Source organism: Homo sapiens, chromosome 8 (genome assembly GCF_000001405.40).
Source record: "Homo sapiens chromosome 8, GRCh38.p14 Primary Assembly".
NCBI lineage: Eukaryota > Metazoa > Chordata > Mammalia > Primates > Hominidae > Homo > Homo sapiens.
Window position 1 is genome coordinate 107,890,180 of NC_000008.11, and position 288,358 is coordinate 108,178,537.

At 38.1% G+C, this 288,358-nt stretch overlaps 1 protein-coding gene and 2 pseudogenes across 3 annotated transcripts, besides 5 other annotated features; 1 reads left to right on the forward strand and 2 right to left on the reverse strand.

The window, feature by feature from the left end:
* Positions 9,137-193,441, reverse strand: RSPO2 (R-spondin 2). 3 transcript variants are annotated; one of them, NM_178565.5, is made up of 6 exons: positions 193,018-193,441; positions 192,366-192,628; positions 98,877-99,065; positions 70,495-70,638; positions 67,901-68,089; positions 9,137-11,011 (listed from the first exon to the last, which is right to left on the reverse strand). In NM_178565.5, the coding sequence occupies exons 2-6, from the start codon at positions 192,457-192,459 to the stop codon at positions 10,896-10,898; spliced, it is 732 nt and encodes a 243-aa protein (NP_848660.3). In that variant the 5' UTR covers positions 192,460-192,628; positions 193,018-193,441; the 3' UTR covers positions 9,137-10,895. The 3 variants fall into 3 exon arrangements, with proteins under 3 accessions (NP_848660.3, NP_001269792.1, NP_001304871.1); NM_001282863.2 differs by lacking the exon at positions 98,877-99,065 and having other exon boundaries at positions 67,901-68,086; positions 192,745-193,441; NM_001317942.2 differs by lacking the exons at positions 192,366-192,628; positions 193,018-193,441 and adding an exon at positions 191,688-191,777.
* On the forward strand, positions 92,795-94,587 carry NRBF2P4 (nuclear receptor binding factor 2 pseudogene 4; annotated as a pseudogene).
* Positions 113,942-114,509: an enhancer, noted in NCBI's record as "NANOG hESC enhancer chr8:109016349-109016916 (GRCh37/hg19 assembly coordinates)". NCBI's record gives its function as "activates a minimal SCP1, AML or CMV promoter by ChIP-STARR-seq in primed H9 embryonic stem cells {active_cell/tissue: H9 hESC(primed)}" and the evidence as "EXISTENCE:reporter gene assay evidence [ECO:0000049][PMID:30033119]".
* Positions 191,462-191,756: a silencer, noted in NCBI's record as "tiled region #222; HepG2 Repressive non-DNase unmatched - State 22:ReprW, and K562 Repressive non-DNase unmatched - State 21:Repr". NCBI's record gives its function as "represses a minimal TATA promoter and a strong SV40 promoter by Sharpr-MPRA in HepG2 and K562 cells {active_cell/tissue: HepG2 | K562}" and the evidence as "EXISTENCE:reporter gene assay evidence [ECO:0000049][PMID:27701403]".
* Positions 191,462-192,580: a biological region, named in NCBI's record as "Sharpr-MPRA regulatory region 222".
* Positions 191,634-192,580: an enhancer, noted in NCBI's record as "H3K4me1 hESC enhancer chr8:109094041-109094987 (GRCh37/hg19 assembly coordinates)". NCBI's record gives its function as "activates a minimal SCP1, AML or CMV promoter by ChIP-STARR-seq in naive H9 embryonic stem cells {active_cell/tissue: H9 hESC(naive)}" and the evidence as "EXISTENCE:reporter gene assay evidence [ECO:0000049][PMID:30033119]".
* Positions 192,297-192,472: a silencer, noted in NCBI's record as "fragment chr8:109094704-109094879 (GRCh37/hg19 assembly coordinates)". NCBI's record gives its function as "represses an EF-1alpha promoter that drives an FKBP-Casp9 reporter gene in an ReSE screen in HepG2 liver carcinoma cells {active_cell/tissue: HepG2}" and the evidence as "EXISTENCE:reporter gene assay evidence [ECO:0000049][PMID:32094911]".
* AURKBP1 (aurora kinase B pseudogene 1) lies at positions 240,783-242,004 on the reverse strand (annotated as a pseudogene).

Sequence of the window (288,358 nt, forward strand, 5' to 3'; positions counted from 1 at the left end):
TTTCATCCATGTCCCTACAAAGGACATGAACTCATCATTTTTTATGGCTGCATATTATTCCATGGTGTATATGTGCCACATTTTCTTAATCCAGTCTATCATTGTTGGACATTTGGGTTGGTTCCAAGTCTTTGCTATTGTGAATAATGCCGCAATAAACATACGTGTGCATGTGTCTTTATAGCAGCATGATTTATATTCCTTTGGGTATATACCCCGTAATGGGATGGCTGGGTCAAATGGTATTTCTAGTTCTAGATCCCTGAGGAATCGCCACACTGACTTCCACAATGGTTGAACTAGTTTACAGTCCCACCAACAGTGTAAAACTGTTCCTATTTCTCCACATCCTCTCCAGCACCTGTTGTTTCCTGACTTTTTAATGATTGCCATTCTAAATGGTGTGAGATGGTATCTCATTGTGGTTTTGATTTGCATTTCTCTGATGGCCAGTGATGGTGAGCATTTTTTCATGTGTTTTTTGGCTGCATAAATATCTTCTCTTGAGAAGTGTCTGTTCATGTCCTTTGCCCACTTTTTGATGGGGTTGTTTATTTTTTTCTTGTAAATTTGTTTGAGTTCATTGTAGATTCTGGATATTAGCCCTTTGTCGGATGAGTAGGTTGCAAAAATTTTCTCCCATTTTGTAGGTTACCTGTTCACTCTGATGGTAGTTTCTTTTGCTGTGCAGAAGCTCTTTCGTATAATTAGATCCCATTTGTCAATTTTGGCTTTTGTTGCCATTGCTTTTGGTGTTTTAGACATGAAGTCCTTGCCCATGCCTATGTCCTGAATGGTAATGCCTAGGTTTTCTTCTAGGGTTTTTATGGTTTTAGGTCTAACGTTTAAGTCTTTAATCCATCTTGAATTGATTTTTGTATAAGGTGTAAGTAAGGGATCCAGTTTCAGCTTTCTACATATGGCTAGCCAGTTTTCCCAGCACCATTTATTAAATAGGGAATCCTTTCCCCATTGCTTGTTTTTCTCAGGTATGTCAAAGATCAGATAGTTGTAGATATGTGGCATTATTTCTGAGGGCTCTGTTCTGTTCCATTGATCTATATCTCTGTTTTGGTACCAGTACCATGCTGTTTTGGTTACTGTAGCCTTGTAGTATAGTTTGAAGTCAGGTAGTGTGATGTCTCCAGCTTTGTTCTTTTGGCTTAGGATTGACTTGGCAATGCGGGCTCTTTTTTGGTTCCATATGAACTTTAAAGTAGTTTTTTCCAATTCTGTGAAGAAAGTCATTGGTAGCTTGATGGGGATGGCATTGAATCTGTAAATTACCTTGGGCAGTATGGCCATTTTCACTATATTGATTCTTCCTACCCATGAGCATGGAATGTTCTTCCATTTGTTTGTATCCTCTTTTATTTCCTTGAGCAGTGGTTTGTAGTTCTCCTTGAAGAGGTCCTTCACATCACTTGTAAGTTGGATTCCTAGGTATTTTATTCTCTTTGAAGCAATTGTGAATGGGAGTTCACTCATGATTTGGCTCTCTGTTTGTCTGTTGTTGGTGTATAATGCTTGTGATTTTTGTACATTGATTTTGTATCCTGAGACTTTGCTGAAGTTGCTTATCAGCTTAAGGAGATTTTTGGGCTGAGACAATAGGGTTTTCTAGATATAAAATCATGTCGTCTGCAAACAGGGACAATTTGACTTCCTCTTTTCCTAATTGAATACCCTCTATTTCCTTCTCCTGCCTAATTGCCCTGGCCAGAACTTCCAACACTATGTTGAATAGGAGTGGTGAGAGAGGGCATCCCTGTCTTGTGCCAGTTTTCAAAGGGAATGCTTCCAGTTTTTGCCCATTCAGTATGATATTGGCTGTGGGTTTGTCATAGATAGCTCTCATTATTTTGAAATATGTCCCATCAATACCTAATTTATTGAGAATTTTTAGCATGAAGAGTTGTTGAATTTTGTCAAAGGCCTTTTCTCCATCTATTGAGAAAATCATGTGATTTTTGTCTTTGGTTCTGTTTATATGCTGGATTACATTTATTGATTTGCGTATATTGAACCAGCCTTGCATCCCAGGGATGAAGCCCACTTGATCATGGTGGATAAGCTTTTTGATGTGCTGCTGGATTCTGTTTGCCAGTATTTTATTGAGGATTTTTGCATCAATGTTCATCAAGGATATTGGTCTAAAATTCTCTTTTTTGGTGTGTCTCTGCCCGGCTTTGGTATCAGGATGATGCTGGCCTCATAAAATGAGTTAGGGAGGATTCCCTCTTTTTCTATTGATTGGAATAGTTTCAGAAGGAATAGTACCAGTTCCTCCTGGTACCTCTGGTAGAATTCGGCTGTGAATCCATCTGGTCCTGGACTCTTTTTGGTTGGTAAGCTATTGATTCTTGCCACAATTTCAGAGCCTGTTATTGGTCTATTCAGAGATTCAACTTCTTCCTGGTTTAGTCTTGGGAGAGTGTATGTGTCGAGAAATTTATTCCTTTCTTCTAGATTTTCTAGTTTATTTACGTAGAGGTGTTTGTAGTATTCTCTGATGGTAGTTTGTATTTCTGTGGGATTGGTGGTGATATCCCCTTTATCATTTTTTATTGCATCTATTTGATTCTTCTCTCTTTTTTTCTTTATTAGTCTTGCTAGCGGTTTATCAATTTTGTTGATCCTTTCAAAAAAGCAGCTCCTGGATTCATTAATTTTTTGAAGGGTTTTTTGTGTCTCTATTTCCTTCAGTTCTGCTCTGATTTTAGTTATTTGTTGCCTTCTGCTAGCTTTTGAATGTGTTTGCTCTTGCTTTTCTAGTTCTTTTAATTGTGATGTTAGGGTGTCAATTTTAGATATTTCCTGCTTTCTCTTGTGGGCATTTAATGCTATAAATTTCCCTCTACACACTGTTTTGAATGTGTCCCAGAGATTCTGGTATGTTGTGTCTTTGTTCTCGTTGGTTTCAAAGAACATCTTTATTTCTGCCTTCATTTTGTTATGTACCCAGTAGTCATTCAGGAGCAGGTTGTTCAGTTTCCATGTAGTTGAGCAGTTTTGAGTGAGATTCTTAATCCTGAGTTCTAGTTTGATTGCACTGTGGTCTGAGAGATAGTTTGTTATAATTTCTGTTCTTTTACATTTGCTGAGGAGAGCTTTACTTCCAAGTATGTGGTCAATTTTGGAATAGGTGTGGTGTGGTGCTGAAAAAATGTATATTCTGTTGATTTGGGGTGGAGAGTTCTGTAGATGTCTATTAGGTCCGCTTGGTGCAGAGCTGAGTTCAATTCCTGGATATCCTTGTTGACTTTCTGTCTCATTGATCTGTCTAATGTTGACAGTGGGGTGTTAAAGTCTCCCATTATTAATGTGTGGGAGTCTAAGTCTCTTTGTAAGTCACTCAGGACTTGCTTTATGTATCTGGGTGCTCCTGTATTGGGTGCATATATATTTAGGATAGTTAGCTCTTGTTGAATTGATCCCTTTACCATTATGTAATGGCCTTCTTTGTCTCTTTTGATCTTTGTTGGTTTAAAGTCTGTTTTATCAGAGACTAGGATTGCAACCCCTGCCTTTTTTTGTTTTCCATTTGCTTGGTAGATCTTCCTCCATCCTTTTATTTTGAGCCTATGTGTGTCTCTGCACGTGAGATGGGTTTCCTGAATACAGCACACTGATGGGTTTTGACTCTTTATCCAATTTGCCAGTCTGTGTCTTTTAATTGGAGCATTTAGTCCATTTACATTTAAAGTTAATATTGTTATGTGTGAATTTGATCCTGTCATTATGATGTTAGCTGGTTATTTTGCTCATTAGTTCATGTAGTTTCTTCCTAGTCTCGATGGTCTTTACATTTTGGCATGATTTTGCAGCAGCTGGTACCGGTTGTTCCTTTCCATGTTTAGAGCTTCCTTCAGGAGCTCTTTTAGGGCAGGCCTGGTGGTGACAGAATCTCTCAGCATTTGCTTGTCTGTAAAGTATTTTATTCCTCCTTCACTTATGAAGCTTAGTTTGGCTGGATATGAAATTCTGGGTTGAAAATTCTTTTCTTTAAGAATGTTGAATATTGGCCCCCACTGTCTTCTGGCTTGTAGGGTTTCTGCCGAGACATCTGCTGTTAGTCTGATGGGCTTCCCTTTGAGGGTAACCCGACCTTTCTCTCTGGCTGCCCTTAACATTTTTTCCTTCATTTCAACTTTGGTGAATCTGACAATTATGTGTTTTGGAGTTGCTCTTCTTGAGGAGTATCTTTGTGGCATTCTCTGTATTTCCTGAATTTGAATGTTGGCCTGCCTTGCTAGATTGGGGAAGTTCTCCTGGATAATATCCTGCAGAGTGTTTTCCAACTTGGTTCCATTCTCCCTGTCATTTTCAGGTACACCAATCCGACGTAGATTTGGTCTTTTCACATAATCCCATATTTCTTGGAGGCTTTGCTCGTTTCTTTTTATTCTTTTTTCTCTAAACTTCCCTTCTCGCTTCATTTCATTCATTTCATCTTCCATAGCTGATACCCTTTCTTCCAGTTGATCGCATCGGCTCCTGAGGCTTCTGCATTCTTCACGTAGTTCTGGAGCCTTGGTTTTCAGCTCCATCAGCTCCTTTAAGCACTTCTCTGTATTGGTTATTCTAGTTATACATTCTTCTAAATTTTTTTCAAAGTTTTCAACTTCTTTGCCTTTGGTTTGAATGTCCTCCCGTAGCTCGGAGTAATTTGATCGTCTGAAGCCTTCTTCTCTCAGCTCGTCAAAGTCATTCTCCGTCCAGATTTGTTCCGTTGCTGGTGAGGAACTGCATTCCTTTGGAGGAGAGGCGCTCTGCTTTTTAGAGATTCCAGTTTTTCTGCTCTGTTTTTTCCCCATCTTTGTGGTTTTATCTACTTTTGGTCTTTGATCATGGTGATGTACAGATGGGTTTTTGGTGTGGATGTCCTTTCTGTTTGTTAGTTTTCCTTCTAACAGACAGGACCCTCAGCTGCAGGTCTGTTGGAGTACCCGGCAGTGTGAGGTGTCAGTCTGCCCCTGCTGGGGAGTGCCTCCCAGTTAGGCTGCTCGGGGGTCAGGGGTCAGGGACCGACTTGAGGAGGCAGTCTGCCCGTTCATTCTCAGATCTCCAGCTGTGTGCTGGGAGAACCACTGCTCTCTTCAAAGCTGTCAGACAGGGACATTTAAGTCTGCAGAGGTTACTGCTGTCTTTTTGTTTGTCTGTGCCCTGCCCCCAGAGGTGGAGCCTACAGAGGCAGGCAGGCCTCCTTGAGCTGTGGTGGGCTCCACCCAGTTCGAGCTTCCCGGCTGTTTTGTTTACCTAAGCAAGCCTGGGCAATGGCAGGCGCCCCTCCCCCAGCCTCGCTGCCGCCTTGCAGTTTGATCTCAGACTGCTGTGCTAGCAATCAGCGAGACTCCGTGGGCGTAGGACCCTCTGAGCCAGGTGCGGGATATAATCTCCAGGTGCGCCGTTTTTTAAGCCCGTTGGAAAAGCGCAGTATTAGGGTGGGAGTGACCCAATTTTCCAGGTGCCGTCTGTCTCCCCTTTCTTTGACTGGGAGAGGGAACTCCCTGACCCCTTGTGCTTCCCGAGTGAGGCAATGCCTCACCCTGCTTCAGCTCGTGCCCAGTGCGCACACCCACTGACCTGCGCCCACTGTCTGGCACTCCCTAGTGAGATGAACCTGGTACCTCAGATGGAAATGCAGAAATCACCTGTCTTCTGCATTGCTCACGCTGGGAGCTGTAGACCGGAGCTGTTCCTATTCGGCCATCTTGGCTCCTCCCTCCTATCCTGTTCTTAAGGTGCCCATATTTCATATTGTTCAAACACACATGCTCTATAAACAATTTGTGCAGTTAATGCAATCATCACAGGGTTCTGAGATGACATACATCCTCATCTTACAAAGATGATGGGATTAAGAGATTAAAGTAAAGACAGGCATAGGAAATCACAAGAGTATTGATTGGGGAAGTGATAAATGTCCATGAAATCTTCACAATTTGTGTTCAGAGATTGCAGTAAAGACAGGCATAAGAAATTATAAATGTATTAATTTGGGGAACTAATAAATGTCCATGAAATCTTCACAATTTATGTTCTTCAGCCATGGCTTCAGCCAGTCCCTCTGTTCAGAGTCCCTGACTTCCTGCAACACAAAAGAATATATTATGACATGTGAGAACTATGAAATTCACATTTAAGTTTAGATAAAGTTGTATTGCAACATAGTCATCCCCATTCATTTACATACTGAATATGGCTGCTTTTCTGCTATAACAGCTGAGTAGCTGCCACTGAGATAGTGTGGTCCACAAAGCCTAAAATATTTACTCTCTGGCCCTTTACAGAAAAAGATTGCTACCTCTTTTCTCAAAAACAGAGGGAAGGCAGCTTGTGGCTGAATCATAACTAAAGTAGAAAAGAGGAGAAAGGAAGCCAGTAGAAAAAGAATCAAATTAAAGTTGAATGTGCACCTGGGGAGCCTGAGGTCATAAAACCCAAGGAGGAGTTAGTTGGTAAAGCCATTTGTGAACACTACCAAAGAACTACTCTTCAGATTCTTAAATGAAGATATGTATTTTTCCAGGGACAAGGAACTACTTGCCAAGGAGTATGTAAAACCTAGGACTGAATAAACATAGAACATCTTCCTGAAATGTGATTTTGCTCCAAGGTTTTCGGAGGGAATGTCAAAGGATAGGGGAATAATTTTGCATTTAAAAATAGGCATTTTATTGAGTAGAATGCAATATTCACGTGAATTATTTTAAAATCAGGATTAAAATGAGGCTGCTTCAGGTTATAATTCCAGAGTTATGAATTTGTTCTTCTCTGCCTGTAAGGGTATTAGCGGAAATGTTTGAAAAATAAGTCATGGAGTGCTCCAAAGAGGGTGTCTGGGTGAAGTCACTCTCTAGGGCATTAAGTTGAACCCGGAAAGCAAAAAGTTGTAACTCCCCTGTCAATTCCAATATATTGGTAATGTTTTCTTGGAACACTTTTGTTGGGAAGGATTCTGAATCTACATGTCTTGCTCAGAGGTAGAGAGACAGTGAGTAACAATGTCTGCTAGAGCAGGAGAAAATGGCACATGGCAGTTTGCTGTAATGATTCATCAGAGATGAATATGGAAATCCATCAAAATCTTTATTCATCACACATTTTTCAGCTTCTTCAACCTCTCAGTCAAGGGAATGCTAGAAGGTAGTGGTGCTACCCATGTAAATGAACCTAGAAAGAGAAACTGTATGTAGAAAAAACATTTGCTTTTTGAATGTTCAATATTTCACTTTAGGTTTGGGCCTAAAATAAAGATCCATTTTGTTTTAATAAGAAGTAAAACAAGAATTGGAGATTTCAAGATTTAATGTTTATCACCTACATTTTTATCAGAAACCAACACATGCTAATATCATCTACTTTTAAAGCCATGTCTGCCCTTGCATTTCTGTCTTTGTGATTCAAGGGGTATCAACTAATACAGTGAGCATGTCCAAGTTTACCATCAAGGAACCCTTGAAGATTTTACCACAGTCTTCCACCCCATTCAGTCTTTTGTTGATCTCTGTAAGATACATGGGTGAAGATGACATTAAAAGGGCACTGAAGAATTGCAAAATTTTATTCTATAGGGAATGGGAAAGTATTTTTTTAAAAAGCAGTAAAAAATTGTTAATAGAAAAATAAGTGATAGAAATACAAAGGAATAATTGGAGTGAGTGAAGGTGGGGGCAAGAATGATGTCTAGGAAGAGTGGAACAGTCCAGAAAAAGAGACAAAGAGGACCAGCCTTGGGCAAAGAAAGTAAAGGGGTACGGAGAAAATCAAGAGATATTTCCAAGGTAAACTCATTAGTAACTGACTAGATGTAGGGAACAAAGGAAGTAAATGACGAATACAAGAGCCTTTAATCAACTAGGTAAATAATTAACTGTCCAATAGGAAAAGCAGGAAGGGGAACAGTTGAAGGCAGTTATCAGTGATTATGCCGATCATTTGGTTGCTCTTAGATCTACCCGCTGCCCTTCCCTCAGGCTCTTCTGAACCACAGAAAACTGTGTTACCCAGACTCCCTTGCCTACTGGCTTCTGGGCAGCTTTGGGCAATAGCGGGCACTGGTGGAAGACTGGAGGTTGGGAGATAGGGAGAAGCCAGGCTATTTCCTCCTCTATGAATTTGCCTCAAGCAGCATTTCTCACAGCAACAAGATCATCTACAATATTTCAGCTCCTACCAAACAAGCTTTCTGTCCTCAGTTCCAGCTCCTTCTGTGGTTATAGCTCTAGCCTCAGCTATGGTTCTAAGTCTAGCTGGGCACCTGTGGCTTCTAGATTTTGGAAACTCCACCTCTTCTTGTAATTCCTCTTGCATTAGGGGTAAAATAGTGCCTCCTGCTGTTGCTAATCTCTGGGTCATCTTGGCAACATATTTTGGCTTCGTGTCTCCTTTATCACCTGTATAACCAATTTCTGGTGTTAAATTCCCCATTTGAAACACCCCGACTAGTTTATTTCCTTGATTGCACCCGTACTGATTGATAGAGGAAAGAATTCAGTTTTGTGTGTATCTGTGTGTGTATGCTGCTTATATCAGGGAGAGTCAGAAATCAAGCAGATGTAAATGTTTTAGCAAATAATGCCCAGGCACCAAGCAATAGATTAGATTGATACTTTTCATAAATGTTCTATTTTGTTAATAAGGAGAAATCAATATTTTTTAAAAGAATCTAAATAGCCATTGAAAGATGTAATAGGTGACCAACTTGTATAGTACTTAGTATATAGAATGCCGTGGTGACCATACTTTACACATTTTACCTAATTATATCCTTAAAGTACAACCCTGTATATATTTCCCTGTATATATTTTCATTTGGTCCTTAAAACACAGCCCCTAGAGGCAGATGATAATGTGATCCCCATTTCACAGATAAGGAAACTGAGAGTGGAGGGATTAAGTAATTTTCACAGGCCACTCTCAGTCTGGATTAGAACTCGGGCACTTGGACTCTAGTTTACAGTTATCTAGTTTATCTATAAACTAGTTAGTTAGTGTTCTAGATGTAGTTACCAATATAGGTTTTTAAAGATTTGCCTGTCTTTTTTAAAGGGCTGTTATTTTGGGGGTAGAACAAAGTACTGAGTTATTTCTAAATGTATCTCTAAAGTAAAAAAGAAATCTCCACAAAAAATAATTTTGAAGTTTTTAATGCACAAAAAAGAACATCCCAGGAACAACAGGTATTGACTTATTAACGATGAAGCACTATATAAGGAGACCCCCTCCCCACTTAGTAAATGGGAAAATAGTGTAAATAGACATGAAAGGAGGTAACACTTCAGGATTAAATGTAAACCCTAAAGTTGTATACAACATTCATATGTGGCTTATTATCTCATAGCAATATTTTCATAACGATGTATATGATATTTATCCTTATTGGTAAGATGCTTTTGAATCAAAAGTTAAAAACACTGAAGAGGTAGTTTTGCCAATGCAAGGTGAAAAAAAAAAGGCTTTACCTTGCTTTGTTTCAAAATCCACAACCATTATTTTTCTGTTCTAATTTTCTCCTGGATCAGCCAGGAAGATAATCATGCTTTGTGAAAAAGCCAATTCACAACCTTCTAAAAACTGGTTCCCCTAAAAGGACAATGATGTGTTTGAAACAACTGCTCTGAAAGTCACCTGGGAAGTTTCCATAGTGTTCCTCTCCATCTTGGATCTGAAACAGATTCTGGCTCAACAGAAACCTGTTAAGATCTGACTGGCAGTCACAGAAATTCATCCTTTTATCTCCTAAAATTCTATGCCCAGGCTCATGGTAGTAGCTTCTTCAGTGACCCAAGAACATTGGTAGGTGCCTTGTCATTTAAAGCCAGGGATTGCTTTAAATTTGGGGGAAAAAAATTGCAGTCAGAAATAATGTTTGTTTGGACAATTCTGTAGCTGGCCTGTGAAACTGGCTACAAGTGACTGGATATAGTCCCTCATGTTTTCAGTTGTGTTTCATCAAAGTCATCACATCTTAGACTCAAAGGCAGTTTGGGCTTCTGATTGCCAGATGCCGCCTGCTGCTTTATCTATATGTGTGGGACATGTGGAGTGGAGAAGGTCTACCCAATATGCAAACTCTTTGACACTGGTCATTTGACTCTATATACAAAAACTAGTTTATCCTACCCTTACAATGAGAAATAAGCCCACAATGAGGGGAAAAAAAAAAAGTTTCAAGAGGCAACAAAACAAGTGTCAATTCCCCAAACTAGAAAAGTCATTTATCAGACAATGGGTTAGGAACCACTAGAAACAAAGTGGCATCATATTAATCAGGTATGACTTGTTACCCACAAGAAAGCATAAATATACAGTAAATAAGAGCTTTATATGTAGCTCCTGCAGTATATGTACATATTAGGGCTGCAGTGAAACTGAGCAGGAATTTCCAGAGCATATCCTCAGCTAAAAGCAGTTTCATCGCACAACAGTGTGAAGGTAACATGCTGAGAATACCATGTGGTAACACTAAGCAGATATCCACACAAACATATCCTTGAAAATGCACAATGTGAGAAATAAAGGTCACGAGTGAGTAGCGCATTGCCTGCCAAGCATCTTCTTTCACATAAATAGGCACAAGTCCGTCCTCCAGCGGTGTTCTGCAGCCTCACACCTCTAGCATGTCCATGGTGCCGGGGACGGATTCTCTCAGCACACACTGAGCCAAGTCACGGGCTGTGCACTTACTCCTGCCTTCACAGTCTCCAGATTCAAATCAAAGCATAAATAACACAGGGGCCATGCTGGTGGTGCTTCCTTTCACCATGTTACTGGGAACAGATACTGGGCAGAGCAGCACAAAGGCTGCACACCAGTGTGCAGGAGTGGAGAGTAGCTTTGTGCACATTTGCAAAAACAAAAACCCCTAAAAATCTACCGGATCTCTTGTTTTATTGGTTAGCTCTGTCTGTAGCTAGGAAGACGCTGTGTTGCTCCTGGGCCCTTTCTATCAGCTTCCTTTTCTTTTTCTTGTTCCTCTTCTCCTTCGCCTTTGGTGTTCTCTTCCCTGCAATGAAGGAAAGAAAAGAAGAGATGTCAGAAATGGCTCTTTCTCTAGGAAAGAAAACACAAAAATATTGGGAGTTTTGCACAAAGCCCATCTGGAAAACATCACCTATGGAAAAAGCCTCAAAGAGAAAATTGTTCACATTAATTTTGACAGAATAATAATAATTTACTAAATTAGATATGCTGTCTAAAACAGAGACTGATTTTCCTGTTACAGGGAACTGGCATATTGAAAAACCTCCCAGTGGCCTGATCCGTCTTTCAAATATCATCCTGCCACAAAAATTCCATTTATTCCCTCCTACTTCTAACAATGCTACCCTTTTCTACACATCTTTACATCTTACTACTGCTCCACGTGTCAGTGGGTCAAAAGAAAATAAGCATCTATCTATAGCAAACATACCAGAAGTTTCAAACTCCTCTCTCCCTTTCCCCATGGGGGAAAAAGAGTCTTGCTTTTAACATTATTTCCTCCATATTCCAAATACCAATGTATAAAATGACATATGTGCAATCCTTTATTTTCTATAAAAATTCATGGAGACATCATTCATTATATACCTTATGGCTTCTTATCCAAATCCCCTGGACAAGTTGTTGTTATTAATGGAGAGCAAGAAGAATGCTTATTTGTTTTGATAAACTGGTGGTATGTGTCTAACTACCAGACGATCATACCAAGTATTTCTCTTCTTTGCCTTAGCCACTAGGAAGCCCAGGCTACAAGCTAACTAGTTGAGGTTTTCCTCCAGCAGGAATTTTTTAAATGCTGTTTTTTTCTTTGCCTCTGCTATATTTTACTTCCTCCATCTGTGGTTATAGTTTTACAGTCTTACTTTATAAGGTCTCAACCTTTGTACACATAAGATTTTGAGAAAAAAGAATAAAGAACATGAGACATCTGTCTTAGGTCCATCACCTCTTTGAGTTCTAAACACACAGAAATCAGAGGATTTTTAGAACAGAAAAGGGCTTTAAAGGTCTCCTGCATTTTACAGAAAGTAAGTCACCCCTACACACCTTCAGTACAGGAAGACTTTTGTCTCAATGAACAAGAAAGAATCCTGTTGGCTGTTCTTCCTCTCTTACTTTCCCTACTTCAAATTTTATCTTGTAATTCTATAAAGCTTAACTTTTCTCTTCCTGTAAGGTGTAGCTATTTGACAGCACAGTAATCAGTACTACGAATAGGGAACAGGACATTCAGTTTTGTGCTCTTCATCCTTCCCATACCTGTAAAATTACATAACCCAGACCCTTTCATTCCAGGCATATAGCAGGCCAATTTTTCAATCTAGCCTATGGAGAAGGAGGCTGATGTCAAAAATGAAAAGGAAACAGACCAGAGTCTAGGGAGATACATGAATTAGGAAACCAGAGTCATACAAGGTTAAGGAAGGCCATGAGATTTCTAAATAAGGTAGATGTTTCTTATTTCTGTTCTTTCTGATCAGAAAGGATCTGTTTTAAGGATGGAAAACAGGCTTACTCTTCAAGACCCTAGCACAGTGACTGGCACTTAGTCGATAGTCAATAAACATTTGCTGAGCAAATGTTTTTACATCTTTTTATCACAAGAAAAAAAGATTTAAAAGAATAACTTATGTTTAATAGGACATTGCATTAAAACAATGAGAACATGATCATGCCCCCATATTAAATTATAAAGGTCCTTAAAGCTAACTTCTGGTTCTCATTAAATTCTGGCATTAATGTTATAATGGCAGTTTGCCATCTTGAAACGTAGTTAATCCTACCCCATGAAACCTTAGTTCAAGCCATCATTAATCAAAGCAGCTGTAAAGTTACAACTATTTAGTAACATTATCTCTAATGATGAGACACACCAAAGGAGGGCAGAAAAATGAAATATTTAATACAAAATATAGCATATTTTAAAAGCTTCAATTATAAAGTGTTATGAAGAAGTTTTTGTTCTGTATTTTCTCTAAACAACAAAATCCTTAGTTTAAAAAATCATTACTGACTACATTTTAAATTCATTTGGTTTATGTTTAATTGATATAAAGCCTGGAGTTTCTTTTAAAAGCAAATTGAAATTAAGTGAATGGAAAAATAAAGCTTATCTTACTAGATTTTAATACTGAATATATGTTAAAGAATATATGTTAAAGAAAGCTTTTCACATTCACAAGAAAGCTTCGTGTAAATTATGTAGTTGTGAGTTAAATATGTACTACTTTCACTAACAGCAAATCCATGCAAAATGATGGGAAAAGCTCATTTTAAGATGGTCAATTTCGTTTCATTTACCCAATATATTATTCTGAAGTAATTGTCAATATTAAATGGTTTTGGGTTTACTGGCTGATATGATATTGTGTCATAGGGAAGTTACTCAATACTTGCATAAAACAGTTGGTAATCCTGGCCAAAAATTCAGCAATGCTTCTGAAAGCTTATTTATGTAAAATAATTTTTTAACTTGTACAATTACTCTGTTGGCAATAAGCTATATGGTACCAATTCCAACAAGCAATGTTTGGGGGCCCTAATTACAACCCTAAAGATTTCCCTCAGAAGTCTCTCTTGAATGACACCTCTTTGCTATTGTTTGGTTGGTTGGTTTTGCTTTTGGCCAGTCCCTTTTCTCACATAAGACATATTGCAAATACCGAGGAATTAAGATGGTTAGCCAAGATTTGACCACAGACAGGCCTAAATTAACTGAAAATATTTTGTGGTCCATACTACGTTGTTCTGACTTCAAGCCCAGCTCAAAGTAGCAAAAGTAGTAAAAGAATACTAAAATACAACGTAACATACAGAAAGGGTCTTTCATACAAATGCTTTTTTCACGTTCTAAGATTTTCAAACATGAGAAAAGAAATCGGTAAGATTAAAGCTAACAAAAAAATCCTCGTTTTATCTATATATTTGAAAATAAGTTATAATAGACATACAAACGTGCTAATTTCTGTTTCTGCTTAATTTCTTTACCTCTGTGGATGCGGGATTAGACTTGGAGAATGACTTCTAGACTTCAATTGCTGCACATTCCCAAGCACATATATGCTATACGGGAAGTATTTAAAGGCAAATATGATGGCAGTCACCCAACGCATAATTCAAGTCATGAATTTAACTTTACTTTTTAGTTCACAAGAGAAGACTTGGAATAGATACTGCCCAGGATCATTAGAAAAAAAAAAAAAGAAGTTTGAGTTTTACGAGGGGATTGTCAACATCCAACATATCCAATTCTAGTGACAAATTTTGCATATCTTTATCCCTAGTGTCTTGAGAATGCAGTGGCCTTGACACATCATAACTAAGGGAATCTCTTCAAAATCAGGTAGAATCAGGTCTACAGGGCAGATCTTTTCAGCACTGTTATGCAGATGCAAGGAGATGACTGGTCCCAATTATTACCGTTTTTAAGGAAGGCAATGCAATGTGGTTTAGAGAAAGGCTACTTCTGGGAATAAGAAAACCTGGTAGGCTAGGCACAGTCTTGTAACTGAGATGTCTGGTAAGGCATATGCCTGACTCTTAGTCTCTATGTTTATAGAATGAAAATACTACAGTCATCATTCACTAGAAAGTTATGAGACACTGTGAAAAAGTTGTGGCCCTAGGATGAAAGGAAGATGTGTAGAATATCACTGGCAAGACAAGATTATCCTCAAAATGAACAAAATTAGAAAGATACTATCAAAGCCACATTCTAACTAATGTAATTACATTGACTTGCTCACATGTGGAAATGGTCCAAGAGCATAACCTATCAACTCTTCTGCAGAGAAATATGAACAATTCCTTATGGAAATACTGCTACCATCCAGCTGTGAATTGCTGCTATTAGAATCAGAAACAGGGTAGATTATTTTGAACCAAGATATAGGCAGACTCACAAATTACATGAAGCGGTGCAAATGCCAGCTCCACTGCCAGTCAGACAGTGATTTCATTCTTTCATAAACTCTCAAAGTCAAAGGTCTTCAAATGCTCTCTTTCCTCTCACTGGGTATAGGTAAGAATCTTTCCATCACTGGAAAAATGTTTCTTGTACATCCCTCAGAGTAAGGCACCGAGGCTGTCTAGAGTTTCCATAATGCTGTGTGTTTTAAGAAAGGCTTTTAATGGAAGAAAACTAAAGAAAAATTTCAGTAGCTTTGACTATAAAAGAGATTAAAGCTTCTCTCTATATATATATGTATACGTAATACATGGACATACCTACATACATATATAAACACACAAGCTGTGGAAAGTAAGCCACAATTATGACAAATATAATTAACTGGAATTTACTGTTGTAGCCACAACTGCGACAAAACTAGGACTGAGTTTTACTGATTTTTAAGTTTGTAATGCTCTAACTTGAAACCTGGGCTTCACTGAATTATAAAATTCATCATGGAGATTTCGAAATCACCTCAGAGAGATTCAGTCATTCTTCAAAGCCACTAAAACTTAGGGACAAGAAACCTGTGTAACCACCAACCTGGCAGATATTGTCATATTTCAGAGAACACTCTGGAAGCAGAACATGAAATGCTCCTTTTACATCTAAAGTCAGAAGGACTGAGTTGTAAATGATGAGTAGTACTGTACCATTTTTTTTTTCCCATATGGGCAACTTGATTTTGCCCAAGAATGAGTAGCAAGAGGTATTTATTTAAGACTAGTGATTGTCTAGAAAACACCAACTGGTTTCTAAAATATTTTTTAAAGTTCATTTAAAAATAGACGAGACCTAAACAATTCATAAAGGAAATAAAAATAGCTAATAAATATATTTAAATAATCAAATCTCACAATTAAAACCTCCAAATAAGATGAGATGCCACTACAAAGATCCTTAAAAGTAAAAATATCTAACACTTGTAAGAATGTCATGAGACAGGCAACAGGATGCATTGAGAATATAAAATTGATACAGCCTTTCTGAAAAGCCATCTGCCAATGTGTAGAAAAGTAATAAAAAATATTCTTAACTTTTGACTCAGATCTAGGACTCTATCCCTCAGAACATAATCTAAACTTGGACAAAGATTCATGCACAGGGATCTTTAATACTGAAAAAATTGTAATGTACTTAAATGTCCTGACTACACTTTTCATGACCTCTTCTTTTTGTGATTACTGAGGGAATAAAGTTTGTTTTCCCTTTATGAATGCAAGTATTTTATATTTTATATTTTATATTTTTATTTTAGAAATAGCATTTTATATTTTTATATTTTATATTTTAAGTAATAACAATTAACTTTATATCCAGGAATACTACTGTTGGATATCACTAAAACTTATCATAAATGGATCTAAGAAAAAGCCTGTAATACAAAAGCATTCCTACTATGATGGAAATGATAGTAAGCAGATTCTTTTGCAGAGTCATCACTTGTAATTAGATCTGAAATATAAAAGCTTAAAAACTATTGGCCTAAACACTTCAGACATTAAGAATGGAGGTTTGTTAGTTCTTGAAGCTTTTTTCCTTCTAGAAAGCAGTTCAAGTGGGCAAATATGATGAGCAGGACTGGGATCTACCACACTATGTCCTATGTAGCCTAAGATAAAAATCTTCCTACTGTCCATATAGTTCAGAATAACACATTTATTTTAGTTGACAAATAAAAATTGTAGTGTATAACATGATATTGTGATGTATGTATATAATGTGATATGGTTAATCAAGCTAATAATCAAGCGAATTAACACATCCATCACCTAATATGCTTTTTTCTTGTGTGAGAACATTTTAAATCTACTCTTTGCAATTTTCAAATATAAGAGTTATATAAGTAAAATGCACAACCAATACATATATATTTAACACATATACATTTTACTTATGTATTAAAATGTAAATTTAAAAATTTATTAAAAATAAATTTACATTTTACTTATTCACATAATGTAAATGGGCATATTTTAATTATTTTTATTTTACTTATTTACATAATGTAAAATGTAAATAAAATAAGAGTTACTTATTTACACTGGCTGTGGAGTCAGAAGTGAGGGTAAGGTGGAAAGAGTAAAGGAAATGAATCAATTGTGGCTCTTTACTGACAGCACAAAGTGTTGTCAGTTCCTTTTAAGGCATTTTCAGTAACAATCATTTGGTTTTCTAGAAATGCACCTCTTCTTTTCACTAAAAAGATTTTACAGATAGCTGTGTTTTGAAAGGACTGGCAACATCTAATCCTTCAATAATGGTTTGCTATCATTTTCCTTAAGAAAAAATAATCTAGAGACAAAGCAATAAACATTAAAGTGTTGAAAATAATAACAAGCCACCTGCTGAGAGTTTACTTGAATGTCAAGTAGTAACTTAGAAGATTTTTCAAAGGGTCACTTAGTCATTTCATCGTCATAAAAGAGCATGTGCTTTTAAAATCTACACATGATCTACAGATAACTTACAAGAGTTGTTCTTCTTGCAGGGACTATTGATAGAGGGTGACAACTGTCCAAAATAAATAACGGACAAAATTTACTTCTCTCAACATACAAATGTGACAATCATTCAGAATATCAGGATTCAGACTACTTACTACCTGCACAGGTTTACACTAATTTGTAAAAGCTATTTCAATCAGCCAGTTTAAATGGGAAGCCTCTGACTGTTACTATTCTTTCATCTGTAAAAAGTTACCATATTTTTTTATCTAAAATAGTATGAAATTATGAAATGGCTTCTTTAAGACTTCAATTTTTCTCATAGAAGACATTTTATTAGGAGTCAGATCTGTTACCCACTTTGTTGACAGGAAGTCCTATTTGGTTTTAAAATTTTATTTCATGTTCAAAATGATGGAAATGGAAAAAAAGCTAACCCTGAAGATCACCTGAACCTTTACAAATGAACTGTATTCAGAAAAGCTAACCCTGAAGAAGATCACCTGAACCTTTATAAATGAACTGTATTTACCAGTACGGTTTCCTGCACACGGTATTTCAAAAATTCTCAGAAATTCCTCATTTTACAGCTCTGAAGAAAATCTGTTCTTCGAGTGTATGACATGGCTTTTAAAGGGGCAGTAAGAATATTCCATAACCTTTTTCAGCTTTCTTGAAGCAATAAGGACTACAACAAGGTAATCTGAATGAGATTTGGGCTTGTTTCTTAAATCCGTAGTCCGTCAAAGAGAAACACAAAACAGTTTGAAGACAGGATTCTGTGGTGTTTCACATAGGTAAGCACAAACAAGAAGAGATAGTTTTAAAACTATCTAAAATTATTTTCATAAATACTTTAGGTTAATTGTAAAGGACAAAGTTTTCAGAGCAGTAGAAACAGTAAAATACGACTCTACTATTTGTGTGAAAAAATAAATGCACAATTCTACCACAAGGGGGCAATAATTCACTTTTACAGTAAGAGTACTGGTTAAGAGATGGTTTTTTAAAACAATGTACAGGGCAACTTTGGGGCTCTAATTTCTTAAATACTTTTTGTTGAACCCCCATTGGAGGCTTTTTATTTCTTTCTAACCATAGGTAGTCTCTTTAGTGGACTAAAGATTAACAAGACCCAAGTACTGCACAAGGTAAAAATATAATTGCACTGCTGTTAAAAAGATATTTGGGCTAATGAGAGAAGAAAAGAAAATTAAGAAGGAAAATCTGCTATTCAAATACTGATTTAGAGAAAAAGCATTATTCACAAATTCTTGTTGTCACTTTCTTATGGGAAAGTTAAACTACCTGCAAATAACAGGTTCTTATCTTGGATTCCTTATTTATAAGAATAGAGATGTAAAACTGCAAATGATCTTCACTAACTTCTGGTGCAGAAAGTCACATAGATTTGACATCAAGGGTGAAAGCTGTTTGGTGGTGATTCCTGACAAGTTGGCCTTCCAGCACCACAATGAGTTGGCTGCACTGGTGAGGGTGGAAAGACAGCAAATATACTAGGCAATTTGCTAGGCCCTGCTGTAGTCCACTTCTGCAAGGTGGTTTAGATATGAAGCAACTGAAGCACAGAAGATCTAGAGTGACCCCTACCCATGCTTCTACAGCTAATTAGAAGGGGAAACCTGTGCTCTGAGCCTAGTTCAGTTATTCTCTCATATACTTTCCCAGTTGTTTTTTTTTTTTTTTTTTTTTGAGATGGAGTCTCGCTCTGTCGCCCAGGCTGGAGTGCAGTGGCATGATCTTGGTTCACTGCAACCTCCGCTTCCTGGCTTCAAGCGATTCTCCTGCCTCAGCCTCCTGAGTAGCTGGGATTACAGGCACATGCCACCATGCCTGGATACTTTTTGTATTTTTAGTAGAGACAGGTTTTCACCATGTTGGTCAGGCTGGTCTCAAACTCCTGACCTCGTGATCCTCCTGCTGGGATTACAGTACAGGCATGAACCACCATGCCCGGCCACTTTCCCAGCTTTAAAGGTCAATAAATACGGATAGTCATTTTTCAAGTTATTGAGTCATTTTGCAAGGAAGGCAAAGAAGCACTGAAGACAATATTACCCTGACTGAGTTCCACAAAAAAAGTCATTGACCTCATCCTAACTCTGAAACCCTGTATGAACTGGTAAATTCTGCATAAATAACAACTTCTCTGTAACTTAGATTTTCTGTAAATTTATACTGCATTGATTCACTGCTTATTCTTTTTCTTACATTTTAGCAAGATGCAGGCTATAAAGTTTCCTAAGTAAGGTGAGATGGTGAACACTCCTACTTTGTACCAGGCCCTATAAGTGCTTTATATCCATTTTCATTTAATTGAATGTTTTGGGGGAAAAGGTAAGGACTCAAACTGTGCTGCCAGGATGTTGTACAGGTGCCTGCCCTAAATTAACTCAAAATAAATGCAGATAAATATCAAGCTCATTTGGCACTCCTAAATTAAGTCAGAAAAACCATCAGGTTTGCAGAGAAAATGATTCAGCTGTTTTCATTTGATTAGGAGGTATGGGATAACCAGAAAAGAATTAAGTTCCTCCATAGCTGACTTCATACTATAACGGAAGGTACCTTTTAAAATAATTCCATTAGAACAAGAAGATGTAATACCTTCCTCTTGGTCTTAAATCAATAACCATTAACTAAATGAAAAACAAAAAGTAGTAGCCCAAGAAATGACATTTAAGACCATTGTCATATGGCAGCATTTACTTAATTTGGATTCAACACAATTTCTATGGAACTTGACACACAAGTGAAAAGAAAGTAATGGTTTATACATGGCAGCTATATAAGATAATGAGACTGGGCATGGTACATGCCTGTAGTCCCAACTACTCAGAAGCCTAAGGCAGGAGGATTGCTTGAGTCCAGGATTTTGAGGCTGCAGTGAGCTATGATCATGCCACCATACTCCAGCCTGGGTGACAAAGCAATACCCTGTCTCTTAAAGAAAAGGGTATAGGTTATTGGTCCAAGCCAACAGTTCAGTTAAGTGGCAGGTCTTACATGAACACAGTTAACACAAGATAATATGAGGGGATGTATGCTCCACAAAGAATCATAAATACATTCCCCACTCTGTGCCCTGCAGCACTTTGAACCTCCCTCATTGTAATATTTACCACCTCCTATTGCAGTTTTGTTTGGCTGTATATCATGGTTACTAGTTTGTAAATAATTAAAAACAGGTTGGGCATGGGGGCTCATACCTGTAATCCCAGCACTTTGGGAGGCTGAGGTGAGAGGATCACTTGAGGCCAGGAGTTCAAGACCAGCCTGGACAACATAGGGAGATCCCATCTCTATTTTTAAAAAATTTTAAAATAGCTACAATGTAATGTGCCATAGCATCCTGGTTAGAGTCTTCCCAAAAATCAAGTTACAGATATTCAATTACACTCATGTCAACTGAGAGTTGGAGCAAAGATATAAGGGCTACATCTAAACACTGAAAGTGGTCAGGAACCAAAGCCATACTTTGTCATCTACTGTTAAATGAACTCTCCTGTTCTTCCTAGGCTCCCCCACGGCTTCTGGCCTCAACTTCAGCTTTGTACATGGTCTATGTAGGCTACACTCTATCCCTGATAAACCCTGTGACTTTTTGGCTTACCTCCCTCTTATAATAGCCTCTGTCCTCTTTTGTCTCAATTGCATATTCTCTAGAGAGGAATTCAACATGCCTCAGTCGCCACAGAGCCATGGATGCCTGAACAGCTCTTGGATGGATCACTCCCAGGCCTAACCTGGAGAAGTAGCAGGGTACAACATGATACTAGCCTTGGCAGGCATCTAGAATACAAGGTTAAGAACATGAGTCTGGGGCGTCAGACAGCCCTAGATTCAAAGCAGAGTTATGCCACTTAGAAACTAGAGATCTTGGACTAGACACTTTTTCTAAACCTTAGTTTTCTCAATTCTAAACTGGTAGTAACAATGATGCCTGCTTCAGCATCTGTATAAGGAAGGAGAATATGTATAAAATTTCACATATTATACCTGGCACACAAACACTAAATAAACGATAGCGCTATATAAGGTGCCCTACTTGTATTATTTCTAATCCTTACAGCAACTCGCAAAGCAAGCATTATTTCTATTTTGCCGATGAGGAAATAGGTTTCGAGAAGTTAAGTAAATAGCACAAAATCACATAGCTCAGCAGTGATTCAAACCAACATCTGGCAGATTCTAAAACCTGTACTTTTTCCACTATAGTCTTCGGATCCCTTATGCCCAGCAAAATGCCTTTGATCTCGTAATCATTTAAATGGCTGCTGAACAAACAAATTAATAAGTAAATACTAGGCTGGAGAAGGGCATCAGCCTTCCTGCTCAATCCCACACAATATCAGGGTTCCCTTGGGTCCCATTAGATCCCTGATGGGCCTGGCCTACAACCCATATTCCTCAAATCAGTTATTCCCTGGGGTTAAGACATTCAAAGCCTCAGTTTCCCAGGGTCAAGCAACACATTTAGCAGCTCCAACTCAGTATCAACAGTGTGCTTATGGCAAAACTCAAGGAAAAAAACAAAAAATACAGGATGCTTATTTTTCAGCTGAGTCAGAAAAAGTTTAAACCTGTGGTTCCAAAAGCCAGCTCACAGGCCAGAAGTAAAACAATCCTCCAGGGAACTTAAAAAAGATTCCCTAGCCATGCACCAACTCCTGAAAGCCAAGAATATTTTGTAAGCTTCATAGATGACTTAGTGCGAAGTTAACTGCATGCAATTCTAGAGCATAAAGTACTGCTGAAAGGGTGTGCAAACCTCTTTCTGCCTGGACTCCCTTCCCTGGGATCTATTTGTAGGCAATCCCCCAAGAAGCAAGCAAGCAGAAATTAAGCTTCCAGTGTGGGGAGGCACACCCATGGGTACACACCCAGGGGTAGGGCCCTTATCTTTATGTTCTGGCCAAGGTGGAGCAGGTCACTTGTGCTATAGCAGATTCATCTCTCCTGTGGACATATTCCAGAAACTGGAGTTACTCTACAGAATATCTCTATTCATGAACAGGTTCTTTTTAAAAGGCTGTCTAGTTCATTTGCAAAAATTCTAAAGAGACTAAGAAAATTGCAGTTGAAAATAAATCAAATTGATAATCAAGTTTGGGGCTTCTGCCTAACTAAGGGATGCAGAGTTGGCACTTCAAAAACTAAAAAGATGAGAAAAGTACCTCTCAGTCCAGGTGACACAAATACCAGTGGTATCAAGATATTTGCTGGATTACAGAAAAAAGGCAAGAAATATTTTTCTTTTAGATGCTGAGTTTCTTCCAAATTATTAAAATCAAATAAATGTAAGTAGTGTGCCAAGTACCAAGTGCTGAGCATAACTCATTTCATATTTAAAATATCCCTATGAAATACTTTATTCCTTTTTTATTTTGTAAAGTTTTCTTATTGATACATAAGAGCTGCACATATTTTCATGGTACATGTGATAATTTAACATTCATATAATCAAAGAAAGGTAATTGGGATAAATATTTAAGGTGAAGATATCCCAAATTTTCAGAAGAATCTGAGGATCAGAGAGGTAAAGTAAACCTAAGATGCCACAGGCAGTAAGTAGTAGAGTTGGGATTTGAACTTATGTAGTCTGGTCCCAAAGCTTACCCTCTTGTCCATTATAAGACTTACATAAATATAATCCTGAGTGGGAGGAGAGGAAGGAAATGGCCAATGTTACTCTCTTCCCTTCTGTCATAAATTCCTGCAAACCCCATGAACTGGTCATTCCTTTAAGTGGCTGAATCTTTAAATTCATAAAATGAAGCCTGGGGCCATTATTGGTTTGATACAAGACGAGGATAACCAATGGTATATTTTGTTATTCCTACAGGACAAAGAAAGTAACAAACATTTGCCAAAATAGTCTCTATCCACAAGACCAGACAAATATTTTGGTCACTTCAGAATCTTTGTCAACTACCCAAGTAGAGGCAATGGATTTCAATTAGGGGAAAAATATTTGAGAAGGAACTCTAACATGTTTGGCATACCTCACGATTATTAGAGACAGCACATTTCCAAGGTTGTAAGAAATCTACAGCCTTGCTGGATTATCTTGATACTAAATATCTTTGTCTATAACTACCAAATATTAAAACACGAGAACATAGTTAATTATATTTTACAAACAGCCTCATATTTAATGAAATGAGTTCATGTCTCCTCAACTGAAAATGGCATTCTACTCTCCAGAAAAAGTATAGAGACTGTTAAACATACAATATAAACTAAAATCAAAGGAAGCTACTACATGTATACACACACATATAAATGCAACAAGTATCTGTAATAAGTTTTCCAAGTATTGCTTATTGTCATGCTTCTATCAGTATGTTCTTGTCAGTTTTACTTAACTCAGGCGTTAAAGCATGAGAAACCAACAGTTTAAAAATAGCATTTAGAAATTTTAAATGTAATGAAAATTATTTAAAATGAATCACCAGTGAATCAGAGGTATCCAAGAAGAGATTCACAGTCCAAACTACCATAATTTTAGTAAAAGACATTACCTGGAGATTGACATATAAAGAGTATCAGTGACTTATGATGAATACAAAACAAACCTTCCATGATCTTAGCAGGGCAGGTTCAAGGACCTGTACTGAAACTTGAGCTAAATTGGTGAGTGCCTTTGAGTTGAAGTCTATGCCAGTAACAGTGAACAGGAACAGTAAACATAAGATGGCCACTGAATATTTACTGTGCTCAAATACTGCATTCTGTTTGGCTTTTGATGATTTAAGGCAGCAGATCCAAATAAGAGTTCCAAAAAATGAAAATAATCATAGGTACTTTGAGAAGACTACAGAGAATGCATTGTCAAGAAATTTAAAAAGATGTCAATGCTCACAGAATAGGTAAAAAAAAAAAAATACCTTTTAACATTTCTATTATAAAAATAGAAGTGTTTTCTACTGTTTACTATGTAACTAATCAAAAACAGAATTGCAACTACAAAGCTATAACATAGTTATAATAATGTCTTTATGTATTAGAAAAGCTAGACACTGAGTTATTGAGAACAGATGTAAAAAAACCTTCCTCCTTTAGAATTTTCAAAAATTAGTTACCTATTTTCATTACAGTAGCTTAGAAATCAGAAGGAATTAATGAATTAAGACACTTCTGGAAATTCCTTCCAATCAGTTTGATTCTAATACAAAACAGACAAAATTTGTGGGTAATAAATTGTAAAGAAGATCAATATGTAAGTGTATTTTAGGTGCCTTTATGTGTTTTCCTAATCTTCCTGTAGAAAAAAAATTAAATTCCAGTAATACAATGCCCAGGGCTCATCATCTAAATGTTTTATTAATAGCCAGATTGGTTCTAACATATATCTTTCTTTGAAAGACAACTGCAGCTGTTTTAATGACCATTGAATCTTAAATTCGGGGTCACTGATAGTTTCAGTGCAATGAAGTAGGCCACCTGAAAAATTATGGAGACTATGCACAATTTCCCCAAGATGTGTATGTTTTTGTGTCTTCATATGTGCATGTGTAATCTAAAATATACTTTTCCATAGAACACATCTGGGCATATTGGTGAGAAGACAGTTTACTTCTACATAAATGTGTGTTTTTAGGATTATGACTAACAAATTACAAATATCCTTAAATGTAAAACCAAAAAATCTGGATATTTAAAAATTATTGGAGACATCCCATAACTGTAGCCATATTAAAGGGAATCTGTAGCTCTATTTTGGGGTGTCTGGGTTGGTGAGTATCCTAGGGTCTGCCAACACCTTCTTCCTTCTCCCGACTGGTTCTGTAGCACCGTGGTGGGGTGTCTGTCTTGGTTTGGCTTCTGGGAGGTCTCAGTTGACTCTCCCTGACTAGTAGAAAGAATCTTGGTTTGGGAGACTTCTCAAACAGGAAGATTTCAGGGAGATTTCTCAGATGGAGAATAGAAGGATAGTTTGGAAGGTATACTCTTGGAGTTCTTGGTTAGGGATCTGATTTGGAAGGCCTTCTATCCTTCTCGTCTTTGTGTGTGTGTGTGTGTATATGTGGAGTGGATCTCAGAAGGAACTGCTGAAAGTCCAGCAGGTCTAACTCAGAGAACCCTCCTTATTTGTCTGGTCACATTCGGTGAGCCCTGAAGAGAGTTCAACAGGCCTGTCTTGGGACGACTATCCACTCTTCGCAGGTGACTAGTGTCTGTTTTGTTATGTGTATTTTGCTAGGATGAAAAATGTTAATTTGGTTCCCCTGCGGCCTATTGGGAAACATCTTGCAAAACGGAGAATCTTTTGCCTGTGGTTCCATAAAACAGAAAAGGGTGGGTTTGTCTTTGGGGATCTGGCTTTGCCCTACAGCTGTGTCTACTTATTAGGCCCTAGAAACTGCATGCTTTCCTGGCCCTGTTCTCCAAGAGCTTCACCCTGAAGCCAGGAATCCAACTAAGAAACTGGCAAATGAAAAACTGTACAACTACTATATCTTCTGTCTATTTATATGTGTTGTATATGTGATGTTTATATATAAAAGAGCTCTGATTAATTGGCTTAGAAAAATAAGTTCTTAAATCAAGTATTTTGTCAGAGAAACAAACTTTAATGACTTTTTCTTCATGTGACTTCAAAATGTAGACATTTGGTCTAAATTAAGGTCATATATCACATTTGCTAAATGCTTTGTCATAAACTGCCTCTGACATTTAAAAAATTGTTCAATATACCTACTTTGGAGCACTAGATTCTAGATGAGGCCTGAGGACATGTGGAGTTAGCCATGCCCCACCTAGTTACTATGCTGGGAAAAGTCAGACCTTATTTGCCTGATGGCCTAGACTCCACACCTAGTACATAATTAAAATCACTTACTTGTCAGGTTTTCACCGAAAATAAAGGTTGCTAACAGTTAACATTGTAACATGTAATTGAGACTACTGGAGAAACAGTTTTACATACAAAGTGCATAAGAAAAGAGGAATAAGTTTTTGGTAAAAGATTATAAGAAGGCATGGGAATATGGCTTTTGTTAAAGGAAATGTAATTTTTTCTAGTTCAGACAAACAGAGTAACAGAGTAATGGGACAAAACTGAAGACTTAAGCAAGAGAAAAGGGTTGGTCTTGTAAAGAAAGTTCTGTGGGTATGAGCAAGTTGGCTAAGATTTGAAGGGAATTATTTAATTGTTTTTCCATAGGTTAAATATTAAAATAAAAGCACACTAATGAGGGGCCAGAATCTCAGTCCATGTGCCCAAATAACATGGTTTTCTTAGAAAATTAATCTGTTGTGTAACAGAAAATTGTAAAGCATCCTAAAAAGTTTATGAAAATGTTACCTTATGGTCAAACGAATTAAAACTGGATAGATTTGTAAAATTTTATTTAAAAACTAGCTTTAGCATTAAAGATGCACTAATGCAAAAATGCCATTTTGTTTTCTCTTTTGAAATATTTTTATGCAATATTAAAACGTAATGAAAGGTTTTTGTTTGTTTGCCCTTTTGGGTAAATAACAAGGGGAAAGAAAGAGGAGAGAGAAGGGACAGATTCCACTGGCCTCATGCTATCTTCATTGGGTCTTGTTTGAAAAGCCAAGTTTCTTCTATCAGAGTAAAGGTTTTTGCCTTTAAAATTTTTTTGAGGCCAGGCAGGTGGCTCATGCCTGTAATCCCAGCACTTAGGGAGGCCAAGGCAGGCGGATCAGCTGAGGTCAGGAGTTTGAGACCAGGTTGGCCAACATGGTGAAACCCCATCTCTACTAAAAATACAAAAATTAGCCGAGCATGGTGGTGGGTGCCTGTAATCCCAGCTACTTGGGAGGCTGAGGCAGGTGAATCACTTGAACCCAGGAGGTGGAGGCTGCAGTAAGCCAAGATCACACCATTGCACTCCAGCCAAAAAAATAAAATAAAATTGAGTTACTATTTCAGATAAATGAATAATCTGTGATCCTATTTTGTGATATCCAGTGTTTTAAACCTTTGATATTTGACAAACTTTCCAAAATCAAATTATTAAGTATGTCATTTTCTGGCCTAACTAATCCTTTAGACATGAGGTCCCCTGAAGTCTCAAATCATGTGTTTGGCTTATTTGGTATGAAAGTCATACAGGAAGCATTGTCAAATATGAAATGGTGTTTGGCTTTCTTTGGACTATATTTGTATAAATACGTTACTGGTGTATGTTCCAAAATTATGTGGAACTCCCATAATTCTGATGACTTAGTGTATGTCATTAATAGTTATAATTGTTATGTAAAATTGTATGCCACAGAAGTAACCAAAATTCCTAGTCAATTGTGGCTTTAATAATGGCTGTTTTGTCCTCCACAGACAATTGTTGTCTTGTTTTGTTCCTCTTCAAAAGGTGGTTTAGAATCAGCTATAGGACTTTTTATGGGTGCTATTGAATGCACGTTTCTAATAACTTTAGAGAATGTGACGTTAGAATAGAGAAAAAGACTTTTGGGACTCTCATGGAAAGCTGAAATCTTCATAAATATCAAGCATAACAGGAGTTAATTGAATGGACTGAACTAATAGACAAGTAATCTTTTTTAAAAACTTTTTTGCTTAAAACGTTGTTGATCCTTTTTGTTTTCCAGGGCCAAGAAAATGTCTTCCGAGCTATGTACAGCATTTTTAACAATTGAGTAAAATATACTCCTATGAACAAAATTTTGAGCATATTTATTTTTCTCTACCTGATTCTTCCAGAATTTGGAAACTATTTGTGAGTATTCTCAATTTATGGCGGTGTAGTTGTTTGCATAAGTGTAATAAAAATCTGTTTTCTTTGTAATGGGACACCATTGGAGAAACTGGTTATTTTACCAAGGCTTTGACTGGAATGATATGCCTTCTTTAAAGAATCAAAGTTGACTCAGAGTCACTAAGACCCTCTTGAGAAATCTGGCCTCATATCTTGTCTGTACAGTCCCTGTACAAGGTTCCTGACCTGTGGTAACTAAAGAATATCACTTTCTAACAGACCCACGAGCCCCAAGTGATCTTAGGACCTCCAGAGGAGAAGAATTTACCCAGCTCCTAAGTATTCGAGGATACAAACCCATGGCTAGCCTCAGCTTTTAAAAAGTCTTATCTGAGATTCCTTATGGAACAGAGTCCCATCAAAGCCAATTTTAAAAGCCTATGTGAAAAAATAATTATTCTCGCTGCACTTTATGCACATAATCAGGCCAAGTACAATAAGACTATAGTTTATTTTTTAAACAAATCAGTTCTATCATGATTTGTTTTTAATAGAAAATGGGGACTGGAGAGAGAAAAAAATATACTTCAAAAGAAAAACTATAGTATATCTGTTGTTAGCTGTTCTTGAATTTTTTCTGCAGTTTGGAGTAAATCCTAAATTCTTTGTGGGCTACAAGTCCCAAAACTAATGTTTTCAAATATTTACTTTTAAAACTGGGAATTGCACTTCTTACCCTAGTCGGTATTAAAACTATAGATAACAATACTAACACCTTTGCCATATAAGCCTTGGAACCCCAGCCAGGCCTGCATGGGTATGCTCAGACAGTTGCAAAGCAGTTTCACTCCTCTTACCTTGGGGTCAACACCTACCCCCACTATTCCCCTGATCAGCACGAAGAAGTTAGAGCAGTTGTCACCCTTTTTCCACCTTCTTTAGCCAACATATTAAGATTTAAGGTGTTATAAAACCCAAAAGGAGGGATTGAAACTACCATTGCAAAATTATAACTGAGATAGTGAAAGAGATTTGACTTAACCTCCAAGCTGTCTTTGTTTATTCCTGGGCCTAGGCTGAACTAACTTTGGGATGAACTTAGTTTATAGTTTAAAACAAAGACGATAATAGCCCTTTCACAAAACAAACCTCCCTCTTGACTGGGGACTAGACTGCCTTTGTAAGACCAAGAAATTAGCCACAAGATTAGAAATTATGATTTAGGAGTCATGCAGCTGGAAGCTACAAGATTCTGACCCTCTGTAACCTGCTCCTAAGATCAATGCTTGAGATATTTTGCAGATCCTGCACTTGACGGATTAGCTGGCACCAGCCAGTTTGATAAACTGGCTCATCTGACCTTGTGGCCCCCACCCAGGAACTGACTCAGCACAAGATGACAGCTTCAGCTCCCTATTATTTCATCTCTGACCTGACCAATCAGCACTCCTGGCTCACTGGCTTCCCTCCACCCACCAAGTTGTCCTTAAAAACTCTGATCCCTGAATGCTCGGGGAGACTGGTTTGAGTAATAATAAAACTCCTCTGAAAAGAAAAAGTTACAAAAATTAAAGAAATAAAAATTATAATAAGAGTTGCAAAATTGCTATAGTAAAAGTTTATGAGTCAAAACGAATCACTGCTACTTTTCTGGCTCTGATGAAGAACATTTTTCACTGAACAGCAAAGCTTCAAGCGTCCAGTATTTTATGCCACAAAATAAGGTGAAATAAAGTCTATTAGCTAGGGACAGGGCAAGACTTATCTCCCTCCAAGTTCCTGTATATATGAACAAGATATGGAAATGACCAAAAATCTGGATGAGGCAGGTTATGTATTAGGAGGAAGAGAAAGAAGGAGGGAAGAATGATGCCTGCCAGATGTGAAGAGTTGATTCTCTCTCTTTCTTAAGGATGAGACTTTAATTACTATGGCTACCACCTAAATACACATTGGCTTAGGGGATCATTTTATAAAAACCTTCTCATTTAATAATAATTCACTGAGATCACAAATATGGCAGGTAAACATTTTATTCGTGACAGGATATGATTTTTGAAGCTACTTGTTAGAGCTTATAAATTGGTATTAAGATCGCTTTGTCATTGATCCTATCCAAAAGGTTTCTATAATGCCAACTCCAAAAAAACTAAATCATAAGGAGCTTCTAAAAACATGATCCTCTAGGGAAGTCTGCAATGGAAACATTAAATGTGACAATATTTGGATCATATGCCACTTTAAGTCATTAAAGTAAAAAGAAAAGTAGGATTCAAGCATAAATCCCCTTCCATATTTATTCCATAAAACTGCATAAATGGTGCATTTCACAATTTGAGTACATTGATTGATTGAAATACTGTGGTTCTTCCACTAAAATCATGAGTGTTTCCCAGTGCCAGAAAGACTTTATTTTAGAAGTAGAAATTAGATACGTTCCCATTAAGGATTATATGAATGCATAATGTTATTCAGGTAAAGAGTTCCTTCCCCAAATGCCACTATGGGAATTTTCTATATTATCAATTACAACTGGTACATACCTGTATATCTATACATTCAAAATTAAGTGCAAGAAGTTAAAACGTAAAGTAGATTAAAAATAATGAAGTGTTCACGTATACATCTGGTTTAAGTGTAAAATGGTACAACCTGTCTGGAATGCAATAGACAGCTGTTTTAAACTTCTTCAAAAAGTGTGTACTTTTTGATTCTTTTAATGCAATTAGAGGACTAACATGAGAAAAATATTTGAAAGGCAGAAAAGGATGTTAGCACAGATAGTTACTGCAGATTTATGTATATAATTAGACATGGACTCAACCTAGAGGTTAAACACTGAAGGAATTTTTTGGTGGGTACATTATACCCTAAAATAGATTATACAGCTATTAATGTTGTCTGTAGTGACTTTTTAATGACTAGAAAACACACTTCTGATAGAAAATAAGTTTTGAAAAATTTCTAAGACTATAGAAAATCGTTTTGATTAGCAGATTTTACACACACACACACACACACACACACACACACTCCCCTTTAGAAAAAAAGAAGAGAAGAAAAAATTTACTCTTCCATTGTGAGATATGAGGCAGTGGTGAGTTTTTAAGTTTCTGTACTGTCTAGATTTGTGTCACATCACTTATAAAAGTTATTCTTACATGGATTACTGAATTTTCAACAGCAGAGGCCACAAAATCTAAGTACTGAAAGTAACTATCAACTTAGATTTGTATAACAGGAAAACTATCTTTTAGGAGTGATGGTAGCATTCCCACTAAAACTATTCCAAAAAAATTGAAGAGGAGGGACTGACTCCTCTCCAACTAATTCTATGGGGCCAGCACCATCCTGATAACAAAACCTGACAAGAAAAAAGAGAAAACTTCCAGCCAATATCCTTGAGGAACATTGATGCAAAAATCCTCAACAAAATACTGGCAAACTGAATCCAAAGCATATCAAACAGCTTATCCACCATGATCAAGTAGCTTTTATCATTGGGATGCAAGGTTGGTTCAACATATGCAAATCAATACCAGTGATTCATCACATAAATGGAACTAAATACAAAAAAACACATGATTACCTCAATAGATACAGAAAAGGCTTTTAATAAAATTCATTCCTTCACAATAAAAACTCAATAAAGTAGGCATTGAAGGAACATACCTGAAAATAATAAGAGCCATCTATGACAAATCCACAGCCAATGTCATACTGAATGGGCAAAAGCTGGAAGCATTCCCCCTGAAAACTGGCACGAGACAAGGATGTCCTCTCTCACCACTTTTATTCAACATAGTATTGGAAGTCCTGGCCAGAACAACCAGGCAAACAAAAGAAGTACAGGGCATCCAAATAAAAACAGAGGAAGTCAAACTATCCCTATTTGCAGATGACATGATTCTATACCTAGAAAACCCCACAGCCTCAGCCCTAAAGCTCCTTCACCTGATAAACAACTTTAGAAAAAGTCTCAGGATACAAAATCAATGTACAAAAGTCACTAGCATTCCTATACACCAACAGTCAAGCTGAGTGCCCAATCAGGAATACAATCTCATTTACAATAGCCACAAGAAGAATAAAATATCTAGGAATACAGCTAACCAGGGAGGTGAAAGATCTACAAAACACTGCTCAGAGAAGTCAGATATGACAGAAACAAATAGAAAAATATTCCATGTTCATGGGTAGAATGGATAGGAATAATCAATATCACTAAAATGGCCATACTGTCCAAATCAGTTTATAGATTCAATGCTATTCCTATCAAACTACCAATGACATTTTTCATAGAACTAGAAAAAACTATTTTAAAATTCATATGAAACCAAAAACTGAGCCCAAGTAGACAAGGCAATCCTAAGCAAAAAGAACAAAGCTGGAGGCATCACACTACCTGACTTCAAACTACATACTATATACTACGGGGCTGCAAACAACATGGTACTGGTACAAAAACATACATGGAAAAATGGAACAGAGAGCCCCAAAATAATACTGTACATCTACAACCATCTGATTTTTTATGAAGCTGACAAAAACAAGCAATGGAGACAGAACTCTAGTCAATAAGTAGGATAATTGGCTAAGCATATGCAGAAGATTGGAACTGGACTCCTTCCTTACAGCATATAAAAAATCAACTCAAGATAAATTAAAGTCTTAAATGTAAAACTACAAACTGCAAAAACCCTGGAAGACAACCTGGGCAATACCATTCTGGACATAGGAACAGGCAAAGATTTCATGAAGACAGGAAAAGCAATTACAACAAAAGTAAAAATTGACAAATGGGATCTAATGAAACTTACGAGCTTCTGCACAGCAAAAGAAACCATCAATAGAGTAAAATAGACAACCTCCAGAATGGCAGAAAATATTTGCAAGCATGCATCTGACAAAGGTCTAATATCCAGCATCTATAAGGAAATTAAATTTGTAAGGGAAAAAACAACCCCATTAAAAAGTGGGCAAAGGACATGAACAGATGCTTTTCAAAAGATGACACACATGTGGCCAAGAAACATGAGAAAAAGCTCAACATCACTGATTAAACAAATGCAAATCAAAACCACAATGAGATACCATCTCACACCAGTCAGAATGGCTTTTACTAAAAGGTCAAAAAATATCAGACGCTAGTGAGGTTGTGGAGAAAAGGAAACATTTATACACTGTTGGTGGGAGTATAAATTAATTCAATCATTGTGGAAAGCAGTGTAACGATTCCTCAAAGAGCTAAAAACAAAATTACCATTCAACCCAGCAATCCCATTACTGGGTATATACACCCAAAGAATATAAGTTGTTTCATCATAAAGACACATGCACTCATATGTTTGTTGCAGCACTATTCACAACAGCCAAGACATGGAATCACCCAAGATGCCCATCAATGATAGACTGGATAAAGAAAATGTAGTACATATATACCATGGAATACTATGCAGCCATAAAAAAGAACAAGAGCATGTCCTTTGCAAGAACAAGAGCATGTCCTTTGCAAGAACATGGTTGATGCTGGAGGCCATTATCCTTACCAATCTCAGCAGGAACAGAAAACTAAATACCCCATGTTCTCAATTATAAGTGGGAGCTAAATGATGAACACACATGGACACATAGAGGGGAACAGCAAACTCTGGGGCCTATCGGGGGTTGAGAGTAGAAAGAGGGAGAGAGTCAGGAAAAATAACTAATGGGTACTAGGCTAAGTGCCTGGGTGATTAAATAATCTGTACAAACAACCCCCTTGACACAAGTTTACCCATATAACAAAGTTGCACGTGTACCCCTGAACATACAATTAAAAAAAAAAAGACAAAAAAGAGTGAATGTAACCAAGATACTTTAAGACATATAAAAACTGAGGTTACTACAAACAAACCCTCACTAAAGGGAGCATCTGAAGATGTGCTTCAGAAAGTAGGAAATCGGCCACAGAAATAAATTGAGACACAAAAAGGAATGCTGAGGGGGAGGGAGACATGAACATATGGATAAATCAAAACAAGCATTGCATATATCAAACAATAAAAAATGTCTAATTTTGAGGTTAAACATAAGGTGGAACTTAGTACTGCACAATATTAACATATTCTTTGAAAAGAGAGAGGAGGGGATCAGTATTAAACTCTTTGAAAGTCCGTGTATTGTCTGGAAAATGGATGCAATTCCAATAAAAATTCCTCAAGGCTTTTGTGTACCTCTGTTGGTTTCAACATTTTTATAAAAGATCAAGAAGCCAAAATGGCCAAGACTCCTCTGAATTAAAACAAGGTGAGGTGAGGAACCTTGTTCTACCAAATTTTAAATTTATTATTATTAATGTATAGTAATTAAGAGCAGTAGGGTACTGATGAAGGGATTGATGAACAGACAAACTGAACAGAAAAGAGACCATACCCATACATATATAGAAACCTCATACGCCAGAGCAGTGGAAAAAGAATAGGATCTTAAATCAGTCATGCTAGGATGTCTGGTTTTCCAAAAAGGAAAGCAAATAAATTGTATTCCCAGCTCTCACCTAACATGCACACACACACACACACACACACACACAAAATAAGTTCTCAAGTAGATTTATGGTTTAAATATGCATGCAAAAAAAATGAAAGCTTTTAGCACAAAATACAGGAGAATACAGAGGTAGGGAAGTATTCTTCAAATCTCCATAAAATATCAGTATATACAATTACAATAAGATCACTATCCTGCACTCAGATAAACCTCATAGCTATCTCCCATTTATAAGTGATAACATATGATTTTTTTATTCTTGAGTTATAAAGTTATCTTTTATGAATGCATTTTTGAATGAATTCAGAGTGATATGATGGATTTAGAGGCTTGGCAGGGGGTTAAGGTTGAGAGGGGATGTCAGGGGTAAAAGACTACATATTGGGAACAGTGTACACCGCTCAGGTGACAGGCGCACTAAAATCTCAGAAATCACCACTCGAGAACCCATCCATGTAACCAAAAACCACCTGTACCCCAAAAACTATTGGAATAAGAAACAACTTTAAAAGAGGTGTAAAACAAACTGTGAGAAGTTATTTGAAACACACAGAACTGACAAAGGATTTGTGTTTTTTTTCTTTTATATATATATTTATATATATTTTTTATTATACTTTAAGTTCTAGGGTACATGTGCACAACGTGCAGGTTTGTTACATATGTATACATGGGCCATATTGGTGTGCTGCACCCATTAACTCATCATTTACGTTAGGTATTTCTCCTAATGCTATCCCTCCCCCCTCCTCCCACCCCACATCAGGCCCCGGTGTGTGATGTTCCCCTTCCTGTGTCCATGTGTTCTCATTGTTCAATTCCCACCTATGAGTGAGAACATGTGGTGTTTGGTTTTTTGTCCTTGCAATAGTTTGCTGAGAATGATGGTTTCCAGCTTCATCCATGTCCCTGCAAAGGACATGAACTCATCCTTTCTTATGGCTGCATAGTATTCCATGGTGCATATGTGCCACATTTTCTTAATCCAGTCTATCATTGTTGGACATCTGGGTTGGTTCCAAGTCCTTGCTATTGTGAGTAGTGCCACAATAAACATATGTGTGCATGTGTCTTTATAGCAGCATGATTTATATTCCTTTGGGTATATACCTAGTAATGAGATGGCTGGGTCAAATAGTATTTCTAGTTCTAGATCCCTGAGGAATCACCACACTGTCTTCCACAATGGTTGAACTAGTTTACAGTCCCACCAACAATGTAAAAGTGTTCCTATTTCTCCACATCCTCTCCAGCACCTGTTGTTTCCTGACTTTTTAATGACTGCCATTCTAAATGGTGTGAGATGGTATCTCATTGTGGTTTTGATTTGCATTTCTCTGATGGCCAGTGATGGTGAGCATTTTTTCATGTGTTTTTTGGCTGCATAAATGTCTTCTTTTGAGAAGTGTCTGTTCATATCATTCACCCACTTCTTGATGGGGTTGTTTTTTTCTTGTAAATTTGTTTGAGTTCTTTGTAGATTCTGGATATTAGCCCTTTGTCATATGAGTAGATTGCAAAAATTTTCTCCTATTCTGTAGGTTGCCTGTTCACTCTGATGGTAGTTTCTTTTGCTGTGCAGAAGCTCTTTAGTTTAATTAGATCCCATTTGTCAATTTTGGCTTTTGTTGCCATTGCTTTCGGTGTTTTAGACATGAAGTCCTTGCCCATGCCTATGTCCAGAATAGTATTGCCTAGGTTTTCTTCTAGGGTTTTTATGGTTTTAGGTCTAACGTTTAAGTCTTTAATCCATCTTAACTTTTATATAAGGTGTAAGAAGGGATCCAGTTTCAGCTTTCTATATATGGCTAGCCAGTTTTCCCATCACCATTTATTAAATAGGGAATCCTTTCCCCATTGCTTGTTTTTCTCAGGTTTGTCAAAGATCAGTTAGTTGTAGATACGTGGTATTAGTTCTGAGGGCTCTGTTCTGTTCCATTGGTCAATATCTCTATTTTGGTACCAGTACCATGCTGTTTTGGTTACTGTAGCCTTGTAGTATAGTTTGAAGTCAGGTAGCATGATGCCTCCAGCTTTGTTCTTTTGGCTTAGGATTGACTTAGCAATGCGAGCTCTTTTTTGGTTCCATATGAACTTTAAAGTAGTTTTTTCCAATTCTGTGAAGAAAGTCATTGGTAGCTTGATGGGGATGGCATTGAATCTATAAATTACCTTGGGCAGTATGGCCATTTTCACGATATTGATTCTTCCTATCCATGAGCATGGAATGTTCTTCCATTTGTTTGTGTCCTCTTTTATTTCATTGAGCAGTGGTTTATAGTTCTCCTTGAAGAGGTCCTTCACATCCCTTGTAAGTTGGATTCCTAGGTATTTTATTCTCTTTGAAGCAATTGTGAATGGGAGTTCACTCATGATTTTGCTCTGTGTTTGTCTGTTATTGGTGTATAAGAATGCTTGTGATTTTTGTACATTGATTTTGTATCCTGAGACTTTGCTGAAGTTGCTTATCAGCTTCAGGAGATTTTGGGCTGAGAAGATGGGGTTTTCTAGATATACAATCATGTCATCTGCAAACAGGGACAATTTGACTTCCTCTTTTCCTAATTGAATACCCTTTATTTCTTTCTCCTGCCTGATTGCCCTGGCCAGAACTTCCAACACTATGTTGGATAGGAGTGGTGAGAGAGGGCATCCCTGTCTTGTGCCAGTTTTCAAAGGGAATGCTTCCAGTTTTTGCCCATTCAGTATGATATTGGCTGTGGGTTTGTCATAAATAGCTCTTATTATTTTGAGATACGTCCCATCAATACCTAATTTATTGAGAGTTTTTAGCATGAAGGGCTACTGAATTTTGTCAAAGGCCTTTTCTGCATCTATTGAGATAATCATGTGGTTTTTGTCTTTGGTTCCGTTTATATGCTGGATTACATTTATTGGTTTGCATATGTTGAACCAGCCTTGCATCCCAGGGATGAATCCCACTTGATCATGGTGGATAAGCTTTTTGATGTACTGCTGGATTCGGTTTTCCAGTATTTTATTGAGGATTTTTGTATCGATGTTCATCAGAGGCCAGTGATCATTAATCCTATGTTCAAATACTCTGTATTACAGATGTGCAACTAAGGTTTATATAATGGAGAGCAACTCACATGTCCAATTCTGTTTTGTTTACACCAATGGTAACTAGCAAATTCTAAAATTCCTAACTAATCAGAAATATTAAATATAGACCAAAAAAATCACTGTGCAGGTAAAGACCTAGAGGGCTCATCTGCTCTATATATATGCCTTAAAATATGTATACCTGCATTTATCCTGGAAAAAGTATTTTAGAGACCCATGAGAATACTTAAGTATTCTTAATAACCTTAAGTGCTAAGGATCTCTTGATTATTTGAACTCTGAACCCCCTTCTGTCGTTACTTCAGTAGTTTCTGAGAGAGAAAAATAGCCACCAGGTTCCATATAATCTCTACATTCCTTAAACCTTATTAGATCATCCTTTACCCTTTTAAAAAATACATAGTTAACAGATGTACTGCTTAGCTGACAAAGTTTGAATAATTAGCTTTTTATATAAACACATACTGCCTATTCTTCTTTTGAAATGTCATTTTTATTTTAAACAAAAGACTAAAAATTTAATCTTGCCAAAGTATTCCAGATTACACTGTAAAGACTTCTCCAACACTGTGCTTCTAAGCCTAACCTTTTGATTCCCTTTAGTAAAGGCACTTAGATTACATAAAAGTAACAGAACTAGGAGAAATGCCATTCCAAATTTTGATGTATGGAATGTTTAAAAGTGGTGAGTTCCTAAAGTGGATGCTTTCCAACAATCATCTTAATTCAGGAGAGCAATATAACAGACAAGTTTAGAACATGCTCTTTGGAGACTGAGCCTTGGTTTCAGCCTCAGCTCTGCCACTGTAACTTATCCAAAGCTTCATAGCGGGTATCTTCTCTAGGGCTTCAGTTTCTCATCTGTGAAGTGTGAGAAATAGTAGTTCCTATGAGATAAAGTTGGCGTTATGATTAAATAAGGAAATTAAGTAAAAGTTTAGTCCGGTTCATGGCGTATTGTGAGCATCAGTACATGTTAGTGGTGGTGGTGATGGTAGTTGGTGGTGATAATAACAATGACAGTGACAGAGAATGTCAATGAGACCAGAAGATCAAGAATAGATTTTCTTAGCCTTCCTTAAACCAACCATATAAATCAATCTAACTCAGAGCCAAATCACAAGAAAGGCTGGACCGCATGCCCTGACACTGTTGCAAGGCCAATGCCACGGCTGCTGCCACAGCTCAGTCACACCATGGACTGTGAGTTGTCTGACTGGTAGTAGACGTCTCTCTTCCTACCTCTGATGGATGGTAATGGCTGCTTTGGATGGGATCCATTTTACATCCTCTGACTTAAACAGCTTTGCAAAAGTAATTTTTCATTGTTTTGAGAGGATAAGTAACACTACAGAAGTACTCATGTCCAACGAAGTGAGGATCATACAACAAAAGGAAAACACCCAAAGGAAAACAAATGTGTAGAGGAGATAAATTCACTTCAGGATGGATGTTTACCAAAAAGAAATTACATCCACAATTCTCGCAGTTGGGGACCAATGGCAAGTTACATGCCCCCTGTTTAGCAGCTGAAAGCCAGCCAGATCCTGTGGCTTGGCTCTCTCACAAGCTTTAAATACACGAACTCGCATAACAGCACCCAAGCAAGCAAATAATATGCACACTGCTCTTGGCTAAGAAGAGAGAGAGAGGGAGGACAGAGAACTTTTTCAATAACTACAAGCTTGGAGAGCTTATACAGATAAATGGGTTCAGTTTCTGCTGAGGAAGAAAACATTCAATTAAGACTTCAAAATTGCTGAAGGATACTTTAAAACACAGTGTCAGTGTCTGTCTCTCACCTTAGAACTATCTAGTATATATTATAGGAAACTTAGAACAGTTAGAGATTTTAGTTTTTCAGTAACTGCTTTTCTTCTATTTCTTCCACCTATCCAAATAGGTTTTCTACCATGAAGAAAAATGCAAAGCAATTCCGTCTGTATTTATTAACTCTAATTTTTAAAGAAGTAACAGTATAAGGCACAATGTCTGCCAGACTGGATTACCTCACCCCAATTCAGTTCTAGTATTCATAGAAAAAAATCTATGCATCTATTTGCCTACTTAGTTTAAGATTTTCAGGTGATTCTGATGTTCTCCTTGGTTTAAGAACCACTTCTCTAGATCAGTACCATTAAGATCATTTTATCTATATTCCTTAGTGGACTGACATTATCAACATCATTGCTAATTACCATTAATATGCGCCCATGTACAACATCAAGCATTTCACATGTATTGACTTACTTGGTATTCATTACAAGTTTTGACATAGGTATTATTTTACAAATGAGGAAACTTTTGGGTTTGTAAAGGATTGGTGAAGTCACTTAATCGCAAAGTTCACAGAGGTACTAAGTAAAGAAGCTTACGAACCCCAAAGATTTCACTCTTTAACAATGTGTTGTATTTCCTTGGTTATATAAGAGCTGAAAGGGTTAGCAATAAAGTAGAAATGGAATATAGGGAACTAGGTTTGCAATAAGGTTGAAGATAAAGAGAAATTAAATTTCACAGGCTCTATTAATCAGATCTCTGTCACTCTAATGTTCACTACCTCCAGTTCTGAAGCTGCAAGGCTTCCTCAACTGCTGAATAACTGATGAATGTTGTAGGTTTACTCATTCATCTAACCTTTGTTACACCATATTGCCACTAGCATTTTTCATGATATGCAGATACATTCTGAACCACAAAGTTGAATAACACACCAGTGCAATAAAATTATATAGTCATGGTTTTGCAATGATTTCAAAGTATGTTGTTTCATCCCTAAATCAATCATCTAACTCATGATGGACACTCCATAAAGCCTTATTAAATATACAACTATGATCTCACACTTGGAGAAACTGGATTATTGTCAGAAAGGCACACACATACCACCACCAGATCAACAGCAGAGCCAGGCATTGAGGTTTGCCCGATTACCAGACACTTGGCTTAACCAGTGTGTGTCATTTTTCATCCCATGACCATATAATATGGTTCGAATCCTTACTTAACTGACTTGCTAAACTATCAAGCAGGATTTTATAATCCAATTTGCTTCTCATCATTTAGGCAGCTGTTTTAACCAAACTGTGCTAATTTGTTTCAGGGAATACATAAAATCCAGTGTTTTTCTACCCGGGCTGGAAAAATAACATATTTTGCTAGTGAAAGAAGTATAGATTACTGCTATAAAAACATATGATAGGAAATTAAGCCAATTACAAGATGTAAAATTTAAGGTTTAAACTGCTTAGTAAATTCTTATTAATCTTGCACTAAAAATTGATACCAACAACAGATAAGAGTTACTTTGTGTAAACTAGCTCTCCTCAAATTAGTGCTATTTCTTTCCTAGTAAAAATAAGTATTAATATAAAGTGTGTCTTTATTCTCCCCGTATCCTCCAAATCATATCAATAGCTTTGGAGTACTTTTGGCTCCACGATAGCCAAAGTCCAGTAAAGCCCTTGGTAATTTGAGACCTGCAGTACACATTTGACAGAAGCCCCCTTTATTTTCCTTTCCATCAAAACACATGATTGTTATCACTACATATTACTTTATGTTTGGACACTTAGTGCTCACGAAATTAACTGAATCATTTGTATCAAGGCACAGGAAGAATTATTGTACTAAAAAATAGAAAAATAAAATCAAGTAAAATAGAATAAAGTCTGTGGACGTCCAGTTACACAAAACTAGTAACAAGTAACATGAAACAACCAACGGATGTAAGTTTCAGAGTATTTAATGGCACTCACTACATAGTAGTTCTGTACTATAAGAGCAAGGAAAATCCTAGGTTGTCAAAAGTGCATTCATCTAATTTTCATTGTCAAGCAGAGAAACTTCCATATAGCCAGATATTAAATCTTAAGTTCAGTTCTGACATTCCTAAGATATTGTACACACAAAGGTAAGCTGTTCCTTGTGTATGTATGGGGTATATTTAATGGAGAGGGGATTAAGAATGACAAAAGACAACCCCATATTATACATTGGCATGTGCATCTACCTCCACTTTTGTTTACTTCATTAACAAGAAATTAACAAGTTACCTGAAAATTTACAGTCAAGTGACTACCATAATAGAATAAATGCAATGTATGTTTTTTTTAAAAGACTATCTCCAAAATACAGTTAATGCTTAAGATCTTGGCAACATGATAAATATAGGTGCGTAATTGGTTGTTTCAAGGTAATACCCAGAAGAAGTTAAAGATTATAATTTTGCATAATAAATACCTATTCTCCTAGAGTTGGTCTTAGAGAAAAGATCACTTAAGAGACCACTGAAGTAGTCAAGGTAGGCAAAGAGAGGAAAGAGTAGAGCTGGGTTAAGAGAGGAAGAAGCCAACAAGTTGTGAAGGTGGTAGAATCCAGTGGAATTGGTGACCAAATGTATATGGGAAATAAGGATAATCTCGGAGGAGTTTCGGGTGACTTCTAGGTTGTGGCTAAAGTGAGTAGGGAGGTAATACCACCTTCTAAAATAGGGCATAGTAGGCTGAAGAGCCCATTTGAGCAGAGAATTAGATGTCATTTTAGATATTTTGAATTTGAAATACATGTGGAATAACCAGGTGGAAATATGAAGATTAGGCGCTGGAGTAATAACGACATGCAGAAAGAGCTGGTAGAGAAAAGGAGGAAAAGATAATAAACAGGTCATAACAGGTAAATAAGATCCTCTTGGAAAAGAAGAGCTAAGGCCTAAGAATGCTTGGGGTAGCCTTAAAAGAAAAAAGTTTATCTCTTTCACAAGAAAATACAAGTCGGTACAATGTTTAAAGATATACAGATGGGCAGAAAGGTGAGGGTGCTGACTTCCAATTGTCTGTCATAAAGAGAAAACAACATCATCTACTGAAAAGAAACAGTCAAGTTTAGGAATAACTACTGTGCCAAATGAGAGAGAGAGAGAGCAAGGTAACCGATCATTAAGCTGGCCTGAGGGATCAGCTGAAATTGTAAGGACACTCATCCACACAGTCTGTAATTTCTGAAACCTTATGCTAAATCTGCATTGGAAAACTTTGATGTACTAGAAGGGGATGGGATAAGAAAGTGGCAAGAAGATAGAGAAATTAGTATGCTTTTCATGTCTACTTTATGTGGGTGGCTGAAAGGACAGATCCTAGAGAGCCTTCTCTCTATCCCTACAGAACACCAAAACACCAGCCTATCTTCCTTAGCCTGTTTATGTTATTCCATCATAAAAAGACTAACAGCCATGATGCAACTTTCTCATCAACACTGCCTAATGGAGTCTTTCCTTATACATAGGTACACCTCTCCAATCTGATGCGAGTTTAAATTAACCATGTCACTATCAGCATAAGAAATCAGATGGCATCATTTTTCTAGCATTACAACCTAGTCCATGCACATGTTGAGCCTGCTATAAAAGTAAAAGAACACAAAAATAGTCAACTTTTGAAAAGTAACTGGCCAAAAGGATTGTATACGAAATATACACATATTTAAATTATCCATTCTCTTTCATTTACTTCTATGCTCATAAAAATGTTGGTCTTAAATTTATCACCCATTTATATATATAAATTTATCACCCTCTCTCTATATGTGTGTGTGTGTTTATGTAAAAAAATGTTTTAAGTACCACCACATTAACAATGCTAAAAATTGATGAAACCCATGAACAGATTTCTGGTGAAGCACATATGCCAAGTTTTACCTCAGGAATATTTTAAAATTCTTTTTCTTAAAGCAATTTTTCAAAAACAAGTTGACATGTCCTCAATTCTATTTGCCTTAGCTGGCAACACTCAAGACTTAGAAAGCTTAGAACTCAAGAACAGAAGCTAAAACTATCATTGTACGACAAAACAGTCTATAAATTCAGCATTTTTAGTATAACTTTGGACTTATTTCAATCCATCTAAAAATTAAAGACCTTGTACTTGGACCCAATAATCTAGTTTTAAGTTGTCCAGCTCTGAAAAATTCAAAGTTCTTTGTCATTGTGGAAGTCTTGGACACTCATCTTAAAAAATAAAATAACCACATTTTTAATATATTTTTTAAACCTGTTAAGGAATGCATGTTCTTTGCCTATGGTGGGCAAGAGTTCCAAAGACAATTCACAAAAAAATGAAGTGCAACTTGTAAAGAAATGAAGGAGGAATCCTCCTCATTAATAAATAAATATGACTGAAAACAGATCAAGTATTGTTTTATAAAATTATGTTTTACAATACAAAATTAAGTTCTGGCAAGATGTCGTAAGGCTAGTACTCATGCTGGTAGCATAATAACAAACACAAGCTTTTTGGAAAGCCATTTGGCAATATAAATATGTTGGCAAAAAAAATCACATCCTTTTATACAGTAATTCTACTATTCAATCTATTGTAAGAAAATAATCCAAAATACAGAATGTACTAAAATCTTTAAAAAGTTTAGGTATGCCTTAAAAAAAACCAGACTCATTACATACAAAGCATCTTCTCATTTCCCTTTTTTTTTTTTTTTTATTAGACAGAGTTTCACTCTTGTTGCCCAGGCTGGAGTGCAATGGCATGATCTCGGCTCACTGCAACCTCCGCCTCCCAGGTTCAAGCCGTTCTCCTGCCTCAGCCTCCCAAGTAGCTGGGATTACAGGCATGTGCCACCACACCTGGCTAATTTTGTATTTTTAGTAGAGACAGGGTTTCTTCATGTTGGTCAGGCTGGTCTCGAACTCCTGACCTCAGGTGATCTGCCTGCCTCAGCCTCCCAAAGTGCTGGGATTACAGGTGTGAGCCACCATGCCTGGCCCTGTTGCGGGAAGTCAGAGACCCCAAACGGAGGGACCAGCTGAAGCCATGGCAGAAGAACATAAATTATGAAGATTTCATGGACATTTATTAGTTCCCCAAATTAATACTTTTATAATTTCTTATGCCTGTCTTTACTGCAATCTCTGAACATAAATTGTGAAGATTTCATGGACATTTATCACTTCCCCAATCAATACTCATAATTTCCTATGCCTGTCTTTAATCTCTTAATCCCATCATCTTCATAAGCTGAGGATGTATGTTGCCTCAGAACCCTGTGATGATTGCGTTATCTGCACAAATTGTTTGTAGAGCATGTGTGTTTGAACAATATGAAATCTGGGCATCCAAAAGGAACAGGATGGCTGCGATTTTCAGGGAACAAGGGAGATAACCATTGGACCTGACTGCCTGCGGGGCGGGACAGAACAGAATAGTATTTCTCTTCTTACAAAAGTGAATAGGAGAAATATCGCTGAATTCTTTTTCTCAGCAAGGAACAGCCCTAAGAGAATGCATTCCCATGGGGAGATCTTGCACTCTGGGAGTGTCTGTCTTATACAGTTGCAGATAAAAATTACATACTACTGTAAATCTTCAAGCTAATTTTTAAACTTTTTTCAGAAGATATATATTAATAACCCAATAGTTATGCATTATGAGATAAGAATAAAATGGATATAATCTAAATATTTACCTTAGAATTTTGTAACCTCATGGCTTCCTACTGGGTCCTGTAAAAAATTCTTATCCTCCTGGGAGGATTGTCAGGTATTGGGGAAACCTTGGCCAGAACTCTAATAGAAATTAGAGACAACTGCCCAAGCCAGTGGGGACAGTAAATCAAGCAGATAGGAAGAATAAGAAGACACGAAGGCTCAGGATGGATGCACCAAAGCCACAAAATCATGCTCTACCACAAAATCATGCTCTACTGGATGGTAAAATGGTGCCCTTCATGCTTCATGAATAAAGGACCTAGGTTCACTTGTCTAACTGAGGAGCTAGGAATCTGGAACAATACTACTTTATGGAAACTGAAGAGCTCTAGTGTCTTAGCAAGCCACCCTGGGTCAGCTGAAAGAGTTGCCACACACTAATTAAATAGCCGGAGGCATTTGGCAAATGGTGCAGACACCATTTTTTTTAAATCGATAACAAAATATTTTACCTATCTATGGGTACATCTGAATATTTGTTACATGCATAGACTGTGTAATGATCAATTCAGGGTATTTGGGGTATCCAACAACTTGAGTATTTATCATTTCTATGCGTTGCTAACACTTCAACCCTCTCTTCTAGCTTCTTTGAAATATACACGTTGTTAACTATAGCCACCCTACTCTGCTATCAAATATTAGAGTTTATTTATTCTACCTATGTATATTTTTATACCCACCAACCAAACTCTGTACCTCCCTTCCTACCCACACATCCTTCCAATCCTCTGGTATCCCATCATTCTATTCTCTATCTTCATGAGATCAATTTTTTAGCTTCTACATATGAGAACATGTGATATTTGTCTTTCTGTGCCTGGCTTATTTTATTTAACATAATGACCTCCAGTTTTAACCATGTTATTGCAAAATGATGATTTCATTTTTTATAGCCAAATAGTATTCCATTGTGTTTATATACCACATTTTCTTTATCCTTTCATCCATCCATCCATCCTTGGGCACTTGGTTTGATTCCATATCTTTGCTATTGTGAATAGTGCTGCAATAAACAGATGAGTGTTGATTTCTGAAGAAAATCACACAGAAATCCATTGTTATTCTGTTTTTTCTTTGAATAAATACCCAGCAGTGGGATTACTGGGTCATACGGTAGTTTCAGTTTTTTGAGAACTCTCCATACCGTTTTCTATAGTGGTTGTATTAATTTACATTTCCACCAATGGTATAGAAGCATTCCCTTTCTCCACATCCTCACCAGCATCTGTTATTGTCTTTTTAATAATAACCTTTCTAACTAGGGTTAGATCATATCTCATTTTGGATTTTTTATTTTTACATGTTTTTAACTTGTAAATTCAGAGGTACAAGTACAGGTCTGATTTGTATTTTTCTGATGATGAGTAATGTTGGTATTTTTTCATATACCTGTTGGGCATTTCTCTGTCATCTTTTGAGAAATGTCAACTCATGTTCTTTGTCCATTTTCTAATGGGTTTATTGTTGTTTGAGATCTTTGCATATTCTGGATATTCGTCTCTTATTGGTCAAATACTTTGCAAATATTTTATCCCTTTCAACAGATCGTCTCTTCACTTTGTTGTTTCCTTGGCTGTGCAGAAGCTTTTTGGTTTAACGTAGTCCCGTTTGTCTATTTTTGTTATAGTTGTCTGTACTTTCAAGGTCTTAGTCATGAAATATTTACCTAGACCAATGTCTTAAAGTGTTTTCCCTATTTTTTTACTAGTAGTTTTATGGTTTCAGGCCTTAGTTTAAGTCTTTAATCCATCTTCAGTTGTTTTTTTTTTTTTTTATATGGGGAGAGACAAGGTCCAGTTTCATCCTTCTGCGTATGGATTCTCAATTTTCCCAGCACCATTTATTGAAGAGGCTCTCCTCTCCCCAGTGTATGTTGTTAGCACTTGTACTGAAAAATCAGTTATCTGTAAGTCTGTGGATTTATTTCTGGACTATTTTGTTCCATTGGTCTATGTGTCTGTTTTTACAGCAATACATGCTGTTTGGATTACCATGGACTTGTAACATATTGTGAAGTCAGGTAATGTTAAACCTCACGAGCCTGCAACATCAGTTCCATAATCAGTCTCCACAGTATCAGAGATGTGTCCAAGTCCACATAGTTATTAAGTGGTAGTCCTGGGAAGAAAATCTGAAGGCATTTTTTTTCCTCTCTGTACACTGCTTTGCTGCCCTTGCTCTTTTTATTTCTTTGCTATTATACCTTCCATCATTTGAAGGAAAAAAAAAAAGAGCAACAGAAGAAGGTGGCCAGAAGTGGAGCCCCAAGGTGGTGTCAAGATTGGAACAGATTGGCATCAACTAGAGATGCCAGGTCATCAAGGAACTGATCGCAAAAGAATCACCATAATTCTTACCCCAAATATCTAAATTTGCAATTCTACATTACGGCTTTTCTGTAAAGTTACTCTCACCAAAATTTTTAGTAACTGGATGCTTCACCAAATGAATTTGATCCATATACAGGTAGTGCTCCCCATCAATATTTTCAGCAGACCAGTTATGAAAATACACAATTTGCTCATATACACACACTGAACAAATGGGGTATATATAAATATTTCTTGTTAGTCTACTGAAAATCCTAAACCTGTCCACAATAATATCCTTGAAATGAAATTGCAGCATAAAAGTGCTGTATCAAATAACACTCCGACAACATAAAAACTTAGTGACATTAGAGTTTAAATTTCAAGTTAGGATAAAACATTCTACAAAATTAGAAGTCTTATCACCACATTAAGCTAAAAATTTTAGTTTTGCTACATTTCTTGGTATGTTTATCAAATATTTTGCCTCTTTTTAAAGTCTTTGTGAATTTAGTTTTTAAAATATTAATACATTAAAATTAACCCAGAAATACTCATGTAATTTCAGCCTTGTGATAGTTCTAACTATCCACCTTTTCCCAGGCAAATGCTTCAGCCTCCCTCCTTCAAATACGTTATCTTAAATCTTTCATTTATGAATTCCTACAAGAATTACTTAACATATTGAAATAAAAGCTTTTCTTGTCAAAATATACATTCTCTCTGCTCACAACACAAAAGGTCATTTATTAAAGCTGTAATATCCCACCCACTTAGTGAAAATAAATAAATACAATAAAACAGACTGTAATTCCCCAGCCCATCAACCAAGTCGATTAAAAATTGGGTGGCTCACCTGGTGGTGGCTATAGAAACATGTAAAGTATTTGGAAGCTAAACATAAAGCACAGATTCAGTAAAAAGGAGTCCCTCCCAAGAGGCATATAACCTCTGAGGAGACAGGTGACAGATGTGCCTTTGCACCAAAATAAAATAAAGATCTGGCCAGCCAAGCTGGGAAGAAATTTAAACACAACAAAAGCTCATGTTAGCACATGTTGGTGCCAAATGCGTTCTGCAACCATAAACAGTAAAGCATTTTGATGAACTGAGGCAGTTAAGTCCTGGAATTAAAATGAAAACCTTCCAGACATCAACCTTGGACTGCCTACTACAAATGCTACCCACATTTTGCCATAGCGCAGGCTAACTGAGGCAAGAAAAATGAGATTTTTCTGTTATTGCATTTTTAATGAATAGTAGGAATCAAAATAAAGCCTTGAATCAGCACAAAATACATTTTGAACATCCCTCCAAGAGCGAAGCCAGGTGTCAGGAGAGCCTGAAGTATCTACAAAAGATGAGGAAAGGGATTCTGAAGAAAGGAAACATGTTTATGAGCAAAAATAAGATAATTCTTGCTTGTTATTAACTCCGGCCAAGTCTAAACAAACATTTTTTTTTTCCTTCCAGTTATTATTGAGTCATATGGCCACCGGCAGGAACTGTTATCACTTCATTTTCTGCAGAATGTTTCAGAAACTTGAAACCTCCCACACTTTCCCCATGTGAATACTCTGGATTTTTAAACAATTGTGAAGTGTTTTCTTCTAAAATTGAATACATTTGATGGCCTAGTGGTATAGCTGATTTATCACAAGCTGAGAGAACAAGCGAAAAAATATAGAAAAGTTACTAGACCAAAGGGCTCAATGATGAAAAAGTTATTATGGGACAGTTACACCAAACGACAATTTAAATAAATTAAATTATCTTTTTTTTTTTTTTTTTTTTTAACATTAAGGCTGTCTCTACTGTGCTTTTGACTCTGGTTCTGCTGTTCAATAACTTAAAAATGAAGAATATTTGCAAGAGCACAGCTCGAATTGCTGAGAGTAAAGTACTAACAGTTCAGAAGTTTGTTGTAACATTTGTATTACTGACCCCCATAAAGCACCTTCTCAACTTGTATAGAACCACAGGCAGAAGATGGCAAGTTAAATGCCAAGCGTTTTGCCTGCATTCTGGCAACATAACAAGAAAAAAAACATCTAGAATCTCAAAGTCTAGTGTGTGCTACTAGCTTGGTAATTTTAAAAAAATCCTTGATTTTTCTGGGACTGTCTGGCAAGTAAAATGCCTATTTTAGCTAAGTGTGGTTTATTTTAAACAGTATCGCTCCTAAAAATTTATAGTTGCTTAATATTAATATCATCTTTGAACCAGAGGTAACATCAAGGAAATATCTAATACCAACAGATCTGAACTGATGCCCTATAAGTCAGCAGAGCAGAACATAGCTTCTTCAAAGTTATAGACTGCAGCCACCCTAGATCCCTTTGATTTTGCTATTATACTATCATCATCAATTTCACCAACCAACAACTTGAAGAAAGTTCTGCCTTTGCCACTGAACTGGCTAAGGGCTTCATCTCAAGTGGATTTCCTCTCAAACTAGTCTACTTCTTCCTGTGCTGAGGGCTAGTTCTTAAATTTTCTCAGAGGTGGTCATTTCTGCTTAGCAGATAAAGTGTTGGATTTTGCCTTAAAGGAACTCAAAATGTAAAACACCAGGTTTCGTAACTCCAGCCAAGTTAAGTATGTGTGTTTTATTAACAGACACTAGCCAGAAATGCAAATTATTTCTACAAAGTTCTAATCCTGTTATCAACCCCTTGAGACATACCCCCTTACCCTTCCATCCCTCCCCTGGCTATGGTTCTATATTTTTATTGCATGTTTTAAAAAAGAAAAACACTAGTAAAGCTACCCTAGATTCTGGTTTAGGAGTCCCAAGAGATGACACTGAGGTGTGGACTGGAGCAGTTTTCTAATTAAAAAGTCAGATGGTCTTTTTCTCTAAGGAAAGCTTCAACTCCCAGTGAATGCTTGGCTCATAGCTTCTTGGCCCAAGGCCATTTAGCATCTGCCTCAACAAAACCCCTTCCTGAAGTAGAGTCTAGCAAGCAATGTAGATTCAAGTCCTCAAAAACCAAAGAACTTGGAAAGCTAAAGAACCCCTTCCAAGCACAATTTTGAAAGAAAATTCATTTAATGGAAACAGCTATTTGCAAAATTTTAACCAATAGATGAATAAGGAAAAAATGGAAAAATGGAACCGTTTTAGCCATTGATGAAAACATCAATCACAGCTCCCTTCTGATACAGTTTTTTTCTTTTGTTTTAGAAAGGCTTATTATATTTCCCCTTTATGAACCTTCAAACAATTGGAATCAGCGGTTTGAGTTCCCTGCTATCAGCATTTGGTTCTTTTTTTAATCTCTGTTGTAGCAGTTTATATACCTTTTCAAATCTTGAATCACTTCATTATCACAGCTCATGGTTTTAAAATATTTGCTATAATGAAAAACCACACATCTTACCCCCCAAAAAAATGTATAGTTCACTGATTTTTTTTTCAGGCTGGTGGATTGGCGTGGACCTTATACCAATCATATCCCGACTCTGAAATAATTATTTGAGATTCATCTGGGGCTGTGACACAATCAGTCAGAATCCAGAAATGAGGCTCAGAACAGAGCTGTTAGAAATCACTTTCCTACATTCTTCATTTAGAAATTATCTCTATGGTGGCCTTCCTCTAAATCAAACTGCAAGAAGGTCTAGGAACTTGGGTGTTACAATAGACTCATTAGATGCTTTGTCTAGATTGCAATGATAACAGACTAATAAATGGGTGCCAAAAAATAGATCACTGCAAAATGTAAATTCTAACGTTATTTATGTAAAGGCAATTTCTACACCCTATACATAATAAATGTAGACCATTTTTGTGTTTTGGGGCTTCTTCTGTAAAATCCATTAAGATAGCCCCCGGCTAGATATTTACTTAAACATAAATGAAAGCTATCATAAATTACTTAAGATATAAAATAAAATGAAATTTGTATCACTATAAGAGACCACTCTGACCATGAATAAATCTAATCAGTGAGAGTCAGCATGTTGCTTATTCTGTTCTGTTCACACGCAGAAATCTGCTTGGTTTCACAGTGAGCAGACTTGGTAATGGTGTAATTCTGAAGTGCTTCTTGATTGAACACTCTATAAACAATGTAGTAAAACTATGAAGTGAATTCTTTATAGTTAGTGATTCATAAATCAGGTTAGGCCCACTGAAAACTGACAAAGGAAAAAAACATGAAAAGGGAAAGATTTGAATTAGGTTCTAGAAAGTCTCATGATTGTGCAGAAATCTATATAACTTTCTCCCATGACCACAGAACTGCCACCAATTATCTGCCTTCATATAAACTGCCACCATCTGTAGGAGTTTTAGAGGGGGGATGTTCTGTGCCAGCCTTTGAGGGTCAAGATTCGATAGTAACTTAAGAGAATCAACTGAAACCAGAAAACTGAGATAAGCAGAGAATAATCTCTAAGTGTTCAGACAACAGCCCTGGTCTCCCCAAGAACCTCCAAGGGTGGCTAAACTGCCCATGGTTACCCTAAAAGTAGGGTCTCTTCCAATTCCAGCCCCAGGACAAATTTGATTTAGAAGCCCTGGGGAAAGGAGAAGGTTGCTGACTTCCTATATTAGGAGAGTAAAATGTACTGGCTGAACACCTAAATATCTTATTTCAGCCCATGTTAACATTTTAAAAACCATTTGCAGTGCTATGATCTAATGCCCACGCCTCTTGAAATTGTCACAATGATCTCCTAAGAGATACAGTGTTATCACATAGTTTCATTATATAAAATTTCAGCAAGCTTAATTTCTTCTACATCTTAAGTATCTAAAATAAAGATCTAAGTTTAGGATATTTTGATTCTCTTATAGCACTGACTTTGTAGCCTGAAATAGCACTAGAAAGTAAAAATTTTAAACTAAATTTCTTTGTTCATAAAATTAAATATCTTGAATTTTAGTATAAAAATACAAAATCATGTTTGCCCCTCTTAGGAAAATCCAGATAACAGGACAGCAAAGCTTTTTTTCTGGTCAATAGGAACTACACATTTGCTTTTTCTAGTTGTTCATGGGTAAAAATACTTTTGGCTAATAACTAATCCTGATTTTATTGTTATTGTTGTTAAAAGGAACAGATGCTAAAACATAAAAAAAAGGTTGTTTCATAGCTAGCTTGTCCATGCATTCAAAGGTATAAAATGAACTTAAATTATAGTTGCTGTTTTTATTTGACTATCTTTGTTTCTTACTGGGCTTCCAACTCCAGTAGCGGACAAATGCACTAATTTTCTCAATATGGAAAATGCCAGCATTAAAGCCAAATAAAGTTGGGCTTAAGATGATTACAGTAGATTTCATCAAAGCAACTTGACACTCATCAAAATTCAGTCCCAGTTAGCTGATGAGATTTCATCAGGCTGCTTAAGCAGCAGGGAAATAAACAAAAGTGGAGAGACAATGAAAACAATGTGACAACTGTCAAACAAAATGCCGAGCCCAACATTGAACATTTCCTTAAATGCAGTGCTGAAAATACTTATTCCCTCTCCTCCCCACACCATGCACACATGCGTGCGTGCGCGCGCACACACAGACACACACACAATAAGTGATCACATATTTTTGAATTTTCAATCTTTATGTGTTCATTGCATAATACTGATTGTGGAATAATGTTACTAAGTACTGAAAGTTACATAAAATATCAGCATTTTGAGAACTGTATGGTTAAAAAAAACTTTGAAATATGGGTGTTTAAGAGGTCACCGCCCTTGCTTGAACTCCTTTGAGCAAGTTCTTAATAAATGCAAGGTATTATAAAAGGAACGGTTCAAATTAGGCTACTACTGATGTTATAGTTTTGCAACTAGACATGCTCACGTGCCATCGCCTGGTGGAGAAATTTCACGTAGCGGTTCTTGGGATATCCAGGTCTTATGTTTCTGATAAAGTAGAAGCAAACTGGTAATGGCAACACAGAGTACACTGCTTCAAACACAGCTGCAGAAGCAACCCAAATAACTCTTAATTCAAAGCATATTTGATGACTATATTAAGTCAATCTGCACACTTAGAGTTGACAATTATACCAAATAGAGGAAGATCTGAAATGCAACAGACACTTGACATTTGAGGCCAAAATTACTTTAAATTACTCAAGTTAGCAATATCACTCTCACCATGTAAAAGACAAGAATACTACAAGGAATCTGTGCACAGATGCAAGACACAGGCATGTGGTTTTCTTCCACAGGTTTTGACGTAAGATGAAAAGAAGAACAGAGGGAGAGGGGGACGGGAGCTTACACAATACACATCTTACCTGGATTAGTACTCAATTCCTTTTACCATTTATTTAGAGGTTCATTTCTTTTAGAGTTTTCAAGAAAGAGGTATAAGCACTCAGTATTTTGCAAAATAGACTCTTCAAATAAGCCAAAGTCTTTTGTATATTTTCTAAGTTTATGGTAATAATCAAACTTATAATTCAAGTCTCTGGTTTATTATCTTGGAATAGACATTCTAATAACTAAATTAAGATTGCATTAATGACTAATAGGATTGTATCACCAAAAAGTGAGCAGAAAATCTGTGAAAATTTTCTCGTAGGACTAAGGAAAGATAATAACTGCTGAATAAAATGTTATAGGGGCAATTCAAGATAAAATAAGTTTTGCTGAGGTACATATCATGTGCTTATCCACCTTATACTATATTTAAGTATATATAATTTGTATATCTAAATGAAAGATTGTAAGCCACTTAAAGATAACTTTTTATTGGTATATCATAGAATCTTGCAGAGTCCACCAAAAATAGGAGACATGTTACTGAATTCAGTCCATGCCAAGTTTCATACTGGTCTTTTGAGAGGAAACACTGCAAAAATAATAGCTTAATCACCACAGTTCTTCTATACCATAACACAAAAAAAATCTTAATTGCATTACATCTGAGCAATTCTCAGGGATTATTATGGGTTGAAAGACAAAGAAGCCATATGGGAGAAAGTGCTCTAGGTTTAACATCAAAGCAAGAATTAAGCTTTGCTTTATCATCTACCATCATCATCATGGGGAATTCACTCTTTCACCTCTCAGCACTTTAGTTTCCAGTCTGTAAAGGAAGGGATGCAAATGAGTGCATCTTGAAGTTCTGTTTTTATAGGAAGACATGCTCTTTTTACTCATGCATACAAAATCCCTGAAATGTCAAAGAGAAAAACAAAAAAACAGAACTACCTTATTTAACCAAGGATGAGAGTCCAGATATCTACCTGCCAGGCCTCTCTCCAAACCCTGAGAAAATCTAGTTTTATCACTAGATAAACTAGTGATAAACTCTAGGCCTAGAGTTTCCTTCTCTTCTACAAGCCCCATGCTGTCTTTAAGATTGAATTACTAATATATAATGGTTTAAGGAATTAAATTTCCAAAGGAAAAATATCTTTGTAAATGAATCATCACAAATGGGCAATGACTTTTTCTTCCCTGTGTGAATTCTGTAAACCTCAAATTCTTCTGGAATGGCCAATCTATGAGATTCAATTTGGTAACCAATTCTTACAGATTTTGATTTATCTCCTGAGTTCATTCTTTTACCTTTTTTTTTTTTTTTTTTTTTTTTTGAGACAGAGTCTCACTCTGTCACCCAGGCTGGAGTGCAGTGGCGCGATCTCGGCTCACTACAAGCTCCGCCTCCCGGGTTCATGCTATCCTCCTGCCTCAGCCTCCCGAGTAGCTGAGACTACAGGCATCTGCCACCACGCCGGGCTAATTTTTTGTATTTTTAGTAGAGACGGGGTTTCACCATGTTAGCCAGGATGGTCTAGATCTCCTGACTTTGTGATCTGCCTGCCTCGGCCTCCCAAAGTGCTGGGATTACAGGCATGAGCCACCGTGCTCGGCTTCTTTTTCCTTATTTCTATTGTATGCCCCAATTTTTATTCTTTTGCTACGTAACACATGCATTGTTTCAACAGGTTCTCTATATTTTAGTAAATGTTAGGCTGTATACATCCCAATGTTCATATTTTAGCTCAGTTTATCTTTTCCCTTCACCCTCCTTTTCATTTATTCAATTGTCCCATACTCCAGGTCTATATTCTGAAGTCTCATCTCCTCAGCCACCATTAGCCTGCCCTGTTCATCCTGCAACCCTCATTCCTTTCAACATTTGAGGCTTCCTCTGTTCTAAGCCCTATGCTAATCAGGAGGCTCAGTGCCTCTTCCTGCCATTTTTAAAATTTAATGTTTCAATTTTACCACCTAGATTACACTGTCGATGAGGTGAAACGAGTTCACCTTTGTATATGTTGACACATCTGTTTGCTGAAATGCAAATGAATATTTGCTCCCTCTGCCTAACAAAAGTTATAGCAACATTCTAGGTAAAGAGAATTAAAAGTCTTTGAGTAGAGACAATAAAAATGAAGATGTGTGGAGCACTGAGATGTAAGACTGGGTGGGTCATTATTTAAAGAACTCACACTTTGTGATCCTTCACTCTGTGCTAGGCAAAGTATGAATGATGTCCTTTAATCCTCATAACAGCCCTGTGAAGCAAGCATCTGTTATCCCCGTAACATAGATGCTGACACTGAAGTTCAGAGAGATTAAGTAAACTTGTCTGGTTCATACATTTTAGGTGGTTGGGCAAATCTTCGACTTCCAATCTGTCTGAATGTGAGGAAAAGATTCAAAGATAGGACTGCAAGCCTGAGTAACTAGAAGACTAGTGATGCCTTTGGAAAGGGGGGCTGTCCCAGGAGAAATGAGGTTTTGCAAAGACAGTTACAGTTTAGCTGTGCTTAGTTGCACATGCTGGCAGGACACCTAGGGAGAGGTGCCCACGAACGGACAAACCTGTGGGACTGGGGCACAGAAGGAAGGTGCATGTCTGAATCATAGTTGAAGCCACAAGGTAGGCCGAAATTAAAGGAGAATGAAGAGGCAAAAACAGGCCAGCTATAAGAAAGATGAAAAATGTGAAAAATATTGTATAATTAACAACAGGATTACAACAAAATGTAACAGAATAGTAACAACTCACCTGTTTGTATGCATGTCCCTTTACTACTCTCAACAATCTTATTGAGATTACATGTCATACATGACTAAGCTTTGGGAAATAAAATAACTTGTCATTCAACCCGTAAGTAGTCAAGACCGGCCATATACCAAATTTAAAACCCCATTTAAATTTCCCGATTCTGTTTTTTCCAACATACAAAGACATCCACCATCACTGAAGGTAAAAAATAAAAGCTAGATGATTATTTGTCAAAGATGTCCAAGTGTGTGCTGTAGGTAAGGTTGGAGAGAAGGCAGCAGGAAGAGCTGTAAGCAGAACCGGTCAAGGGATTAGAATTCAGAGGAATGAATACAAAATACATTGCTTCTCACTTCATGCCACAAACTGCAAACTGATTAGCTACATGGTTTTCTCCTGAACACAGCATTTAACTCAGAATCCTTTTCAACCCAATGTTCCAGGACACTGCTTTTGCTAGTCAGCGGCATGTTAGATAAAACCATGTTAGATTATACAATTGAAATTGAACTTTGTAGGAACATTTTCATCCTTGACCTGAATATTTGATTTGTGTACTTTAAATTTTCAGAGTACTCCAAGCTGGCTAGTACAGGAAACTCATTATAAGGTTAACATGGCAAGCTAGAAAATAGGAAATACTACATCCAAGGATCTTGGTAAATGGCAGATGAAAGTAGTAGTTAGAAACAAATATAGTTCACTTAGGGTGAAAGCAAATTGTGCCTAGATTTCAAAAAAAGAAAAAGAAAAAACTGTACAAATACAAACTAGAGAATGGCCTGGCTTAGAAAGTTGGCAAAAAGAGATACAGGGGCCACAGTGGACCACAAGCCAAGGCAAAATCCTCCACTCTTTAGAAAAGCAAACAACAGGAAAACACGTAAACATCAGAACCCGTAAGTATTCTCTGCTAATTCTCTCATCAGACTCAGACTCTGTTTAATGCTCTGCCCTAAATCAGGGATGTACAGTTGATCCTCTTCCTAACACTTTAGCAACACCATTTCAGTCACTTCCATCTTCAGTCAGCTTTCTACTGAAACACCTTCACACTCAAATGTCTCATAGCTCTCCACAGTACACAAGGTAAAATTCAAACTCCTTGTCTTCTCCATGGACACACTTCAGTCAGGCTGCAACTTATATTTTTTTCTGTGAGCTTCTGTGACTGCCATTCACAAATTCTGCGTTTCGGCCAGGTTCATTTGCTTCACCTCCCTTGGGTGCATGAGGCACATTCTGGTGTATCTTTCCTCACAGTGTTCTGTCTAAAATGATCTCCCTTTTTAAACATGGTTTCTACCCACTCCTCCTAATATAAGTTATCCTCTTCAGGAACTATTCCTATTCCCTGGCAATGGCAGCTAAAAACAATACCTTTTGTTCTATAGTATCAGAGCCTGTAACAATGTCATCTTTACCTGACACTCAATAATTTAAAAATTAAGCTTTGCCTTTTATCTTTAATGTGCATTTTCTTATTCCGTAACCTGGCTATAAACTCTCTTGTTTGTATCACTCTCTCCTCCCAATCTTCCCATTTCTTTAGAACATAGGAAGTAATGGATGCTTAATTGATTCAATGGACCTAAAGACACGGCAATAGAAAAATGACAGATTGCTTAAATCCCAGCTCCAACACTGGATTATCTTGGGGAAGTAGGTTGAAAGAGAAATTGGAAGGCATCCTGTAACATATTTTTTAAAAGTCAATGCAATTCGGTAAACATTTACTCAAAATCTCCTTGGTTCTCTCATAACAAATAGCTTTGACACAGATTAAGATAATCAAAGGCCAGCCTTGGAGAGGAAACAACAAAAAATTGCAAAAGGTTATCTAAAAATATGAGTGCAGGCCTTGAGATAATCACCAGAAATAACTCTGCACCTAAATATGCAACTCCTGACCTTATTTAAGAATATCTTAAGGCCGAGGCAGGCAGATCACAAGGTCAGGAGATCAAGACCATCCTGGCTAACACGGTGAAACCCTATCTCTACTGAAAATACAAAAAAATTAGCTGGGCGTGGTGGCGGGTGCCTGTGGTCCCAGCTACTCAGGAGGCTGAGGCAGGAGAATGGCATGAACCTGGGAGGCAGAGCTTGCAGTGAGCCAATATCACACCACTGTGCTCTAGCCTGGGCAACAGAGCAAGACTCCATCTCAAAAAAAAAATAAATAAATAAATAAATAAAAATCTATTTAGAAAATACATATTTATTGACAAGTTTGAAGAGTAACTGCCCCCTGCAATATAATAGGTCTGCACCTTTTTTTTTTTTTTTGGTTCAAATTTTATTGCATATTAGAAACACCTGGGGAGGTTTTTCCCCCTAATAGTTTTTGGGGAACAGGTGGTTTTTGGTTACATGAAATAAGTTATTTAGTGGTGATTTCTGAGATTTTGGGGCACCTGTCACCCAAGAAGTGTACACTGTACTCAATGTGTAGTCTTTTATCCCTCACCCCCTTCCCCCCAAGTCCCCAAAGTTCATTATTTCATTTGTATGCCTTTGTGTCCCCAGAGCTTAGCTCCTACTTATAAGTGAGAACACACAATATCTGGTTTTTTGTTTCTGAGTTACTTCACTTGGAATAATGGTCTCTAACTCCACCCAGGTTGCTGCAAATGCCATTATTTCATTCCTTTTTTGTGGCGGAGTGGTATTCCATGGTGTATATCCACATTTTCTTTATCCACTCTTTGATGGGTATCTAGGTTGGTTCCATATTTTTACAATTTCGAATTGTACTGCTATAAACGTAGATCTACATATTTCCTGCATTCACTAGATACCATGAAGTTCCAAAGGCATTCAATATTCACCAAAATAGCCTACTGGGTGATTACAGCAAAAAACAACTGATAAGTCAAAACATTTTGATTCCATGGAACTGGAGGCCATTATCCTAAGTGAAATATCTCAGAAACAGAAAACTCTTATGTTCTCACTTGTAAGTAGGAGAGAAATAAGAGGTAGACATGGACTTAGAGTATGGAATAATAGAAACTGGAGACTCAGAATTTGGGAAGTTGAGAGGAGGCTAAGGAATAGGAAATTACTTAATGAATACAATGTACATTATTTGGGCGATGGTTACACTAAAAGCCTAACCTTCACCATTATGCAATACACCAACCAACCTGCACTTGTACCCTTTAAATTTATATGATTTTTTTAAAGTCCTGAATCAGTATTACTCATGCCACTATTGAGTCAAGTTCATAGTCACACCTTCAGCCTTCATCCAAGGATAAACGCCAAGCTGCTTTCTACCTTTTGGAAGCATGTATGTGACATGGGTGGTGTGACGACATCGTCCACCATGTGATTCCCCACTTGAGAAGTCTAATACTGCAGAAATGTGTTTAGCTTTTGCCTCCCTACTGAGCTTTTTTCTGTGAGAATTTCCTCAATTCCATAAGTCCTACTACCTCCCTGAACACATGCACACTTTAATGTGTCTGAAATTGGAATAAGTATTTGTATATATGTGCATGTGTGTACATGTACCATACATGTGTGTTTATTGTGTATAAACAGATACATACATATGTGATTTTCCCCTCTAAAAGCTGCTATTAAATTGATATTTTAAAATCAAGCACTTATTTTAAATCAACCTAGAACCATGTCTACTTTTTCCCTTTGCCTGGTAGCAAACCTAAAGTCAAATTTTTGGCTCAATTACTTCAACCAACACAGATCTAAATAGCTTATTTTTTCTTTTATTCGGGCCTGAGCTCTTATTCTAATTTAAATTATTCCTAGTTTTAATAGGTTACATTTTGGGGTGTTTTTTTTTTACCATGTTATCTTATGTCTTTGTACATTAAGTTCTTACTAAATCCTTTGAGTAATGGGCAGGATATATGGACACAGCATCAGTTATTAAACGTCTCTTGACAAGCTCAACTATTTTGCTCCTAGTTTCCAAAGTCCTCAAACACAAGATGATAGTATTAACACAAAGTAACATTAGGTCTGAGTATCATATCAACAGGTCAGTTGTAAAGCAAAAACTACTGCCTTTACATTTTTAGGTTAATTAATGGTAAAAAAAAAAAAAAAAAATTTGACACCTCTGTTACACAAAGTAATTTTATCATCTTAACTACTTCTGTATGATGACATGAATCATGCTGAGATTTTAGTAAAATTCTGTTTTTCTTTTCACTAAAATGTTTGTCTTCTGATAGTGAAGGATATCTACACATACAGCTCTAGGTTAATCTAGTAGCTAGAGAAGTATTACAGGAAATCTAGATGAGCAAATTGACTGCTCTTTTTATCAACACCATTTAAAGATCCCAGAGAAGTATGTGATGAGGCGATAGGGAGAATAAGTTTTTTTTTGTTGTTGTTGTTGTTGTTGTTGTTGTTGTTTTTGAGAAGGAGTCTTGCTCTGTCCCCCAGGCTGAGTGCAGTGGCACGATTTCAGCTCCACCTCCTGGGTTCAAGAGATTCTTCTGCCTCAGCCTCCCAAGTAGCTGGGATCACAGGCATGTACCACCACACCCAGATAATTTTTGTATTTTTAGTACAGAGTTTCACCACATGTTGGCCAGGCTGGTCTCAAACTTTTGACCTCAGGATCTTCCTGCCTTGTGCTCCCGTAATGCTGGGATTACAGGTGTGAGCCACCAGGCCCAACTGAGAATAAGTTGTTCTAAAAAATGATTAGGACATTTATACTTAAGACATTCCTATCTTATAAAAGGGAAAAACGAGTCTCCTGCACGGAGGGGGAAAAATATCTACCACTGACACCATGTGTGTCCTATTAAAGTTGTTTTTATTTTGGAGTGTCATAAAAAATGTTTTATATATTTTATATTACCATAAGAGTAGCTTACTGCATAGAACTTTGGGTCTTCAGTGGCATATGTAGTTGAGAAATTCTTTTTACAAGTACCCATAAAAGAGACTAGTACGTGCTGCCCCAGACTACATTGAAATGGGGCTGGCAGAGATTCCAGATGGGAAGCTGTAGAGAACAGCACAAAGGTGTGTCTTCCTCCACTAGAGTTCACTCACTCCCGGCCCCCAAGGCAAGCAAGGCTGGCATTCGGATTGTCTCAAAATGAAACCGAGAAAAGAAGTTGTCTCATGTCCACCCCCTCATCCTCCACGTTCTGAGTGTTTTGCACCCCTTTATATTTATGTCTATGTCCATGTCTATGCCCAAGACTGAATCTAATTTGGAGACCCCTTTTCTGCCCCCCTCATTTCCTCAGACCCTTACCCTCCAATATGTGAAAATTAGTCAGTCTGAAAGAAATCGTTCCTTGAAAAGAAAAACTACCACCACCATCACCAGGTGCCAGTGGTTATCCTCTGCCTACTTTCAGGAAACAAGTAAAAATATTTTAAAAAGTGAGGGTGGGCTGGGGAGAGGAAGGGGATTCCTCTTAAGATTCTGTTCAGACCCCTGACGCAGGAATTTCAGACACTTTAGCTCCTTAAAGGAATGTTTGGAGGCAAGTGGATCTTTGTTTAACACCAACTTAATAATTATACACTAACATTTTCAAAGTGGCTACTTATGGGTTACCCTCCCAGTTTATAATCACTTAAAACACACACACACATGCACACACACACACACACACACACACACATATTATGATTAGCTTCCATGTAGCCGGAGTACCTGGAAAATAGTATAACTTGCTTAATTTAAAATGACTAACACAAATCATTGATTTCTCAGACAGACATTATAACACTTTTATCATAGCAAACAGAAAGACAATAAGAATTTCCTTTTAGATGCTCTCTTCTTCACATAAAAATTTTAATATCGACATTCTTGACAAACTCTAAAAGAAAAGAGGTTCTCTCTTATCTCCTCTCTTCCAAACTACTCTTTAGGGTGACATGTATAAAGCAGACCACATAAATTGTGACTCAAATGTAAACAAAATGTAGAGAAATAAAGAACATATGTCCATCGCATATTTTCTTGACCCTGTCCCATTGAAAAATATGCTTATTTCCTGCTCTGGGGTTAATCTATCACAATCTACAACCATCTTTAGTCATATTACCTAATACGTAGTCCACATGTTGCTGTCAGTTTATACACACACGAAAAAACATAGGTTTGGAGAAGTCTTACTACTACTACCTTTTTAAAAGTAGATTTTTGCAGAGATCAAGGTTCTAAGTAGCTAATACTTTCTTTTGTTTCCTACCAAGAACCACTTTTGAAGAAAGAAAGAATACCCTAAAATTAAAATAGTATACAGTAGCAGATTTCATACTTAAATTTAGCACAGTACTAAGAAAATGTGACTGGAGTTTAAAGAATTGCTGTGTGGTTACTAAAAACTGCACTATCGTGAGTTGAGGCAGCTGTGAGCAAAAGAGGCAGAAAGCTATCCCAGTATATGACAAAGCATCACCTTAATTACTTTAAGAGTCCGATAGTTGAAATGTGTCAGAAGGAAAAAAACATGCCAGGCACAGAGCCTTCTGATGTGGAGATGGGGATCAGGTTACCCAGGGCTTCTGTGTAGGCCAAGGAGCAATGGTCAAAGATGAATGTTGGATGTGGCTCCACACAAGGCAGTCTCCTCTAGAGGGCTGGCTTTGAAAGATTAGGGATGGCAACTACAATCTTGAAGCCACATTTCCCCCCACTACCAACCAAGGACCAATGACTCTAAAGGAGAGTAGGGCCTTCACAGGGAAAGCTGAATCAAAACAAGGCCAGTGGCTCAACACTTTGGCCCTTATGCAATGACCATTGGGATATGTTTCACCAGTGATTCCAAATTGGAAGGGATGGCGATGGCAGGGTTGTTTAAAAGCATTTGTAGAGCAAAAGTAAAATGATATTTCTGCATAGAGGGAGAAATGGTTAAAAGTTGGGAAGTTTAATGTTGGACAACCATGGCTTTATCTTTGGTCTTTATCATAAAGACCAAGGAAAAAGCACAGGAAAACAGGTTTCCTAAGCAGCAGGATGATGGTCCTACTCTCGGTTCTACCACTAGTAACTTGTTAGGTATCACTTTGGACCAGTCAGAGCCTCCATGGAGCTCAGTTCTTTCCTCTTCCCTAAAATATGGCAGGAGAATCAAGGATGCTCCAAAAAAAATTTCCCTTAAAGCTTCAAAGTATATCCCTCATTTAGATCTCTGATCAAATGTAACTTCCTCAATTTTCCTGATCACTCTACATAACATAGTATACCCTGACCCATTCACTAGCTCCCTGTCCTACTTGTCTCCACAGCCCTTGTCTTCACATGAGATTATGTACCATCACCCACTTCTTTATTGCAGCTATTCCTGCTAGAAAAAGCTCTCTAAGGACTCTTTGAGCAATCCCATGCCTAGACTTATGATTGGCACATAGCAGTGCTCAACAAGTATCTGATGAAATAAATTAACAAAATGAGTTGTGATGGGGCTTGACAAAGAAAGCAGGGAGTCCCACACAGATAGGACAGAATATTTCAGATTGAGATCATGATGTTGGTCAATCCTCCTGTGAAAGAATAGAAGACCACAGCCACCTACAGATGACATTTTGTCTTGTACATGAACATCCTCCAACATAATACCTTAGCAATCACAAATTTGTTCTTCCATGTGTCATTTAAATATATGACAAAAAGCATGTTTATACTTTTGTATTAAGATATTCCCTAATGTACAACATGGCCCAGACTTGAAATTCTTTCCACTTAAAGCTTCAGGTTATATATTCATAAATTGGTCCCAACATGATTTTCTTAATTAGTATACTCAGGGAGAGGGCAAAGGGAGTGGAGACAGTTATATCTGCCATGGGTACAGCTTTCATTTTCAAGTCATTCACTCTTTTTTTCCACTTGTTTCCTATACTCAGTGTTCAATATTTTTTCCTTTCATTGTCCATCTTTTATTTATTTATTTATTTTATTTATTTATTTATTTATTTTGAGACGGAGTCCTGCTCTGTCACCAGGCTGGAGTGCAGTGGCACGATCTTGGCTCAATGCAACTTCCACCTCCGGGGTTCAAGCCACTCTCCTGCCTCAGCCTCCTGAGTAGCTGGGACTACAGGCACCCACCACCATGCCCAGCTAATTTTTGTATTTTTAGTAGAGGCGGGGTTTCACCATGTTGGCCAGGATGGTCTCGATTTATTGACCTCTTGATCTGCCTGTCTTGGCCTCCCAAAATGCTGGGATTACAGGCGTGAGCCATTGCGCCTGGCCTCTCTTTTTTCCATGGTCTTTTATGCACCCTTTTCTCTTCTGTCATTCGCCATAAATCAGTCTGCTATATTGGTAGCTAAGTCACAGGTCATGTACAGATTTAAAAAGAATCTTGGTTAGTCTTTGAAGGACCAAGCAGAGTCCTCCCTGAAGTAGGAAGCTGAAAGCTGCTGGATGTGGAAGGCTTGGCAAATGCAGGGGGCAGCTACTGGGAAAGTGTTCAGATCCTTCATTGTGAAACTACACTCCTGGCCTTCCAAGTCTCTTCCTCACCTTCATATGACAGCCACAGAACTTGCCTGCAACTTTTGGCAATTAATCCTAGAATCATCAGATTTTAGAACAGAACAGGACCTCAGAGATCACCTATCCCCCCCTAAATCCTCAATTTTACACATGAGGAAATGGAGGCCAAGAGAGGTTAAGTGACTTGTCAGGGCTCACTGAATTAACAAGTTGACACGATGTAGGGACCCAGATAACTCCAGACCAGGACCCTGAAGAATGATTGTTGGAAAAGCCCAAGAAACCTTACAGGTTATGCTATCAAAAATGAAAAAACAAGACAACTGATCTAAAGGAAAAGTTTGGGAATGAAGACTGAGTATTTCAAGTGTAATTTGATCTACTAAAGATATTTCCAGATATTATTTGATTTTTTTTAAAAAAAGAAAGCAAATAAGCATATAACAGTTAAGGAAAAACTAGGCTAAGCATTACACTGTTTTTTAAAAAAAACTCTTAAAGCCATTTATGTTTTCATATTTAATAGTTTTCAGTGTAATATCTTATATGCATAGTGATGACTATAGCATTACACTGACCTCTAACTTATGCCTTTCAGTAATCAGAAGCAGCTGATTTTAATGTGCTGCTGCTTTAGTGTGAAGGAGCTTAAGGCTGCGTTTGTGTGCAATCAGGTTAAGATTGGCTTCAACAGGAGAAAAATCCATACATATGTTGCAAAGATCTTAAAAATGCCTGTATTCCCAACCTGATTACGACTTACATTTTTGCATGGTTTGTCAAAGCAGATCACTGAAATCAAATCAAGATGTAAAAAGGGATAAAGTGGCTTTCTTCTCCATTCTTCCACTAGTCGCCATGACCTATTGAAGAAAGGAACTTTTCTCTCTCTCACCTGAGGCAAGGTAGGATACTCCCCTGGAAGTTACGCCAATTTTTATCAATCGGTGCTCAAGTTACAAAGCTAATTTTGTAGTTTTCATTTCCTACATTTTTAAATATAAGTAACCTTATTACAGAATAATTTGCCATTTCTCTCAACAATTATATTTAGTTTCCTTTCAATAAAATAGTAAAAAATGATATAACTTTGAAAACCTATTTAAAGGTTATATAAAATTGATTTTATTAAACTGAAAATGTAGACACAAGAATTAGAGCTATAGCTAGTCTTTCCTAATAAGTAAAACTTGGTAAAACTTCAGTAAGAATTAAATCAGTCTGTTACTGGCTTGTCAAAAAGAGAATATTAGCAGATGATACATAAGCATTTGTTTTGGCGTAACTTAAATTGCTGACAGTATCAAGTTGTATTCAACTAAGACAGTATGTTGTTGTTGATAACATAAAAATACAAATGCAATAAATATTATGGTTAACAATCTAGCTGTAATCTAGAAAATTCTCAAGCCAGACTGTGGCTAGGTCAAAATAAAGAGTTTTGGAGGGGAGGGAAATGTGTTGCCTCTTGTTACACATGAGCATGTTTGTTATAGGAGCATTTTCAGTTTAATTTTTTCTATTAATGTAAACCACAATTGGGGGACCACATTGCTGGAAGAGGAATGGGGGAGGGGCTAGTTATGTAAACAATATACAACAAAGAAAGTCTTTATTTCCAATACCTGAATACATCAAGTTTGTTTTTAGGGAGAAGGTTGCAGGTTAAATGCTCTCAGCTATCCAAGAAGTGGCTTATTAGTTTTGTAAGAAAACATTTTCTTATATTTTGACTGAAAAATACCTAGTTTAAGTGAACAAAACCATCCTTGTTAGTGAAAAGCAGACCTAAAAAAACTTTGTTTCAAAGATCCAGTAAGGAAAAGCAAAACTAATTCAAGAGGAAAAGCTGCTTTCCTAATAGTAGCTTCTGAATCTGGATCTAATAGTTCTCAAAGGCCGACTGGAGTCTTCGAGTCTTAAAAGTATTGTCTTTCTCCATGGATCATAGACATTCTCTATGAGGCAGCATAACACGGATATAAACCTGTTTTAAGCAGTTATATATTCTCTTTCTGGGCTATGGTCATAAAGCTGAAAAGCTATGCACCCACAGAAAGAATGAAGGCAAACAAAAGTTATGATTCTTTTACAGAGCAGTTTTCCAAACACAACTTTCTTTTTTGCTCTTCTATTTTGAGCGAATGACATTGTAGCATCCGCTAGTGATAAAATAAATGTAACCCAGTGATTACTGCTTTAGGGACAGCACAGTGACAGGGCTCAGACCCACATTTCAACTTACTGATTCTGCATCGGCCAGTCACCTCAGCTATGTGCTCTTCCAATTTCTAAATGGGCCTAATCCTGTTATTACAGAATAATTACTGCAAATCAGCACAATTACTACAAAGATTTGAATAAACACACACATACCAGTAGCTGTTTTCTACAAATTATTATCAAAACAAAGAGAAACGGCTAATTGTGGTAACATTAAGACAATGTTTATTCCTCTCAGTGTTTGGGCAAGTTTATTTTAAGTTGTCATCTTCAACTAGTAATGATACAGATGATTTTACAGACTCCATAAACCTTTCTAATCTAAACTCTTCTCAACTGAAAGTTGGCCGCTTCCCTCAGAGCAACATCTGCGAAGGCCTGATTTCGTAAGAACCCGCTTTTATGGTACATTTGCAGAAAAAGCCACCAAAACACATTTAGAAATCTCATTTTAGAAAGCTCATTACTAAGGTACTCTCCTAAGTTATGTTTAAGATATTATGAAAGTAATAAAATATGCACTTCATATTTTTCACAACTGAAGCATTTGTTTTTAAATAAGTACAACAAAACTTTATCCCCTCACCAATATTATTGGGTTTCCTTCAAAGATAAATACTTATTTTTGGAAGGGAAGGTGGTTAGGAAGCGGGAGAATTCAGGAAGCACACAGCACACAGTAGTGATTATATCCACACCTACCTCCTGGACAATGCCTCATTGTCATCTTGCATCTCCTGGATTCAGCAATGGTTGGACACAGTATTGTGTCTTTCACTGGCTTTTTAACAATTTGCCGTGTTCTGGTTTCCAGACCCCATTTAAATCCACATGTGCGATTATTTCTGCTACAAGTTCCCCATTCGCTCCAATGACCAACTTCACATCCTTCTAGTAAAGATTTTTAGAAAAAGAAAAAAAAACACAAGCACATAAGTTAGTATCCATTTGCTTCACTGTCATCAAATTTACAGAGCAGTGTTCCTTCACTAACCCCACCTTCAGATACCAAAAATTAAGTGGTACAGCCTTGAAGACCTATACTCACCTTTTGGGAACTTTAATTTTTTGAACCATAAGATATTTCTATCAAAAAAAAGCTGTTACTTTCCATTTGTCTTAGTTCAGTTTTTGAAGGATGCTATTGGTCAGTTCTGTTTTTTCCTTCAACTTTTAAGTTCAGGAATACATGTGCAGGATGTGCAGGTTTGTTACATAGGTAAACATGTGCCATGGTGGTTTGCTGCACAGATCAACCCATCACCCAGGTATTAAGCCCAGCATCCATTATCTATTCTTCCTGATGCTCTCCCTCCCCGCATCGCCCCCATTCTTACAGGACCTAGTGTGTGTTGTTTCCCGCCATGTGCCCATGTGTTCCCATCATTCAGCTCCCACTTATAAGTGAGAACGTGCGGTGTTTGGCTTTCTGTTCCTGCACTAGTTTGCTGAGCATAATGGCTTCCAGTTCCATCCATGTCCCTGCAGGGGACTTGATCTCGTTCTTTTTTATGGCTGCATAGGATTTGATGGTATATATGTACCACATTTTCTTTATGCAGTCTATCAGTGATGAACATTTAGATTGATCCCATGTCTTTGCTATTATGAATAGTTCTAATGACACTAAAATGTGTAATTTTTAAAAGAGTCAACAGCTAAAACCTAAAGTAGAAGACACTATTTCCTGTCATGACAGAAGACAAAATTTTACAGGCTAGTTCTAAATTTGCCTCCACCAAACCCACAAATGTGTTTTAGTTGGGAAGCACTTGGTGAAAAAGATGGGGAGCTTGCTTTGCATTTTCTGATTTTTTCTGTTCTTTCAACAGGTTTCTGGAGACCACAGTTCTTATTCCCCACATTGGCGTTGTACATTACTACAGTTTGAAAAGTAAACAAATGTGATCAGTCATTTGAAAATGTATGTTTTTACTACATACGTAAAAACTTTAGCATCTCCTATGTTAAGTCCACATAGTGGAAAATAGGCTACCCCCCAACTCCCAGGGGAGGGAGAGGAGGAAGTAAAAGGATAAGGGTATACAAAGCTAAACCTCCTCATCAACTTCACCGTTAAAACTCCTCTTCATGCTAGTGGATGAGGGCTCAGGTCCAGAGTCTGCATACAATTAATATTTCCATCTTCTAGACATCAGTGGGTATCACAGCTGCTTCTTAGACTTTTCAAAGACATTTAAGATTTTTTATTCAGGGAATGCATAAGACTCTATTTATAATATGCTTATAGTTAAGGATTTCAGCGTTTCCACTAAACATGTGTAATGTGTGTGTCCTGCCTCTCAAAAGCAAATTCAACATTCTGAATATGTTCTTCTAGTGACTTTCTTATTTTAATAGTGGTGCCTATAAAATGTATTAACTCACACATAAGTAGAAACATAAATGCACACATTTCTTCAAAAACCACTTGTTTAAATGTCTTCTTTGCAAGCTCTCAAATACACAATTACAGACTACTTCAGCAATATTTTCATAGAAAAATGTCAACTTTTCTTCTAAGTCTCCATTTTAAGGGAAGTAAAGTCTAATACATAGCTGTGTTGTATATCATATCAGATATATAACATCAAATGAAATTCTGGGGAGGGGGCATGACAATACATCCATGATTAGATTAAGAGATTCATCATAATGTAGCCACTGACAGATCTTTACCTTTCAAATGGTGATATAAGAATGCCAAGGTATTTTACCAACTCTCAGAAGATATAAAATTTATAAAATGTGTTACTATTTTCACAAATAGTATATATATCAAATTATGCATTCCAGGTATATAAATTTAGTAATTGTTTTAATGCATTTGTAACATATAATCAACAAAATATGGCACAAAGAATTTCTTTTCAAGTTTTTTTTTTTAAACAAACAGCTAAGCAAGCAGTTCTGTAATATCCACACATAGCAGGAGCAATAGAGTAGCTAGCTGATGTGGTAGTGCTTAAAACTTCTCTTCTGAACAAAATGTTTTTCTCTAACAGTTACTAATAATCTATTAAGAAATTGATGTATTACACGGATGATTAAAAAAAAACCTTGTTAGCACTTAAGTAGATTAACCTAGCAAATGCACAACTAGCAAATTTTACAGCAAGATATGAGACTATCCAATTGTCATGATGCTTAAAATCAGCAAAGAACTTAATTTTCAGTTCTACTGAACAAGAGAACCAATTTGTTTCTTAGTTTAAATATATCCAGCATGCATATTTTTAAGAAACAAGTGCTAAAATAAAAGTTGCAGATTGAGAGTTACATTAAAAACTACTCACCCACACATTCCATGGTTTCTTCTAATGGTGCAAAACCATCTGGACATTCATCAAAGCAACGGCCTCTATGCAAATAAAAGCCTACTTTGCACTTGGTACAAAAGTCTTTGCTAAAGCAAGAATCACAGTTTTCTATTCTGCATCCTAAAAACAATTTTAAAGAGAAAAAAGAAAATTTCAGTCAAAGAAATTTACTTGTTTTACAAATAAAATTTTTGTAAACTCACAAGTTAGCCCATTTGAAATTCTCATCATCAGAGAAATATTGTTTAACTCATTTGTTTCCTAGCGCCATCTCATTCTAAGTCATCCCTGTCTCTTTCAACAGCTTACTACATCAAGAATCCAAGAGAGAATGCCAGCCCAGGGTCCCAGGCACCATGAGAACTTTTGGACATGTTGGTAATCTCCAGATGGGATTAAAACAAAAAATTCAAAAGACAAAGAAAACACTCCCTCTACAAATTACTTGCTGCCAGTATTGAAATCTGTCCTGCCCTCAAAAGGCCTACAATGGGAACACTGTAATAAGTGTTTGTGTATAGTAAATGAGTTAAGAATTTTAATTTTTAAAATGTTTTAAAATGCATGGTCTATTTTACAGGGCACTGGTCAATGCTAGCACCTACATTCATCAGAGGGTGACCTGGGTGGGGCATGGGGGTGGAAGTTTAGGTCATTTTGTTGAAAACCTACAATGTATCAAAGGCTTTACATATATTTCCACTGAATCTTCACAATAATCCTACAGCTGGGCAGTAGAAACTCCATTTTGCAAATAAGAAACCTGGGACTAACAGAGTAACAGCTGAATTGGTTCTGAAAGCCACCAAAACCATCTGCCTTTTAAATCCATTCTCTTTCTCTCTATAACTCGCTCACTGCAGTCCACTAGGAGTTTGTGAAACAGATGTGCTTTCAGGTCTGTTACATCTGGGTGTGAATACCAAGCTCTGCCCTTACCAGCTCTGTAACTTTAGACAACTATATGCCTCTCTGAGCCTCTATTGCCTCCTGTATTAAACAGGGGCATCACTGACCTTACAAAACTATTGTAAGGTTTTGTAATAATATATGTAAATTGATAGGCTCATAATAGGTAGTCTGCAGATAGAAGCCACAGTGAATTAGAAACATGTATTTTTCCACTAAACCACATACATTACAATAAGGTATAAAAAGAAGCAATAATTTATAAGCTTGTATTCTAGATCACATTCCCTGGTAGGCCAGAACATCTGGGCCAGAAATCCTTGGCATGCACAGGTGAAAATAAATACACTCTTAACTACTCTTCAAGGAAAGTAAAGGAGAGAAGTTCGCAGGACCGGTAAATTCCAAGGTCAAGTTTTCAACAGATTGTGGTACATTATTACTTGTAACAGTTTTAACCGACGCAATTGACAGCACGTAAAGTGCTATGAAAACTCTGTGACATCACATGTATTCATTTTACAAGGCTCCAGAACTATACTTCATGCTTTAAGGATTCAGAAAAGCTTTAAGACATATAGTTCCTATAAGCAAAGCGATAAAGGGGTAAAAAAAAAATGTAGCCAAAATGTTAAATCACTGAAGATTTCAGTGATTTAAAGGCTAAATTTAAAGGCTAAAAACAAATTTCATTAAAATAGATCACATAAGAAATAACTGTGTCTAGACCTATTAAAAATGCCAACTCTTTGCCTTTCAATTTTGAGTCTAAACAGGCTTCTTTGTATTAAATGACCACTATGAAGCAGCTAATGCAACTTCTAAAATGTTACCAAATTTATAAACAGAACACCAAATATGTGTGGGTCAAAGTCCACATACAAATCTACACTACTGCTCCTTTGGTGGGGAGGGAAATGGTAAGCACAGAACAGTTTATCACCCCATAAAAGGTTCATTTGTAGTCTTACATGCTGTAACCTATATTTTAATAAAACCATGGTCCATAGCTGGTCAATAACCTCTTAATCATGGTCAAACTACATGACCATTATGTCCACAAATTGTTAGTTTTCTTGCTATATTTTTTTAAAAAACAAGCAGCCCTTCCTGCCGTAGTTATTTTCCAAGAAATAGTAATGAGCATTCCAAAGGATAAAACAGAACTAAAGGGTGAAGATGAAAAAAAAAAGCTCTTCTACTTAAAGAGAAAAAGAGGACTTTACACTTCATAAATCAGCTATCATCTATGAGGTCTGACTTCTCTTTAAAATAAAGCCACACCAATAAGCTTTTTGGCCAAAAAGTTATAGCAATAAGCATTTGGAATTAATTTTACCAGGCCCTTTGCTGATCTTTATTGTTACTTGTAGCTCCCTTTCCTCATTTCATTCCATGCTCCCAATACCAGTTCATAGAATATGGAATTGCTGAAATACCTATCATGCTCTGTAAAGTCCCTGAGGACTTCTTCAGGTATAAATCATGTTGGATGAAAGCTTAATTATTTGTTCTCAAATTCAAGTAGAATATAAATATGATATGTTCAAATTGTAGAAAACTATAACCATTTAAAAGTACAAGGTGAAGTATAAGTAATGACCTGAAAAACCCATTGTTAAGTTAAAAAAAAAAAAAGACAAGTTGGCTGGGCATGGTAGCTCACATCTGTAATTCCAACACTTTGGGAGGCCAAGGCAATGCATCACTTGAGCTCAGGAGTTCAAGTTCAGCCTAGGCAACATGGTAAAACCCCATCTCTAAGAAATTAGCTGGGCATGGTGGTATGTGCCTGTTGGTCCCAGCTACCTGGGGGCTGAAGCAGGAGGATCACTTGAGCCCAGAAAGTCAAGGCTGCAGTGAGCTGTGTTTGCACCACTGCACTCTAGCTTAGGCAATGAAGTGAGACCTGTCTCAAAAAAAAAAAAAAAAAAAAAAAAAAAAGGCAGGTTGCAAGATATATATAGTATGACACAATAAAACTACGTATGTGTGCGTGTGTTCATGGGTATGAAGTAGCTTACGGAAGTTAATTTGGGGAGGGGATAGTAGAATTTTGAAATATGTTATTTTTCTGAATCATATCCTTTATAATTACATTTATGTAATTAAAGTATCATAGAAAAGGTTATTACAATATGTATTTGTGACCTACTTAAGTTTACTCAAAAAAGTGCCACTTCATTAACATTGTAAAATTAAGCTCTTTTGATTTTAACAGGCAAGAATAAAGGCATCTATCCAATCTAAAACTTTTTCATATTTGAGTGCATGAATTATACCCCTGATTTAATAATGTTGAACCTGCTATAACCTTCAACATACACCTTCATTTAGCCATCTCCGTATCCTTTGTTTTCACATGTTCAATAGTGTTGCTTTTCCTTCACTCAAATTGTAAGGGGAAAAAACTAAATAAAATATTGTCTGTGTAATAAAGCATTGTTTTAAAAGCTTTGATCAGTGCCAAGTCCTAGCACCTGAAGCTATGCTGACCATCTTGGCCTCATTTGCTCTTTGCCACTGCATAAAACCAGTGCAGGTGGCCCATGCATTCAGCAGCCTGCACTGACAGAGCTCATCTGCTCACAAACACCTACAAACCCAATATTTTTTATGCATTCATTCGTTCATTCATTCATTCATTCATTTAGAGACAGAATTTCGCTCTTGTTGCCCAGGCAGGAGTGCAATGGCACAATCTCGGCTCACTGCGACCTCTGCCTCCCGGGTTCAAGTGATTCTCCTGCCTCAGCGTCCCAGTAGCTGAGATTACAGGCATCATGCGCCACCATGCCCAGCTAATTTTGTATTTTTAGTAGAGACGGGGTTTCACCATGTTGGTCAGGCTGGTCTCAAAGTCCCGACCTCAGGTGATCCACCCGCCTCAGCCTCCCAAAGTGTGTGAGCCACCATGCCTGGCCAAACCCAATATTTTTGAAAGCAAGCAGCACCACAAGCCACCTAATCCAGGAGGTCTCCTACTTGATGTGCTTCACAGCCCTTGATGACCTTTCCTCAGCAGCTCCAGATCCAACTACAACCCCCTGCTCTGTTCAGCCATTTCTCCAGGAGGTAACTCTTCTGCTTTGCAGGGGGTGGGGGGAACTCCTGTGCAGTCTCATAGTCCTATATTTTCTCCCCCAGCTTGTAGCCATTTTCCAAAAACTACTTAAGCATTTTACCCTTCACTGGGATTCATATCAACTCTATTAACTCATTTTTATATAAAAGTAAAACATTCTCATTATAAGTAAAAACTCAAAGCAGTACAGAAGTTTTACAGGAAAAAATAGAAATCCTTTTTCTCACCTGAATGGCACATTAGGCCTACTCCCCAGAAATAGCCACTGTGTTAACAGTTTCTTCCATACACTTTAGAAAACCTCTATGTAAATCTTATAAATGAGTTAGTCACCATTAAAACACCAGTAGGATCACACAATAGATTGTTAAACCTTAGAAAACTGTATGCTACATAATAGGTATATTAAAATTTACTAAACATAGGACTTTTCTATAAAAATATGGGTTTTAAGTCCTCGTTCAAATAAAAGACCCTAGTTCAGCCAACTTACATGCTTCTAAATTACAGTGCCTCCTCAAAAATGTAACCCACCGAATGAGGACTGCCAATATTGGTTTAAGTAAAATTACTGTCCAAGTGAAACTGCATCCAAATACAGTCTGATGGGGCTGTCATTTGGCAAGAAGGGCTTAACCTTGGCCAAGAAACAGAAAAATAGGCTGAGCACCCTCTCTCCTATCCTCTTACAGTACCCCGTACGGGCTCTAATATAACATTTTTCAAATCACACTGTAGTCCAGCTCAACAGTTCATTCTCAACATTCTCCAGGAACCTAGTATATGCCAGACCCTAAGAACCTAAACCCATTCCCTATCCTGGAGGTGCTAAGCCAGAGGGGTCCACGTGGCACTAACAGAGCATCACAATGTAACAGGAGATATTAGAGGCATGTCTTGGGTACATTAGAGACAGAAAAGGGACCAATTTCTGTCCTGCCATTCAAGTTTTTTTTTTTTCCAATCTGTGAATTCCCCATTCCTAACACAGTATTGGAAACATGGTGGAGTTTTAATGCTTGCTAAGTAAATGAACATGAATGCCATTCAAAAATTCAATTTCTGTAATATTTGCATGCTTAGTGAGAGACTGATTGCACATGCACTGTATTTCTAATATTAAAAAGCCATACTTGTTGTAAAGAACTGCAAATCATATGGAAGAACCAACAGTTAAACACCTGAAAACAATTATACTGGAGAATGTAACTATCAAAGGAAGGCGGGTGATGTGTGCTATAAGTTGGAACTTCAAATGAGCAAGTTTTAGGGAGACAAGAAGAAGCAGAGTCCTGGCAAGGGTGGCTGCCCTCATCATGAGGCAATAGAGAAAATCCATATGGCAAGTGACGGGTCCAGTGAGGAGTGGCTTGGAGGAAAAGGAGGTTAGGCTATGGGATGGTTACTTGGGTTTAGAAGCTTTGGGTGGGGATTATAAATTATTCATACTTTGAGTGGCTTTAAGTATTTAAGTAATAATTAGTATTAATAAAAATGAAGCTCAGTTCAAGATTAGGGGTTTGGTCTGACTAGCAGTGAGTAGTCCCTGTAGATTCTGGCCATGAGCATAACATCACCATGTTTCCTCATTGAGACAGGTAACAGTCCCTATGGGCCAACCATCCTGACAGGTACATAGAAGCACAGATGAGAAAACAAGGTCCTTACACCTCAGGATCTTCAGTCCACTGAGGGGAAAGCTCTACAGAGAGGCAATTAGGGAATAAATGACTACTCTAAGCTTGACGTAAAGACACAGCGAGCTGGAGAGTGAACGTTTTCAGAAAGTTAACCTTCCTGAAAGCAGAAGACAGTAGAGGTCAGGAAAACCATTGGTAGGCTCAACAATCCGGGGAGTGGAGTTATAATGAATCCATAAAAGTGACAAACCAAGTGGAAGAGAAGATGGAAAACTGAGAGAAGCCAAAGATCATGCAACTATCCTCTCTTCCTTTGGTCTCAACAGTGCTTTCAGGGCACTTGGCAAATGGACAGAGTTCCTTTTGTTTCTCTTCCCAGCTAAATTAAGATGACAAGAATCATCTCTTAATTGAATATCTCAGCATGGTCAATCAGATAAATGAGAAAAGTAAATCCTTAAAAGCAGAGAAACATCAACCTTTGTTAAATCTAGCTGTCAAAATGTAATTATATATATTACAATCAATTATTGGAGAAAGGGAAGAAGTCAATAAAGTAGAAGGAACCTCAAACACCCCTGGGAATCTATGTTCTCTTATTTCTTCATGCCCATCAGGGCTGTGGACTTCAGACTGCCTTAGCACACCATGAAAATCCAATTGCTTGTTGCTCCAACTGCTCTTATTTTAAACTAGCATCTCTGTTCAGAATGTGGCAGTCAATGACAAAAACAGGGCATTTATTTAGTCCCCACATAGTAGATGAAAGGATCAAAGAACATCAAGCCAACCTCTAGAAACCTCTAGAGATTTCTCTGCCCACTGCGTGCTAAAATATGAATAGAAATTAAAGGCACAGTTTGTTCCCAAAACATTCAAAATTAGACTTTCAGCAAATTTTCACATGGAAAGCACTAGACTATGGAACTTAATATAAGGTTTTTAAAAATTAGTTTTAGGCTTATCTAACAATTTCAAGTACTATTTAACATTTCCTCTCAAAACTTGCAATGGGGTTATAAATATCCCAAGTTTTAAGCTTTATGTTATCAAAATCATGCATTTCTAATATGTACCATTACAGTAATTCCACTAGACTATGTATTGATAAAAATTATTATACCTAAAAGCTAAAATTACATTTTTTTGTAATACAGTCAAGTAACACACAGCTCATTAGAACTTCATTATATTTCAACCTAAATAAAAGATGAATCCAGAAGTTTCAGGACTCAATGTTTTATATTTACAATTAAACTCTTTGAATGATGACACAGAGAACCAGCATTACTAAATTAACAGAAGATACAGGGTTAAAGTCTGTTTATAACCCAGTAGAATGAGTTTAAATCAAGATTGCCTTAATTAGTTCAGATAGTTGGTATAGGATAAAATTCAACTATGTCAAATGCAGAACAGGACACTTAGAATAAGAGCAAGGGGCAGGAAATAAGAACTATGTGGAGAATATAGTGGCCACTCAAATAGTACAGTGGTTAGCAGATCTGAGGTTAGAATCTTGGACCACTTACTATTGTGTGACTGTGGTCAAGTCAGTGAAGCTCTCTTTGTCTTAATGTCCTCATGTATTTTTTTAAAGGTATTATCAGTCTCTATCTTACAGGCTTTTTGAGAGGATTCAGAGGCTTAATCAGTGCAAAGATCTCAGCACAGTACCTGCTGTGTAATTAGTTATTAAAAGTGAGCTTTTATAAGTATAAAAATTTACTACCAATGTGATCCAGCAATCCCACTGCTGAGTATATATCCAAAAGAGGGGAAATCAATATATCAAAGAGATATCTTCACTTTCATGTTTATTGCAGCACTATTTATAATAGCCAAGATATGGAATTAACCTGAGTGCCCACCAATGGATGAAAGGATAAAGAAAATATTTTATGTATATACACACAATAGAATGTTATTCAGCTATAAAACTAGAATGAAATCCTGTCATTTCCAGTGCATGGATGGAACTGGGGGACATTATGTTAAGTGAAATAAGCCAGGCACAGAAAGACAAATATCAAATATTTTCATTCACCTGTGGGAGCTAAAAAAGTAGATCTCATGGAGATAGAGAGTAGAATGGTGGTTACCAGAGACTGAGAACGGAAGGGGATGAAGAGAAGTTAGTGAAGGGCTACAATCATATAGTTAGATGGAAGGAATAAGTTCTAGTATTCAATAGTACAGTAGGAAAAACTATAGTTAGTAATCATTTATTATATATTTCAAAATAGAAGAATTGTAATGTTCCCAACACAAAAAAAATAAATGTTTGAGGTGACGGATATCCTAATTACTCTGATTTATTCATTTCACATGGTATACAGATATCAAAATATCACATGTACTCCTAAAAATACATACAACTATTAAATATAAATAATAAAATACATTTTAATCTAACAACTAGGACAAAAGGATTGCAGCCCAAGATGGTGAATGGAAGGAAGCTCAAATAGGATACTCCACATGGAAAAAATAGATATAATTTTAATAAACTGTATATATGTAGTTTTAATAAATAAATATATACATATGCACTACTCAAAGGGCATTACCCAATAAAGGGCATTACCCACTGTCTAGAGTACACTTAGTGGCTTCACCCTTGTTTAGGTCACACAGCTTAACAAACTGATCACAATCATTTGTTGGGTACCTACATGGAAAATCATCTGCTTTGAACATTAGGAACCAGGAGTTAGGAAACCAAGATCTAAAGGCAATTTTGACCTGGGGTGTGGGGACAGATGGTAGAAATCACATTCTCTTTGTGCCCTACTCCCTTAACCATCAGATAAAAAGGGGGAAATACCTGACTTACCTATATCATACAATAAAATCCTGACGTAGGCTGTGATTTAAATCCTCAAGTTCCAATTAGGCAGAATAAATTTCTATCTAGAAATTTACATACTGTTTTTCAGATAGCTATAGAGTTCTATCTTACATGCCATAGTATCTTTTATTTTAACTGCCGAGGACATATATGCTGTCAAAAAATGTATCAGGGAAAAGTATTTAACTTGAAGTGTCACAACAGTTCACTTTTTAAAAACTCCAAATTCAAACTTTTGCAATATGCTGCTAGTAGCTTCACTGTGATATTTGAATGTTTAAATGTTATATCTTGCCCACCCACATAGAAAAAATATGAAGAAACGTGGAGGCTTGTGTAAAATTATGTGGTCAAATAACGAGGAACTCTGAAAATACTGGCTTTATTTCTCATATATTCAAGTGATGCATATTTGAAATCATTCTCAAAACAAATGAAATTAAAATGAACACATTTGCTAAGAACGTTAAATGCTTAAAGAGAATTTTTTTCCCATGGTGAAGGTGTGAAACAGTGGGAGAAGGACAACTACCTCAAAATAAAATAGCAAAGGAATGTGATAGTAATGAAAAGTTTCAAAAATTGTAAACCAAATTAGTATCTCATATCAGATTTTAAATTCCTGCCATTATTAGAACTCTCATCTTGGTTACTTCTTGTGCTTTTCCTTTTTTGGTAACTTGTCACCCTTTTATATTACAGTAGAAGTAGAGCGGTTTAATCAGCTTCAGACCTGCATCTTAGTTGGATTTTTCCAAATGTTGGAAAATGCAGATCTCTCCACCCAACTAAATGGAAAAGCATATGTAAGCTAATATATGTGGTGCCCTCCACTCAACCCCCATCCAAGGAAAACAAGAAGAATACCTTAATCTCTTTATACTCCAAATAGGCTAGAGCAAACTTTTCCTATAATGAGCCAGATAATAAATATTTTAGGCTTTGCAGACCATACGGTATCTGTCTAAACAACTCATGTCTGTCATAACACAAAATGCAGCCACAGACAATATGTAAATGATTCAACATGGATGTTTTCCAAAAAAACTTTATGAACATTGACATTTAAAAGTTAATATCATTTTCGTGTGTCACAAAATATTGTTCTTTCATTTTTTTGTCTTAAAATCTCAATGACTTAAAAATCTGCAAGCTATTCTTAGCTTAAGGGCCCTAACAAAAAGATAGCAGTCCAAATTTTGCCCTTGGGTCATAGTTTGCTGACCCCTAGGCTAGAGAATTACTGAAATCCCTGGGGTACCTTGATAGAAAAAAGGAAAAGAAAATAAAGAGTTTTATTTTGAAAACACCAAATGGTAGCATTGAAGCTTGGGGAGGCATAGTGATGTCTTCCATATACCATCTGGCTGTGGGCATAAGACAAATATCAGATAAGCATGAGGATGCTGGAATTCAGTTGACATGGGAATACTTTCATTTCAATATTTTTAACTTTATTCACACTGTATTGATAAATCAAGAATGACAACTCCTGATCAGTTGTCTGTGGGTCAATATTCCATTCTATTTTAATAAGTTTTTAATTTCTTGCTTGCTGTGGCACTGACTTTTGAACGAAGTTGCTGGTTGGAAAGGAAGGAAGAGAGAAGAATTTTACGAAGCCATATGTTTGGGCTGAAACTAGCTTGACATTTATGTCCAGTCCTGTAGTTTGATATTTTTAATTGCTCTGTTTGTGAGGGTGGCTTTGTCATGTATGCCCATCTAGTTTGATGATAAAAGTAGATACAGTCTTGGTTGTACCACGCAGTGGCAGGCAACCTTCGGGCCAGTCAGTGGACTTATCAGAATGCATGTTACCTGCTTTGTAAATGAGGATATTAACTGCCTCGCAGGATTTCCAGATGCGGTTAAGAAGATGCAGGTGAAAGTATTTTAAAAACTAAAGCACTAGGTGTATGTTTTATTTACATAAAAACAGCACAAGGTGGCTTCTGCCCTGGAAATATAATAATAGAACGATGTTGCCTAACTTGGGCCTATGTTGAAATAATAGGCTCACTTACAAGAACTACCAAATCCACAAGAAACAAATGTAAGCTTGAAAAATACAATTACCTCTATTAAACGGAAAGTCACGACTTTTATTTTCCAACCATTAGTACCATTACTAAAAATAAAAGTAAAATGTTTTGTAAAGAGTATCAAAAATCATATAGCCAACTTTCTCACAGAGAGAAAAATGTTTATTCTAGCTTTTAGAGTATCAGTTTGATATAATCTATCTTCCAGGACAAATTAGGAGAAAGAATGCCCTTTGAGTTTTCCATAAAGGGTAATGGAATAGAATTAAAACAGGGTTTACGTCTCACAACAGGCAGCTACTGCATTGCAACTGTGGACCAGTACATTAAACAGTGCACTGTGCAGGTGAATAACCATTACTGAAGTTGTTAATATCATCCCTGATCTGGCCTACTGAAATCTTTGATGGTGTATCCATACAGGTGCTACAGATCACAATGACAAAATTAAGATTGCTTTATTGCAGCTACAAGAGAACACTGTGATCTTTCAAAAACACACATTTTTCACGTCATTTCCCTACTTTAAAATGCTTCAATGGCTCACCTTCACTTGCAGAATCAAGTACAAACCCTTGATTTTAAAATACAAGATCTTTCTTGCTAGGCATGTCTATCTACCTTCTTAGCCTCAACTCCACATGTACCTTTCACCTTAGTCATGCTCAGTTATATGTGTGAAGTTTCTTGAAAACATCCTCTGCCCTCCCAACACCCAGATACCTATGATAGTTCTTCCCTCATGGTTTTACCACTCTGTCCATCATAATCCTCCTATTAAATGTAGAAAACAGAGCCTGTCTTATGCTAGTCTGTATTCTTAGATCTCAGCATGGGGGCCTGACATGACAGATGATGATAGATGTATCTGCTGAATTAACAAATTTAATGCTAAGTTTCTATCAGTTTAGAATAAACACAGTCTTTTTTTTTTTTGAGACAGAGTCTCACTCTGTCACCCGGGATGGAGTGCAGTAGTGCAATCTCAGCTCACTGCAACCTCTGCCTCCCAGGTTCAAGTGATTCTCATGCCTCAGCCTCCCAAGTAGCTGGGATTACAGGTGCCTGCCACCATGTCTGGATAATTTTTGTCCTTTTTGTAGAGATGGCGTTTCATCACATTGGCCAGGCAGGTCTCGAACTCCTGACCTCCAGTGATCCACCCTCCTTGGCCTCCCAAAGTGCTGGGATTATATATGTGAGCCACTGTGCCCAGCCCATTTTGTATATTTTAGTGTAATAGCATAATTCTGTAACAAACAAAAATACTTCAGATTATGCAGAGCTACATTTTCAAATTAGGCACCAAATTACTAAATATCATGTTAAAGCTTTTATGTCTCATGTTTTGCCTTTAAGAAACAAAAGGTATGCACAGTCCTTAACCATAAACCAAGCAGAAATAAGGGTGGGAGGGAGAGACTGAACATTAAACTAGACTTAGAATACACAGAAAGTCATAAGGTGATCAATACTGTAAAAAGAAACTGCCAACATCAGATATTACTCTTTTACTGAGATGTTTTCATAGACCCAAGTTACTAGGATGCTATTATTCCAGAGTGTGTTACATCATTTGTCTAAGCTTACAAAGCTAGTTACTGTCAGAGCTCAAATCAGAGCCCACCATTTCTTCCAATCCAGTGTTCTTTTAGAGATAGGATTTACCATAATCCTTTCAGAAGATAAAATTGAATGTTTTGATATTTTTAATGGGATTTGAAACACTTAAACTGACCATTTGTTTAAGAAAAAGCTGGCGGCCGAGTGCGGTGGCTCACGCCTGTAATCCCAGCACTTTGGGAGGCTGAGGCAAGTGGATCACAAGGTCAGGAGATCGAGACCATCCTGGCTAACACGGTGAAACCTCATCTCTACTAAAAATACAAAAAATTAGCTGGGCATGGTGGCAGGCACCTGTAGTCTCAGCTACCCAGGAGGCTGAGCCAGGAGTATGGCGTGAACCCGGGAGGCAGAGTTTGCAGTGAGCCGAGATCACGCCACTGCACTCCAGCCTCAGCAACACAGCGAGACTCCATCTCAAAAAAAAAAATGGGGGGGGAACTAGCCAAGGAAATTCAGATTTTTCTAATATTTGCATTTATAACTGCATAACGGTTTTGTCAGTTTTGTCTGTATTACATGGTTTAAGGTACAGTTGACCCTTGCACAATGCAGGTTTGACCTATATCGGTCTGCTTTATGAAAGAAAAAAGAATCTCAGAACTCCAAACTCACTATGCCAAAGGGAAAGTAAAGCTTGGGAACTGAGTGATACACACACAGACACACACAGACACACACTCACACACACACACACACACACACACACACAGAACAAGCAAACAAAAAAAAGAAAACTGCCTCCCGTTGTTCTAAAACAGCCATAATTTCACATGCTGACTTTATCTGATGTAAAATGCAGATTTACTGAGAGTGAAACAAATGCATACTTGACTTTTTCTCCAGCCCCTGAAAGGTATAGATTCACTGAGCACTATTCAAAGCCTTGCAAGAATATAACTACTTGCCTTACTGCCCATCCCTTCCTTTTTTCCCCCCATCTTCTTCCCTTCCTGTTTGCTCTTTACTCTTTAAATATTGAAGTCCTCAAAACCCTCTTTGGAAAAAGCATAAGCCGCAGATTCTACTGTAACTTGTGTTTTCCTTTCCTAAATGCGTCCTCAATCTTGGCAAAATAAACCTCTAAATCGATTGAGACCTGCCTCAGTCACTGTTTGGTTTACAACTCATATGAAGATTTTTCAATAAATACTGTAAGCCCTCTGTATTGGCTCATTCCACATCCTCAAACAAACATGCATTGAAAATACTGTATTTGCTGAATGGGTAACCTGCCTACAGGGGTGCCAACTTCATATTTGAATTCCGCAGGTCTAACTGTTCCAGGGTGGTCCCAGAACTGATCCTCTGCACATACCAAGGAGCAAGGACTATACAATGAAAAGAGCATTCTGGTCAGGTGCAGCGGCTTATGCCAGTAATTCCAACACTTTGGGAGGCCGAGGCAGGAGGGTCACATTAGCCCAGGAGTTTGAGACCAGCCTGGGCTATGTGACGATACTTCATCTCTACAAAAAAAAAAAAAAGAAAAAAAGAAAAAGAAAAGAAAAATTAGCTGGGCATGGTGGCACGCACCTGTAGTGCCAGTTACTCGGGAGGCTGAGAGATAGGAGGATGGGTTGAGCCTGAGAGGTCGAGGCTACAGTGAGCTGAAATTGTGCCACTGCACTCCAGTCTGGGCAACAGAGTGAGACCTTGTCTTAACCAAAAGAAAGAAAGAGACAGAGAAAGAGAGAAAGACTTTGACACCAGTGCAATATCAGTATTCTTAGATGTCAAGGCCACTCTGCTACTGAGTAATTATGTGACTTTGGAGAAATACTACCTTTGTAATGTTCAGTATCCACATTTGTTGAGGGAAGAGAGGTGGGAGGGAGAGAGACAGGGAGAGAGGGGAGAGGAAAAAGCAGGGAGGGGGGAAGAAGAAGAAAATATAATTAAGTCTCTTCCAGATCTATGTATATAATTTTTAATTAGTTTAAAGGAACATCTACCTGACAAAGGTCATGCAGGATTGTGAACACACACATACACATACACACACACACACACACAGGTTAATCAGTGAAAGTGTTTGTTAATTGAACAAGACATACTCTCCTTTAAGAATTATTTGAAGTGTACTGTTCTTTTCTTTAACCGATGCAGTAAGTTACTGCTTATCTTCATCTGAATTCAATCTACAGAATGCAGAGATTTGGTACATTGTCAATTATTTCCTATTAAATAAAAGAACCACCTGATTATCACTGTCCACACTAGCTCACTGAAACAATAACAAAGACATTGAAAAGGGCTGTCCCATGATAAATAGTGGCCTATCAGGTTGTTCCACTGTACCACCACCTTCCTAGATAATTCATATTTAGTATCTTGTGATCAAGAGATTCATTTATCTTTACATGACTTTAAATGCTAAAAGTAGTTAATAAATAGGAATGCCTTCATTAAATGTAAAAATAGTTTCAATTTACAGTTTTTCTCTTCCACAAATTTATAGTGATCTGTGGAACAAAACTGAAAAGCATTCCAGGAAACTTACAGTTCAGTAACAACAAACATAGGATGTCATCAGCCACACACACACTCTAGTATTATCTCCGCTACATACTAATTGACTTTCATTGAACTATTTAACTTCTCTACGCCTCAGTTCACTTGCCTCTGGTAGTCATGTATCTACTGAATAACTCATTGAAAGGACTTAGCCCCCAAAGTGCTAAATAAGTGTTTATAAGTAGTAAGCCACGACATAGTATCTGGCACAAAAGAGCAACTAATATAGTGAGCCCTTGCTCCTACTCTTAGGGACCCCATGCCACCTGGGACATTTTAATCATTCAATTAATATGTACTGAGAACTTATGAGATGCCAAGGCCTTGACTGGCTGGCCTCAACTAAACTGTGGCCCTGGTGAGGTCACATTTTTTATATAATCTCCCAAAACTAAAATCAATTGACAATTGTGAGATTTTCTAGATATACGGTTTTATCCCAGTCATAGGTACATCCAAATATAGCCAGCTGTCTTGCAAAGATGGGTTTTCTTCAGGAGAAAGCATAAAAGAACTGAGAGATTTGGCATGTAATAGTATCCAGCTGTCTTCTAATAAGTGGATAGTAGGGTGTCCACCCCATCAAGTGACGGCCAGGGTATTAACCAGCTGGTAGCCACTCCTGCATAGTGATGTAAAGCCACTTCAGGGCAATGAGCTTTCTCCAGCTGGCAGGAGCCTGTTAACCCATGAAGTGCCTTCTGCAGACTGGGCTGTAGGAAAGGTCCCTTTTCAATTTGGAAAAGAAACCAGCACAAAAGAATGCTGAAAGTGTACCACTTCAAAGTGAAGACCTACCTGCCTCACCCTCTGCCAAAGGGGAAAAAATCCTAACCCTATCCAATGATGTATTTCTTTTTTATGATGGGCAGTTGAACTGGACCAAATGATGCATTTTTACTTTGTTTTCTCCAAGAGAAGCTGCATGGTTTAATTAAAGAAACATGGGCATTAGAGTTAGAGAGAATCCTAGATCCTGTTCTTAGCTCTCCATACTGTGTGTCCTTTGGGTAGGTTTGTAAACCTCTCTGAGCTTGTCAGAGTGCAAATGTGCAATGTAAATGTTTACAAATACTATAGAGTAGAATGTAATGTTTAACTATATCATAGGATTCTTAGGAGAGTATTAGAATGGCCATTTCTATCTGCAGTTTGAGGAGACAGGCTGGTCTGGAATGTCAAAAGGCAGTAACTTCTGGAAGCATTCACAGAACCACAGAATGTTAGAGCAATGATCTCACAGTCTCTGCTAATTTTTAGACATGAGGACACTGGGGCTCAGATTATGTAGTTCACTCATTGTTAAAGAGTAATTTAAGGCACCTGTCCAACCTCTAACCTGGAAGCCAGTTGTGGACTGAGCAAGAAGGGAGTCTGGCTGCACAGTCCACCATGATCCCTGTTCTCCTGTCTACAAACACTCCCCTCCTCTTCCTTTCTTTTAAACTATTGCACAAAATAAAGCTTTAAAATGATTCTATTCATGTAGAAGCTATAGTTCAATCAGAACTTTATCAACAAAAATCAATAGAATAAATTAGTTCTAAGATACAAGACACAATTACAAATTAAAATGCATGTGCCAGAACACATAAAGTAGTGAAAATCTTAGAGAAGGAAGAAACATGGTATGAGAAAGTGTGGGAGGCAGAGAAAAAAGTTAGGGAAGGGGAGAGACAAGTATAGTGAAAGGCTGTCCCAAAAGCCAGCATATTCTAACACATTCTATCATGATCAGCTCATGATCAGTACAGCCCATAAACAGGTATGTGTGAATGAGAGAAGTGGGGAGAAATATACATTTCCTCATAATATCCTCATATGCTTAGAAGGTACTGAAACTCGTCTTCCATTAAATATGAAGTCTTCTATTCCATAACTAGTGACATAATTATTACACGGTAGCAGTGATTCTTAAAGTGTAGTCTTTGAGCCAGTCGGGTCAGCCACACCTGTGAACTTGTTAAAAATGCAAATTCTCGGGCTCCATCTCAGATCTACTGAATCAGAAACTCTGGCGGTGCAATCTTGCAATCTGTGTTTTAACAGGTGGTTCTGATGCACACTTTGAGAACCACTTCATTCTAATATGAAGAGGTTTCAAAGCAGTATGTGTCAACAATGAACAACTCCCATCTTTGGGAATGATGGAGATGGGATAATGATTAAAATACACAGTCAGTAGAAGAGAAAGGGTCATGACCAATAAAAAACATAGCTAAAGTTTGGGGGAGTGGGTCTGAGAGAGACAGACACCTACGTAAAAAAACTATACAAATTTGTGTGGGGTGGTCCTGTTTGCCATTCACTGTAGAGGAAAATAATTTTCCCAATATATGGCCCTCTGTTTGAAGGACTACTGGAGGTATCACATATCTTTGCCACAGGTAGATGATGTAGCAGTTTCACTCCCACCAGATTCAGGTTTAACCATATATTAGCATCCTGGTAAGCATTTAAGCATAATAAATATTCCTGGTAACATCTGTACCTGTGATCAGTATTTTTGATCAGTATTAATAGGATCGTCAGATGTGACAGGAGAGCAAGGAGATACTAGATCCTAACTGGCTTTTATCTAAAACAGACTCAGGTATCCGACTCTCCAATGCACATCTCTATGCAACTGTGTCATCTCAAGTCAACATTTCTAAACCTGAACTCCTTTTGCTATCTATCAATCAAAACCAAAATCAATAATAATATCCAATAATCCCAATAAATCAATAATAATATCCAATAAACCAGTATTTATACAATTCTTAAAAGCAGAAACCTGGCTGGGCATGGTAGCACATGCCTGTAATCCCAGCACTTTGGGAAGCCGAGGCGGGCAGATCACCCCAGGTCAGGAGTTTGAGACCAGCCTGGCCAACATGGTGAAAACCGTCTCTAATAAAAACACAAAAATTAGCCGGGCATGGTGGTTGGCATCTGTAATCCCAGCTACTTGGGAGGCCGAGGCAGGAGAATTGATTGAACCCAGGAGGCAGAGATTGCAGTGAGCCAAGATCATGCCATTGCACTCTAGCCTGGGCAACAAAAAAAGAAGAAATGGGGAAAGGATTCCCTATTTAATAAATGGTTGCTGGGAAAACTGGCTAGCCATATGCAGAAAGCTGAAACTGGATCCCTTCCTTACACCTTATACAAAAATTAATTCAAGATGGATTAAAGACTTACATGTTAGACCTAAAACCATAAAAACCCTAGAAGAAAACCTAGGCAATACCACTCAGGACATAGGCAAGGGCAAGGACTTCATGTCTAAAACACCAAAAGCAATGGCAACAAAAGCCAAAATTGACAAATGGAATCTAATTAAACTAAAGAGCTTCTGCACAGCAAAAGAAACCACCATCAGAGTGAACAGGCAACCTAAAAAATGGGAGAAAATTTTTGCAACCTACTCATCTGACAAAGGGCTAATATCCACAATCTACAATGAACTCAAACAAATTTACCAGAAAAAAACAAACAACCCCATCAAAAAGTGGGCAAAGGATATGAACAGACACTTCTCAAAAGAAGACATTTATGCAGCCAAAAAACACATGAAAAAATGCTCATCATCACTGGCCGTCAGAGAAATGCAAATCAAAACCACAATGAGATACCATCTCACACCAGTTAGAATGGCAATCATTAAAAAGTCAGGAAACAACAGGTGCTGGAGAGGATGTGGAGAAATAGGAACACTTTTACATTGTTGGTGGGACTGTAAACTAGTTCAACCATTGTGGAAGTCAGTGTGGTGATTCCTCAGGGATCTAGAACTAGAAATACCATTTGACCTAGCCATCTCATTACTGGGTATATACCCAAAGGATTATAAATCATGCTGCTATAAAGACACGTGCACACGTATGTTTATTGAGGCACTATTCACAGTAGCAAAGACTTGGAAACAACCCAAATGTCCAACAATGATAGACTGGATTAAGAAAATGTGGCACATATACACCATGGAATACTATGCAGCCATAAAAAAGGATGAGTTCATGTCCTTTGTAGGGACATGGATGAAGCTGGAAACCATCATTCTCAGCAAACTATCACAAGGACCAAAAACCAAACACCGTGTGTTCTCACTCATAGGTGGGAATTGAACAATGAGAACACCTGGACACAGGAAGGGGAACATCACACACTGGGGACTGTTGTGGGGTAGCGGGAAGGGGGAGGGATAGCATTAGGAGATACTAATGCTAAATGACAAGTTAATGGGTGCAGCACAACATGGCACATGTATACATATGTAACAAACCTGCACGTTGTGCACATGTACCCTAAAACTTAAATAATAATTAAAAAAAAAAAGGCAGAAATCTGTGAGTCATTGAGGTCTCTTCCCTCTCTTACCCTTGTGTCCAATGAACCACCTTCTGCTGGTTCTATCTTCTAATCTCTTGAATCTGTCTCTTCCTCCCCACCTCAAGTACCACTGCCTTAGCTGAAGTCCCGGTTTCTGGCCTGGGATTACAGCAACAGCTTCCTAATTGGTCTCTGTGCCTCCTCTCTGGCTCTCTGCTCAACCTATTTCCCCTGGTGACATCAGATGACATTCTACAACAAGAGCATTATATGTCTTCCCAGCTTATGAATCCTCCATCCTCAGCTTCCAAGATTTCATTTCTCACATTTTGCATTCCAATGCTCAAGTGACTCTCTGCTATGAGTACCCTTTACCCTCTTACTCTTACTCACCCTACTCCTCTTTCAAGATAGTTTTATAACACACTCTTCGGAAAATCTGAAGACTCACCCATCTCCAAGGGCAAGTCAGCTGATGCCCCATGGGTTCCCTGAGCAGCCAGTGTGTCACCCTCACAGTTCTTAGCACATTCAATTCCATTCCATTTTTTTTTTAATAAAAACACACATTGGCCCTGCCTAGTATATCAGCAGTAAATGTTTGCTAAATGTGTAAGCTGTATTAAGCAGGCTAAGCCATCCCCTAAATTACAGTCTTCCCCTCTCTTTCCTTATCAGATAAATACCTACTAATACTGTTGGGAAAACCATGCAAGTGGCTGTTTTCACCAGGCTTTCTTAATTCCAGCACTGCCTGTATTCCAAAATTAAAGAATATTATAGGCTTCTAAAATGTAGCCCTTATTCATGTGCTGGTTTGATAAAGATTAAACCTAAAGTAAAATAACTCTAATACATGATTTAGAGCATTTCTGGTTTAAGTGTAATCAGAATACAGTCCCTGAATTTGAATCCTATTACCTTTAGTTGGTCAACATCAATCACTTATCTCCAGGTCTTCTATCAGGTCTTGTCACTGGTCCTTTCACCCCTCATGCTCATGCATTTCCTCTAAACCTAGAATGCCCCTAACTCTTAACAGCCTCGCCACCCAGGTTAGATGGTGAAGGAAGGGAAGGATACACCTGAGCCCTGCAATTTTTCATGACTGTTCTAACCTAACCACTAACTTGTCCCTTCTGTGATCCCTTCTATAACTGTGCAAAATACTAACCCCATTGGCCCACTGGGGTTCAGCACCACTTTATGTAATGATGCTATCTAATACTGTTGTCTAATTCTGTATCAGTTTCATATGCAACCTGATGGTCTCCAACCTAATGGTCTAAGTATCCTCCAAACGAAGACATTTGTTATTTTTAATTTTATTTCTCAGTAATCCCAAACATACTGGGGTTACATCAATATATTTGGAAGTCTGTATCTTTATAGATCTTCAAACACATTATATAGAATTTATGGTACTTAGAATAATTATATGTGTGTCCACAGTTGTCCAGATTTGGACATTTCAAACATATTTATGTTAATTTTAAATACCTAGACTTTTTTTTTCCCCAAATGCATCATTAAATTACATTATTCAAGAATGACAGGCTGGGCTCAGTGGCTCATGACTGTAATCTTAGCACTTTGGGAGGCCAAGATGGGGGGATTTCCTGAGCTTAGGAGTTCGAGACTGGCCTGGGCAACATGGCAAAACTTCATCTCCATTAAAAATACAAAAAACTTAGCCAGGCATCGTGGCGTGCGCCTGTAGTCCCAGCTACTTGGTGCACTGAGGCACGAGAATTACTTGAACCCAGGAAGCGGAGGTTACAGTGAGCTGAGACCAAACCACTGCACTCCAGCCTGGGAGACAAAGTGAGGCTGTCTCAGAAAAAAGAAAGAAAGAAAGACAAGAAAACAGGTGTTTCTAAAGGCATTCAAACTTGATGACATGTAGTAATTCTTTAAAAACACCTAAATAGTGATCTTGGAGTTCACAAATTAAAAGATGATATTTAACTTTGGATTTTCTTATATGTTAAAAATTACTAGTTTTTAAAACCTGTGTCATTTCATTTGAAAAGCAAAATGTAGCAGCTCACACCCATAATCTCAACTACTTGCGAGGCTGAAGTGGGAGGATTGTTTCAGGCCAGGAGTTAGAAACCAGCCAACATGGCAAGACTTCATCTCTAAAAATATTTAAATAAATAAATAACAGCCAGGCATCTCTAATAATACATTTTTTAAAAAATTAGCTGGCTATAGTGGCACACGACTGTAGTCCCAGCTACTGGGGAGGCTGTAGTGGGAGGATCCCTTCAGCACAGAAGGGATTGAGGCTTCATTGAGCTATGACTGTGCAACAACAACAACAACAAAAAAAAAAAAAAAAAAAAAAAGGAAGGAAAGAAAGAAGAAAAAAAAGGAAACAAAATGTAGTGTTCTCCTAGCCTAAATACATATTTCACAAAATGTCAAAACAAGGGTAGAATCATAAAATGTAGCAGAAATAGTTAAAATGTAGCAAATTCATGGATCTAAAATTATAAAATATCTCATTTCTGTATTTGTTTACAGATGATTTTCCAAAGTACTATTTCTGGCAAAGTATATTGTTTTCTTATACATAAATTTGGAGGTTAAAAAAGTTTACTCCTCCTTTTTCCTTAATTTCAGCATATTTCTGATACCTTCCTGGTACATGACAAAAAAGAATCCTTAACCTTGATTGACATGAGGTAGATACTTCATAAATTGCTGAATAAATGTTTGTCCAAGGCTAATTTTCCCACCTATGTTTTGGACTCTATCCTCTTCTGTCCCTTCAGTGATCTTGTTTCTTCATTATTTTTTGTCTTTCCTCCTCAGCTGGCTCTTTCCTAGTTATGTCTCCTGTCACTCACAGACACACACACCCCAACTTCCCCATCTGTGTGAGCCTTCCAGTTATCAGATTCTCTTTTTAAATACACTTAGAGGAAGAAGAGAATGAGTGTATATAATCACTGGCTGCTTTCCTATGACTCCATGTACTCCCCAAAACCATAGCAATCAGAATAGCGACCCAACAAAAACAATGAAATGGCTCATATGAAGGTCAACAACTCTATTGTTTAAACAGTGCAACGCTGACATTGACCACTTACTTCTCCGCAAGCCTTCCCATTCTGCTTCTGGGACATCATCCTCTCTGCTTTCCTAGTGACTTAGTCACAGCCTCCTCCACTGGCTTTTCCTTGCTTTCTGTTAAATGTCAATATTAATATACTATATTTTTTAGGTATTGTATTGTTTGGACATTTGAGTTGTTTCCAACTTGTAATTAGTATAAATAGTGTTGGCTCCCTCAGCGCCTACGACTGGCTCCTGGGGTGCAGAGAGGGGCCACAGTCTCTGCGGCTGTGTCACGCTCCCCTGCAGTCCCCTCCATGTTCCCTGGCACCACTACTCCCCTTCCTAAGGCCGCCGCTTACCCCAGGGTCTATGGAAGTAATGAAGGACCCCTCAACCTGGCTCATCAACAGAGCAGATGAGCAGACCGTTTATTAGCTGTAGGCAAATACGAAGAGGCTATTTCTTGTCACAAAAAGGCTGCAGCGTATCTTTCTGAAGCTATGAAGCTGACACAGTCTGAGCAGGCTCATCTTTCACTGGAATTGCAAAGGGATAGCCATATGAAACAGCTCCTCCTCATCCAAGAGAGATGGAAAAGGGCCCAGGGTGAAGCAAGATTGAAAGCCCAGCAGAACACAGACAAGGATGTAGCTGCCCATCTTCAGGCATCTCACAAACCCTCTGTAGAGGATGCAGAGGGCCAGAGTCCCCTTTCTCAGAAGTACAGCCCTTCCACAGAGAAATGTCTGCCTGAGATTCAGGGGATCTTTGACAGGGATCCAGACACACTACTATATTTACTTCAGCAAAAGAGTGAGCCAGCAGAGCCATGTATTGGAAGTAAAGCCCCAAAAGACGATAAAACAATTATAGAGGAGCAGGCAACCAAAATTGCAGATTTGAAGAGGCATGTGGAATTCCTTGTGGCAGAGAATTAAAGATTAAGGGAAGAAAATAACAACTAAAGGCTGAAAAGGCCAGACTTCTAAAAGGTCCAATAGAAAAGGAGCTGGATGTAGATGCTGATTTTGTAGAAACATCAGAGTTATGGAGCTTGCCACCACATTCAGAAACTGCTACAGCCTCCTCAACCTGGCAGAAGTTTGCAGCAAATACTGGGAAAGCCAAGGACATTCCTGTCTTCCGCCCTTGGATTTTCCATCTACAGAACTTCCTCTTATGGAGCTCTCTGAGGATATTCTGAAAGGATTTATGAATAATTGAAATAGAAGGCCACCAAAAGGGGAAAAGAGGAAATAATACAGTAATCGTTAATCCAGCAAAAAGAAAAGGGAAAACCACATAGAAGGGTCATCCCGGAAATGCTTCATCTGGTGGACTGTGGGAGCAGAGGCATTGCCAGGACTTGGGAAACAGTCACTGTGAAATGCGCAGCATATCTCATTCACTCACTTGAGCTAATGATTCTGACTTGGCAGACGCTAAACTCATGGAGGTTCAGTTTCTCCTGATCCAAACCAAATGGCTACCTGGAATAATTTCTTCCAAGCAACAGTTATTTTTCTTATCTTCAGGTTTAAAATGTATAAAAGTTATGTGTAATTAATCTATAATGCCATAAATGATAATGCAAAACCTAAATAATATGGTGGCCGGAGGGGCTGCTTTATATTTGAAACATGCTTTCTATCATGCATTAACTGTATGCACTTTGTTAATGCACATTTTGTTTGTTTAAGGTAAGATCCACACCCTTCTAGATGAAACTATATGTGCCACACTTTGCACTACTCATAATGATAACCTCAAGACTATCAGAAGAAATATTTAAATTTCCATTTTATGAAGAAAGGAACCAAATTATTATGCTTTTTTAAACAAATTACCAGTTTACATAATTAATCAGGGTGCGTTTCAAGTTCTAACTTTGTTTATTGTATAATGCATCATTTGAAAATACCAAGGAGGAAATACCCTTTGTTTTTAATGATGCAAGAGTGGAAGTAATGCTAGTTGGTGGTATTTGATTGTAAGAAATCAATAAAGTAATTATGTTTTTAAAAAAATAGTGTTGCCATGAATAATGTTTTATATGTGTTTTGTTTACAAGTCAGGATGGTAGTTATGCCAAAGGAGAAGACAGTAGTGAATGGGAAGTTAGTGAGTGGGTAGTACTAACATTCTTTCTTGACATCAGTGGGAGTTAAATGTATCTACTTTGTAATAGTTCATTAAACACTCCATTTATTATTTGTGAATTTAGAATTCTGCATGATACTTCAAAAAGTTTATTTTTTAATTACTAAAAACATGACAGTTGTGCAAATAGAAAAAAGGGGAGCAGTGACTCTGGTAAACATCCTATAATGCCAATATTCAAGTGACAAATATGTGTTCAGCTTCATTTGTGTCAAAGAAAAAGCATATTAAGACAAAAATGAAGTTTTATACTTGTTATTAATAGCCAGAGAGATGCAAGTGAAAATGACCACTGTTAGTGAAGATGTAAACTGATAAAACTTTTCTAGAAATCCATTTGGCAATATATATCTTTAAAACATGTATTATGTTTAAACATTTATCTTATAAAAATAAACCATGCAAGTGTGTAAAAATATGTGTATGAGAGAGCAAGAATTTATATATAAGGATATTTTTCATAGAACTGCTTATAATCATGAAAAACTAAAAGTGAATTTCAATAGGCAATTAACTATAGTATAACCATTCAGTAGAATATTTGCAACCGTATTTAATGGCATGAAAATATGTTCATAATTCATTAAACAAGTTACAAAACACAATGACACATTTGTAAGGTGAGGATAACGACAAATACTCATAGAAACAAAAATGTCAAGAACAGAAGACAAAATGGTTTTTGTTATCTTTTAACTGTTGTTATCTTTGAGAGAAGTGTTTGCTTTTGCTTTTTTTAGGCCTGTGTACTTTTCTAAGTTTTCTACAAGGACTATTTAGAACAATTTAAAGAATAAAGTTTTATGTAAATGATTTCATTAATGAATGAGAAAAAATATGAGTGAATTAACATCTAACATAGTATCAGGGACAATGGCAGCTTCTAGTGTCTGTTAGTACATGTATCACAGAATTACTCAGATAGTTGTTGGATTGGTTTCCATAAGTATGGTTGAACTGCATAAGCTTCATACTGTCTGCACCAAGAAGCCAACCTCAGACAACTTTTCAGAGAGCAAATCTTCCTTCAAAAGAAGGATATTGCTTTACATTGGAAATCATACTCTAGTGATTAGGAAACAGATGAGCAAGTTTCAAGTTTCACTTACAAGATTTTTTAGGCTACTATTGCTAAAAGTATAATTTTCTTCTCTACTATTGAGCGATAATCTTTTAAGGAAGAGAAAAGTGGATATCATTTCAAATTCTAAGTCTGTGACAGCTTTTCCAATTTAAATCTTTCTCATCCCCTGAATAAAATACAAATATCAATGCAATATATGCAAACTAGTCATGAAAAAGAGCAAATAATTGGCATGAAAGAAACATGATTATCCAAAGTCGTATACTGTTAAGAAATAATTTTCCATTTTTCACTTTGCTCTAATGGGGTCTTGTTAATAGCACTTCCTGCTTGTACCAGGTAATGATTTTCTCTAGGTCAGTAAACTCCAACATTGATTGTATTCACTTACAAGAAGTCTATCCATAGCAAACCCTTTCTCATATGCAGATTTTCTTTCTAAGGCTGATTTACAGTCACTGCTCTCCTTTCCATTTCTGAGAAAACTAAGCCAAAATGTGCTATTAACTCCTGCCTGAGAGTATCTAAGGAAGACTCCATTGATATACTACAAAGTATTGCTCAGGTGACCATTCATACCAGTTTGCATAGGATGGTCCTGGTTTACATCCAATATCCCTGCATAGTTGTTAATGGCAGCCCCTCTCATTTCCCAGTGTCCCACATTGAGTAATACATTATACGGCCACCCTATTGTCCATATAAGTACATACAATGCTAGCCCTAGAACTTGGAATAAATGTTTCTATCCATCTACACTCTTGCCTTGTCTTCCTTGTGCGCTAATAGTCTGGAATGAAACACATAAAACTGTGGACTCAAACCACCACCCCCGCCATAGGTAGTCTAAAGAAATCTGAACAGGAATCCTTTCCAAGGTGGAACATATCTTCCTCTGGAAGTTTATAAACTATGAGAAATAAATTATCAAGTAGCCTAAATCATATGCCTTAAGAACAAAATTCATATTTGCAAACATATTTGCAAGCCAGTCTACAACTGGTGGGGAGTTGTTTCCTTTAAATATTAATCCAAACAATTCCATGAAATGAAGGTAGATCCAAGTTTCCTCTAAGCCTAAATATTTCTAACTCTGCTAACGACGTAACATCATCCAGTACTTTAGCTAGAAGACCTTAGGATCAAGTTTGATTCTTTCTCTTAGCTCTGTCCAGTTAGTTACCAGGCCCCACTGGTTCTATTTTTAAAGCCTCCGCAATTTATTACCCACAAAAAAAATCATCAGAACAAGTTTTCTAATCTGCAATCATTATAATAGCCTTCCTTTACTTTTTGTTCCTCTCCAATTCATCTCCCTCACTTCTGCTAGAATTATCTTAAAGCAATCTCTTTAGTTCACTGCCTACTCAGTACCCTTAGATAATACCAAGACTTCTTAGCCTAGCAGGAAACACCTTTATCAGTTGCACTGCAGCCTCCCTTTCCTTCCTCAATTCCAACCACACCTCCCACTAGGCACATGCTCTTCAATGGTTTTCATCCAGCTACTGTACTGCTCTTCCACGAAGTGTTTAAAAATGTTTGGGGACATGTTTGCTTATAACAGTAGTGAAGACACAAAGGACATTTAATGGGCAGGGACCAAGGACACTAAATGTCCAGCAATGTAGGACAGGTCCCATGAAACAGAGAACTGCATTGCCAAAATGCCAAATAACACTCCAGGTGAGAGTTCTTGTTCCCCAAATACATTATTTTTACATATATGTGGTTCCTTCTTTCTAGAATTTATTTAACCAGCCCCCACTAGTTCTGCCACCTTCCAAAATAATATTGTCCTTGGTTGATGTAATTCAAACTCTTCTCATCTAAAGACTGTCTTGCCTGAATAGACACATACACAGTGTGTTAATGGGAGATCATTAAATCACTCTCATAAATATGAGATTTAATTATCTCATATATATATGAGTGATTTAATGATTACTGACACAGCCCTTAATATATTAAATTATGAATAACCTGCTTACCTTTTGTCATTTTATTCTGTGGTCCCCTTTTTCTTATCCTTTCTATCCCCTAAAATTTGAGTTCCTTAAAGAAAGGGATGTTCCTTTGGTATCTATTTTTTTAAACCACAATTTCTATGGCTGACCTAGAAGACGAGACTCATTCTGTAAGTGATTTTTGGATTAAAAGATGAAAAATTGCACCCTCATTACTATGTACAAAATGCCATTCCTTAAACGTTTTTAAATAGTTGTTAAACTTATAATTCAGATTACTTTAAAATAACCTAAACATTTTAGTTATATTAGTAATGGTACTTAAAAAAAAACACCTTTACCATATATTTAATTGCAGGTTAGACTAATGAAGGATTACCAACTCAGATAAAAAGAGAAAAAGAAGCTATAGAAATTGGTAAACCAGAGAGATTGTTCTCAGCATAAAGTACTTAAATTCCTTTGTGGTTTTTTTTTTTTTATAAGCACTGAGTAGGTACTCGTTACAAAAATCTGTCAAACAAGATTGTACTTGAGATCGTTGTGATTAAAAAACTACTTACATAATCTAAAATAAAGTGTGTATGTGGAATTGTGTCTTACAGCTCTATACAAAATATAAAGTAAAAGTGCTCTTATCCTACCATACTCATTTTTTCCAAGTTTGAGCTTAGACTCTTTTTTTTTGAGATGACATCTCACTGTGTTGCCCAGGCTAGAGCACAGCGGTGCTATCTCAGCTCACTGCAACCTCCGCCTCCCAGGTTCAAGTGATTCTGGTGCCTCAGCTATCCCAGTAGCTGGGATTACAGGTGTGCACCACCATGCCTGGCTAATTTTTGTATTTTTAGTAGAGATGGGGTTTCCTCATGTTGGCCAGACTGGTCTCCAACTCCTGGCCTCAAGTGATCCACCTACCTTGGCCTCCCAAAGTGCTGGGATTACAGGCATGACCCACCACACCCAGCAAGCTTAAACTATTTCTATCACCTATTACAAACACATTTTTTTTAAAAAAATCATTCAAAATCTTCAACTTAGCTCCTCTCCTAAGTTGCATATCCAGCAATACAGGATAGACAAAACCAAATGCTCACTTGCACATCTGTTCATATCTGGGGCTCGGTGTCCATAGTACCCGGATGGGCAGGAATGCAGGCACTCTCCATACTGGCGCATCCCTTCTCTTCGAAGGAAGAAGAACAACTTCTGTTGACATCGGCTACACCCATTGTCCTTTGAACAAGACAAACAACCCTTGCAAATGGGATTTGATACATAACTAGCTGTAAAAGAAAAACAAAAATTGTGTTTAATTATCAGTATAATCAGATTTTTGGTAAATACACCTGCTGAAAAGACAAATGTTTCTTTTCTTTCTGCTATACTCACATAGAAATACTAAATAAAATATCCCTCCCCTTCTTCCCTCTACCTCCTCCACCCAAAAAGTTGTTAATACACAACCAAACTTAGAAACAAAGAGGAAACTCAGAGGCAGAGTTGAGGCCAGAAGCTAAAGCTGAATGGCTCATGGGGATGTCAGACCAGACAGAGGTAGAACTTAGGGCAAGGTCCTCAACCCAGGCCAAGAAATATTTATGTGAAGATCTAGCACTTAGCTCCCTTTATGTAGATGGAGTAAATGGGGCTGTTTGTCCATGACCCCCTGCCCTAACTGGCTAGAGCAGGGGATTCTGACCCTAGCTTGGGAGCACACAGCAGGTAAGCACAAGAGAAAATATAATTCATGAGACATCAGAACACCAAGTCCACAAGGCTGGGATCCAAATCAAAATTATCATTGTAGCATGGGGGCTATATGATGTTGACAAGTTAAAATAAGAATTTGTCCAGATCCAGGAAAACCCAGAAAGAAAAAATAAATAAATATAGAATTACTCTCTAGATATTTTCTACAATCCTGAGACCTAGACTTTCATGAAATGCTACCTTAACATCAAGATGAACAAATCATATGAGCAAGTAAACCTTCATGAGGAACAGTCAACAATATCAGTAACAAGAAAACTTCACACCTAAAAAACCAGAAATAAGGACATTCTAAAGGAGTCTTTAAAATGAATATCTACAGAATATCTGAAGAGATAAAGGGATAACTAGAAATCACATGGGAAAAAGCAAGAATGTGCACATTACAATGAAATGAAAATTCTAAAACTTAACAAAAAATTCTATGGACAAATTGAATGGTAGAAGAGAATGACATAACCAAAAACACTTTTAAATAACTGTAGCACAAAACAAGATAAAAAGGTACTAAGCATGTAAGAAAAAAACAGAAACGTTCCAATACATGATTAGTAGTTACTACAGAAGGAAAGAGTAAAGAGAATGAATAAAACACACCTTAAAATGAGACGCAACTTCAGCAAAGTCTCAGGATACAAAATCAACATGCAAAACTCACTAGCACTCCTACACACCAACAGCAGTCAAGCCAAGAGTCAAATCACAAACAAACTCTCATTCACAATTGCTGCAAAAATAATAAAATACCTAGGAATACAGGTAACTAAGGAGATGAAAGATCTCTATAAGGAGAACAACAAAACACTACCCAAGAAATCAGAGATAACACAAACAAATGGAAAAACCTTCCATGCTCATGGATAGAAGAATCAATATTATTAAAATAGCCATACTGCCCAAAGCAATTTATCGATTCAATGCTATTTCCATTAAACTACCATTGACATTTTTCACAGAACTGGAAAAAACTATGTTAAAATTCACATGGAACCAAAAAAAAGCCCAAATAGCCAAGGCAATAATAAGCAAAAATAACAAAGCTGGAGGCATCATGCTACCTGACTTCAAACTATACTACAGAGCTACAGTAGCCAAAACAGCATGGTACTGATACAAGAACAGACAGGCTAATGGAACAGAATAGAGTATCCAGAAATAAGACCACACATCTACAACTGTCTGATCTTTGACAAACCTGACCAAAACAAGCAATGAGGGGCTGGGTGCGGTGGCTCACGCCTGTAATCCCAGCACTTTGGGAGGCCGAGGCAGGCAGATAACCTGAGGTCGGGAGTTTGGGATCAGCCTGACCAACACGGAGAAACCCTATCTCTACAAAAAATAAATAAATAAACAAAACACAAAATTAGCTGGGCATGGTAGCGAATGCCTATAATCCCAGCTACTTGGGAGTCTAAGCCAGGAGAACTGCCTGAACCTGGAAGGCAGAGGTTGTGGTGAACCAAGATTGTGCCATTGCACTCCAGCCTGGGCAACAGGAGTGAAACTCCATCTCAAACACACACACACACACACACACACACACACACACACACACACGCAATGGGGAAAAGATTCACTATTCAATAAATGATGCTGGGATAACTGGCTAGCTATATGCAAAAGATTGAAACTGGACCCCTTCCTTATGCTATATATAAAAATTAACTCAAGATGCATCAAAGACTTAAAGGTAAAACCCAGAACTATAAAAACCCTGGAAGAAAACCTAGGTAATACCATTTAGGACATAGGCACAGGCAAAGATTTCATGATAAAGATGCCAAAAGCAATTGCAACAAAAGCAAAAATTGATAAGTGGGATCTAATTAAAGAGCTTCTGTACAGCAAAAGAAAATATCATCAGACTGAACAGGCAACCTACAGAATGGGAGAAAATATTTGCAAACTATGCATCTGACAAAGGTCTAATATTTAGCATCTATAAAGATCTTAAATTCACAAGGAAAAAAATCATTAACAAGCAGGCAAAGGACATGAACAGACACTTCTCAAAGGAAGACACACACGTGGCCAACAATCATATGAAAAAACTCAACATCACTGAATATTAAAGAAATGCAAATAAGAAATCACAATGAGATACCATCTCCCACCAGTCAGAATAGCTATTATTAAAAAGTCAAAAAATAACAGATGCTGAGAGGTTGTGGAGAAAAAGAAACGCTTATATACTGTTTGTGATAGTGTACATTAGTTCAACCATTATGGAAGACAGTGTGGCAATTCCACAAAAACCTAAAGATGGAAAAACCATTCAACCCAGTAATCCCATTACGGGGTATATACCCAGAGGAATATAAATCCTTCTATTATAAAGACACATACACACATATGTTCATTGCAGCACTATTCTCAATAGCAAAGACATGGAATCAACTTAGGTACCCATCAACAACTGACTGGATAAAGAAAATGTGATACACACACACACACACACACACACACACACCATGGAATACTATACAGCCATAAAAAAGAATGAGATCATGTCCTTTGCAGGGACATGGATGGAGCTGGAGGCCATTATCCTTAGCAAACTAACACAGAAACAGAAAACAAAATACCCCGTGTTTTCACTTATAAGTGGGAGCTTAATGATGAGAACACATGGACACATAGAGGGAAACAACAGACCCTGGTGCCTATTGGAGGGCAGAGGATGGGAGGAAGATGAGGATGAGGAAAAATAACTAATGGGTACTAGCCTTAATACCTGGGTGATGAAATTATCTGTACAGAAAACCCCCATGACACAAGTTTACCTATGTAACAAACCTGCACTTGTACCCGTGAACTTAAAAGTATATGTTAAAAAAGGAATAAAACACACTGTTCAAAGAGATAATGGCTGATTAATTTCCAGATAAAGACATGAGTTCTTAGATTAAAAATTAAGAGACCAAACAAGTCTACATCTAAATGCAGTACATTTACATGCCATGAGAATAAAGTCAAGCCAGAGAGGAATAGCAGATTATCTAGATAAGGATAAAACTTTGACTGACAGCAGACTTAGAAAAAAATAAAGATTAGATAGCCGAGATACTATCTTCAACATGTTGAGGAAAAATTATCAAACTATAATTCTATAAGCAGTTATAGTTTAACCAGGTGAGCAAAATGAAGATATTTTAGCCAAAGTAAAGGCAAATATCTTAATTTTTTTTAAAGCATTAACTAAAAGATTAAACTCTGAATATTGGAGAAAATAAAACAGAACCCAGAGGAAGTAGAATGCAACAAGCTATAGTGATCACACCAATTGAAAAACATGTTCATGTCTCTATACAAAAGCATAGCATGTAAAAAACATATAATGATTTTCAAGTTTTGAAACTAAATATCTTATATTCACAAAAATAACACAGAAGACTTGAGAAGGAAGCCAAACTTAAAGCATTCAGAGTTTCCGCATTATCAGTGAGGAAGACTAATGTAAATTAAAATGTAATTACTATAACTTTAAGTTCCTAACTACAAAAACAATAACAGAATCTATAACTTCTAAACCAGTGACAGCTACAAAAGATGTAATATATGTATAAAATATGGGTAGGAAGAAACAATCCGAATATCTATGAACAGAATAGACAAATTACGGTATATTCAAACTATTTGAGTTTTACTCAGTAATAAAAAGGATAATACAGATACACATGACATGAATGAAATTCACATACATTATGCTGGTCAAAAGAATCCAAACAGATACAAAAAAGAGCATGCTCTAGATAATTTCATTTATATTAGGGTCAAAGGCAGGCACGGCTAATCTGTGGTGATAGAAATAAGACTACTACATGCCTTTGAGGATTGAGGACTGACTGGAAAGGGGCATAATAGAATTTGCGGGGGATGGAGGAGGTATATTAGTTTCCTTGGGCTGCTGTAACAAATGACCACAATTTGGTGGCTTAAACAACAGGAATTTATTATCACAATTCTAGAGACTAGAAGTCTGAAATCCCAATATCGTATCAGCAGGGCGTGCTTCCTCTCAAGGACTCTGGCAAATCCTTTCTTGCTTCTTTCAGTCTTTGGTAGCCCAAGGCATTCTTTGGCTCATAGTTACATGAAGTCAATCCCTGCCTCCATTGTCTTATGCCTTCTTCTCTTGTATCTCTGTGTCTTTTTCTGTCTCTTACATTGACACTCTAATTGGATTTAAGGCCCATCTTTATCCCATAATCCCATAGAATCTCATCTTCATCATCTTCGTTGCATCTGCAAAGACCCTGTTTCCAAAAAAGGTCACCTTCTAAGTTTCCAGGAGGATATGAGTTGGGGTCATGGGGTGAATATTGGAGAAAATAAAACAGAAAACCCCCATGACACAAGTTTACCCTGTGCACTAGTCAATTCGCTAAAGGGGTTGATGGAAATGTGCTATATCTTGCCTGGATTTTGGTTACACAAATGTATACATTTGCAAAACCCAAAACTATGCATTTATCTAAGTATATTTGTACATTTTTACAATTAATATGCATAATTTACAAGTAAATTATATCTCATTAGAAAAAGTAAAGCATATAAAGGCTATGTGCTAATTTCAGTACAATGTACTTACTTACAATTACACCTCTTTTGAAGATTCCATAAATTATATTACTCACCAGTAAGATATTATTTACTTTTTTTTTCCAAACAGAAATATCCTACTGATGGGACATGGTGGGAGAAGACAGTACTAAGCAAATGTCGAAATAGCATCTAAGATAAGTTAATACCTGAACCATATGAAGTTCACTGCATCTGATGGGGACAATCGTACCTTAAAAGAAAAGACACAAAATACTCTTTCCTATAGCTGGTATAAAATGTAGAAATGATACAATCTGAAATATTATAATTTCTAAAATATTAAAAATTCATGTAACTTTTAGTTTTCACTACGCCAAGCAAGGTCATAAATACAACAGAATACATGAGGCCACAATGACTTCATTTTATCGAGTTAACCCAAGAAAGAATTAGGAGAGAAGAAATAGAAAACTCATCAATTATTGAAACTTTTAGCTTTGAGACTACATGTTGTTTACCCTCCATATAATCAGTCTTGTGTATAAAACTAATATCAAGCAATAAGTGGTCAGACTGGCAGCTATACAGAGTACATTGTATACCATGTCATTCCTTTATTATAACAATTTAATGGCCATTATATTTATAGCAACTTGCAGCAAATCTACACAGATTTTAGATCCACAAGAGAGTCTTCCTTCTTCCCCAAAGCTTCCCACAGCCTCTCATCCAGGAAGTCCCAAAACCAGGGCTTATTCTACCAAAGGGACCAAACAAGAAACAAGGCCCTTCAGGATCAGGAATCAAGGCCAATATAACATCTTGAATTGGCCAGAAAGATCTACTCTTCACATCTATTCTAGGACTCTTTTCTATCAACTGTTCTCTTTTATTTGCATGTTGAATCTATTTCATGGACATTCTCTCACTTGAAAACCTATCTATGCTTTCCAAATAATTCTCATTTAATACTTTATTTCCCTAAATCTGCAATTGTTGGGGGGCAGAGCTAGGGAACCAATTCTGATGAAAAATCATCACCTCAGATACAGTTACCAATAAAATTCTGGGTAAGCGACTTTCCAAATGCTCCTTTATATATATATGCATGTATACATTATATAATTTGTGTTTTTCATACACATCATACTGTACCTGTTGGGTCATAACTTGTTCAATTTCAGCTAAGTTGTTAGCATCTTTCCATAACAATGAACCAAACCAATGTCACCGTCACATTTCTTCAAAGTGTCAGTTAAACCTGTTGCCTCTACTTATCACCATCCTCTGCTGAATTATCTCTAAAACTGCTTTTATGAAGACCACAACCAGTTTTCTCATCCCTCATTCAAGATCTCATTCTCAATTTCTGATCCTCACAATTCCAATAGCCTAGGTTGCTGAAGGTTTTCTTCCTCCTCTAGCTTCTATGATAATATCTTCTCCTACAGATTTGATTCTGACCCTCACCTTTGTCATTTCCATGAATCTTCTCATAATTCAGGCCTTTATCACTTCTCATTTGAATAGTTATGAAGTCCCAACCCTAGACCTACCTCTCCCTACTTCACTCTACATTCTATTGCTCAATTTTCCTGCTTTTATACTCACTATGGTATTTTGTTACACCTTAATATTGCCAGATAATTATGATTTGAAAATCATTTTTGCATAGCTGACCAAAAATAAGCTTATACTATCTACAATTTTTCCAGCTGCCTTCTGAAGAGGTTTTATTCTGGTATCATTCTTAGTATCCTGAGTAGGGTGTAAGTGAGTGAGGTTCAAAAAAATTAGGATATCGTTTAACTTCTCTGTGCCAGAAAGGGTAAAAAATTGAGGGAGATGGGAAAAGCTGGAGAAGAGCAATGAAACTGGGAATACTGACAGGCTGTGTGAGGAAATGGCTATGGTGGAGGAAAAGGTAGCTAGAGAGAATCCAACTCTTGTTCATTTTCAGGGTTGTCCAAGATTGTAACCCACCTTAAGCATGAAGACCCTATGGAATGATATTTAGAGAAACAATTTATGACTCTTTCACGAAAAAGCCACCCCTTTAACATGAACAACTGAGAGACTAAGGCAAGGGCAAGGGTTGCTGGCTGAAGCTACATCAGAAGTAGCCCCACACTACAAAGCCCTCTGAAACATACTGACGAACTTCTGCTCTAGAATTTATATGCAGATTTGAAAAACCAAGATCAAGCAATTACCCAAGGAAATATCCAACCCAAATCTAGCTTTATAAATAAAAGGAGATTCTGGAAGGTTTACAAGTACACAGCAGAATGGTTTAAGGAGGAGGTTCACTGTCCTACAGTCATCACATGCTAAAGTTGAAGCTATACTTTCAGTTCAAAAGTTAAACCAAAGCTCTTTATCACCATAAATCATGCTCCACAGTAAGAAGTATAGAGAAAAGAGAATTACAGAACCAAGAGAATCAACACAAATTAAAGGCTTTTTGTTTTGTTTTTATGTATCAGGAGCCAACTTTCATCTTGACCACAAAGATCTCAGAGTCAACAAACTGTGCCCTGCATTTTTTAAAAAAGGTATTATTAAAAGCATTGTTTTATTTACTTGAACCTCAACAGACTTAAACAATGAAAATGAATTAGGGAATACTTACCCAAGTCCATATCTTAGGTTATCTTTATAACCCTACACACGAGGAATTCCCTTAAAGCAAAAGTGATGTGAACCACACCTAACCTGAGTACTCTCTCCCCACTTTCTCCAATCTTCAATCATGATGCTGCTCAGTGCTGAAGGACAAGAGCCCATGTGATTTTTACAATTTGAAGCTTCTTGCCCCAAACCTCAAACAGACTTTTCCATTTAATTCACCATTGTCCACTATTTTAGTGGCATTCTCCCTGTTGTAAATCAATAGCTTAGTAATTCCACAAGAACTTCTCCATCTACCACATGGTCACTACACCAACCTCTGTGTCTAAACACAGGCAAAAAATAGACGTTTAAACATGAATAGAGTAATTTATTTTGTCAGGATCTTCATAAGTTGAATGGCTCTGCCCATTGCTCTGAGATTTAATTCAAGTGTGCAGGTGGATAAACAGATCTTAATTCTCAGCTTTGATGACCATGTTTATTTGCTCTCTGTGAGCTTCAACTTTTCCAACCCTAAAGCCCGCTGAGATCCAGAGCCTTATCATTCCAACCAAAACAGTTTTCTAAATCTAGACCCACCCAAAATTCTAAAGATGAAATATATCTCATAAAACATGGAAAATCCTGAAAATAGTCATAAACAGTGATTCTAGCACAAACCCACACATATCCCCTTGATGGGAAAAGGAATATTATAGGGATTTAGCAAACAAGAAAAACCATGAGACTGAAACAAGGTAACACTACCTAAATCACAAACAGTTATATCAAGAGAGAAAAAAGCAGCATAGGTATTACTCTTTATTATTAATTCTAATTAGTTGATTTGTGTTCCCCTTAAATTATAAAGTAAGTTTAGCCTTTTTATGAATTCTGGTATTCTAAAGTCTGGCCCTTTGTTAAATCCAGTTATTCACATTTATCTCATAGAGTATTTTATGTAGGTGTTGAATGCCCATGTGTTTCTAATATACTCCTGACTTTTAAAAAAATGTGTTCCGTTGTTTCTGCAGTTAGCCCTTGCCAAGCAAGAAGAAATCTGAATTCCTTCTAGGTGAAGGCATCCATCCTGACAAAGGTACAGATTTCTAATTCTGAAAATAATAAGACTGAACAGTGGGCTGTTGGCATCTTAGCCTCACTCTGTATTTGCTGGTCAAATAATGTTGCAAGTTCAACAAATTTTTAAATGAACAATTAATATTAACTTCATCAATTAATATCACAAAATTGCTAATGTATGCCTCTTCTTAACCTCAAGTTCAAGATATGTATTTAAGGAAGAAAAAAAAAAACCCATAGAAGGAGCAGGATTGAGAGAGGTAGGGGGGAAACCCAACTCTGGCACCAATAACAGGGAACTTGCATGTCGGATGCTATAGAAATCAAGTTGGATACATTCTCCCCACTAGATCTTGGCAGCAGTGGTATAAAAATCCTGTAATCATGTATACTACCAAGCTCAAACTCAATTAAGCAATCAACGTAATGAATTAATGTGCCACACAAGATTTGACCAAAATGGAAAATGCCTATCTTAAGATACTTTGCTTAGTTTTATATAAAATTATAAATATTTAAATATCAAACCCAGTAGTCCGATTGTGAATGTAAAGACAACAAATTTTAATGCTAGACCATCACCATTATAAGCATCATGCCTTGGATAGAAAATAAATACCATGATTAAAAATGTTAATAAAGCTTAAAGGTAAATTTCTAAATTTCCTTTAATATTTAGAAGGGCTATATTAACATAAATTTAATCTAGAAAAAAATTGATAATCAAGATCAAAGCTTGTATCAAAAATTTCAAAATTCTAGAACTCCTAGAATTAAACTGTATTTATGGCCAGGCAATGGTGGCTCACGTCTGTAATCCCAGCACTTTGGAAGGCTGAGGCAGGCCGATCACCTAGAGGTCAGGTGTTCAAGACCAGCCTGGCTAACATGGTGAAACCCTGTCTCTACTAAAAATACAAAATTAGCTGGGCATGGTGCCGCATGCCTGTAATCCCAGCTACTCAGGAGGCTGAGACAGAATTGCTTGCGCCCAGGAAGCAGAAGTTGCAGTGAGTTGGGATCGTGCGCCACTGTACTCCAGTCAGTAAGACTCCATCTCCAAAAACATAAAAATAAAAATAACCCATATTTTCTCAGAATCTTTTTATCTTTTCTTGAGTTCTTTAATAGAGAATGATATTTTTAGGTACAAGGTTTACAAAGCTTTAACCTCCCGAGAAGCATTAACTTTGAGAAACTCATATTAATTTATCTAACAATATTATTTAAATATTAATAAATCATATCAATTAGGAATAAAAGATTGGACATATAATTGTCTAGGAGTATTTCCTTGGGAAAATGGTATTTCTAAACATTTGTAAGCCCCTCAAATATGGAAATCATCTCTACAAATGAATATTTTTAATGACATCAGGATTAAAGGTCTTAGATCATTTGGCTTCTCCTATTAAAATATGTATTTCACTGTACAAAAACTCAAAGCTAGGAGAAACTAGGAGTTTTTGTTTGTTTTGAGACAAAGTCTTACTGTGTCGCCCAGGTTGGAGCGCAGTGGCACTATGTTGGCTCACTGCAACCTCCACCTCCAAGGTTCAAGTGATTCTCGTGCCTCAGCCTCCCGAGTAGTTGGGACTACAGGCTTGTGCCACCACACCCAGCTAATTTTTGTATTTTTAGTAGAGACAAAATTTTGTCATGTTGGCCAGGCTGGTCTCGAACTTCTGGCCTCAAGTGATCCGCCTGCCTCAGCCTCCCAAAGTGCTGAAATTACAGGCATGAGCCACCGTGCCCAACCAAACCTAGGAGTTTTTAAATATTGGGGGAGAAAGTTAGAGTCACAGATCTATTTTTAACACATGAAGTGCTAATATCTTCCAAAAAAAAAAAATGAAGAAAATTACCAGAACTATTAGCCCTTAAATACTCTCCAGTGCCAGCACCATTCCAGTTGTAATCCTCATACATTGGCACCTCTGAAGGACATTCACAACCTGGATTAACTATGGCCATAGCATGGGTCACTGGAAAAATATATGTATTTAACACAGCACAAAAGAAACAGGAATGATCTATGAGGTATGTGTCATGAATGCTTCAAAGTCTGATTTAATTAAGACGTCACAGGGCAGCTCAGAATACTTAATAACTACGGTTCAAGGAAAGACGATGAACTGAGGTATGGTTGCAAAATAAATGTGGAGTCTTAGGTGGTTCTGCTTGAGGGCACAATGGACCTGCACAGAACATGATAAACACATTCTCATTCTAACAATTTACACACATCATTAACATTCGAGATAATCTGTCAAACTGGAGGAGATTTAAAGGATACAGACCAAAGCAAATAATCACGGTGGTCATCAGAAGAAAAATAACTTTGGTTCAATACATTTTACCTTGAAACAAAGCAGTGTCCCTTCAACATTTCCCACCCAAAACATAAGCAGCACATGTGGCTTGTGCATCTGGTGGGGGAGTCAGAGATATTCCAAAGGAGCTGCTGATGTGTATCAATGGCAATGAAAGGTACTTTTGAGAAATATTTTTGTGGGGGACACATCAATAGCAAGGCAAGATACTTTTGAGAGTTTTGTGTTTTTTTTTTGAGTTTTTTTAAATCATAGGCTTAGCACCACAGAGAGAGGCTCAAGGAAAGCTAAATTTAGCACTTTGCCAAGCCAGTTCTATGCCCTAGCCAACTGAGAACCAGTCAGAGTGAGAAGCTCAAGTAGAACAGGATTCAACTGAAATAAGTGGGACTTAGAAATTCTCCAGGGAACTCCCGGGCACGGTGGCTCATGCCTGTAATCCCAGCACTTTGGGAGGCCAAGGTGGGCAGATCACCAGGTTAGGAGATTGAGATGATCCTGGCTAACACAGTGAAACCCTGTCTCTACTAAAAATACAAAAAAATTAACCAGGTGTGGTGGTGGGCGCCTGTAGTCCCAGCTACTCAGGAGGCTGAGGCAGGAGAATGGCTTGAACCAGGGAGGTGGAGCTTGCAGTGAGCAGAGATCTCACCACTGCACTCCAGCCTGGGTGACAAGAGCGACACTCTGTCTTAAAAAAATAAAAATAAATAAAAATAAAATAATAAAAAAAATTAGCCAGGCGTGGTGGCGGGCGCCTGTAGTCCCAGCTACTCAGGAGGCTGAGGCAGGAGAATGGCGTGAACCCAGGAGGTGGAGCTTGCAGTGAGCCAAGATCGCGCCCCTGCACTCCAGCCTGGGCGACAGAGCGAGACTCCGTCTCAAAAAAAGGAAAGAAATTCTCCAGGGAACATTTCCAAAAACAGTCATGAATACCCCAAATCAAGTAAAAAGACAAAACACAAGAAAAAAGTAGTTATCTATAGGCCCCAATAAGAAATTAAAATCGTGAGACCTCAATTTAGCATAAACAATTCCCCAAATGATGAAGCCCTTCCCATAATTAACACTTTGGGAAACCAAGCCCTATAAGAATTACTCCCCTTTTTCCCCCTAGAAACTCTTTTGACACAAAAATCTTAATGCATATCCCTACACTAGACGTTAATTCTCACAGGTAATGAAAAAAAGTGTACAATTAAGGATCACAACACATGCATCGGAAAACTGAACTATTTAAGTGGGAAAATATGCTACCAGAATCACGAGCTCCTCAATTTGTACAACTGCTAACACCAATAACATTAATTAGTTGAATCAGAAGTAAAACATAGGATGGTTGGGTGTTGCTCATTTTTCCAGAAAGAGATGATGTTTTTGAAACAAGGGAAGAATCACATCCTAAGTTCTAGAAAATAAGCCACCTGCTTGAATCAGTGAGGGAAAAAAAAAATTGTACTCCATAAATTTCTTCCAACACCAAAAGAAAAGTATGCTTAAAGTTAGCATGTGTGTGTTGAACAAGGAAAACACATGGACACAGAGAGGGGAACATCACACACCAGGGCCTGTCTGGCAGGGGGTGGGGGCAAGGAGAGGGATAGCATTAGGAGAAATACCTAACGCATGCCGGGCTTAAAACCTAGAAGACGGATTGATGGGTGCAGCAAACCAACATGGCACATATATACCTATGTAACAAACATGCACATTCTGCACATGTATCCCAGAATTTAAAGTATAATAAAAAAAAGTTAGCATGCGTGCTATCCTATAAGCCTTAGCTTGAAACTGCTGTGTTGTACAGATTACTTATGCCAAGTGTTGGCTGGAGCTTTCACAACATACTTAAAAGACCCTGTGGAAATGTTGACAGACTGCTGGTGCTAATGGTAACCCCAGCATGAGCAGATCTAAATATATACATTTATGAAGATTGCAAAACCACCACCCTCACATGGTTCCATGTTTATACAGGGAGATAATCCAATTATTTAAATAGAAGAAAACAAACTGCTCACAAACAGAGCCAGATTTTTGTTCCATAAAGTACTTAAATACTTCTTATACTAACACAATTTAAAAACAGTTTTGCATACTTCCTAAGAAATGGAATGTAAGTGCCATAGTGTCTGACCTATCCAACTGCCTGTAGGAAAATCTTCCCCTCCTGCCTATCCAAAATTAAATTGCTTTTTTAAAAAGAGGGGTAGGATGGACTCTATTTAATGTATAATTCTCACCGTGTTTAAGTTATTCAATTATCCCTCATATATCACCTGCTTCCTAGAATAGAAACTAGTTGGTCACTCCTGCTTACATCACTGTCTTAATATTAAAAACAATAAATGGAAACAAACTAGATGACTTATTTGGTGTCATAAACACAGCCCTCAAGAAGAATCAGTGTCATAACTAACCAGATCAAAGACTCCATGTGTTTTAAATGTGGAAACTTCCATGGGTTTTACCACTGTGTTTTAAAATTGAGAATGGCCACTCTTGTTAACTACACTATTTAGAGAAAGGTTTCTTTAAACAAAGATAATTTTTTTAATTGCCTTAATAAAAAGCATATTAACAGACACCTAAAGTTGACAAATGTTATTATGGAATACTATACTATCATGCAAAAAAAGTCAGTTTTCTACAATGTAGTTCACTGTTGGTAAAAGTCAAATGTTAACAAAAATCAGAATGATTACTGAATCTCCAGACTTGCACAGAATTTAGACCTCAATAATTTTTTTTTTTTTTTTTGAGACAGAGTTTCATTCTTGTTGCCCAGGCTGGAGTGCAGTGGTGTGATCTCGGCTCACCACAACCTCTGCCTCTCAGGTTCAAGTAATTCTCCTGCCTCAGCCTCCCAAGTAGCTGGGATTACAGGCATGCACCATCACACCTGGCTAATTTTGTATGTGTGTGTATATATGTATGTATGTATGTGTGTGTGTGTGTGTGTGTGTGTGTATATATATATATATATATATATATATATATATATTTTTTTTTTTTTTTTTTTTTTTTTTAAGTAGAGACGGGGTTTCTCCATGTTGGTCAGGCTGGTCTCAAACTCCTGGCCTTGGGTAATCCGCCGACCTCTGGTGATCCTCTGGCCTCAGCCTCCCAAAGTGCTGGGATTACAGGTGTGAGCCACCGTGCCCGGCCTAACCACTGGTCTGCATTTAACATTTATAAGCAGGTTATTTTGACATGCTTTGTTGATTTGCTAACTTCACAGCAATCCATACCTTAGACCGACCCAATTTGAAATCTAATTGCTTAACTATCCTTACTCTAACAAGGTTCTGTCTATTATGAATAAGAAGAAATTAAAAAACAGCAAAGTCAAAATAAGGGTTAAAAAGAAAAAAAATTAACCCCGGGGAACATGCTACAGGACAGATTGCAGGCTACAGGTTTTCACACTTTTTGAAAGTAATGCTTCTGATGTATAATTTTCATTTATCAAAGTGAATAAACAGATCAGAGAGTTTTAAAAAATCTTTCCAAGATCATAGTTTGTGACAAATTTGAATGCAGTTCTGACCTTTAACTTCAAAATCCTGGCTGTTTATTTCCTGTTAAACAATATATGTACAGCACCTAGGGGAAGAAATGCATTATACCATAATTTAAATTGCAAGAACTTTCTTTCAAATTAGGCCATACCCTCATAATTCGTTCGCTGCTCCTTTCCTCCGTTTTTAGCTACAACAAAATAATCAAAGTTCCTTTTGATGATTAGTCACTAAAAATACTATGCTAATTTTTCCTAACACAACTAGAACTATAAACCAACAAAATTAAGATATCACCCACAAAAACACTTCAGAGTAAAACTGCTGATCCATCAAAAAGGATAATGGGGGAAACTGAGTTACAAGTTTCCTCTGGCAGAGGTTAAAGAGAAATCTTCAGAATTATAAATGGAAAGTCTTTTACTGTTTGGGCATTCAGCAAAAGGCCAGCACTTTTTACAGAGGGATCTCCACTTGACAAGTTCAAAGAAAACAAAAATCACCCCCAAACCATGCAATTTCCTGCAAATGGGCCACTCTCCTCACTGTCTTTGAAGATAGATCCTGCCCTGGCTAAGGGGCCTTTGAAGTAACACAGCAAGCATACCTATGTAATTAGAAAGCCTGAGTATACCACTCAAATGATCAAAACTAGACTTTACAAATGCATGAAAGCCAGAGGAATGAAATGAACAGTTTTGGAGAGGAATTTGTCACTGCTTATTGACCATGAGTCTCCTCCATCTTCTCCAATTCTTGGAAGCCAAAAGCAACCTGCATCTACATTCATGGAAAACTGTAAATGGTACTTGATCATTCTCAAAAAGTGGCAAAACTATATGTGTATGTATATGTAGCCAGATATGTATATAGACATGTAGGTTTATACATATGTAATATATGTGTGTATACAAATGTATACATATGATTTTCTGAGTCATTTAAGTATAATTTACAGATATTCTGCCCTCTTACCTCTAAAATTTTTCAGTAATCAGTATGTATTTCCAAAAACAAAGACATTGCTTTACATCAACCATATTTGATATATTATTTTTTAATCCTCACTCTATAATTATGCCAACAATGTCCTTTATAGTTCTTTATTTTTTTCCTAGATTAGAATCCCTTTTAAGCTAATGTATCATATTATGTTTGAAATCTAACCCAATATGATGGGTTTGAAAATCATATCTCCAAGTCTCCTTTAATCTGGAGTTCTTTCATGAGCTTAACAGTTTTTAAGAGAACAGGTCAGTGATTTACAACATGTCTGTCTGGGCTTGTCTGATGTTCCCTCATGACTGGTCATATATTTGGGGGATAATGTATGAAGTGATGTTTTTTTCTGTGCATCATCTTAAGAGGCACACGATGCATTTTGGTCCCATTACTGGTGATGCTAACTTTGATCACTTGGTTAAGGTGGTGTCTGCTAGGTTTCTATACTATAAAGTTGCTATTTTTTTCTTCTGTAATTGGTAAGTATTTTGAGAGGTGACATAGTAAAACTGTATAAATATCCTGCTGTTCAAATTTTCACACACTGGTTTTGGCATCCAAGAATTGATGATTTTTGCCTAAATAAACTATTACTGTCAGGTTGTCGAAGGTGATTCTTTAACTCCGTCATTTCCTCTCCATTTATTAGTGGGCATGCTAGTTTTGGGGAGGCCTTTCCCTTCTCCCTCATTTGTCTGTCTGCTTGTTTGTTACGTCAAACAAGCAGACAGAAAGGTACTCGTGAATGTTATTCAATGGGCTATAGGCTGTTACTGTCTTTGTTTAATACTCAGATTATTCTAGATTTGTTCAGTAAGAGCTCTCCAAAATATTGTAGTTTTTAAGTTGTATTTTATGTGCATACTATCAAGTGCTTTGGGGTAGAGAAGGAGGAGATGCAATTTATCCTGGAAGAGCTAAGAAATAGGGAGTAACACTACTTGGGTCTTGAAGAGAATACAGGAGTTTGCCTGATGGAACAAGATTTCCAAGTCCAAGGTACAGCATGTACATAAACATACAGATGTATGCACAGGATTGGGGAATGCAAGGATAAAAAGTTTACTATGTCTGATACACCTTGGCTGATTGTATTGGCCATTTATCTTTCACATAAATAGCAAAAACGAAAGGAGTCACTCAATACTTGAATACAAGGAAGAACTGTTAATACAGAAATCAAATGTTATTATGGGCCTTTTTAGAATAGCATACAGAAACTGTGATCCTAGAAGTATAATCCTATACTTTAAGAACATAATTTTAAAAGTTCAGAAGAAACACGTTTGTGTTTGCGGCCAAAGTTTCTAAATTAGAATATAAATTAGAAGGACATTTACAAAATAAGAACATCTTTACATAATCCCAAAGGGGAAAAGAAGAGTGATATTCTAGAGAATTCAACACAATTGCATAGGAAGTTCTCTGATGAATTCAAACATTTTAAACAACATGTACAAAAGGATATATTCAGGGGAAAAAATAATATCAAAAGAAATGTGAAGGTTAAAGTTTCCTAATATTTATGAAAAATTATTTTTAAAGCAAGTTTAATTTTAAAAAATTAAGCTCACTTACTAAGTTATAATGTAATATTAGATGAAAGGGATAGGAAGACTATGGGGTTTTTTGGTCTGTTAAAAATAGGGACCTTCAAAGTGAAAAGGAAAAGATCAAGCATAGCTTAAGGAGAAGATATTAAAATATAAGACAGACAAGAAGGCTCTAATTATTTACATTTTTATAGATTTTTTTTAATACTGGCAAACTGATTCTGAAAAAAAAAAGAGGAATTCAAGAAGAAAGAAGGATAAATGTCTGATTTTCAATATGTTGGGAAAAGTCAACTTTACAAACTCCAAATTCTGAAAAAGATTGTAGGACACCGGGATTGTAAACACTGTATAAACACCTTACCTGGTGTAAGTCACGAAGTCATATCAAAACTATCATTATTTAAAAAATAATTTCCCTTGCATTCTCTCCCTCTGTGTATGTCAACATTTATATTTGTCTATATCTATATACACACAGATCTAAAGGTAGAGATGAAAAGGCACACACATAATTGTTTTGGTGAACTGTTTGAAAGTAAATTGCAGACATCGCAGTACACCACCCTATATTCTTCAGCATGTACCTTCTAAAAATAAGAACACTGTTTTACATAACCACAATACCATTGCCAGATCTCAGACATTTAACATGGACTTAAAGTATTACAAATATGTTGTCTATATTCCTATTTCTTCATTTCTCCCCAAAAATATTGCTTTTTTCCCACCTATCTTTAGAAACCTATCAAGGGTCATACATTGCATTCGGTTTAGTCTTGTTTAATTTAGAGCAGTTCCTCCACTATTTTTTGCCTCTGTTGACACTGAGATTTTTAGACTCCAGGCTAGTTGTCTTGTAAAATATTCTACAATCCACATTTGAATGATTGCGGCCACACAGATTCACCATTTTGCCATCACTAATGTAATAACTTAATTCAGACAGAGATCATCACCATCCAAATACCATTTGGTGAAAGTTTATTGGGAAAAAATATACCACCCAAGAGATTATGTATTAATCACAAATGAGAAAAGTTGCCTTTATAATGGAGAGATTTGGCCAAACTTACATTAACCAAGTGATCAAAACTAGAATCACCAATAATGGGACAAACTGCCTTACACGCCTGCTGATGTGATGCAACAGAGAGTACACGTCTGCAGAAAAGTCTTGTCAAAGACACATTCTTGCAGTTACTTCATAATCACTAAGTCTCCAATTTCATCTTCAGGCAAACAGAACTTGATACTGTAGAAACCCCATTTCTTCCTCTTTAAAAACTCTTCATTTTTATTCATAGTACCCCCAAGAACAATGTATTTCAAATAAAGAATGTGGCAGAAGGAGAAAATAGCCAGTAAATAAAGACTGTGAAGAGCCTGAGTTTAGCTCAACCTCAGAGCTAATCAAGCTGTGCACATGCCTGTAGTCTCAGCTACTCCAGAGGCTGAGGCAGGAGGGTCACGTGAGCCCAAGAGTTTGAGGCTGCAGCGCACCATAATTAGGCCTGTGAATAGCCACTGCACTCCAGACTGAGCAACATTTTGAGACCCCGTATCTATGAAAAAAATTAAAAATACACCTTGCCTGACTCAAAAAAAGAAAAAAACAGAGCTAATCACTAGGTTCATACACATAGGCATTCACGTATGCAGTACACACATGCCTGCACACACATACACCCAAGGGAGTGGAGTAAAAGGAGAAATTAGCTATTCTCTAGAAAGATCAGTTCATCGCCTTGGTATATAAACATTTCTAGGGCCACCATATATGTTTACGCACTACAGAGCTCAATTTTGTTTTATCTGCACCAATTTTTTCCCTCTAGAAAAATTTTAATGTGAAAACCCAAATTTCTTGCTTTTTTTCTAATAATCAGATGGCATGGTCCACATTCCTGCTTGATAATCATTAACCAGAGCCGAGTAGCAGCCGCCTGCATTAAAATCCATCTATTTAACACAGAGTTCATCACTGTTGGGTAGCCTGTGGCCTTCCTTACTCACAGAAGTAACTGACTGCCTGGCCTCTGAGGATTCAGCTCCACAAAGGGCAGAAGACACCAGAGCTCATATTATCACAGACAACTTCTTACTAACATCCAGCTCACTCAACTCATGGAGAGGTTGCAATCCTCTTACAAACCACTGCAATCTCCTCACTGTGAATTATTAATCATGAAATGGCATAAAAATATTGATGTCATCATATAAGTAACATGCTTAAATTATATGTATTAATACATATTAAGCTATTATAAACACATTTAAAATGTACCCTAATTTCATAATATATCAAATATACTTTGTACAATGGTTTGCTCAATGTAAGTCTATGTTCACAGGGTAATTAAAGAGTCTCCTGAAAGGCTATCTAAAAAGGTCATAAACTGCAAAAAAAAAAAAATAAAGAAAAAGGTAAATTTGACTGAAACAATAAACTTCTTTGCAAGAAAGTACATAAACTAGAAAAGGTCATTGAAACATACAATAATGGTAAATTTTTTTTGTATAAAGAATATTGGCAAATCAAAATGAAGAAAAGTCCTTTCAGAAAAGGAAGTAAAAATATAATAAGCTATTGAAAAAGGTAGAAATTAATTAGACATGAAAAGATGTACAATATATCCAATCTCATTATTGACAAAATGCAAATCAAAATAAAGAGTCACCCCTACATAAAATTAACGTTTAAGGGACTGATGATTTTAACAATTGGTAAGCATTCAGGAAATTAACATCTTATATGCTGCTGGTGGTAATGTAAATTGGTATAAATCTCCTAGAATTGGAATTATTGAACTTTTCCTTTGTAATATTACTTCTATGAAATATGAATTTCATAGAAATTTCATGTGAATTTCATAATATTACTTCTAGGAATCTAGCTGAAAGAATTGGATAAATGCAGAAATACATACAATTTATATCACAGCATTTGCTTTAATAGTGAAAGGACAGTAAACAGCCTAAATGTCCATGAATAAAATACTGAATAACTTACATTAGGTATAAAATATTGACTACAAAGAACCACTGATTATGCACAGCAGTGTTAGTTAATATATAGACAAGGCTCTATATAGAATGGGGGGTAGATTATAAAAACAGTGTAGAATCCTATTTTAAAAAGTCACACACATTACATGTGATTAAATAATATTTGAATATTAACTGATAATTTTAAAATTTATTTTTAGCTCTTAGCTTTTTCTTCATTCAAATGCTCAAGTGGAATTCACTGGCTCAAAGCAAAGTTTCTCAAGAAAAAGAAGTACAAATGCTCAAATTTTGAGTTTCCAAACAGAATTTTAAAATTCTTGGAAGAGACAAAAATCTTCCCTTTCCTTTATCACATTATAAGACACTGAATAGGCTGGTTGCGGTGGCTCACACCTGTAATTCCAGCACTTTGGGAGGTTAAGGTGGGCAGATCACTTGATTCCAGGAGTTCAAGACAAGCCTGGATGACATGGCAAAACTCCATCTCTACAAAAATACCAAAATTAGTCAAGTGTGGTGGCACACGCTTGTAGTCCCAGCTACTTGCGAGGCTGAGGCAGGAGGATCACTTGAGCTTGGGAGGCGGATGTTGCAGTGAGCTAAGATTGTGCCACTGCACTCCAGCCTGGGCAACAGAATAAGGCCCTGTCTCAGAAAATAAAAATAAAAAAAAAAATTAAGAATTAAAAGAGATACTGAATTATGAGTATCAAAAACCAGAGACAAAAAAAGACTCAGAGCAAAAGTTTTTCATAAGCATAAAGGGCTAAGTAATCTTTCAGAGCCAATTATCTGCTTAGACAAATAAAGACCCCATGAGTCAGCAGCAGAGTGGGGAGAGAAGAAAACACTGAGTTTTGGTTGAGTGGGTGTCTACAAAGGTACATGTGCTATAACCTTCGGGAAATGGAACAAAAGATAATGCATATCTTGCCCTGACAAATGTGGGAAACACAAGAAGATAGCTGCAAAGCCCAAGGAAGCAGCAGCATCCAGGGGTGCTCCTTCATCCCAGACACTTATGTGAGCAGGACGCGAGACATGGTAGTAAGATGTTCAGGGCAAAGAGGGCCTGAGATGTCCTCTTGAGCCCGAAGCAGTATAGTAAGCCATCCAAAATATCTTACACTCCAAGAAGAGTTCAGAAGTGTCTTAGAGAGCGAGCAAGAAGACAACTTCACAGTCAGGACAGAGATGCAGAGAGCCTGGACACATGAACAGAGCCCTCATGAATGTGTGATATGCAGGGGTTGACGTGGGAGCAGATGCAGAAGAGTGAAGATCAGTAAGGTCAGCACACGCAGGGGACAGGAGCATCAGGATGATATGAGGTCTCCATCGCTTTCCCTCCCCTGGCAAACCTTGATGCAAGCCTTGGTGAAAAGGCAGGGAAGGAAGGAAGAGCACACCCAGAAATAAAAATGAGAAAACATTCATTAACAAGACACAAGATTAATTTACCAGAATTCATTTTCCATGACTAAGAGAAAGAAAGACCAAGATAGAAACTAATTCAAGTGTAGAATGTAAAGTGCCAGCCTGAGCAATATAGTGTGACCTTGTCTCCACATACAAAAAAATTTTAAATTAGTGGGGCATGGTAGTGCACATCTATAGTCCCAGCTACTCAGGAGGATGAAGTGGGAGGATCCCTTGAGCCCAGGAGGCAGAGGTTGCAGTAAACCGAGATCGCGCCATTGCACTCCAGCCTGGGTGACATAGTGAGACTCCGTCCCAGAAAAAAAAAAAAAAAAAGAAAGAAAGAAAGAAAAGAAAAAGAAAAAGGAAAAGGAAAGGGAAAAGGAAAAGGAAAGGAAAGGAAAAGGAAAAGGGAAAGGAAAAGGAAAGGAAAGGAAAGAAAGTAAAGTGACTTGGTTGTGCCCATAGGTATGGTCTTAGGACATTTCTAACCTTTTACATACACACAAAAAATCGTAAATTATATTTATATTTTAAAAAATCTTGCAAAAAAGACAAAAAATATTAACAGTGATTACTACAAGGTAGTATGAATCAGTTTTCTTTATTGTGTTTGGCACTTCATAAACGTCTTGCAATGAACTCATATTGCTTTAATAGAGAACAGAGTGATTTTGCAATAAAAGGTAAATGACTATTATTCTCTCTTCAAATGTTTTAAAGAAGAATAATTTGGCTTTTAAAATAATTTTGGTACCAAAGTACATGGATTATTTCTTAGTTTTTGCTTTAAAAGTTGTCCAGTGTTTCATATATGGCAATTGAGAAAAGAAAAAAGTTCTCAGCTTAAATCCATGACTTACCTAAAAGAACAAAGTAGAATGTGTGCCGTTTGAACCACATGCATGGAATGTACAAGGTTATCCGTGCAGAGGAAATAATTGGGCAGGGAAGAGTTACTGTCTCTTTAAAAAACACATAAAGTCTTAATTTGCTTAAAATACAAGAACCCAAAGGCCTTAATAACCTTAATTACAATTTCCTCCAAGTAGAACATTCATAAGCCTTAAATCCCTTTACTGAGTTTTACTGCCAGTAATTAGGCAAAGTACACAGAGCTGAAAGAGTATGTGTGTTTAATAGAATCAAGAAAGATTTGTGTCATTTAAGCCTCCAGTTTTCAATACAGAATGGAAATAAGAAAAAGAGAAAGAGCTGGGAAGAATACAGAATAGGTGGAAAGAAAATATTTCTAGACGAATTCAACATCCAAATAACTATAGTATTTGGATCCTGCTCATATAAATAATTTGTTTTCATTATTCCTTTACCTTTCCAAAAACATAGTTAGTGGAAAAGCTGAAACCAAGACTGGTTTTTTAAACTACAGCACTAAGTTGGCAAGCAATGCTTTAAAGTCTTGCTATACAAAACATGGTCCTCAAACCTGCAGCATCAGCATCACCTAGAAGCTGAATCTCAGACTTTCCTCATCCCACACCTTGTGTATTGCAGAATCACGGGCCTCACTCTACTGGTGAATCCAAATCTGCTTTTGAACAAGATTCTCAGTTGATTCCTACACATTGCTGTAAGGCATTCAGATCAAAGTTTTGAATTCAGCCCTTCTCCCTCAAAATAGTAAGGAAAACGGATAATCTGCACCCAAAAACCCTAAAATTACATGTGTGTTTTCCTACATATAGATGAAAATCCATTCAAATGGGAATTTCAAATATCTTTCTATTAGAAAAGTCAAGAATCATAACTGAAGTAGAAACTTCTTTTATAATCTCAAACTGCAAATTGAAAATGGAGTGATATGTAAGAGAAATTCCAAAAGTAGGGGCTCTATTCCTATGGTAATTAATTGATCCTATTCAACCTATAGTATGAGAAACTACTAGTTCAAGAAGTATCACTATAGTCAAGTACAGGATATATAATAAAAAGATCTTCCAAGAAAGTTAAAGCTTTAAGAGCACACTACATAAATGAGAATTAACAAAGATTAGAAAATATAAAAGTTAAGGTTTTCAAGTTTTCATTCATTGACATTTACAACCCTCATGTTGGAATTTACTCTAAATTTACAACCCACACAAACCTGGCACAGATCAGAGCCTAATGGGTCTTGCTACATTGGATCAGGCTCCCAATTCTTCCTGTCCAGGTTTCTGATGATGACACCAAGGGATATGCTGTGGAAAGAATGGCTGTTCTTTGATGTCAACCCCAAAGGTTAGGAGTGAACCCAAAACATCCTAGTTCCCTACAATAACCCATTATGGATCTGGCATCTACAAATTTAGTTAAATCATTTTTGAGATTATTTGTATTTTCCACCCCTACTTCCTCAGGGATGCTGTAACCCTTGATCAATACTAGTAACTTAAACTAGAAACTTAACTTCTCATGTTTATAGATTTGCTCTTTCTTTTTCTATTTTTGGTTGGTTTTTGTACTCACCCTTATACTTTTCCACCACTGTTAATAAATTCATCAGCCTGTTTCTGTTTCTTTACACTCAAGCAAGCTCAAAGGCTTGCCCTAAAATTTCTCCCCATTGGATGGGGCTTCTACCATTCAGTAGAGATTAGTATTAGTAGCCAAAAGCAAAGCCTGCTGCATACTCTTTCAAAGTAGTAAACTGACTTAAGACTACACTAATCATTATCAAAACAGATATATAGGCCAAAGGAACAGAACAGAGGCCTCAGAAATAACACCACACATCTACAACAATCTGATCTTTGACAAACCTGACAAAAACAAGCAATGGGGAAAGGATTCCCTATTTCATAAATGGTGTTGGGAAAACTGGGTAGCCATAGGCAGAAAACTGAAATTGGACCCCTTCCTTACACCTTATATAAAAATTAACTCAAGATAGATTAAAGACTTAAATGTAAAACCCAAGACCATAAAAGCCCTAGAAGAAAACCTAGGCAATACCATTCAGGACATAGGTATGTGCAATGACTTCATAACTAAAACACCAAAAACAACGGCAACAAAAGCCAAATTGACAAATGGGATCTAATAAAACTAAAGAGCTTCTGCACAGCAAGAGAAACTACCATCAGAGTGAACAGGCAATCTACAGAATAGGAGAAAATGTTTGCAATCTATCCATCTGACAAAGGGCTAATATCCAGAATCTACAAAGAACTTAAATTTACAAGAAAAAAACAACCCCATCAAAAAGTGGATGAAGAATAGGAACAGACATTCTCAAAAGAAGACATTTATGCAGCCAAGAAACATATGAAAAAACCTCATCATCACTGGTCATTAGAGAAATGCAAATCAAAACCACAATAAGATACACCATCTCACGCCAGTTAGAATGGTGATCATTAAAAAGTCAAGAAACAACAGATGCTGGAGAGGATGTGGAGAAAGAGGAACACTTTTACACTGCTGGTGGGAGTGTAAATTAGTTCAACCATTGTTGAAGAGAGTGTGGCGATTCCTCAAGGATCTAGAACCAGAAATACCATTTGACCCAGCAATCCCATTTACCAGGTATATACCCAAAGGACTATAACTCATTCTACCATAAAGACACATGCACACATATGCTTATTGCAGTACTGTTCACAATAGCAAAGACTTGGGACCAACCTAAATGCCCATCAATGATAGACTGGATAAAGAAAATGTGGCACATACACACCATGGAATACTATGCAGCCATAAAAAAGGATGAGTTCATGTCCTTTGCAGGGACATGGATGAAGCTGGAAACCATCATTCTCAGCAAATTAACACAGGAACAGAAAACTAAACACCGCATGTTCTCATTCATAAGTGGGAGTTGAACAATGAGAACACATGGACACAGGGAGGGGAACATCACACACTGGGGCCTGTCAGGTGGTGGGGGGGCTAGGGGAGGGATAGCATTAGGAGAAATACCTAATGTAGATGACGGGTTGATGAGCGCAGCAAACCACCATGGCACATGTATACCTATGTAACAAACCTGCATGTTCTGCCCATGTGTCCCAGAACTTAAAGTATAATAAAAAAAAAAAAAAGAAAAAAAATTCGGTAGATTGGAATAAGTTAGGGATGATGGAGCATTCGGGGGGAAAAAAGAACACTGCAGAAAAGCATGCAAATGTGAAACAAATAAATAATAAGCTCCTGGAAAAACTAAGGGCCATATAAGAATTAAAGCATAATATAGCCCACTTCTTGATTAAAAAGAAATGCTTCACTTGCTACATATTTTCTTTGTAGAAAAGTACCCCATATTATACCTGTGATTCATACGTTGGTTTCTTGGCCATAATAGAAGCAGCATAAGTATATCCTCTAATTCTGTGGTGATAAAGTATTTTAGACATAAAGTTATATCACATTCTTGTGATGTATATACATATTGAGATTATTTAATCTGGTTAATGGCTGGGCATAACTAGCCTTAGGGGAAAAAATAACCCATATCACCATTCTCCTGAGCAGGTTATGTAAATGTCAATAGTACTACCATTTATCTCACGTTCTAATCATATGTCATGCACACACACACAAATAACACTAGTATGAAAAGTGTCACAAACCCTATCTTGAGAATTTTTGCTAACACCTGAACACATGTGGTATGGTCACTTGAACCATGGCAAAGACTCTCTCCTTGAGCAAACAGTAGTCGGGTTCCTCTGAGCCCTCTGCTCTGGACTAGGCCTCAACTGTGACCCCTGTCCTTGTTGGGCCTACCTAGCAAGAATCCCGCTAAGTTAGCCAGAATCCCCCATCCTGGATTTCTGACCACTCTTGATATCTGATCAAATGCCTCACCCCCAACCCTTGATATCTGATCTTAAGTCAGATTAGCAAGAATCCCCCTACCCTTAATGTCTCCTCTTAGTAATTTTCCATCCAAACACCGCCCCACCAGCCCCACTCCTTGTGTATAAATCTCCACTTTTCGTTGTGTATTTGAAATCCAGCCCAGTTCTATACTGAGGTATCTTTCCTCCTATTGCAATAATTTCTGGATAAAATCTGTTTTTAATCACTTTCACTACTCTCTGGCTCTGGTATTCTTTGACAGTCACCAAGAAAAATAAGACGCCAACTATCGGCACCTATGATAACTTTTGAAGGTGAGGAAGAGAGAATGCAGAGAAAGGAAAGATACTATTCCAGCGGAGGCACAAGCCCCTAACTTCCACCACCCACTCGGGTGCTGGAGAAGAATGGGGAGGAAATTAGGAGTCAGATGTAACAAATGCTAGAGGAGTGCACGTCCTGAGGTTGAAAGCTGGGAAAGAGGATATGGCTACAGAAAATCTCTAGTAAGAATCCAGGACCATCCAAAATAGTCAACTGCAAAGCAGAATAAAGACATTTTCTGGCATATAGGGTCTCAAATATATATATCCCAGGTATCCTTTCTTGGTAAGCTATTAAAGGATATATGCTCCACAAAAACGGAAGTACACAAAAACAGTAAAAGAATCCAGGCAACAGAGTATTCAACACAAGTTAGAGGCAGAAGGAATTCCCCAAGATTATGCTGATGGGAAATCCCAAGTAAACGTCTGTGAAGCAGGCTATAAAGCAGCCAGACTAGACTGCTGCAAGACCAGCAATGCTGAAAGGTGTCTCTCCAAAAGGATAAAATAAGATAGCTAATATATTCAAACATACTAGGAAGGGATTTAGCAAACTGAAGAGCATTTACAGTTGAATTTGAGAAGCACACACAGAGAAAAAAAACCACCTTCAGAGAAAACAATAACTATATAGGATAGGAAATGTAACCAATATTTAACATATACACACACTATGTGGCTCAGCTTTGGATAATCTTCGCAAGGTTGATACGGTTTGGATGTGTGTCTCCACCAAATCTCACATTTAAATGTGTTGTTGGAGGTGGGGCCTAGTGGGCGGTACAGATTCTTCATGGCTTGGAGCTGTCCTGGCAATAAGTTCTCATAAGATGTGGTTGTTAAAAGCGTGTGGCACCTCTTCCCAACTCTCTCTCGCGCTCCTGCTCTGGCCATGTGATGTACCTGCTCCCACTTCACCTTCCACCATGAATAAAATCTTCCTAAGGCCTCCCCAGAAGCTGAGCAGATGCCAGCACCATGCTTCCCATAAATCCTACAAAACCACGAGCCAATTAAACCTCCTTTAAAAAAAAATAAATTACCCAGTCTCAGATATTTCTTTCTTTTTCTTTTTTTTTTCTTTTTTTTTGAGACAGAGTTTCACTCTGTCGCCCAGGCTGGAGTGCAGTGGCGCGATCTCGGCTCTCTGCAAGCTCCGCCTCCCAGGTTCACACCATTCTCCTGCCTCAGCCTCCCGAGTAGCTGGGACTACAGGCGCCCACCACCACACCCAGCTAATTTTTTTGTATTTTTAGTAGAGACGGGGTTTCACCGTGTTAGCCAAGATGGTCTCGATCTCATGACCTCGTGATCTGCCTGCCTCGGCCTCTCAAAGTGCTGGGATTACAGGCTTGAGCCACTGCACCTGGCCAGATATTTCTTTACAGCAGTGCAAGAATGGCCTAATACAATGGTTATAAGAATATAAATGCCAACTATTCATCCCTGCAAAATGACAATATAACTCTACTAGGAGGATGGGGAAAAGAAGTGGGCTCTTGTGTAGTGAGGAAGAGAAACAGTGGAAGTAAGCTAAATACTTCTCTTCCATAGCAGCAATTCAGTAGATAATGCCCCAAATTAAAAAGCAGAGAAGGAGCAATAAAAGCATGTTATGGAAAGTTATAAACATAAATACCCAAAGGTTCTGAAAGTAGTCAAGGGGGGATGGGGAAGTAACAAGAAGGCATTGGAAAGGAACAGTTTTTCATTACAGGTCTGACAGAACCATCTGTCTCCAAACAATGTGTGTGTACAACTTTGATAAAAACAAAATTTTAAAACAAAGAATATGGTTATTTCATTTTAATATTAGTAATGAACGATTTGTCAATCTAGGGAAAATTTCAACCTTATGGAAATAAAGAAATTTCTAACTAAAGATTCAATTACATGGAACCTCCAAAAATCAAAGGGAGGAAAACATACAGCTGAATGTTAGTAGTCTGTGGGCTGTCAGCACTTAACATTACAATCTTTAAGTTCCTAGATTTGTTTTCCTAATTGCTACCAAAATAAAAGCTTTCCTAAAATTTGAAGGCTCAGTCTACAGAATCTTGCATCATTCAGCAATTCAGAAAAACTTAACTTGTTTGATGTAGAAAGAAAATAAATTATTTTGCATAATATTTTTATTTACTTAATGGCAGATAAAATTATACCCTCATTTCATATTTATACTTTCTTGCTAAAAGGGGACTTCACTTAAATCTGGCAGAAAACAAGAATCAGAGTTAAGACAGAAAAATTCACCTCATTCTAAGGTGAGCCCTTTTGGGGAGTCTCATTTTACCCAGGAAAAATAAGAAAATTAATCCTAGTTATCATGACACATTCTTATATAAAGTATTGGTTTACAAGGGGAAGAATGCCTATAGTAATGACACATGGCACTTGTAATAAATCCTTCTCACACTGTAGTATATTAACCAATATTTCCCAAACCTTCCTTAGGTCAACACAGGAGACCTCAAGCAGCCAACCAGCTTAACTGAGACCACATCAAGTAAAACCAGGCCACAGATGAGTACTTTCCTACATAAGAGACAAAACAATACATGTATGATTTTAATAGTTTAAGCTATTCCAGCATTGGCTAAAATGTACATCTTTCCAGACTTAGAAAAAATACAGACATTATCCAGGCCTAAGGAGTTTCATATTCAGTAAGAATTAAATTTCTTTGTTCCCCTTTGCCAAATGTCTTAAATAGGAACAGAAAAGCAGGAGGCACATGATAGAAAATCTGGATAAATATTAAAAATAAATGCACAGTGGAAGTAAGCTAAATACTTCCAAATATTTCCAAATGCTAAGATATATTTTCTGTAAACACCCATAGTTAAAAGTGCCAGTACTCCGAATTTCATATCTTCAAGATCTTTTAGTGAATTTGGCCTTTATATTTAATGATTCATATTTTAAGAAAACAACGTTCATGCCAGCCTAAGAACTGCATGTATGTTATTGCATAGATGCTTGATAGAGTTTTAAAACCTGACTTGTAGCACTATATGTATGTGTAGCTAACACAACATAGATCATTCTAAAAATAAATACTAAAAAGATGTACATAGAAGCAAACTTGGTAGAAGATTATTTTATTTCTGATCCATGAATCACATAGTCTCGAATATATCCAAGTTTAGTAAAATGAATTCTACTCAAAACTCTGAACTACCCAACACTGATTCTTATTTTTTTAAAAAAACACGGCCTGGCCAACATGGCGAAACCCCATCTCTACTTTAATACAAAAATTATCCGGCTGTGGTGGTGCATGTCTCTAATTCCAGCTACTCAGGAGGCTGAGACACGAGAATTGCTTGAACTCAGGAGATGGAGGTTGCAGCGAGCGGAGATTACACCACTGTACTCCAGCCTGGGTGACAGACCAAGACTCCAACTCAAAAAAATAATAATAAATTAAGGTAAAAAAAATAAAATTCACACATACACACACACACACAACCCATAAAACCCTTTCCCATTTCTATGTTTATCTGATCTTCTGCAAAGCTGACCCATTCTCCAAGGTAGGCGTTCCACTTTGAGGGTTTCTCTCAGCCTTTCGGTCTTCTCAGCCTTTCGGTCTGAGCCAATTCTCAGTCACATGTTTACATGCTGCTTTTAAACTTTCCTTTAATGGTTTTGTTTTTTTAAAAAACTTTGCCCTCAAATCAAGCTGGGTGAGAAAGACCACAATTGCCTCCCTTCTCTTTTTATTTTTTTCGTTTGTTAACCTGTGTGACAAGAACACTAGTCAGTCTTAGAAACTGCCAAAGCACCTGCTGATTGAGTGCTTTTCAAAGAAATAATAGTGACATTTTTCTGACAAATATAGTAGTCCCTTATGGGGATATGATGGTTTTTTCCAAATGTTCTTTAAAAGGGTAGACTTTGTGCTCTGGTTTAGTGCTACTAGCAGTAGTAAGACTAACAGGTAACTTGGTGTCAGACATTACTAGTGGCTGCTCTTCCTTCAGGACTAATTCTCTTCAGGGCAGCAACATGCCTGACAGAAAAAATACTGTTTTCCCAGACCTTCTGGCAGTTAGGAGGCATTTGTTGCAGAGCACCCTAGACAGGAATGTGGTGTATGCCAGTTGATCTATTTTGTTCATAAAAATTACAAAAAAAAAAAAAAAGAGGAAGAAGAAACAGTAGCTTTTCCAGAAGCCCTCTCCAGGAGATGCCTTCTTACCTCTCAGGGAACAAAAACTTTTTGTCCCATCTCAGAGTCTCACCCCCTCACCACAGTCAGCAGCTCTTATCACTCTTCATTCTCCAAAGTATCTTTCACTCTGTTCTCTCTTCTGCATTTTTATCAACACATTTCTCACTCCAGAACTTGGGCAACTCTACCAACGTACACGCCTTTCATGCTCCCAACTCTCACATCCATCTAATTCATTCTCCACTATACAATCACCAGGATTTCTTTAAAAAATTAAATAAAATCCTATCACTTCGGCTGTTTAAAAATCCACCGTATTCCCTACTACCTAAAGAACAAAGTCTAGTCTCAAGTCTGAGCTATGTCTCATCTGTGCACATAACAGCAGTCTCAAACTCGAGTTTGTTTCTGCTCATCACTACCCATGCCTAGAATACCTTTACCTGCAATGTTCTTATTTTTTTAGTTTTTCCTCATAATTTAAGACTCATTTGAACTCTTTTTCATACATCTGTTTATTCATTTACAAACATTTATGATTACTTGCTATGTCCTACACATTAGGAACACAATAATAAGTATAAAAATGATATACAATTCCCTAACCTATAAAGGAACATGCAATCTCCTCCAGGAAGACTTCCCTGATACTCTAATCACTTATAAGGGCTAAGGGCCACTATAGTATCACTCTGAGGCACGCTGGAGTCTTCTATTTCTATATTTGTTACATTATAAAATTACCTAGCTATATGTATGTCTTCCCCAGTAGACAGTAAGATATCACCTCCTATACATTTTCATGTGCCCAGAGTCCACTTCAGTACTTGGTGTCAAATATAGACATTTGCTACTGTGCAAGAAACATATTGCTAAAATAAAGTTCCTTTCAGTTAGCAAGTTTTAGCACATACTTTTACTTGGCTCCTTAGAAAATAAAATAAGGTTCCTGGTCTCCAGGAACATACAGTCTAACTTAACAAGATATTTATGCAGAATATCCCCAATTTAGTGCAACATTAATAAAGAGAAAAATCCCTAAGGCTTGGTCTCAACCATTTTGAACAATTTTATGTTATATAAATCATTGACTTGAAAGGCAAATCAATTGTACTTCTCTGCCAAACAAACCATTAACTAATTTACTGAGACAGTCTGACTCACTGGGATATGTAAATAAATGAACTTTTTTCTCAAAACCTTTCCCCTTTTGCTACCCTGAGCCCCCACTTCCCAGATGGGTATCAGTGACCTAAGTAGAATGAGCAGATTCTATGAATGAAAGCAAGTAGGAATTTAGTATAGTAGTCCTTCCTCCATACTTAAGGCCCATTCCTTTTCAGTTTAAAGCATCAATGTAAACTGAATGCCAAACCTCTCCTCTTCACAACACAGGTGGGAAACATCTAATTCCAAACAGCTTGGGGAACATGGGGATTGAAGGGATGTGCTAATACCCTCCAGTGTGCTAGGGAGAAAAAGGGGGCATATCTTCCACCTAAAAGGTGAGGACTTAACCCTCTCCTTGGTGGCCCTAATGGTCTCATTGCCAATGGGCTAAGAAAGAAAAAATGATGTCATAAGTGGGAGTTGAACAATAAGAACACATGGACACAGGGAGGGGAACATCACACACCGGGGCCTGTCGGGGGCAGGGGTTGGGGACAAGGGGAGGGACAGCATTAGGAGAAATACCTAATGCATGTGGGGCTTAAAACCTAGATGATGGGTTGATGGGTGCAGCAAATCACCATGGCACATGTATACCTATGTAACAAACGTACACATTCTGCCCATGTATCCCAGAACTTAAAATATAAAAAAAAGAAAGAAAAAATGATGGCTTCATCACTTCTATCATCAAAAAGGAGAGAGGAACTGCCATCCATGATGACTTCCATAGGCCTTGGCTAACCATTAACAAAACTCCCACCACATCTTCTAGCTAACACACAGCTGGCAGTACTGACACTTTATCCCTCCAGTATGTGCTTTAGGTGGTCACCTCCCCACACCATGCTACAAAAGTCCTATCAAGACCATAATTCCCAATCTCACCCACCCTGTAGGCAAACAGCCACGCTCCATCTTTAGTACCTTTCAGAGGCAGTCCCCATATCTCATAACGTCTTTCTCTTTTTCAAATAGCAGAGAGAGAGAGCAACAGTTAAAATGTCTAAGCAGGTCTCCAACAACAGAAGGAATGGCTATTCTCCCCTTTCTAATAGTAGCACCAAAATTTAGGAGTAATTTTCTTAAAGTCATCAACCTGGCCTCTGGAGAAGAAAAACATTTCCCCTTAATCCCCAAGTCCCCAAACACGTATGAGAGTTTATATGTGTGTATAGGTATAAACACAAGAAAATACCAGAAATTTATATTCTCATTGCTCTTAACACACATAACTATGGAAAGTGATGGCTATGTAAATCTGCTTGAGTAATCATTTTGCTCTGTATTTACATATCAAAACATGTTGAACATCTTAAATACAAACAATAAGTTTAAAAACACAGTAGTTGTGCTGGGCATGGTGGCTCATGCCTGTAATCTCAGCACTTTGGGAGGCCGAGGTGGGCGGATCACCTGAGGTTGGGAGTTCCAGACCAGCCTGACCAACATGGAGAAACGCCATCTCTACTAAAAATACAAAATTAGCCGGGCGTGGTGGCGCATGCCTGTAATCTCAGCTACTCAGGAGGCTGAGGCAGGAGAATCATTTGAACCCATGAGGCAGAGGTTGCTGTGAGCTGAGATTGCACCATTGCACTCCAGCCTGGACAACAAGAACAAAACTGTCAAAAAAAAAAACAAAAAAAAAAACCACACACACACTCACAGTAGTTGCATCTGGAGAAGGGAAATAAAGGAGACCCAAGAGAGATGCTTTTTATTCTCCCTGCCCCACACACCTGAGGATATATTTATGTATTACAAGTGTAACTAAAATAAGAATGAAGAGAGAGGAAGCGATAGAGGGAGATTCATTGATTGATTTCTTATAATAAAATGACTCAATCAAGTTTTCAAATTAAACTCCTTTAGCATTCATACTGCTATTGGTTTACTCTTCAGAAATACTAAGAACAATCTCTCTTCATAGTTATTTAAGGGAATAAAATTATATCACTTTAAGCAAATTCAGGAAATTCCACATTGAGAAAAATGTCCCAGTATTTAAGCATCCCTGGGGAGCATGCCACATTACCCCCAGAACCCATTCAAATACAGAGCTTAGAAAGCACCAGCTTCTGGTTAAAGTCAATCCACCCAGGAACAAGAGAGTCTTTGTCAAGGAAACCCGAGTTCAAGTGCATGAGGATCAGATAAAACACAACACATGGCATCTGAACTAAAATGATACGCTTTGATTTTCGATTCAGAGTTAAGAAGCCAGCAGAATGTGAATACAAGAGAAAGGATGTAAAAATAAAATTAAGATTGGCTTCCTCTTAGGTAGTGAGAGTTGAACAGAAAAGTGGGGTTACTGACGGTGTTGCAGAGCAGCTCTGCAAATATCCTTATTTGCAAATCCATAATATATATGGCTCTACTCATAAATAGGACACTCTGTTATGGCCACAGGTAATAGATATTAGACAAACAAGTGTTTGGGAAATACATTGTCTCTAAGGCTACTGACAATAAAAGAGCAAGTATTAATTTGGAGAAGTAGATGGCCAGGCTTGTGTTCTTTAAGGTCTGTATCCTGTATGGGGAGGAGGAAGTGGTGGATGGAAAGAGTTATGCAGAGTTGTGTCTCAATTACAGCTATAAAACCAGTTACCCAAATTCTTTTAGAACCTCTAGTTAGAAGCCACTCAGATTACCTAAGATAATAAAAACCCAGGAAGCATAAGGGCTCTTTTGACCACACATTAAACATGAATTAAATTACTAAAATTTCATGGTGTGTTGTCCAAATACGGTGTGTCCCTGTATTTAAAAGTAGGGGAATTTGACAATTTTGTTGCAAAGGTATTCAAAAGAAATAAAAGAGGGTACTTACAAAGAAATAAAAAAACAAGTGACATATATATAACTCCAATTCTCTCCAACGACAACTTAAAAAAAAGTTGAGTTGCTTCAATGAAATAAAAATATTAACCTGAAAATATACTTGGCACAAAGTTATTCTTTGCGGTCTGCACCTACAGACTACTGGAAGCAACCTAAATGCCCACACACAGGAGAGTAATTGGATAAGTTGTGGTACTTCCATGCAGTATAGTACACTGCAACCAAAGCCACTAAAAAATAATGAGGAAAATCTACAAACTGATATGGAGTTATTTCCAACATATACTGTTAAGTAAAAAAAAAAAGCTCAGTGCAAATGAGTATCTAATGTATGTTACCTTTGATAGCAGAACAAAAGGGAAATAAAATATACACATCTATTAATTTGTACAAAAAGATATCTAAGATGAATAAATGAGAAACAAAAGAAATTGGTTACCTACAGTGGACAGGTGGAAACAGAGTGACAGGCAAATGTGAAAAGGGTAGAAGGGATGGGGTATGAAAAGTACACACACACCTCTTTCTATTGTTCTGATCTTTAGAATCATGTTAATATTTTACGTACTCAACAGATAATAAACACAACAAGGATAGGCTGGGCATGGTGGCTCACGCCTGTAATCCCAGCACTTTGGGAGGCCAAGGTGGGTGGATTACTTGAGTCTGAAAGTTTGAGACCAGCTTGCGTGACATGGAAAAACACAATCTCTACTAGAAACACAAAAATTAGCCAGGTGTGGTGGCACACACCTGTAGTTCTAGCTACTTGGGAGGCTGAGGTAGGAGGACTGCTTGAGCCCAGGAGGCAGAGGGGCAGCGAGCCGAGATCATGCCACTGTACTCCAGTCTGGGTGACAAGAAAGACCCTGTCTCAAAAAAGCAAGGATAGGGAAGAAGCAACTCAAAAATGGAATAAAAGCAGAAACAAATTTATAAGTGTATATATGTATAAATGTGTATACACACACACACACAAGCAAACATACATATATACACTTATACTTCCTAGCTCTGTTTGCTGAGAAGGCATAGAAATAATAACACCCCAACAGTAATGAGCATATCCAGCAACCAGATTTTGTTTTCTAAATACCATTCTCAACTAAAAGGAGCTCCTTGGAGAAATGCTTATTCCAAGGCTAGGGAAGAGAATGTAAAAATCCACCTAAAACACATTGTGCCAGAGAGAACCGAAGTGTTCAAAGAATGATGGAACATGTCAAACAGAGAAGTTTAAAGGAGGTCCCAGTGTTCCATGTCCATCCTGGGACAATGTGTGCAACAGAATAAATGGCAGTAAGAGATTATAATAAATTGAATAAAATAAACCATGAATCTATACTGCTATAAATAAGTAAACAAGGACAAGGAAAAGGTCTTCCTGATTTTTTTATTCTTTGAGATATATCTCATTCTGTCCCTGTGGCTGGAGTACAGTGGCATAATCACAAGCTCACTGCAGCCTCAACCTCCTAGGCTCTAGCAATCCTCCCACCTCAGCCTCCCACATAGCTGAGACTATGGATGCACCCCACCACACTTGGCTGATTTTTTTTTTAAAGAAAGAGGATCTTACTATGTTGCCCAGGCTGGTCTCAAACTCCTGAGCTCAAGCAATCTTTCCACTTCAGCCTCCCAAGGTGGTGGAGTTACAGATGTGAGCCACTACACCTGGCCAAAAACTCTTCTTTGCAGAATTCCAGTTAATGAATATAAAATTAATGAGAAATTAGAAGACCACCACTTGGCAATCATTACAGTAATAATTATTTCAGGCACTGGCTAAAACCATTGAGTAAATATACAATGAGAAACAAGATTTTATATCATATCAAAGTATCTCCCACAAGATACTTATTCCGCTGGGAAATCTAGTAACTTTACAAACAAGAAACCTTAACATAGTGATCAAAGTTAATGTCCCTAGAATGTGCTTCCTGCTATGAGGCACTGAAAAGAACACAATAGCATGTTTGTTGTATCCCTGGCAAAAACACAGAACTTCAATCAAATCATGAAGAAACAGCAGACAAATCCAAGTTGAGGAATATTGTACAGAATAACTGGCCAGGATTCTTCAAATGTCAAGGTCATAAAAGACAAAGAATGGCTGAAGAATTGGTCCAAATTAAAGAAGAATAAAGTATGACCACTAAATGCAATATATGACCTGGAATTAGATCTAAAACAATTTTTTCTTTAACTACAAAAAGCAGAGGTGCAATTGGCAAAATTTGAATGTTATCTAGACTAGATAACAGTATTATATCAGTGCTAGTTTCCTTATTTTAATAAATTCATTGCGATTATAAATGAGGTCCTTTTTGTTTTTAGGAAATGTGCACTGATATTGAGAATCATGTCTCCAACTTATAAAATTTCAGAAAAAATAGAGAAATATATAATATAGCAAGTATGAAGTATAGTAAAATACTAACAAGGCCAGGAGCGGTGGCTCATGCTTTTAATCCCAGCACTTTGGGAGGCCGAGGCAGGTGGATCACTTGAGGTCAGGAGTTTGAGAACAGCCTGGCCAATATGTTGAAACCCCATGTCTACTAAAAATAAAAAATTAGCCAGGCATGGTGGCAGATGCCTGTAGTCCCAGCTACTTGGGAGACTGAGGCAGGAGAATCGCTTGAACCCGGGAGACAGAGGTTGCAGTGAGCCGAGATCATGCCACTGCACTCCAGCCTGTGTGACAGAGCGAGACTCCATCTCAAAAAAAAAATACTAACAATTAAGGAATCTGGATAAATGGCATACAAGAATTATGTGCATAATTTAACTTCTCTGTAAAGTCTGAAGTTATTTCAAAGTAAAAAATATAGTCAATCCAAGTATAGGCGGGAAAAGCAATAACCAACCAATCCATATCAAAATAATTGACAGAATTTCCTTTAAGAATCTATAGCAATTAATATGAAGTAGTTTTGTGAAACTTCACCTGGTTTTTTCAAATCATCAGATTTCTACATCACTTCTATATTACATAAAACTTCTGATTACCTAAGTTCAACTTCTGATATTTCTTAAATAATAAAGCTCATCATTTAAAAGACAAACATGCTCAAACATGTCACATTTTCCTCTTGGGATTCTCAGTAGTTAGATTTATCCAACTGATTAACTCATTAACAAGTAGTTATTGAATGAAAGACATTGTCTAGATGCTTAAACTGAATACATCTACATCTGGTTCATTCCGTCTCTTAGTTCAGTGCCAATAACAAGCCACCATATAAGATTTACCCAGTGGGCTTTTCCAAATGAAGTATCTATCTGGTACAATGACCAGATTCAGGAGTAACATACAATAATGATAATGAAAACAATCCTTAAGTAAAAATTTCAAGAAACTTACTAGAAATGCATTCTTTATTACCAAAGCATTTTTATTTGGGAAAATACAAGAGCAAAGTATTTATATTTTTTTTAAAAAAGTTCAATTATAGAACTATTCATTCCAAGCCAACAGTATCCATTAGAATGAACATACTAGGATAGTTTTGGGGATTGAATTCTAAATAACTCTTTTTCAGAGCCTGATGGGAAAATAAAAAGGGACTGATAATTAATTAATATTTCATCTTTCTCAAAAAGAAAATACATCTCAATATTTTATTTCACCCCTAATATGTTCTCCACTGGTTTTATATTAAACAGTCCCCGAGCTTCTTTCTATACATTTCCTACTCTAAGAGTCAATGTAACCTTCATACCTTTCAAAAACCTTCAGTAGTTCCCAATGTCTATTAGCAGCTTTTGGCCTCTCACCTTTCATTCCCAGCCTAGTGACTCACCTCAGGAAGTAACCATATCAAGAAGTTCAGGGTGTGGTAACTTTGACCAGCCCTACATGAAGCCATTCTACATATTCTACCACTCAACGAATGGGAGTTCCAAGTTCTTAGGCTGACGCTCAAGAGACCAACCATCTGTTTCACCCAGGACTGGGCGGTTCCCAGGATGTGAGATCTTCACTACTGATACCCAGAGTCTTAGGCAAATCAGGACATTTGGTCACCTTAACTCTGACCTAGCAATTGACCTTCTTGACCCCCCTAAACTGCTCTGTGCTTCTGATATTTCCTTTCTCTGGCTTATCTTACCCCCTCACCTCACATATCCAAGTGAAGATTGTTCAAGAACGTGTCCAAATGCCACCTTCTCTGTCAATTGCTTCCTTTTCTCCAATCCTGGAAGTAATTTCTCTTTACTGTAAATCCCAAAGCAACTTAGTTATTCTCTCCCTTCTACTGCTTGCTCTACATCGCACAGGAGGAGGCAGGACACTTTCTCTTCACTCCTGATCTTTCCTTAATGGGGAGTGGACACCTGTTCACACATTATTCACATTCTCCTCCCTCTCACTGATGTTTCCAAAGGAGAGGAGAGTTCTCTGTGTGGGAACTTTGGAACAAGGAACTGTGCATGGTAGACCAGCAGCTCTCTCCATCCTTCTTAGGAATTTGCTTGCCATTTCTGAAGTGTTACAGAAGCTGGCCTCCATGTGGAGTCCTGTGGTTGTCTACACTGTCTGTGCCTAACTGGAACAGCCTATCTCATATGTTGTAGTATGTTCTCTATTGCCAACTTTACAGGTAAGAAAAGTGTTCATTTGTCATCCGGAAATCATGATGCCTTGTCATCCTTCATAACTTGGGCAAGTGAGAGGAATGATGTTCATTGACTACCTCTCCCTGTAAACTATAGGAAGCTGTAAACTTGGCCTCTATCACTTTCATAGCACATTGTACAGGGCCTTGCAGGTACCAAACATTCATAACTGAGTGAACAAATATAAATATCTAATTTTTTTTTTTTGAATCATGACGTGAAGTCAGTTCAAATTCTAGTGCTGGTACTTACTAGAGCAGGGTAAACTTGGGTAACTGTTAACATGAGTCTTTTTTTTTTTTTTTTTTTTTTTTTTTTTTTTTTTTTTGCCTAAAAAGGAAATCCTCTGCATCAGGGATTAGCAAACTACAACCAACCAGCCAAATCCAGCCCACCACATGTTTTTAAGTAAAATGTTGTTATCTGAATACAGCCATACTTATTCCTTTACATATTGTTTGTGTCTGCTTTTGCACTACAATGGCAGAATTGAGGAGTTGCCACAGAGATCATATGATCTTCAAAGCCTAAAATATTTCCTCTCTGGCCCTTTACAAAGTGATCCAACCCCCTTCTAAGGATTGCTGCAAGGATTATGGATAGATGCTGTTTATTGCTAACACCTAGCACATAAGTGGCTGTTATCAATTTAAATACCATAGCAAAATGCAAATTAATATTTTTGAAAGTAAATTCCTGTAGGCATACAAAATCAACAGCTAAGATGTGCTCTACTCATATATTCCACACCTAGAAGAGTGGGGGAGAAAGCCCACAAAAATCATTTTTAATTTGCTACAAATTTGGAGGCCCAGGAAGCATCACCTACCACAAAGCTCTTACACTGCAAAGAATCTGCAAGACAACATTTATCACAGCATTCCCAAGAAGAACAATGATGACTCAAGGGAAATAAAAGATGCACCAAACATTTTTTCCACTAAAAGGAGTCCTGAAATAGAACTTGAGCAATATTTACATATTTAATATTCCTTAGTGGATGAGAAGAGGGTATCGACAGGAGTTATTACAGCTTGAAATGAGTTGTGAAAACTCTTAAGTCTGACTGAGACATTGCAATAATTCTTCCTTCAATTAATTTTGACTCTTTTAACATTGTCTTAAGTGCCAGGGATCAAAGATAAAGATAGTCCTTGTCCTTGTAAAGTTCAGAATCTAGTGAGGAACACAAGTATGTGTTTAAAACTGTTATCTAATTTCTAACAGCCAGAGTTCAAACATTTTTTTTAAATAACAGAAATGACCCTCTCCTTTTGTCTCAGCTCCATGTCAATTTTGTTTGGTACCTGGGTTGTAGAGAGAAGTTTTGAAAGTAGGGTCCTGGGATAGATAGGAAAAAAAAAAAAAAAAAAAAAAAAGCTAGGCATATGATGTTAGCCAGGCCCTCTGGATTTGATTTCAGTTCCAATCTAGGAGGATGAGAAACTGCAGCTGGATGAGCTGGTTGAGGACACACTCTGCTGGAGAAACCCAAGCAGTATTCATTCATGTGACCAAACTACAGCTTCAAGTTTCGAAGGGTGCCAGTGTCTCTGACTCTATCTGGAAGCCAGCATGGCCCTGACAGTAGCAACTTGGGACATTTCAGAAGCTAGACTCTGGTCTTGCCTGCCTGGTATCTGTAATGTATAAGCAGTGGCCATGATGGGGCTCCCCTAAATGACTTCATGGGCCACAGACATTGACTAGTGGATGCCCAGGCAAGGGAGGAAAGCCATAATGACTACCATGTGGTGACTGCATGTGATGCCCAGAAATTACTGGGGAAATTAACTAGAGATAGAACACACACCATCCTTTAATCATCCATCTGCTGGCTTAAATACGCCTTACTCACTTAGGATTCCTATGAAAATAAAACCAAAATGCTGGGTAAGTGCTATGATAAAGGTGTATCCAAGCATCTGTGGGAAGTCAGTGGGTCCAGGGGTGGAGGGAGGGACTCCTAATCCAGCCAGTTGAAGAAAATCAGAACTCTAAGAAAGCCCAATTAAAACTCATAAGAAAAGCCATTCCATTTTATGAAATTGTTCCTTTTCTTATATTTCTGTTAATGACTGAGTTTGCTTCCTTCAGAAGGTATAGTATTACAATAGGATACATTTTATCAAGCATATTTCACATTCATTGAAATCACTGAAGGCTGTCCGAGGTCCCTGAAAAAAATGGCGAATATTTTGCCACTGATGATTATACTACTGGATTAATATTCTTTAAGGATCAAGATGACTACTTTATACAAGCAGGGAGAGAAAGTTTCTCCCATTGATTGATTTTGTTCAGGTTCCATCAATTCCATTTTTAAATTATTCTTGTGTCTCACAGGATATGCATCTAAGTTACATTTCTAAACTGGAACAAGCATAATTTGAACCAGTCTATTTATAAATCATGGTGTTATAGGCTTGAACCTACCACCAGATTAATCTTCCTTCAAATAGTGGCTATAAAGAGGGTACTTAAAAGATTGCAAAGATTTTGCATCTCTAATGGATCACCATTACACGGTGCAGAAAACGTGACTCAGGAAGTTGTAAGAGTAAACACATGGAGTCCATTATGAGTTTTCCTTTCTTGTAGTGTAACTAAATGGCCTTATTATGCTACCAACTTTTTAAAAAATTGTAATGGTTATTACCAATCATTAAAAATACTATACATCCCATGCACTTTGAAAAACTCACAAAGTAGACTGTCAATTCATTTTTTAAAAGACTAAAACTTTACGTTTGCAAAAGCTCTTTCAAGATAAGATAAACGTAAGCATCAAGTATCACCTGGGTGAGATTACATAAAAAACAAAACGGTAAAAGGCCGTAACTTCATACACTGAACATTTAATATCAACCAAAAATGAATAGATTAAAAACAATGTTTACTGACACTGGGAATGTTAAAGTTTGAAATTTTGGTTAGTGAACTTTGTTTCTGATTTGTTTCTCTCTGTAAGTGAAGGAGGGAAAAAATGACCTTGAACAGGAGATGCATCAATCTGCAGAGGTTATTTGCAATCTTTTGGATATAGTGACTAGCTTTCTCCATTTCTAGCACAAGCAGAAAAGAAGAGGAAAAAAAAAAGAAAAGGAATAGAATAGGATTGATGCCCCACACCTTACCTGTAACACAATTAGTTGTCCCACCAGCTACAATGGTGACTTAGATTGGCAGAGAACAGTAGGGGGCAGAGGGAAAGGAAGGTAGTCACCCAATACATCATCACACAGTTGGTACAGATTGTAGCTACAGCTACAGCTATGGCTGGACCACAGGCATATAGACCAAATACAAGCTCTGACCCTATCCTGCCTCTTAAATTCAACAACTTCAGTATAACATCTTGCACACTTGTTCTACTATAAAGTTAAGATTTTTAAAAAAGAAAAATAATAGGAAAACAAGAATAGAAAAGGAAAGCAGAGAAGAGGAAAGGAAGTTTCAGAAAAAACATCTATTGAGTCTACCAAATTTACAAATCACTATACATAAACATTTAATAACACATATAGTTCCCAGATTGTCTATCCAAGGATCCATTCATTTGTCTTTGTTCTCACTAAATGATGAACTCCTTGAGAGCAAACACTCTTAAATTTTTCTGTCACCTTAATACAGTTTCTGGTACATTAATGTAGTTATATAAATGAATAAATGGATAAATGGCTTTACTTATCTTCCAAATCAATAATTCCAGTTTCTATTTTGTGTCCTAGTCACATACCCTAGATACATATTATTTCCCCTTGTCTATTACTTCAAAATTAAGATATTAAAATAAATGAAAATCAACCTCCCCCTACCAACCTACTGTCTCTTTTCAGAAGCATAATAAGCAGGGTTTTTGTTTTTTCTTTTTCCTTTTTTAAGAGGTAGGGCCTCACTCTGTCACCCAGGCTGAAGTACAGTAGTGTCATCATAGCTCACTGCAGCCTCAAACTCCTGGGCTCAAGCAGTCCTCCTGCCTCAGCCTCCTGAGTAGCTACGTCTACAGGATTATACCACTATGTCTAGCTAATTTTAAAAATTTTTTACTTTGGGAGGCCGAGGCAGGCGGATCACAAGGTCAGGAGATCGAGACCATCCTGGCTAACATGGTGAAACCCCATCTCTACTAAAAATTAGCCGGGTGTGGTGGCAGGCACCTGTAGTCCCAGCTACTTGGGAGGCTAAGGCAGGAGAATGGCATGAACCCGGGAGGCGAAGCTTGCAGTGAGCCAAGATCGCACCACTGCACTCTAGCCTGGGTGACAGAGCAAGACTCTGTCTCAAAAAAAAAAAAAAAAAAAAAAAAAAAAATTTGTAGATACGGGGTCTCGCTATGTTACCCAAGCTGGTCTCGAACTTCTGGCCTCAAGCAATTCACCCACCTCAGCCACTCAAAGTGTGGATATTACAAGTGTAAGCCACCGTGCCCAGTCTAGCATTTCTTATTGTATACTGCAGCAAAAAATTATTGATCACCACCACCTTCTTTCATCTCCAAGGTCCAGTATGTCATCAATGTGAGCGGATATTTCTAAAGCTTTCTAGCATCTCTTCTTGGTGCCCAATGCCATGACCCCAGTCCAGCTGCTAATTAACTTGTGCCTGAATCACTGTAAGAATATCTAGCTGGCCTCTCAGATTCTACCTTCCTCCCCTCTAAGCCACTGATCTTCTCCATAACCTGTGTTCATCCCTCCGTGTAAGATAAGCATGCCTGAGAGGCAGGTGCCATGTCTTTTTCAAGTCAGAGTGTCCTCTCACATATTTTGAATAAAAATATTCAATTACCCCAGAGACTGAGGTGCCATATGGGCATCAATTTATTTTCAAAAGTAGACCTCTTTGGAGTCACTGAATTATATTTTTTAAGTATAGCCTTACAAGTCTTTGTGATGACAAGAGAACTGAGAGCTTCTTATTAAAAAGCAGCTCTTGCTATGGAGTTTTTACAATTTACTTGTATACTGTGTTTTCCAGACTCTTTTCAATGTCTTGGAAAGGAGGCTGGGCATGCTTGGTGCTGGTGGCCATGTGTGGAAAGAAAGGCATGGGGAGTAGAAAAAATGCAACACCAAGTTGTACATTCTTTGTGCAATTCCATCATATCTGAAAACTAAAAACTACAACCCACTGGCAACACCCTTCGCTGAGTCACTGTATTCTTTGTGTGCATTTTTCTAAGAGCAATCAAAACAGTAATTGCAGGACTAACTTTAGAACATGAAATCATGGCATCTGTGCTGACATGGAATGCAATGTGAAAAGTAATCTCTCATTAAACCAGAAACTGTGGTTTACATTGTTTAAAAAGTGCATCGGATCGCTCATTCTCAGGGGATAGATCATAATGCTCCTAAGGACAGAAAATTGAAAGAAAGTATTAGTTCCTTCTACAAAATATTTAAGAAATCCCATGAGGTTCTGGGGGTTTTTTTTCCCCTCCTTACTTGTTCTAATTACATAAGGAATAAAGTGTTCTTTAAATATGTCTTTAAAATATCCTTTTCCCCACCTAAGATTCTGATTCAAATAAACTATTTTAAACACACACACACATATTTGGAATAGTCTGAGAAATTTGGTTACGGTGGGTATTCAGTGACCCTGAGGAATTACTGTTAATTTTTATAGTAAGTGTTATGATGGCATCGTGGTTGTAAAAGAAGATTTTATACATAAAGAAGGAAGTATGTTAGGATAAAGTACATGATATCAGAGATTTGCTTTAAAACGCTTTGCCTGAGACAAAAGGGAGAGGACAGATGAAGCATATACAGAAAAACATTTTAAAACATTGAATCTGAGTTATGGGTGTAGGAGGTATCTCCTATTTGTGGTTTGACTGAAATATTTCATAATAAAATTCTCAATTCCTGTTTTGGCCCTTCTATTTAAGACTCAGAATAACAATTACAGAGGCCCAGCCAAGAAGTTGTGAGTCCACAGTAGCATCAAAATAGGAGATTTTGCTGTGCCCTGGTTATGGTCAAAGCTACGTGATAATCAAATTGTGAAATGGCCAGTCTGTGAAGTGCACTAAATATCAAGAAAAGATGGGTGTGCACGCACAGAACACTTAATCTTGTGATAACCTGTGACCAGTCGCACTCCTACACAGAAGCTAAGCTTTATTATCTTCATGATTTGAGCAATATTACCAACTGTTTTCCCTAAATACTGTTTTGCTTTCCATCCTATCATAACACATAAATGTTTTATATTAACTAATAAAATCGATTGAATGTTCTTTCCAGGGAAATACATCTTCCAAGTTTTGACCTTTGCTTATTTAGTAGGAAGAGAAAAAAGAGCTGGGGAACAGAGAGATTGAATCCTTTTCCAAGGAAACAATATAACAGAAAGACCAAAAGATTACCTGAGTATCTAGAAGTAGCAATAGAGCTTTAGAATGCTTTTCTGAATTGTACTATTATCTTTGAATTACTGTCTCTTAAAACTCCTTCTTAGTATAAGTAAGCCACCAGGTAAGAACAAGTCAACAATTTGGTGAGACTTCCTACTGTGCGTCAACTCTTTTTTTGGGGGGTTTTCTTACTGTGTTTAGTCTCACCTTTGGGTATGAATTCATAGTAACACAGACACAATTAGTAGTTACCACATCGGTAGCACAAATTTATAGTGACTGTTGATTCCTCACCAGTTCTTTTTTTTGTTTTGTTTTTTTGTTTTGTTTGTTTGTTTTTGTTTTTGTTTTTGTTTTGAGACGGAGTCTCGCTCTGTTGCGCAGGCTGGAGTGCAGTGGCGCGATCTTGGCTCACTGCAAGCTCCACCTCCTGGGTTCACACCATTCTCCTGCCTCAGCCTCCCGAGTAGCTGGGACTACAGGCACCCGCCACCATGCCCGGCTAATTTTTTTGTATTTTTAGTAGAGATGGGGTTTCACCGTGTTAGCCAGGATGGTTTCGATCTCCTGACCTCATGATCTGCCTGCCTCGGCCTCCCAAAGTGCTGGGATTACAGGCAATTCCTCACCAGTTCTTAAATTTTTGATTCCTAGACATAGAATCTGAGATTGCCCCAGAAGAGACTGTTTCAGTTTCGCTGGATTGGGAACTGGGCTCTTGAGTCACCAAATGCTCCCTGGGTTACTTTCACCATTTTCAGGTTTGGGAACCACCAAGTCTATCTATATGCTGGCTAATAAAAACATTTTTCATGATTTTGGTAAATATATTACAAAGATAGAGACCCAGAGGCATCTTATGAATCTAGGCATACTGTCCTCCAAGTATTAGACAGCAACTTTTCAGTTTGTTCTAAAATCCAAAGTATTTTTTTGAAAATTTGGTAGAATTAGCAATGGGCATTTCCTTCATGCCAGGTAAACTAATACAGGTGATTTGCTATCCTTAGAGATATTAAGCAAATAAAACCCAAAACCTAAAAAACACCCCACTTCAGGCTGACCCTCATTAGGAATGCAGCTGGTGACTTTAAATGAAACCAATGCTTATTTACCATTCCAAAAATCCTAGATCCCTTAAGAATTATGCTAAATCTATTCCGCCTGTGTGCTATAAATGGAGCAGCAAAGCCTGGATAACAGCACATCTGTTTACAGCATGGTTTACTGAAAATATGCTAACATATATAGCAAAAGATCCTCTCTGCCCCCTCTGCAAAACTGACCATCTTTCAAGTTTCTGCACCTATGACAACCATTTCTGTCAAGACCTGAACTGTCATTCAGGCAAGGAAGCCTGTGGCACATCATAAAGACCTGTGTGATGCCTGTGGCCATGGCGCTTTTCAATGTTAGGCTGTAGCTATACCTTTACCCATTTGTCCCACAAGTTTGAACATTCCCAAAACAAAGACCACGTGTTACAAAAATATCTCATTTTCTTGCATTTCACTTTATTGTGCTTCACAGATATTGCAGAATTCTTGCTGGGGGTGAGGTGGGAGGAAGGTTGTTGTTTTATATATTGAAGGTTTCTGGCAACCTTACGTCAAGTCTATTGGCACCATTCTTCCAACAGCATGAGCTCCCTTCTTCTGTCACATTTTGGTAATGCTTGCAATATTTAAAATTTTTCATTATTATTAATCTGTTATGGTGATCTGTGTTCAGTGATCTTTGATGTTACTTTTGTAATTGTTTTGGGGCACCAAAAACTGCACCCACATAAGATGGCAAACTTGACCAATCAATGTTGTGTGTTCTGACTGCTCCACTAACTGTTGCCATCTCTCTCACTCTCTCCTCAGGCCTCCCTATGCCCTGTGGTACAACAATATTGAAATTAAGACAATTAGTAACCCTACAGTGGCCTCTAAGTATTCAAGAGGAGGAGTCCTATATCTCTCACTTTAAATAAAAAACTAGACGTGATTAAGCTTAGTGAGCAGGGCATGTTAAAAGCCAAGATAGGTCAAAAGCTAGGCCCCTCAAGTTGTGAATGCAAAGGAAAAGTTCTTGAAGAACATTAAAAGTGCTATTCTAGTGAAAACACAGATAGGTGAAACAGCCATATTACCGATGTGGAGAAAGTTTTAGAAGTCTGGATAGAAGAATAAACCAGCCAGAACATTCCTTTAAGCCAAAGCCTAATCCAGAGCAAGATCCTAACTCTCTTTAACTCTACAAAGACTGAGAGAGATGAGGAAGCTGCAGAAGTTAAATTTGAAGCTAGCAGAGGTTGGTTCATGAGGTTTAAGGAAAGAAGTCATCTCCATAACATGAAAGTGCAAAGTGAAACAGTAAGTATTGATGTAGAAGCTACAGCAAGTTGTCTAGAAGATTTAATGAAGAAATGAAGGTGGCTACACTAAAAAACAGATTTTTAAATGTAGATTAAAAAGCCTGCTACTGGGAGAAGATGCCACCCAGGATTTTCATAGCTAGAGAGATGTGAATGTCTAACTTCAAAGAACAGGCTGACTCTCTTGTTAGGGGCTAATGCAGCCAGTGATTTGAAGTGGAGGCCAATGCTCATTTACACCTTGAAAATCTTATGGCCCTTAAAAATTATACTAGCTCTACTCTGCCTGTGCTCTATAAGTGGAATAACAAAACCTCCATGACAGCACACCTGTTTACAGCATGGTTTACTGAAGGTTTTAAGCCCGCTGTTGAGACCTACTACTCATTGACAATGCACCTGGGTCAACCAAGAGCTCTGATGGAGATGTACAAGGAGATTAATGTTTTCATGCCTGCTAACACAAGATCCATTATGTAGCCAGTGGATCAAGGAGTAATTTCAACTTTCAAGTCTTATTATTTAATAAATATTTCATAAGGCTACAGCTGCCATATATAGTGATTCCTCTAATGAATCTGGGAAAAGTAAATTGAAAACCTCCAGGAAAGGGTTCACCCTTCTAGACGCCATTAAAAACATTAGTGATTCATGGGAGAAGGTCAAAATATCAACATTATCAGGAGTTAAGTAGATTCCAGCCCTCATGTATAACTTCAGGGGTTCAAAACTTCAGTGGAGTGAGTAATTGCAGACATGGTAGAAATGGCAAGAGAACTAGATGGAGAAGTGAAGCCTGAAGATGTGACTGAATTGCTACAATTTCATGATAAAACTTGAATGGATGAGGAGTTGCTTCTTATGGATAAGCAAAGAAAGTGTTTCTTGAGATGGAATCTACTCCTGGTGAGAATGCTATAAACATCACGGAAACAACAACAGATGATTTAGAATATTACATAAATGTAGTTGATTAATTAAAGCAGTGGCAAGGTTTGACAGGATTGACTCCGATTCTAAAAGAAATGCTACTATGGATAAGACATTATCAAACAGCAACACAATGCTACAGATAAACATTTCATTAAAGGAAGAGTCCATCAATGTGGCAAACATTGTTGTCTTCTTTTAAAAAAACTGCCACCAGCACCCCAACCTTCAGCAACCACCACACTGATCAGTCAGCTGCCATCAACATCAAAGCAAGACCCTCTACCAGCAAACAGATTATGATTCAGTGAAGGCTCAGATGATTGTTAGTGGGTTTTTTTTTTTAGCAATAAAGTACTTTTTAATTAAAGAATGTACATTGTTTATTTCGACATAAGGCTATTGGCTACTTAATAGACTACAGCACAGTGTAAACATATGCACGAAGAAACCAAAAATTTGTGTGACTCACTTTACTGTGGTGGTCTGAAACACAACCCACATTATCTCTGAAGTATGCCTGTATTTATATTATCAGTACCTAGGAAGTTATTTGATAAATGCTTTGCTAAGTGTCTAGTAGACATCACAAATTAGTATCCACATTTTGAACGGCTTAAATAATTAAATCAGTAGATCAGTCTTCTAGTGTATATGACAACAAAACAAACACAAGGCTAGATTGAATCATTTTTCCTGACATTTCCATTTATTCTCTCTTTCACTATGCTCTGTATTTTACAGGTTCCTAGATCAGTGATTCTCATCTTCATATATTACCACAACACTTTAATAATCTGGAAAACTAATTAGAAATTACAAGTTCTAATACCTCCCCCTTTTACTTGCAGCAATTCCTCACTACTTAATAGTAATATTAATTCCCAGTAATTGAGAATATACTACATGCCATACTGTTTAAAATGCTTGTTTTAGAGGTATTAACTCATTTAGTATTCATAACCATCTTATGAGTTCAATTATACAGGGGGTGAAAATGAAGCACAGAGAATTCCATATCTTACCCAACGTCACCCAGCTACTAAGTAGTAAATCCAGGATTCCAACCCAGGCAATCTGGCTTTAGTGCTTAGAATAAAAGAATGCTTAAAGTGTATTTTCATAAATATATATATGAATTTAAAAAAGGAAAACAATATTTGAAAGGTGGTTTGTCTTAAGGTACCTTTCAAAAGGGAAAACAAAGCCAGATAATGAACAGGCCCCCACCCATCCAGCCTCCACTCTAGGCTGGCCTCAACTCTGTCTCTTCCCATCAACCTTAGGAGCATCCCAGTGACAACTGAGCTGTCAAGCACATGTATGCTTTGTTATAGACCAGATGCTTGTGTCCCCTAAGTTCACATTCTTAAGACCTAACCCCGAATGTGATGGTATCTGAAGGTAGGTAAATCAGGTCATGAAGGTAGATCTCTCATGAATGGGATTAGTGCCCTTAGAAGAAGAGGCCAGAGAGTTAGTTAGTGGTCTTTCTGCCATGTGAGGATACAATGAGAAGTTGGCAGTCTACAAACCAAGATGTCCCTCACCAGAGAATGACCATGCTGGCACCCCAATTTTGGACTCCTGTGCCTCCAGAATTGTAAGAAATAAGTTTCTGCTGCTTACAAGCCACCTAGTCTATGGTACTTTGTTATAGTAGCCTGAATAAAGACATCCTTTCTCACTGTCAAATAATAAATAGTATAATCAAGGGGTTAATCAAGAAAAATAATACTAAACACCCATTTCTAGAAGGCTCTGAGAAATAGGAAAATAGATAAGGTTGAAGTCCTCGAAAAGCAACCAACCAGAAGGTTGTATAAACAGGCATTAAAATAGCTACATTAACAGACAGTGTGTTATAAATATTGAAAATCCCTTTTTTAATCCATGAACTTCTCCACTGAAGGCATCTAGACTGGGTCTTACAGGCTAGACTTCAAAATCAGAAGGGAGATGAAGAGAAAGAAAGACACTTTAGACAAGAAAAAAAACATGAACGCAAAAGGTACAGGGGGAAAAAACCCAAGGCAGGCTTCGGAATAGTAAGTGCTGCTGTTCAGCCAATGCCCAGAGTAAATCCCCGATGGTCTCAGAAAAAAAGTTGTAGATTGGGTCCAGACCAGGCAGAACATGAAATATCACACTGAAAATGAGAACTATCTTCCAGGCACTGAAAAGATCCAAAATCTGAGCAAGAGAACAACATGACCAAAGAGTAATCAGATGATGACTAATGTGGTTTGAGGTGTAAAACTAATGGAGGAAGGGGGCTGACAAATACAGAGGAAAATTAGTTACGAGACTTTTGCAATAATCATGGCTAAAATATTGATCTGGGCAGGAGTGCTGATAATGTGAAATTTGGCAAAGGGTGGATTTGATTCCTCATGAACCAAAACATAGCAGGTGTTGGTAACAGATGGGGTGTGGAGGTCTAAAACAGAATATTTGAAGATGTCAAATTGCCAACCTGTAGAAAAGAACTGAGGTATCACTCAAATCAACAGCAAATTCAAATGTTGAGCAAAACAGTAATTTGGAGACATGGGTTTTTACATTTGTTTAGTTTTGTCTGGGGCAGGGTGTACAGAAAAGAAATCAATTTAGGACTAGTTGGCCAAGTACATTGAGCTTTCCAGCATCAAAGGAAAATGCGGGGCTTGTCTAGAGAGATTTGAAAGTTAAGCAATTGAGAAGGAGATCCCTGAAATGTGAACAAAAATCAGGTTTTTTCTCCTCACAACATTTTAGAAAGAGCTAAAACAAAAAGTGGCAAAAAAAAAAAAAAAAAAAAGAAGAGCCCTATGATGATAATAATTTCTCCCTTAAGTAATTGGACAAAGAAAAGAATGGTAAGAGCAAATATGCTGCGTTTTAAGGGCTGTAGAGTCAAAGGACATTTTTATTTAATGTATGACATTAAGAATACCTAAAACTCTTTGAAAACAAAAAAGCAGATGGTGCTGGGGAATGAGAGAAGATACACATGGAAGAGATCATATCCAAGAACAAGGTTTAGAAGAGAAATTGAGACCAACAGCAAAAGCAACAGGCCCCACCTTCATCTGAAATAGGAAGAAAAAAATAAATTTAGAAGAATTGATGAATAAAGCAGCTTTTAAGAAGACAGTGGGTTATGCCAACAGCAAATTGCAAGTGTGGTGGGAATGAGAGAAAAGATTAGTGGGCTTTCAGTGAACATCTTTAATCTTATTAGTAAATTAAGTGACAGGGTTGTTATCAGAGTGATAAAAGACACCATAGAATAAAGATCAATACTACAGAAAACCATTTGGAAGAGTCACTATTGGGGAAATGCAATAAAGAGTCCAAAACCAATGATGGAAAAAGAGGCTCCAAGGAGAGTAAATCCCAACTGAGACCAAAAAGCACATTAAACCTCCCTAGGCAGCAGGGGGTTGGCATCACAACAGGTCAAAGGGGAAGGGAGTAGGATAATAAAGATGGCAGCCTGGAAGATGACCATGGGTCCATTTAGAATCCTGGGTCTACCAATATCTAACAGTGTTTAAAAAAATAGTAAAAATAATAAATAACCAGAATGAAATTCAAGGACCTGTAGTTACAACAAGGCCAAAGAACAAGTGCATCTAAGTGATGGTAAGGAACAGTTCAGCAATGTAAATTGTATTCAAGAGGAGACACAAATTTCAGAATTGAGAGATTGAAGGGTCTCAAGGTCACTTCGTCAGGTAATTGAGAAGAAAAGAAAATCAAGGACAAGCTCTCCTGAGTCACCCACATGGTACCTACTGGTGCTGAGTTTAAAGAAACCCTATTGAGCTAAGGGTGAGGAAGTTAAAGGAGGATCATGAAGGAAGACCCCAAAGGTCTGTGGACTGGTGATAACGTGGGGGAAGACAGCATGAATGAATGCAGTAGACTACAAAGGAGACTGTCCAATAATGACAGTAGGAAATAACAACTAAGCAGGGCTACAGAGTAATGAGAAGCAGCCCTTCCCTTCAAGGAAATCCGGAGATATGAGACGAGCAGTCTTCACAAGAGGAAGATTCCAGAAAAGAGTCATGATTACCTGCAACCCAAGTCTCATTACAGCTCAATACCCGTGCCGTGCTCATTAACTGCCAAGTTAATTAGAATGGCAATAAGATGGATGAACTAGCTGTAAAAAAAAGAATTGAAGCAACTTTGTGATTAACATAGCTGACAGCTAGGGAACCCAAATGACAAAGTGGGGAGCTTGGAGAAGTAAGGAGCCAATGAGTGCTTCAGGAGGATTCACTAATGGTAAGTGCAGTATGGCTTTACGGCTGGGGCAACAATGGCCCAACAATGAAGGGTCACAGATGAAGGATGCATGAAACTGGCAGATGAGCAAGCAGCACAAAACTGGGAAACTGGGAATCAAAGGCTTTGTTTGGAGTCAGGCCCAGCTTTAGACCCTCCTTCCTTCACATGATAGCTGTAAGAGCTTCTCACCTCACATCTTTGCTCCTTTAACCCCTTGCCTATGAGCTTCATACTCCATATCAACCACATACTGCTGTTGCAAGGAGCAAATGAAATAAACACTTATAAAGGACACGGCTAAAACATCCTGAGTATACAAAAAAAACAACAAAAATAAACAGTTGTATTACTATTGGATGGGGAAGAGGCATTAAATAGCCTCAGATAAAGGCTGTGAAACTGCAAACAGCCTCAGGCAGTTTGTGAGTGAGGAAGAGTGGAAGATAAGAGCAATTATGGAACAGCAAGTGCCTTGATAAATGGGGCTTTTAAACCTTAAGGGTAAGTGTACTCAATTTGTAGCGGGAAGTTTGTTTTGATTAAAATACTTGCTCTGTTTACATAGAATGTTAATGTTTTGTCACTTTAAAATCCTGCATGTTTTTTAGTACAAGCCTCAGAGAGATAAAAGCAGGAACAACAACTCAGTGAGAGGCACTGGTCTGCCCATATAGAGACCTCCATTGTGGTCTTTCTGGGTCTGGCAAGGTAAAGGATTACATTTCATCTGTTTTATTTCTCTAACAGTGTCAAAGAAGTCATACTTGGTTCATACTAAGGAACAAAAGAGAAATTATTTTTAAAATTGTGTCTACTCTTTTGCTAAGTTGCTACAGAATGGTTAATTTGGTTCTATTTTTTTACTCATATACTTTGGGGGAAAAAAGTATCTTGGAAAAAAAAAAAAGATAGTCTTAGCACCTCTCGTCCTGAGGCATGCCAACATTCTCTCATTCCATGTTTAATTTGAAAGAAAATTAAAGAGATACCCATGGCAACTTGGCTGAACTTTACAACTGTGATAGCCAGGCAAGAAGCAAAGGAATGTAAAAGTTCTGCAGGCTGGTTCTGGCTGTCCGAGCAGGGATGAGGAAAGGAAAGAAGTCTCTGGGAGGCAAGAACAGTGAAATGAAAGAGTTACTTGTGCAAAACATTGTCTTAATGACCAGGAATTATTATCAAACTCAGCTTTAGAAATAAGTTTTTAAAAACCTCAGTTTTCTACTTTTAAAAAAAAAGTCAATACAAAAGCAATGTTTTTACTGGCTTATAAATAATAATAGTAATACTAATCACTTCTAGCACAATGCCTGATACCCAGTAGGGTCTTAATAGATTTTTTGTTCTATGAATCCAAGCTCCATGAAAAGCTTATTAGGTCCCAATGGTTATGCCACTATCCTACCTAAAGTGGGTTTACAGTCAAAATATCACTGATTCTGTTGTCTGAAAAAAAAAAAAGAAAAGCTAAGTGCATTTATTTAGGAAGTGATCAGGATGGGAAGAAGTCTTTTCTGGGGAGAGGTTTTGTGTTTTTTTGTAATTATTTTATGTTCAGGGGATACACACGCAGGTTTGTTATATGCATATATTGTATGATGCTGATGTTTGGGGTACAAATAATCCCATCACACAGGTAGTGAGCATAGTACCCAACAGGTAATTTTTCAATTACCCCCCTCTCTGTGCACTCTCAGAGTCCCATCTTCATTTCCATGTGTACCCAATATTCTCACTTTTAAGTAAGAACATGCAGTATTTGGTTTTCTGTCTCTGCATTAACTCGCATAGGATAACAGCCTAAAGCTGCGTCCATATTCCTGCAAAGGACATTATTTTATTCCTTTTTATGGCTGTGTAGTATTACCTGGTATATATGTACCATATTTTCTTTATTCAATTCACCATTGATGGGCATCTAGATTGATTCCATGTCTTTGCTATTGTGAGCAGTGCTGCAATGAACATACATGTGCATGTGTCTTTTTTGTAGTTATTTTTCTTTGGGTATATACGTGGTAATGATATTGTTGGGTCAAATGATAGTTCTGTTTTAAGCTATTTGAGAAATCTCCAAACTGCTTTCCACAGTGGCTAAACTAATTTACACTCCCATCAGTGTAGAAGCGTTCCCTACTAAATAAATGATGCTGGATAGCTGGTTAGCTATATGCAGAAGGATGAAACTGGACCCCCTACCTTTCACCGTATACAAAAGTTAACTCAAGATAGATTAAAGCTTTAAATGTAAGACCTTAAACTGTAAGAATCCTCGAAGAACCTAGGAAATACTGTTCTGGACATCAGCCTTGGCAAAGAATTTATGACTAAGGCCTCAAAAGCAATTGTAATAAAAACAAAAATTGACCAGTAGGACCTAATTAAACTAAACAGCCTCTGCAGAGAAAAAGACACTATCAACAGAGTAAACACACAGCCTACAGAATGGGAGAAAATACTCACAAACAACATATCTGACAAAGGCCTAATATCTAGAATCTATGAGGAACTTAAACAATTTAACAAGAAAAAACAAATAACTCCATTAAAAAATGGGCAAAGGATATGAACAGACACTTCTCAAAAGAAGACATAAGCGGCCAACATGAAAAAATGCTCCCTATCACTCATCATCAGAGAAATATAAATTAAAACCACAAAGAGATACCATCTCACATCAGTCAGAATGGCTATGACCCAAAAGTCAAAATTCCTGTATAGGTCAAGAAATAACATTAATGTTTTTATTAGACCATTTTTATTAAAATACATTAGTCCATGTATTAGACACTTGGGCTCAAAATTCAAACATTCGGAGAACATTAGTTCCTTTCTCTGTTTATTATATAATATGATACATTCAGGAGTATAAAGAAGTATGTTTCATTCACTATCCACAAATACTGAAACTCACAAATATTACAACATTTTTGTTGGGAGGGCAGATATGTCTGAGCCATATGTAGCTGCAACACAAGGTTAACTGAGTAATGTTCACCTTTTCTGGACATTAAAAGATAGCCATCTTGTCTGTATATGTTATACTGATACATACATCTGAAAAGACTTACATTAGTGTGTTGCAGGGGAAAACATGTGAACAATTTGCTAACTGTTTACTGCATTCAGCCTGCCACAGAGTCGACACTCCGGAATATATCTCCAACCACCTATATGGTTGGAATTAAACTGTGTAATATAAAACATAGCTACTTTTTAGGTCTTTTCCTTTTTACCTTGTCAACTTTATTCACTGAATTGGAGAATCTCTACATCTCAGGCATACATAAGTAAATATTCAATAAAACATGAGACACCTCTTAGAGAGCCAAAAAGCCAAGACAGGTATTGTTAAATGCTAAATGACCCAGTACTACTCCAGACAATGCAAATGATAGCTGCTGCTGCTTGAATAAGGCTTGCCCGCACACATTTCCGAGTATGGAAACCATTTGTTAATGAGCAGCTATAATTTAGGCCTACGGCTTTATGAAAAGAAAACGTTTATACATTTGCAGAACAGTGTAATAAGATTTCACAAATGCAAAGATAAAATGTGCTATCATTTATCTTGGCTTATAATATCTGGGGTTTGATTGCCTTGTGAAATGTCCAAATCAAGAACAATTATAGATTTTTCTCACACCACATACACCATGAAACATTTAACAAGTACTTCTTTTAGACTATTCAAAAGATTAGAAAGAAAATTATGTATTCAGTGGTAGACTAAACCATTAAGATGTGAATATGATATGATATAAAGGGGAAAAATAAAGAGAACTAAGACTAGCAAAGAAAATGGTCACTGACCATTTTCTTAAACCATTCGTTTAGGGAAAGAATAATCTTGTAACATATCAGGCTATGCAAACTTTTTTCTTGGCCTGAAATTGGGCACCTTGAAACAAAAGCATCATTTGCAAACAAACAAACAAAAAAAACTGCTCTATTAACTACACAGGCACACCCGTGGTTTGAAACAGTGCATGCTTCAAGTCTATAATTCAAGTCATATCAGGGTATGCAATTTTGCCAAGTTACACATGAAATAAACAAGAATTTAAATATTCACCCTATTAATTCCCCCTCCCAACACAATTGTTAAGGGCAATTCACAGTACAGGTTTTCTACAAATAAAATAAACCATTCAGTTGTGCAGGCAAAACACCTTTTACCCAGTCAGAAGATATAACTGAAAAAATAAATATATATAGTAATCATTCCCAAGGACAATAGTTGATTCCAAGTATCTGAAGTGGGAAAAAGTCAAGAAAGGTTAAAGAGAGAGAAAGGAGAAAATCATAAAAATGAGCCTAGAAGCTCCATGAGTCAGAAGCAGAAAGTAGCACGTAGAGGCATGAGTGGTAAGCAGGGCTGAGCTGCCAGAAAGCCATTTCCTTGCCAGTGGTCACTCCAAAGATGCAGGACGAGCAATTGGTAATATTTTTATCACCTTCCTGCTCTTCATTATAATACTTGTTATCAGTATTATCCAGGATATGAAGTATTATTAGTGAATGCAACATTTAATCATGTAACAGAAGACATTACTCAAAGCTTTCAATCCTGTTACACATATTTAAGCAATTCTTAATCCTTCATATGTCAGAGGCCATGCCTAGTATATGCAAGGAGACTCTGGGGATTTTGTGACTTCATGTCTTGAAAGAAGTGCTATCTTGTGATAATGATGAAGAATTGGCACACTTGACCATATATGCTCTTCAAAATACCTTAGGAAAATTATTTTTTAACAAAATTAAAGTTGTAGAAAGAGATGCTCAGGAAAATTCTTGAAAGGCTGCTGAGCAGTGCTTCTATTCATTCAATTGAAGTGGATGCCTTTTGGAAGCCTGTGGTCAGGCATGGTGGCTCATGCCTGTAATCCCAGCACTTTTGGAGGCCAAGGCAGGTGGACCATTTGAGGTCAGGAGTTCGAGACCACCCTGACCAACATAGTGAAACCCCGTCTCTATTAAAAATATCAAAAACATTAGCCAGACATGGTGGCACATACCTGTAGTCCCAGCTATTTGGGAGGCTGAGGCAGGAGAATTGCTTGAACCCGGGAGGCAGAGGTTGCAGTGAACCAAGATCATGCCACTGCACTCCAGCATGGGTGAGAGAGCAAGACTCCGGCTCAGGGAGAAAAAAAAAAAAAAGCAGCAGCAGCAGCCTGTGATCCTACTGTGTCTATAATATTCATTCGAGGTAATGGGGCAGGTTAAGAGATTGACACAAATAATTTTTCTCTATTCTTTAGAGAACAAATTATGTTAAATAATCCTGCAGAAGATAATTAACAGAACTTTTTGCCTTTATTATGTGCTAAGTACTATGCCGCGTGCTTCTTAGGTATTGCTATTGAATCCTCACAATTATCCTAAGGAGGTAGATACTACTCGCCTTCATTTAGCAGGTTGGAAAATTAAGGCCAAGAGAGGTTGAGCAACTTCCTAAAGACACACAGCTGTGACCTAGGATGCTATCCAATAAGCACCTTGCCTCTCATTATGTGTTTCACATCAGCTTGTAAGAAAGTCATGGGGGACTTTTAAGAAAGCCAACTCCAGAACACTGACAAGGGGGAGTGGAGCTAAGCTGTCAACCTCTACTGCCCTTTGCATCCCTCACTGAGTTGCACAATAGCATTATAGCTGCAACTAGATAGAACAAAGTCACAAAGTAATCTCGTGATTCTTACCCTCATGTATTAAAACCATAGCACTTCAGTAATGTTAAGAAAATTGATGTGTTTCTTAAAGTTCCAACACTTAAAATATTCATTTTCTGTGGGATTGGTGGCGATATCTCCTTTATCATTTTTTATTGTGTCTATTTGATTCTTCTCTCTTTTCTTTTTAGTCTTGTTAGCGGTCTATCAATTTTGTTGATCTTTTCAAAAAACCCGCTCCTGGATTCACTGATTTTTTGAAGGGTTTTTTGTGTCTCTATCTCCTTCAGTTCTGCTCTGATCTTAGTTATTTCTTGCCTTCTGCTAGCTTTTGAATGTGTTTGCTCTTGCTTCTCTAGTTCTTTTAATTGTGATGTTAGGGTGTCAATTTTAGATCTTTCCTGCTTTCTCTTGTGGGTATTTAGTGCTACAAATTTCCCTCTACTCACTGCTTTAAATGTGTCCCAGAGATTCTGGTACATTGTGTCTTTGTTCCCATTGGTTTCAAAGAACATCTTTATTTCTGCCTTCATTTCGTTGTTTAGCCAGTAGTCATTCAGGAGCAAGTTGTTCAGTTTCCGTGTAGTTGTGTGGTTTTGAGTGAATTTCTTAATCCTGAGTTCTAATTTGATTGCACTGTGGTCTGAGAGACAGTTTGTTGTGATTTCTGTTCTTTTACATTTGCTGAGAAGTACTTTACTTCTGAGGCCTGTCGGAGGGTGGGGAACTGGGGGACGGATAGCATTAGGAGAAATACCTAATGTAAATGATGAGTTGATGGGTGCAGCAAACCAACATGGCACACGTATACCTATGTATCAAACCTGCACGTTCTGCACATGTACCCTAGAACTTAAAGTATAATAAAAGAATAAAATAAATAAAATAACATCAGCCCAACCACACGATATATTCATTTTCATCTACCTGGAATCTTAGCTTTCCAAAATGACCCTTGTTTTTTGGCTGGGACTTTTTTTTCTTTTTTTAAAGAATACATGCATCTTTTTTAAAAAAAAATTACTTTAGATTCTGGGATACATGTGCAGAACATGCAGGTTTGTTACATAGGTCTACATGTGCCATGGTGGTTTGCTGCACCTATTAACCCATTATCTAGGTTTTAAGCCCCGCAGGCATTAGGTATTTGTCCTCATGCTCTCCCTCCCCTTGCCCCCACACTGACAGGCCCCAGTATGTGATGTTCCCCCCTTCCTGTGTCCATGTGTTCTCATTATTCAACTCCCACTTATGGGTGAGAACATGCGGTGTTTGGTTTTCTGTTCCTGTGTTAATTTGCTGAGAATGATGGTTTCCAGGTTCATCCATGTCCCTGCAAAGGACATGAACTCATTCTTTTTTATGGCTACATAGTATTCCATGGTGTATATGTGCCACATTTTCTTTATCCAGTCTGTCATTAATGGGCATGTGGTTTGGTTCCAAGTCTTTGCTATTGTAAACAGTGCTGCAATAAACATACAACTGCATGTGTCTTTACAGAATGATTTATAATCCTTTGGGCAAATGACACATTCTATAGAGTTACATATATCTTAGGCTTTACTGTACCTTTAAAATCCTAACATTTAGAAAGAACCCCCCAAAACTATTTCCATCCTGTTTCTTTTGTACCCTAAGCTTGGAATTATAAAACTTAAATTCTCTCTATTATGTATATAATTCCATAATCTCATGCAGGAGGGGTTGGGGGGAATCACAGATCACTCACTGTTGTACTTTTTCTACTATAATTAAGTCAACATTAGGAAACCTTCAGTATCCTTCAAACCACTTTTGTTTCTAAGATCTATTTGTTTTATACCTATTGCATTTTCAGATTTTCCACAGTCCTAGAAAAAGCCTCCCAGTGAAAGTAAGTTGCTGGAATATTGGTTTTCATAAGATTTTGGATTTGAGGTATGGATCGGTTAATTATAACAATGCTTAATTTTAGAAGAGTTTGTGCAAGAGTGAGATTTATGATTTTGAATAATCTCCTGTTTCTTTCATAGGATCATTCTAAATATCTATAGTTTACCTGTTAAAAATAAGTAATAAAGGTATGTATATATAGATTGATAAAGTAAATATGGAAATATATTAATTTTTTTATTCTAGACCATAAGTATGTAGATTTTTATTTTACTATTCTATGTTCCTGGTTATTTCCAGTTTAAAAAAAAGAAAACCTCACTTTTAATTTTGAAGTAACAAAAGGAGGCAAGGTGGCATTAATAAAATCCCATTTGGAATGAACAAAGCAAAGAAATAAGTTGCAAGCATGGATAACTGAAACAGTCTGCAGGGAAAACGGCTGCCACTATCTAGCAAATGTTGAACAGGACCTGAACTCTGGCTCCCTCTCACCACCCTCCACGTTGGTAGTGGGGAGGGTGAGGCAGGGAAAGAAGTGGCCGAATATGCTCTTCAAGATCAGAGAGAAAGACTACCTCCAACTCCAAGGACAAAAGAATCCTCTGGGTTGGGGGGAAATGTTGCTAAGCTACTTGTTCCTGGGTTCACTTTTTTTAATTGACTTGAACCTTCAGATTTCTTCCTAGGAGATTAATTACAGTGATGGCTACAGCAACATGCCACAAATGAGTCAAGAAGTGAAAAACCCTCTTATACCATAAAATCAAAACCATGTGTAAGGATGTATGCAAGAGCTGAAGAACACTGCAGGGCTTTAAGCAATGAGCAAAATCTTCTCTAGCCCCACTGTACCCTTTAACTTCAAAATTAATAAATTTGGTGAAGAAAGAGAAAAACTAATTGAAATTGTAAGGGAGGGAATAAAAGTAGTTGACTTTTTAAAAGCTCATCTAAATGTTAATATAGGATGCTTATTACTATAAAATAATCTAGAATGTGTGCCACTGGCAGTCACCAAGTTGAGACTGAACATGACAAAGGTAGCTGGAGGGGAGAGGAAGGGGTAGCAACCAAGACTCCAAATTTGGCATAGTGAAGGTTTGAGGTTTTGCAGTTCCACCAGCAGGGGGAAAAAACGGCTACAAAAAATGTTTTCTTTGGAACTGGCTGCTTTCTGCAGTGTCAGAAGATGTGTAGACTGGAAGTCAAATCATCTAAAAGAAATGTTAAGAACACTACCAATTACCTAAAGGCCTAAGCAATAAAAATAGCAATGCGTGAATGGTTTGAGAGCAGGGCAGAAGACTCAGGGTCTTATCAGAACTGGGATATAAGACATTGTGAAAGGACAAGTGGAGCATCTAAATGGTACTGAATACCATTCCAGTAAATAAACACAGACAGTGAATATTCAGAAACAGGAGAGGTAGTATAAATCCAATACTCAGATCCATTCCTTCAACATGAGGCCCAGAAATATTCCAAGACTATAGTCATGATGAGAGCTGACTCCCATCTGGGACTCCAGCTCAAGACTGGTCTCTGAAGTCTGCACTTTCAATTAAACTATCACCAAAGAACTCAAATCACATGCACAACCAGGGTTAAGTAAATTTGTTTCTTAAGGGGTTTGGCATGGGTTGGAGGGTGGTGGAGGCAGGGGCATTTCCATCCTAGTTCATTGGTAACTTGCACCAAACTGAGCAATGCACGTGTTATATTGGTTTGTATGTATATTTAAGTAGTGAAAATGCTATGATAATAACTATGAAAACATTTAGCTTTTTCAGCTGGTGGAGTATCTCTAAAATGACTCATTCTCCCAGTGAAACAAACCTACTTATATCAAGCTAGATCATACAGAAACTGGATCATATAGAAAGCCAGGAAATTAAATATATGCAGACTTAGAGATCTAGATTTGCATGTTTCTATGAACTGATTACTTTTTATAAGTATATTTTGTACCTTAGCTAGCAAAATTTGGCCTCTGTGTACACGCACATTTTCTATTCTTCACCAGAAGCAGCCAGTTTAAAAGTAAAAGCTCGTTCTTGTGAGAAACTCAAACTTACCTATGATTTTGACACAGACTTCCAACAGGGATGTATTCCCCAGAATCATGATCAATATATGCTTTATTAATACTTAATATATTGTTTATCAATGTTGATAAAATTGTACCTTTTCTCAAATTCCTATATATTTTAGAAGTATTACTTTAGTAATTCACTGGAATTAGAATGAATTTTAAAGTGTTTCAGGGAATCTTTCCAAAGCATGGAGAATTTATTAATAACCTGTTATGGGAAGCAAATATAAGCAAGAAAATGTCCACAGAGTAAGCAACTGGGAAATTCAACTAGCAGCAGCTAATGGTCACCGCACACTTGCCATGTTCCAAGGGCTCGGCACACACCATCCAATTAATTCTCACGACAAAATTATAAACTAGATAACTACTATTATTCCCATTTTAAAAGCAGGAAAACTGAGGTATAGAGATATGAAATAATCGGATCAACATTACACAACAATTAAGAGATGGAAGATTTTTAAATCAGTGTGAACATCTGGACCAAATGACTAATAGAAATATGAATTTTATTGGTAGAACGGCTCTTGGGATCATATAGTCCAAACTTTTATTTTAAATAGGCAGGAAACATGGTAAAAAGGTGCCTTTAAGTTATCTCTCTTACACATATATATATACAGTTTGTGGCAGAGCTAGTCAAGAGTTGTTAGTGCTAACCTAGGTAGGGTATTATTTTACCAGTGACTTCAGGATATGAGTAGGAATAAAGGTCTTGGATTTTACGTATTCTAGGTCTCAACTGGGGGACTGAGTGTATCTTGATCTGCTAGATAGTACAACCTCGGTTACCTGCTGCCACTCCACAATCTGTCCTCACATGGCTTGCAGGAGAGCTTCTTGGGGAAAAGGCACCCACAGTTAGCAGTGATGCACTCCATATTCCCATCCACCCAGAAACTTCATCAGCAGAAGTGTTCATCTCCTCTGGCCTGTCTTCCTCCATACCTAGAATCTCAAGGCTTCCAAGAAATTAAAAACAGATTCTCTTCTTAAAAGAGTTGGAAATCCTTCCTCTTGACCAAAAATCCTTCCCATCAACAGTTCAATGTCAAACAATGCCCTCTCCTTAGAGCCCACAGATATTCCTAGAAGGAATGCAACCAAGCCCCATCTAACGTTTCTATAACTAGGCAAGCAAAGCAATCTAGTGAATCTTGAAAAAGCCAATGATTTACACTATATAATAAAAGCAGACATTACTTCTCTGTTACATCAATTAAGACATTTTTAAAATAAGAGTTCAAATATACTGGACATAGTAAGAAATAAAGGGAAGAAATTTAATATTTTCTAGTTATAGGCATGTAACTATAAAAATGATTTGACATGACTTAATATGTGATTAAAATCCTATTAAAAGCCTAAAAAATCTACAAGTTATTACAATTCTATACTTTTGGTGTGAAATCACTGCCCTATGCCTTTGGAATATGTTTTCAAAACATTACTGGCTAAGAAACGTAAGAACCACTTTATATACAGTGAATACCATATACTTAAGAGTTAGCACCCCAGCCTGGGCAGCAGAGCGAGATCCTGTCTCTACCAAAGAAAATTTAAAATAAGCTAACTCAAGTCCCCATTTTCTTGAAATCCACAGTGCTCCTTCCCCTTTGAACCCCGAATGTATTTCCTATGTATATCATTATTTCAGCACTCTCTCGAGTTGTTTTTATGTTAGTATTTATATGATGCATTTGTTGAAAAAATTATTTATTGGATACCTGCAACAGACACTCTCCTGGGCACTGGTGATACAATGTAAACAAGGCTCTCACCCTTTTGGATCTTATGTTCAGAAACTCTGGTGGAGATAAGAGAGCCTGTACTGGTGAGGGCACACAGTGCTAGCTTCTTAGAGGGACAAACCTCAATGTCTCAGTGACTTGACACAAAACTTCCTTTCTTGCTCAAGCAGGGTCCAGTGGAGATTTGCAGCAGGAAGACTTTGACAAACTCATTTAGGTACCCAAGCTCTTTTCACTGGTGGCCCCATCATCCTACAGAGGCTCAGAGAAAGGGCTAGATCCCCTGCACCAAGGTGGCAGACACACAAAGAGTGAGAGACTCTTCTACAGGAGGTTTACTGGGGCCAGGCCTGGAAGTAGTAAATATATCACTTCCACCCACATTCCATGAGTCAAAACTCAGGCCCACAGCCACCCCTAACTCCACGAGGGGTTGGGAAACATAGTCTAGCGACAGCCCCAAGAGGCAAAAGAAAAGGATTTTGATAGACAGTGTTCTCTGCCACAGGAACAAAGAAAATTCTAGAGTGTTTAAGAAATAAGCAGTGGATACAACAGAGCAGAGCTAGATGTAGGGCACAATAAGTGAGGCGCCTAGCATGTAAAATGCAAGGAGGCACTGGTTCTCAGGCTGGCAAGCATACGCCTTCCATTTTGTGCCCTAAGGCCCCCTCTTGCCGCACCCTAGTCCTGGTCCTCATAGTTTACTACAGAAAACGGAAAAGGGCTGGGCAGGGTGGCTCATGCCTCTAATCCCAGCACTTTGGAAGCCTGGGGTGGGCAGATCGCTTGAGCTCAGGAGTTCAAGACAAGCCTGGGCAACAAAGCAAAACCCTGTCTCTAACAAAACAAAACAAAACAACGATTAGCCGGGTGTGGTGGTGCGTGCCTGTAGTCCCAGCTACTCAGGGGGCTGAGGTGGGAGGATCGCTTGAGCCCAGGAGGTCGAGGCTACAGTGAGCTGAGATCGCACCACTGCACTCCAGCCTGGGTGACAGAGCAAGACCTTGTATCAAAAGAAAAAGAAAAGAAAACAGAAAATAAAAATGTGCTGCTTTAGATACAGTTACTGTGAAAGGATCAAGCTAGTTGTGAAAAACACGAGTAAAGAGCTTTCTAGACAGAGTGAACAGCAAATGCAAAGGTAATGAGACAGGAGGAAGTCAAGAGTGTATGAGAGACAGAAAGAAGCCCAATAGGACTGAGATAATGAAAGGAGAGTTGGAGGAGGCAGAGGCAGACAGGTCACAGAGAGGCTTCCAGGCTAGGCGAGGAGTTTGTTTTATTTGAGGTGTAATAGAAATCCACTGAAGCATTTAAATGGGGGGGAGAATTGCTGATTTTCATTTTATAAGCAATTCTTGGCTGTCCTAAGGAGAATGGATCACAGAAAGATCAGTGGGAAGGCCATGGACAGGTTCGGAAGATGGTGACATCCTGGCCTACAAAATGGCAGCCGACTTAGAAGAAAAGGAGTTCAAAACATACTGAAAAGAGGGTGTAAAAATAATGGGTGTTGAGGAGAAAACAAGGACTATTTAAGCAACTAAGTAGATATTAATGTTATTTGGAGCCAGGAAATGTGGGAAAGAATGCATTGTTTCCCTATTTAAATACTAAATTTCTTGGGGATAAGGGAGATGTTTATTTTTATCCACAACAGGAACAGGCCAACAAGACGTTAAAAAAAAAATTATCAATGGCTCAAGGCAATATGCCCAACATCTCCCACCTACAGAATTATAATTAGTACAATATCCTGGAGAACAACTGGCAGTGAGATTGACAGCTTCACATTTCCATCTCGTGGTTAAGAGCATGGCTGGGTCAGAATGCCTAGATAGAATTCTAGTTCCATCACTTATTAGCTCTGAACTTAGACAAACCATTCACCCTCTGGTCCCTCAGATTCATCTTTAAGATGGAGAGAAAAATAGGTCTACCTCACAAGGTCATTTGAGGATTAAATAATATGTAACCTTAAAAACTATGCTTGCCTGCAGAGATTATGTATTATAGGGGAATTGGTTTTTTCTTGACTACAGTCTCACCACTGAAACATGAAATTTGTATTATTGGACATTTATAATCAAATGAGATCCTGCAGCAGAGAAGTTACCTTAGGCTATGCCCGGAGTCTTATGCTCCACAGATGCTGTAAGCTAATAAGTATGTGTGTTCTTTAAAAAGGCAACAACAACAACAACAAAACCTACGCTTGGGCCCAATCTTGTAAGCATAGTGACTCACACCTGTAATCCCAGCACTTTGGGAGGCCAAAGCAGGCAGATCGCTTGAGCTCAGGAGTTTGACACCAGCCTGGGCAACATGGCAAAACCCCATCTCTATAAAAATATACAAAAAAAAATAGGCAGGCCTGGTGGTACACATCTGTGGTCCCGGCTACTTGGGAGGCTGAGGTGAGAGGATCACTTGAGCCCAAGAGGTCAAGGCTGCAGTGAACCAAGATGGCACCACTGCACTCCAGCCTGGGTGACACAGAGCCAGACCCGTCTCAAAAAAAAAAAAAAAAAAAAGAAAAGAAAAGAAAAAGAAAAAAGAAAACCAACACTATGCCTGGCACATAGTAAATGCTCAATAAGTGATTATAGTGTATTAACTGGTATTTCTAGTTCCATAAATGATTCCTAAGATAAAAAAGATGTGGGCCAGGCATGGTGGCTCAAGCCTGTAATCCTAGCACTTTGGGAGGCCAAGGGGGGTGGATCACTTGAGGTCAGGAGTTTGAGACCAACCTGGCCAACATGGTGAAACCCCATCTCTACCAAAAAATACAAAAATTAGCCGGGCATGGTGGCACATGCCCGTAATCCCAGCTACTCAGGAGGCTGAGGCAGGAGAATCTCTTGAACCTGGGAGGTGGAGGTTTCAGTGAGTCGAGATCACACCACTGCACTCCAGCCTGGCAACAGAGTGAGACTCTGTCTCAAAAAAAAAAAAAAAAAAAAAAAAAAAAAAAAAAAAAGACGTATAAAATATAAGGTTATTGATAGCATATTAATAATCTTGAAAACTTTTTAATACTGAAATGGTTAACTGCCCAACAATAAGGAAACTGATTTTAAAATTTGATGTTGAACAATTATGATGCAGACATTCTAAATGTCATCAAAATCAGTAAGAATATATACTTATGACACAGGCACTTTCAAAACTTTATATTTATGTAGAAGGGAAAAACATCTGGAAGGATAAAATGCAAAATGTTAACAGCAGCCACTGAGTAGAAAGGTTATTGGTAGTTGTATTTTCTTCATAGTGTTGTTCTCTATTTTTCAAATTGCCAACAATGAATAGATTTTGGGCTTATATTCATTTTTAAAGAACTACAGTAAGTGGCTATAAAAAAAATCAACTATTTATACAAGGACAGTGTAAAGTCTTTACTACCTGCTTCCAAGACAAACACCTAAATGTCTCAACTATGCAGGGGGTTATTACCAAAATAACATTCAAAATTCAAATTTTAAAAAGCAGGAGGCATATAAATGACATCAATGGCTGACCCCAAATAGTGGATACAGATCATTTATTTTCTTACTTAAAAACACTAAACAGGTAGAAGAGAAAAAAAATCCCAAGAATCTTTTCATTTGTAAAAGCTATGTGTATTCCTAGTTCTATTCCCTGACTTGCAATATAACCAGTTTCTTCAGTTTGCAATACTGTTTGTTCTTTTAAGAGTACTACATTGATTTTGTATCCTGAGTTTTGCTGAAGTTGCTTATCAGCTTAAGGAGATTTTGGACTGAGACAATGGGGTTTTCTAGATATACAATCATGTCATCTGCAAACAGGGACAATTTGACTTCCTCTTTTCCTAATTGAAAACCCTTTATTTCCTTCTCCTGCCTAATTGCCCTGGCCAGAACTTCCAACACTATGTTGAATAGGAGTGGTGAGAGAGGGCATCCCTGTCTTGTGCCAGTTTTCAAAGGGAATGCTTCCAGTTTTTGCCCATTCAGTATGATATTGGCTGTGGGTGTGTCATAGATAGCTCTTATTGAGATACATCCCATCAATACCTAATATATTGAGAGCTTTTAGCAAAAATCACAAGCATTCTTATACACCAATAACAGACAAACAGAGCCAAATCATGAGTGAACTCCCATTCACAATTGCTTCAAAGAAAATAAAATACCTAGGAATCCAATTTACAAGGGACATGAAGGACCTCTTCAAGGAGAACTACAAACCACTGCTCAATGAAATAAAAGAGGATACAAACAAATGGAAGAACATTCCATACTCATGGGTAGGAAGAATCAATATCATGAAAATGGCCATACTGCCCAAGGTAATTTATAGATTCAATGCTATCCCATCAAGCTACCAATGACTTTCTTCACAGAATTGGAAAAAACTACTTTAAAGTTCATATGGAACCAAAAAAGAGCCTGCATCGCCAAGTCAATCCTAAGCCAAAAGAACAAAGCTGGAGGCATCACACTACCTGACTTCAAACCATACTACAAGGCTACAGTAACCAAAACAGCATGGTACTGGTACCAAAACAGAGATATAGATCAATGGAACAGAACAGAGCCCTCAGAAATAATGCCACATATTTACAACTATCTGATCTTTCACAAACCTGAGAAAAACAAGCAATGGGGAAAGGATTCCCTATTTAATAAATGGTGCTGGGAAAACTGGCTAGCTATATGTAGAAAGCTGAAACCGGATCCCTTCGTTACACCTTATATAAAAATTAATTCAAGATGGATTAAGTACTTAAACATTAGACCTAAAACCATAAAAACCCTAGAAGAAAACCTAGGCATTACCATTCAGGACATAGGCATGGGCAAGGACTTCATGTCTAAAACACCAAAAGCAATGGCAACAAAAGACAAAATTGACAAATGGGATCTAATTAAACTCAAGAGCTTCTGCACAGCAAAAGAAATTACCATCAGAGTGAAACAGGCAACCTACAAAATGGGAGAAAATTTTTGCAACCTACTCATCTGACAAAGGGCTAATATCCAGAATCTACAATGAACTCAAACAAATTTACAAGAAAAAAATAAACAACCCCATCAAAAAGTGGGCGAAGGACATGAACAGACACTTCTCAAAAGAAGACATTTATGCAGCCAAAAAAAAACATGAAAAAAATGCTCACCATCACTGGCCATCAGAGAAATGCAAATCAAAACCACAATGAGATACCATCTCATACCATTTAGAATGGCAATCATTAAAAAGTCAGGAAACAACAGGTGCTGGAGAGGATGTGGAGAAATAGGGACAATTTTACACTGTTGGTGGGACTGTAAACTAGTTCAACCATTGTGGAAGTCAGTGTGGCGATTCCTCAGGGATCTAGAACTAGAAATACCATTTGACCCAGCCATCCCATTACTGGGTATATACGCAAAGGACTATAAATCACGCTGCTATAAAGACACATGCACACGTATGTTTATTGCGGCACTATTCACAATAGCAAAGACTTGGAACCAACCCAAATGTCCAACAATGATAGACTGGATTAAGAAAATGTGGCACATATACACCATGGAATACTATGCAGCCATAAAAAAAGATGAGTTCATGTCCTTTGTAGGGACATGGATGAAACTGGAAATCATCATTCTCAGTAAACTATCACAAGAACAAAAAACCAAACACCACACATTCTCATTCATAGGTGGGAATTGAACAATGAGAACACATGGACACAGGAAGGGGAACATCACACTCTGGGGACTGTTGTGGGGTGGGGGGAGGGGGGAGGGATAGCTTTAGGAGATATACCTAATGCTAAATGACAAGTTAATGGGTGCAGCACACCAGCATGGCACATGTATACATATGTAACAAACCTGCACATTGTGCACATGTACCCTAAAACTTAAAGTATAATACTAATAAAATAAAATTAAAAAAAAAGAGTACTACAATACCAGGGGGTGGTTCCAAGATGGCCAAATAGGAACAGCTCCAGTCTACAGCTCCCAGCATGGTCGGAGCAGAAGATGGGTGATTTCTGCATTTCCAACTGAGGAACACAGCTCCTCGCCAGCAATGGAACAAAGCTGGATGGAGAATGACTTTGACTAGTTGAGAGAAGAAGGCTTCAGACGATCAAACTTCTCCAAGCTAAAGGAGGAAGTTCGAACCCATCACAAAGAAGCTAAAAACCTTGAAAAAAGATTAGACGAATGGAAAACTAGAATAATCAACATAGAGAAGTCCTTAAATGACCTGATGGAGCTGAAAAACATGTCAGGAGAACTACATGATGAATGCAAAAGCTTCAGTAGCCAATTCGATCAACTGGAAAAAGGGTATCAGTGATTGAAGATGAAATGAATGAAATGAAGCGAGAAGAGAAGTTTAGAGAAAAAAAGAGTGAAAAGAAACAAACAAAGCCTCCAAGAAATATGGGACTATGTGAAAAGACCAAATCTACGTCCGATTGGTGTACCTGAAAGTGATGGGGAGAATGGAACCAAGTTGGAAAACACTCTGCAGGATATTATCCAGGAGAACTTCCCCAATCTAGCAAGGCAGGCCAACATTCAAATTCAGGAAATACAGAGAACGCCACAAAGATACCCCTCGAGGAGAGCAACTCCAAGACACGTAATTGTCAGATTCACCAAAGTTGAAATGAAGGAAAAAATGTTAAGGGCAGCCAGAGAGAAAGGTCGGGTTACCCTCAAAGGGAAGCCCATCAGACTAACAGCAGATCTCTCAAAAGAACCTCTACAAGCCAGAAGACAGTGGGGGCCAATATTCAACATTCTTAAAGAAAAGAATTTTCAACCCAGAATTTCATATCCAGCCAAACTAAGCTTCATAAGTGAAGGAGAAATAAAATCCTTTACAGACAAGCAAATGCTGAGAGATTCTGTCACCACCAGGCCTGCCCTAAAAGAGCTCCTGAAGGAAGCACTAAACATGGAAAGGAATAACCAGTACCAGCCACTGCAAAAGGATGCCAAATTGTAAAGACCATTGAGGCTAGGAAGAAACTGCATCAACTAACAAGCAAAATAACCAGCTAACATCATAATGACAGGATCAAATTCACACATAACAATATTAACCTTAAATGTAAATGGGCTATATGCTCCAATTAAAAGACACAGACTGGCAAACTGGATAAAGAGTCAAGACCCATCAGTGTCCTGTATTCAGGAGACCCATCTCATGTGCAGAGACACACATGGGCTCAAAATAAAGGGATGGAGGAAGATCTACCAAGCAAATGGAAAACAAAAAAAGGAAGGGGTTGCAATCCTAGTCTCTGATAAAACAGACTTTAAACCAACAAAGATCAAAAGAGACAAAGAAGGCCATTACATCATGGTAAAGGGATCAATTCAACAAGAAGAGCTAACTATCCTAAATATATATGCACCCAATACGGGAGCACCCAGATTCATAAAGCAAATCCTTAGAGACCTACAAAGAGACTTAGACTCCCACACAATAATAATGGGAGACTTTAACACCCCACTGTCAACATTAGACAGATCAACGAGACAGAAAGTTAACAAGGATATCCAGGAATTGAACTCAGCTCTGCACCAAGCGGACCTAACAGACATCTACAGAACTCGCCACCCCAAATCAACAGAATATACATTCTTCTCAGCACCATATCACACATATTCCAAAATTGACCACATAGTTGCAGGTAAAGCACTCCTCAGCAAATGTAAAAGAACAGAAATTATAACAAACTGTCTCTCAGACCACAGTGCAATCAAACTACAACTCAGGATTAAGAAACTCACTCAAAACCGCTCAACTACATGGAAACTCAACAACCTGCTCCTGAATGACTACTGGGTACATAACGAAATGAAGGCAGAAATAAAGATGTTCTTTGAAACCAATGAGAACAAAGACACAACATACCAGAATCTCTGGGACACATTTAAAGCAGTGTGTAGAGGGAAACTTATAGCACTAAATGCCCACAAGAGAAAGCAGGAAAGATCTAAAATTGACACCCTAACATCACAATTAAAAGAACTAGAGAAGCAGAAGCAAACACATTCAAAAGCTAGCAGAAGGCAAGAAATAACTAAGATCAGAGCAGAACTGAAGGAGATAGAGACATAAAAAACCCTTCAAAAAAATCAATGAATCCAGGAACTGGTTTTTTGAAAAGATCAACAAAATTGATAGCCTGCTAGCAAGACTAACAAAGAAGAAAAGAGAGAAGAATCAAATAGATGCAATAAAATATGACAAAGGGGATATCACCACCGATCCCACAGAAATACAGACTACCATCAGAGAATACTATAAACACCTCTACACAAATAAACTAGGAAATCTAGAAGAAATGGATAAACTCCTGGACACATACACCCTCCCAAGACTAAACCAGGAAGAAGTTAAATCCCTGAATAGACCAATAACAGGCTCTGAAATTGAGGCAATAATAGCCTACCAACCAAAAAAAGTCCAGGACCAGTTGGATTCACAGCCGAATTCTACCAGAGGTACAAGGAGGAGTTGGTACCATTCCTTCTGAAACTATTCCAATCAACAGAAAAAGACGGAATCCTCCCTAACTCATTTTATGAGGCCAGAATCATCCTGATATCAAAGTCTGGCAGAGACACAATGGAAAAAGAATTTTAGACCAATATCCCTAATGAACATTGATGCAAAAATCCTCAATAAAATACTGGCAAACTGAATCCAGCAGCACATCAAAAAGCTTATCCACCATGATCAAGTGGGCTTCATCCCTGGAATGCAAAGCTGGTTCAACATACGCAAATCAATAAATGTAATCCAGCATATAAACAGACCCAAAGACAAAAACCACATCATTATCTCAATAGATGCAGAAAAGGACTTTGACAAAATTCAACTGCCCTTCATGCTAAAAACTCTCAATAAATTAGGTATTGATAGGAAGTATCTCAAAATAATAAGAGCTATTTATGACAAACCCACAGCCAATATCATACTGAATGGGCAAAAACTGGAAGCATTCCCTTTGAAAACTGGCACAAGACAGGGATGCCCTCTCTCACCACTCCTATTCAAAATAGTGTTGGAAGTTCTGGCCAGGGCAATCAGGCAGGAGAAGGAAATAAAGGGCATTCAACTAGGAAAAGAGGAAGTCAATTGTCCCCGTTTGAAGATGACATGATTGTATATCTAGAAAACGCCATCTTCTCAGCCCAAAATCTCCTGAAGCTGATAGGCAACTTCAGCAAAGTCTCAGGATATAAAATCAACCGGCAAAAATCACAAGCATTCTTATACACCAATAACAGACAAAAAGAGAGCCAAATCATGAGTGAACTCCCATTCACAATTGCTTCAAAGAGAATAAAATGCCTAGGAATCCAACTTACAAGGGACATGAAGGACCTCTTCAAGGAGAACTACAAACCACTGCTCAATGAAATAAAAGAGGACACAAACAAATGGAAGAATATTCCATGCTCATGGACAGGAAGAATCAATATCATGAAAATGGCCATACTGCCCAAGGTAATTTATAGATTCAATGCCATCCCATCAAGCTACCAATGACTTTCTTCACAGAATTGGAAAAACTACTTTAAAGTTCATATGGAACCAAAAAGAGCCCGCATTGCCAAGTCAATCCTAAGCCAAAAGAACAAAGCTGGAGGCATCACGCTACCTGACTTCAAACTATACTACAAGGCTACAGTAACCAAAACAGCATGGTACTGGTATCAAAACAGAGATATAGACCAATGGAACAGAACAGAGCCCTCAGAAATAATGCCACACATCTGCAACCATCTGATCTTTGATAAACCTGAGAAAAACAAGCAATGGGGAAAGGATTCCCTATTTAATAAATGGTGCTGGGAAAACTGGCTAGCCATATGTAGAAAGCTGAAGCTGGATCCCTTCCTTACCCCTTATACAAAAATTAATTCAAGATGGATTAAAGACTTAAACGTTAGACCTAAAACCATAAAAACCCTAGAAGAAAACCTAGGCAATACCATTCAGGACATAGGCATGGGCAAGGACTTCATGTCTAAAACACCAAAACCAATGGCAACAAAAGCCAAAATTGACAAATCGGATCTAATTAAACTAAAGAGCTTCTGCACAGCAAAAGAAACTACCATCAGAGTGAAACAGGCAACCTACAGAATGGGAGAAAATTTTTGCAATCTACTCCTCTGACAAAGGGCTAATATCCAGAATCTACAAAAAAAACAAATTTACAAGAAAAAAACAACCCCATCCAAAAGTGGGCAAAGGATATGAACAGATACTTCTCAAAAGAAGACATTTTTGTAGCCAACAGGCACATGAAAAAATGGTCATCATCACTGGCCATCAGAGAAATGCAAATCAAAACCACAATGAGATACCATCTCACACCATTTAGAATGGCAATCATTAAAAAGTCAGGAAACAACAGGTGCTGGAGAGGATGTGGAGAAATAGGAACACTTATACACTGTTGGTGGGACTGTAAACTAGTTCAACCATTGTGGAAGTCAGTGTGGTGATTCCTCAAGGATCTAGAACTAGAAATACCATTTGACCCAGCCATCTCATTACTGGGTATATACCCAAAGGATTATAAATCATGCTGCTATAAAGACACATGCACACGTATGTTTATTGGGGCACTATTCACAATAGCAAATACTTGGAACCAACCCAAATGTCCAACAATGATAGACTGGATTAAGAAAATGTGGCACATATACACCATGGAATACTATGCAGCCATAAACAAGGATGAGTACATGTCCTTTGTAGGGACATGGATGAAGCTGGAAACCATCATTCTCAACAAACTATCACAGGGACAAAGCCGAACACCCCATGTTCTCACTCATAGTTGGGAACTGAACAATTAGAACACTTGGACACAGGATGGGGAACATCACACACCGGGGCCTGTTGTGGGGTGGGGAGAAGGGGGAGGGATAGCATTAGGATATATACCTAATGTAAATGATGAGTTAATGGGTGCAGCACACCAACATGGCCTATGTATACATATGTAACGAACCTGCGCATTGTGCACATGTACCCTAGAATTTAAAGTATAAGTTAAAAAAAAAAGAGTACTACAACACCTAGATGACGTGTTAATAGGTGCAGCAAACCACGTGGCACATGTATACCTATGTAACAAACCTGTACATTCTGCACATGTATCTCAGAAATTGAAAAAAAAAAAAAAAAAGAAGAGTACTACGAAGGCACTTTACTAGTAAGAAAAGCACACACCTCCAGTGTTGTCTTACTCCAGCAAGAGTTTTACGAGCCACGTATTAAATATTGTATATTCATAATACTTATGGCCAAAATGTATAATGAGCCCTTTAATCCTCTCAATAGGCATTCGTGTGAATTAAATTTTTGACTTCACTGGATAGTAAAACTGTTAAATGTACATATTATGGGTATCTTTCAACAGGTCATACAAAAACTATGCCAATAGTAATGATTCAAAGCAATGAGCTAAGTTTTTAAATGAATAAAGGAAAGGTTTCTGTAATTAGAAAGAGCCAGCTGCACCTAATAAGCAGAAGGAATAAAAAAAAAAAAAAAAAACTTTACTGTCCCCTGCCCACAGAAGACATGTAATCTCTAGGCCCCTTCTTTATATGTTAAGTTAAAGACTGCACAGCAGGCTGGGCGTGGTAGCTCACGTCTGTAATCCCAGCACTTTGGGAGGCCAAGGTGGGCGGATCACCTGAGATCAGTAGTTCCAGACCAGCCTGGCCAACATGGTGAAACCCCATCTCTACTAAAAATACAAAAATTAGCTGGGCATGGTGGTGGGTGCCTGTAATCCCAGCTTCTTGGGAGGCTGAGGCAGGAGAATCACTTGAACCCAGGAGGCAGAGGTTACAGTGAGCAGAGATCGTGCCATTGCACTTCAGCCTGGGCTACAAAGAGCAAAACTCCATCTCAAAAAAAAGAAAAAAAGAAAAAGAAAAAGAAAAGACAAGAGTGCACAGAAACAGACAAGCCTGATGGGTTACAAGGGCCAAATCTAAGTGGCTAGCTGCCATTCAAGACAAGCTTTGAGAAAACTTAATCCTTCTCAGGTGACATTACTTGTATTCTACAACATCCAGTTGATCTCCTCAAATATTTTCCTTCCTCTCCTCTCTAAGCCTTCCAGAGAGTGTTTAAAGTAGCAGAAAGTACTGTTTTTCCATCCAATGAGCCTCAGATTACACCATACTGAAGCTACTGTATGTTCAACTCAGTAGCTTCTCTGAAAGCTATTAACAGAAAACATTATCAGAAGATGTCTAATTGAATTCAGGTTTCCAGAAGGTTTGCATTTCATTCCTGTTAGCAAAAACCAACAAGTCTTTTTTTTTTAATGTCATTTTACTACTGCTGTTGCAGTAAGCAGAAACTGTTGGAAGACTTCTCCTCCATCTGACAAGGAATGGCTTGACACAAATCAAAGCACTTTATTCACTTACATGAAGCTCACCCACTGTCCCAGCTAAACACGTATCAACTCTCTTTTCTAAGAACCTGCAATTAAAATGGAAGAAAATAAGCTTATCATCTGCTTTACCTGGAAGAATTGTGTTTCATAGTACAAAAATATCTATAGCTGAAAAAGGAACAGTTTTTAATAGAAAATTTTCAGCTAATAAATGTGGTAAGAATTAGAAAAAAAAATCACTATTTTGCAACCCCTAATGAAACTGTTAATTCAGACAAATATTAAAATGGAGGGTGATTGGGCTGGTACCACATGAACCCACTGGTTAATCTCAGCATGACTAAGAATGGCACAACGAGACATTGTGTGCCTCCTGGTGTGATGTAATATGAAGCACTCAGTATCACCTACACAGTGTTCCAGCCAAAAAAGTTGAACCTGAATCTAATCCAACCTTCAAGGAGAACTTCTAGTTCACAGAAATTGTGGAAGATTGAGGAACAAGTTAAACAACCCCAAGAGGAGAACACATGGAAAGATGTGAGATATTCTGCAGAAAATTGACTTTTCTTTTTCAATAAGTCAATGGCATTGAAAACTGAGTGGGAAGGAAGTAATACCCTAGAATCAAAGAAACTTTAGGTACATACCCACCAAGTGCAATGAGTGGGTGTTATTTCAATGCTGATTCAAGCATAGCCACTGTATAAAGACATTTTTGAGGCAATTGGGGAAATCCATTACATACCGATTATTAAGAGGTGCTATCAAGAAATAACGAATTTTGTCAGGTAGATTAATGACATTGAATTTTGGAAAGAAAATCTCTATTTGTAAGAAATACACTCAGAAATATGTAGGGTGAAATGATGTAATATCTGCGATTTTCTTTACAACATTTCAGCCAATACAAAGTAAAACAGAAAATAAAGAATAAATAAAGTCAGTGTGGCAAAATGTCAATATTTGTTCAGCCTGGGTGAGGCATATGTAGGGATTCATCACATTACTTTTTTATGTTTCAAAAATTTCACAATAGCTTTAAAAGAATGTTCTTACTAGCCCTTTATATGCAACACACAAGCATGAATAGATCAAGCCCCTTGGCAGTGCCAGCATTTGACACTATTCAAAATCAGAGAAGACTAGTTTAAGACACTCTACCACCAGAAGCCATGTATAGTAGGCAATATTGAGATTTCACTAATGCTCCATAAAGAGCACTAGCAGCTCTTAGAGGACAGCTAACTTCTTCAATAAAAACAGCTAAGGCCAGGCACGGTGGCTCACACCTGTAATCCCAGCATTTTGGGAGGCCGAGGCAGGCAGATCACAAAGGTCAGGAGTTTGAGACCAGCCCTGTCTCTACTAAAAATACAAAAATTAGCCAGGTGTGGTGGCACATACCTGTAGTCCCAGCTACTCAGGAGGCTGAGGCGGGAGAATCACTTGAACCTGGGAGGCAGAGGTTGCAGTGAGCTGAGACCACGCCATTGCACTGCAGCCTGGGTGACAGAGTGAGACTCCGTCTCAAAAACAAACAAAAAAAAAACAGCTAAACTGAATGTTCAGCTTCAGCTGATAGAGATGAACAGCAAGAAGCCAAGTTGATGTACAGATTTGTTTGAAAAAGTAATAAAGATGTTGTAATAAGTAATAAAGAGGTGACTCTGAGTTTGTGTAGTTTCACACAACTTTAGAGGAAGAAAGGAACTTGAGGTTACATACTCCAAACACCGTACACTTATAAACCATGTCTAAAGCATTCCCACCCTCAGGGCCATGGTATGCACAAGTCCAGGGGGTGCCATTAATATTCTTGCTTTATGTCCAATATACACTCTGTAGCTATATGCAGTGATCCTACCTCTACTAAGTATTCCACTTCTATAACCACTACTTGTTATACTAATAATATTATGGTATAATTAACAATATTCCACAGGGTTGTTATGAAAATAAGGATTTAAAAGACTACCGGGTATGATGCAAAGGGTATTTGTTATGGGTTGCATTGTGTACTCAAAGAAGATATGTTGAAGTCCTAATTCTCAGTGCCTGTGAATGTGGCCTTATTTGCAAATAGGGTTTTTGCAGATGTAATCAAGTTAACATTAGGTTATTAAGGTGAGCCCTAATCTAATAGAACTGGTTTTCTGACAAAAGAAATAAACCCAGAGGTAAGACAGCCATGTGAACATAGAAGCAGAGATTGGAATTCTACTGTTACAAGTCAAGGAACACCTGAGGCTACCAGAGGCTGGAAGAAACAAGGAAGTCTCCTCCCCTAGAGTCTCAGAGAGAGCATGAACCTCCTTGCATCTTGATTTTGGACTTTTAGCCTCCAGATGGTGAGAAAAGATATTTCTGCTGTTTCACACCATCCAGTTTGTAGTACTTTGTCACAGCAGTCCTAGGAAATTAATACTGTATAATAATGTGTGCTGCCAATGCATTTCTTAAAGTAATGACTCTAGAAAAGAATATAAGATAGGCTAAGAGCCTTCATCTGGTTTATTCTTGAATCTAGGTAAATATTTCTCTTAATGCAACCAATTCTTTTTGCAATTACATTACATTATAACCTCAGAGTAAGTCAAAAATCAATGAGAAAACCTTGTGTCCGACATCCTATTCTTCCATTGTTGGTGCATGTATGTGTGAACACACACACACACACACACACACACACACACTCACAGAGTCTCGCTCTGTTGCCCAGGCTGGAGTGCAGTGGCACAATCTCAGCTTGCTTCATCCTCCGCCTCCCGGGTTCAAGTGATTCTCCTGCCTCAGCCTCCCGAGTAGCTAGGACTACAGGCATGCACCACCCCACCCAGCTAATTTTTGTATTTTTAGCAGAGACAGGGTTTCACCATGTTGGCCAGGATGGTCGCAATCTCTTGACTTTGTGATCTGCCCGCCTCGGCCTCCCACAGTGCTGGGATTACAGGTGTGAGCCACTACGCCCGGCAAGTTCTTTCATTTTAAAGAGTAAACTCTACATGTTTCTGATTAAGATTTCATTTGTAAATTCATCCTGTCATTCCTAGCCATTGAGATCTTTTTGTAACCAGTCATCCCACATCCTAAATGTCCTGTTCAACTTCATATTATGCAAAAGTGTGGTTAGCCTACCACCTGTCTTCAATGAAATCATTAAGAAAATATTGTTTCAGACAAGGCTGAAGACAGGTTCCTTCTGTATACCCAGGATTCCCACAGAGTAGACATCAATCCATTACTCACCACTCTCTACCAAATGTAACTCACGAAAGTAACTTAAGATGATATACTTGCATTTCTCTACCTTGTCTGAACGGGTTTTTAAGCCTATTATGCCCTCATAGGTGTGCCAGATAGTATTAATAAAATTTTGTCTAATACTTGTCTTCCAGTCTAGCAACCCATTAAAGAAAGCAAAATATCTGTATGGTATAACCCATGCTGATTATAGTCATATTGAAATCTCAAAGTTTCTTATAATGAAACATCCTACAAATTAGCATCATGGTCATGTAAGAATTGAGGTATACACCTTCTTTTAGAAATTCATATTGAATGTCAATATCTAGCATATTACTGAAGTTTACAACAATGATGCAGAAGCATATGGTGCGGAATCTCAAGAAGCAATTTTAGCTGAGAGTCGTGGCACATGCCTGTCATCTCAGCTACTCAGGAAGCTAAGGTGGGAGGATCGCTTGAGCCCAGCCTGGGCAACACAGCAAGACCCCATCTCTTTTTTTTTTTTTTTTTTTTTTTTTGAGACAGAGTCTCGCTCTGTCGCCCAGGCCGGACTGCGGACTGCAGTGGTGCAATCTCGGCTCACTGCAAGCTCCGCTTCCCGGGTTCACGCCATTCTCCTGCCTCAGCCTCCCGAGTAGCTGGGACTACAGGTGCCCGCCACCGCGCCCGGCTAATTTTTTGTATTTTTAGTAGAGACGGGGTTTCACCTTGTTAGCCAGGATGGTCTCGATCTCCTGACCTCATGATCCACCCGCCTCGGCCTCCCAAAGAAGACCCCATCTCTTAAAGTAGTTTTGTTTAGTGTCCTCTCTTCAGGAAGGCAAGAGTCTTGTATTTTGAGTTCAAGCAGCTGTCAACAAGACTTTATATTTAACTACCTATTAGATACCACATGCATTACAGATGGCTGTGGGGTGGCTCTTACAGTGTGAAAGGTCCTTAGAGTTCACTCTTGAGAGTGTTGTCAAGTCACCAGCTTTAAAACACTCTCACGAGATGCTCTCTGCTGTTGGAAAGAGGCAGCTTCCAAAGTCAAAATTCCAAAGAAGGGTCTCTTCCATTAGTGGATAATTTTCTAAATATAAACTTTAATCTTCCTCTTCATAAAATACTTTTTTCTTTAATTTCAAAAATAAATCACATTCGTTTTTCACATGATCGACCTCAAGTTTGAGGAAATGGTCTTGTTCCTGCTCTTTCCTTTCCCTAGGTCCAGCCTGTCACATTTCTTAAACTTTTCTCTCTGAATTCAACAACAACAAAAAACGACTGCTTGATATGCAGAAGCTTGCCAAGCCTCCTGAACAGTTATTCATCTGAGTCACTTTCAAATAAAAATCATGTTGAGATCACCCATAGTAGCTGCAAAGAACTAATTCCCCTCTGCATAGAGAACAATTAAATTACACTAAACTTATGATTTGGGGAATCAGTTTTCAAGGGGTAGTTTCCAAAGCTCTAGATCAATTTTCAGGGTAATATTATTTAAATGAGGGGAAAAAAGAACTTTCATAATTGACAGGATTCAGTCAAGAATCATATCAGCCACTGCTGATGTAACTTACTGACCACCAGGAGTGGTGCAAATGGCTTCTCTATCACCACAACAAACTAACCTCAACCCACTAATAGTGCTTCTGGGAACGACTGCTGTACATTTATCAGACACCAGTGGTTTTTCAAATTACGTAGTTTCTTGACCCTAACAAAGTTTCTCAATTGCACTATGCTGGGTGAAGGAGGGCGGCCACAAGATATCTTTCATCAGTGGAAGGAATGCTATGGATAGGACAGCTCTGATTTTTCTGAAGTCCTTGGATAAGTAAAAAATATTAAGCTAGTTTCTTCATTCCAGTTACCCAACCTACAGCTATTCTCCCCCACTTCCTCATATCTCCTTAGAAGAGCCCAGAACTAACAAGCAAGAGTTTCTCAAAATTCCCTTAAACACACACACATCTGAAGAAAGTGAACCTCTAGAACGTCATCAAGAAGCAAGTATCAAAATAAACATAAGTTCTTGTAGACGTTCTTCCACCTACTAGAACTACCCAGAAGACATGACAAGTCAAAGACCAGGATTCCCTTCTTTTAATGTCTGTTTAGGTATGGTAACATGGGAGCTGCAGGAACAACTCTTCCCAATACACTAGACCAGCAAGGTGTCTCATCCAGGGCAGAGTTTTTAAAGACCATCTATGACAGTAAAAGAGCAGGGAATGACAGATACCATAGTTACCCCCAAAGAGTTATATTTTTGGGGGTGAGCAGATGATATGTCATTTGGTCATAGGATATTAATCTCCTATGATTCGGTTAAACTTCATGGGGATTGCAGAGGAGGTCTGCCAGCTGAATCAACAGGGTAAAGTAAGTCTTCAAAATCTTGGAGGAGAAAAAGAGTGAATAACTAAACATGAAGTTTAATGATGACACAGCGCAGATCATTCAACATTAAAAGCCTGCTTTTGACTACCAGGAAGAGGCATGAGAACATAGCATGTGAGGTGAAAAACAATGAGATGGCAGAGAACTTTTTTTTTTTTTTTTTTTTTTTTGAGACAGAGTCTCGCTCTGTCACCCAGGCTGGAGTGCAGTGGTGCGATCTCGGCCCACTGCAAACTCCGCCTCCCGGGTTCACGCCATTCTCCTGCCTCAGCCTCCTGAGTAGCTGGAACTACAGGCACCCGCCACCAAGCCCGGCTAATTTTTTTTTTTTTTTTTTTGTATTTTTAGTAGAGACGGGGTTTCACCATGTTAGCCAGGATAGTCTCGATCTCCTGACCTCGTGATCCGCCCGCCTCGGCCTCCCAAAGTGCTGGGATTACAGGCATAAGCCACCGCGCCCGGCCGATGCCAGAGAATTTTTCAGCCCCAAGTCATACTTTATTACACAAGGGGGAATAAGAACTTAAAAATACTTTGGCTGGGACAGAGCGAGACTCAGTCTCAAAAAAATAACAACAACAACTTTGGATTTTCAAAATATTAGACAATTTTTACAATTCTCAAAGGGCCAAAGTATGAGAGAAGCATCGAAATAAATAGGTCCCTCTATAAAGATTAAAGAATTCGAAAAACAATTAATTGGGAAGTATTAATTTGCAGTCATTTGGGCAACTCCAAATTTCACCAGTTGCTTACATTTTAGGGCATTCATCTTATGTAAAACATCTGAATTTAAAAAATAAAATAAAACCCACTGATGTTTTTCAAAGTGGCTGTAGAAGCTGGAATCTACCTGCATGTTAATTAAATCTGTAGCTTTCACATCTGTGTCTCACAGATACTAAAACAGTGAGGTTGGTTCAGTTTGCCTCTTGGTGAGGTCTTGTCAAAAGGAGATTAGCGATCAAAACAAGAAATGCTCAGTAAGACTGAAAGTTCTTTTTATTTGTTCCTTTGTTCTCTCTGTGATGACATCAAGATGACCACAGTGTCCATGGGGGGAGCAGAGCAGGTTTCGCCCCTGAACCAATAGGGCAAAGCAAAGGAAGCACAAATCCCACAAAATTTCAGAGAACAAAGCACAGGGAAAAGAATGCAAAGTGTGCCCTCTATTGGTCCATGTGTTTTCATTGCTGAGGTGATTAGTTGGCAATTGTATCCAGCAACAGGGGAGGGACTAAGGCCTTCATGTTACAAAAATTCTAAAATGTGCTGACACAGAAACAAAGATCTAGCAGGAGCCCACTTGGCCAGAATTGAAGAGTGCTAAGCCCCAGTTCTGGCCATTCTGTGAACTGGCAGCATGATGCCTCAAGTCAGATCAATGCCAGCACCACATGTCACCAGCTGGAAAGCTACAACAGCTATTTCTAAAACTATATATTAACTGTTTTCTTAATGAGATAAAAGTTAGATCACATGAGAAGTTTTAACAAAACCCCTATACTGTATATTTGTGTTGTACTTTTATAAACTCTTTAGTGGGATTGAGAGAATTTAACAACTATTGTCTTTGAGTAAGGAATTACTTGCCAAGTAATTATTTACTGAAATAAATCTTGAGACAGTGCTTCCAGTGTGGCTTCATATTGTTAAATATAAACATAGCAAATGGCTGAAAACTCACACAAGGAAAATAAACTTTTAGAAAACAATTATGTGTATCACTTTGAAGCAGTCATTTGGCATCATGCTAATTTGGAAGGTCCACCTCCTATTTTTTAAGCCAATGCTCCTTAACCTATTGAAGGAAAGAGATGAAACTTGGACCTCTTTGAGACTTTAGTGAAAGCTCTATATCGTCCCTCTACACCACAAAAAGCAACAGAAAATGTTTTTGCTTCTAATTTCAGGAAGCTTACAAAAACCCTAGCCCTACCTCTGGACCCCAAGTTAAGAAACCCTTCTGAAAACAAATGTGCTAAACTGGGTAACTTCTATTTTATAAGTGCTCTTAGTATCTTTCAGCAAGAGATGAAAATTGAAAAAGTTTTAAGTAAATTGTAAAAGGTTTTCTCCAAATGACTAGATGAGAAAAGCTACCTATAATCACTTTCTCTACATTTTAGAGTAAAAAATAAGAGATATTTAATACCTTTGCTCTGACCCTTATTATTCTAACATGTGTTAAACACAAAATACACATAGACACCCATACACACATACATGAACACATGTACAGGCAAGTACACACATGCACACACACATTTGTTCTGGCTATACTAGAAATGTTTCTATAATTCATATTCAAAAATAATTTTAAAAATTACCAATGCAAGTATGCAAATTTTTACTAAAACATACTTATGGTCCTGCCCCTCAATTACTCCACCCCTCAGCCTTCAGTTATTTAATATTCATTACTTTATTAGCATAATTATGAGTTGTAGGAAGTTCTGGGGATCAATAAGGGTCTGTGGTCTGAAGAATTTTGAATGGGGTCAAAGGGAATTTCTTTTCTTTGAATTAATGTTTATGTTGAAACATACCGTGTACAGGAAAACCTAGTGAATTCAGGAAAGTTGGATCCTAGCTCTGTTCTCTTCCTCTTAACTGTTAGTTTTAAAACCACACGTTTCTATAAGCAGCTCACCTTCTGTATACGTCAAACAGGTCCCACTTCATTCAAAGGACAGTGAAATGTCAGTGTTCTCCTGGAAGGCACTACACAGAACTGTGTGGTCTCTTCATACTTACAGAACTTGTTCTAAAATACACACACATCTGTATCTCTCATGGGTATGTCCACATAGCTACATTTATTATACTAAAATCATAAATATAATAACTAGGATTAAATTTTTTCCTGTACTTATATTATTAATATGAGTATATAGAAGGCAAATACCACTTTCTTTTATTTTATCCTAAATTATTATTCATTCATATGGTCAAAGTGTTTGGGGATAAAAATCCTTTATTGCCCTTTTCTATAAAATAAGTATTTTTTAAAATATGGGTTACCAGCCGGGCACGGTGGCTCACGCCTGTAATCCCAGCATTTTGGGAGGCCAAGGCGGGAGGATCACCTGAGGTCAGGAGTTCAAGACCAGCCTGGCCAACATGGCAAAACCCCATCTCTACTAAAAATACAAAAATTAGCTGGGCATGGTATTGGGCATCTATAATCCCAGCTACTTGGGAAGCTGAGGCAGAAGAATCACTTGGACCCAGGAGGTGGAGGTTCAGTGAGTCAAGATCACACCATTGCACTCCAGGCTGGGCAACAAGAGCGAAATTCCATCTCAAAAAAAAAAAAAAGGGTTACCCCACTACCACCAGTTTTCCCTACCATACCCACAAATCACCTGTCACTTGGAATACTCAATCATTCAAATAACAAACAAGTATACAGATACACAGACACTAGTGTACTCGGAGAAATTCTGAAATAATCAGAAGAGACTTCAGAATGAGTACTGGGCTGGGAATGCTTTTATACCTGTTTTTTTTTTTAATTTTTCTTTAAACTATAAAGAATTATAAATAATGAGAATACCCATAATATTTAATCATTCAAACATCAACTATGTGCAAAGAACTTCAATTTTTAAAAAAACAGCATTTCTCATTAAGTCACCAAAATAATTTTAAGGGAAAACAACAAAAATGTTATATACAATGACTTTTTGTTCCACTACATTTTGTGGAGAAAGCACTCTAAAAGGTCTAGTTTGAGGAGTACAAAGATAAATGTACCGTAGTTCTGCCTAAGAGAAGCTTAAAATATGATGATACATAAGGCAAGATAACCAGAAAAAAAGGAAAAATAAGAGTCCTTTAAGAATAGCCCAGAAATCTAAGAAACTATGAGGGAATAATTGATTTTGGCTTTAGAAAGGAAGGCAGAAAATTCCAGGAAGGCTTCACAGAAGCAGTGGCATTTTAGGTGGGCACCACACACATGCTCAACAGCGCAAGAGCTTGAAAACACATGGCATGCCCAGAAATGAAGTTATCTGGGATAGCTTAAGCCAAGTGTGCTTTCAAGGTGGTAGAAGGTTGAAAGCAGGCTGTGGTCAGATGGTGGGGAACGCTGACTGCTATAGAAAAGGCTGGTGTTTATTCGGCAGTCAATATGGAGGCCTGGGAGGTTTAGGGTTTATTAGCAGAGAAGTAATATGATCAGATCTGTGGTGGAGAAAAATGGAATGTGGCAGCACTGTAAGGGATGGAGCATCATAAGTGGATTGAAGTAGATGCTGGAGGATGAGGAGTCTATGAGAGCCTGAGCTAGGAAATATCTTTGGGAATGGAAAGAATGAGATGGATATAAACTCACTAATCCGATATAGTTTAGGCAAGAACAAACTGATACGAGGCAACAGAAAAGTCAAAGACTATAGCGAGGCTCCCAGCCTTGGCACCCAGAACTCCATGGATAAAAAAAGAATATAAGCAGAGGAACACATTTGGGAGGGGGCACAGAAAAGAAAGCGAATTGTCAGGTTTGAGTATGCATGGAATATCTATCCATATTGGCAGTAATTGGGAGATCTGAGTGTAGGATAATCTGAAGCTGAAAGAAAAAAAAAGAAGAAAAGAAAAATTGAGCCTAGAATTAAAGGACTTTATGTAGAAATGACAGTTCGAGAAACAGGGACGGGTAAAATTCCCCAAGGAAATGAATAAAGGTGAAGAAACACTAGTCTACATTCTCAGTGAGGGAACCAAAGAAGAGAATGGACAGAAAATAGGAGGTAAAACCAGTGCAGTGTCACTAGCCAAAGGAAAGAGGTGATAAGATATCACCATAGGAACAAGTCCCAGAGAACTGTACCGATGCTGGACTTGGCAATGAGGGGAGTATGACTGGCCATTAAGAAACCCCTTTCTAAAAATCTCTGTACCTTCCACTCAATTTCGCTGTGAACCTAAAAGCGCTCTAAAAAATAAGTCTAACATTTATAAACTTTTAATATTTTTCTTGTTTGTTAATTTCTTTAAAGAAAAGAAAATCTTTTTATTAAAAGGGTGAAGGTAGAAGCCAAATAGTAACAGATTGAAGAGTGAATGAAACAGGATTATCAAGCCAGAGGAGGGAAGGGAAGAAGTGAAGGAAAGCAGAAGAGATTGGAAAGCAGTGTGAAGAAGGAGGGAATCAGCAATTTTGGGATTAGAGGAACAGCAGCATGCTTGAAATAAGGGTGACTGATCCAGAAGGGTCCTAGAGGAGAGAAGAACAGGTGGAAGGTGGGCTTTGGAAAGAGTAAAAACACTATCCCTACCCAATCTTATTCTCATTCTCTCCCTGCCACCCCCTTTCCCACCCACTCCCATCTTTTCATCTTGTCGAAGAGAAAGATGAAAAGGACTAGAAAAAAATGAGTGAAAATCTTTTAGTTCTGAAATCCCGATCCTCCATAATTATACTATACTCATCGCTTTCCCTACACACACACCCATGTATACACGTATGCATATATACCTTCCCTAATATATATAAATATACATTATGTATACACTTTAGTATTAATTAGCATGTTTTCTATTTATTCTGGATGAACATATGAAAATGTATAAATATAGATACGCAACACTGTCTTCACCTGATCAGCCCTTGATTGCTGCAGTTAATGGAGAAAAAATAAGCTTCATGTCATCTTAAATACAGAAATTTTAAAACTTTGTCATCCCAGAGTTTATCACCTCCTTTTAGCAGAGTAGTTATCAAGCTTATATCAAATAAAATCTGTCTGTCCCCTACTTCCTGGACTTGGGATGGATAAGGATACGTATTTCCAAAAGAAATAGTTTAAAGGCAGTCAGTTGGAAGGAAAGAAGTACCCTGGATATTCCACAAACTGGCCAGTTTGTCTCTAAATAAGAGGTGGTTTTGCATTAGGGAACTAGAAGTGTCATTTCCAACTTGTGATTTCTGTGAATATTGGATTCTAGCCAAGCTGGATTTTAAAAGCAAATAAAGAAAGCCCAGGGCCTAGGGGAATGTCACCTATTCTGAATCACTTCCAAATTTCTGTGGCAAAATAAGATGTTAGTTTGAGCACAGCAACTTTCTGACCTCTCTGTACTGGTAAGACCCTGCCTTAAAAAATTATGCCGTTATGTTGGAAGAGAAAGCAGCCAATCAAAAAAGAGAAAAGAACAGAACATGTTTATGTTGCAAAGTTAAACATCACATCAGCTTTTCTGAAATACTTTGGAACTTAAAGTAAGCAAGTGTACAAAATGTGTTTTGAAACTTTTTCATTTAACTGTAGGTTAGTATGTTCCATGTGTCATTTTGTATTTTGAAAGAATATCAGGAGAAGTAAACTATTTAGAAAGTATTTGTAAAAAAAAAATTCGAATCTTTTCATTAAATTTTTAAGAACACAAACACAAATTAATTTATCTCTATAAGGTTTAAGAGAAAATGTTTGCTTTCTCTGGCCTCAGTTACCAGAAACATGCCACAATATTTGTGACAAACCCTTCCTTTTTATGGAAGAAACTATATCTAATTTTGTGAAACAAGGAGTTATTAGAGGAAGGAGAAGCTGAGGATTCAGTACGGAAAAGGCTACGGAAAGAAACACTAGTCATAGCACGCCCCCTGCCATCGGACCACCAGAAACATGAATTATACATTTGGAAACCTTGCTGCATTGAGAATTATATCAAGAAGTTTTCATAAATCCCTGGTTAAAATACCACAAGGTATAAAAATAGAATGAGGGAGATATAAGATTAAGTCATTACATGCCATGCTCCAGAAATTCCAGGAGACCACAATAAAGTTATGATTTGTCTATCCACCTTTCAGTAATCCAGTCTGAAATGTGGCTTACAACCATTCCAAAAAATGAAAGTAATCAAAGAACTCCACTTAACATATAAATCAATCATAAGTGGTTTCAAGACCAAGACAGATAGTAGGGGTTAACAATAGCCAATCATGACTATTTTGAAGGGGGAGTCAGGGAGACAAATCTTAATATGCTACATGGAGAGAAAAATAAGAGTTATTAATCAGCTTTTCAAAATGTTGGCATGTGTCTCCCCTCTAAAAGATATTCATTGTCAGTATTGTATTGTGTTTGTGCCTAATTAATTTTTTAAAATTATTGCAACCAGGCCCCATTAGTGACTATCAAATGCATTTTTATAATTTTTCAAAATAAGGGGAAGAAAATATGGTAGGTAGGTAGTCTTATTGTTCGTGATGATCTCCCCCATTTGAAGTTTTGTCCAAAAGTAGAGACGGTCAAAATACTATTTTCTCAATCGTCTGGCTATATTTTGAAATAAAATATACCGTTAAATGATATATTTGCTCTCCATTCCAAACTGGATGCAATTGATTTTAACTGACTAAATTATCTAATCTCTGCCAAGAATTTTATTTCATTAAGAAAATGATATTATGGAGCATGTGAGATCATAGAGCAGACTAAACATAATGCCAAAGGAGTTCGGAGAATGCTCCACAGTGAAGGTTTGATTATTCGCAGATGGAATATGGAAAAAAAAAAAAAAGAATCAGGTCCCAGGGGTAAGCCTAACCAATCCTGGTACCACTGCCACCTACTTGTAGCACAAAGCCAAGAAAATAACTAATCTTCCAAACTACAACACCTTTTATAAAAAATACCAATTACTTTTCTTCTTGGAAAATAATATTTAACTGACACTATCCAAAACAAAGGGGAAAAAGGGAAATGTTGGTATCACATAGGCCCTAACATGTCAACTGTCACTGCTGACATGATTTGGCCAGTAGTCAAGCATTCACTGAGGAACTAATTGAAATCAATCTTTTTGGGGAAAGCCAATTGTTTGGTATGCACAACAATTGGTGTAGGATCAATCAGTGGACATGAGATCAATTAAAACCAGCTTAAGTTTGTGAAGAGGGACAATTCACACAACTTGAGTTAGATCTCTATTCATTTCAATACTCTCACAATGCAATCCTTAAGCTTCCCTGCAAAGTAGAAAAGCTACTATCACCCTACACTGTCTGGCCAGCCCTTTAAGTAGTTCCACTTTTAATTAAAAACACAGTACACCCTTTGTTGGTACAGATAGTGTGGTCACTTTTAAGGACGACAGTTATTTTAGCCAGAAACTTGGGATTTGTAAAGGGATATCTGTTGAGAAGAAGAAAAAAAGTTTGATTTTTTTTTTACACCCTTACCAATTTACACGTTCTTGAAAGCATTTGAATTTTATTAAATCGAAAGGTTGATTTGGCATAAGTTACTATTGCACAATTTAGAGTTAGACTGTCAGTGCTTTGGGATGTGGATGGTAATCGTTACAAGAGATTTTGCTAAAAGTAAGCTTTGAAATAAATAGGTTCTGCTTCAGATACCTAAGAAGGCATAGGCAGATTCTTAGAGATGGCACTGCAGAGAAGGCATGCAGTATCCCTTCTGGCCGCAGGAGTGCTGTAATGTCCTTTTCCACCAAACAGCATCTCTGCATTAAGTTCTACTAAAACAATATGCTTGGTTCTTCCCCACTCAACCACAATGGGACAGGCAGGGTGGATCAGAAAGCCATCACTGAATTAGCAAGTCATCTAATAAGGATCTGGCAAAGGATTTTAGACATTTCTATATTTTGCAGACTTCAAGCACTTTAGTTTTTCTAAGTAGACTGCAGCTTTGACTTATAAAAAGAGGAAAAGCCTCTCCAAACACTTTTGACCATAATGTAATCAAAAATTGCTGGCTCTGCCGAATACTCGAAAGAAAGTACTGGGATTGAGAAAGGAATCAGGAGGGGAGGAGAGAGGAGATAAAAAGGGACTTTTTCAAGACAAGTATCAATATCAAACTCTCATGGCCTTTGGGAAGAAATTTCTCTCTAGTATTTTTAAGTAAAATAATTTCTGAAAATAAACAATTTCCAAAAGTCAGAAATCGGGGGAGAGGGAGGGAGAGAAGTTGGAGAAGGTTTATTCTTACAAGCCGCAGATACAGAGACAATTGAAGCGCAGGGACTACAGAAGTCGCACACCATCAGTTATTTGGAGCTCTGCGCTCAGGTGGGCCAATCTCTAGCTCTGCCCCTAGGTGAGAACAGCTTAACAATGTCCTAAAAAGCCATCAAAAAAATAAGGTTCGGAAAGTCCTCCTCAAAATCTGGATGCAGGAGCGGAGATTACACACAATGAGTTATAAACAAATCACATCACAGATCGAGTGAGATGTTTACATCTTGGAGAAAAAGTCAACATTCATGAACCCGGCGACAAATTCTAATTGCGCAAAAGTCCAAAGTGCCGAATGAAATAGACAGCTCTCACCAGGTCCCTGGGAAGGGGCTGCTGCGCGCCCTTCCTGCGCGGGTAATTCGATGTGCGTGTGGTGAGTGGTTTATGTTTAAATCCACCCAGAAAATTGAATCGTGTCTAGCCGCCCTTCTTCTAAAATGCAGTTGGATTAGTTGCATCTCCAGCGGACTCCGAGACAGAAATACGCACTAAATCTGCAGGAAAGCGAGTTCCCCGAAACCTTTCTGGAGGCTTCCACCCGCCTTCTCCGCTACGCACAAGTGATGGAGAGGGAGGGAGCAGTTAAAAAGCCGCAAGTGAATTTCATTGAGAACAGAAGCCTCCACCGGTGTGGCTGCTTTTGCAAAGCAAATGGAGAGAGCGAAGTGGGGCCTGTTTTAAAAACAAACCTCTGGAGGCGAGGACTCCCCAGAAAACCAGCGCGGGAATTGCTGCTTAATTCAGAAAGTTCCCATCTCGTCGCAGTTTCCAGAAAAAAGAGATCTATGTTGGCCTTTTTCTGGAAAGGGAGGTCCTCCCCCTCGACTTGGTACCCCTCCCAAGCTCCGGAATACAGACACACGCTTGGGTACACCCACACACCACACACACACTATGCTAGGTCAAGTCCGAAGAGATCTGAGGCCGGGTTTGGGGCGCACGTGGATGGGGAAGATAAAACAAATGAGCTACAGGGAAGATGGTTAGGAGGACAGAGAGAAGAACAACGACGACAAAAAAAAAATGCATGTCAGATAAGAAATACGTCCTAAAGAGACAAGTTTAGATGAGGAGGTGGGGCGGCGAACATGAGTGCGGACCGCACGACTTAGCCCTGAGCGCCCGATTGGCGCCCGGCTCGCCGAGCTCCCAGCGCGTCTCGCTCCGGCTCCCCGCGCCTCCAGGGTACAGAAAACAGAGTGTTTTGTAGAGCTCCAGGGTCCTAAAGGTGGGGACTGGGGACCCGCAAAAGCTGGGGTGGAGAGCACAGCCCTGACCATCTGAGCCCCCGGAGCCAGGGCGTGAGTGAGCGCCTCCACACGCCACCCCTGAAGCCCACCACGCACCTTTGGCAGAGAGGGACCCACCTCGCTTACTGCGTCTCCATCGGTTGCCTTGGCAGTGGCTGTAATCCATGCAGTTCAGAATGATGAGGGCAAAGGAGAAAAGGCGAAACTGCATCTGGGCGGTCGGGCGGGGGAGAGACGCCTCTCAAAGTCTAGGAACTGGAGGGTTCGCCCAAAGAGCCGGCGCCGGCCGCGCTGCTGGGGAGGACTCAGAGGGAGACTCGCCACTCACCCCCGGGCCGCACCGGTCAGTTCAGCGCGATCAGCATCTCTCCGCCACGAACCTGAGAGACAAGAAGCGAAAACAGGGTGTGTGGGGGATGGAGAGAGCCCCGGGGAGGCAGCTGCGCCTTCGCACGTCCCAATTTAAAGAAGAGAGGGAAGGAGGAAGCGAACCCACTGCCTAGCACGAGCCGCGGAGCGGCTTAATCCAGAGCGGGCAGCTGCGGACGAGTTGGAGAGGAAGGTGATTATAATCAGTGAATTAGCAACCTCTGCCGAGCCCTAAGCTCCGACCCAGCGGCATAATGCGTTGTGCCGGCGCTCCGGGGAAAGGAAAGAACTCTAAAGGCACTGAGAGCGCAGGGCTAAAAGAACGCTCTTAGGCCATTTGGAGTCCACGGCGGTGTACCCAAGCGCCGCAGCTGCGGCTGCCTTGGTGTGGGTTGCCTACCGTGCGCACGTCTCGGGCGGCGCGGCCTCCCTAGGCGCGGTGCTCCATCCCGGGCTCGGGAAGCGAGCCGCTTGGTTAGCACGTGGGCTGGGGAAAAGTTTGCCGAGACCGGCTGGGAGCGCCTGGCAGCTCTGGAATTCCAGCGGCCGCCGCGGGGTTGGCGACGCCAGGCAGGAGCGCGGAGCGGCGGGTGCAGCCACTGGGATGCTCCGTCCCCGCCCGCGAGCGCGGTCCCCAGGCAAGGGGTGCGCCCGCTCACACTCTCTGCCTCCCTAACCAATTGTGTCGCTTCCTGCGCTTTCTCCACGGTCACTTCACAGCTAAGATTTCTTTCTTTCCGAGCTGTAGAAGGCAGAACGCTCTCGGGAGGACGAAGTGATCCGAAGGGATGTGGCAAGCGCACTTTCCGATGGAGATGCAGACCGGCTGAGGCTTGGGATGCTTCTATAAGTAGGTGGTGCTGTGGTCCAAGGCATCTAAGTCTAGGCTGCCTCGGAGTTCCTGGGTCCTAAAGCCAGAAACGTCCCGGTTTCCCTGAGGTCCTAAAGAACGTTGACAGCCAACAGCGCGCCTAACTTGGAGCGAATCCTCTTCGGGCTTTCCAGAGTGCGGGGGATAGATAAAGAGTAGCTGGGGAGACGCCCCCTGACCTTGCTGGGTCCCAGAACCCGGCTGCTCACCCCCAAGGGGTCCTCTCCAGCCCTCTAGGGTCAGTTCCAACCTCAGCGCCAACCTTTCTGCAGGGAGATCTGACTGAAGGACTGATGACTCCCTTTAAACTTTTGCAATATGCCACAACTCTGCCACTTTTTAATTTACATCTTGTCTGTGTTTTGCAGGAAGGTATGTTAGCCGGCTGAAATTATTCATAAAACGCGCCCCCACTTTGAGGAGTGAAATGGGTATTCCCAACAGCTTTTGTTCATCCTCAGAACTGTTATTTACTTTGTTTCTTCTCCAATAAAACAAAAACCTGTGATCCGTTGCCTGAAGTGCTGAAGAAGTTGGGGCCTTGATTCTTTAAAAATAATTTTAAAAAGTTCACTTCCCACTAAAGTATTTTTCATTCTTAATCCTCCTCTCATTTCCAAAGTCTCCTGAATTAAACTTTTAGGTGCTTTGGGTTTGGGGAAAATATTCTGTTTAACAAAGTGTTACATTAAATAGACTTGATGCCATCCAATTTCATTCTGGTGAAATCTGTCCTGCATTCACTACTGTAGGAAAAAATGTATTTATTCCTTAAGCAAAAGATAAGAATTTATGCCACTAACCGTGGCAGTATGAATGTCTATAGATATGCCCGCAGTTACCATATTATTATGATAGCATTTTATACTATTTAAATTCCCTTTTCTATTCCTTCAGTTTCAGAAGATGTTCAGAAATTTGATGACTTAAAAGACAATCATATAAAAAGAATATTGCAATACTCATATTTATTAACTATTCCATTATTGCCTATTCATAACTATTTTACAGACTCACTATTACATAGTGGTATTTATGTGCTAAGAATTTCAGCAGTATGCCTTTGATGCATGCCTGAGAACACCCAAGTAAATCTGAGTTGAGGTCATTGGTCCCATTTCATAGATAAGAAAATCCATCACTGAGACTGGCCCACAGGGCACAAATAGAGTTCACAAAACACATTGCAGAAACAGTGGATCTGTTTCTTGACTTTTGAGCCTTTGATTTTTATCACAGAATTTGGAAACATTTCAGTGTAGGGAGTGGCCCCAGTGTTTGGCATAACTTGATATTTCTTGATCATCTTGATATGATGCTGAATATCTCTTCAGCACCATAAATACTACTTCTTTCCAAATATAGTCATATATGCACACAACAAATGAATTATACTTATAAAGGAGTTAAATCTATGGGAGAAAGGAAGTCTTCCCTAAGTAAGCCCCCCTGCCTCCTTGCAAAGCTTTGAGATCCATTCAAGATCAGTGGTCATCAGTGTCTTTTAAAATATTTAAAGGCAAAAGTAAACACAAGACCAAGCAGAGGTAGCGCTACCATTAATCACCTGCGTCACTTTGGGCAATTTTCTTGGTCTCAGTTTCCTTGGCAGTATTTTTAGGAAGTCTGTCCAAGGTCTCTTTCACTTCTACATGTTCTGGTTTACAATCAATTTTCTATTTGTACTAGGAAGTTTGCTATGGTATCTAACCAGTGTAAGGGCAAACTCATCAGTGATGGGTTCTTTGTGTAGAAAGAAGAGGGTTAGCCACTGCCTTCCTTAGTTAAATTTACAGACCACTTCACCCTTATCCCTTCAAAGACAACTTTCCATAATTTTAATTTTAATCTTTTGTGTTGTACAGTTGGTGCATTTTTAGCCAGAGATGCTTTTCAGTTTAGTGAACCCCCAGATTCAGTTCATGAGGAAGAATTTTGACAGTACCACTTCTGTAGAAAATTGGTTAATGTGTTTAGTAAGAAAAGAATAGGCTCTGGAAGAAAGGAAAATTCTTAATTCCTTCTTTTGCTCCCTCCTGGTCTATCTCTGCCTCTTAAAAGACACCAGTGAACCTTAAAACTCTGTCAGACTTAGTTCTTGGGGTACTTGGAGTCTCACACTTAATCACTTTGGGGCTAATTTGTTGATAATGCAGAATTTTTTTTTTTTACATTCACTGAATATTTTTCCTGACTTCAAAATCCCAGGAATGTTCTTGCTACTAAAAAATACAACCCTAATGGATCCTAGACTATCATTAACTTTAATCCCATATCTCTGCTTCCTTTCATTTCTAAACTCAGAATGTGGTGTTGTTGAGGCTCACAGCTCACAGTTTCTCCATCTTGGAGACTCAATGGACTTTTTCTTCAAACTGAGTTTATATAGTGGTTTCATTAAACTGGCTTTGTAAATAGACTTGTGCCTGGGTTCTGTTTACAGAGAAGTATACTGATATACTGAGGAGGTTGACTCTATACCACTCATTGGTGATAGGGAAAGTTAACTGAGGGCAGAAGTGGGGGATGATGTTATAGAGAGGAGATAACTTCTGTATTTTATTTTTTGACTTGTAATTCGTTCATACAGCTCAAAATTCAATCCTTACAAAACACCATAACAGGGCAAAGTCTCTCCTACCTCCTTCTCTCAGGCATCCAGTTCTCCTTAGAGTCAATCAGTTATTCTTTTACAAGTGTTCACGGTTTTTGGTATACTTCAGAAGATGTTTGGTGCTTATCAAACAAGTAACTTGATAATCTTTTTGCTTATCAAGCAAGGAAAGAAGGAAGAATGTATTATATATATGTACATGCACATATATAGGCATACATATAATATGTGCGTATACATATATATAATACATTCTTCCTTCTCTGTTTTATAATATATTCTTCCTCTCTTTTATGCAATTAGTAGAATACTGTATTCACTAATCTGTACCTTGAGGGGTTGTTTTTTTTTTTTTTTTTTGAGATGGAGTCTTGTTCTGTCGCCAGGCTGGAGTGCAGTGGTACGATCCGGGCTCACTGGAACCTCCGACTCCCTGGTTCAAGCGATTCTCCTGCCTCAGCCTCACGAATAGCTGGGATTACAGGCACATGCGACCACACCCAGCTACTTTTTGTATTTTTAGCAGAGACAGGGTTTCACCGTTTTAGCCAGGATGGTCTTGATCTCCGGACTTCGTGATCCGCCTGCCTCGGCCTCCCAAAGTGCTGAGATTACAGGCGTGAGCCACCATGGCATCAGTTCATAGAGAACTGTCCTGTTCTTTTTATATAGTCACATATTATTTCATCGTATGGCTGTATTTAGCCAGCCTCCCTATCAATATACATTTAGATTGTTTTCATACTTTTTGTATCTTAAGCAATGCTTCAATTAACTTTTTCATGTGTCATTTTACCTTTCCATTATAAATTCTTAAAAGTAGAAAAGTTGAATCAAACAGTTGGATATATGTGTGTGTGTTCTGCAAATTGCCTTTCACAAAGGTTCTTTCATATTACACCGTGTGAAAATGCCTATCTCTAGATGCTGACCAACACTTTTTGACTTTTGACACTTGTAGGCAAAAAGTCGTATCTCAGTAAAGTGTTAATTTGTATTTATTTTCTTTTAAATGAAATTTTGTGTGTCTTTAGTATGCTCCATCCATTTGTATTTTCTTTTCCATGAACTCTCTGAAGATATAATTTGCCTATTTTTCTATTGTGTTCTTGGTCATTTGTTTTTGTTTGTAGAATTTGCATGTATTGATATAATGTCTTTTGTGATTTGAGTTGCATATTTTTCCAAGTTTCTTATTTACCTTTTGACTTTGTTTTTGATGTATATTAATATGTAAAAAAATTTTAAATACTTTTACATAGTGCAGTTTGCCAGTCTTATCTTTTATAGCTTCTCTGTGTCATACTTGAAAAAGCTCTTCCTCGCTATTTATGACAAACCCACAACCAATACCATACTGAATGGGCAAAAGCTGGAAGCATTGCCTTTGAAAACCAGCACAAGACAAGGATGCCCTCTCTCACCACTCCTATTCAACATAGTATTGGAAATTCTGGCCAGGGCAATCAGGCAATAAATAAAGGGTATTCAAATAGGAAGAGAGGAAGTCAAATTGTCTCTCTTTCCAGATGACATGATCCTATATTTAGAAAATCCCATTGTCTCAGCCCAAAATCTCCTTAAGCTGATAAGCAACTTCAGCAAAATCTCAGGATACAAAATAAATGTGCAAAAATCACAAGCATTCCTATACAACAATAGGCAAACAGAGAGCCAAATCATGAGAGAACTCCCATTCACAATTGCTACAAAGAGAATAAAATACCTAGGAATACAACTTACAAGGGATGTGAAGGACCTCTTCAAGGAGAACTACAAATCACTGCTCAAGGAAATCAGAGAGGACACAAAGAAATGGAAAAAACATTCCATGCTGATGGATAGGAAGAATCAATACCATGATAATGGCCATAGTGCCCAAAGTAATTTATAGATTCAATGCTATCCCCATCAAGCTACCATTGACTTTCTTCACAGAATTAGAAAAAACTACTTTAAATTTCATATGGAACCAAAAAAAAGAGCCCATATGGCCAAGACAATCCTAAGCAAAAAGAACAAAGTTGGAGGCATCATGCTACCTGACTTCAGACTATACTACAAGGCTACAGTAACCAAAACAGCATGGTACTGGTATCAAAACAGATATATAGACCAATGGAACAGAACAGAGGCCTCAGAAATAAGGCCACACATCTACAACCATATGATCTTTGACAAACCTGACAAAAGCAGTGGGGAAAGGATTCCCTATTTAATAAATTGTGTTGGAAAACTGGGTAGCCATAGGCAGAAAACTGAAACTGGACCCCTTTCTTACACCTTATACAAAAATTAACTCAACATGAATTAAAGACTTAAACGTAAGACCTAAAACTATAAAAACCCTAGAAGAAAACCTAGGCAATACCATTCAGGACATAGGCATGGGCAAAGAATTCATGACTAAAACACCAAAAGCAATGGCAACAAAAGCCAAAATTGACAAATGGGATCCAATTAAACTAAAAAGCTTCTGCACAACAAAAGAAACTATCATCAAAGTGAACAGGCAACCTACAGAATGAGAGAAAATTTTTGCAATCTATCCATCTAACTAAGGGCAAATATCCAGAATCTACAAAGAACTTAAACAAATTTACAAGAAAAAAACAACCCCATCAAAAAGTGGGCAAAGGATATGAACAGACCCTTCTCAAGAGAAGACATTTATGCAGCCAACAAACATATGAAAAAAAGCTCATTATCACTGGTCATTAGAGAAATGCAAATCAAAACCACAATGAGATACCGTCTCATGCCAGTTAGAATGGTGTTCATTAAAAAGACAGGAAACAACAGATGCTGGAGAGGATGTGGAGAAATAAGAACACTTTTACGTTGTTGGTGTGAGTGTAAATTAGTTCAACCATTGTGGAAGACAATGTGGCAATTCCTCAAGGGTCTAGAACCAGAAATACCATTTGACTCACCAATCTCATTACTGGGTATATACCCAAAGAATTATAAATCATTCCACTATACAGACACATGCACACATATGTTTATTGTGGCACTATTCACAACAGGAAAGACTTGGAACCAACCCAAATGCCCATCAGTGATAGACTGGATAAAGAAAATGTGGCACATATACACCATGGAATACTATGCAGCCATAAAAAAGGAAGAGTTCATGTCCTTTGCAGGGACATGGTTGAAGCTGGAAACCATCATTCTCAGCAAACTAACACAAGAACAGAAAACCAAAACCAAACACTGCATGTTCTCACTTATAAGTGGGAGTTGAACAATGAGAAGGCATGGACACAGGGAGGGGAACATCACACACCAGGGCCTGTCAGGGGGTTGGGGGCTAGGGGAGAGATAGCATTAGGAGAAATACCTAATGTAGATGATGGGTTGATGGGTGCAGCAAACCACCATGGCACATGTATACCTATGTAACAAACCTACACATTCTGCATATGTATCCCAGAACTTAAAGTATACTTTTTAAAAAGAGAAAGAAAAAGCTCTTCCTTGTGCCATTATTTTTAGATTTTCATTTAGGAATTTTCCAATATATTTTTTCAATGTTAACACCCATAGGATGCTAGTGATTTTATGACTGTACAGTGTGGGCTACAGTAGAATAGATTTAAAGTTTTCTGAATCTTTCATAAGCATTTATGCTTATAGATTTGGTTGACTTTGGCACTGATTCTTGTTTTCATTAGCTAATTGATTTAGAGTTATCTTTTATGTTATCTGTTATTCATTCTCAGATTTAAAATTTCTCACAATCTTTTTAATCATTGTTGATATTGATTGTATGCACTCTTCCAGTGTAGAATTTATCCTTTAATTGCTTTGGAACAAATTATAGCATTTTTGCCATTGTGCTACTATTGATAGTTTTTTCCTGTTAAATATAAGCACGTCTGTTTTGCCAGTTGCATGTGATAGCCCATGTTCATTTATTATATTTTGTGTGAAGTAATTATATTAATATGAAAGGTCTTCAACAAGGTCACTGACCAGTCCTTATCTAGGCTGATTTGTTGTTTTAAAAAGCCACATCACAATCACTTATTTAATGTTTAAAAAATGTGTAAATATTTGACTCCTCCGAATGTTAATACTGCCTTCTGCCACTTGAGTACTCATCTGTGGACTGATGTGATGAAGCCTATTTCTCATTTTGTGCTTCATCCCCATGGAAGAAATCCAGGAGGCAGCTTTGTTGACTTCAAAGGAAGTCCAACACAGACCAGCTCAAAAGAGAAAACTCAAGATCTGACCCAAAGTTTTCAAATAATTTCCCTTATTTAATTTTGTGTGCCCTGAACTCTTTTGAACTAAAGTAATATGTGTCATTTCCATTCCTTGTGGTGTGAATGTTGTTGCTAGAAGGAACTATTACTCCACACAAGTAACAAGAGATTCTCAGTTTTCTTAAAAATTAGGTTGTTTTCATTAAATGAATAGAAGGTCTGGTTTTACTTTATTTGTGGACACTCAGCTTGCTATAATAGAAGTAAACAATAGAACAGGTAATTCCTAAAGGCAGGAAATATCCTCCTCTGAACTTTTTTCTGTACTGGTATCCAAAATAGATACGCCTCCCCTAATCATTCCATTTGTCTTTAACTTATAGTTGTAATGAATTGTGTTACTGCTCAAGAACAAATTTGTCAGCCACCCTCAGCAAATGTACAAAAGTTTATGTCACACATTTTATGTACTAGTTTTATTTCTTGCTCCATTTTAAGTTTCTAGCCTTATTTTCCCTTTCCCACATTTTCCTCAGCTATTTGCAATATATTTTACTTTGCTACTTTGCAGTATCACGTGCATCTGTAGAAGCCCTTTTAACCTTGGAACAGTATGGAAAAATTTTGTTACAGATATAAAATAAAAAACATATACACAGGTCAGAGAACAAATGTGGGAATTCTTCTAGTTGCTAAACATGTCTATTCTAACTATTCACTCCAGAAGTGAAGAAATAAACATGGGGTAGGTTTGGGGATCAACTAAGCCCACTAGGGCATAGGCTCAAGCCAATACCCCAGAAATCATCCAGTCTTCATAAGCCTCTCTAATGTGGTGAATCACAATGACATTTTGGGCATCAAGAAACTAAGGTCAGTTTAGAATTAATGTCCAGTCATCCCCAAAGGTCCAATTAGTTCCTGTTCCCAGAAACACAGTCATCTGAGTAAATGGACTGAGGTCCTATTGTGGAAGACCAGGAAAAAGATTTACAGTGAGGATGCTGGTTCCAGAGATTTGACCTCTTCATTCAATGAGCTCTGGGGCTATGAACTGGCTCAAGTCCGGAACTGGTTAAGGAGCTGTGGCTCTCTGTTGCAGTGACTCGAGTGGTACCTCTGTTAGTCAGAAAGGAAATACTTCTGCTATACAAATCAAGAAAGGCATTAGTAAGCTGCTCACCTATTTCAGTCCTAGAGAAAAAATAAGTTATAAATACCAGCTACAGGCTGAGTGCAGTGGCTCATGCCTGTAATCCCAGCACTTTCGGAGGCTGAGGCGGGTGGATCACCTGAGGCCAGGAGTTTGAGACCAGCCTGGCCAGCATAGTGAAATCCAGTCTCTACTAAAAATACAAAAATTAGCCAGGTGTGGTGGTATGTGCCTGTAGTCCCAGATACTTGGAAGGCTGAGGCTGGAGAATTGCTTGAACCCGGGAGGCAGAGGTTGCAGTGAGCCAAGATCGCGCCACTGCACTCCAGCCTGGGCGACAAAGCAAGACTCTGCCTCAAAATAAATAAATAAATACCAGCTACAATCATATGACTAGTTGCAAAACACAGACTATAGCAGTTATAAGTATTTCCTCCTTGATTTAAAATGAATATCAAATATCAATATTTTTATCTCATATTCCTCTATTATCTAACATAAGATGTGTTAACTGTAGTTAACCTTATATCTCAGTATTTAGACTATAGAATATGAAATAGCAAGTGTGACTCAGATAAAAGAATGAATATTACCCCAGGATGAATAAATGGGCATGTGGGACTTTGTATATTTCCTTTTGGGAAGAAAGTCAGTATGTTTTTGTGTGCATAAGTGTGACATGTTATGTGGAAGCACAAATTTGGGAATTAAATGTGGTTAAAAGAGGCATGGGTTGGGTGCCAGACTGTCAAGGGATGGACTGTTGTGATTTACAGTGTGTTCCCTGGGGTCAGTTGGGAACTGTATTTCCCAAAGCCTCTGCTGTATAACGATTTTGTGTTAGAGTTGGATAGAAGAGGAATTATATGAAGTTTGGTGGGGTAGAGATGCAAAAATAAAATTTGTTAAGACTTTCAGAAAGTCTTTTCACAGTAAGATAATGAGGGACACAGCAGAGGTCTACAGCCAGTAGCAGCTTGTAACTCATTCTCTGCATGATGTCTAGCTCTTCCTCCTGACTAATGTCCCTGGGGACCCTCAGAGAGAGCCCAGGCCCACCACCATCTAGTTATAGAGTCAATATCTTTCCAAAGACCTCTCCAAAAATTTCTCTGTCGCCACCACACTATGGTGGCTGGGCATGCTTGGCTTCTCAGACATGTTAGTGGCTCCTCTGATCCTCCCGTTCCCTTTTCGGAACTTTACTTCCTCAGCTGTAAGATCTCGTTCCTATCGTAAATCCATTATTTATAACACCCAGTGACTCTGTTCCCCTGACTGAATCATGATGGACACAAATATTATATATTGATTTTCCACTACAAAAAAATGAAAACTTGTTTTTCTCCCACTTCTTCCCTATCCACCCTCCTCCCATTCTTCAAATATGGTTAGATCAATATTATGTGGTTCTATTATTATGACTAAATATGTTATTCAGAGCTGAGTCATGTAGGAAACTGTGACTACAGTTACTTTTCTGGCAACTTTTTGTTTTCTCTGGAATTATCATCACCTTGTTTTCTCCTTTGCAGAGTTTTTTTTTTTTTACCAGGAATTCAACCCAAACTTTCTTCAGGTCATTTTAATTACCTCTTAATACCTTCATTCATACCACGTAGGCCATCAATTTCATCTTCTTAACATCCCTTTTGAAAGCTCTGGCATGCTTCAGCTAGACTAGTTCACGTTTGTGCCTGATACACAGTTTTCATTCTGGGATGTCCCCTCACCATCTTCCTAAGGATTCCCTTTCTCTCTCACCTCTGGTGGACTTTGTTTCCTGTGTCTCATATCTTCCTTTTTCCTAATCCTTTTTTGTGGTGAAGAATATTCTCCAAGAGTTTCCTTAAAATTTTGCATAGGGATAAATATTTTGAAATTTTGCACATTCAAAATATGTCCCTATTCTACCCTCACAACTGATTGTTTGACTGTATAAAATTCTAGATTGAAATCATTCTCCTTTAGTATTTTGAAGGCATTTCTTCATGGCTTTTTACCTTCCAATATTGCTTGGCAGAAGGCAAAAACCACTCTAATTACTGATTCTTTTTTATGTTCCTTGTCCCAGAAGCTTACAGGCCTGAAATTTCACTAAAAGTACTTAAGTGTGGATCTATTTTCATTGACTTTGCTGGAAGTTTGATGACCTTTTACATCTGCAACTTTATGTCCTTCCAGTCTTGAAATATTCTTGAGATGTTTTGTGGATTTTTCTCCCCTTCATTTTCTTGCCTCTTTTTTTTTGAATAACTATTATTCAAATATTGGACTGTATAGAATGGTCCTCTAATTTTTCTACACTTTCTCTCCTATTTTTCATCTCTTTGTCTCTTTTTCTCTACTTTTTGGAATATTCTCTCAATTTTATCCTCCAATTCTTCTAATGCATTTTTCATTGCTTTTCTCATTTTGTTAAAATGCAAGAGGTCTCCTTTTCTTTATACAAATTTCTTTCCTGTATATTAGTCTGTTTCTTCCAAGCTGCTTTTCTCTGTGTCTTTACCTTTCATCTTTAAGGATTTGAGGATTTTCTTGATATGTGGTAATCCTTAGATATTTGCTTATATTTAAAAGTGAGATAAAAGGCTGATTAATAACTCATCACACTTGGGTGATGCTTTTCAACTTGAGCTTTACCATATGGTAAAAATGGACCATAAGTCAACTGACTGAGAAATTTATTAGGGGAATCCAAATATAATTTATTTAATTGTTTTCACTGGTTGGTCAGATTTCCCAGAGAAAAGTTTGCCAGGATTCTTCCAAAAGGGTAACTTCTGGAGGAACAGGGAGGGTTGGGGGTGGATAGTGATTGTTTTCTCTTTTATTCTTCTTTTCCTTGTAGACTCTTCCCCTTTTGAAAAAAAAAAAAGTATTTTGCTGAAGATTTAATGGAGTTTCTAGAAAGAGCAAAAGTAGAAGCATGCAAGTCTGTTCTATTGTTGTTTTTCTTCATGTGTTTTGCCTTTATTCATTCAACAAATATTTAATGATGTCCTTTATATTGACATTGTTAGGGTGCTAAGGATACAGCAGTGAGAAAGGAAGACAAGATCTTTCCCCTTATGAAACTTACATCCCAACTGAGAAGAGTTAAAAAATAAAAAGTAAATAAATAAACAATAGATTGTCTTTGACTTCCAAGGTTTTTATTTTATTTTAGTACTTTTTATTCTGATACCATATTTAAAACTCCCAAATAGCCTTTACCAAGTATCACCAGTTACTTAAAATTTACTTCATTTCCTTTATCATTTACTTTATAGCTTTGCATTTGAAAAATATAAACCATTGATGAGTAAACTTTAAACATGGTCTGTTACTCTTAAATACTTCAGTGTATACTTCCTGAGACAGTAACACCTACTTATATAACCTCAATATTACGAAAATTAGAAAACTTAATATTGATGTAACATTATTATCTAATCCAAAGTCTATATTCAAACATTCTGAGCTGTCCAATATGTCCAATAAGTTACAAACATGTTCTCCAAACCAGGATTGAGTCAAGAATTATATAAGAATTATATACTATACCAGTTGTCATGCTTGTTTGTCCCCTTTAGCCTAGAACTGTTCCTCAGGCTTACTTTGTCATTCATGTCCTTGATGTTTTCAAAAGCACAGTTCATTTTGTCCCGTGTCCTTTAGTTTGGCTTCTGATGTTTCTTCATAACTAGATTGAGGTTATGCTTTCTTTAGGAGAAATGCTGTAGAATTGTTGTGGTATTTGCCGTAGGACATCACATCAAAAGGAACATGATGTTGGTCTGTCCCATCACGTCAAGAAGAAGAGAACGTTGATCTGTTCCATTACCCAGTACTTGGTTAAGATGTTTTCTGTCAGGATTTTACATGGTAAAGTCACTATTTTTCCTTTTGACGTTAATAATTAATATATGGAAAACACTTTGGAACTATGTAAATGTTCTCGTTCTCATTAAAATTTCACCCACTAATTTTGGTATCTATTAGTAATTTTTGTCTGATCAATTATTACTCTGATGTTTGCCAAATTGTAACTTTCTGACTATATTATTTTTTCCACAATTCTTAGTTGTCATTTTACTGTAAGAAAGAGCCTTTTCAGTTGGGCCCAGTGGCTCATTCTTGCAATCCCACCACTTTTGGAGGCCAAGGAAGGATGATCACTTGTGGCCAAGAATTTGAGACCAGCCTTGGCAATATAGTGAGACCCTGTCTCCATCAAAAAATAAAATAAAATAAAATAAAATAAATTTTAAAAAATAGCCGGGCATGATGGTGTGTGTCTGTAGTTCTAGGTACTTGGGAGGCTGAAGTGGGAGGATCACCTAAGCCCAGGAGTTGGCGGTTGCAGTGAGCTATGATCAGGGAGGGAGGGAAGGAGGGAGGGAGAGAAGGAGGGAGGGAGGGAAGGAGGGAGGGAGGAAGGGAGGGAGGGAGGGAGGAAGGAAGGAAGGAAGGAAGGAAGGAAGGAAGGAAGCTTTCTCTTTTCCAGGAATGATTGATTGGTATCAGTCTGGATCCATGGATTCTTATTTTGTTTAATAAGTTATATTGTGTTATTATATTTATTTTGATGTTTGATTTGTCCCAGATTTGGTCTGTGAGGAAATTTTAAACTAGGTTCTGTGTCCTTCTGATATGTTCTCAACATATTTCGAATTCATTTTTACTTTTTTTACAACCATAACTTCCAGACTCATCTTGTATTTTCCTTCTTCAAGCCTTGGAATGCATCTTTTCTCCAGGCAGTCTTGGCTTCTTTTAGTGGAGAATTATATTATGAAATGAAAAGCTGGATGCTGAGTGTATACATTGCTGCTGTAGTGTCATAGCTTCTAGCTCTTTTCAGTGTCAGAGTTAAAAACATGAATTCTTTATGTACTCTCCTATTCCAATCCAACACTAAGCTTATTCTAGCCTTTCCGCTTCCCATATTTGTAACTACCTCTGCAACAGTGACAAATGTGAACTGGAAATAAATATAAAGAGCCATTACTTCTTTTGTGTAAGTGTCAAGAAAAGCATTGCAGGATGATATATGAGCTTGGTCTTGAAGGCTGAGTAGGATTTTATCAGAGAAGTTAGAAAGGGCATTTAAGTCAAAAGTGATAGAAGAGGGAAAACAGAGAGCTATAAAGTCAAATAGTTGTCTAACCGACCAATGTGCTATTTGGGTGTGGCACAGAGTGAAGGAGGGAAGATGAAAGTTTAGATTGGCAAAGTAGATAAGTGAACTGGACTTCCATGCAAACAAATATAAATTTTATATTCAATGCATTGAAGATTTTCAATTTTAAGTAGGACTTGTAACATATTCGATTCTACATTAAAAAGATAATTACTTTGGCAATACTGAGAATGCCTTGAAAGAAAACCAGTTAAGAGGTTGGTTACAAAAAACTATATGTACACACACATATATAATAATATGATTCATTATATATTATATGACCATATTATATATTATATGTATGCACATACATTACAGTTGATTCTTATTACTTATGATGGATAGGTTCTATAAAATCACTATGAACACTGAATCAGTGAACACTGGAACATTATTCCTATGAGAAATACAGCCTTAGGTTCCTACAAGCCTTTGATCACAACATTTTCATCAACTAATCATTACATAATCTTGTTTTACGTATGCTTCTGTTTAAAGACACTTTATTTAATATATATTGTTAATACATTAACACCAAACTCATGGCAACAGTACTATTTCTCATGCCTGTGGGAAGCTTATTTAACACATGTATTTTCTTCCATAAGGCACATCACATTCTTCTTGCACTTAGGAATACTAGACAGTACTTTTACACCTCAGCTGGGAATGATTTTAAAGAATGAAACCATCGGTCAGGCACGGCAGCTAATGCCTATAATACCAGCACTTTGGGAGGCCAAGGTGGGCAGATAACCTTAGGTCGGGAGTTTGAGACCAGCCTGACCAACATGGAGAAACCCTGTCTCTACTAAAAATACAAAATTAGCCAGGCATGGTGGTGCATGCCTGTAATCCTAGCTACTCAGGAGGCTGAGGCAGGAGAATCACTTGAACCTGGGAGGTGGAGGTTGTGGTGAGCCGAAATTGTGCCATTACACTCCAGCCTGGGCAACAAAAGTGAAACTCCATCCAAAAGAAAGAAAGAAAGAAAGAAAGAAAGAAAGAAAGAAAGAAAGAAAGAAAGAAAGAAAGAAAGAAAGAAAGAAAGAAAGAAAGAAAGAAAGAAAGGAAGGAAGGAAGGAAGGAAGGAAGGAAGGAAGGAAGGAAGGAAAGAAAGAAAGGAAAGAGAGAGAGAGAAAGAAAGAAAGAGAAAGGAAAGAAAGAAAGAAAGAAGGAAGGAAGGAAGGAAGGAAGGAAGGAACGAAAGAAAGAAAGAAAGAAAGAAAGAAAGAAAGAAAGAAAAGAAAGAGAGAGAGAGAAAGAAAGAAAGAAAGAAAGAAAGGAAAGAAAGAAAGAAAGAAGGAAGGAAGGAAGGAAAGAAAGAAAGAAGGAAGGAAGGAAGGAAAGAAAGAAAGAAAGAAAGAAAGAAAGAAAGAAAGAAAGAAAGAAAGAAAGGGAGAAGCCATCAACAAAAGCACACAAATGTAAAAAGGCTGGCGCTAAATAGATTGCAAAAAGGACACTTGTTTGCAGTATGAAAGCTGAAACGAGAAGGCAGAACAGCATCTTATCAACACACTGGAAATGTGCACACTGAAAGTCTCAAATTTTTCAACACTCTGTGAATGTCCATGACTCCCTGTGAAAGTGCCACAAATATTAATTTTGGGGTTACATGTACAGAGGACCTGTACAGCAGAGCCATTAATGGACCTCAGATACCTTTGCTGTTCCAAGTGAGAAGGCAAATTTGCAAATATGGAATCTGAATAATGAGTATCAACTGTATATACAGAAATACATACATACATATGAAACTAAACCAGTGCAATGTTAGTGGAAATGAAAAGGAAGGAAGATGACCGGTTCAATATGGGAGTAGGAGAGGTAGAAAACAAAGATGATGCTGAAGTTTCTATTTTGGAAGACTGGGTAAATGTTGATGTTATTACCAAAAAAACACAATCCTAAAGAAGATTAGGAGTGTCTTAGGGGTCTTAGGAGAAAGAAAGAATACAATTTTGGAAACGTAGAATTTTGGAACATGAACAGCATCCTCATAGAAATAGCAAGAAATCATTTGGGAATAATGTGGAACTGAAGCACCTTGCAGAAGCCATAACTAGAGATATAAAATTTAATTATGAAGTGCACATATAATACAATGAGGCTGTGAAAATGGAAGAGGTTGTCTTGGTATGGAGGCAAAATCCAAAGAGAAAACCTTGAAAAAACAATTAAATGTAAGGGACCTACAGGAAGAGAAGCAGTGAATAAGCCAAGGAGAAAATTGAGAGGAAATAACTCAAATCTAAAGAACATAAAAGGACAATAACAAGTAAAGAAGGCTGGCCAATATTTTCTAAGAAGGACAGAAAGTAAAGGAAATATTTTACATGCAAACATGTATGTAATACAATTCTAAATATGTAACATTATTTGTATCTTTGCCTGTGTCACACTAATTTTTATCATGCTTCCAGATGGTAGAAATGATTTAAGATTAGAAAGGTAGGTATTCCCAAAGCATACCAGAGTTCAAATGGACCAGTGCAATAGTGTATTGGGGAAATCAGAAGCAACCTGTTACTATCAATCCAAAGACAGAGAAAGAAAGATACACATCAAAGATCATGAAAAGTTGATTCATGAAGCCACATTAAGAAACAGAGGTTTGAGTATCTCATCCTAGCAGGGCCTATCCACAAGCAGAGTATGATGAGAGAATAGGGGCAGAAAACTGGGAAAGAATACAACAGAAAGAGAAGATCAGGCATGATGAAGAGTAGGCCAGAACTTCCAGAAAGAAGACTTTTAGATCCCAGAAATGGTAAGCTAGACTATTTGAACCAACCCACCTGCTGAAAACAACTAAAAATGATGAACATAATATTAATAAACAGCCAAGGAAGCATTAATATAATAAGGAAATTACAGGCCAAACAAGACCCTAGGAAGGTAAGTAAGAACAAAAGCTACTTTCATCCTGAGGGTATTTGCCCAACTTACGAATTTTGAATTTTAATTTTCTCAAGACGAAGAAAGTCCATTGTGGCAAGAGAAATAGAAGCACACACCAATTGAGGAATAAACTAGAAGACCTCTCTCATAATAAACTGGTACAATAGTTATACCCTCAGCGTCAAGGTAGCTCAGTAGTAAATCAGTCCTCATCACATCTTGCATCCCACATTTACATCATTTGGGTGGTTTAGGGACCCTGAAGCATTGAATTTAAATTAAGGTGATCCTAGACTGATAGTGTCCACAGGTGCTGGCAGAAGCAAATTCAAAACCTGTCTGGGAATAAAGTAATTTCATCTTGGACTCCATTATTCCTGCAAATAATTTTTCAAACACAATGACTAGCATAAAATAAAGGATAATCAGATACATACACACAAAAAGCACTGTGGGTAAGAAACAACAAACAAACTAAAAAGATCCATGAAGATCCCAAATGTTGGTGTAATCAGACATACTATAAAACAGTCATGCTTTAATGTATTTAAAGAAGTAAAAATGAAGCTTGATGATATCTACAGGGCATAGATTTGGCAGCAAATAAGATAGAAAGAAAAGGCTAAGAACAATAAGATTTTGGGAAGAGAAGAAAGGATTTTCTTTGCATCCATACATGCCTATATAATGAATAAAAGCAATAATAACATTCTAATCAAAATGCACTAGTAAGCCCCTGCTATGTAGCAGATACCTGTTGCTTTTGCATGTCTACTTTCCATTTCCCCTTCCTCTAAAAAAGCAATCTTATTTTCCTTAAAGTTACTCATCCAACCCCATCCATTTATAAGTAAGGCTTACCTTTCTGTAGACCACAAGAGTGGTAACATGACCCCAGCCTGACCAATTAAAACATTCCATTTTCATTGTCACTGTGATTGATTCAGGAGTGAGACTGTTTCCCAAGACAAACCAATGAAAGTAGAACTGTTGATGGAACACCTGAGAGAACTGGAACTGCTCTTCCAGTTTAGGTTACTAAACTGGTAGGTTGTGAGTCTGGTGGCTATCTTGAAGCCATGAGGAAAGAGCTTGCCTGTTGTATTAGCTTATTTTCACACTGCTATAAAGAAATTTCCACAACTGGGTAATTTATAAAAGAAAGAGGTTTACTTGACTCACAGTTCTGCATGGCTGGGATGGCCTCAGGAAACTTACAATCATGGCAGAAGGGGAAGTGGTCATCTTCTTCACAAGGTGACAGGAGGGAGAGAGAGAGAGAGAGAGAGAAGGAAAGGGGGAAGAGCCCCTTATTAAACCATCAGCTCTAGTGAGATCTCAGTCACTATCATGAGAACAGCATGGGGGAAACTGCCCCCATGATCCAATCACCTCCCACCAGGTCTCTCCCTCCACACCTGGGGTTTACAATTGAAGATGAGATTTGCATGGGAACACAAAGACTAACCATATCACCTGTGAACACCAAAACCAGAAAAAGAAAAGTTGAAAAAGAAAAACAGATTCCTGATGACATCCTTTCTAGACTCTATGTCTAAATGCCTGACACATTTCCATTTTATGACCAGTACATTTCCTTCTCTTACTTAAACCAGCTTGAATTGAGTCCCTGTAAATTGCAAACAAAATAGTCCTGGTATAGAAGAATTATATTCAGAGCCCATGGCTAGGCACCACGGGTGAAATATCTGAAAAAGAGAGAGTTTGTCAATGAAGTAGAAAGAAAATTTAAAAAGAGGAAATGATTAGAAAATTTAAATAATGAGACTGATATATTGCCAACCTATCCTAAAATAATCTCCTTCTTCTGAATTTTCATAGCACCTTACGAATTACCCTTTCTTGTCCCTTAAAACAGTTTACTTTGTAGGCCAGACACAGTGGCTCCTGTCTTGTAATCCCAGTGCTTTGGGAGGCTGAGATGGGAAGATTGTTTAAGGCCAAGAGTTTGAGACCAGACTGGATAATATAGTGAGACCCTGTCTCCACAAAATCGAATAAAAATGTTTATTTTGTATTGTAGCTTACTTTCTATATCTTTGTCTATGCTACAAATCTACATGCCTTTGGGAGCAAATAATCATATGGATTCAGAGTTATAAAGTACCTTGAACACACTTAGTAGGACTTCTAATTTCATAAACTGAGGTAGGGACCATGTCAATTTTGTCTTGATATCCTAGATGTATCCAGGAGGTAACATCGATTGAATAAAGGAGTGAATTTACTGAAATGAAAAGAGAAAAGGAAATAACAAAGAAAATAAATTGAGAAAAAGTAAGAAATACAGTAAAGAAAATTTTTGCATTTTGGGGAAGGGAGAAGAACAGGTTGGAATGCAGAGAAAGAAAGTGAAAAAGAATAAGAGAAGGTGGAAAAATTTGAAAACTTTAAGCAATATTTGGGGAATTGTGAATGCCTCCAGTTGTGGGGCTACATTACAATGCTTTCTTTCTTTCTTTTTTTTTTTTGGAGATGGAGTCTCGCTCTGTTGCCCAGGCTGGAGTGCAGCGGCATGATCTCGGCTCACTGCAAGCTCTGCCTCCCAGGTTCACGCCATTCTCCTGCCTCAGCCTCCCGAGTAGCTGGGATTACAGGCACCCGCCACCACGCCCGGCTAATTTTTTTGTATTTTTAGTAGAGACGGGGTTTCACCGTGTTAGCCAGGATGGTCTCGATCTCCTGACCTCGTGATCCGCCCGCCTCGGCCTCCCAAAGTGCTGGGATTACAGGCTTGAGCCACTGCGCCCGGCCAATGCTTTCTTTTAGAATACTGACATTTCCAGTTTTTTTCTGCTTATGCAAATAATGATTTATTTTTTAAATATTCTGAGTACACATCAAACAACAGGAGGAGAGAACTATGGATGTGTTCCTCATAGTGGGTAAGTTCTGATTTAAATCATGAAAAGAAGCTGGAGGCTGGAAGCACCCTAGACTGACTGGTAATGGGCTTATAGAAGTTCTTGATCATTCTGGTAGATTGTACTGTGGTTCTTAAGTATTTACTCCCCATTTTCTTTAGAGTGATTGTTAATCTTATTCATTGCCATGGAACTTAGCAGTGTCTTCTTATGGGAGAAACATAGTTTCCTGCCTCGTTGGTATGTCTTGGCCATACAACTTGCTTTGGTCAGCAGCATGTGAGACTCATGCCACATCCAAGCAGAAGCTTTAAGAACATAAAATGTTTTTCTTGCCCTTTTCGTTAGGTGTAAGAATGGCATGTTGCTATTCTATCCTGGATCCTGGAATTAAGAGGACATGTACAGCAGAGCCACTGATGGACCTCAGATACCTTTGTTGTTCCAAGTTATTGAGACTGGGGAATCATTTGTTACAACAGCAAAGCTGACTCATATATCATTAAATTGTCTTTGAGGCATGAACACCAATATTCTTTAAAGTAAACTCCTGAATTACTTTCCTTCCAGGACTACATGCTCTGAAATTAAATTGATTCAGAAAAAAAATGCAATATTTGAAATATCATTTTGTCTATCTATATAAACTTTTTTATTTCTCAATACCTATGTTGTACATTAAAGAGAATGCCAAAAATCCATTATTCGTGTGCACAATTCACAGATCTACAATGCCTGAGAATGTTAAAAAAAAAAAAAAGATTCACCATAACTTCTCCAAGCAGAGACTTAGATTGCTTTGCTCTCAATGCAGGAAAAATAGACTTTACTTATAAATGTTAAAAAAAAAAAAAAAAGAAAAGAAGAGACCGGGGACCTGGGCAAGATAGCAGAATAGGAACAACTCCAGTCTGCAGCTCCCAGCGAGATCAACACAGAAGGTGGGCAATTTCTGCATTTCCAACTGAGGTACCTGGCTCATCTCACTGGGACTGGTTAAACAGTGGGTGCAGCCCACAGAGGGCGAGCAGAAGCAGGGTGGGGCCTTGCCTCACCCAGGAAGTGTGAGGGGTTGGGGAACTCCCTCCCCTAGCAAAGGAAAACTATGAGGGACTGTGCTGAGAGGAACTGTGCATTCTGGCCCAGATACTATGCTTTTTTCACAGTCTTCACAACCCTCAGACCAGGAGATTCCCTCAGGTGCCTACATCACCAGGGCCCTGAGTTTCAAGCAAAAAACTGGGTGGCCATTTGGGAAGACACCAAGCCAGCTGCAAGAGTTTTTTTTTCTTACCCCAGTGGCTCCTGGAATGCCAGCGAGACAGAGCCATTCACTGCCCTGGAAAGAGGGCTGAAGCCAGGGAGCCAAGTGGTCCAGCTCAGCAGATCCCATCCCGATGGAGCCCAGCAAGCTAAGATTGACTGGGTTGAAATTCTCGCTGCCAGCACAGCAGTCTGAAGTCGACCTGGGGCACTAGAGCTTGCTGCGGGGAGGGGCATCCACCATCACTGAGGCTTGAGTAGATAGTTTTCCCCTCACAGTGTAAACAAAGCCGCCTCAAAGTTCAAACTGGGCAGAGCCCACCACAGCTCTGCAAAGCCACTGTAGCCTTATTGCCTCTCTAGATTCCTCCTCTCTGGGCAGGGCATCTCTGAAAGAAAGGCAGCAGCTCCAGTCAGGAGCTTATAGATAAAGCTCCCATCTATCTGGGACAAATTACCTGGGGGAAGGGGCGGCTGTGGGGGTGGCTGTTGGGGTGGCTGTGGGCGCAGCTTCAGCAGACTTAAACATTCCTGCCTGCCAGCTCTGAAGACAACAGCAGATCTCCCAGCACAGCGCTCAAGCTCCGCTAAGGGACAGACTGCCTCCTCAAGTGGGTCCCTGATCCCTGTGCCTCCTGACTGGGAGACACCTTCCAGCAGTGGTTGACAGACACCTCATACAAGAGAGCTCTGGCTGGCATCTGGCGGGTGCCCCTCTGGGACGAAGCATCCAGAGGAAAGAACAGGCAGCAATCTTTGCTGTTTTGCAGCCTCCACTGGTGATGCCCATGTAAACAGGGTCTGGAATCAACCTCCAGCAAACTCCACCAGACCTGCAACAGAGGGGCCTGACTGTTAGAAGGAAAACTAACAAACAGAAAGGAATAGCATCAACATCAACAAAAAGGATGCCCACACAGAAACCGCATTCGAAGGTCACCAACATCAAAGACCAAAGGTAGATAAATCCATGAAGATGAGGAAAACCAGCATAAAAAGATTGAAAATTCCAAAAACCAGAATGCCTCTTCTCCTCCAAAGGATCACAACTCATCGCCAGCAAGGGAACAAAACTGGATGGAGAATGAGTTTGACAAATTGACATAAGTAGGCTTCAGAAGGTGGGTAATAACGAACTCCTCCAAGCTAAAGGAGCATGCTCTAACCCAATGCAAGGAAGCTAAGAATCTTGAAGAAAGGTTAGGGGAGACCTGTAATCCTGGCACTTCAGGAGGCTGAGGAGTTTGAGACCAGCCTGGGCAACATGGTGAAACCCTGTCTCTACTAAAATACAAAAAAATTAGTGGGCCATGGTGGCATGCATCTGTAGTCCCAGCTAATTGGGAGGCTGAGGCAGGAGAATTACTTGAACCTTGGAGGCAGAGGTTGCAGTGAGCCGAGATCACACCACTGCACTCCAGCCTGGGTGACACAGCAAAACTCTGTCCCTTAAAAAGCAAAAACAAAACAAAAAAAGCAAACACACACATACACGTACACACACACACACACACACACAAAAGAAAAAAGGTTGGAGGAAATGCTAACTAGAATAAACAGTTTAGAAAGGAATATAATTGATCTGATGGAGCTGAAAAACACAGCACGAGAACTTTGGGAAGCATACACAAGTATCAAAAGCTGAATCAATCAAGCAGAAGAAGGGATATCAGAGATTGAAGATCAACTTAATGAAGAAAAGCATGAAGACAATATTACAGAAAAAAAGAATGAAAAGGAATGAACAAAGCCTCGAAAAAAATATGGAACTATTTGAAAAGACCAAACCTATGTTTAACTGGTGTACCTGAAAGTGATGGGGAGAATGGAACCAAGTTGGAAAACACACTTCAGGATATTATCCAGGAGAAATTCCCCAACATAGCAAGACAGGCCAACAGTCAAATTCAGAAAATATGTAGAACACCACAAAGATACTCCTCGAGAAGAGCAACCCCAAGACAAAAATGGTCAGATTCGCCAAGGTTGAAATGAAGTAAAAAAATGTTAAGGTCAGCCACAGAAAAAGATCGGGTTACCCACAAAGGGAAGCCTATCAGACTAACAGCAGATCTCTCTGCAGAAACTGTACAGCCAGAGGCGAGTGGGGGCCAATATTCAACATTCTTAAAGAAAAGAATTTTCAACCCAGAATTTCATATCCAGCCAAACTAAGCTTCATAAGCGAAGTAGAAATAAAATCCTTTACAAACAAGCAATAGCTGAGAGATTTTTGTCACCACCAGGCCTGCCTTACAAGAGCTACTGAAAGAAGCACTAAATATGGAAAGAAAACCAGTACCAGCCACTGCAAAAACATACCAAATCTTAAAGACCATCGACACTATGAAGAAACCTCATCAACTAACAGGAAAAATAACCAGCTAGCATCATAATGGCAGGATAAAATTCACACATAACAATAGAATCTTAAATGTAAACAGACTAAATGCCCCATTTAAAAGACTCGGACTGACAAATTGGATAGAGTCAAGACCCATTGGTGTGCTGTATTTGGGAGACCCATCTCATGTGCAAAGACACACATCGGCTCAAAATAAAGGGATGGAGGAAGATTTATCAAGCAAGTGAAAAGCAAAAAAAATAAAAATTTTAAAAAAAGCCAGGGTTACAAACCCTGTCTCTGATAAAACAGACTTTAAACCAAGAAAAATCAAAAAAGACGAAGAAGAGCATTACATAATGGTAAACGGATCAATGCAACAAGAAGACCTAACTATCCTAAATATATATGCACCCAATACAAGAGCACCCAGATTCATAAAGCAAGTTCTTAGAGACCTGCAGACTTAGGCTCTCACACAATAATAGTGGGAGACTTTAACACCCAACTGTCAATATTAGACAGATCAACGAGACAAAATTAACAAGGATATTCAGGACTTGAACGCAGCTCTGGACCAAGCAGACCTAATGGACATCTACAGAACTCTCCACCCCATATCAACAGAATACACATTCTTCTCAGGACTACATGACACTTATTCTAAAATTGACCACATAATTGGAAGTAAAACACCCCTCAGCAAATGCAAAAGAACAGAAATCATAACAAACAGTCTCTCAGACCACAGTGCAATCAAATTGGGACTCAGGATTAAGAAATTCACTCAAAACCACACAACTACATGGAAACTTAACAACCTGTTCCTGAATGACTACTGGGTAAACAATGAAATTAAGGTAGAAATAAATAAGTTCTTTGAAACCAATGGAAACAAAGACAGTGTACCAAAACCTCTGGGACACAGCTAAAACAGTGTTTAGATGGAAATTTATAGCATTAAATGCCCACAGGAGAAAGCAGGAAAGATCTAAAATCGACACCCTAACATGACAATTAAAAGAACTAGAGAATCAAGAGCAAACAAATTGAAAACCTAGAAGAAGACAAGAAATTACTAAGATCAGAGCAGAACTGAAGGAGACAGAGGCACGAAAAACACTTCAAAAAATCAACAAATCCAGGAGGTGTTTTTTTGAAAAGATTAACAAAATAGATAGACTGTTAGCCAGACTAATAAAGAAGAAAAGAGAGAAGAATCAAATAGACACAATAAAAAAAGATAAAGAGGGTATCACCACTGATCCCACAGAAATACAAAGTACCATCAGAGAATACTATAAACACCTCTATGCAAATAAACAAGAAAACCCAGAAGAAATGGATAAATTTCTGGACATACACGCCCTCCCAAGACTAAACCAGGAAGAAGTTGAATCCCTGAATAGACCAATAACAAGTTCTGAAATTGAGGCAGTAATTAATAGCCTACCAACCCAAAAAAGCCCAGGACCAGACAGATTCACAGCCAAATTCTACCACAGGTACAAAGAGGAGCTGGTACCATTCCTTCTGAAACTATTCCAAACCACAGAAAAAGAGGAACTCCTCCCTAACTCATTTTTTGAGGCCAACATCATCCTGATACCAAAACCTGGCAGAGACACAACAACAAAAAATTTCAGACCAATATCCCTGATGAACACCAATGCAAAAATTCTCAGTAAAATACTGGCAAACTGAATCCAGCAGCATATCAAAAAGCTTCTCCACCATGATCAAGTTGGCTTCATCTCTGGGATGCAAGGCTGGTTCAACATATGCAAATCAATAAATATAATCCATCACATAAACAGAATCAATGACAAAAACCACATGTTTATCTCAATAGATATAGAAAAGGCCTTCAATAAAATTCAACACCACTTCATGCTAAAAACTCTCAATAAACTAGGTATTGATGGAACATATCTCAAAATAACAAGAGCTATTTATGACAAACTCACAGACAATATCACACTGACTGGGCAAAAGCAGGAAGCAATCCCTTTGAAAAATGGCAGAAGACAAGGATGCCCTCTCTCACCACTCCTATTCAACACAGCATTGGAAGTTCTGGCTAGGGTAATGAGGCAAGAGAAATAAATAAAGGGTATTCAAATAGGAAGAGAGGAAGTCATATTGTCTCTGTTTGCAGATGACATAATTGGATATTTAGAAAACCCCATTATCTCAGCCCAAAATCTCCTTAAGCTGATAAGCAACTTCAGCAAATCTCAGGATCAAAATCAATGTGCAACAATCACAAGCATTCCTATATACCAATAACAGACAAACAGACAGCCAAATCATGAGTGAACTCCCATTCACACTTGCTACAAAGAGAATAAAAGGAATACAACTTATAAGGGATGTGCAGGACCTCTTCAAGGAGGACTACAAACCACCGCTCAAGGAAATAAGAGAGGACACAAGCACATGGAAAAACATTCCATGCTCATGGATAGAAAGAATTAATATTGTGAAAATGGCCATACTGCCCAAAGTAATTTATAGATTCAATGCTATCCCCATCAAGCTACCATTGACTTTCTTCACAGAATTAGAAAAAACTACTTTAAATTTCATATGGAATCAAAAAGAGCCCATATAGCCAAGATAATCCTAAGCAAAAAGAACAAAGCTGAAGGCATCATGCCACCTAACTTCAAACTATACTACAAGGCTACAGTAACCAAAACAGCATGGTACTGGTACCAAAACAGATACATAGACCAATGGAATGGAACAGTGGCCTCAGAAATAATGCCACACATCTCCAAACATCTGATCTTTGACAAACCTGACAAAAACAAGCAATGGGGAAAGGATTCCCTATTTCATAAATGGTGTTGGGAAAACTGGGTAGCCATAGGCGGAAAACTGGAACTGGACCCGTTCTTTACATCTTATACAAAAATTAACTCAAGATGGATTAAAGACTTAAACATAAGACCTAAAACCATAAAAACCTGAGAAGAAAACCTAGGCAATACCATTCAGGACATAGGCATGGGCAAAGACTTCATGACTAAAACACCAAAAGCAATGGCAACAAAAGCCAAAATTGACAAATGGGATCTAATTAAACTAAAGAGCATCTGCACAGCAAAAGAAACTGTCATCAAAATGATCAGGCAACCGACAGAATGGGAGGATTTTTTTTTCCTTTTTTTAAATTATTATTCTTTAAGTTTTAGGGTATGTGTGCACAATGTGTGGGTTTGTTACATATGTATACATGTGCCATGTTGGTGTGCTGCACCCATCAACTAGTCATTTAGCATTAGGTATATCTCCCAATGCTATCCCTCCACCCTCCCCCCACCCCACAACAGTCCCTGGTGTGTGATGTTCCCCTTCCTGTGTCCATGTGTTCTCATTGTTCAATTCCTACCTATGAGTGAGAACATGCGGTGTTTGGTTTTTTGGCCTTGCGATAGTTTGCTGAGAATGATGGTTTCCAGCTTCATCCATGTCCCTACAAAGGACATGAACTCATTCTTTTTTATGGCTGCATAGTATTCCATGGTGCATATGTGCCACATTTTCTTAATCCAGTCTATCATTGTTGGACATTTGGATTGGTTCCAAGTCTTTGCTATTGTGAATAGTGCCACAATAAACATGCGTGTGCATGTGTCTTTATAGCAGCATGATTTATAATCTTTGGGTATATACCCAGTAATGGGATGGCTGGGTCAAATGGTATTTCTAGTTCTAGATCCCTGAGGAATCGCCACACCGACTTCCACAATGGTTGAACTAGTTTACAGTCCCACCAACAGTGTAAAAGTGTTCCTATTTCTCCACATCCTCTCCAGCACCTGTTGTTTCCTGACTTTTTAATGATCACCTTTCTAACTGGTATGAGATGGTATCTCATTTGTGCTTTTGATTTGCATTTCTCTGATGGCCAGTGATGATGAGCATTTTTTCATGTGTTTTTTGGCTGCATAAATGTCTTCTTTTGAGAAGTGTCTGTTCATATCCTTTGCCCAATTTTTGATGAGGTTGTTTCTTTTTTTCTTGTAAATTTGTTTGAGTTCATTGTAGATTCTGGATATTAGCCCTTTGTCAGATGAGTAGGTTGCAAAAATTTTCCAGAATGGGAGAAAATTTTTGCAATCTAAGCATCTGACAAAGGACTAATATCCAGAATCTCCAACAAACGTAAACAAATTTACAAGAAAAAAACAAACAACCCCATCAAATAATGGACAATGGATATGAACAGACCTTCTCAAAAGAAGACATTTATGTGGCAAATAAACATGAAAAAAGCTCGTCATCACTGGTCATTAGAGAAATGCAAATCAAAACCACAATGAGATACCATCTCATGCCAGTTAGAATGGCAATCATTAAAAAGTCAGGAAACAACAGATTCTGGAGAGGATGTGGAGAAATAGAAATGCTTTTACACTGTTGGGAGTGTAAATTAGTTCAACCATTGTGGAAGAAAGTGTGGCAATTCCTCAAGGATCTAGAACCAGAAATACCATTTGACCCAGCAATCCCATTACTGGGTTTATACCCAAAGAATTATAAATCATTCTGCTATAAAGAGACATGCACCTGTATGCTTATTGTGACACTGTTCACAATAGCAAAGACTTGGAACCAACCCAAATGCCCATCAATGAGAGACTGGATAAAGAAAATGTGGCACATATACACCACGGAATACTATGCAACCATAAAAAAGGATGAGTTCATGTCCTTTGTAGGGACATGGATGAAGCTGGAAACCATCATTCTCAGCAAACTAACACAGGAACAGAAAACCAAACACCGCATGTTCTCACTTATAAGTGGGAGTTGAACAATGAGAACACATGGACATAAGGAGGGGAACATCACATACAGGGGCCTGTCAGCGGGTGGGGGTTAATGGAGGGATAGCATTAGAATAAATACCTAATGTAGATTACAGGTTGATGGGTGAAAAACCAGCGTGGCCCATGTATACCTATGTAACAAACCTGCACATTCTGCACATTTATCCCAGAACTTAAGGTATAATTTTTTTTCCTTTTTGTTTATTATTATTATACTTTAAGTTTTAGGGTACATGTGCACAACGTGCAGGTTAGTTACATATGTATACATGTGCCATGCTGGTGTGCTGCACCCATTAACTCGTCATTTAGCATTAGGTATATCTCCTAATGCTATCCCTCCCCCATCCCCCCCACCCCACAACAGTCCCCAGAGTGTGATGTTCTCCTTCCTGTGTCCATGTGTTCTCATTGTTCAATTCCCACCTATGAGTGAGAACATGCATATAATTTTTAAAAAATCATAAGGGAGTCTGTGTATAGGGGAGACCACTCCTTTCTTTACCACTATCACCATAAAAATATTTACAGACTATAAATATCTTGGTTTCAGGACCCAACTGGTCATCTGATAGTTTAGTTATGGTCTCAGTGCAGAAAGAAAAATATGTTTCTTGGTTTTAGAGGAAGGAAAAGGAAAACAACTCAAATGGTTGCATTTTTTAATTCCAAGCTGCAAAGGAAATGTTTTCTTTCACGAAAAACCAATGAAGCAAGACTCCTCTGAATTTTTACGTAAAGATAAAAAAAAGTAATATTATTTCAGAAAAGGTGGGGTTCTCATTTGAAAAGTTAATTGTATTAAGTCGGAGTACCACGAGCAATACAGTAAGTAGATGAATGTAGATGAATGTGTATAGATATAGATGCAGCCAAACTGCTACACAGCTTTCCTACTTTACAAAAATCAAAATTACTTTTCTCCTAAATCTAAGAGAAGGTAAATTTCCCCTTGCCCCCTTCTTTCTAAATCACAGTATAGAAGAAAGTGAGAACTAGAGAAAACATGAAGGGATGATGTTTGTAATTCATTTGAGTTTCAGTTCTAGGGACGTTTTTCTATTTTTTTCTCCAAAAATCTAAATACGCATAAAAAATAATAAGAAAAATATGCTTCTCACTGCATCCTGAATCCTCATTTTTCAAACTGGACCTGTTTGTGAGTGTCAGTTAGAGCCTGCCAACTGTAGAAGCTGTATTCCTGCTGGAAACTCCTAGTGCAAGAATATCATATTTCTTCCAGAGCATAACCATTGCAATTTGCTAATATTCTTAAGGTAAGAGGGAAAACTCAGTTTGCTAGCTGTACTCACCGAGTTGGTGTTAGAAGATGATGATTGTTGGGTGCACAGAGAAAGATTTTTTTTTTTAGATTCCAAATGTTTTCTATTTGTTTGTTGTTGTTTTTCCTTTTTAAAGACCTACTCATCCATCAAATGAGTAGGTTAAGATTTTCTTTCTTGTTTGGGAAAGAATCTGTTCTTTCCCCCTTTTTTGTGGCAATTTGTTATATTTACAAGATTGATCACTGGCTATAAATCTCATGTGTCAAAGGTACTTGGCCTGTTCTTTGCTGCATCATTGTGAAATATTAGTAAATCTAATATAACAGATTGTGTCATCCAATGTGTGTGTTTCTGAAAGTGGAAGCCAAATGTAAGTAAATTGAATTGGCTGACTTCTAAGAACCAGAGAGCTGTATGAGGTAGTTTGGACGGGGTACAATCCCAGTCCTCCCTCATTGTACTCCTTCCACTTCAGTAACCAAGTTCTCTAACTGCAAACCCCTGGCTTTGGAAAGGCTAGTCTTTGTTTACAATGATGCACCATTACGCAGCAAAGTGAAATGGAATTTGGAATCTTCCATCCCTTCATCTCTCAGTGCACAAACAGTTGTATCAGCTTTGCCTCCAAATTCACTCATGCTGCAGGTGTGTGGTCCTTCCAACTACAACCACATCAGGTCCAATTAGACTTCTCACAGTATTTTTGGAAGAGAAGAAGATATCCCCCTTCTTTCCCATATGCCCCCTCTTCTTTTTTGTTTTAACCAGGTTATTGTCTGGTGCAGGGGTCACAAACTCAACCGTTAGGGATTTGATAGGTCACATAAATGAGGAAATTGAGTCGGTGGGAACTATGGTGAATTAGAGATTGCGTATCCTATTTATAGAGGGAAGTCACTACTTTATTCTACCCAAATTTTTTTCACGTAAGTATTTGAACTCCTGAAGCCAAATATTTCCATTTTTCAAGAGAAATCGTCTATCATTCAAGATTCAATCAAGAGAACTATGCAAATCCAAATTTTATGATATATTCCCACTTCTACATGTAGCCAACTAACAGCTTTTTTGTATTTGTTATTGATATATGATAGCTGTACACATTTTGCGGGTACATGTGATATTTTTATACATGTATACAATGTGTAATGATCAAATCAGGTTAAAGACATACACACATACATGCCCTGCTTACCAATTAAGCCAGTGGTGCTCCAATTTATGATAGTATTATAATGATATTTCTGTAGACACATCAATGAATAAAATTAGCCTCAAAATATTTTACTGAAGTTATAACCTCAACCTTCTCAGAATTGTAGGACACATTCAGCTCAGCAACTGCAGGCCACTTAATTTTGTGATCATTCATCTATTTACTCATTTATCCACCAAACATTTACAGAGTGTCTACGCTAGAGGAAGGGTGTGTAGAGAGAAATAAGACATTGTACTTGTCTTTAAGGAGCTTATAAACTACCCAGGAGGTCTGACCTGTAAACTGAATTAGGCCAGGCACAGTGGCTCATGCCTGTAATCCCAGCACTTTGGGAGGCTGAGAGACAGGTGGATTACTTGAGGTCAGGAGTTGGAGACCATCCTGGGCAACATGGTGAAACTCTTTTTCTATCACAAAATACAGAAAAAAAATTAGCTGGGCCTAGTGATGTGGCCTGTGGGCCCAGTTACTTGGGAGGTGGGAGGATTGCTTAAGCCGGGGAGATAGAGGTTGCAGTGAGCCAAGACTGCGCCACTGCACTCTAGCCTGGGCAACAGAGTGAGACTCTGTCTCAAAAAAAAAAAACTAAACTAAATTAAATTAATATGTGCATTAACAGCTTATTACAGGAATTTATTTAGTGCAAAGAAACAAACTTGGGTCATTTAAAAATCAGTTGTCAAAACCACAGTTCTGCTTACCCTTCCCCCAATCTCCCATGCACAATTCTCCCCACCTAATCTGCATGTCACATATGCTAATTATTGTATAGACTGAAGGAGTTGGGAATATTTGCTGGCTGTTTCACACTTATAACTCACTAAACTTCATTACTCTACCAAACTGTGCATGCCAAGAAGCCAGTTACACAGCCCACCTTCTCAGACACTCTGTATATGGGACTGGACATATATAACTTAAGATGGAATAGAAATAAAGACTGTTCCTTGTTTTAACTTTTCTCATCTTAATTTCTCCCTTATCCCCTAAACCTCCTAATCCCCTCACCTTAATATTCATTTCTATGTATAGGTAGAACATAGCAAAATACCTGGCATGATTTTTAGCCAACAGAAAATAATGGAATAAGATTTAATCTCTCTTAAAAAAATGAAAGTATGTCATTTGCCTTTGAGACTTCCTACCTTAAGCCCTACAATGTAAATAGGTATCCAAATATACTGGACTGAGGAAGGGAGTTAGAATAGTAGGGTTTTCAGAGTTTTGGAATCATTCAAATTAGAATCATACAATTGGCTGCTGTAATGTGTAACTGAGTTTGGGGGGGGTCCCCATACATTTCTTTTTATTCATAGAATAGAAACTATTTTCATCCTCTAGAATAAATTATAAGCTAAAAAGGATAGATTTTATTTATTGAGCATCTTCTATGTTTTAGACCCTATGTTAGATTTACTGTTGAATTTAATATTTATAATTACTAGGTAGTGTTACCACTTTCCAGATAAAGAAACAGACCTGGGTAAATAGAGTAACTTGTGCAAAAGGGCACACTAGTCAGTGACAGTGTCAGGGCAGACATACAGATTTGTCTAACCCTGGGCCTTGCTCCTCTCACTAAACCACACTGCTACCCTGAAGTATATCCTTGTTCACTTGGTCATGATTTCACGTTTATAGATTCCCTTAGCTGCCACTTGATCTTTAAGCCAAAGAAGTAAAAGAAAGCCAGAGAACAGTTTAACAATTTCAAATACAGCTGTACCTGTCCAATTATCTTAACAAGGCCACAATCTGATTTCAGCCATGGTTGTAGCAAATACACTAGGTAAAATGCTTGTGAATTGGCTTCCCTGGTAATAAGTAGGATGTGGTAACAAGTACAAACATAAGATAATATTGGTTATTCTCTTGTAATTTATTTTGGGAGTGGATTGGCTTCACTGAGACTGAAGATAGATAAATTTAATATATGCCATTTTACAATGCATAGAGACAAATTGTCATTGGTTGCTATTAACATCAAACATCAATGTAACGGTGCTGTTCAGTTTCCCTAAAGTCCCTCTTGGCCTAGCTGCCTATTTACCCTCACCCATTAGATATATTGTATGCATTAATAAATGCATATACTGAAGTAGTTATGTGTGCCTGTTGTATGCTTTACACACAGTAATTTTCATTCCTTTATCAAATTGAGCATGCAAATAAGCCAATTATATGCCACTGTATTGGTCTGCTTTCACACTGCTATAAAGAACTGCCCAAGACTGGGTAATTTATAAAGAAAAGAAATTTAATTGACACACAATTCCACAATGGCTGGGGAGGCCTCAGGAAACTTACAATCATGGTGGAAGGGGAAGCAGGCACATCTTGCATGGCGGCAGGCAAGAGAAGAAGTGTGAAAGAGGAACTTCCAAACACTTATAAAACCCATCAGATCTTATGAGAACTCACTCACTATCATGAGAACAGCATGAGGGAAACTGCCCCCATGAACCAACCACCTCCCTCTCTTGATATGTGGGGATTACAATTTGAGATGAGATTTGGGTGAGGACAGAGCCAAACCATATCAGCCACCTTCTCAGATTCTCAAATCTACCCTGAAGAACATAGATTCTACAGTCAACCAGAAGGCTGAAGAGGGTCTAGTGTGAATCAGGTTCCCTCTTACCCACCCACCTCCCAATCTCATTAATCTGTAATCTAGAACTCTAATGAGGTAGGTCCTGGACATCTCCTCTGCAACCACAGAAAGAACTAGGAGAGTAAATATTAAGCATTAATTTCTAGTGTAAATAGTCTAGGGAGGAAAAAAATCAGGGCAAAAATAGAGCCTCATGCCACTTTCCCTACTGCTCTGAGCCAGTCCCTAACTCAAGCTTTTTTCCAGATCCGAAAACCCTTCCATTCAAGGTTATTTCACCACTCCCTCCACATGTGTGTTCACTAACTTTTACTATTTAGGATAAATCCAGGTACATGATGAGCCTTTGTCTGTTTTCCTTTCTAAAGGGGCCCAAGTTGATGGGAGAATCTGCTTCCTACCTAGTGTGACCACATTTGCCGTTAGACATTCTGCTTCCAAACTGTAAGAATCTGTGCTAGTGAAAAAGATTCTCCATGAAATTCCCCTGATCCATTCCATGGTGCCCCATTCTTTAATTCCAGCCCTGGCCCCTCAAAATTAGGGGATGTCAATAATATTTTTTTTCTAGGATATTTGTCCATTTACTCTGTGAAATTACTCTACTTTATTAAAAGGGAAGTTTGTAGATCCCTTAATAATTTTTTAAATTTGATCCCATCTGCAATTAATCTAGCAAATTTATTAAAGCTTATAGCATATGGAAGACCTTCTTTCAAATTTCATGTACAACTTCTCTATTTCTGTATTCTTTTATTCTTTTTAGTTGAGGGTAGGAGGATTCTATCATACCAGTGTTCATGCTTCCATTTTCCCAGTCTTTCATTGAGACTTCTACGTCTATTTATTTAGAATGCCATACTCAACTTCCCCCATTCTGGAATTTTGATTAAAATACTAATTTTCATCCATGGGAGTTTTCTGATGCTCAGCGAGGTCTTTTGTGCCCAGAAAAGACTATTTAGAATTATATGTGATTTAAATATTCTATGTAATGAATTTCCCAACTAAAAATACAAATTTTCCTTAAGCCTTTAAGTCCACCTTACAAAGTTATTTTATCTGTAAATGTGGCAAATTTTATAGAAAACAAGAACAATAATTTTCAGGAGGATCTTTACTTAATATTTGGCTAACTAGAGTAGAATAAATTCCACATAAATGTTCAATTTATGGACTTAATTAATTTTTCTAAGTATTTTAAAGTCCACTTTTTAGATTAGTATATTTTATTTCCTTTTGAGGAAGTTTAAATGCTTGGGTAGGCAAGCACACAGTACTACTAAGAAAATTCTTCCTAGAACTTATACAACTCATTTGTCTAATAAATTGTGTGTGTTTTTATGTGTGTGGGTAGGAAGAAAGAATGAATTAATCTGAAGTTCTTAATACAAATACTCCAATAGTGTTTTAAAATTTAGGCAAATTATCTTAACTTTCAACTTAAAGTCACAAACTTAATATCAATTACTTTTTTAAACTTGGAATCACAGGATTCAGCTTACAAATTCTCTAAAATTTCAAATTCCCTTTAACATTATAAACTAGTTATATAACATATATACATATTGTTCTTAGTTCAGCACAAAATGATTTAAGCTATGGGCTTAATTTCCTCATCATTTGAATAATATAATTAACAAGATGAACTCAAGAGCTACATATCAAACTTCAGATCTCCAAAACTGAGACTATACATTCTTTTCAAACAACAATGGAACTCTGACAAAAACTGACTATATACCAAGCAACCAAAAAAAATCTTGAATAAGTTTTACAGAGCATGTAAACAGACCATGTAACATTGCCAAAATATTATAAAATTCAAAAAGAATACTAAAGAACAAATAAAAGAAATCCATTGATTTAGACATTTAAAAATATTTCAGTAAAAATTAAAACATAATTAAATAATATTTTTAATAACAATACTGGATACCAACACATAATCATTGGCAATATTCCTTACTGAACCTCCTTGCAGCTACCATCTACCTTTTGATTAGTCTTTCTTATTCTGAAGCACATTAGTACTGAGCTCACCATTTTCATCTCCAGTATTTATTCTCATCATTCTTGGTAAAGTTAAATTTATATACACAATTTATCCATAATCTTGAAAGTTCAAGTTCTAGACTTCCTCAATTGCAAAGTGGCTTCTTCCACAGCTAAAGAAAGAATATTTCTTTAAATATGTATTGGAAATTTGTTACAGGATTATCCTCACAGTATTATATTATTCATTCCATAATAACTACTCTACTAAGATATAGTTTATATATGTCCTATAAGGTTGCCCAACTCCGTCATTTACCTAATTATTCTATTTTAACACTAACTACTGAAAGTACAAGTATTCCTGCAAGTATAGCAAAATATAATAAAATTAAGTACCAAGATGTAACTGAAAACACTCTTGGCAACCATTTTAAAACAAATACATTTTTAAAATCCATATGCAGGGATCTGATTTCTAGTGTCACAATGAAACTATTCCAAAACTCAAACTCCCTCAAACTGGTATGATGCCTACTATGCTGGACACATAGTTCATATTATTATAGAGTTACTGGATGATTGATGTAATTTATTTCAATAGCATTTGCACGATATTTATTTATTAGACTCCTCAAATAATGTCTAAGAAGAATAGTGATGAAATATAAATAAAGACATTTAAAATCACATCCATCTACAAAGCAATAATATCTAGTTGGAGAGAGAAAATTAACAAAGATGAAAGAAAAAGAGAATAATTGATTTATGGTATGATCTTGGCTCTGAATATATGTCAGTATTAGATAAAAATTGTATTAAACTGTATAGATTATCCACTGACCTATCGTGAATTACCCAACAGGGGTTTATATTCCTTATATAAAAAGGAACGTATGGCTATACATAAGCAGAACAGGGCTGGGACAGTAGCTCCATGATGTTATCAACATCTCCGATTCCTTCCCTCTTTCCATTTTGTCATGGTTAGCACTTAGCTTTCATTCCTTTGTTTATTTTGCAAACATAAAATGACAGCTCCATCTGCAACTTCAGGTTTAGATGCTAGAAAGAATATAAAGGAAGTACCAAGGAGGAAAAGTGGTGCCAGGTCTATATTGGGAGAACAATTCCTAGAAACTCATTTATGTTTCAGTTGCCAGAATATTAACACCCTTGCTCAAAAAAAGAAAAAAAGAAAAGCTGGCCAGAATAAAATTGGGATTCCACAAGAAGAAAGAAAGGGAGAGAGGACGTTAGGTGGATGATCATTTCTGTCTGCAATCTTGAGAGTTGGAAGAAGGGAGAAAATTCTTGGCAAGTGTTACTGGAAAAGGTTTCATGGAGGAAGTGGAACAAGAGGTAGATCTTAAGAGATGGCAGCATTTAGATACCCAGAAGAAGATGGAGTTTTTCCAGCAGTGTGAACAGCATAAAGAAAAGTGAAAGGTAAGTTTGAATGATTAATCTGACATATTTAGAGAACAGATTAAATTGGAGACAGTTACAAGGAGCAATGAATTGGTGGAGAGTTCAAATCATGGTGCTCTTTGACAGAAAGACTTTTTGTACTTGACATGGAGTACATGAGGAATCTGTTGGAAGTGTGAAGCAAGGGGAAGAATGTATTTAACTCATAGTTTAACAAAGCTTGCTGTGGTTGCTGAATGTGGTATAGATTAAAATGGAAAGAAACTGGAGCTATGAAGTCACTGAATAATACTCAAGTGCTTTTGCTGCAACAATTATGGTTGTTGCCCAACTCAAAGTCTTAGAGTTATTATAACACAGTGTTTCCTGACTGATGATTCATAAACTGTCAGTTGTCCATGACGTGCTCTCTGATCCTCTCAGAAAATGTATTATTCGTTCTTGAGACTTCACTAACAGTCATTATCAGAACAATATTGTCAGTATATTTTTCAACACATGAGATATAGTCTACATTGGATTGCTGCAATTGAGCTTTTGAGGAGCAAATATAAGTGGCGATTTTTAAAAAGTAGGCCATTTTTATTTTGGTCAACATGTTTAAAGTTAAGGGTTGACAGCATCCATGTGTGGAGAAGTGTGTGAAGACTAATTTTTATGCCAGTGTCCTTTTCAAACACTGTGCATCGAGTCTGGTTTAATGGCCTGACTCACTCTCCACTCCTTACCCCATCCCTCCACTCCCCATCCCTGGGGCAACTCAAATTTCTGCTGCAGGAGTTGAGCCCCACCCCCAGCTTGGGGACCAATCTTGCTTTCTTCTATAAGAGGAGGAATTCTGAAACCATAAGCAAGTAGCTCGGTGACTCAGCAACACAGCATGAAGTCAGCCTTGCCTCTGCACAGAGTTAATCTTTGCATCTCTTTCCAGTAATTAGGTTTTTCCTTCTTGAACACCCTATTGTGAGGGTGACTCAATGTCCTCTTTTTCCAGATCCAGATTCTCATCTGAATGCTGTTGGTCATCCTGAAGCCAGTGTTCTACCCCTGAGTCCTATCCATCCACCCTCTGGCAATTCTTCCTCATGCTTCCTACCTTCTTGACATTTCTAGCTATTTCTAGTTATCAAATTCCCAGGAGCTCAGATGCCAGTATTTATTTCCTATTTTGTATTGCTTAGAGTTGTCTGGCCTCCTGAGTCAAGACATTCAGACTTGCCCTTCACTTTTATAAATGTTTACATCTCAGAGTCAGTCTATCAGCCTTTAATTTGTGGAAGGATTTTCCACCCAACTAATAATACATTTTTATTTCTTATATTTTCCCTTCCCCATTTCAAGCAGATAGCCAGGGCCTTACTATTTCCTTGGCTCAGATAATTTTGCTGAGAAGAAGGCAGAAAAGAAACTGCTTGATGAAGATGAATTTTTTTTGTGGCTTTAGAAAAACTTACTGAAGAGTTAATATTAAATATTTTAAATGGGTAGAAGAAAGAAATGTAGACCAGGCAGTTTCTTCATAGTGTCAATAGTCTTTACAATTTGGTATGCTTTTGCAGTGGCTGGTACTGGTTTTCAATCCCATATTTAGTGCTTCCTTCAGGAGCTCTTGTAAGGCAGGCCTGGTGGTGGTAAAAGTCTCTCAGCATTTGCTTGTCTGTAAAGGATTTTATTTCTCCTTCATTTATGAAGCTTAGTTTGGCTAGATATGAAATTCTGGGTTGAATATTCTTTTCTTTAAGAATGTTGAATATTGGCCCCCACTCTCTTCTGGCTTGTAGGATTTCCACAGAGAGACCTGCTGTTAGTCTGATGGGCTTCCCTTTGTGGGTAACCTGACCTTTCTCTCTGGTTGCCCTTAACATTTTTTCCTTCATTTCAACCTTGGTGAATCTGATGAATATGTGTCTTGAGGTTGCTTTTCTTGAGGAATATCTTTGTGGTGTTCTCTGTATTTCCTGAATTTGAATGTTGGCCTGTTTTGCTAGGTTGGAGTTCTCCTGTATAACATCCTAAAGAGTGTTTTCCAACTTGGTTCGTTTGTCCCCATCACTTTCAGGTACACCACTCAAACTAGGTTTGGTCTTTTCACATAGTCCTATATTTCTTGGAGGCTTTGTTCTTTCCTTTTCATGATTTTTTCTCTAATCGTGTCTTCATGCTTTATTTCATTAAGTTGATCTTCAACCTCTGATATCCTTTCTTCCACTTGATCAGTTCAGCTATTGATACTTGTATATGCATCACAAAGTTCTCATGCTGTGTTTTTCAGCTCCATCACGTCATTTATGTTCTTCTCTAAACTGGATATTCTAGTTAGCAATTCCTCTATCCTTTTTTCCAGGTTCTTAGTTTCCTTGCATTGGGTAAGAATATGCTCCTTTAGCTCAGAAGGGTTTGTTATTACCCACCTTCTGACGCCTACTTATGTCAATTCGTCAAACTCATTCTCCATCCAGTTTTGTTCCCTTGCTGGCGAGGAGTTGTGATCCTTTGGAGGAGAAGAGGCATTCTGGTTTTTGGAATTTTCAACCTTTTTGTGCTGGTTTTCCACACCTTCATGGATTTATCTACCTTTGGTCTTTGATGTTGGTGACCTTCGAATGCGGTTTCTGTGTGGACATCCTTTTTGTTGATGTTGATGCTATTCCTTTCTGTTTGTTAGTTTTCCTTCTAACAGTCAGGCCCCTCTGCTGCAGGTCTGGTGGAATTTGCTGGAGGTCCACTCCAGACGCTGTTTGCCTCACCCGCAGTGGCTGCAGAACAGCAAAGATTGCTGCCTGTTCCTTCCTCTGGAAGCTTCATTCCAGAGGGGCACCTGCCATATCCCAGCCAGAGCTCTCCTGTATGAAGTGTCTGTCGACCCCAGCTGGGAGTGTCTCCTAGTCAGGAGGCACAGGGGTCAGAGACCAATTGAGGAGGCAGTCTGTCCCTTAGCAGAGCTCGAGAACTGTGCTGGGAGATCCACTGCTGTCCTCAGAGCCAGCAGGCAGGAATATTTAAGTCTGCTGAAGCTGCAACCACAGCTGCCCCTTCCCCCAGGTGCTCTGTCCCAGGGAGATGGGAGTTTTATCTATAAACTCCTGACTGGGGCAGCTGCCTTTCTTTCAGAGATGCCCTGCCCCGAGAGGAGGAATCTAGAGAGGCAGTCTGGCTACTGTGGCTTTGCAGAGCTGCAGTGGGCTTGACTCAGTTCGAACTTCCAGGCAGCTTTGTTTACACTATGAGGGGAAAACCGCCTACTAAACCCTCAATGATGGTGGACTCCCCTCTCCCCACCAAGCTCGAGTGTCCCAGGTCAACTTCAGACTGCTGTGCTGGCAGTGAGAATTTCAACCCAATCAATCTTAGCTTGCTGGGCTCTGTGGCAGTGGGATCCGCTGGGCTACACCACTTGGCTCCCTGGCTTCAGCCCCCCTTGTAGGGGAGTGAATGGTTCTATCTTGCTGGTGTTCCAGGAGCCACTGGGGTATGAAGAAAAACTCCTGCAGCTAGCTCGGTGTCTGCCCAAATGGCCGCCCAGTTTTGTGCTTGAAACCCAGGGCCCTGGTGGTACAGGCACCCAAGGGAATCTCCTGGTCTGCGGGTTGAGAAGACCTTGGGAAAAGTGTAGGAACTGGGGTGGAATGCACAGTTCCTCATGGCACAGTCCTTCACAGCTTCCCTTGGCTAGGGGAGGGAGTTCCCTGAACCCTTGCACTTCCCAGGAGAAACAACGCCCCACCCTGCTTCAGCTCTCCCTCCATGAGCTGCACCCACTGTTTAACCAGTCCCAATGAGATAAGCCTGGTACCTCAGTGGAAATGCAAAATCACCCACCTTCTGCGTTGATCTCACTGGGAGCTAAAGACCAGAGTTTTCCTATTAGGCCACCTTGCCAGCATCAACTAATGGGCAAAATAACCAGCTAGCATCATAATGACAGGATCAAATTCACACATACCAATATTAACCTTAAATGTAAATGGGCTAAATTCCCCAATTAAAAGACACAGACTGGCAAATTGGATAAAAAGTCAGGACCCATCCAGGTGCTACATACAAGAGACCCATCTCATGTGCAAAGACACGCATAGGCTCAAAGTAAAGGGATAAAAGAATATTTATGAAGTAAATGGAAAGCAAAAAAAGCAGGGATTAAAATCCTAGTCTCTGATAAAACAGACTTTAAACCAACAAAGATCAAAAAAGACTAAGAAGGGCATCACATAATGGTAAACAGATCAATGCAACAAGAAGACCTAACTATCCTAAATATATATGCACCCAATACAGGAGCACCCAGATTCATAAAGAAGTTCTTAGAGACCTACAGAGAGACTTAGACTCCCACACAATAATAGTGGGAGACTTTAACACCCCACTGTAAGTATTAGACAGACCAATGAGACAGAAAATTAACAAGGATATTCAGGACTTGAACTCACCTCTGGACCAAGCAGACCTAATGGACATCTACAGAACTCTCCACCCCAAATCAACAGAATACATATTCTTCTCAGCACTACATGACACTTATTCTAAAACTGAACACATAATTGGATGTAAAACACCCTCAGCAAATGCAAAAGAACAGAAATTATAAAAAACAGTCTCTTAGACCACAGTGCAATTAAACTGGAACTCAGGATTAAGAAACTCACTCAAAACCACACAACTACATGGAAACCTAACAACCTGCTCCTGAATGACTACTGGGTAAACAATGAAATTAAGGTAGAAATAAATAAGTTCTTTGAAACCAATGAGAACAAAGACACAATGTACCAAAATCTCTGGGACACAGCTAAAACAGTGTTTAGATGGAAATTTATAGCATTAAATGCCCACAGGAGAAAGCAGGAAAGATCTAAAATCGACACCCTAACATGACAATTAAAAGAACTAGAGAATCAAGAGCAAACAAATTGAAAACCTAGCAGAAGACAAGAAATTACTAAGATCAGAGCAGAACTGAAGGAGATAGAGGCACGAAAAACCCTTCAAAAAATCAATGAATCCAGGAGCTGGTTTTTTGAAAAGATTAACAAAATAGATAGACCGATATCCAGACTAATAAAGAAGAAAAGAGAGAAGAATCAAATAGACACAATAAAAAAAGATAAAGAGGATATCACCACTGATCCCACAGAAATACAAAATACCATCAGAGAATACTATAAACACCTCTATGCAAATAAACAAGAAAACCTGGAAGAAATGGATAAATTCCTCGACGCACACACCCTCCCAAGACTAAACCAAGAAGAAGTCAAATCTCAGAATGAAGCAATAACAAGTTCTGAAATTGAGGCAGTAATTAATAGCTTACCAACCCAAAAAAGCCCAGGACCAGACAGATTCACAGCTGAATTCTACCAGAGGTACAAAGAGGAGCTGGTACCATTCCTTCTGAAACTATTCCAAACAATAGAAAAAGAGGGACTCCTCCCTAACTCACTTTATGAGGCCAGCATCACCCTGATACCAAAACCTGGCAGAGACAAACAAAAAAAGAAAAATCAGGCCAATAACCCTGATGAACATTGATGCAAAAATCCTTTAAAAAATACTGGCAAACTGAATCCAGCAGCATATCAAAAAGCTTCTCCTCCATAATCAAGTTGGCTTCATCCCTGGGATGCAAGGCTGGTTCAACATATGCAAATGAATAAACATAATCCATCACATAAACAGAACCAACGACAAAAACCACATGATTATCTCAATAGATGCAGAAAAGGCCTTCAATAAAATTCAACACCCCTTCATGCTAAAAACTCTCAATAAACTAGGTATTGATAGAACGTATCTCAAAATAATAAGAGCTATTTATGATGAACTCACAGCCAATACCATACTGAATGGGCAAAAGCTGGAAGCATTGCATTTGAAAACTAGCAGAAGACAAGGATGCCCTCTCTCACCACTCCTATTCATCATAATATTGGAAGATGTGGTCAGGGCAACCAGGCAGAAGAAAGAAATAAAGGGTATTCAAATAGGAAGAGAAGTCAAATTGTTGCTGTTTGCAGATGACATAATTGGATATTTAGAAAACCCCATCGTCTCAGCCCAAAATCTCCTTAAGCTGATAAGCAACTTCAGCAAAGTCTCAGGGTACAAAATAAATGTGCAAAAATCACAAGCATGCCTATATACCAATAATAGACAGAGAGCCAAATCATGAGTGAACTCCCATTCACACTTGCTACAAAGAGAATAAAATACCTAGGAATACAACTTACAAGGGATGTGAAGTACCTCTTCAAGGTGAACTACAAACCACCACTCAAGGAGATAAGAAAGGACACAAACAAATGGAAAAACTTACATGCTCATGGATAGGAAGAATCAATATCATGAAAATGGCCATACTGCCCAAAGTAATTTATAGATTCAATGCTATCCCCGTCAAGCTACCATTGACTTTCTTCACAGAATTAGAAAAAACTACTTTAAATTTCATATGGAATCAAAAAGAGCCCGTATAGCCAAGACAATCCTAAGCAAAAAGAACAAAGCTGAAGGCATCATGCCACCTAACTTCAAACTATACTACAAGGCTACAGTAACCAAAACAGCATGGTACTGGTACCAAAACAGATATATAGACCAATGGAAAAGAACAGAGGCCTCAGAAGTAAGGTCACACATCTCCAACTATCTGATCTTTGACAAACATGACAAAAACAAGCAATGGGGAAAGGATTCCCTATTTAATAAGTGGTGTTGGGAAAACTGGATAGCTATATGCAGAAAACTGAAAGTGGACCCCTTCCCTACATCTTATACAAAAATTAACTCAAGATGGATTAAAGACTTAAACATAAGACCTAAAACCATAAATACCCTAGAAGAAATCATAGGCAATATCATTCAGGACATAGGCATGGGCAAAGACTTCATAAGTAAAACACCAAAAGCAATGGCAACAAAAGCCAAAATTGACAAATAGGATCTAATTAAACTAAAGAGCTTCTGCACAGCAAAAGAAACTATCATTGAGTGAACAGGCCTACAGAATGGGAGAAAATGTTTGCATCTATCCATCTCACATAGGTCTAATATCCAGAGTCTACAAAGAACTTAAACAAATTTACAAGAAAAAACAAACAACCCCATCAGAAAGTGGTCAATAGACATGAACAGCCCCTTCTCAAAAGAAGACATTGAGGCAGTCAACAAACATATGAAAAAAATCTCATTATCATTGGTCATTAGAGAAATGCAAATCGAAACCACTATGAGCTAACATCTGACAGCAGTTAGAATGGTGATCATTAAAAAGTCAGGAAACAACAGATGCTGGAGAGAATGTGGTGAAATAGGAAGGCTTTTACATTGTTGGTGGGAGTGTGAATTAGTTCAACCATTGTGGAAGAAAGTGTGGCAATTCCTCAAGGATCTAGAACCAGAAATACCATTTGACCCAGCATTCCCATTACTGGGTATATACCCAAAGGATTATAAATTATTCTACTATAAAGACACGTGCACACATATGTTTATTGTGGCACTGTTCATGATAGCAAAGACTTGGAACCAACCCAAATGCCCATCAATGAGAGACTGGATAAAGAAAATGTGGCACATATACACCATGGAATACTATGCAGCCATAAAAAAGGATGAGTTCACATTCTTTGCAGGGACATGGATGATGCTGGAAACCATCACTCTCAGCACACTAACAAAGGAACAGAAAACCAAACACTGCATGTTCTCACTCATAAGTGGGAATTGAACAATGAGAACACATGGACACAGGGAGGGGAACATCACACACTGGGGCTTGTCAGTGTGTGGGGGGCTAGGGAGGGATAGCATTAGCAGAAATACCCAACGTACATGACAGTTTGATGAGTGCAGCAAACTACCATGGCACGTGTATACCTGTGTAACAAACCTGCATGTTCTGCACATGTATCCCAGAACTAAAAGTATAATTAAAAAAAAAAAAAAGAAAAGAAAAAAATGTAGGCCAGGCACAGTGGCTCCCACCTGTAATCACAGCACTTTGGGAGGCCAAGGTGTGTGGATCACTTGAGCCCAGAAATTCAAGGCCATTCTGGGCAACATAGAGAAACCCTCTTTCTACAAAAAATACAAAAATTAGCTAGGCGTGGTGGCGCATGCCTGTATCCCAGCTACTTGGAAGTTTGAGGTGCAAAGATTGCTTGAGCTGGGGAATTCAAGGCTGCAGTGAGCCATAATTGTGTCACTGCACTCCAGCCTGGGCAACAGAGTAAGACTCTGTCTCAAGAAAACAAAAAAGAAGGAGGAAGGGAGGGAGGGAGGGAAGAAAGGAAGGAAGGAAGGAAGGAAGGAAGGAAGGAAGGAAGGAAGGAAGGAAGGAAGGAAGGAAGGAAGGGAAGAAAAAAGATAATTGGATGAAAAAGAAAAGGGAAAGTAACAGAAAGGAAAGGAAAAGAAAAGAAAAGGAAGGAGAAGAGAAGAGAAAAGAAAAGAAAAAAGGAAAGAAAAGAAAAGAAAAGAAGTCCATGGAAAGTAAACTCATCTCAGGTCAGTCTCCCTGGGAGTTCATAAGACCAGAGTGGGTAGCTGTATGGGATACTAAGAAGCCTAGGCCCAGAAACCCCCCGTGCCCAAACTTCCCACACTTCCAGAGTGGTACAGACTGGACACAGCTTCAGAAATGGAAAGGGCCAGTCCAGCTAGAACAAGATTGTCATGGCAGTGAGTGGATGGGAGGTGAGCATAGGAATCAGACTGATCATCCTTCTAGCCTACTGCAGTTGGGGTTCAAAGATGGCCTCAACTTAATTTTTAAAAAATAATTTTATAGGCCGGGCGTGGTGGCTCACGCCTGTAATCCCAGCACTTTGGGAGGCCGAGGTGGGAGGATCACGAGGTCAGGAGATTGAGACCATCCTAGCTAACATGGTGAAAAAATTAAAAACTAAAAAATTAGCCAGGCATGGTGGCAGGTGCCTGTAGTCCCAGCTACTCAGGAGGCTGAGGCAGGAGAATGGTGTGAACCTGGGAGGCAGAGCTTGAAGTGAGCCGAGATTGTGCCACTGCACTCCAGCCTGGGTGACAGAGCGAGACTCCATCTCAAAAAATAATAATAATAATAAAATAATTTTATAAGACATCAATATAAATAAAATATGAACTCTGCCTTTGAGGAATTTTAAGATCAATATGGAAAATAAGACAAGGTCATTAATACGTTATAAATAAGTACGCCAGACATGGTGGTACACACCTGTAATCCTAACACTTTGGGATGGTAAGGCAGCAGTATTACCCGAGCCCAGGAGGTCGAGGCTGCAGTGAGCTGTAATAGTGCCACTGCACTCCAGCCTGGGTGACAGAGTGGGACCCTGTCTCAAATAAATAAATATATAATAACATAACATAGCATAGCATAACAACATAATATCTGTGTCATTAAAGATGTAAAAAAAATTACCTCTGATTGGAAGGATCAATAACATCCTCATAGAGAACTGAAAAAAAACTGATAAAACATAGGAAAGAATAGTGAAACCCCATCTATACTAAAAATACAAAAGTTAGCCAGATATGGTGGCACACACCTGTAGTACCAGCTACTCAGGAGGCTGAGGCAGGAGAATCGCTTGAACTAAGGAGGCAGAGGTTGCAGTGAGCCACCGCACTCCAGCTTGGGCGACAGTGAGACTCCTTCTGAAAAACAAACAAACAAAAAAAACATAAGAAAGAAAAGGCTGGGTGTGGTGTCTCATGCCTGCAATCCCAGCACTTTGGGAGGCCAAGGCAGGTGGATAACCTGAAGTCAGGAGTTCGAGACCAGCCTGGCTAAAATGGTGAAACTCTGTCTTTACTAAAAATAAAAAATAAAAAAAAAAATAGCCAGGCGTGGTGGCGCGTGCCTGCGATCCCTGCTACTTAGAAGGATGAGGCGGGAGAATCGCTTGAACCTGGAAATGGAGGCTTCAGTGAGCCGAGATCATGCCACTGCACTCCAGCCTGGGTGACAGTGAGACTCCATCAAAAAAACAGAAAAAGAGAGAGAGAAGAGAGAGAGAGAAAGAGAGAGAGAGAGAAAGAAAGAAAGAAAGAAAGAAAGAAAGAAAGAAAGAAAGAAAGAAAGAAAGAAAGCAAAGGAAGAAAGAAAGCAAGCAAAGGAAGGAAGGAAAGAAGAAAGAGGAAGGAAGGAAGTAAACAGAAAGAAAGAAAGAAAGAAAGAAAGAAAGAAAGAAAGAAAGAAAGAAAGAAAGAAAGAAAGAAAGAAAGAAAGAAAGAAAAAGAAAGACCTCAAGGTGGGAAAGCAACATTCAATAGGCAGTCTATTTGGCTGGAACATACAACGTCTAAAGTGTCCTGGGAAGTGATAAAGTTAGAGATGAAAGAGGACATGTTGACGCTCTGAACAGAGCACCCAAAGGGATCCAAAGAGCTGCCTTAGCAATGTAGGAGACTCACTCCTGATGCAGTGCCATCCTGCAGGGTGTCAAGAATTAGCTAGGACATAAATACAAGCTACCGTCCTTTGTCCCCTTATAACATATGGTAGAATCAGTCAACCTAAAATAAAATTGGCAACAGTTAAAGTGTGAGATCTTCAATTTTACCTGTGAGCATTAGACTTAGTAAAAATATGGGTCCAAAGGGGGTTAAAAACATAGAAATGAAAGAAGCCATATTTGGCAATACTAGATGTGGAAAAAAGAACTAACTGATGAATCAACTTTCATTACAAAATTTTCACAGGAAAAAAGATCTCAACAAAAGTAAGAAAATAAGAATGAAAATGGAAATATTAGAAGTGGTTTCAACGTACTCTGCAGAAAAGTGATCAGAAATTAAATTGATTTGATGCAATTCACTCCAGAAAAAAAAATATTTTTTCAGCAAAAAATGCATTGCTGTGGAATAATTAGGATGAAATTCTCCACACTAGCACTACACCATGAGAATGGAAGCACTGCCCTAAAGCAGGGATTTTGTTTTATTCATTGCTAAATCATCAGTGTCTAACCCAGTACAGGTCTCAGACTGACTTTTCCCATTTTATTTTACTGGGTTTATTCAACAGTTATTTACTGAGTCCTCACTGGGTAGCAAGTCTTCGATAATCGTCATGGATAGAGCTATGAACAAGAGCTATGAACAGCTCACTCCGCCTTTGAGCTCAAATCTGGCAGTGTCTCAGAATCCCCCAGGAAATCTTCCAAGCATGCTTTGCTGTCTAGAGAAGTCCACTAGGATTCTGAATCCACTTTATGTTCCTCTAATTCTCAACATATTAAAGCTGAAGCCACCTTTTCCAACCCAAGCATTACAATGAGCAATGTAGACCAAGGCTTCATAATTGATTTGGTCTTTTCAAAATTCTCCTTTTTTACACTTATTTACCAAAAAAAGAAAAAAAAAAAGCTTCAGTCTTTATTAAACAAAGGAAGTAGAAGACAGCTAAGGGAACAGGTCAGGACCGCTCCTTTCCCCTACACATATGCAGACTTACAAACACAGACGCCCCCGAGTGAATGTCAGGGACCACCAGGGGACAGACTGATGGGCAGAGGGAGGCAAAACCCTCCGAGAATGGGCCAGGATCCCAGGGTGGGCTGAGACCTGGGCCAGGGGCAGCCGTTCTGAGGGGTTATGCCTAAGCAGCTTGGAGATGAGGTCCTGGGGCTCTCATGGGCACAGAAGGGGGAATTTTAGGGCCACCTTGACGATTCGCCCATAGGCCTCATTGTGTGTGGGGTTCCCCACCAGCGGCTCATAGCCGAGTGCTCCGATGTACCACAAATCCACCTTCTCGGTGTGCGCGCGCCCCTCAATTGTCTCTGGGGACAGGTAGTCCAGGGTGCCACACATTTGTCTTCCTCCTCAGTGAGGGGGCGTGCACAGGGCAGCCGAAGTCGGCAACTTTCAGCTCGCCCTCAAGCCCTGAGAGTAGATTATCTGGCTTCATGTCTGGGAGTCACCTTCTTCCCGTGGCAGTACATCAGAGCATCTGCCACCTCCCCCGTGATGGTGGCTGTTGGCTTCTTGTCAAAGGTGCGGCTCTTTCGCAGCTCCTGGTACAGCTCCTCGGGGGTAGGGGTGGCGGGGGCGTACTCTAGAATCCAGTAGATTTTTCTCAGGTCATAAAAATAGTTGTAGAGACTCAATATGTTGGGATGCTGAAAGGGGGCCTGGATTTCCATCTGCCTGCGCATCTGGTGCTCCCCACGCCCTCCTCTATCTGAGACTTGAAGGCCTTGAGGGCCACGATGAAATGGCTTGTCTTCTTTCGAGCCAAGTACACATGTACAAACTTGTCTTTGCCCAGGGGACGCCCAGTCTCAAGGTCGTCGACCAGGAAGGGCCGCGTTAAGATGCTGCGCTTCCCACAACTGTTCTCTACCACCTCATGGCCAGGGGCCGCTGCGGGCTGTGGGTCTGCGCAGCTCGGGAGCTCACGCGCAGCTTCGGTGGGGATCCTCGGGAGGACTCGCGGGAGCAGGGTACTCAGGCCGGCTGGAGCCGTCTGCTTGCCATAGGGCCAGGGATAACTGTTCTCCTTCTGGGCCATCCTTGGAGGGAAAGCAGGAGGAGAGCTGAGGCCCGAGGCACAGCCGCTCTCCCAGCCACCACAAACGACGGAAATCTGCCTTAAAAAACAAAACAAAACAAAAAGAACTGGCAGCATTTTCATCATTTTTTCTCACTCTGGAAGTATTAACCACAACTGTTTATAAAATTATTCTGACGCCCGACTTAGTAAAAAGCTTGAAAAATGACTTTACAACAGCTAAATTAGAATTCAAGAGTTCAAGCACAGCTCCAGTAAGAATGTACGTAAGCACGCCACACATTCAGAAATCATGATCCTAACTATAATTGTGTATTTTGTCATTTAAAAGCAATTGTATTATTTTTCATAATTAAAATCAAGGCAGGTGGAGCTACAACTAGGAAAAAAATAAAATAAAATGAAGGCAATCCTCTTTCATCATCTCATATATTTCTCAAAAATGTTCTTTTCTTCTTGTCTACTGAAATATAGTTTCTGGGCCCAAGAAATAAGAGGTTTCTCTTCACACCCTTGGGGATAATTCTGAGACGAAACCTGTCCAGGGACCATTGCTGACCAGTGCTGATTCACATGACTGTGTCACGAAAATAGAAGATGTCATTGGGTTTGGGTTCCTCTTGGAACACCAAAATAAACACAGATTGAAACTCTCCCAAAACTACTCCCCAACCATTTTAGCACAGAGAAAGGCTGTTCTCCATGTGGACATGTTGAACATATTCTGATTGTTCAAGCCAGGATCTCAAAGGATTTGGCAGGTGGAGACAGCAGAGCAGGTTATGACACCAGCTTTGTCTTCCCACGTGTGGATCACCATTCTTTTCCTCGCTCTCTCCCAGCCCTTTGCCCCCATTTCCACTGTTTCCCCAAATCCCAGATCATCCATTTAACATGCATTCACTGGGCACCTACATCAGTAAGAATGTTTGTCACTGAAGGGAAAATACACTTATTCATCTTCTGTTCCCCTTATCCAGGGCATCTGCTGTTTTATGTGTGAGGAGTTAGGGGAGTGTAGGCATGACACAGAGTCTAGCGGGGACCTGTGAGCTTATCCATCATTGTGCATCAGGAGAGTGCTAAAAGGCCACAAGAAAAGTAAAGCAACTGAACAAACTGTCCCTTCTCTATTCTTCATAAGTTGCCACATCACAGTGCTTTGAGGTGCCAGATCATGCCTTTTATTAATTTTGTCAACAAGACTCAATCCCTTCAGAGCAAGAGCTAAATCCCACCCCAGTTGTGACACAATAGAATTCTCAGAAGCTAAAACTTCTTAGGGAAAGAGCAATAAATCAGGATGCAGAACCTCCTCCCTGAATCTTCTCCAGCAAAATTTATATTTTTCAGGCGAATAGGATCAAGCAGCAAAAAATAAGTGCACTCAGGTTTCTCTGTGATGTGATTACTACCCTGTGGGAGGGAGAGGATGGTAGATGGAGAGAAAATTTGACCCTACCTTGGATTTTTTTTCAAGTTGGCATTTTGGCAGTCTATCTACAAGTGCTTTCAGAATGCCAAGTCCACCGTAGAGCCCAGCCAGAAACAGAGACCTCAGGTGCCTTGTGATAAGCCACTGTTTCACTTGCTCTGCTTTTCTAAGGTGTCAGGTGAACAGAGCCTTGTGCTGCAACCTTAGAACTGGGCGCACAGTGGCTTCGAGGCAACCAAACACCCCCGCCACCACGGTGCTGCACTGCCAGGCTGGGAGAGGAGGAAGCCCAGCTTTCTTCTTTTTAAAGAAAGATCTTGCTACTTTGCCCCTGTTTTTAACCTTCCCTTTTCTGCCATATACTCTACTCAGGCTTATCAGTCAGTGAGCCAAAGTGGACCAGCTCCTGCCACAACTTTGCTGTTGCCACAACAGGCTGTTTTACCCTCAGGGCTTTTCAAGGGTGGAGAGCACCTGGCTTCTCCATCATCCATTCTTCCTTTACGCTTTGCAGAATGTCAGGAGCACTGCCTTGGGAGACCAACAAACCAGGCTTGGACTTCCGCTGTGCATTCTTGGATAACATGCTTAACGTCTCCGAACCTCAGTTTCCTCATCTGTAAAATGAGGATCGTTATATCTGCCCTTTGGTGCCTTGTTAGGGATTAATAAGAGAATACATAAAACACTTACAATAAGGTCTAACATGCACCAAGCACTTGCATAGCAGGTATCAAATGCAGGTATGTGCATAGCAGGTATGCAAAAACACAGATTTTATTTTACCAGGAAGGTGCCTTAAATGCCATTACTTCTTTTGATAATTCCCTCTTGTTCATTTGACCCTCTTACTGAACCATCAGGATTCAACCCAAGTCTCTTTGACCCCAGAAAAATTTTTCCCAACTTTGTAAAGTTCAGTGTGTCTTGGTCCATGTTCTCAAAGCAAATTGTTTGAGCATCTTCACTGCAGCAATTCCTGGAATGTTGAATGTAGTCATCTCCTTGTCTGTCAGTCCCTTCCTGCCATACCCTCAACACTTGGAAGGTAAAGGAGAGATTGTTTGGTGTGAGGGTTTAGGTACAGAATTCTGAAGCCAGACTGCCTGGGACCACATCCCATCCTTCTTTTGCCAGTTAACTGTGTGCCTCAGCATTCTCCCTCAAACCAGGAGTGAGAATAACAGTACCTACCTCCCAAAGTTAACTTAGAAGTGTGCCCAGCACATAGTAGTCACCATAGAAGTGTTAGCTTTTATTTATTTATTTAACTCTTCTTTGAGTCTTCAGGTTCTGGGAGATACCAGGTGTTTGATACAGAGGGGTTGGAGAAACCAGGGAACCACTGCAAATTACAAGGAGAATGAGTTTGGCATTTCATTCAGGGCAACACATCATGTAATGGTTCAAAAGTAATGAAACTGGTATCCAAAAGATTTGAAAACAGGATCTCAAAGAGATACTTGCACACCCATGTTCATTGCAACATTGTTCACAATAACCACAATGTATCCATCCAAAGATAAATGGGTACACAAAATATGGTATATACATATAATGGGACATTATTCAGCTTTAAGAAAGAAGGAAATCCTGTCATTTGCTACAGCATTATGAACCTTGACGACATTGTGCTAAGCCAATCACAAAATGACAAATACTGCTTGATTCCGCTCATATGAGGTTGCTAAAGTAATCAAACTCATACAAACAGTGAGTAGAATGGTGGTTTCCAGGGGCTGGGGGTAGGGGAAAAGAGAAAATTGTTATTCAATGGGCAAGAGTTGTGTCATGCAAGGGGAAAAAGTTCTTGAGCTCTGCTGTATCACAATGGGCATATACTTAACAATTCCGTAATATACACATAAAAACTGTTAAGTAAGTAAATCTATGGTATGTGTTTTTAACCACAATTTAAAATTTTTTTAATTTAAAAATTTAAAGCCAAAAATAACTACATCAGGTGTGTCAAGCTCAACACCATAAACTTATTTCTGTTCACTCCCACCTCAGGTGACTGCTGGTCTGCATGAGACAGTCAGTTCTTAGTAAAAACTAAAAGTGGGTCATGGTTCTTTTTTTTATGACATATACCTATGTCTCTATGTCTGCGCCAATGTGTTTATTTTTACTGAACACACATTGACATCATTTGAAAGTCCTGAGGCAATTAGGGAAAAACTATATGGAATGAATGTTACCTGACATTTTAATGCTTTACTTTCTCTCTACCCAAGGAGTAGTTTGCTTTCCAAACAAGTCTTCTACTAGATAGCCTGTTTTATATTTCTTCATAGTACTTATTTCACTGGCACTATACAATATAGTGGGCTATTGATCTACTGCATGATAGTATAATTTAATTCCATGAGAGCACAAATTTGTTTTTTTTACTACTATATCCTCAGCACGTGGAAGAGTTTCCAGCACATAGTAGGTGCTCAATTAACACTTGTTGAATTAATGAATAATTCCTCTGATAGTGGGAAGGACAAGAAAAAAAACAGATTGTCCCAAGCTTAGCCATCAAAGTAAATGTGCTTACATTGAATAGAAATTGTCTTTGGAAGGATAGAATTCTTTGATCTTTTTGCTTGCATTATTTTATGCCTTTGAGTCAGAGGATGAAAGCCTTAGTGCCGCTCTGCAACCCAGCAAATATGAACGTAGTTATGATTCTTTAACTAGATGTGTCTAGAGCACAGTGAACTTTATAGACTTCTTAACCACCAGATAATTCCAGGAATTGAATTTAGTGACAAAAATTCTTTAGATGTAGGAAGAGATAGTGAATCACTCAGGTGGGACCAAGAAGACAAGTATAATTATATCCTGAGCCATTTTAATACACTCCCAGATAACATTGCTTGAAACTCTTTAGGAGCAAAAAGAGGGAGGTATCGGAAACACACAGACTTAGAGTATTACCCAGGCATTCATTTAATCAGCCTTCAAACTTGAGTCCTCACCCAGAGTTAAAGCTTTTCCTCTTTATTTCTTTTTGAAGCTAGCAAAATTTTCTACCAAAGATGTCTGCCAGCTTTTTATGGCTTAGGATCCTCAATTGCAGAGTCATTCTTTAGGTACCTGATGCCTTCTTCACATGCTTTTTAAGAGGATAAACCACATTTTTCTTATTCTGACCAGAGAAGATCCTGTGTCTATAATCGTCAAAGAGGTACTGCTCAAACCAAAGCTTCAATTCCTTTGAGTCAGCATTCAGTTTGTAGCATCTATGTCATTCCTTCTGTTGGCCCACAGAAGATTATTTTTATATCTTCATTTGGGTTTTCTTATGGAATCTTGAGTCAGAACTCTCTCCAGAATGATCGTTGGGGAAGCTACCATAGCTTCAGAGGGAGAAGGTACAAGCAACATTTTCTCTCTCTCTTTTTTTTTCTTTGAAATAATCCCAGAGAAGAAGTTTGAGGGAAACTTGGTTGGATTTATAATCCTCCTGCATCAGAAAACAGCAACAAAAACTTCCAGTAGCTGACTTCACACAGCAGTTTCAAAACCAGAAACCAAAATAAACTGCCAATAGGAGCATCGATGGCAAGATTTCTTGCATTTTTCCTGTTGTGTAACCTAGCCTCCATTTCACCTTCCCTCCCAGAGATCATTCAATGTGGAGGGATCAGTTCTCCTTTCCTGCCCCAAGCAAGTGGCCAATGAATGTATCTGCAGTTTATAAGATTCCTCAGTCAGATTGGATGTGACAGAACAAGACTTTGGCAGGATCTGGGGTGTCTGGGTGACAAGGATCTGAGACTGTGATTTCTCTGCCACCTTTACTCCTGATTAGGGAGGGTGGCTCAAAGAGAGCACAGAGTTCAGGGAACGTATATGTAAAAAAGTGAGCACTTGGTTACAAGTAAAATCTAGGTTAGAAGTGAAATTGTTTGCAGCATTCAAGAGTGAGTGGAGTCAAGAAAGGTCAGCAGGTTGCTGCCAACAGATATGAGCGAAAAAGGAATGATTTAGTATTAGCAGTGGCAGTGGGACCCACTGAATAGTAGTATGCATGTGACTTTAACGTTTATAATAACAAGAGTAGAATAAAAATAGCTACCATTGACCAAGCACCTGCCATGCCCCGCTGTGGCAAGTTTTCCCCATCTATTAACTCAGGCACAATACCATGTATTCAATCCTTTTAACTCCATCTCTCAGATGAGGGCCTCAAGAAGCAGGAAGGTTAATAGATTGAGCATGGTCATTTAGTTGCAAAAAAAAGAAGAGCTGGAATTTCAACTAAGGTCTATCTGACTCCAACTTAGCCATCCCTGCCTCCTGTGCAAGGCTGCTGTAATGGGAGCTTTGGAATGGCCTCTGGATGGAGGGTTCAAGCTTTGACTTGTGTCCTCCTTCCAAGCTATTTGCCAGTCACGCTATTGCATAAGGGGAAAGGAAGGGAAAGTGGGGAGGTGATTCCTACTTTATTCCTCTCTTGGGAGTGGCTTCGCTCTATTCCTAGAAATGGGGCAAATGGATCTTTTCTATGGGTTGATGAATAGCAAAGAGAAGCCCATAGACGGGCATCTTGCCACACCCTCCACCACCATATATCTACCCCAGGGCCCCTGGATCCACAGGGTACCCACCTAGACCGATCTTGATTGCTTTATTTTCCTGTCAGAAAACTCAACTCGTTAGTAATTCCTCTGTTTCTAATAACGCTTCATCCAGGCTTAGCATTTGATGACTCTTCACACGCCTCCCCGTGAGTATGGCTTCCTTCAGCTGCCAGCGTGGAGAGAAGCTACAGGGACACCAGGAAGCCCCAGGGCCACGGCTTCCTTGGCAGAATCTCCAAAGAACACAAATATTCCCATTTTTCTTTTTGGCAGAAGTGGTGGATAAGTGCATTAACAAAAACAGGAATATGATGAAGGGAGGCTGAGAAGAAAGGGGTGAAGAGGAGAAACTCCTGATCAAATAAGAAGTCCACAGGGAGCTCATCCCCTGTGCTGCTGGGTGGTCTAGATTGTGTGTTTTAGACTCATGCAGATGAGAGTCTTATCTCCTGTGTTCTCAGCAGTTACTACCACATTGTCAGAGCTCCACACATTTTGGTTTTCCGTGGTGGTGACAAAAACACTTCTCTTCCCCACAGCTAACTATAAAAATAATAATGATGCCTGTGATGATAGCTATCATGTATATGACCCTGTGCACAACACTTTACAGGATGGTGATGATAATTCACACTTTTATAGTTTACCATGAACCAGCAATGTTCTAAGTGATCAACAGACAGACAGGTTAACTTATATGTCAATATATGAATTAACATATTAATCCTTACTGCAAAACTATGAAGTTGGTACTATTATCCTATTTTACAGAATAGAAACTGAAGAACAAAGAGTTAAGTGACTTGCCCAAGGTCATGAATATGAAAAGTGGCTATTTATCCCCCAGGAAACTAAGGTTCAGAGGGGCTAAGTCAACTGCTCAAGGTCACATAGTGAGAAAGTGGTAAAACTGAGTCTCAAACAAAATCTGCAGGAATCCAAAGTAAATACTATTAACTGCTAGGCTAGATTAACTCTCTCTATACACACAACTACATACACACATATATATGTAGATACACATATGCACATACATCCTAGAAAACTAGAAGTTTTTACCCCAAAATTTGGGACTCCTGGATTCTAAGACAGTATTTTTTATTGCCTCCAAAAATTGTACATCTTGGTATACATAGAAAAGCATTACATTTGAAGGTGACTTGGGCTACATAGAAAAGGCACCTCGAGGCTCTTTTTGACCCTGACCTGTGAGCTGAAAGATCAGTATTTTGGCACACCTGAAATCCACTTTGTTCAGAAAGTTCTGGCTTAGAGAAATGTTCCAGGCATGAAAGCAAGAAGTGAGTTGAGAACCTACCCCATCATCCCCTTCTCACCTCTCCCATTTCTCTGCTCTTTCACTTGCTCTGCATTTCACTGTACCCAGGAATAAGAAGAAATATATTGAATAAAGTCAGTTTCACTAAAAACAAACAAATATGCTCTGCCACCTGAAAGATTCCCATTTCAAGTCTCCTTCTCCTTTCTTATTCCTCCAGGAAAGCAGAATGATAGTAATTAAAATGGAAGCATGAAGAGGCCCTGGGCATATCGCAAACACCATTTGCCTAAAAGACTTCCAAGCTGCAGAACCCACTTTTTTCCCCCGTGAATGAGCAGCAACTACTGTCCTGCCATGCCGTCATCAAAACCTGCCTGCTGGATGAGCAGCGCAGGCGTGTGAAGGCGCTGGGTTTCCCTCTGAGCCAAAGCGGCGGGAGCTGCCCCGACTTGGGGCTTTTTTTTTTTTTTTTTTTTTTTTTTGCCAGAAAGAATAAACATTAACACACATATCACTGGGGGCAGGCGTGCCCTGGCAGAAGGGCACATTGTGTGACTGGCAGCCTGCCCTCTCTGGCTTTCAGTTTTATATTTCTCAATTTCTAATTGACTTGCAGCAGCACTGGGAGGAGTTTTGCTTCATTTCTGTATTACATAAGATTGGACGGCCTGAGGGCATATGGGCTGTGGAGTTCTCTGGAGCCCAGGCTTGGAGTGAGTAGAGCTATTCCCAAAGCTGCCTTTATGCATGAGGAGGGGAGAAAAGAGGACAGCAACTGTAAGCTTTCTCCTCTTCTCTGCCATTTTCCCTCAGAGGCCATGCAGTGAAAGATGCTCCATAGACCCTGTTCCTCCTAATGCCAGATGCAAAGCACATGTGTTGTCAAACTAGGATTAGTTTGTTATTTCTCCTTTAAGTAGGTTAAGCTTTTTAAAGCAGGGGTAATTAAGATTATGACTAGACAATGAATGAAAGAAATCATGCGGCTTAATGAGGGTACTGTAGTTACCCTAGAATGGAAAGGATAACAAGCTTGCTTTTATTGGTATGAGAAAAGGAAAAGGAAAAAAGAGATGGCGATAAAAGATACATATATATATATATAAGGCTTCATCCACACTAACACCTGGTAGAATTGGGAGCACACCTGACCATTAATATAACCCACTGCTCACTTTGGGAACTGTTTTTATAAGAAAAAAGGGTTTTCTCTGCACATATTCCCACTGCTTATTGGTTCCTTAACTTTTCTGTGGTTACTAATTTCAAAATATTAAAAACACATTCTAACCCTGAAAGATAAAGGTGGTCATGATGTCAGCACACATCTTTTCTGATCATAGGCTCTAGGTATCTCCCAAAAACAGCATAGTGGAAAACAGAAAGGCATGGGAGAAGAAACAAGAGCAGCCAGAAAGGCTGTGCAAATCCTTTCTCAGTTGATTATATTTGTAAACTCTTCTTCTACTCTGTCTTCTGCTCCCAGTGCACATTGCTGGTACTTTCAGCAGCTCTCACTGTCTCTCTCCTGAATAAATCAAGAGACTCTTGACCAGTCTCTTGCTTCTAATTGCTCCTTCCTCCGCTCCGTTATTCACACAGCTGCCAGATTCATAGCTCTAAAAGGCCAGCTTGTTCATGCCTTTCCTCTCTTTCAATTATTTCCTAAAGGCACAAAAAATCCACTTGGGGAAGGATCTCCTGTAATATCTACATGTTTTGAAGACAAAAATATTCAAATCAGCATTGTTTATTCACTATAACATATTTAATGTCTATCATTAGTTAACTGGTTAAATAAGACATGGTTCAACTACATAATTTGAAAACATGGAGCTGTCAAAAAGAATAAGATAGATCTAAATGTGCTGATATGGACCAACCTCAAGATACAAAGCAAGATTTGTATAGTATCCTCCTTTGCATGCAACAAAGGATAAATAAAGAAGATGCTTATACCTACACTATTTCCGCAAAGATACATAAGTAGTTAATGATGGTGGGTGTTTCCTGGGAGGGAAGCTATGGAACTGAATATCTGGCATGGCTTTTTTATTGTATGCTCTTTGTAGATTTTAAAATCACACATAGGTGCTACTTTCGTAATAAGAAACACTAATTTAAAAAACAAAAACAAAGCCTTCCATGTAATAAAAGCACTTACCACCTGGCTAAGTGATGAGGGCACTTCATCACCTGGATCCAACCTACCTTTGATGCCTCCGATGTTGACTCGAGGTCACATCATGCCATTTGCCATTGCCTGACCTGCTCATGCTACCCAAGAGTATTCCACACACGTGCACGCAGCTGGGTTTCTTCATCTATGTACTGAGGATTATAACAGCACCCATTACACAGAGTTTTTTAGAGCGAGAATTAAATGAGATAAAACATAACAGGTGCTTATAACAATGCCTAGCAAATAAGTTCTCAATAAATGTCAGTTGCTATTATTATTTTATATGAAGGTGGCACCTCTTTATAGAAAGGCCTTTGCTGCATTCTCTGCCTGGTGAAAGGCTACTTACACACTAAGGCTTAGCTCAAATATCATCCTTTCTGTGTTCTTCACAACCTCCGAGCTCTGAGCACTGTGTTCATACGGTTGTTTGGTGCCTTTCATATTCTATCATAATAAATATCATACCAGTCTACTTCTAGCTACCCCTTATAAGGTACATTGAGTAAGGACCATGTTATGTATCTTTTTTGAGTCTAATATAGTTTTTCAGTAATTATTTAGAGAATTTAGTGCAATTAAGGCAGTTTAAAAAAAATCCCCAGGAAATGTAGCATGTATGCATTGCAGCAATCAAAATCTTCTCGCAGTGTGTCTGCTAATGGTTTCCCCACTGTGTGACACTAAAGGAACCTTCTGGGAAACAGAGATTAGCATTAGTGCCAAGATTCCCCCAAAGGTGATCTAAGCACTTCACACCATTTTGGTTGTCAAGACTCACTCTTCACAGCTCATCTTTCTTGCCAGAATGCTGGGCCAGCTTTTAGTACTTAACAATATAGATTGTGAGCTAACGCTTGGCTGATGTCTAATTTAAAAGATTGACTGTGCATTAAAAGCCCTAGCAGGCTTTAAAAAAAAAAAGATTTAAACCATTGCAAAAGGAATATCTTGGCTGATTGTTGCTTTGGATTTGATATTGGATTTAATATTAACACAATAGCATATTCGATTTTCTTCTGTGCTCATGAGAAATAATATATTATTCATAGGTTTAAAACACAATTCCAGAGTTAAAATATCTGAGGGGGAAAAGGTTATTCAGACTGATATTTCTCCATGGATCATGTGTTATCAGCATCAACTGGAGATACTTAAGACTCAGGTTCTCAAAGTCTACCTAAGGCAATGAGGACCCTAGAGTCTGCTTTTGCATGTAGGATGCCTTGGTGATTCTTAAATACATGAAACTTGGGAGCCACTGATTTATAATGGCATTCCGATAAGATTCTTGAGGCTGGGAGCAGTGGATCCCTCCTATAATCGCAGCGTTTTGGGAGGCTGAGGCGGGAGGATTGCTTGAAGCCAGAATGTAAAGATTAACCTGGCAACATAGCGAGACCCCATCTACACACACACACACACACACACACACACACACACACACACACACACACACACAGATTAGCTAAGCATGGTGGTGTACCTGTAGTCCCAGCTACTCTGGAGGCTGAAGCAGGAGGATCCCTTTAGCTCAGGAGTTCAAGGCTACAGTGAGCTGTGATCACACCACCACACTCCAGCCTGGGTGATGGAGTGACAGCCTGTCTGCAAAAAAAGAAAGAAAGAAAAGAAAGAGAAAAATCAGCTTGAATAAGAAAGTATAGCAAATGTAAAAATCTCATGAAACAAGCTTCAGCAAGTCACAAAATACCTCCTTCGTGCTGCCGCCCACCTTATGTACCTCTTAAGCATGGATTCTGTATCCTTGGTGCCTATAGGACACCATGCTTGGAAAGAAATCAAGGATATAGTGTGGTTTGGATGACGGTGGAGATTTGAAATGTGGTTACTTAGTGATTGATTCTCTTTCTTCTTAGGCTCCACCTTGAGTTTCTCAATTCTAATCAGAGCTATACTTTCCTAGGTTTAAGGCCTGACCGGGGACAATGGTCATGAGGAGGAGGAGAAAAGCATCAGTAGTGTTCAGGGTGATCTCAGCAAATAATTGCTTTGAATTATTCCTTCTCATTTGTCTATTGCATTTTTTAGTTATATCCTTACTCTAGCAATTGATCACATACTGCCTCATGTAGTGTTCAGGGTGATCTTAGCAAAAAACATGGTGTGCCTTTGGTCTCAAGTAATTGGGAACGCAATGAAAATGAATCAAAATCCTTCTTTACCTTTTGTGACCCCTTGCTTCGCATTTTTAAGTACCTTCTCAATGCAGTCAGTTCCCTTTCCAGTCCTTCTTTACACCAAGCACAGGACACAAAGGTAATCATCAAAAGCAACATACTCCACTAAGCACGTTCTTTTTCCCCCACAGTATACAAGTCAGCTCAGTGTGGTTTGGGAGTCATTGAGCTTTATAAGTGAATCTATATGTTAACAGAGATGTATGGCAAAGCTATGGTGTCTAGTAGAAAGAGCATTTGTTTTCCAGTCAGTATCTAGGTTTAAGACCCATTTTACCTTTACTTGCGTGTACAACCCTAATTAAGCAAGTCACTCCTTGCTCAACCATAGTTTTCTTGTCCACAAAATGAAAATGAGAATTCCTACTTCAGATTGCTGTTAAAAGGATAAGAGAAATAATATCAAAACAGCACTTAGAATACTGTCTTGCACATAGTAGGTATTTAATAATATGTCATTAGTTTAATCATCAAATATCAAAGTGGCTATAGATTTCTGCTATGGGGTATCACAAGAACTGTGTTGCTATGGGAAATACTAAGAGTAGTACAGATCATGCTTAAGTTACTGTGATGCTTGTCAATGAGATAAAAAACAGAAACACACAAATGATAACAATATTGTATAAAAGTTATTTAAGTAATATAAATATATATCATGAGACAGTATGTGACCAACTGCTAGAGTAAGGATATAACTAAAAAATGCAGTAGACAAATGAGAAGGAATAATTCAAAGACCAAATGAGCAATTTGCTAAGATCACCCTGAACACTACTGAAGCATTTGTGAAAGTATATCTTTATTCATTTGACAAATGTCTCCTGAGTGCCTACTCCAACCAGGCACTGTTCTAGACCCTGAGATACAGTGACAGACAAGACAGAAAAGATCCCTCTGTCTATGGAGCCTATATTTAAGTAGCAGAAGACAGACAAAAAGAGACTAAGTTCATGTTAAGACTACTATAATTTCAGGTAGTTTGTCATACGTTCTATGAAGTAGAATGAAGTGGGGTAAGGGATTAGAGTGGGACTAGCTGACAGTTATTTGAGAAATAGAGAATCAAGGGAGCCCTCTCTTAAGAGGGAATAGTGATCAGAGGTCTGAATGAAGTAAGAGAGTGAACCAAGGAAAGATCAGAGGGAAGACAAGGGAGAAGCAAGTGCAAAAGCAGGAATGAACTTGGTGTCCAAGATCCTGCAGGAGGACCAGTGTGGCTGCAGTGAGGTGAACCTGCAGGGCAGTGGCAGGAGACAAGAGGAGAGAGAAAAGTGAGGGCCAGATCATGCAGGACCCTCTTGGCCATCAAAAGAGGGAATTTTACTCTAAGTTGTGACGTAAGCCTATTGCAGGATTTTGAGCAAGAGAGTAGCATAATTTATTTCCTTAACAATGATCATGGGGGGAGAACAAAGAATAAATATGAGGCCAATTATGGGTTAATACACTGGTAAAGAAAAGACGACAATGGCTTAAGCTATTAGAGACCAGGAAGGAAATCAGAAATATAGTTATTTTAAAGAGTAATTAAAGAGATTCTCAAAAGGAAAAATGATGAAGAAATATGAAAAGATGGCAGATGATATAAAATGGCAAGGTAAAGAAGATAAAGAAAAACAGAAAGTTCAGAAAAAGATTTTTTAGGTTACAAAGTATAAAGACCTGGTATCTGGAGCCAGCACACTTGGATTTGAATCTCAAGTTTATGACTTACTACTCATGTGCCTTTAGAAGTGTTACTTAACCTTTCTCAGTTTCCTCATTTATAAAATAAGAATAATGACATCTGCATCATTGAGTTGTGAGTCAGATAAGAAAACATAACAACTTTCTGACAGGTAGTAAGTTCTCCAAAAATATTTGTTCTTTGCCTTCTACCCCTGGTTGAATTTATACTTTTTTCACCAGCTTATGGTAACAAAAAACTTATAAATTTCATCTTCATCATTTAGAAGCATGTGTAACTTCCTCATGGAGATTTTGTTTCATCGGATTAATTATTACAGTTTATTTTTGTTAATTATTGTATTATCCAATAATATGAGTTCTGAAAACTGGCCCAGCATTATGGCAAGAAGAGAGAAGATTTCCAGGCAAAAGATGTGGTGTGGTCAGATCACCTTAAGGAAAGAAGCCCTGTGCCAAACGCTATTTACCAGATGGCTCGATCTTGGGCCCACTGCAACTGAACTGTTAGCAGGCACATTGTGGGGCGATTTTGATTGTCTGGGACAAGTATAGCGGGAGGCAGGCTTTAAGGTAATCAAAGCATAAACTGTATAGGGCTTTATGGATTAAGGTCACAGCCCCTCAATGAATACATAATGCCCTAAAGATGATTCCCATTTGCTCATGCAAAAGGAGAAATGGCACAATAGAAGGGAGATGACTTTTATTTCCATTGTTTTGTATTAAGTGACTCCAGGACTCACTGCAATTCCCACTTAGGACCTCCCTTGTAGGAGAGCTTCCTATTCATCCTGTGGCATGCAGGAAAATTGAACGGTTTTCTAAAAATTACAATGTACTCCATCAAGCAATTGAAGATGAAATGTTGAGTTAGAGTCTCCAGGTATGAAATACAGCTCAAGGCTTGGGTTTTAATATCATCGGAAGTACTTTATGGACTTCCTAGGTACTGATGTGTACTATTTGGTCCTAGGGGACAATTCCTCAGAGCAAAAGGAAGGGGCTCTAGGGAGAGTTTCCTGCAAGGAGGAAAGCAGAGTCCCCATTCAATGTGCCAGCAAACTCGTCAAGGTGCTAGTTGGTGCTCAGAACCATGCAGAGTGCCAGGGTTACAGAGCACTGTGTTTTACTATATGACCTCAGTGGTTTAGAGTCTGATGCATGGGTTTAAATGCTGGAGGGTTTTACCTGCGGTTTGCATGCTGGAAACTGACTGTACATGTAACAAGAAGGTAAGTGTCCTTTCCTACCTTGTCCTGTCTGGCTGCCTTCCTCTTACCCCTTGCACTCCCATATCTCACTGTCCAGATGACCCCATGTGCCTTCCTGTCTTTCCTTCTTCTCCCAACCCATCAAATGTATTTGTTCATCATTACATTTTATGTGTCTTGCTCTTCTAGAATTCAGCTGAACTCTGTTATTTACCTAATGTGTGCTTTCTCCCTACAGGTAACAAGTAGTCTTACCTCCCTTAAAAATGTACATGGTATACACAGTTACTGTCTAGTCATCTGTAACAGTGGACTAAACTTTCCATTGTTCTGCAGAGTCTGAATTTATAGTATTATTCAGTATAGTTCCTTTCTTCAGGCACTTTTGGAAGTATCAAGAGTAGAATAAAATTTAGGTTTTCAGTTAACAAATAAATTAATAAATATTTTCTTTTCCTCTGTACTAACATTTCAAATACTTTTATATTGTTTTACAATCCATACGAAAGCATCTGTAGACTACACAAACTTCACTTATTGAATAAATATTCATAAGCTTCTATTATATGATTAGGTGATAGAAATACAAAGATAAAAGAATATCATGCATGTCCTCAAGGACCCTAACTTATAGTAGATAGAAATTAAATTGGTTTTAGGGAAACTGCCAGATAAAGATCCATAAATGCAAGAACCACCGAATCACCACACAGCAGATTTGTTTTTCTGTTTATTTGTTTGTTTGTTTTGAGACAGATGCTCACTCTGTCACCCAGGCCAGAGTGCAATGGCACGATCTCAGTGCCAACCTCAATCTCAGTGGTGCAATCTCCAACTCCCAGGTTCAAGTGATTCTCATGCTTCAGCCTCCTGAGTAGCTGGGACTACAGGCATGCACCATCATGTCCAGTTAATTTTTGTATTTATAGTAGAGATTTGAGCTTTTCCATGTTGGCCAAGCTGGTCTCAAACTCCTGGCTTCAAGTGATCCACCCACCTTGGCCTCCCAAAGTGCTGGGATTACAGGCATGCACCACTGTGCCTGGCCCCAGATTTTTTTTTAAACTGAAGAATCATTTGAGTATAATGACTTAATTATAAAAATATAGATCTGGGAAGAAGCCATTGCCCTAATCCAAGGGCAATGGAGAGTACTGTGGTTGCCAAGGTAGAGATTCTTTACGTTGTCCATTAAGAGGCAGAGCTCCTTGCTAACTAGTAGGCACCAATGGTCACAAAGAACCCAGAACTTTCTGGGAGGGAAGGAACCAACATGCCAACATCAGCACCAAAGATACAAAGGTAGGAAGTGCCGGTCCTGGGTGTCTCTGACTAAGGGTCACAAATGGAGTACCTCTGGAGGGCAGTAAGAAACACAGTTTCAGCACAAGGGCCTAAACCTTCATGGGGAGAAATACAACCTGGAAAACCATCTTACTGAAGTCCCCTAGAGTACATCAGTGACAAAGGAGCAAGACAGTTGAGGGGAAAGTACAAAATTCATACAGCAGCCCAAAAACTAGGGTCTGAAAGCAACACTGCTTTTAGCGCCAAATGCAGACAGTAGAGATTATTTATCTTCCTTAATCACTGTCAGCATTCTCTCCCCCAACCACTGATGTTGGCAATCATAATTTGAGGTTCTCAGATAATCTATAGACATATCACTCCAAGAGGTGCTACTTAAGTATGGGACCTAAGTGGGTTGTAATCATGAGTGATAACACTATTTCTTCAACTTTGTGGATTAACTGTTGTGCTTTGTATCAAGATAGTGCTAATTTAATTTTTAACTTTGTGAATACTGTGACTATATTTTCTAAGAGTGTTGCAGAAAATCCATATGGGTCTGCAGCAACCTCAATTCTTGTTTCCTCACAAGAAAGAATTCGGCTGAGGGTCATAAGGCAGAAGATGAGACCGAGGCAAGTTTTAGAGCAGGAGTGAAAGTTTATTAAAAAGCTTTAGAGTAGGAAGGCAAAGAAAGTAAAGTATACTTGGGAGAGGAACAAGTGGACATCTTGTTCAAGGTCCATTTGACCTTAGACTTAGGGTTTTATATGTGGGCCTGCTTCCAGCATCTTGAATCCAGTTTCCCTTGATTATTCCCTTAGGGTGAGCCGCCTGCATGCACAGTGGCCTGCTAGCACCTGGGAGGTGAGCATGCTCAGTGTTACTGGAGTTGTCTGTATGCTCACCTGAGGTGTACTTCCCTGTCCTGGTGGAATGCCCCCAGAAGGTCATATACCAGTTAAACCCCACAATTTTGCCTCTTAATGTGCATGCTCAAGCCCACTCACCCAGTTCCTGAGATCTTCTTGGGAAGCTGCTGATTAGCAGTTTCAGGTGTTTGTACCTATTGAGAAACTGCCTTTCCCTGGTGCTGGCTATGACCTATTACTATTTTAGAGAGACATTTAACATCTGCCTGACTATCAGCTGATGGTTATCTGACTTTCCTGGTGGGGTGTCAGAGAGCCCTCTCCTGCTCTGCTCATGCCTGACTAGCTACCTACTGTAACAAGAGGTCAGATAGTGGAAATGAGATTGATTACATTATCTCCAGCATAATCCAGACATCACTGAAAAAAATAAGGCTAAGTGACTATGTTATTTAAATGACAGATGAAAGCATACAGGCAAGTGGTTTGGGGAGGTAAATAACCAAAACAGCATACTGTTGGTACAGTATCAGTATAACATGCAGAAAAGGATTTGAGACTGGATATGGTAGAGAAAGAGAAGTGAAAGCACATATGGAGGCTAAATCTCACAAGTCCAGAAAGAAACAGCCAAGTACCTCTAAATCAATTAAAAGTTTTTTCATCTCCCCAAAGACACCAATACTCAGTGGAAAACAGTGGCTATTGGTACTGAGCCCCTGGCGGGAGGAGCAGCCATGGTCTCTATAGATCAGCAGACTTAGTCTTTCCCCTTACTGGCTCTGAGGAATTTGGCCAGTCCAGATGAGTGGGATTCCTCCCAGCACAGTGCACCCCCTCCGCCAAGGGCAGCCAGTATTTCATTAAGCAGGTTCCAGATCTCATGCCTCCTGACTGGGTAAGACCCCCTAACAGGGGTTGCCAGACACCTTATGCAGGAGCATTCCTGCTGGCATCAGGTCAGTGCTCCTCTGGGACAAAGATCCCAGAGGAAGGAGCAGGCAGCTACGTTTGCTGTTCTGCAGCCTCCACTGGTGAAACCTCCAGGTGTGGGAGCGACCCAGGCGAATAGGGTCTGGAGTGGACCCCCAGAAAACCACAGCATTCCTACAGAAGAGGGGCTTGACTGTTAAAAGAAAAACAAGCAAACAGAAAGCAACAACAACAGCACCAACAAAAATGTCCCCACAAAAAACCCAACCAAACGTCAGCAGCCTCAAAGATCGAAGCTAGACAAACTCAAAAAAATGAGAAAGAATCAGCAAAAAAACACTGAAAACTCAAAAAGCAAGAGTGCCTCTTCTCCTCCAAATGGTTTCAACACCTCTCCAGCAAGGGCAAAGAACTAGGTGGAGGCTGAAATTGATGAATTGACAGACGTAGGCTTCAGAAGGTGAGCAATAACAAACTTCGTTAAGCTAAAGGATCATGTTCTAACCCAATCCAAAGAAGCTAAGAACCATGATAAAACATTACAGGAGCTGTTAACCAGAATAACCAGTTTAGAGAGGAATATAAATGACCTGATGGAGCTGAAAAACAGAACACAAGAACTTCACAATGCAACCACAAGTATCAGTAACCAAATAGACCAAGCAGAGGAAAGAATTTCGGAGCTTGAAGACTATCTTGCTGAAATAAGACAGGCAGACAAGATTAGAGGAAAGAGAATGAAAAGGAATGAACAAAACCTCCAAGAACTATGGGATTATGTAAAAAGACTGAACCTACAACTGATTGGGGTAACAGAAAGAGATGGGGAGAACAGAACCAAGTTGAAAAACAAACTTCAGAATATCATCCAGGAGACCTTCCTCAACCTAACAAGACAGGCCAACATTCAAATTCAGGAAATCTAGAGAACCCTAGTAAGATACTCCATGAGAAGATCAACTCAAAGACACATAATTATCAGATTCTCCAAGGTTGAAATGAAGGAAAAAATGTTAAGGGCAGCCAGAAAGAAAGGCCAGGTCACCTACAAAGGGAAGCCCATCAGACTAACAGCGGACCTCTCAGATGAAACTCTATAAGCCAGAAGAGACAGAGGGCCAATATTCAACATTCTTAAAGAATTTCCAACCCAGAATTTCATATCTGGCCAAACTAAGTTTCATAACCAAAGGAGAAACAAAATCCTTTTCAAACAAATGCTGAGGGAATTTGTCACCACCAGTCCTGCCTTGCAAGAGCTCCTGAAGGAAGCACTAACTATGGAAAGGAAAAACTGTTACCAGCCACTGCAAAAACACACTGAAGTATAAAGAACAATGACACCATGAAGCAACCACATCAACAAGTCTGCAAAATAACCCACCAGCACCATGATGACAGGAGCAAATTCACACATAACTACATTAACCTTAAATGTAAATGGGCTAAATGTCCCAATTAAAAGACACAGAATGGCAAGATGGATAAAGAGTCAAGGCCCATTGGTGTGCTGTATTCAAGAGACCCATCTCACGTGCAAAGAGACATAGGCTTAAAATAAAGGGATGGAGGAAAATTTACCAAGCAAATAGAAAGCAGAAAAAAAGCAGGGTAACAATCCTAGTTTCCAATGAAAAAGACTTTAAATCAACAAAGGTCATAAAACACAAAGAAGGGCATTACATAATGGTAAAGGGATCAATTCAACAAGAGCTAACTATCCTAAATATATATGCACCCAATACAGGAGCACCCAGATTCATAAAACAAGTTCTTAGAGACCTACAAAGAAACTTAGACTCCCACACAATAATAGTGGGAGACTTTAACAGCCTAGTGTCAGTATCAGACAGAAAATTAACAAGGATATCCAGGACTTGAACTCAGCTCTGGATCAAGTGGACCTGATAGATATCTACAGAACTCTCCACCCAAAAACAACAGAATATACATTCTTCTTGGTGCTACTTGGCACTTACTCTAAAATCAACCACATAATTGGAAGTAAAACACTCCTCAGCAAATGCAAAACAACAGAAATCATAACAAACAGTTTTTCAGACCACAGTGCAATCCAATTAGAACTCAGGAGTAAGAAACTCACTCAAAACCACACCACTATATGGAAATTGAACAACTTGTTCCTTAATGATGCCTGGGTTAGTAATAAAATTAAGGAAGAAATCAATTAGTTCTTTGAAACCAATGAGAACAAAGACAAAATGTACCAGAATCTCTGGGGCACAGCTAAAGTAGTGTTAAAAGGGAAATTTATAGCACTAATTGCCCACGTCAAAAAGCTAGAAAGATCTCAAATAAACACCCTCATATCACAAACTAAAAGAACTAGGGCACCAAGAGCAACCAAACCTCAAAGCTAGCAGAAGACAAGAAATAACCAAGATCAGAGTGGAACTGAATGAGATAGAGACATGAAAACCCCTTCAAAAAAAAAAATCAGTAAATCCAGGAGCTGTTTTTTGGAAAGAAAAATAATCAAATACACAGCTAGCTAGACTAATAAAGAAGAAAAGAGATAAGAATCAAATAGATAAATGATTTGATAAAAATGATAAAGAGGATATCACCATTGACCCCACAGAAATGCAAACAACCACCAGAGAATATGATAAACACCTCTATGCAAATAAACAAAAAAATCTAGAAGAAATGGATAAATTCCTGGACAAATACACCCTCCCAAGACTGAACTAGGAAGAAGTTGAATCCCTGAGTAGACCAATAACAAGTTCTGAAATTGAGGCAGCAATAACTAGCAGACCAACCAAAAAAAGCCTAGGACAAGACAGATTTACATCTGAATTCTGCCAGAGGTACAAAGAAGAGTTGGTACCATTTCTTCTGAAACCATTCCAAGCAATTGAAAAGGAGGAACTTCCCCCTAACTCATTTTCTCCCTCACCAGAATCATCCTGATACCAAAACCTAGCAGACATACAACAACAAAAAAACTTCAGGCCAATATCACTGATGAACATCGATGCAAAAGTCCTTACTAAAATATTGGCAAACCAAATCCAGCAGCACATCAAAAAGTTTATCCACTACGATTAAGTCAGCTTCATCCCTGGGATGCAAGGCTGGTTCCACATATACAAATCAATAAATGTAATTCATCACATAAACAGAATTACACACAAAAACCACATGCTTATCTCAATAGACACAGAAAAGGCCTTTGATAAAATTCAACATCCCTTCATGTTAAAAACTCTCAATAAACTAGGTATTGATGGAACATACCTCAAAATAATAAGAGCCATTTATGACAAACCCACAGCCAATATCATACTGAATGGGCGAAAGCTGGAAGCATTCCCCTTGAAAATTGGCACAAGACAAGGATGCCCTCTCTCACCACTCCTATTCAACATAGTAGTAGAAGTTCTGGACAGGGCAATCAGGCAAGAGAAATAAATAAATGGTATTCAAATAGAAAGACAGGAAGTTAGACTGTCTCTGTTTGCAGATGACATGATCCTATATCTAGAAAACCTCATTGTCTCAGCCCAAAAGCTTCTTAAGCTGATAAGCAACTTCAGCAAAGTCTCAGGATTCAAAAGTCAACATGCAAAAATCACAAGCATTCCTATATGCCAACAAGCAGACAGCCAAATCATGAATGAACTCCCATTACAATGGGAGCTACAAGAGAATAAAATACCTAGGAATACAAATTACAAGGGATGTGAAGGACCTCTTCAAGGAGAACTACAAACTACTTTCCAAGGAAATAAAAGAGGACATAAACAAATGGAAAAACATTCCGTGCTCATGGGTAGGAAGACACAATATGAGGAAAATGGCCATACTACCCAAAGTAATTTATAGATCAATGCAATTCCCATTAAACTACCATTGACATTCTTCACAAAATTAGAAAAAAAAAGACATTAAAATTCATATGGAACCAAAAACGAGCCCATATAGCTAAGACAATCCTAAGCAAATAGAACAAATCTGGAGGCATCATGCTACTCAACTTCAAACTATACTACCAGGCTATAGTAACCAAAACAGCATGTTACTGGTACAAAAACAGACACATAGACCAATGGAAAGAATAGAGATCTTAGAAATAAGACTGCACATCTACACTTGTCTGATCTTTGACAAACCTGACAGAAACAAGTAATGGAGAAAGGACTCCCTATTTAATAAATGGTGTTGGGAAAACTGTCTAGCCATATGCAGAAAATTGAAACTGGACCCCTTCCTTATACCTTATACAAAAATTAACTCAAGGTGGATTTTAAAGACTTAAATATAAAACCCAAAACTATAAAAAACCCTAGAGGAAAATATAGACAATACCATTTAGGACATAGACACAGGCAAAGATTTCATGATGAAAATGTCAAAAGCAATTGTAATGAAAGCAAAAATTGACAAGTGTGATTGATCTAATTAAACAAAAGAGCTTCTGCCCAGCAAAAGAAACTATCATTGGCTGGGTGCAGTGGCTCACGCCTGTATGCCCAGCACTTTGGGAGGCCAAGGAGGGTGGATCACCTGATGTCAGGAATTTGAGACCCGCCTGGCTGACATGGTGAAACCCCGTCTCTACTAAAAATACAAAAATTAGCTGGGCATGGTGGCGGGTGCCTGTAATTCCAGCTACTTGGGAGGCTGAGGCAGGAGAATCGCCTGAACCCAGGTGGTGGAGGTTGCAGTGAGCCAAGATCGCACCAAGAAATTATCATCAGAGTGAACAGACAGAATGGGAGAAAATTTTTACAACCTATCCATCTAACAAAGGTCTAATACCCAGAATCTACAAGGAACTTAAACAAATTTACAAGAAAGAAACCAAACAACCCCATTAAAAAGTGGACAAAGGACATAAACAAACATTTCTCAAAAGAAGACAAGACATTTATGTGGCCAACAAACATATGAAAAAAAGCTCAACATCACTGACCATTGGAGAAATGCAAATCAAACCCACAATGAGATACCACCTCACACCAGTCAGAATAGCTATTATTAAAAAGTCAAGAAACAACAGATGCTGGCAAGGATGTGGAGAAATTGTAACACTTTTACACTGTTGGTGGGAATGTAAATTAATTCAACCATTGTGGAAGACAGTGTGGTGATTCCTGTAAGACCTAGAACCAGAAATACCAATTGCCCCAGCAGTCTCATTACTGGATATATACCCAAAGGAATATAAATCATTTTATTTATAGACACATGCATGTGTATGTTCATTGCAGCACTATTCACAATAGCAAAGACATGGAATCAACCTAAATGCCCATCAGTTATAGACTGGATAAAGAAAATATGGTACACATATACCATGGAATACTATACAGCCATAAAAAGGAATTAGATTATGTCCTTTGCAAGGATATGGATGGAGCTGGAAGCCATTATTGTCAGCAAATGAGTACAGTAACAGAAAATCAAACACTGCGTGTTCTTACTTATAAGTGGGAGCTGAACAATGAGAACACATGGACACAGGAATGGGAACAACACACAGTGGGGCTTGTCAGGCAATGGGGGCAGTGGGAGGGAGAGTATCAGGATAAATAGCTAATGCATTCAGGGCTTAATACCTAGGTGATGGGTTGATAGGTGCAGCTAACCACCATGGCACACATTTACCTGTGTAACAAACCTGCATGCCCTGCATGTGTTCCCTGGAACTTAAAATTAAAGTTAATTTGATTAAAAAAAATAAAACAGTGGCATTGAATTAGCTTGGGCATACTCCAGAACACACATATTATGTCATTCCCTTAATTGCTCTATGAAGTTGAGTCAAGTTACATGTCCTAATTCAGAGGTTCCAACTGAAATGTTGTGTGGGCAAACAAAAGGGGGAATTTTCATAACAGATGTGTTGGCTCTTTAGTAGAGCTGATTCTGTCCGATCTTACTAATGATCATGCTTTCTATAGTATATGTGATTAGTTGAATAATGGCAAGAAAAGAAATGTTTCCTCTGGCTCTTAGGAATTTTGATTTGAAAAATGGAGTTTCAAATCATTGTCTTGATTTCTATGAAGATTTCAGTGAGACTACAGAAAACACAAAAGATTGTTATCTTGTCCAAATAAAACCCGGTTTTGCTCATCTATTTGCAAATTCAGCACTATGCAAATGTAAGTTTTGGAAAATTCCACTGTCTAAATTTATTATCAAAGAAAACAATAAGGTCCCACCTGCTAAATGTCCTACATACCTTGTACACAACATTATTGAGAAGGGGGAGGAGGAGTGGTATACTTACCTGTAATGTTGAGGTTCTTATCATAAAAACCTTGATATTTTTCAATTTCCCCAAAATGTGCAAAAACATCTGATAAGATTTTTTCCTTTAGAGAAAGGAAAGGGAGGTTGCCTTTTTAGACAGGTGCCTACAAGATGTATATTATTGTTGCCAGCCATAAAAAGATGTTAAAATATTAGCCTACCATAAATTATATTTTCAAAGTGTGGGACAAGAAGAATGTCCTTCTCTGATTTGAAAATGCATTAAGGGTGAGGATAGAGAAAAAGATTTACATTAAAACAGAAAATTCTTCAAAACCAATGACCTTCGAAGAGGTGATAGCAAAGGATGAACTGACTGCCATTATTGCTTAATGTTGTTGAGATTGCAACAACACCATATTTTTTTTCATACGGTGAAAAAAAAAGTGACTCCTTTTTTCAAAAATAAGATTTCTTTAGAACTCAGAAAACGGCATCCAAGTTAAACAGAGCTTTCTCATTTCTTTACTAAAACTATACCTTATTTGGAATCCATCTTCAATTTCACAAGTTAAAATTACCTCTATTCTTTAAAAATCATTTTTTCCCAATAAAAGAGGTTTAACTTATGATGATGTCCAATGTGCTTAAGAATATTTAAAATTGATGGATAATTTAGACATGGATGACCTACATAATTAACTTCTAGATGCAAAAAAACTGACTGATAAGCAGCTGTTCTACCAAAACAAGTCTGTAGACACAAAATGAATAGACAAAGCTGAAAAGTCTAAAAACCTGTTGTTGGTAGTGAGTGAAATCCCAAGGTATTCAATGCTAAAATTATTTTGTTGAGAAGATATTTAGATCAATGTCATCACAGTAGCTTGACACCACAAATCAGTATAATGTGGGCTTGATAAGGGCAGAGGTGCAAGGCAAAGCGAATTTTGCATTTGACTGTTATTCACTCTTACCACTACATAAAAGAATAAAAGCTTAATTAGTTTAATTAGATCCCACTTGTCAATTCTGGCTTTTGTTGCCATTGCTTTTGGTGTTTTAGACATGAAGTCGTTGCCCATGCCTATGTCCTGAATGGTATTGTCTAGGTTTTCTTCTAGGGTGTTTATGGTTTTAGGTCTAACATTTAAGTCTTTAATCCATCTTGAATTAATTTTTGTATAAGGTGTAAGGAAGGGATCCAGTTTCAGCTTTCTATATACGGCTAGCCAGTTTTCCCAGCACCATTTATTAAATAGGGAATCCTTTCCCCATTGCTTGTTTTTCTCAGGTTTGTTAAAGATCAGATGGTTGTAGATGTGTGGTATTATTTCTGAGGTGTCTGTTCTGTTCCATTGGTCCATATATCTGTTTTGGTACCAGTACCATGCTGTTTTGGTTACTGTAGCCTTGTGGTATAGTTTGAATTCAGGCAGCGTGATGCCTCCAGCTTTCTTCTTTCGGCTTAGGATTGACTTGGCAATGCGGGCTCTTTTTTGGTTCCATATGAACTTTAAAGTGGTTTTCTCCAATTCTGTGAAGAAAGTCATTGGTAGCTTGATGGGATGGAATTGAATCTATAAATTACCTTGGGCAGTATGGCCATTTTCACGATATTGATTCTTCCTATCTGTGAGCATGGAATATTCTTCCATTTGTTTGTGTCCTCTTTTATTTTGTTGAGCAGTGGTTTGTAGTTCTCCTTGAAGAGGTCCTTCATATCCCTTGCAAGTTGGATTCCTAGGTATTTTATTCTCTTTGAAGCAATAGTGAATGGGAGTTCACTCATGATTTGGCTCTCTGTTTGTCTGTTACTGGTGTATAAGAATGCTTGTGATTTTTGCACATTGATTTTGTATCCTGAGACTTTGCTGAAGTTGCTTATCAGCTTAAGGAGATTTTGGGCTGAGAAGATGGGGTTTTCTAGATATACAATCATGTCGTCTGCAAACAGGGACAATTTGACTTCCTCTTTTCCTAACTGAATACCCTTTATTTCCTTCTCCTGCCTAATTGCCCTGGCCAGAACTTCCAACACTATGTTGGATAGGAGTGGTGAGAGAGGGCATCCCTGTCTTGTGCCAGTTTTCAAAGGGAATGCTTCCAGTTTTTGCCCATTCAGTATGATATGGGCTGTGGGTTTGTCATAAATAGCTCTTATTATTTTGAGATATGTCCCATCAATACCTAATTGAGAGTTTTTAGCATGAAGGGCTGTTGAATTTTGTCAAAGGCCTTTTCTGAATCTATTGGGATAATGATGTGGTTTGTGTCTTTGGTTCTGTTTATATGCTGGATTACATTTATTGATTTGCATATGTTGGACCAGCCTTGCATCCCAGGGATGAAGCCCACTTGATCATGGTGGATAAGCTTTTTGATGTGCTGCTAGATTCGGTTTGCCAGTATTTTATTGAGGATTTTTGCATTGATGTTCATCAGGGATATTGGTCTAAAATTCTCTTTTTTTGTTGTGTCTCTGCCAGGCTTTGGTATCAGGATGATGCTGGCCTCATAAAATGAGGTACAAGGATTCCCTCTTTTTCTATTGATTGGAATAGTTTCAGAAGGAATGGTACCAGCTCCTTCTTGTACCTCTGGTAGAATTTGGCTGTGAATCCATCTGGTCATTTTTTTGGTTGGTAAGCTATTAATTATTGCCTCAATTTCAGAGCTTGTTATTGGTCTATTCAGAGATTCAACTTCTTCCTAGTTTAGTCTTGGGAGGGTGTATATGTCAAGGAATTTATCCATTTCTTCTAGATGTTCTAGTTTATTTGCGTAGAGGTGTTTATAGTATTCTCTGATGGTAGTTTGTATTTCTGTGGGATGGGTGGTGATATCCCCTTTATCATTTTTTATTGCATCTATTCAATTCTTCTCTCCTTTCTTCTTTATTAATCTTGCTAGCGGTCTATCAATTTTTTTGATCTTTTCAAACGACTAATTAAATGAAAGAGCTTCTGCACGGTAAAAGAAACTACCATCAGAGTGAATAGGCAACCTACAGAATGGGAGAAAATTTTTGCAATCTACTCATATGACAAAGAGCTAATATCCAGAATCTACAAAGAACTCAAACAAATTTATAAGAAAAAAACAACCCCATCAACAAGTGGGCAAAGGATATGAACAGACACTTCTCAAAAGAAGACATTTATGCAGCCAATAGACACATGAAAAAATACTCATCATCACTGGCCATCAGAGAAATGCAAATCAAAACCACAATGAGATACCATCTCACACCAGTTAGAATGGCGATCATTAAAAAGTCAGGAAACAACAGGTGCTGGAGAGGATGTGGAGAAATAGGAACACTTATACACTGTTGGTGGGATTGTAAACTAGTTCAACCATTGTGGAAGTCTGTGTGGCGATTCCTCAGGGATCTAGAACTGAAAATACCATTTGAACCAGCCATCCCATTACTGGGTATATACCCAAAGGATTATAAATCATGCTGTTATAAAGACACAAGCACATGTATGTTTATTGCGGCACTATTCACAATAGCAAAGACTTGGAACCAACCCAAATGTCCAACAATGATAGACTGGATTAAGAAAATGTGGCACATATACACCATGGAATACTATGCAGCTATAAAAAATGATGAGTTCATGTCCTTTGTAGGGACATGGATGAAGCCGGAAACCATCGTTCTCAGCAAACTATCACAAGGACAAAAAACCAAACACCGCATGTTCTCACTCATAGGTGGGAATTGAACAATGAGAACACATGGACACAGGAAGGGGAACATCACACACTGGGGCCTATTGTTGGGTAGGGGGAGGGGGGAGGGATAGCATTAGGAGATATACCTAATGTAAATGACGAGTTAATGGGTGCAGCACACCAACATGGTACATGTATACATATGTAAAAACCTGCACATTGTGCACATGTACCCTAGAACTTAAAGTATAATAAAAAATATATATATATAAAATTAAAGACCTAAATAAACAGTCCACCAATTAAAAAATAAAAAGAAAAAAGAATAAAAGCTTGCCCCAAAGTAAAGGTTGTAGGCAGTTCTGAGTATTATTGAAAAAGGTAATTGAAAGAGGAAAAAATATCCTCCTGTATCGCGATACAGAAAGAAACATCTTATTACTGTTTTTTTATTAAATACAGGTAATATCTGTTTAATTATGGATCATAAAGTACACACCAATATAGCCTGAAATCAATCACTATCAAATAAAGAGATGACAAGAGTTAAAATAAATCATTTTTCCAGATAAAGAAATATTATCAAAATATTGTTAAATCTTCCTCACACATGATTTTTTAAATTAGTCCTACTATTAATTACTACTAATTGCCATTGTTAATTATTTATGTTGTTTTGGCTTAGATGATAGTATTTATATAACAGAAAAGTAAATAATACAGAATTTAATACAATTTCAAGGATATGCCCATTTTAAATACTTTTATGTTGAAGTCATAACACACAAATTCTTTATTCTATATTATTTATGGCTGTGTCCCAGGTTGTATCTCTAAAAAATTGTTCACCCCATTTCTCTGCCAGCCCAATCCTGTTCCCTCACCCACCTAGTGTTCCCAAGAGCACTGCCCACTAAACCTCCTTCACACAACTCCCAGTCCACTACAGTCTGATTCCAGGAAACCTAATGACAATGACCAACACAGAAATAGTTTCCTCCTTCAATTAACTTACAGTCTAGCAGGAACAAAAAGCATCAAACATGTAATTACAAAAAAAGTGTGTAGAAAGGAAGGATGGGGATATACAGAAGACTAGAGAAAATACCAATGGGGTAGCCAATCTGGCCAGGGAAGGCTTCCCTGAGGAAGTCACAGCTAGTCAGTCCCCTGGAGGATAAAATGAAAACCACTTGCAAGCCCAGGTTTCTGGCATTGGAGTAAGTCAGGGGCTGCAAACCAGTTGACTACAGAGAAGATCAGGCTGTCGGCCTGCTTTGTGTGGTTCCTACAATGTTTTACAAAAACCTAGTTCCAAGGTAGTCTTTTTTTTAATCAAGATATTTTTACCTAATAGTTGGATTTCTGGCCTCTTTGGAAAAATAAGAAATTTAGCAAGACTGGATCAACATCCAGTGGATTACAACTGGATTACAACCATCAACAAGACATGAGTAGCTGCTGACCCGTTTTCTAGTTCACATCATCCACATCACTCTCAACTCTTGTCCTGCACTGAGACGCAGTGTTACAAGCCACATGTTTTCATGCATGCATGCTGTGACTTATAGTAGAAACACTTCCTATCAAAATGAGAAAACAAGAGGACTGGGTGGCCATTTTCATTCAACCCATTTTACTCATTGAGGTCACTTTAGGAATTTGACTTGGTAATGTCCATCATAGGTTCTCTCTGTCTCTCTCTCTCTCTCTCTCTCTCTCTCTATATATATATATATATATATATACATATATATATATATATATTTTTAGAGACAGGTCTCACTGTGTTGCCCAGGCTGGAGTGCAGTGGCGCTGTCACAGCTCACTGAAGCCTCAGCCTCCAAGGCTGAAGCGATCCTCTCACCTCAGCCTCCCAAGTAGGTGGGACCAGGTGTGAACCACCAAATCCGGGTAATTTTTTTTTTGTAGTGCCAGGGTCTCACTATATTGCCCAGGTTGGTCTCAAATTCCTGGGCTCAAGTAATCCTCCCACCTCAGCCTTCCAAAGTGCCCAGATTACAGGTGTCAGCCACCATGCCTGGCCAAAACAATGGTCTCTACATTTCAAAATTACAGGGCATTTTTGCAGAAGAGCTATAGTTCAGAACCCTTGTGGCATCTCTGTCTCCTAACCACCCCCCTCATAGTGTTTCTAAAGTCAAATACTTTTCTCAACATAATTGACCTGGCTGATCTTTTGTCAATGTAGAGGCCTCCAGTTGGAAGTGCCATTCTCTAAGCCTTATCCTATATTTCATTCAGCCCATGTACCTGAAAGCCATGGGGTGGTAAAACAATTCAATGAAGTGCAGGAAGAAAATGTTAGCACTTCTTTTTATGTTTATTTTTACCTGATAAAAAGAAATAAATTAAGATTTATAAACATTTAATATTTAGCTTGATGTGATTTCTTTACTCCTTCCATGTGCCAGGCTGATACAGATCTAGGTATCCTCACTAACTTCTTCAACTTCAGTACATTATGATATATTGCAGTTTACATTTGTCAAGTTGGTGAAATGATTGCACAAAGTTCAATAACAATTTAGTGGCAAAAATGGGACCATAATCAATGCCTCAGATGACTATAACCAAATACACTGTGTTGAGTCTTTCCAGTCTGGGGATCCACTACCACTTTCTTCCAGTTCTTTCAAGGGTTGTATCTCTTTTTCCCTTAGGAAGCTGTCATACCTTTGTTCTTCCCAGTAAACAGCCTCACCTTCCAGTCTTTCACTAGTTAAGAAAGACTTTCCCTAAATATAGCAATCCCTCTGGGATCTGGCCTTCCACCTCTCTGACCAGCTTGGATAAAGCTCCCTGTAAAGTCCTCTCCTTTCTTTTCTTAAGAAAGTAGCTATTACCTCTCATTTTTGCTTTTAGTTCAGACAGAACTGAGTTGGCCTCCTAGCTTCACTATGTGTTCTTGGTCAAGTTATTTAACCTCACAAAGCCTCCGCTTTCTTATCTAAAAACTAACAATTTTGAAAGATGGTTGAGGGGTTATGTAAAGTATCTAGCACTTTACATACTACAACAACAACAACAACAAAATAAGTATCACAACAAGGCAAGACTTATCTGCTATGGTATTCTGATGTTCCTTTTATTTAATCTTGGACATTTACCTTGTTCCCAGAATAATTATTAGAGAGAGAGAGAGACAGGTTTTAATTGAACCCAAATAACACAAAAATACTTTCAAATATCCAGCTTTTACATGGTTGGCCATTAAAACATAATAAAGAGCTCAGAATGAATCTTTTTATTGCTCATTAGATTGTAAAAGCATTCACATACAATATTAAACTTTTTGCTTCTAGTTCCCACCTGCTCAGCTTGCATCTTATTTCCTTGACAACAAGTTTAAAAGAAAGACAGCAATGAGAAATGGAATGTCTGGGGCAGATTTTTGGACACAGGAGATAAACTCCAAGTGTCTAAATTTGCACATATATCAGCCTGTGGTCTCGTTCTGATCTTCATAGTAAAAGTACATTCCTTTGTTTTATCCTCACTCAATCTCTTCTTCCATTTCCCCACTGAGGACTGATCAGACTCTACTTCAGCCATAGCCTCGATAGCGAAATGAATTCCATCGTCCTTTTCAGTGAGGTGTCATTTGTCAACTGAAATAAGGGCCTCAATTGTAAGGGGGAAGCCCTTAATATCGATAGACAACCTCCGGCTATCAACGCCTCACTCTTACCCTGCACCGGACACCCCCGCCCGGCTAGCTAGGTGTCAGAGGTAACATTCCTCTCGGAGGATTCAATACCCTCCGTGGTGACCCCTTGACTCTGTTTGATGACTTTCATTACTTATCTCTGGATTTTGAGGAAGGTGAGATTCTTAAGCTTAGTGGGGGTGATGGAGGGAGCAACCAATTGGATGCTGCTCAGCGCTAAAAAAGAAATGGATTGAGGATCACCTTATTTGTTTTAATGCCTGCTACTCCACAACATACTGTACCCTCTGGTTGGGTTTGCTGACTTTCTGGACCTCATTCACACTTACTTTTAAGTGATTTTTACTTGTTAAAATAACAGTTGTAAAGCAAATGCTCAAGTTCACACACAGGCAGACACACACACACACACACACACACACTATGAAATGATAGAACATTGTTAGTATCTTAGAAACTCATTCTTTGCCCTTCTCTTCCCTTCTCTTCCCCAGATGTAACCACTGTCCTAACTTTTGTGATAATCATTGTTAATAGTTTTATCATTTACATATGTTATTCCTTAACAATGTAGTTTAATTTTGCCTTAGAATTTTATAGAAATGGAATATCAGTTTTCTCTTGTGATTTGTGCATTTCACTCCATATTCTGTTTATGAGATTTTTCACATTGATATGTAGGTACAATTAGTTAATTTTCTCTGCTATATAGTGATACATTATATTACTTTACAATCTTGCAATTTTTTGTGTCTATCTTACTGCCGGTGAATACGTTTTTCTCCATATGCACTTTGCTCCACTTGTCCCAGTCTAGGAAACTTTCCCTTATTTCCCCCAAGTATTCAGTTCTCCCAAAGTATTGACTATTGTTCTTCCTGATTATTCCTGACTAGTTCACAGTCCATTTTCTGAATTACTAATGCATACATTGATTAATCAGTCAAATACTTTGAGTATTTAGTACTACAAATTTAGACTCAATACTACATAGTTTAATATTCAGTATAGCTCACAAATCTTTTCTTTTACCAACACTGTCAGTATAATAGTGCTCAATTAGTACTTGTTAATCTTTGGTTGAGAATAATAACAATAACAACAATGATAATAATAATAGTAGCAGTAATAGCTAACACTTATTGAGTACTTAGCTACATGCCAGGCACTATCTAGAGCTTTAGAAGTATTAATTTATTTAATCCTCACAAAGATATTATGAAATAGGTACTACTACACTTATTCTCAGTTTACAGATAAGAAAACTAAGGCCAGAGAAATTATATAATATGCTCAAAGTTATACAGCTAGTAAATGCTAAAATGGAAGGGATGATAGAAACTTAAATATGGTCAACTTCATTATTCCACAGTGATTTAGAAAGGTATAATTATAAATAATAACAGCCAATACTAACAAGTATTTCTTGTTCTGTATTCTCACTAGGCCAAATACTGAATTCAGTCTATTATGTGATCTTCTTAATTCTCACCACAATTTATTATGATGGGTGTTATTTTTCCAATTTAAAAGTGAGGAAAATGAGGATCATTGAGGTTGAGAAATTTTCCTAAATAGCTGGTAAGTGACATGCTGGGATTTGAACCTAAATACTGTATCTCTGATCCTAACATCTGTGCCCTGCTGTAATACCATGCTGCCTCTCTGTAGATTTCACCAGCCCTGTGATGTTGGCACTTTTCCTTGTTAAATCCTAATTTCTTTTCTTTTCTTTATTACTTTTCATTACAGGATGTGATGGGAAATGAAAGTTAAGAAGTCCGATTTTCCAACTTGCAATGATGTTCAGAAAAGAAAGGTCATCGCTGGTTGAAGTGACGGTACTGGATGAGCCATGGGAATTTTGTATCCATACTATTCTGCTCTCTGTGTCACCATAAGTGACTGGATGTAGTATAGGAAGAAAAATAGAATGTGGCTAACAGCCCTATTGAGAAAAACTCACTGGCAAATATCAAGACATTCTCTTCTCCCATCAGTCCTTCAGATGACTCACTTCTTCCTTGTTTCCTGAGAATAGAAGTTACCAATTAGATCTCTGTTCTCTCTGCTACATCCATTGCTGTAAGTAGTGAAAGTGAAACAATACTTTTAGAACCATTGTGTAGTAAGTACAATTACAATCACAAATCAATATTATTTTATAGTTTATAATTAATTAATAATTAAAATCTTATACTTTTAGTAAGAATTATCAAATGCAGCTAAATCTTAGCCCCCAAAATGGCACTTGGTTTTTGTTTTGTTGCTTATATTACGCAAAATAATTTGTAAACTGAGAGAATAGAAGTGCCATTTGACAAGCTCCTTTATGAATCATCTGTGGAGAAGTTTAAAAGTTAATATGAAAAAAAAAGTCTACACAAAAATGAACAGAGGATGGTACAAGTTTAAAAATCCAGAGACGTAGATGGATTTTTTTTCTATTTAATTTCTAAACAGTAAAAATTACTCTTTTTGGTGGACAGTTCTATGGGTTTTGACAAAAGCATGGGGTTGTTTCACCACCAGCATGAACAATATACGAAATGGTTTCATCAACCCCACCCTCACCCCAAATCCCTTGAGTTACACTTCTGGGCTCCTGGCTGCCACTGGTCTGTTCTCATTTCCTATAATTTCGCTTCTCCAGAATATCATATAGATGGAATTGCATGAAATACCATGTTTTGAATCTGGCTTAATCTCAACATGATGAATTTGAGATTAATTCATGTTGATGTGTGTATCAGTAGTTAATCTTTATTGATGAGAAAAATTGGTATATGCTACATTGTATGGGATGTACCATAGCTTGTTTATCCATTCTCCAGGTGAGGGACATTTGCATTACTTGCAGTTTTTGGTGAGTAGGAATAAAGTTGCTAAGATATTCACAAACAGCTTTTTATGTAAACATAGGTGTTTATGTCACTTAGTTAAATGACTGAGTGGGATGATGGATTTTAATGTATAAATGTATGTATGTTTAATTTTATAAATAACTGCTAAACTGTTTTCCCAGGATACTAGTTTGCATTCTCACTAGCCATCTGTAAGAGGTCCAGTTGCTCCACACCTTCCTGTGCACATGGAATGGCCAGTCTTTGATTTCAGCCATTCTGATCTATGAGTGGTGATGCCATATTGCAGTTCTAATTTTCATAGCCCTAATGATCAATGGTGTTGAACATATTTTCATGTGTTTATTTGTCATCTGTATACCTTCTTTGATGAACCATTTGTTCAAATCTTTTGCCCATTTTAAAATTAGATTCTTCATTTTCTCATTTTTGAGTTTTAAGAGTTCATATATATTCTAGATCCAACGTCTTTGTCAGATATGAGATTTTCAAGCAATTTCTCCATGTCTATGGCTTGTGTTTTCATTTTCTTAACAGTGTCATTTACCTCTGGGGGCAGGGCACACACAAATGAAAAGACAGCAGTAACCTCTGCAGACTTAAATGTCCCTGTCTGACAGCTTTGAAGAGAGCAGTGGTTCTCCCAGCACGCAGCTGGAGATCTGAGAACGGGCAGACTGCCTCCTCAAGTGGGTCCCTGACCCCTGACCCCCGAGCAGCCTAACTGGGAGGCACCCCCCAGTAGGGGCAGACTGACACCTCACACGGCCAGGTACTCCTCTGAGACAAAACTTCTAGAGGAACGATCAGACAGCAGCATTCGCGGTTCATGAAAATCCGCTGTTCTGCAGTCACCGCTGCTGATACCCAGGAAAACAGGGTCTGGAGTGGACCTCTAGCAAACTCCAACAGACCTGCAGCTGAGGGTCCTCTCTGTTAGAAGGAAAACTAACAAACAGAAAGGACATCCACACCAAAAACCCATCTGTAAATCACCATCATAAAAGACCAAAAGTAGATAAAACCACAAAGATGGGGAAAAAACAGAGCAGAAAAACTGGAAACTCTAAAAAGCAGAGCGCCTCTCCTCCTCCAAAGGAACGCAGTTCCTCACCAGCAATGGAACAAAGCTGGACAGAGAATGACTTTGACGAGATGAGAGAAGAAGTCTTCAGATGATCAAACTACTCCAAGCTACAGGAGGAAATTCAAACCAAAGGCAAAGAAGTTAAAAACTTTGAAAAAAATTTAGACAAATGTATAACTAGAATAACCAATACAGAGAAGTGCTTAAAGGAGCTGATGGAGCTGAAAGCCAAGGCTTGAGAACTATGTGAAGAATGCAGAAGCCTCAGGAGCCAACGTGATCAACTGGAAGAAAGGGTATCAGTGATGGAAGATGAAATGAATGAAATGAAGCGAGAAGAGAAGTTTAGAGAAAAAAGAATAAAAAGAAATGAACAAAGCCTCCAAGAAATATGGGACTATGTGAAAAGACCAAATCTACATCTGATTGGTGTACCTGAAAGTGATGGGGAGAATGGAACCAAGTTGGAAAACACTCTGCAGGATATTATCCAGGAGAACTTCCCCCATCCAGCAAGGCAGGCCAACATTCAGATTCAGGAAATACAGAGAACGCCACAAAGATACTCCTTGAGAAGAGCAACACCAAGACACATAATTGTCAGATTCACCAAAGTTGAAATGAAGGAAAAAATGTTAAGGGCAACCAGAGAGAAAGGTCGGGTTACCCACAAAGGGAAGCCCATCAGACTAAGAGCAGATCTCTCGGCAGAAACTCTACAAGACAGAAGAGAGTGGGGGCCATATTCAACATTCTTAAAGAAAAGAATTTTCAACCCAGAATTTCATATCCAGGCAAACTAAGCTTCATAAGTGAAGGAGAAATAAAATACTTTACAGACAAGCAAATGCTGAGAGATTTTGTCACCACCAGGCCTGCCCTAAAAGAGCTCCTGAAGGAAGCACTAAACATGGAAAGGAACAACCGGTACCAGCCACTGCAAAATCATGCCAAAATGTAAAGACCATCGAGACTAGGAAGAAACCGCATCAACTAACAAGCAAAATAACCAGCTAACATCATAATGACAGGATCAGATTCACACATCACAATATTAGCTTTAAATGTAAATGGACTAAATGCTCCAATTAAAAGACACAGACTGGCAAATTGGATAAAAGAGTCAAGACCCATCAGTGTACTGTATTCAGGAAACCCATCTCATGTGCAGAGACACACATAGGCTCAAAATAAAAGGATGGAGGAAGATCTACCAAGCAAATGGAAAACAAAAAAAGACAGGGGTTGCAATCCTAGTCTCTGATAAAACAGACCTTAAACCAACAAATATCAAAAGAGACAAAGAAGGCCATTACATAATGGTAAAGGGATCAATTCAACAAGAAGAGCTAACTATCCTAAATATATATGCACCCAATACAGGAGCACCCAGATTCATAAAGGAAGTCCTTAGTGACCTACAAAGAGACTCAGACTCCCACACAATAATAATGGGAGACTTTAACACCCCACTGTCAACATTAGACAGATCAACGAGACAGAAAGTTAACAAGGATATCCAGGAATTGAACTCAGCTCTGCACCAAGCGGACCTAATAGACATCTACAAAACTCTCCGCCCCAAATCAACAGAACATACATTTTTTTCAGCACCACACCACACCTATTCCAAAATTGACCACACAGTTGGAAGTAAAGCTCTCCTCAGCAAATTAAAAGAACAGAAATTATAACAAACTGTCTCTCAGACCACAGTGCAATCAAACTAGAACTCAGGATTAAGAAACTCACTCAAAATTGCTCAACTACATGGAAACTGAACAATCTGCTCCTGAATGACTACTGGGTACATAACGAAATGAAGGCAGAAATAAAGATGTTCTTTGAAACCAACGAGAACTAAGACACAACATACCAGAATCTCTGGGACACATTCAAAGCAGTGTGTAGAGGGAAATTTATAGCACTAAATGCCCACAAGAGAAAGCAGGAAAGATCCAAAATTGACACCCTAACATCACAATTAAAAGAACTAGAAAAGCAAGAGCAAACACATTCAAAAGCTAGCAGAAGGCAAGAAATAACTAAAATCAGAGCAGAACTGAAGGAAATCGAGACACAAAAAACCCTTCAAAAAATTAATGAAACCAGGAGCTGGTTTTTTGAAAGGATCAACAAAATTGGTATACCATTATGAAGACTAATAAAGAAGAAAAGAGAGAAGAATCAAATAGACGCAATAAAAAATGATAAAGGGGATATCACCACCAATCCCACAGAAATACAAACTACCATCAGAGAATACTACAAACACCTCTATGCAAATAAACTAGAAAATCTAGAAGAAATGGATAAATTCCTTGACACATACACCCTCCCAAGACTAAACCAGGAAGAAGTTGAATCTCTGAATAGACCAATAACAGGCTCTGAAATTGTGGCAAGAATCAATAGCTTACCAACCAAAAAAAGTCCAGGACCAGATGGATTCACAGCCAAATTCTACCAGAGGTACAAGGAGGAGCTGGTACCATTCCTTCTGAAACTATTCCAATCAATAGAAAAAGAGGGAATCCTCCCTAACTCATTTTATGAGGCCAGCATCATCCTGATACCAAAGCCTGGCAGAGACACAACCAAAAAAGAGAATTTTAGACCAATATCCTTGATGAACATTGATGCAAAAATCCTCAATAAAATACTGGCAAACTGAATCCAGCAGCACATCAAAAAGCTTATCCACCATGATCAAGTGGGCTTCATCCCTGAGATACAAGTCTGGTTCAATACACACAAATCAATAAATGTAATCCAGCATATAAACAGAACCAAAGACACAAACCACATCATTATCTCAATAGATGCAGAAAAGCCCTTTGACAAAATTCAACAACCTTCATGCTAAAAACTCTCAATAAATTAGGTATTGATGGGATGTATCTCAAAATAATAAGAGCTATCTATGACAAACCCACAGCCAATATCATACTGAATGGGCAAAAACTGGAAGCATTCCCTTTGAAAACTGGCACAAGACAGGGATGCCCTCTCTCACTGCTCCTATTCAACATAGTGTTGTAAGTTCTGGCCAGGGCAATTAGGCAGGAGAAGGAAATAAAGGGTATTCAATTAGGAAAAGAGGAAGTCAAATTGTCCCTGTTTGCAGATGACATGATTGTATATCAAGAAAACCCCATTGTCTCAGCCCAAAGTCTCCTTAAGCTGATAAGCAACTTCAGCAAAGTCTCAGGATACAAAATCAATGTACAAAAATCACAAGCATTCTTATACACCAATAACAGACAAACAGAGAGCCAAATCATGAGTGAATTCCCATTCACAATAGCCTCAAAGAGAATAAAATACCTAGAAATCCAACTTACAAGGGATGTGAAGGACCTCTTCAAGGAGAACTACAAACCACTGCTCAATGAAATAAAAGAGGATACAAAGAAATGGAAGAACATTCCATGCTCACAGATAGGAAGAATCAATATTGTGAAAATGGCCATACTGCCCAAGGTAATTTATAGATTCAATACCATCCCCATCAAGCTACCAATGACTTTCTTCACAGAATTGGAAAAAAACTACTTTAAAGTTCATATGGAACCAAAAAAGAGCCTGCATCGCCAAGTCAATCCTAAGCCAAAAGAACAAAGCTGGAGGCATCACGCTACCTGACTTCAAACTATACTACAAGTCTACAGTAACCAAAACAGCATGGTACTGGTACCAAAACAGAGATACAGATCAATGGAACAGAACAGAGCCCTCAGAAATAACGCCACATATCTACAACTATCTGATCTTTGACAAACCTGAGAAAAACAAGAAATGGGGAAAGGATTCCCTATTTAATAAATGGTGCTGGGAAAACTGGCTAGCCATATGTAGAAAGCTGAAACTGGATCCCTTCCTTACACCTTATACAAAAATCAATTCAAGGTGGATTAAAGACTTAAACGTTAGACCTAAAACCATAAAAACCCTAGAAGAAAACCTAGGCATTACCATTTAGGACATAGGCATGGGCAAGGACTTCATGTCTAAAACACCAAAAGCAATGGCAACAAAAGACAAAATTGACAAATGGGATCTAATTAAACTCAAGAGCTTCTGCACAGCAAAAGAAACTACCATCAGAGTGAACAGGCAACCTACAAAATGGGAGAAAATTTTTGCAACCTACTCATCTGACAAAGGGCTAATATCCAGAATCTACAATGAACTCAAACAAATTTACAAGAAAAAAACAAACAACCCCATCAAAAAGTGGGCAAAGGATATGAACAGACATTTCTCAAAAGAAGACATTTATGCAGCCAAAAAACGCATGAAAAAATTCTCACCATCACTGGCCATCAGAGAAATGCAAATCAAAACCACAATGAGATACCATCTCACACCAGTTAGAATGGCAATCATTAAAAAGTCAGGAAACAACAGGTGCTGGAGAGGATGTGGAGAAATAGGAACACTTTTACACTGTTGGTGGGACTGTAAACTAGTTCAGCCATTGTGGAAGTCAGTGTGGCGATTCCTCAGGGATCTAGAACTAGAAATACCATTTGACCCAGCCATCCCATTACTGGGGATATACCCAAAGGACTATCAATCATGCTGCTATAAAGACACATGCACACGTATGTTTATTGCGGCAATATTCACAATACCAAAGACTTGGAACCAACCCAAATGTCCAACAATGATAGACTGGATTAAGAAAATGTGGCACATATACACCATGGAATACTATGCAGCCATAAAAAATGATGATGAGTTCATGTCCTTTGTAGGGACATGGATGAAATTGGAAATCATCATTCTCAGTAAACTATCGCAAGGACAAAAAACCAAACACCGCATATTCTCACTCATAGATGGGAATTGAACAATGAGCACACATGGACACAGGAAGGGGAACATCACACTCTGGGGACTGTTGTGGGGTGGGGGGATGGGGGAGGGATAGCATTAGGAGATATACCTAAAGCTAAATGACAAGTTAATGGGTGCAGCACACCAGGATGGCACATGTATCCATATGTAACTAACCTGCACATTGTGCACATGTACCCTAAAACTTAAAGAATAATAATAATAAAAAAAAGTGTCATTTACACTATAATAATATTTAATATTGGTGAAGTTCAGTTTGTCAGTTTTCTTTATGAACTGATATTTTTTGTATTGTATCTGGAATTTTTGCCCTAATTTAAAATTAGGTCACAACAATTTTCTGCTATGTTTTCTCCCAAAATGTTAATAACTTTACCTTTTACATTTATGTCTATGGTACAATTTAAGGTAAAATTGATATCAAGCATCAGATATAGGTCAAGGTGAATTATTTTTGCATATAGATGTTCAAGTGTTAGAACAGACTTGCTGAAAAGATTATTTTTCAGACCTCATCCAGCTCAAGGAAAAAAAAGATTATTTTTTCACCTTCACATCTTTGGCAAAAATCATTTTACCATATATGCATGGGTCTATTTTTAGACTCTCTTCATTTCCACTTATATATTTACACATTCTTTCCCAAATACCACACTGTCTTGATTACTGCAGCTTTAAAGTAAGCTCTGAAATCAGGTAGTGTTAGTCCTCCAAAGTTCTTTTAAAAAATTGTCTATTCTAGATCCTTTGCCTTTCCATTTACATTTTATTTATTTTATTTTATTTCATTTTATTTTTTTGAGATGGAGTCTCCCTCTGTCGCCCAGGCTGGAGTGCAAATGGTGCAATCTTGGCTCACTGCAAGCTCCGCTTCCTGAGTTCATGACATTCTCCTGCCTCTGCCTCCTGAGTAGCTGGGACTACAGGCGCCCGCCACCACGCCCGGTTAATTTTTTGTATTTTTAGTAGAGACGGGGTTTTACCGTGTTAGCCAGGATGGTCTCGATCTCCTGACCTCATGACCCACCCGCCTCAGCCTCCCAAAGTGCTGGGATTACAGGCATGAGCCACCATGCCCAGCTCCATATACATTTTAAAATCAGTTTGTCAAGATCTGCAAAATATCCTGATAGAATTTACACTGAAATTGCACTGAATCTATAAATCAATTTGGAAAGCATCAACATCTTAATAATATTAAATTTGTTAATCCATAAACACAGTATATATCTTTATTTATTTAGGCCTTCTTTGAATTCTTTCACAAATAATTCATGATTTTCAGCATCCAGATGCTGCATATATTTTGCTAGACGTATACCTAAGCATTTTTGGTTTTGTTTTCAGTGTTATTGTAAATAATACATTTAAATTTTTTTTAATTTCCAATTTTTCATTGCTAGTATATAGAAGTAAAAGGGATTTTTATGTGTTGACCTTGTATCTTGCAACCTTGATAAACTCATTTAAATAAATAGATTTCTTCCTTTCCAGCCTGTATACATTTTATTTCTTTTTCTTGTCTTATTGCATTGACAAAGACTTCCAGAAAAATCTTGAATAAGGTTTATGACAGCAGACATTGTTATTTGTTCCCAGCCTTAGAGGAAAAGCATTCAGTTGTTTGCCATTATTATGTTAGCTGTAGTTTTAGTATAAGCCATTTGTCAAGTTAAGGAAGTTTCCTTCTATTCCTAGTTCGTTGTGAATTTTTATCATGAATGGTTATTGAATGTTGCAAGTGCTCTCTGTATAACTACCAAGAAGATCATATGGTTTTCCTTTTTTACTCTGTGAATTATATTGATTGATTATTGCATGTTGAACTGGCCTTACATTCCTGGAATAAACCCTACTTGGTCATATATTATCTTTCTGTATGTTGCTGGATTTGTTAATATACTGTTGAGGATTTTTGAGATAAGGTTCATAAGAAATACTGGTCTGTTGTGTTCCCTTGTATTGTTTTTGTCTGGCTTTGGAATCAAAGTAATGCTGACCTCATAAAAAGAGTTTGGAAAGTGCATCTTTCTCTTTTATTTTCTGGGCCAGTGTGTATAAAATTTATGTTACTTCTTCCTTAAATGTTTTGTAATTTGTCAATAGAACCATAGTTTTCTTTTTTGGAAGGCCTTTGACTATAGATTCAATTTCTTTAGCAGATATAGGGCAATTCATGTTGTCTATTTTTTTTCTGAATGAGTTTTGGTAATTTGCGTCTCTCAAGGAAACTGTCAATTTAAGTTGCAGAATTTATAAGTGTAGAGATGTTTACAGTATTACTATTCTTTTAATTTATTTAAGGCCTGTAGAAATATTCCCCTTTAATTCCTGGTATTAGCAATTTGGGTTTTCTTTCTCTTTTTTTTTCTTAGTCTCGCTAAAGATTTATCAATCAGAATGATGTTTTCAAACAATGCATTTTAAACAAGAATCCCCAAAAATTCTTATATTGATAGTTCCAAGTGGATTTTTAGGAGACCCCAACTTGTAACATACAAGGCACTCACCATCATTAGGAGGCAGCAAATCCAAAATAAGATTAGGTTTGAATAAGGCTCTTATAATTTGCCTAACTCAAACTGGTTTCATCACCTATGATATCATTTTAATATGTTAACTTAAAAATCAGGCTGGGTGCAGTGGCTCACACCTGTAATCCCAGCACTTTGGGAGGCTGAGGTGGGCGGATTACTTGAGGTCAAGATTTGGAGACCAGCCAGGCCAACATGGTGAAACCCTGTTTCTACTATAAATACAAAAATTAGCTGGGCATGGTGGCGGGTTACCAGCTACTCAGGAGGCTGAGCCAGGAGAATCACTTGAACCCAGGAAGCAGAGGTTACAGTGAGCTGACATTGTGCCACTGCACTCCAGCCTGAGCAACAGAGCGAGACTCTATCTCAAAAAAATACAATAAAAAAAGTCATTTGAGCATTAGAAAACAGTTTGGCTGTTTGGGAAGCTCAGCAGCCTCTTCAAATGAGTAAATGGTGGGTTTTCATCTTCTCCAAATATACCTTTCTAAATCTTTGTTTACATTTCAAATAGTTGCAAACATTTTTCAGAGTAATATATTGTAAATATCTTAATTATTAATTTTCCTTAATCAAAAGAAGTTACTATGATTAATGTGATCCTGAATTCAAAATAAAATTATGACCCAGACACAACAACTTCACTCAAAGGCAAAATAATATTTAAAAAATAAATAAATAAAATTATGGAAATTTCAGGAGATGGTATCAAATGTTTTCTAGATGTCCTTTAAAATTAGTGATTTATTCACACACTCACATTGACTTGAGAAAAATAAAATAGGGCTCAAAAATGATTCAAGGCATCTAAGCTATTAAAATTAAATTGTCTATGGACCCTAGTATGATAAATGCCAAGAGAAATGAGTTGGAAAATGCCCAATGCCCATCCCTTTCTGGAGATTCCAAATTTATAACTAAGTTATTTCTGTAAGTCTAGGACCAATTTCTGCAGTTTCCATAATGTTTAAAGCAATGCTACTACTGTATGGGATTCAAAAAAGATTGATCTGTATTTTAATCTTTTTGGATACTTTTTGGATACTTATAGTATCCAATTCCGATGTGGTAGAACAAAAGAAGTCCTAAGAAATATTTATTAAACTTCCACTTTTTATTTTAATGAAGATTTTTTTCCACAAATAAAAATTTACCTTGAGGTCCTCTAAAATTAGATTAATTTTTCAATCATCTTATTACCATTTAAATATCGTCAAAATACCTGTATACTGGCTGTCAAAACCCCTTCTCTGATACACTGCCTAAAGTTAGGGCAATTACATATTCCAGTTTAGATGGTAACTTAGAATGCCACTCTGTTTAAAATGAGTTTCAACCAAAGCGATCAATATAAAATCAAACATTCATTAGAACAAGTACTAACTAAGCAAAACTAAATGCATAGCAGTTGAGAGATAAAAAGAATTAATGCCTTCTGCTTTTAAGAAAATAACACTACCACAAGCTAACGTATATAAATACTGTAAACTAACAAGATGAAACTTTTTTAAGTTGCATTACTTACAAAAAGTATAACTGAAAGAAGAAAGTTTCTTACAAGCTAGTCTCTTAGAGGTATAAGAACCAAAAGCATGCCTCTTTTGGCCCTTACTCTATGCTTGGTACCTACCACAGTGCTTAGAATATAGTGGGTACTACATAAATATTTGCCTGCTGACTGTAAGCCTAGTGGTTAAGTACATGGGCTTGGAAGTCAGACAGATGTGGGTCAAAATCCTGCTTCATCCAGGTAGATATGTACTAAGACTTTCATTAAAGGCAATTTATCCAGTTTATTCTAAGTCATAAGAAATGAATTCAAAAGACTTCTATTTCTGAAAATCAAATCTATTCTAAAAATTTAAGATTACCACCAATGAAAATAGCTACAGGTTATGTTTTAGGCTTTGAAGGCAATTCATAAAGGAGATTTTCAGTATTTGGAGCATGTTATATAAACAATTATCTGTGCAGAAAGAACACTTCAAGGAGGATGTACTTTGGGATACATAAACTCTAGTGTATTTGTTTAAATTCAGTTTCAGTCACTGATGGCAGAAGACTAAATTTAATAAAAAGAGGAATTATAAATCAAAAGCCTTATTATAAATGTTTTTGTAGGTTGACTCATTAATTCCACTTCTGAGAATCTATTCTAAATCAAAATCCAAAGAAATTAATTGAATTTCTTGAAATAATTACAACAGGAATAACCTAATGTCTAACAATAGAAAAATTATAGTAAAATTATATAGTACATCAATGTCATTCACTATAATTATGAGAAGTCTTTACAAGGAAAATTGTTTTGTTACATTGCAAAACTGGAAGCATTGAATACAAATTATATAGTAGTCATTCAACTATATAAAAACCTATGTAAAAAAAATAACAAAAAATAAAAAAAGTTTTAAAACACGAACCTATGTAGAAATAGCACATAAACTTTCTCAACCTTTTAAAAATCAGATTTTCAGATTAGATAAAAATAAAAGACTAATTCTTCAGGTATGAGGTGCAAATAAAAAATAACATACTAGTTTAAAGTTAACAGATGGTTTGAAACATATTAGGCAAACAAAATAAATGTCAAGACATTAATAAAAAAGAGAATTCAAGGAAGAAAGCACTAAATGGGGAAAAGAGATACACACACACACGTATGTGTGAGTAGGGGGCATAATACATTATAAAAAGCAGTAACAATTATAAAGGTCTGTGTATCAAATTACACAGCACCAAAATATAGAAAGCAAAGATTATTAAAATATATGAGGAGTACATAGGAATAAATTTTATATAGAAAATTTTGACATGCCACTATAAATTCTATGTCATATCAAATACAAAAAGCAAATAACATAGAAATGTGAATAATTAATTAATAATTAAATTTCCTCTACGATCTCACTTATATGTGTATCTAAAAGAGTCAAATTCATAAAAGAGAGCAGAATGGTGATTACCAGGGGCTGGGGATGTGGGGGATATGAAATAGTATTGGTCAAAGTATACAAAGTTTCAGTTAGACATGATAAGTTATAGGATCTGTAGTACATGATGATGATAGATAATGTTCTCAACACAAATTTAAAAACTATATTGGGTGATAGATATGTTAATTAGCTTGATTGTGGTAATCATTTCACAATGTGTGTATATATACACAATATACAAACATGTGTGTATATATATATCTGTAAATGTATACTTTTTCATCAATTATGCCTCAAAGAAAAAACTCAAAAAAAAATTAAAGTATCTATCCACATCGTAAAGGCTTCATACCATTTTTTAAAGCATCCAAGCAAAACTGATATTCTGATCTCCAGCAGACCAAAAAGAAAATTTAAATGTACTCCACAAAAGTAAGATATATCAGGATAATTTCCAAATTAAAAGCAATGAATTTACAAATTAATAATAGAAATGTAAACAGAAAACCTCAACAGCTTCAAAATTAAGAGTGCTTCTCTTATTAGATCAAAGTTTATGGAATATAGTCAGTTATCCAAAGGGACAAATTCATAATCTTTATTATTTTTTAAAAGATCAATAAAAGTAAATGAACTAATATTCAATTCAAGAAGCCATAAAAATAAGCTGTTTTCTTCACTATCAAACTATTAAATGTTTCTCAGGGCTAGACTCTCTTCTCAGTCTGTTGCTAGGCAATTTCATCCACTCATCCTTCCAGTTTCACTTACCATTTATTTGGCAAGTGAAATAATTTAAAAAAAAAAGTAAAAGCAAACAGACAACAAAAACAACAAAACAGAAGAATGGAAACCACC

Excerpts from the sequence above, each read along its gene's own strand:
- RSPO2 (NM_178565.5), bottom strand. The coding sequence starts at position 192,459 with ATGCAGTTTCGCCTTTTCTCCTTTGCCCTCATCATTCTGAACTGCATG. Across the intron at positions 99,066-192,365 it reads ATGGAGACGCAGTAAGCGAG|CTAGTTATGTATCAAATCCC; the intron begins GTGGGTCCCTCT and ends TTTCTTTTACAG. Across the intron at positions 70,639-98,876 it reads AGATATGAACAGATGTGCAA|GATGCAGAATAGAAAACTGT; the intron begins GTGAGCATTTGG and ends AATTGTTTTTAG.